Source organism: Leucopleurus acutus (genome assembly GCF_964270905.1).
Source record: "Leucopleurus acutus genome assembly, chromosome: 16".
Taxonomy (NCBI): domain Eukaryota; kingdom Metazoa; phylum Chordata; class Mammalia; order Artiodactyla; family Delphinidae; genus Leucopleurus; species Leucopleurus acutus.
In genome coordinates this window covers 57,891,470-58,179,827 of record NC_139158.1, presented here as the reverse complement: position 1 = coordinate 58,179,827, position 288,358 = coordinate 57,891,470, and the positions used below count along the sequence as shown (strand labels likewise).

Below are 288,358 nucleotides of genomic sequence, written 5' to 3'. Positions count from 1 at the left end.
TATGAAAGACAAAACTTCAAAATTTCTACAAGGTAATACGATTACACGTTCATGGATAATGTATGAATATTTCTGACAGACAAATTAGTGACATGTCCAATAATCCAGCCATCAGTATTCTTAAAGCAGATGTCTATTCTTTGATTGAAGACTTTTTAAAATATATTTAGTGGGCAAAATTGTTCCAGTTGTACACAACCAAATCGTCATTCCGCTGTATTGTCTTAACATTATATATTATATATATATTATATATATGTCTTAACATATATATATATATTATATAAGACAACATTATATATTGTCTTAAATATGATATATATCATGAACCAAAATAAATAAATTAATTAATTAAATAAAATGAGCAGAAGTTTTTAATTTTGGTGAATTCCAAATGTATCAAATTTCTTCTTTTATGGATCTTGCTTTTGGTGTCAGAGCTAGGAAACTTTTGTATAACTTGAGGTCCTAAAGAATTTCCCCTATATTTTCTTCAAGAAGTTTTATCATTTTAGGGACTTCCCTGGTGGTCCAGTGATTAAGACTCTGTTCTCCCAATTCAAGGGGCCTGGGTTCAATTCCTGGTCGGGAACTAAGATCCCATGTACCACAACTAAGCCCACATGCCTCAACTACTGAGCCCGGCGTGCTCTAGAGTGTGCATGCCGCAACTAGAGAAGCCGGTGCGCCACAGCGAAGACCCAGCGCAGCCAAAATAAATAAATAATAATAAATAAATTTTTTAAAAAGTAAGTTTTATAATTTTAGATTTTATATTTAAGTCTATGATCCATTTTTTTAATTGAAGTATAGTTGATTTACAATGTTGTGTTAGTTTTTGGTGTACAACAAAGTGATTCAGTTATACATATATACAAATATATATATTCTCTCTTTTCTTTTTCTTTTCTATACATTCTTTTTCAGATTCTTTTTCACTATAGTTCATTACAAGATATTGAATATAGTTCCCTGTGCAACAGCAGGTCTTTGTTGTTTACCTATTTTATATATAGTACTGTGTATATTTTAATCCCAAACTCCTAATTTATCCCCCCTCCTTCCCCTTTGGTAAACATAAGATTGCTTTCTATGTCTGTGAGTCTGCTTCTGTTTTGTAAGTAAGTTCATTTGTATCACTTTTTTAGATTCCACGTATGTGGTATCAAATGATAGTTGTGTTTGTCTGACTTACTTCACTTAGAATGATAGTCTCTAGGTCCATCCATATTGCTGCAAATGGCATTATTTCATTCTTTCTTATGGCTGAGTAATATTCCATTGTATATGTATATACCACATCTTTTTCATTCATCTGTCAATGGACACTTAGGTTGCTTACATGTCTTGGTGATTGTGAATAGTGCTGCTATGAACATTGGGGTGCATGTATCTTTTTCGAATTATAGGTTTTGTCTTTTCTGGATACATGCCCAGGAGTGGGGTTGCTGGATCATATGGCAACTCTATTTTTAGGGGTTTTTTTTGTTTTTTTGGGGGGAGCACTGCGGTGGGTCTTCATTTTTGCACGCGGGCTTTCTTTAGTTGCGGCGAGTGGGGGCTACTCTTCATTGCAGTGCACGGGCTTCTCATTGCGATGGCTTCTCTTGTTTTTGTTTTTTAAAGAGATTTTTAAAAATTTATTTATTTTATTTTTGGCTGTGTTGAGTCTTCATTGCTGCGCGTGGGCTTTAGTTGCGGTGAATGGGGGCTACTCTTCATTGTGGTGTGCGGGCTTCTTATTGTGGTGGCTTTTCTTGTTGCAGAGCACGAGCTCTAGGAGCACAGGCTTCAGTAGTTGTGGCACGTGGGCTCAGTAATTGTGGCGCACGGACTTAGTTGCTCCGCGGCCTGAGAGATCTTCCCGGACCAGGGCTGGAACCCGTGTCCCCTGCATTGGCAGGCAGATCCTTAACCCCTGCGCCACTAGGGAAGTCCCACGATGGCTTCTCTTGTTGCGGAGCACGGGCTCTAGGCACGCGGGGTTCAGTAGTTTTGGCACTCGGGCTTCAGCAGTTGTGGTTTGCAGGGTCTAGAGCGCAAGCTCAGTAGTTGTGGCTCACGGGCTTAGTTGCTCCACAGCATGTGGGATCTTCCCGGACCAGGACTGGAACCCATTTCTCCTGCATTTGTAGGCAGATTCTTAACCACTGTGCAACCCAGGAAGCCCTATTTTTAGTTTTTTAAGGAATCTCTCCATACTGTTCTCCATAGTGGCTGCACCAATTTATATTCCCACCAACAGTGTAGGAGGGTTCCCTTTTCTCCACACCCTCTCCAGCATTTATTATTTGTAGGTCTTTTGATGATGGCCATTCTGACTGGTGTGAGGTGATACCTCACTGCAGTTTTGATTTGCTTGTCTGTAATAATTAGCGACGTTGAGCATATGATCCTTTTTTAAAAACCAAGCTGCCTCTTCCCACCGCCCTCTGTCTGGATGGGTTACTAAATTCCTATTAGGTCTGGTCCTGCCCCAGGTCTTCCCAGACCTGGGGACTGGTCCTGAGTGTGCCACACTAGGGTAGAGGCGGGAGGCCATGGCAGGGAGAGAAGCCAGTGTGGGCCCTGCCCCGGCCAGACTTAATCACGCTGGACACTGAGCTGGGTCAGGATGATGGCAGAGCAGAGCTCTAAGACCAGAAGAGAGCTTGCGGCTGACTGAGACTGAGTCACTAGGCTCCGCCCCAAGGCAGGGTGTTGGGGTCAGGGCTCAGAGTGACTTCTCTCTGCCTGCGCTCCCTCCTGGCCTCCAAGTGTGGGAGGATTCCAGAGGAGATGCAGCCCCTGTGGTCCCAAGACCTGGAGCAAGAAATCCCAAGGAGAGGATGCAGAGAAGAGAGGGGGTAGAGAGAGAAGGATGGGAGGTAACGGAGGGGAAAGTTGGGACAGAAGAGGCAAGGAAGGGATGAAGAGGGATAAGGAGAGAAGCAAGAGGAACAAGAGGTCAGGGGGTGGACAGGGGAAAAGAAACCAGTGAGGGGAAAGGGGATAAAGGGGTGGATGGGATAGAGGGGACAAAGAGGGACAGAGGGCCATAGAAAAGGATCTGCCAAATGCTAGCAGACTTCTACCCTGAAGCTGCATTGTCAAGGCTGGAAGGTCCTAATGTGAGTGTGTGTGTGTGTGTGTGTGTGTGTGTGTGTGTGTGTGTACATGTGCCTGTCTATGGTCCAGTCAGCTGGATCTGCATTTCCCTGGGTGTGTCTGTGCTTCCCAATGTGTATCTCAGGGTCTGTATCTCTGACTGTGGGCAAAGATCACCGGGCATGTCCCAAACAATTTTTTTCTTGTCTGTTTGTCTGGCTGTGTGTGTGGTTGGTGTGGCTGTTTTTGGGGGGGAGGGGTATGTACCTAGGGTTTCCGTGGGCTCTGTCTCTCATGCTGGCTGAGTGGCCCGAATGGGGATGCTTAGTCTCCTCCTGGACCGACAGTACCTGGCCCCCCTCTCTGCTGGGTCTGGGGTGATGTCCCCTCCACACGGGCACATAAAGCACAGCCTTGGATGAGATAGGCTGGGAATTCCTGAAGCTGTTTGTGCCTCAGCTTCCCAGGATGTAAACGGGGACGAGAACTGTGGTCACCCTTGGTGCATCCCCTTGCCTCTCTCTCTCACTCTTCTCTCCGTGACTCTCAATGTTTCTCTCTCTCTCTCCATCGTTCTGCTGTCCCTCTGTCTCTTGCTATCTTGTCCACCCATGTGTTTCCCCAACTCTGCCTTTATTTCCATCCCTCTGCCAGATCCCCAACCCAGCCTCTCCGCGGCCTGGACAGTGGCCCTTCCCCTCCCCGCCCGCAGGTCGCCCTGTCAGTAGTTCTATCTAGAATCGTGCTGGCCCAAGATCGCTTCCCGACAGGATCTGTCCCTTTTCTGGGGTGGATCTGCTCACGACTTAGGGTCCGGGAACTGGTCCCCCACCCTCCTGTCCTCTCCCCTCTCCACCCCCAGAGACGGAGACGCACGCTAGCCAATGCCTTTAAGATCGTTTATTTTTCGTGCTGCGAGGGCGGGGGGTGGGGTGGGGGCGCCTCAGTAGACGCCGGGCTGGGCGGGCTCAGCGGGCTCCGGCGCCCCCGCCAGCTGCACCAGCCGCAGCAGCAAGGCCCCGCTCGGCCCGTCCAGCAGGGTCGCGTTGCTCAGGTCGCTCGCCCGGGCGCGTCGAGGGAAGCTGGCGCCCTCCCGGCACTCGGGCTCCGTCACGCAGCTCTCTGCGGGCAGCATGGGCTGAGCGCGCGGCGCGGGGGCGCAGCAAGCTGCCCAGGCCCCGCCCCCACCAGACCCAGGTTGGCCCGGCCCCCGCCCCGGCCAGGACCCAGCGCCACCCCCCCGCCCCCCGCCGCCCAGGCCGCTCACCGTCGTTGCAGCAGATGCCGGCGGCGGCGCAGCGGCCCCCGCTCCCGCACGGCTTCTGGCCCGACTGGCAGGGCGACGGCAGGTAGTTCTCCTCCTGGCAGCGCAGCGCCTCGGCCGTGCCCACGAGGCAACCCAGCTCGTCCCCGCAGCAGATGCTGGGCCCGAAGCAGCGGCCTTTGCCCCCGGGGCCGCAGGGGAGACACTGGCGGGAGGGCGGGGGTGAGCCGGGGGCGGGGAGGGGCCCGGGCCCGGGAGGGAGAGCCTGCGGGGCGGGGGGCTGAGCCGGGTGGGACAGGGCAGAGGAGCGCCGGAGGTTCGGGGGTCTCCCTGGCGCTCTTTGGCCCCCAGAAGCGGTCGAAGGAGGGGACTCAAAAGCTACTCGGCTGCCTTGGTTTTCAGGTGACTAAGGAACAGCTCTCAGTGACAGCCCTCAGCATCCTCCCCCTTCGTTGAGGGAGGGGTCCCTCATGGGCTGCATGGGAGAGACCTTCCTTCTCACCTTTGGGGCCTCCTGGTGTGCACCCCTCTCTCAGCTGCCCACTACCCTCCCCTTAATGCAGACCTTCCTCCTCTGCCCGCGTTGCTCCAATTCCATCTCTAGCATGCACCCCCTCTCCACACCCACCCCACCCCGTGCAGGGAGGGCCCCTGCCCCGCTCCAGAATACACTCAGGCCCTTCTTCACATGTCCTGTTCCCTCTCTGGCCTTACCCTGCCCCTCAAGCCAGTGGGCCTCACTTGGGCCCTGACCTCTGCTCACTCACCTATGGACTGACCCTGTGGGTGGCAGGGACATGAGCCCTAGAGGAGGGCATGAGGCACCTAGGTGACTCCAGCTTCCAAAGCTGCCAAGCAGAGGGAGGGGTTGTTTGTGGGGGCTGTCCACCTACCCACCCTAGTTTGTTCAGCAGCTCAAAACTGGCCACCTGTGGCCTTGACAGAATTGAGCATGGTTATTGGATTTCCTTTAGCTCTGCTGAAGGTGGAATAAGAGGGAATCACTGGACATGCAGCATGAAAGAATTGGGCTAGGTACCCAGCAGAACTTCCTTACAGGATACTTGGGTGGCACCTCCCACTCAGGCAAGCTCAGGGCAATGGCCAGCTTCTGGGGGGTGGGGGGCTGGGGCCCATGGCTAGGAGAGGCCAGGAGTTGAACAGGGAAGGCCTCAAGTGCTGGAGAAGACAGAGCCTCCGAAGCTCCAGCTAGTCCTGGAGGAGAGGCCGCCATGGGCACAGAGGAGGTCTTGCCATCCAGTTCTCCCTGATCCAGCACAGAGTCCAGTTACTGGGGAAACCTCTCTTTCCTGCATCCCTTCTCTGGATGGAGACAATGTTCAGGAAGTCCTACGGCCCGTCCTAGCCCGCCCGACAGCCTGGTCCCCTCTGTTTGCCCATGCCAAGCCTCCCTTCTTCTGTTGGGCACTTCCCCTAAAGCCTGCCTCTCCCACGACTTCCCTTCCTAGCCCCTGCACTGTGATGCCATCCCTGGGCCTCTGCCCCGGCCCAGTAACCCTGAGATGGGCCACAGTCATACCTGTCTCAGCTCCAGGTCGGACATGGCCCTCTTGCCGCCCCTTGGGCAGTTCTGGAAGTAGCAAGCGGAGGTGAAGGCCAGCAGGCCGAGGAAGCAGGCAGGCAGTGTGGCGTCGGGCATCCTGGCACAGGTGGGCACAGTCTGCAGTGCTGCTCTGTGGACTGTGCTGTGCTGCCTTCGCTGGCTGCCTATTTATGTCTGCAGGTGTTCCCTCTGAGGTGACGTGGCCACCACCCCCCTCCCCAGTGGCTCCCCAGGAGCCCATGGCCGCCAGGTCCCAGTCGTCAGCAGTGATTCAGGCATCTGGGGACGCACGTGGGCCTGTGCAGGGGATGATGGGGGAGGGGTGCCAGCCTCTGGGCTGTCATTGGCAGCGGTGTGGCTGCGGTGTGACAGGAGCTGCTGTGACTGTAATTGTGACTCTCTGGACTCAGGGAGAGACAGACGTGTCGGGGGGGCGGTCACCTGGAGACTGTCTCCAAGCTTTCTGGTGCCCAGAAGAGGCTGGGGGTCAACAGGCCCTGTCCCCCAACACAGACCCCAGAGGAGGGGGCCGGGGTGACCCGAGGGGCTGCTGTGTAAGGAGCAGGTCAGGCCCCAGCCCAGGAGTGATGAGCAGGGGACAGTCGGTATGCAGGGCCCCATCAGGAGCATTAGTCCTGTGAGAGGACAAGTGACCAAGAACGGCACACACTCGAGGTGGTGCAGACAGAGGCCTTTGTACCGGCTGCACTAGGACAGAAAGTGCTGCCTGCAGCCCCGTGTAATGGAGGCAAGAGACCAACATGGGGTCAGGGGGTCATTCCCACTTGGTGGGTGAGGCAGGTTCCCGGGGGGAGCTGGGGATGCTCCCACCCCCCCCCCACTCACACCCACACCAGGATCCAAAGACTCAGGGACTGGGGACCTTGGGGATAGCTTCTTGGCATGTCCCCATCACTCTCCTTCCAGGCAGGAGCATGGGGTGAGGGGAGCATCTATGGGGGAATGAGGAAATCCGGACCCAGTAAGGCTCAAAGGTTGGGGGGTAAACTGACAGCCAGTTTGCTCCAATTCCTACCCTGACCAGGACACTAGTATGTGGGGACCAGAGCAGGTACCAGCTCAGGCCTGGGGCCTCAGGGGGCTTTGAGGCTCAGGGAGGGCCAGAGCCACAGCCAGATGGGCCCAGCCTGAGAAGCAGCTTTTGGTTTATGACCCCAGGCTGGTAGGTTTAAGGGATGGAAGTCTCCCTCCCTCGGCCGCCTGAGTGGCCCTCTGGTCCTTGAATCCAAGCTAGCCACCCTGAACCTCTCAGGCGCTGCACAGCCCCCAGCTCACCCAACCCCCAGACTCTCAGCCTCCTCTCCAGAGTGCTGCCAGGAAGCTCCAGCTGCTTCCTGTCAACCAAGTGCAGTGCAGGGTCCCAGGTCCCAGAGGTGGGGGGCTGTGAGGATGCTGGAGCCCAGCAGCCTGTTGAAATCTGGCCTCTGTTCCTCAAAACATCATGACTCGGGTAGATCACTTGACCTCTCTGTGCCTCATTTCTCTCCAGTGTGAAGTGGGGAAGATATTTGCACCCACATCACCAGGTTGTCATGAGAACTGAGATAATGTAATGCAGGAGAGATTTGAAAAAGTGCCTGCACCATTGTAAAGTTAATTAATAGTATTGTAGTATCATTAATGCCATTATTCTTAATAAGACCTTAAGAGAGTTCTTCCAGAGAGAGTAGCTTCCTGAGTTAATGCAGGATAAACTTTTTCATTCTGTTCATGGCCTAGAAATAAACTTGGTCTGGACATTGCCCTCCTGAGACTCTGCGTTGTGGGGCAGACTGAGAGGGGCGGCCAGAGGCCTGGCTTAGGCCAGCTGTGCCTTGGCCCAGCACCTTGCCCTCTCTGTACTTTTGGTCTGAGTTACCAACTGAAAACTGAAGGAGCTACAGGAAATGAAGGGCTCAAGCTCTGGTACAAGCTGTGTCCTGACTAGCCGTGTCTACCTGAATCACCATTCTAAGACTTGCCTCCCATACCAGGGCCCTTTGAAGATCCCAAATCCCACCTCCACACAGATACCAGAGGGCCTGCTTCTCCCAATACCACCTTCTTGGAGCCCACACTGGCTGGAAAAAGTCCCGTTACTGTGCTGACTGGCTGCATTTCCACTATAACACCTCACAGGTCACATGGACCCTGAGGACACCCCCACCCCTTCTTCACTTCCCTTATATGTTCTCTTTCCAAAACTACTTTTTCACACCTTTGCCACCCTTACATCTTCTACAACTTAGCTCATGATCTTGATTCAGTGTCACTTAGGAAGAGAGGATTAACTCTTTTACCAGTCCTTCCCCACCACCCCTCACAGTGCCCTCCCACACCATTTTCTTGATATAATAATGTCATAATGGTTAGGTCACTATTACAAATTAGACTGCAAGCTAAACCTCCAAGCTAAACCATATGGTATATTATGATGAGCTTTCCATCACTGAACAACTTTTTGTGTTCCCTGGAGTTAGTGATCACCTTTGTTTTTCATTGTTGTCCAACTGCCATTTTTATCCAGAAGTCAACATTTACTCTTCAACTCACTCCACTCAGGCTTCTGCCCAAACCAGTCCACTGAAACTCCTGTTATCAAGGTCATAAACTACCTCTGTATTACCAAACTTGGTGGTCATGTCCATGTCCTCATTTTACATTATCCCTTAGTAGCATTCAACATGGTTGAGCAGTTGTCTTGTTTTTTTTTTTTTTGCCATGTCTTGTGGCTTGCAGGATCTTAGTTCCTCAACCAGGGATTGAACCTGGGTCCCAGCAGTGAAATTGCCGAGTTCTAACCACTGGATAGCTAGAGAATTCTGCACTTGTCCTTTTTAAATATATACTTTTAAAATCCACCACACTGGGGCTCCCCTGGTGGTGCAGTGGTTGGGAGTCCGCCTGCCGATGCAGGGGACGCAGGTTCGTGCCCCGGTCCAGGAGGATCCCACATGCTGCGTAGCGGCTGGGCACGTGAGCTGTGGCTGCTGGGCCTGTGCGTCCGGAGACTGTGCTCCGCAGTGGGAGAGGCCACAACAGTGAGAGGCCCGCATACTGCAAAAAATAAATAAATAAATTGCCAAAAAAAAAAATCCACCATGCTGGATGTTCTTTCTCAGTCTCCTTTTCTGGCTCTACCTCTTTGACCTTGACTTCTAAATGTTGGAGTATCCCAGGACTCAGTCCTGTGTCCCTTCTCTTCTCTTCTTAGGTGACTGCTTCTAACCCCATAATTTTATATACTTTCTACAAACTAATGATTCTCAAATTCATACCTCCATCCTGGGCCTCTCCCCCAAGTGTCCAGTGACAACTCCCCTTGGATATTCAATAGGCCTTTCCAACTTAGCATGGTCAACTCCTGATTCTTAGCTGCTCCCTTGTTCTCTCCCAGGGTTCTCCAGCCCTGCAATCATACCACCATCCAGCCAGCTGCTCCTCCCAGAACCTGGGACTCACCCTGATCCATTGCTTCGCTTCACCCTTTGTTAGTCCTACCTCTAAAATCTATATCAAACTATCTGCTTCTTTCCATCCCTGCTTTGGAATTTCAGAGCCTGCTGTCTCCTTGTCCTAAAAGGCTTGCCTGCCCTCACCTATCCCTGGGGTTCACCTTGTTGCTTTAAAGTGTCATCTCCCAAGAGGAGCCTTCCCTGAGCACCCACGTGGAGCATACCTCACACTTAGCTCAGTTATTTTTTAAGTTGGGTCTATGTTGATGGGTTTAATAGCACCTACTACAACTTGCAGTTCATTTGTTTGTTTATTATTATTATTATTTTGTATGTATGACTGTACCCCCTCTAGAATGAAAGCCTCAGGGCAGAAAGGACTCCATCCTTTGTGTTCCGTACTGTAACCCCACTCCTGGTACAGTGCTTGCCACACAGTGAGTTTTCAATAAATTATGGAAAGGAGGAAGGGAGGGAGGGGAGCCCTGGGTACCAGCCTCAGCTCTCCAGGGAGTTACCGTGTGACCTTGAGCGAGTCACACCTGTTCCCAAGGTTGCTTGATGTACTGACCCCATGTCCTATCTCACTGAGGTCTTAAGGGAATCAGATCTGAAGGTGCTATAAGGGGTTAGAATTTTCAGAAATCTTTACATAACAAAGAGTTGCAAGCCTCCAGATTAAACTCCAAGTCTCAGAATGTTCTTTAAATACTTCCTTATCCTTAGACCCTCTTTTCTGAGAACAGGTAACAACTGCCCCCCACTCCTGTTTCTTATTCCTTTTTTCTCAGGGTCAACCCAGTGCTTGTACTATAATGACATCTCTGCTACCCTCCGAAGGGGGTGGCCTCATTCTCAAACAGGTCTGCTAGCGTCTCATCTCATCTGCTTCCTATTAGTCTGACTCAAGGACCTTCAGCAGTGTGGTCACACAAATGCTCTGTGAACTATGCAGAGGAACGAAAGTGAGCAAACGTTGTGAGAGCCCAAGAACTGCTGACTGAATGAATTGAAGAGGGCGCGTTGAGCAGGGGCAACAAACATAAGAAAAATGCTGGGCCTTAGCATGAAACTGCCGTGGGTCTGCACTAGCAGTAAGGAAAAAATAAAAAAGCTTTCCCTTCTTCATCAGACGGGAGGGAGCTGAATGTGAATATGAGATCTCTAAAGAGGGTTACATTAAGCTTAAAAGAAATCAGAAATGAGAGGTCATCATAAAAAGTCTTACCTGCAAAAATAACCTAAGTAAAAAGCAACATAACCTAGGAAAAAATATTTTTGACAGGCTTTTTTCTGTATTAAAAGCCTGTACAGCAGCCAGGTGGGTGGATTCACATCTGGGGACTGTGGGCTCCCGCTCCAAGGCCTACACCAGGGTAGTTGTCTTTGTGGCTTGCAGGATCTTAGTTCCTCAACCAGGGATCGCCCATGAGAGGGGGCGATCGAGGTGGCCCCCTTTGGTCGTCTGGGAAGAGCCAGCGGAGGGCCACATGCGCTTCTCTCACGCTTCAGCCAGAGGACTGGCCAGAAATGCCGCGGGCCGAGGGGAGCAGAAGCGCAGTCAGGAAGCTTCGTGGGCCTCGGGGACCCGACGGGGTCGAGCACAAAGCGGGCGGCGCTGCCGGGGCGCACGGCCCACCGGCTGGGGCTCCCAGGAGGAATCTCACTGCGCCATCTGACACCCTGGCCCAGCCCGGCCCGGCCCCAGCCCCGCGCTCCCGGCGGAGAAAAGCGCGCAGGGTGGCCACGCGGGGCGTGGGCAGCGGGGCAACGGCATAGGGCAGGTCCCCCTCTCCGGAACACCTTCGGTGCCTGTAGCTTGGAGAGTGAAGGCTGAGTGGGGAGCTCCGGGAAGAGGGGGCAGGGAGGGCGCAGCTGGCAGGATAAAGAACTTGTGCTGCAAAGGTGTGAAGGAAGAGGATCTAAGCGTGGGGGTGGGGGGTGGGGGGCGGGACAAAACACAGGAAGAACAGGCCTGTTGAACCCCGGACAACAACAGAGACTTCCATAGCCCTGGGTACCTGGCAGTACTGTTCTCAGCCTTTTACAAACCTTTCCTCCTTGAATCCGCATAAAACCCTAGGAAGGAGGAAGTCATTTTTATCTCCATTTGTAGACAGGAAACTGGGGGACCGAGAAGTTGCCCCAGGAGGCCCAGGTAATAAACAGCAGACCTGGGATTGAAACACAGTCCCCAGAGTCTGTGTTCTTTACCACTCCATTGCCTGGAAACCCACTAACAGTGACTAAACCACCAGGACATTTATAACTTATTTAGAATTCGGGGTTGGAGGTTGATGGTCCTATGCTTGGCCTGGGGTCCAGGGAAGTCACCTGGGAATTCCTTACTGCCTCTGGCACCTTCTTCATGTCTGGGTGTCCCTCCTCATGGCAAGGGAGGCAGTCACAAAATGGGTGCCCTCCTCCGAGCCTCTCCTTTCTCAGGGAGGAGAAACTTATCTGTCCATCTTCTACACTAAACAGGGAAAATGCCTAAACAGGGGTGATGGGGAACAGCTAACAGTTACTGCAAGCTGACAGTGTGTTCCCAGCACTACACTATAAGCTGTGTAACAATGTCAGAAGATACGTTTATCACCATTTTATTGCTGTGGAAACTGAGGCTTAAAAGGGTTAAGCAATTTCCTGAAGTGCCACAGCCAGCAAGGAGCAGGGGCAGGACCCCAACACCAGAGCACCCTGAGGGAGAGGGGTCCCCACCCCTGCACCTTTCAAGGCTTTGATGGGCTATCCCAGGTTGTGATTTGCTGTTTTTTTGGAAGACAGAACTCCAGGAGCTCCTACAAATCATGTCCTAAATGTGTTAATCTGATGCCACCCTAACTTGCTTCAAAATAACATGAGAGGGGTGAATTGGGTGAGGGTAAGTAAAGAAGAAATAAGACTAGCCATGAATTGAGAGTTGTTGAAACTGGGTGATGGGTACATGAGAGTTGATTATACTAATCTGTATTTTTGTATGTGTGTGGAATTTTCCGTAATAAATTTTTTTTTTTTTTAAGTATCAGCTCCACCTTTTTTAGGACCTGGGGTAAAATATGACTAAATATATAAAAGTTGTAAGTCAAGCTAACAAAATGTAAAATGAAACGTGTTCTGTCCTCCTACCTTGAAAAATATAAGTTCATGATGACCTGAAGTCCATGTTCAGATTTGGAGGTCTGCAGCAGAACTTGGCAGCCTCGGGGGCTGGTCTCTCCCTATAGCTTTGTTCTGTCCCACATCCCAGGGACAGGCACACTGGTGGACATTCCGGGTTCCGCCTGTGCACCTCACAAATTGCCTCCCCTTCCCGCCACGTAGGCACATTTGCACAGCTGAGGGGCAGTCCACCTGGGCCACAGACCCATGGAAGAGGACTCTTCCAGCCATAGATACAGTCATGGGAAAGTTAGGCAGCAAGTTCCAGGCCACAACCCTCAGTGCACATATTCTGTGTGGGCATGTCCCCTGGTCTCACCCTGAGGAGAGCCAGAGAAGGCCCTCTAAGGGCTTTTCTTGTCTGGTCTTAGACATTAATGGTCCTTGAGTCTGCCAGAGCCCTGCCCTCAGTAGGCACATGGCTCCAACGACTCAGCTGCTTCCTCCTCGCCTGTCATAGGACACCAGGGTCCAAACCAGAGTGTGAAGACCCATTTCACTGCCTTCTGCCCCTTCCTGAAGAATCCTACCTGCCCCTCATGTTCTTGAGAGTCATATGTCCATTCCTTAAAGCTCCCTCAGTCTGTAGCCAATGGAGAAAGGGTAGTACCTTAAAAGAAAATCAGGATGCTATTATGAAGAGTCAGCGGATGCCTCCCAACAAAATCCACTGAGATCAGTACCAGAGTCCCATCTTTCTTGCCCCCATCCCTGACCTTAGCAGACTTGACTCTCCTTGCAGGTTGATGTAGTACTGTACCTAGACATTCCTTAATCATGTGTTTCCCCGTCTCCCTGCCCCACTAGACAGTGTTTCTTTCATCTTTGTGTCCCCAGGACCCTGCATCGGGCCCCTCACTGGCTCTTTAGTAAATGGCCAAGTCAGTGTGCTGGCCAGCCTGGAAGCATTAGGATCCTCTGTCTGTGCTGGCTGCCCACGGTCAGGTACAAAATATTAGCATAGGAATATTTTTAGATTTTCCCCTCCCCTCTCTGCTAAGAGGATTCTGGTTTTGAGCTCCCAGGTTCTCCCCCTCCTTCCCCAGCCCCCTCTGCAGCATTTGTCTAGGATTTTGTGGTTGTTCCAGTTACTACTGCTGTGTAACAAACCACCCACAATGCAGTGCTCTAGACAACCACCATTTCTTTATGCTCATGGATTCTGAAGGTCGGGAGTCCCAACAGGGCACAGCAAGGACACCTTTTCTCTGCCCCACAATGTGTGGCGTCCCTGCTGGAAAGAGTGAATGGCTTGGGGCTGGAATCATCTGGAGACTTCTTCATGCACATGCCTGGGCACCTGGGCTGAGATGACTCAGAGGCTGGGCCCAGCTGGGACTGCCAACTGGAGTGCCTGCCTGCCTGCCTGTGGCCTCTCTGTGTGGCTCCTCACAGCCTGGTGGCCTTGGGATAGTTGGACTTCTTGCTTGGTGGCTCAAGGCTTCAAGAGTGAGTGTTCCAGCAAACTAAGCAGACTGGCAGCCTCAGAAATCTCATAGGGTCACTGCTGCCACACTCCATTAGTCGAAGCAGCCACAAGACTGTCCAGGGTCAAGAGAAGGAACAAAGTGCCCCTTTGGGTGGGAGGAGTGCTGAATAATTGGCAACCAATCATTTGAAATCATCCCAGTGGCATGAAGTCAGGAGGAAAGGATGAAGACTGAGGTTTGGAATAGATGTTTCCAGGTAGCACTGGAAAAATAGGTATGGGAGCAGGGGCACAAAAGGACTGCAGGAGGTAGATGGGAGGATAAAGGGGGAATTTGAAGAAGAGTTGCTGACAGACATCACGTATCATGTGAAACTGCGTTTCGGCAGCTGAATCTGTATTTTTGCTCCAGATCACTCCATGACTGAGCCATGTGGGCCACAGCTTTGCAGGCCTTAAACAGACCAAGCTTGAACAGGTCCACCCAGGCCGCTCAAGCCTGCCCACAGGTTTCTTGAGTTGAGGAAACTTTCAGGGGCTGAGGCACTTACCATCATTTCCGCCATCTCATTACAGAAGGTCAATCTGCCAAGGCCGCCTGGTGCATAAACGCATGCCTCGGCATCTCATTTACCCCCGGTGTTCATGCTCCCCTCCCCTCCTCATTCCCAGGGGCCAGATCCCCTCAAGCCTGATCTCATTCTTGGGGTGGGGGGGAGAGGAAGGCAGGTTAGAGGGGCTCTCTCTGGGGGATCCTGGTTTCTGAGACAGGCTAATTACAGGCTTCCTAATTAATGAGCCATGAGGTTGCATTTCATCAGCTGAGTCACAGGTGATGTCTGGGCCCTGGGCCCAAGGGAAGAGTATGAGGAATCATGGGAGGCGGAGGCCAGGCTGTGTCTCTGCCTCCCTGACCCTCATTCTCTAGATGCTCTCTTTTCAAACCCAGTTCTTCTTACCACCTTAGAGGGTGTCAGCAGCCCCCCTTCCTCCCTACACCTACCTCTGCTTCCTGATATTTTCCTGGGACTGTCCCCCAGTCTGTCCATCCCTTATGCCTGCCCACCCCCCCAGGACCACATAGAGCTCATTAGCTATTGTTTCCCCATCACCCAGTTTCTCTTTCTCTTTCTCCCTCAGCCACATACATCACACAACTGGAGCTGCTGTCTGTACCATGGCAACCACATCTCGGGATCCTAGCACCCACTGCCGTTGGCCACAGCCTGCCAGAGACCATTCCTGAGCCACTCTTCCACCTGTCTCCTTGCTCCTTCCCACACTCACCTCTTTCAGTAACTGTACATGACAGGTACTTTTCCATTTTCATTTCAACCAGAAGATGTATCCATTTACAGGAAGTTAATGCTGCTGAGTCTTTATTGGCGGTGGTGGGGGAAGGGGAATTCTTTTATTTTTTGTGCCTAGAGGTATAATATTTTTGAATTTTCAAAAACTGTGCTGTAGCTTGGTCATGAGTTGTTATTCCATTGAATTGTTTGTGCCTTTAGATCTGGGTCTCATGATGGACTTGGGCCCAGGTGGAAAGGTTCTAGTAGGTCGTGGAGTTGGGTGGTTTCCCACCAGATCAGTGCTGGCAGTACCCTGTTCCCTGCACTAGGCTCCCGTTCAAAGGAGGGATCCTTAGCGGCTCTGTGGTGACAACATCCAGGCCACCCCTGTAGAGGGGACCTGCGCCTGATCTTTGCCAGCCTGTACTACCTTCAGAGAGTCTCAGGGGTTAAGTTGGTGGCCTTGGAGTCAGTCAGATGAGCTCTTCATGGAACTGGGCCTCAGCTTACTCCTTCTACTGAGAGTTGTGAGGATTAAATGAGATAATATGTATGAAGTGCTTAGCACAATTCCCAGGATGGCATGCTCAATATATAGAAACTTTCTAAAAGACTTATTTATTTATTTTTATTTGTTTTTTTCGGCTGCATCGGGTCTTAGTTGTGGTGCTCGGGTTTCTATAGTTCTGGCGTGTGGTCTTAGTTGCCCCTTGGCATGTGGGATCTTAGTTCCCCGACCAGGGATTGAACCGGCATCCCCTGCATTGCAAGAAAGATTCTTAACCACTGGACCACCTGAAAGACTTCTGAATGCAAAGGTTTTTGTTGTTGTTGTTTTTTTTCATACCTGGATGGGCTTCAAATTCTCTATAATCTCCTTGATATTTCATGCAAAATCATGTGTGTGCAAACCACTTGTTCCTGGGCCCATCTTCTGGACACAGCTGGCCACTCCACAGGGGGTGATGTGGCTCTAAGCCCCCCAGACCAGCCCTGGCTGCTCAGGCTGCCTGTTGGTAGGGTAGGGTTGGAATCGTTCTCTTCATTTTTTGCTGAAGAATCTTTGGGCTAGAATCCTATAGGTGGGATGGCTGGGTCAGAGGGATCATGCATATGTAACTTTGCTAGATATTCACCTCCACAGAGGGCGTACTCCTTGCATTCCCACAGCCTCATCAGCAGATTGTGGCCAAATTTTGAGATTTGTGCCCATCTGCTAAACAAGAAATGGTATTTCAGGCGTATTTTTATTTCATCGTATTTATGAGCAAGGTTGAGCATCTTTTGACATGCTTAAAAGGCCATTTGCATTTCTTTGTGTGTCTTTATTTTTAGAAGCTATATATTGGAATATTAACCATTGTAATACAACTTACATATTGTATTTTCCTAGTTTGTAATTTGTGTTTTTACTTTGCTAATGGTGGCTTTCTTTTTCTATGTAAGAGAGTTTTTTTGTTTTAATTTTTTATGTAGTCAACTTTATCAATCTTTCCCCTAACTATATGTGGATTCTGAAATCAGGAAAGGTTTTCTCACTTCCAGCTTTACAAGAATTTCCTCATTTTCCATTTTCTTCTAGTTCTTAGATGGTTTCCTTCTTCCAGTGACTCCAGCACCACTTGCTGAGAGGTCCCCGCCCCCCCGCCACCCCAATTTCCTTATGCAGTTGGGTCTGTTACTGGATTTTAAAATTTTTTTCATTGCTCTGTCTGTGTATTAATGGGTTAGTTTTCCCCACCCCCAAATCAAACTATTCATTTTCAGATTTTTTCTAGTTATTCTGGCTTGTTCTTCAAAAAGATCTTTATAATAAGAATAGTGTGTAATGACAGCAAATGTCCATTAAATAATGTTAAGGGAAATAGCAGGCAACAGAACCACACAGTATATACACGTGCCTCTTTTTCCTTATAAAAAATTATTGGAAGGGAAAAGAGCCAGGAGAGCCATGTTTGAGTGGTCATCTCTCAGTAGTATGGCTATGGGTAGCATTACCTTGTTACTGATGCAAATCTTGGCGGAAAAAACCTGCCAACTGCCACATGGCTGCCTCTTCCTCCTTCCTCCTCACCTCCTCCCTGTGCCACTCGGGAGATCTTGTCACCCTCTGGGCCAAGGCATCTCTTTGTAAGGGAGGGAGTGCATTACAGCAGGGAGGAGGCTGTGGACACGGCCTCTGCCGGGTGGGGGTGGGGGCCGGCAAGGTGCTGGCGCATCTGATTACTCTACCCCACTGTCCTGCTCTCCGTTACAAGCTCCACCCCCGTGTAGGGGTGTTTCCCTACTTCCCGGGAGACAGGTTCCTAAGCGGTAAAGGGAACACCAAGGGCCAATAGAACTTTCTTTGATGGTGGAATGTTCTGTATCTGTGCTGTCCAACAGGGTAGCCACTAGCACATGTGACTATTCAGTACTTCAAATGTGGCTGGTGTGACTGAGGAACTGAGTGTGTTTTTTGTTTTTTTGCGGTACGCGGGCCTCTCACTGCCGTGGCCTCTCCCGCTGCGGAGCACAGGCTCCGGACGCACAGGCTCAGCGGCCATGGCTCACAGGCCCAGCCGCTCCGCGGCACGTGGGATCCTCCCGGACCGGGGCACGAACCCGTGTTCCCTGCATCGGCAGGCGGACTCTCAACCACTGCGCCACCAGTGAAGCCCCTGAGTTATTTTTATTTACTTTAAAAAGCTACTCTACTGGCCAATTCCCCATCCAGCCACGCCCCTTCCAACCTAGAACTGGAAGGAAAGATCCTGCCTGTGTAAGTGGACTGAGAGGCCAAGCAGGCCGGTGGGAGAGGGGAGAGGGCAGCTCCGCGGGAGGGCCCAGCACACCAGCAGTCCCGTCCCTGCCCCAGTGGCCAGCACACAGGCAGCCAGCCCAGCATCACAATACTGCAGACCGCAGGTGAGCAGCAGCCTGGCAGCCCGGCAGCCTGGCCGGGGGGCGGGGGGGGGGGGTCCCTCCAGGGGCAGGTCTCTTTGTCTGCAGACCTCCTTACAGCAACCCAGGCAGCAGAGGACCATTTCTTGGGGAATGGAAAAGCACCCAGCAACTGAGCGGCCTCAGGCTGGAGACCCATGGAAGGAAGCAGGGCTGACGAGGGGATGGGGGAGCCTTTCAGCTCCAGGACCCAGACGCAGCCGCCTGGAGATGGAGTACTCTGGGCACAGAGCAGCTGCTCCTCTTGGTGATTTGGTTTCCCTACTTCTTCTACCTTCAGGACTACTTCTGAGTGGCCCTCCTTTCTGCCTGCCCCTGGGGCTGGAGGGCGAAGGCAGAGGGAGCATGAGTGAGGGTGGAGTAGCCAAGGCCTTGGGCCTTGGCCCCACAAGGGGACGGCCAGGTTATGGGGCAAGGCCTCACTCTGCACCTTGGGGATGAAGATTTGGAGACCAGCCACTGGGGCCCAGCTTCCTGCTCTCAAAGGGCCCAGGGCTGCGTGCCCCCAAATGGACTTTGGGTTAAATGCTACAGGAAAGGGGACATGTACCCCCAAAGACCCTGTGGTCAAGCAAGGGGGCAGTGGGGTCACAAGGCTTTGAAGTCCTGAGTCTTCTCAGAGTCAATAGAGTCCAGCTCCTTGAGTTAATTGGTTAGCTGCTTTGCGCCTGCCCTGGGCTCTGGTGAGAAATCCTTTGAGTCTAGTTGGCAGCAAGAGAAAAGTTATTCTCATTTTCTAGGGGAGAGAAACGGAGCCCAGCAGTGCTTTGTGTGTTCTGGCAAGGGTGGTGAAAAGACCACTTCATTTTAGGGGACCCTTTAAGATAAAAATGGTGCATCTCCAAGGATGTGGCTATGGCTCCACCTGTCCATCACAGGGGCTCCCATGCCTGGTTTCCTCCCAGAGCTACCTGGGGAGCAGCAGCCTGTTCAAAATGCAGATCACCAGGCCCCCCGCAGGAGGGGAGGAACCTCTGCCCTCATCTGGGCACTCTGTGCTTTATGCTGACCCCACGCTGGCGACTTCCTCAGGCTCCCAGGTTGGGAGAGACGAGACAAACCCCAGAGGGAAGGCCTCCCAGCAGTGAACTTGCTCTTGGGGAACTAGGCTGTTATCTTGAGGCCATGACAGGCTGAGGGTAGGAACTGCCCTCCCCTCTGTAGCACTGCTTTTGCTGCAATGGTGGGGCTTTTCCTAGAACACAAGCACACAAGGAAGATAAGGCAATAATCCGGACTGACCCAGACATTTAAAGCCAAAGGACACACGGGAGTCTCACCAGCCAAGAGGAAAGCCCACCAATGCAGACCTTGGAGGCTCATGTGAGGGGTCAAGGGAAGTGTCACCAGGAGGCAGAGGGGAGGGTGGGATTGCCTCCACAGCCACCTTTGTGGCCATACACACCTTCTAGGAACTCTTAAAAACACATTCTCTAACCCCAACCCCAGATCTCTAAATTCTTAGATCTGGAGTCCAAGAATGGAATTTTTAATAAGCTCCCTCCTTCCCCCATTAGTGTAAGAACTATAGTTCTCTCTGCCCTGTGAGCAAAGCGTGGAGGCCAGAGAGAACGCTGTCCTCCTCCCCTGGAGGGTCCCGGAGGCAGCAGGCCTGTGGGAGTAGTGGAGAGCAGATGGCTCAGTATCCTGAGTGGCTTGAGGGACCCCCACAGCCTGTCCACCAGTGGCTGTGATGAAATCTCAAGAATAAAATAACAAGCATCACTGCGCTCCTCCTTCCCAAACATGCTCAGAGGAAACAGGGAATAGCAGAGTGTATTTTTTCACGGATATTCTTCCATGACAAGGATCTACTCCATACAGTAAACAGTTGTAGGAATACATATTTTCCCTCTGGGACTCCAAAATTTTGAATGGGAAAAAAAAGTGCAATCTATCCACAAGTATCTTTGCTGAAATAGGCCCCATGCAGAAAAGGTACCTTCTCCCCTCAGAAGGCAGTGCAGCTCTGCCAACACGCAGCTAAGCAAGCTGTCACCAGCCTAGGGGGCTGCTCAACCCTCCCAACTGGCGTGCACACCCACCTGCAAACCCTCATGCATCAGATGCACCTGCAAATGCAACTTCTTGTCCCTTCAGGCCATTGACCCAAATTACAATCTGACAGGGTTGCAGTGACTGCTCACGGCTGCCCTGTGACAGTCCCACTTTGTGTGGGTGCAGGTAGGGTAGAGGAGTATGATGACACAGACAAGAGGAAGCCCACAGCGGACGTCAACCATTGCTTTATTAAGGCTCGGAGTGGTTTGCCAGTCAGAGGAGCTGAGTCATTTACTCCACAGATCCTTGCCATGCTCCACTTTTGGGTGACACTGAAGGTGGAGGCTCTCTCTGAGATCCCGAGCCACATTCACATCCACCTTGTAGGCTGAGGGGTGTGTGCAGACGACCTGGGGGGCCTCAGAGGGTGGGGCTGGCTCTAGCAGGCCCTGGGCTCTGGCAGGGGGGTGCTGGCAGGGAGGCACAGGAGGGCAGGGACATCTCCCCCATCCCTCCCAGCTCAAACTATGGCTTTGTTATCCTATTGCCACTTGAGCAGGCGTGGAGAGCCCCTTCCCTGACCCCTCACACCACAGGCCCATGTGCTATGCTGTGGGAGGAGACAAAGGGAAAGCCCGCGAGAAAGCAGAGGCCCCCCTGTGCCTGGGACCTGGCCAGACCCCAGGAGCTTTGACCCCCCACTCGCTCCTCCTCAGCTCCTCCCAGCGATGGGTCTTCTCAGGTTGAGGCCAGTCACTCAGAAGTGAACCCGCAGAACGTCCTGGCTGGCAAATGGCCGCTGGCAGGCTATGCATGTCATGGGCAGGGAGCATTGCTTCTCACCCAGGCAGGGCCGGCACAGGAGATGGCCACAGGGAAGCTGGTACACGGGCTCCTTTTTGAAGTAGGAAGAGAACACTCTTTTGCAGGATGTGCATTCGGGGCCCAGGATGCTCCCAGGCTGCTCTGGTGAATCAGGGAAGAAAATAGGCCAGGGTTAGGAAAAGCTGCCCCCAGTCCAGGCTCCATCCTGGAGGCGGGCATGTGCCTGGAGTAGGACAAGAAGCTTCCCTACCCTGCATCCCTTCAGCAGCCTGGCTTCCTCCCTCCCTAGGCCGCCTCTGACTGATCTGGGAGGAGAGGATGCCAGAGAGCCTGAGAATCTGGGGAGCCTCCTCTCCATAATCAAATCTCGGTGCTCCAATGTATGCTCAAGAAAAGCTGGCTTCTGAGGGCTGCTAGGCAGCACTGGGCCCTTCCTGCTGCTCTCCCAGCAAGATGGACTTTCCCCTGGATAGGCTGCCAAGGTCAGAGCAAGGCACAAGCTCACCCTGACAACCTTGATAAACTGCAAGAAAGGTGAGATGTGACAAGAAGAAAAAGCAAAAAATGGTCTGAGGTACCCAGGTTGGGCAGGTCAAGGGGGGACGGAGGTCACCAGAGGGGCAGAGTTGAGGTCTGTCTGTAGCAGACCTGCCTGCTGAGCCTGGCACCTGAGTCTCTTTAGCCTGTAGCCCAGCAGTTCCCTCCTGACCCATCAATCCCTTTCTTGTGCTGCAGGCTCTCTCCTTCATGCTTCCCACAGAGTCTCCTGAATGAGGGCCACAGCGGGCAGGTCTTGCCACCCCTCCTCCCCAAGCTATACCTGCTGCCCTTCTCTCGTGGCCCTGGCCTAGGGAGGCTGCTCTTTCTCCCCCAGTCCACACCCATCTGGAGAGGGCAAGGATGACCTTTTGGGTGAAGAGCCATAAGAATGAAAGGGAGCCAGCCATGCATGAGTGAAAGGGACAGCAAGTACAAAGAGTGGCTGGTCCATTAAAGAAACAGAAAAAACAAAGGTGTGATGTGTGAGAGAGTGGCAGAGGAGGGTGGAGCAGGCTGGAACATGCAGGACCTCACAGGCAGCAATTTATATTTTATTCCAAGTTCAGTGGGATACCCTGGAAGGATTCTAAGAAGTGGAGTATCATGATCTGGCTTACATAAAAAGATCCCTCTCTGGGCTTCCCTGGTGGCGCAGTGGTTGAGAGTCTGCCTGCCGCTGCAGGGGACACGGGTTCGTGCCCCGGTCCGGGAGGATCCCACATGCCGCAGAGCGGCTGGGCCCGTGAGCCATGGCCGCTAAGCCCGCGCGTCCGGAGCCTGTGCTCCGCAACGGGAGAGGTCACAACAGTGAGAGGCCCGCGTACCGCAAAAAAAAAAAAAAAAAGATCCCTCTGGCTCCTATGAGGAGGATGGGCAAGGCAAGGGTGACTGTGGAGGAGCAGCAGAGGCTGCTACAGGAATCTGGGGGAGCAGTGCAGGAGCTGGGGCCAGGGTAGCAGCAAGAGTAATGGAGCAGAGAGGACATCCCTGAGATCTATTTTGGAGCAGTGTAAACAAAACTTGATGATGAATAGAATGTCAGGAATGTTGACGGAAACCAAGGATGACCTCCATGTTATAGGCTTGACCACAGGGTAGAAGATGCTTGCTCTTTACCAGTGACTGGATGATGGGGGGCTATGGGGAAAAACCTTTGGAGGCGCCTGCAGTTCTGAGTTAGAAATTCACTTAAGATATCCATGAGTCTCCCACACAGAGGCACCAAGAAGCTGTAAGGGAGGTCAGGGTCTGAGTTCCAAGGAGAGGAAGGAGCTACAGGTGAATATGGGCAGTCACAGGCCAAGTGGGCTCTCACTTGAGTGACACAGAGTATAGAGAAGAGGGTCTAAGACAAGAGTCTGGAAGAGAAGGAAGAATCAGCAAAGGAAATTGAAGAGAGACTCTTGAAAATGGGGAGAAAAAGAGCATAACATCCGGAAGGCCAAGACAGGTGTTTCAGAAAGGAGAGGCTGGTTAGCCACAATAGACGCTGCTGAGAGGGTAAGTGTCCATCGAATTTGGGGTCATGGAAATTGCTGGTCACCTGGACAAGACAGGTTCTGGGAGTGATTAGGATGGAAACATAATCAGAGAGACAGGGAGGAGGGGACAAGGGCAGAAAAGGTAAGATGGCCTGGGATCCAGGCAATAAGAGAACAGACTAACTTTGGACAGGCAGGAGGAAGCAAGTGTATACCTTATCATTAGCCCCACCAGATTTCATCTTGTAAAAAATGCTCCAGATTCTCTCACTTTGTATCCTAACCGATTCTATCATCCATTGTGGTCCCAGGTTCATTTTAGGCAAAACTTAGCTCAGTAAGCTATCACTGTTCTAAGATACTGGTGAAAATGTTAATAGGAAGGGATGAAGATGACATACTCAACTTGAAACCACCCTCCACATTTACATAAAGTACCCCAGATGTCAGATGAGAGACAGACTACATAAGAAAAATAAGCAAAAAGGGAGAAACAAACAAAAGTCCTCAGGACAGAGTAATTAACATTAGATCTTACCAAAAAACACCAATCCCCAACGCCACAGAATTACTAAGAATTGACTAAAGAATGACTTTCTTGTGAAGAGTTAAACTTCATAGGCAGCCCTTGAACTCACCCTGGAAAAGTAAAGGCCTAGGTGTTGGAGCTAAGGAGCTTGGGCATAGAGGTTCACAGAGCCCCAGAGGCATGGCCCGGCATCCTGTTCAAGGGCTCTGAGGAGACAGACAGGGCCCCTCTTACCCGAGCTGGAGCCTGGCCTCCAGGAAGTATTGCTCCCTCTTGTGCTGAGGTGCTGGAGCTGTCCCCTGGTCAGCCGAGCTGTGAAGGAGGGCATGGAGCCAAGGGTTGATGTCAAGGCAATTTCCAAGCTTTGCGACAGCTTTTGCTCATGGGATACTGGACCTGTTGAGAGACGCATAGACCACAATATCCAGAGGTTTGGCAAAAGCGAAGACCAAAACACAAAGTCCTCTGAGAACCACAAATGGTACTTCTAACTTCAAACAGACACAAACATAAAGAAGGTCCTCCCTAATGTCTACTAATAGACTGTGATGACAGGATACCAGGAGTTAAAGCCCTGGGGCCCCTGGCAGTTCTTACCCATCCCACACTGCTTTCAGGATTCCTGGGCTCTGCGCTAGCTTTTCTCCTCCTGTACAAATTGCTGGGCAGGCCTGGGCCACCTCCTGGCTCACCTGTAGAACTGTACCCTACTTTCTGAAGGCCTCCCTGCCCGCCAAGGAAATGACTGGGGCAAGTAAACACCCAGTTTTGTACCCCTGCTCCCTGCCCCCATTCCCTCCCCAACAGCCTTAGTCTGCTCTTTCCCCATCTCCTCCCTGCTAGGGCCCCCTCAACTCTGCAGGGCCACTGGCCTGCACTCCCTTGGTGTTCATGTCCTCTTGCTTCCTAGGTAAAGCAAAGCAGTTATTATCGAGTGGAATAATGAAGACCTCACTCTGCCCACTCCACTATCTATAGGGCCTTATCTGGATATGGGCTGAGGGTGAAGGTAACAGGAGATGGGGACCACTGCTGAAGAAAGGACGTAGAGATCTGCCTGATAGCAGGGCTTCCCCAAAGTAGCACCATAAAAGTACCCCAAAGCGGGGAGTGGAATGTTTGGTCTACAGTATGTAGGACATAGGATATCACCTTGAGGCCTTGAAGGAGCACTGGTCAGCGTGGTCCTGTGTCACCAACAAATCTGTCAAGGCCAACACCACTGGAGACCTCCACAAACATCAAGGTCTAAGTACCTTTCTCCTCATCTTGCCCCACTGCACCTCAGATGCTTCCAGGAGTTTCTGGGGGTCTTGTTAACTAAAATTTGCACTCAAAGCCAGAGAAGATACATACGTAACCTTTAAGTGTGCTGTTTGCATAAGCCTTTTAGACTAAGAGAGGAACTTTAAAGAATGATACAGGTGGATGGACCTAGAGTCTGTCATACAGAGGGAAGTAAGTCAGAAAGAGAAAAACAAATTCCGTATGCTAACGCATATATATGGAATCTAAAAAAAACGGTACTCATGAACCTAGTAGCAGGACAGGAATAAAGATGCAGACGTAGAGAACAGACTTGAGGACACGGGAGGGAAGAGGAAGCTGGGACGAAGTGAGAGAGTAGGACTGACATACATATACTACCAAATGTAAAATGAATGGCTAGTGGGAAGCTGCAGCATGGCACAGGGAGATCAACTCACTGCTCTTTGACGACCTAGAGGGGTGGGATAGGGAGGGTGGGAGGGAGGCTCAAGAGGGAGGGGATATGGGAATATACGTATACACATAGCTGATTCACTTTGTTATACAGCAGAAACTAACAACATTGTAAAGCAATTATACTCCAATAAAGATGTTAAAAAAAAAGAATGACAGAATCTAAACAGACTAGTTTTCATAAGCAAAAAGAAAAAGTTGTCAAAGAGCTATCTCCAAAAGCACCAAGCACTGACAATCACAGGAGAATTCTACCAAACATGTAAAGAGTAAATGAGGGACTTCCCTGGTGGTGCAGTTGTTAAGACTCCACGCTCCCAATGCAGGGGGCCCGGGTCCGATCCCTGGTCAGGGAACTAGATCCCACATGCCGCAACTAAAAAGAAAAAAAGATCCCGCACACAGCAACTAAAAAAAAAGAAGATCCCGTATGCCGCAATGAAGATCTCGCACTCAGCAACAAAGATCCTGCATGCCGCAACTAAGACCCGGCACAGACAGATAAATAGATAGACAGACAGATAGATAGGAAGGAAGGAAGGAAGGAAGGGAGGGAGGGAGGGAGGGAGGAAGGGAGGGAAGGAAAGAGGGAGGGAGGAAGGAAATAAAGAAGGAAGGAAGGAAGGAAGGAAGGAAGGAAGGAAGGAAGGAAGGAAGGAAGAGTAAATTATTCTAATACTACTAAATTGTTCCAGAGTTTAGAAAAGGAAAATTTCCTAATTCTTCTTATGGAGCAAATCATTGATACCAAAACCTGACAGATGATGTGTACTTGTACACACACACACACACACACACACACACACAACTGCAGTCCAATCTCATTAATGAAGACAAAAATCCTAAATAAAAACACTAGCAAACAGAATTAAGCAGTACACTAAAAGCAGCATGACCAAATGGAATTTCTTGCAGGAATATAACAGTGGTTCAATATTAAGAAGCCTATTAATGTACTTTACTGTATTAAAAGATCTAAGGATGAAAAATCATAATATCATCTCTACTGATATTGAAAAGGCATTAGACAAAATCCAACCACCAATCTTGGGTAAATACATTGAATAAAATAGGAATCAATGGTGTGGGAGAGTGTCTGAAATGGCCCCCAATGAACCCCACCTGAACTTAGTAACTTGCTTCTTACAGAATACAATAAAAGTGATGGGATGTCACTCTGTGATTAGGTTCTACAAGACTGACTTCCACTTGTTTGCACATGCTGGTGTACACAGCTACCATGTTGTGTGCTGCCCCTGAGAGGCCCATATGGCAAGGAATTGAGGGTAGAATCCAGCCACCAGACAAAAGGGAAGTGAAGCCCCCAGTGCAACAATTCAGCAAGGAACTGAATCCTGCAACAATCACGAGTGACCTTTGAAGTGAATCCTTCCCCAGTCAAGGCTTGAGATGGCCGCAGCCCTGCCAACACTTTGATAGCAGCCTTGGAAGACCCTAAAGCAGACAATCCAGCTAAGCAATGCCTAGATTCGTGACCAGAGAAGCTGTAAGATAATAAATGTGTGGTTCTTTAAGCCAGTAAGTTTTGGTGTAATTTAAGCCAGCAAAGCATAAAACAAAGGGCAAGTGCCAAGTGTCACCCGGGAGGAGTAGAGATGACGACGGGCTTGGACATAAAACGAGGGATTACCTGTTGAACAATCCATGAGCTCACTGGCAGCTTTCATTTTCTTAGCAGTGTGCTCTGAGGTAGTGGGTGAGACCAGAAGGCTTGTGGTAGAAAAACAGGAAGCATTTAAGCCAAGGCTACTGTCTGGGGCATGTTCACCCTGCTCCATCTTCCTTTTCTGAGAGGGCAGAGCAATGGAAGAAGGGGTCACTGCCAATGCAGTCTGTGCTCTCCCAAGCAGGTGGCAGCCAGGGATGGAGTGCTGGAGCAGGAAATGGTCGATCCGGGCCTTCAAGTAGGGGTGAGGCAGGGGCTGGGAGTGCGGAGTAAAGGCTACTCCTGTGAAAGGGTCACTGGGCACTCGGCCCCATGTGGCTTCACTACGGTTACACTTCTCCAGCGTGCTCTGGTCAATGACCTTGCCTGAGGGCAGCAGCATGGGGTAAGGCATGATCTCCAGGGTGATGGGATCCAGGAACTCTTCAGGTACATCCCGAATTACCTCAGCCAGCTCCAGGAGGCTGGAGGAGGCCTGCTGGCCCTCAGACTGGCCCCCAGGATCACAGTCACTCTCCATGGGCAAGGCTGGGGCCTGTAGAGACAAGTCCTGAGGGAGGCTCTCTGAGGCAACCAGCAAAACACTGTCTATCACCTCCTGAGAGCAGGTTTTGGCTGGCTGACCCCATACTTCCAACCGCTTGATACAAGGGATACCACTGCCTGTCACATGGGTGATACAAATCTTGAGATGGGCCACATGACTAAGAGAAAGAGCCCCTTTATTCCAGAGCTCCTGGGCCACAACAGCAGGGGAGGGAAGTGTGGCTTCCATCGGGCCAAAAGGTGGCCTGGCTTTGAAGCCCCTGTGGCTAAACACCACTTGGCTCTGGTTTTTCAACAAGACTTTGCCCACCAAAGTGAACGCTTCTTTCTCCGGAATGGATGGCTCATCTGGGCCTGGGGTCTGGCACTCGGGGGTATTCCAAGACACTCTGCTGGACAAGGCAGATGTATACATTTCCAGGCCAGTGACATTCTGGCCTCCCCCAGCTGTGAGGTCTATGTTAATCCTACAGATTTCCACATTGAAGGGAAAGGAAACTGTCACATAGACTGGTGGCTTAATGAAATACTCTGTCCTAAAACCATGACTTCTCTTTGTGAGGTCTTCAGAGATGAGATTTTCTACTTCATAACCATCAGCTGATATCTAGATTTAATGACAAAAATGAGACACATTGATTTGACGAGATCCAAATGAAGACAACTCGTTTTCAACAACTTGTCACTTCTAAGAAAACTCTTTAAAGAAAATCTGAAGTTCCTCATTTGAAATTTCCTCTATTACATCAAATTTTCCTGGGGTTTTCTTTTCTTTTTTTTTGGCAGGCATCCAAGATCAGGTCAAAGGCTGAGGGCCACTGTGTCCCCAAATACTGCCCATCCTTAAAAAATGAGCAATAAAACTCTGCCTAACCAACAAAAAATCCCTTCAAAATAACATGTCTGTGAAAGGGGGGCAGATTTACAAGTGTTTTTTGGATTGTTTTTGGGTTTTTGGTGGGTTTTTTTGCTTGTAAATTCAGAGGATGAAAATGTACAGATTTAGGGAAAAATAAAGATGTTCACTGAAATTCTCAATTTTGTATTTGGACTTGATCAATTATAAGAGTTTCCCTAGGAAGGCATAACAAAGGAACTTCTTGTAAATCTATGAATGATGAAACTTGGAAAGAAAAGGTTGCACAGAGACAAGGACCACAAAAGACTATGGGAAATTTAAAACAGTGAATGTACTAGGGGTGGGATTGTGAGTAGCTTTTTCCTTTCTCCCTTTTAATGTTTCCAATACTTGTTATAACCAATGGAAATTTTAAGATATCCTTGTCTGAAGGAGTCAGCTTAACAATCTGGGAACCTGAAATAATGTGCTGTGTGCAGAAATTCCAAATTGGGGAAGAAGTTCAATTCTCCCCTTGGAGTTTCCTTACTCCCTGCTCTGGGCTGTGGAAGATATCCAGCTTTGTACAAAAGGGGAGGCAGCTTAATTCAAATAATAAAGAACAAGGAATCCATATAACAAATATAAGCCATTATTTCTAGCATGAGAAGTTAGCAAGAACAACAGCATGGGAGAGAGAGAATTCCTACCTTCACTTTGACCTTGAGTGAAATTAAAATTTACTGTCAAAGGGAAGAGAACCCTCCACAAAATGAGTCACAACTCAGCTTGTAATGGTGCTGTCTGACTCTAGAGGTGCAGTCTGACTCACGCTTACCTAAATATCATCTGGTAGACTCTAAAACAATGAGGGTGAAAGCACATTAAGCCTGAATTAAGTCTACATACACAAGGCAGGAAATGGGGAAAAACATGAAAAATAGATGTCATATATTTATTTATGTGTATATACTTGCTTTGTTTACCTTGTTGCAGTAAATTCTTGGTCTGAACTGTGGGAGGCAAAGATTTATTACCATCCTTACGGCTGAAAGGATGGCTTCCAAGCATCAGAAACAGCCTTAAATGAAAAAATAAAACTTGGTATTAGACAAGTTAAAATTCAAATCTAAACTTTTAGGAGTTGATTCATAAGATCAGCTTGGTGCTTTGTGACCACCTAGAGGGGTGGGATAGGGAGGGTGGGAGGGAGGGAGACGCAAGAGGTAAGAGATATGGGGATATATGTATATGTATAGCTGATTCACTTTGTTATAAAGCAGAAACTAACATACCATTGTAAAGCAATTATACTCCAATAAAGATGTTAAAAAAAAAAAGAGATGAGAATCAAACAGGATAACAATAAAACTTTAACACACACACATTCTCATGGTCTATACTCACTCTTTTTGTATACTATATGGGATACTGGGAAATTAGTCACTGAAAAATTACAAAGCAGATTTCTTTTGCAGACTGTGTAGTTTGGTTCTCTGGATGACAGCTGTTCTAAAGCCCCAGTGGAGGCAAGGGCCTATCAGCTCTGCAGGGGGATCCCCACAGGAAAGAGAGGGTCAAAAGTGGATGAGCTCAAAGAAAAAAGAGGACTACTTAGCCAGAAGGTTTAGAATGAAAAGGGTCACAGAAAATAATCATAGTGGTGCTATGCATCATTGTCATTTAACACTTGTTAATGCAATTATGTTTTCTTATTAACACGAAAACAATTAGAAGAATCAAAAATGTCGTTATTGAGAAGTAGAAAATCTTAGAGTTGAAAAGCACCTTAAAAGAACATCTAGGAGCTTCCCTGGTGGTGCAGTGGTTAAGAGTCCACCTGCCAATGCAGGGGACATGGGTTTGAGCCCTGATCCGGGAAGATGCCACATGCCGTGGAGCAACTAAGCCCGTGTGCCACAACTACTGAGCCTGCGCTCTAGAGCCTGCGAGCCACAACTACTGAGCCCACGTGCTACAACTACTGAAGCCCGCGAACCTAGAGCCTGTGCTCTGCAACAAGAGAAACCACCGAGATGAGAAGTCCACACACCGCAAGGAAGAGTAGCCCCCACTCACTGCAACTAGAGAAAGCCCGCACGCAGCAATGAAGACCCAACACAGCCAAAATTAAATAAATAAACAAACAAACAAAAATATATAAAAGAACATCTAATCCAAATACAGCTGACCCTCGGGACTTCCCTGGTAGCACAGTGGTTAAGAATCTGCCTGCCAATGCAGGGGACATGGGTTCGATCCCTGGTCTGGGAAGATCCCACATGTCGTGGAACAACTAAGCCTGCATGCCTACAGCCTGTGCTCTGCAACAAGAGACGCCACTGCAATAAGAAGCCCACGTGCTGCAATGAAGAGTAGACCCTGCTCACCGCAACTAGAGAGAGCCTGCGGGCAGCAATGAAGACCCAATGCAGCCAAAAATAAATAAATTAAAACAAGCACATCTGACCCTTGAACAACACAGGGTTTAAGGGCACTGACCCTCCACACAGGTGTTGAAAATCCACGTTTATCTTTACAGTCTGCCCTCTGTATTGTTTCCACATAAGTGAATTCAACCAACCTCAAATTGTGTGGTACTGTCGTATGTATTTAGTGGAAAAAAATCCACATGTGAGTGGATCTGCATAGTTCAAACCGGTGCTGTTCAAGGGTCAACTGTAGTCATTTTGATGACCAATAAGCAGGGTAAGGGAAATGGATGAAGGTGGTTAATAGGTACAAACTTCTAGTTAAGATAAATAAGTTCTGGGGATGTAATGTACAACATGGTGACTACAGTTAACACTGTATTGTACATTTGAAAGCTCCTAAGAGAACAGACCTTAAAAGTTCTCATCACAAGACAAAAAAAAAAAAAAAGAAGTAACTATGTGAGGTGATAGATGTTAACTAAGCTTATTATGGTAATCATTTCACAATATATACATATATTAAATCATTATGTTGTACACCTTAAACTTACACAATGTTATATGTCAGTTATAGCTCAATAAAACTGAAAGAAAAAGACTAATGTCCAACAGCCTTCGTCTTTCTCTGTAGAGAAGTGGGGAAGGCACTAGAAACATCCCTCCCAGTGGTAAGCCTCTCCAATGGATTTGAACTCCTTGAATGAGGCCAGCCAGCCATCTATGCTTTTCCATCTAACAGACAAGGCCATGAAAAACTCCCAATAGCGACAGGGCCACCCTCTGGGGTCTTGGTATTGTCGTGCTCAGTAAGTGCCACTTGCAGAGGCCAGGCATGTTGGGCATCCTGCAACATTTTAGTGAGTAGTTTCTGCACAGTGAAGATCTGCCATGAGACCTGTGAATGTTTATTATCTCAGCCTAGCCCCTATGTCAGTTTTACATATAAACACAGAATAGTTTTTAACATGATTTTAACACATGCTGAATTTTCTAGGAAGGGAACTTCCATGTCAACCACAGGAAGATCATACTTTACTTCAGGTCTTTACCAAGAAGTATTCACTTCTGAAATCCACATCACTGTGGTATTCAGAAATGCTAATATATCTGACAGTCCACATTTTTTTTTTTTTTTTTTTTTGCGGTACGCGGGCCTCTCACTGTTGTGGCCTCTCCCGTTGCGGAGCACAGGCTCTGGACGCGCAGGCTCAGCGGCCATGGCTCACGGGCCCAGCCGCTCCGCGGCATGTGGGATCTTCCCAGACCGGGGCACAAACCCGCGTCCCCTGCATCGGCAGGCGGACTCTCAACCACTGCGCCACCAGGGAAGCCCCTGACAGTCCACATTTGTAGAAGTCTGCATTCATGTTGATTCTACATGTTGGTAAAAGCTTTTGATTACTTTTTTTTTTTTGTGGCTGTGCCACGCAGCTCAAGGGATCTCAGTTCCCCAACCAGGGATCGAACCTGGATCCCCTGCAGTGGAAGTGAGGAGTCTTAACCATTGGACTACCAGGGAAGTCCCTCAGTTATCCTATTGAGCTCATTGATTTTAACAAAGTTTCAGGGACTTGGGGGGGCAGGAGGTTCTACAATCTCAATAATAATGAGAGCCTCTTTCTTAAAATGGTAACTCTTATTTGTCTCTCATCTTACTATATTAGCTAGAACTGCCAGAATTATATAAAATAATATTAGAGTTGCCATGCTTGTTTTGTTCCCATTAGAAAACACCTCTAGTGTTTCATCTTTGAACATAATGCTGATTGTTAGACTGAAATATTCTTTCTATGTTAATAAAGCACTCTGATTTTCATAGGTTTTTGAAAATCAGGGATATGCTTTGAATTCTGATTGTCTCTATATATTGAGTTTTATTATTTTTCTTATTTGACAGATTAATGAGATATAACACATTTTCCAATTTTTTAAAATAAATAAATAAATTTATTTATTTATTTTTGGCTGCGTTGGGTATTCGTTGCTGTGCGCAGGCTTTCTCTAGTTGAGACGAGCAGGGGCTACTCTTCGTTGCAGTGCGCGGGCTTCTCATTGCGGTGGCTTCTCTTGTTTTGGAGCTCGGGCTCTAGGTGTGTGGGTTTCAGTAGTTGTGGCACGGGGGCTCAGTAGTTGTGGCTCGTGGGCTCTAGAGTGCAGGCTCAGTAGTTGTGGTGCATGGGCTTAGTTGCTCCGCGCCATGTGGGATCTTCCCGGACCAGGGATCGAACCTGTGTCCCCTACATTGGTAGGAAGATTCTTAACCACTGTGCCACCAGGGAAGTCCCAAATTTTCCAATTTTAAGCCATCTTTTTATTCCTAAGATAGGTTCTAGTTGGTTGTGGAAGATTGTTCTTTAAATGCTTTTCAAACTCTACTGAATTTGATTGGTCACATTTAATTTTAGATGAGATAACACTGCACATTCATGTTACATTTACAAGCCCTATGCTAGGAACTGGAGTGGAGATAAAAATGAAATGGTCAGGTGGTGAAACTATTCTGTATGATACTGTAATACATGGCATTATACATTTGTGAAAATCCACAGAACTGTACAACACAAAGAATAAACCTTAATGTAAACTATGGATGTCAGATAAAAATAATATATCAATATTGGCTTCCAATTATAATAGATATACCACATTAATGCAAGATGTTAATAATAGGAAAACTGTATGCAAGGGAGAGGATGTATATGGGTACTCTCTGTATTATTTGATCAATTTTCCTGTAAGCCTAAAACTACTCTTAAATAGTCTAATAACAATAATAAAATAATAATAATAATAATGATTGGGGAAAAAGTGACTGAAAACAAATTAGGACTGGAGAGCAAACTGAAACAAGTGACTGTGCCATTACAGGATTAGAGTAGCAGATCCTTTAAAGAAAATCTTACAAATCATGGTATCTGTTTCTTTAGGAAATAGTGATGTCCAAACACTGTAGGATTCTACACGACTCCAGTTGCCACTGAGGTCTGTGCATGATCTTTTCCTCTCTCTTGTTCCAACACTCCTGATCTTTTAAGGCAAGTATTTCCTGCCTTAATGCTTAACACAGAAAAAAAAGAATGGCTCACCATATGAAAATGCAAACAGTCTCATCCAGGAAGACGGCCTCCTTAGCTCTGTCTAGGAAATAGCCAAGCTACCTGAATTCACTGCAAACACTCTCCAGTGAATACTTACAAATTATAGACTCCTTATCCAAATTTGGCATCTAAGTACAAGAGAGACCGTGTCTGAGTATAAGCTGGGGACAACAGACCATGGCTAAAGTGCCCTGCAGTTCAGAGAAGCAGCTTGAAGCCAGACAATATGGCCTTATAAGATAGCAAGATAATAAATATTTATAAGCAGATATCAATTTTCATTACAAAGATTTTTTTATTACAAAATATTTTAGATAAAAAGGTAAAGAATATAACATAGTAGACATTCTTCTACCCACCACCTAGATTTAGCAAATGCTAACATTTTGCCATGTTCATGTCTCATTAATGTACCTTAATGATAACTTACCGTGTATTATCTTGCAACATGCTTTTCTATTAAGCATTATTATTTTAAGTTTTTTCATGTTGAAATGTGTATATCTAGTTTGTTCATTTTAACTTCTTCATAGTATTCCACTGTATGACTAAAACACAGTTTATTTCTCCATTGACCTATTACTTATATTTTTAATTTTTTTACTATGAAAAAAAGCTGCAGTAAATATTCTCTGTAAGTCTTTTTGTGGGGAAAAAAAGTTAAATAACACGGTCCTGTCCTCAAGTCTTGAAGCATTACAAACTTCCTTCCAACAGTGATTATGGAATACAAAGGTTTGTAACAGAGCTTTTCACAGATGACATTAAGAGTAGGGAAGGATGGTCTAATCAATGTTTTTCAATTTGTTGTTTTAAAATCAAGTTATAGGTTGAAGAAAAGAAATATGAACTAAAAAAGTACAAAATACCAAAGTGCACATAGTGCATTATTTCAGGAGACTTTTGTTTCAGTTTTATACAAATACATATAACAAATATATACTAGGTTCAATATAAAATGTACTGTGGCTTTTGATGAAAAAGACTGAAAACATTGGCCAAAGGTATACCCAGAAGTCAGGGAAGAATTCACAGGAGTAACGTTTGAACTAGAGACAACTAAGACACATGTCTGACCTCACGGACAACTTTGAAGGACAGATACCACATACTAGTGGTAAACCGTACAATACGTGCTTGACTATAGGAGCCAAGAGACAAGAACAGGAACAAAATAGGAAGGGCACTAGGGAGAAGGACCAGTAAGACTCAAGGCACAGAAACAGGACAACGTGAGGCCAATCCAGGAAATGCTGAATATGCCACTTAGCTGGAGAAAGCAGGGCTGGAAAGGCATAGTTATAGTGCAACATTACTACCAGGAATCTGACAATGATAGGATCTACTGATCCTACTCAGATTTCACCAGTTTTACACGTACTCATTTGTGTCTGCCTGTTTATTAAGTTCTGTGCAATTTTATTCTATGCACAGATTTATGTAATCACTTTGTGTGTACCAAAGTCAAGATACAGAACAGTTCCATCACAAGGATCCCTTGTACTGTCCTTTATAAATCCAAATACTCTACTACCACAGAAGTCTTAAAGTTCCTCACCCAGATCTAAGCTCCTCAACTGAAGACTCCAGTTTAATTCCACTACCCACACTATAAGAAACAAACTTGAGGGACTTCCCTGGGGGCGCAGTGGTTAAGAATCCACCTGCTAATGCTGGGGACATGGGTTCAAGCCCTAGTCCAGGAAAATCCCAGATACTGCGGAGCAACTAAGCCCATGCAACACAACTACTGAGCCTGCTCTCTAGAGCCCGTATGCCACAACTACTGAAGCCTGTGGGCCTAGAGCCCATGCTCCACAACAAGAGAAGCCACCGCAATGAGAAGCCTGTGCACTGCAACGAAGAGTAGCCCCCGCTCGCCAAAACTAGAGAAAACCTGGGCGCAGCCAAAAATAAATAAATAAATAAATATATTTTAAAAAGAGGAAGAAGAATGAGGCTCCAGATACATGCTCTGGAGTATTTCTTGCAGCTGACAGCCCCTACGGGACTGGATGTCCACACGGAGACAGACCTTTCTCCTCTGCCTCCCTGTACCAGGCTGAGGAAGGGAAAATGCAAGGGAAGGACTAAGAAGGGACCCAGAGGTAGGGTGACCAACAATATGGTATACCCAGGACTGAGGGTTTTTTTCAGAATGTGGAACTTTCAGTGCTAAAACCAGTAAAGTCCCAAGCAAACTGGGACATCCTATCTGGAAGGTTTCTGTCTGTGCTTCCTTGGAGCTTAAAGCAGCCAAGCAAACCTTTTTGTTGCTGATGACTCAGAACCTAGAGGTGGGGAAGTGTGGAGGGATAACTTAGAAGAGAATAAGGTGACCATGACACTTTCTGGACACATGTGCATCCATCTTCCTTTGGCTTACAAAGAAGTTGCCATAGCTGAGTTACACAAGCTGATTTTTGAGTCTCATGAAAATGTAATGGAAAGTAATTCTGGCAGATGCACATATTTTAAAGACTAGGCTCAAACAGGTTACAGAATAAAAAAAAAAGATTACCTGTCAAATAAGAGAAAAGCATTTAGCATCAAAGAGTGGGTGGAATACCAAGGCACTGAGCAATTTCATAAATTGGGCATTTCAGCTTTTAAAGAAGTACAATACTTCTTATAATTTCTAAATTGAGTTACTGGTCCATCCAAGTAAAAAATCTGACTTGTGTGCATTTTTTTATAGCTGGTTAAAATGAAAGACAGCTGTCCCAGCCTATCCCACATAGTCACCCACAGATGAGAGGGAAGCAGGAAGACCAGAACCCAGGTGTAGGCCCAAAAGAAGCTTGCAATGTTATACACCTGGAGCCAATTCACCCTTCAAGAGCTTAATATGTGCAAGATACTCTGCTAGGCACAAGTGGACACAGTTTTTACTCTTAAGAAACTCACACGATCAAAACAAGGCACAGATGGGGAAGGGTTCTAATACCATTTACTTGGTACCTTAATAGCAGTGTCAGAAAAGTTATATGAGAACCCAGGTAAGGCAACCAAGCTCCTCACATACAAACCTGACCCTAACTCTGTCCTTCTCCTCCAGGGCCTTATTCCATCTGTTCTTGCCTCTCTCTTGAATCTTCAACTTATCTCTGACTATTGGACTCTTTCCTCAACATGTAAACAACAATTCAAGTCTCTTCTGCCCCCATCAGCCACCTCAAAAGAACCCAGCCTTGTCTTTCTTAGGGTTGTCAATTTAGCAAATAAAAATTTTAAATGCCCACTTAAATCTGAAATTTGGATAAACAATGGATTTTTTTTGGTTGTTTGTTTAGTATAAGAATGTTCCATGTACTACTTGGGACATACTTACACTAAAAAATTATTTATTGCACATTCAGCAAACTACTAATAGAAAGGAACTTCCTCAACACAATAAAGGACATTTACAAAAAATCCACAGCTAATATCATACTCAGTGGTAAAGACTAAAAGCATTCCCCCTAAGATCCAGAACAAGACGAGGATGCCTGCTTTCACCACTACGATTCAACTTTGTCTAGAAGTTCTAGCCAGAGCAATTAGGGAAGAAAATGAAATTAAAAAGTATCCAAAGTGGAAAGGAAGAAGTAAAACTATCTCTATACACAGATGACATGATCCCATATATAGAAAATCCTAACGAATATACATATATACATACACAAAACTTACAAGAGCTAATAAAAGAATTGAGCAAAGGTGCAGGGTAAATCAGTTGTATTTCTATACACTAGCAATGAGCAATTCATAAAGGAAATTAAGAAAATTCCATCTACAATAGCATCAAAAAGAATAAAATACTTAGGAATAAATTTAACTGAGAAGGTGCAAAACTTACACACTGAAAACTACAAAATGTTGTTGAAAGAAATTAAAGACTGGACTTCGCTGGTAGCGCAGTGGTTAAGAATCCACCTGCCAATGCAGGGGACACGCGTTCGAGCCCTGGTCCGGGAAGATCCCACATGCCGTGGAGCAACTAAGCCCATGCGTCACAACTACTGAGCCTGCACTCTAGAGCCCGCGTTGCACAGCTACTGAAGCCCGCGAGCCTAGAGCCCGTGCTCTGCAACAAGAGAAGCCACCGCAATGAGAAGCCCGCGCACTGCAATGTAGAACCCCACTCGCCACAACTAGAGAGAAAGCCCGTGCACAGCAACGAAGACCCAACGCAACCTAAATAAATAAATAAATAAATATTTTTTTTTTAAAAAAAGGAAAGAAATTAAAGAGCTAAGTAAATGGAAAGACATCCTGTGTTCATGGGTTGGAATACTTGATATTAAGATTGAAAAGCTACTAAACATCATCAGTCACTAGGGAAATGCAAATCAAAACCACAATGGGATATCACTTCACATCCACTAAGATGGCTATTTTTTTTAAAACAGCAAAGATGTGGAGAGGGCTTCCCTGGTGGTACGGTGGTTGAGAGTCCGCCTGCCGATGCAGGGGACGCGGGTTCGTGTCCTGGTCCGGGAAGATCTCACAGGCCGCGGAGCGGCTGGGCCCGTGAGCCATGGCCACTGAGCCTGTGCATCTGGAGCCTGTGCTCCGCAATGGGAGAGGCCACAACAGTGAGAGGCCCGCGTACCACAAAAACAAAAAAACAAAAACAAAACAAAAAAAAAGATGTGGAGAAATTGGAACCCTAGTACTTTCTGGTAGGAATGTAAAATGGTATAGCCACTGCGGAAGTATGGTGGCTCCTCAGTAAGTTAAACGTAGAATTAATACATGACCCAGCAATTTCACTCCTAGGTATATACCCAGAAGTACTGAAAACAGGTGTTCAAACAAAAATTTGTATATGAGTGTCCACAGCAGCACTATTCATAATAGCTAAAATGTGAAAACAACCCGATGTCCATCAACTGATGAGTGGATAAATAAGATATTGTATATATATGAAATGGAGTATTTTTTGGCCATAAAAAAGAATGCAGTACTAGTAAATGCTATAACATGGATGAACCTTGAAAATATTATGCTAAGTAGAAGTCAGACACAGAAAGCTGCATATTGTACAATTTCATTTATATGAAATATCCATATATGCAAATCCATAGAGACAAAGCAGATTAGTGGACAGGGTCTGAGGAAGGGGGAAATGTGGGGTGACTGCTTAATGCGTATGGAGTTTCCTTTGGGGGTGAAGAAACTGTTCTGTAGGTAGATAGTGATGACTGGCTACACAACACTATCAATGTACTAAATATCACTGAATTGTACACTTTGTTTAAAATAGCCAATTTTACATGTATTTTACAAAACATTATTCACTACTTATCTGAAATTCAAATTTAACTGACCATACTATATTTTATCTGGCAATCCTAGTCCCATTCTAAATCCTGCTCAAGTTTCCCCGTCCCTTCAAAGGTTCCCAAGGAATTGCCTCAATATTTGCAATCCATTCCTTAACTCCACTCATTCAACAGGTGTACAGTCTGGCTTTTGCCCTGACAATTCAATTCAAATTGCTATTGTTAAGGTCATCAGTGATATACAAGTTGCTAAACTGACTGAAGATTTTTCAGTTCTTGCCTTAATTGCTCTCTCCCTAGCAACTGACTATACAAACCCCTTCCTTCTTGAAATACTCTTTACCCTTGGCTTCTGTGCAGTGAAAGGTTAACTCAGCAGGTTTGGGGTATTCAAGTCTTGCACATTCCAAAGAAACTTCACCAAGTCCTGGGATATAATCTCTAAGCCTTTGGAACACTGTGCCTGATAAGACTGTTTTATATACATCTAGGACCTCGGGCCACACCAGATAGTTTACATTAACAAAGTAATTTATGGTGGGAGCCTTGTGTCATGCTGTATAAGCTGGACCTCTGGAGGGGTTGGGGACTGAGTAACTAAGGTCAGCCATGTGGGCACTCACTCCATGTCTACACGACTGACCCCAAATAACAACCCTGCACACCAAGACTCAGGTGAGCTTCCCTGACTGGCAATATCTGTACATATTGGCAAACATCATTGTTGGGATGAATTAAGAGCAGACTGTATGTCTCCACTGGCAAGGACAACTGAAAGCTTGTGACTGGCCTCTCCTAGACTCTACACTATGTGCCTTTTCCTTTGCTGATTTTAATCTGTATCTTTTCACTATAATAAACCACAACTCTAAGTTTTTCTTAGTTTTGTGAATCATTCTAGTGAAAGTGGTCTTGGGGAGCCCAGACTTACTTCTATGCCCCTATTTTTTCCTAAGTCTGATTATCTGTTCCTTTCCTGCCTTTATCACTGGATCCCTTTGCTTTGCCCTCCCTATAAATTCTGGTATTCTACTCTTGGTCATCTTTTCCCCTCCCTACCTGCAATAACCTACTTTCCACCTGTCCTAGGAAATTTCACTCATGGTTCTGCCATCTGACCTCATGCCCACTTGAGACCCCAGCCTGGACCCTTCTGCCTAGAGGCCCATCTCAGCATGACCCGGGCAGACTCAGCATTAACTCTGTACCCAAACACATCTCCTGCTTTAGTCTCAATTTTAGTTGCTGACTCCCTATCAATCTAGGCACTAAAATCATCATTCCCCAAACTGATCAATTAGCAAGTATTGATCTTTTTCCCCTTCCAAACATCTCTGAAATTTAAACTTTCCATTCCCATAATTTGGGCCTTCATTGTCTCTCACATGAGCTCTTGCACACATTTGTGAAATATTCTCCCTGATTGATCTCACACACCCCCACCACTCAATCTAGTTCTATCCTGCTTTTTACCTAACGTTTCTAAAACATGAATCTCTCCAATTACTCCCCGACTTAGACCCTTTAGAGGCACTCTAGCCCCTGTAAACCTAGGCTCTTTAGCAAGGCCATAAGGCTTGTGACCCAGATATTCTCCCTTTCTAGCCCCACCCTCTGCCTTCCTTCTACCCCCAACTCTCCAGCAACGCCGAACCACTCTAAATTCCCTGACCACACTCACTAAACATTATTATGTCCCAGGACCCATTCTAGGCACTGCAGATAAATTCTAGACAAAGTTAACTCAAGGAGCTACCTTCCAACAGGGAAACCAGTAAGTAAATAAAGAATAATTTCTGATACTGCTGAATGCAATGAGGATAATGAAGCTGAAGGTGATAGAGCATGATCAAAGGCCAATGGGGTAATTTTAGTTAGCATGGATGGGGAAATGACTTTTGAGAGGAAACCTAAATAATGGTGGGAGGAGTCCATTTTAAAACAAATTCTCATAGACCCCAAGTGTTTATAAAAGTTACCTGTATCAAGTTTCTTACATATATATAATCTTCTTATGCTTGTGGCTCTAATACAAACCTGAAGCCCCCTAGACTACCTATTATGGGAGAAATACATTTCCTTCTTGTCAGAGCTACTTGCCATGAAAAACATTCTGCCTGGTCATCAGATTTGGGAACCACTGGCCCAACAGGCACTCATGTAATTCTACTCTTCTAGGTCCAATTTTAAGGAGAAAATATCCTTGGGAGTGGGGCGAGGAGGAATTATATAAGAGAAGTAGAAATGCAGACAAGGGAGCTAAGAGGAAGGTAAGGTAATTCTGAAATGGCTCTTTGAAACAGGAAGAACGAGCAACTAACGACAACCAATCAAATCTAAACGAAAATGAAAAGGACTTTAATTTCAGAGGGTGTGAAGAAAACATGAATGGGGGAAAAATGGTGAAATGTAAGTGAAGCTGTAAAAGATTCTTACTTAAAACAAAGTATAAGAAAATCACTTATTTAAAATGAGCTTTAGACAATGCCTGACTACACTTCTGTCCTAAAAATTCAAAATAACCATGAGATGAGGCCGGTAAACTGAAAGGAAAATGAGATAGGAGTTACTTGACCATAAGACATTTTAAGATGTTTATTATTTACCTGCACAAATTAACAGAAACTTATACAACTGAACCAGGTTACAATTAATTCACAGTAACTAACGTATGCTAGCTTCTATCTGCCACAGACAAGAACACAACCAAGTCTCCTCAACAGATGATTTTATTACCAAATCTACATTCTGGCTTTTATAACTGTTTCACAACACCTGGCACAGTGCACATCTACAGCATTTATGACTAGAAATGACCCTCAAGGCCCTTCAGAGAGCAGAGGTGAACACTTTCTCATGGAGAAAGGCCAGCTTTTCTAAGCGAGTTCGTTTCAGTAGTGGGAGCCATTCCCAGTGAGATAACTCCACCACATGGTATCCAAGCTGATTCAGCTGCCGCCTCTTCATATTATGTAGTCCAAGCAGATCCCTGGAACCATAGCAATACTGGTTCTTGTTTGTTAACTGAATAGCCAGCTTCACTTGTGGGACCTGCCTGCAGGCCGGGGGACACAGGCCAGCCATCTCCATGGCCTCCAATCTGTCTGCCGTATTGCAAAGGGAGCCCCCCATAGGTATGGCCGCCTCCTCCTCTAATTTCATGGGCTGCTGCCCACTGTCCGACTCAGTTTCCCCCTGCAAATGCCCTCCTGATTTCCCTTTTAGTAGCTGATTCATCAAATCATCTGTAAGGCTGATTCCCACATGCTTAAGCCTTAATTTGGCTACATCTTCAGTTGGTATGGCTTCTCTGTTAAAAGGTAATGGCTTCATGTTACCATCAAGCTGAACCTCTAAATCAGAAGATCGGGTATGAGGCAAAATCATATGGTGTTTGACATACTGGGGCCCACCCAACATGGTCTCAAGTAAAAAGAGAGCTTCTAGGAATTCAGGCTTTGAGTTCATATCCTTCCTTGCTAAATTCCACAGCATTTCCAATGCCTTTTGCTGAAGGTGAGAACTAAGACGATTGCCTCTGTAATCTGGACACTCAATGCCAACTGTACCATCAAGAGTATAAAGCTCCTTGGTGACCTCAAACTTACTTCTCTCGTGAGCTAACCTGACAAACCCTGGACTCAAAGCGAAATCTATGAGCTCTATTGGAAAGTACTCAGAAAATGCCAGGCCCAGCAGGCAGGTGAGCAGGTGTTCTGGGTATCGGTTGAACTCAGGCATCTTTCTGTGAATCTCATTTATCAGGCTAGAATAAAACTCTTCTGCATTGGGTGGCTTATAATTCAGAGTTCCAAATGACCACAGAATCTTGGCAACATCTTTACTTCGACAGTATGCTACCCTAGGAGGCAAAGAAGCAGCTACAGCATTCATTACTCCTTCATCCAGGATGCGTAAGGCCGAGCAGGCAAGAGTCAGGTGCATGACACCTTGAACTCCCAGGGAAGGAATTCGCTGAGGAGCAATCTGTCCAAACTGCTTCATGAAATTTACGTGATCCACATGAGTGAAACGGAACATTTTAAGAATATTCACTAAGGCATAACTACTCAGATGCTGCATGTCAGCACAAGCCAGGTCTCCAATTTTCCGCATGACAAATTCAGAGAGACTACTACTAGATTTAAAAAATCCCAAACAGATTGTACCAACCTCCTCTAAATTAATCAAATCTATATACTTGAGGATTAATGATTCCAATTTTTTCATTAGGTCCTGGGGTGCCTGACGACTTTCACCTATAATATAAATTAAGTGAATCAGCTGGGACAAAGATAGCTCTTTCCAGTGCAAATTAAGATAACTAAAAAAGATTTTTAAAAACCGAGGTACTCTGCGGCCCAAGTACCGCCAGAGGTCAGCCACCAAGAGAAGTTGATCCAGACTCACCTCCCATACCTTATGGCAAAATTTGGTTTCAAACACATCTAGCATTGAATGGGAATGAGGAATTCCTAAACTGACAAAGGCTTTCAAAATACTGATCAGATCTGGGGCATCAAAGAGATTTATGTTTTTCACACTCAGCTGGCAGAGCAGAGCAAAGCTGGCACTGGACAGCAAAACAGGATGCTGCTCTGCAGGCAAAGAGCTCAGCTTACAAAAATAGTCAGCAATAATTTGAGGCTGGAGATTATCTTGATAAACTGTGACTTTGTGCAAAATTAGTTCACCTTCTGAAACAGACAGGGGCTGACAAGTCTCAGACCTATTATAGCTGTGAAGCTGGTATTCTGGTCTTAGCTGTAGGAAAACTCGAGGGTCTTCAAAGGAATCAAAAGTTTCTACATCCTCTTCATCAACTCTCATGGCCCTGGGTGAGCCCGGCTTCAACGTGCTGGCCTTAGAGGCAGAAGCCCTGCTGAATTCCAAACCGGGGAGGGTACTGCTAATTGTCAGAATTCTCCCAGAAGCAGAGGTGCTACAAATGTTAACTTTTTTGGCAGGATGGCAGAGGCTGTTTTCTGGAGAGTCCTGTCCTTTGCGCCATGTGCAGCTTCTCATATTCCAACATGCCACACTTTGGGTTGCAATGTAGGTAAAAGGATTGCAAAAAGCTCGATATCTTAAAGGTTTTAACAGCTTGAGAGTGGCTGCCATTCTGGTGTCAGAACTGATCATTTTGGCAGTCAGAACACAGTCCTCACTGGTTTGACCAAGCAATTTCTTGTTTACATGGTTCTTGATTAGAGCTGGAGGAGAAGGCATTCCACAGAAACTGCCTGGAAATCTTCGGCATATCACAAGAGCCATGGATCACAAATGACTGGGCCAGAATTGGTGCCAGATACTGAAAGAAGGGCAGATGAAGAGTAAGTGGCTTCCACCTATCATAATACCAAAACTTACACACTATAAAAAATGGCTTAAAACTACACCACTGTCCACTCAAGTAAGTTCAATGCTGGTGAACGCCCAAACCACAAGACAGCCTACATCAAGGATAAACCCCATGTATCTTGCGTAAAGGCACAGGAAAGCCCCAAACCCAGGGTACTATTGGGCAGTTCTTCGGACTGCTCCTCAGTCTGAACTTCCTTTGTCCTCTGGACAGACTTCCTTTATGCTTAGAAACAGCTGTTCCACTAACATCCAACAGGAAGGAGGCAGGCAGATTTCCAAAAAGAAAGCTGGGAACAAAAGTGAGCAATGTATTCCACCTCTTTGATATCAACACATAAAGAGCACACTTGGAGAATAAGAAAGTTGGTAAAAGCTGCCATACTAACAGCTAAAGTAAAAAGTGGGATTTGGGGTAAAGTTTAATTAATTATACCCACAACAACCTTCCCTGTTCCTCCTTTTGATTACAGAATTTGGTTGTTCTAATGCTGCTCCTGTACCTCTTAGAAGATGCCTATCCTCCTTCCAGACCTCTCCAGTCTAAATCACTAACACAGAGTAGTCATGTACTTGGGAAGTAAACTCAAAAACTCACTCACAAGGAATGAAATTGTGCCATTTGCAGACATGGATAGACCTAGAGACTGTCATACAGAGTGAATTAAGTCAGAAAGAGAAAAACAAATATCATATAATATAGCTTATATGTGGAATCTAGAAAAAATGGTACAGATGAACTTATCTGCAAAGAAGAAATAGAGACACAGACGTAGAGAACAAATGTATGGATACCAAGGGTGGGGAGTGGGATGAATTGGGATTGAGATTGACATATATACACTACTATGCATAAAATAGATAACTAATGAGAACCTACTGTACAGCACAGGGAACTCTACTCAGTGCTCTGTGGTGACCTAAATGGGAAGGAAAACTAAAAAAGAGGGGATATATGTATATGTATAACTGATTCACTTTGCTGTACAACAGAAACACAGCATTGTAAAGCAACGATACTCCAATAAAAAATAAAAAACTCACCCACTTTGGTGGGGGAGGGCAGAAGGCCCAGGCCCTACTCACTGTCAATTCATGGGTGGGACACAAAGAGCATCTCAAAGCTGGGCTCAGGGAGCACCAATTCATGCAACTGCCCTGCTGACAAGGGGACAGCACAGCTTTCCTCTGGAGGAGGCAGATTAGCAATGCTTCCAGTGAGTCAGGTGTTGATTATCCTGCCTGTGAGCAGCCCAAGTCCCATTTTTCTCCTATAGTAGAAACCATGAGAGGCTATGAAAATGACTCTGCTGTACTCTTGCTTTCAATGTTTATTGTCTTTCCCTCCACTTGAGAAATACCAAGGCCCGACAAAGAAAACCCAGGGAGCCCTAAGCTGCCAAGATATGGACCAGACAGGGCTCTTGCTGCAGAAAATCCCATGAGTGTTCTGAGGGTGCCAGAATGACTTTCTGAAATGCCTAAGCAATTCCCGTCAGTCCCTGCCTTCCAGAGCCCACAGCATAAGAAATAGAGGACTGCAGGGCAGGCCAGTAGCTTTTTTCAGGTAGCCCAGCTACACAGGCTTCTCTGGATGGCAGAAATGTATGCTCTAATTTCTTTGTGAACCAGAACGGAATTCTCTCATGCCAAATCTTTATACGCTTGGTTTCTTACTGTGGCCTGGGGACCATTCTGCCCACTATGTTTCAATCTGTGGGTCCAGATGCTATAGATCAGGTGTTAGCAAACTATGGCTCAGAGCCCAAATCCAGCCCTCCATCTGTTTTGTTTTTTTTTTAATTTTTTTAAATTTATTTTTATTTTTGGCTGCGTTGGGTCTTCGTTGCTGCGCGTGGGCTTTCTCTAGTTGTGGCGAGCGGGGGCTACTCTTCGTTGCAGTGCGTGGGCTTCTCACTGCGGTGGATTCTCTTGTTGCAGAGCACGGGCTCTAGGCGTGCAGGCTTCAGTAGTTGTGGCGCACGGGCTTAGCTGCTCCGCGGCATGTGGGATCTTCCCGGACCAGGGCTCGAACCTGTGTCCCCTGCACTGGCGGGCAGATTCTTAACCACTGCGCCACCAGGGAAGTCCCCTTCCATCTGTTTTTCTAAGTAAAGTTTTATCGGAACATAGCCAGGCCATTTGTTAAATATTGTCTATGGCTGCTTTCTCACTACAAGAGCAGAGTTGAGTAATTTTGGCAGAGAATATATGGCCTGCAAAGCATAAAATATTTACTATCTGGCCTTTTACAGAAAAAGTTTGCTATAGACCATTAGCTTACTCCTATGAATGCATATGGCCCACTTTTTAAAAATTAGAAAACATCAGAAAAACAGTACTGAAATAAATTTTTCTCTAACACTTAGATGATAATTAAAGATTTATGCCTCAAAATAGTCACTAGGAATCTCAATTAATATTGCAGCACAGGCATGGTGGGAACAAAGGAGAGAGCAATTAATGGAACTCTTCAGCTGACAGGGCTTTTAAGAATACCTGTTTCAGAGGACTTCCCTGGTGGTCCAGTGGTTAAGAATCCGCCTTCCAATGGAGGGGATGTGGGTTCGATCCCTGGTCGGGGAACTAAGATCCCACATGCCGCAGGGCAACTAAGCCCGCATGCTGCAACTACTGAGCCCGCACACTCTGGAGCCTGCGTGCCACAACTAGAGAGAAGCCTGCACACCGCAATGCCCACATGCCACAACAAAGGTCCTGCGTGCTGCAACTGAGACCTGACGCAGCCAAATAAATAAATATTAAAAAAAAAAAAAAAGAAAGAATACCTGTTTCGGAACCTGGAATCTAAATTTAATTCAACACAACGTGCAACTAAAGCAATTGTTCAAAGTCCTTCTTCTCATCTTGGGAACTAGATCTGAAGAAATAACTTAAAAAAAAAAAAAAGACAAAAAAAATTTTTTTAAGAGGATTCCCTGGTGGCGCAGTGGTTGAGAGTCCACCTGCCGATGCAGGGGACACGGGTTCGTGCCCCGATCCGGGAGGATCCCACATGCCATGGAGCGGCTGGGCCCGGGAGCCATGGCCGCTGGGCCTGCGCGTTTGGAGCCTGTGCTCCGCGGCGGGAGAGGCCACAACAGTGAAAGGCCCGCGTACCGCAAAAAAAAAAAAATTTTTTAACAATAGCAAAAAAACTGAAAACCCATTATGTCTCTCCAGAACGAGGAGGGTGATTTACACAATAAGTGTGTGTCAGGCATCCACTCATGAAAAAGTACATACAAATAGTCAGTGGAACAAACAGAACACAACAAGTGCCATCACTTAAAATACACTGGGTTGGCCAAAAAGTTCATTCGGGTTTTTCCAAATGAACTTTTATAAAAGGAAAGTAACTATGTAGCTTCTTTGTTGGGAGACTTTCTGCTACACCTTTGATAAATTCACTTTTTTTTCCTTTTTATTGGGGTTAAAACTGTTAAATAGAAGAGTACATGGATTAATTTAACAAATACTTTTATAAATAATTTTAAAAGCACATTAAATAATTTAAGTTACTGCAATTAATACTACCTAAGAGTACTTAATGAGATTACTGTATGTGGTCCTGAAATGAACAAAAGAACCACGTGGAACATCATTTGACTGGTGTAGATCCAGTGTTTCGAACTGATGTGGCTCTTTTTGATACAGGCTAAGGGACTTCCCTGCTGGTCCAGTGATAAGACTTCACATGTCCAACGCAGGGGGGCGCGGGTTCGATCCCTGGTCTGGGAACTAAGATTCCACATGCTGTGCGGCACAGCCAAAAAAAAAAAATACAGGCTACGTCCCAAGATGGAAATAACAAGAGCCACAATTGTCTCAGGGTCTCCACTGTGGCAAGCCTTGAATGAGCTGCTTTATCTGCATCAGTTCCAATCCTTACAACTTTCTGTAAGGTAAGTTTTATTATCTCCATACTGTTGATAAGTAAAAAAAGTCTTCACAAGATTAAGAAACCTGCTGAAGATTACACAGCCAAGGGACAGAATGGGGTTTGACATCACATCAAAGATTATCTGATTCCAAAACCCACATTGCTAGTGTATTGGAGAGACAAGAAGGGGAGTCAGATTCCAGACAGGGGTGTGGAGGGGACCCCAAACAATCTATACGGTTTCCAGGTGCCAGGAAGCTAGAGGACTAGAACTGGGTGAGCCCAAAAGCCCCTCGTACCTCTAATAGTGTAAGATCCTGGCTATCACTAGTATATACTACTTATAAAAAGAACAAAAAGAAAATCTCAAAGACCAAAATCTACATGAAGGAATGAGTTTACAAGATGCCCCAGTATCGGGCTTTCCTGGTGGCGCAGTGGTTGGGAGTCCGCCTGCCGATGCAGGGGACACAGGTTTGTGCCCCGGTCCGGGAAGATCCCACATGCCGCGGAGCGGCTGGGCCCGTGAGCCATGGCCACTGAGCCTGCACATCCAGAGCCTGTGCTCCGCAACGGGAGAGACCACAACAGTGAGAGGCCCGCATACCGCAGAAAAAAAACAAAAACAAAAACAAGATGCCCCAGTATTAAGGTAAAGAGAACTATAATTGAAGTTTATACATAAGTTCAACATAGAAGGGAAGTAAAGGGAAATCCCAGGATAATGATGAAGATCCCAGGACTACAGCTGTGAGCAGACATAAAGAGCAACTAGTTTATGCTGGAGGAGATGGATATTACATAGGAGAGAAGATTTACATTTCTGATGGGTAATCTGAGGATGAACAAGTAATAGGTAGATGGAAAACCAAGCCAATAACAGCAACAAAAATGATTAATTCCAAACAACACAAAAAAGTTGTACAAGACAGAAAATGTTATATTACTCTCCTTACTCAGCTGTAAACAATATTTACATAATCTTACTTATATAAACCTTGAATATCTGCCTCACCAAAAATTATGAGCAACCTATGTTGGGACATTAAAGGGAGGGGAAGTGGAGTAGAAGAAAACTGAGTAGTGATACAAGAGACCTAGAGCATCAAAGTCCGTAACAAAGAAGTCAAGAGATTTTATAGACATAGATATATCCTAGAAATCAAGAAATAGAAACACAAATGTTATTTAGAAATACACCAATGAATGCCAAAAGAAACAGGCAAATAGTTGAAAAGTGACTCTGGGTAACAAAAATGGAGGGAGAAAAGAAAGGAAATTAATTTTAGTGTTATAAGATCTGTCAAACTATTTGCCTTTTTTTTTTTTTTTTTTTTTTGGCAGCGCTGCATGGCTTGTGGAATCTTAGTTCCTGGACCAGGGACTGACCCTGTGCCCTCAGCAGTGAAAGTGCAGAGTCCTAACCACTGGGCCACCAGGGAATTCAACTACATAAGCCATGTATTTTTTTTCTTAATAAATTTATTTATTTATTTATTTTTGGCTGCATTGGATCCTCGTTGCTGCACGCGGACTTTCTTTTAGTTGTGGCGAGTGAGGTCTACTCTTTGTTGTGGTGTGCGGGCCTCTCATTGCGGTGGCTTCTCTTGTTGCGCAGCACGGGCTCTAGGCGCGTGGGCTTCAGTGGTTGTGGCGCATGGGCTCAGTAGTTCTGGCTCACAGGCTCTAGAGCACAGGCTCAATAGTTGCGGCACATGGGCTTAGTTGCTCCGCAGCATTTGGGATCTTCCCAGACCAGGGCTCGAACCCATGTCCCCTGCATCAGCAGGTGGATTCTTAACCGCTGCGCCACCAGGGAAGCCCCAAGCCATGTATTTTTAATTTAAAAACTTACATTTACAAAATGCATGTTCTAACAGGAAATTAAAGTGTTCTTCAAGAAGACAATCAGGGACTTCTCTGGTGGTCCAGTGGGTAAGACTCCGCGCTGCCAATGTAGGGGGCCCACGTTCCATCCCTGGTCGGGGAACTAGATCCCACATGCCGCAACGAAGATCCCACATGCTGCAACTAAGACCCAGTGCAGCCAAAATAAATAAATAAAAATGAATATTAAAAAAAAAAAGACAATCAGTGGATAGAGAAAGCAACCTTGGGACTTCCCTGGTGGTGCAGCGGTTGGGAGTCTGCCTGCCAATGCAGGGGACATGGGTTCAAGCCCTGGTCCTGGAGAATCCCACATGCCGCAGAGCGGCTGAGCCTGTGCACCACAACTGCTGAGCCTGCACTCTGGAGCTCTCGAGCCACAACTACTGGGCCTGTGTGCCACAACTGTTGAGGCCCGCGCGCCTGGAGCCCATGCTCCGCAACAGGAGAAGCCACTGCGTGAGAGGCCCGTGCACTGCAACGAGGAACGGCCCTCGCTCGCTGCAACTGGAGGGAGCCTGTGTGCAGCAACGAGGACCCAACACAGCCAAAAAATATTAAATAAATAAATAAATATTTTTTTTAAAAAAAAGAAAGAAACCTACATACTCAAGGAAAATGCTGAAAAGTTATTTCTAGTACAAGCACTTCCTATTGTCTGTAGAACTTCTCTGTGGATGCCCAGTAACAGAACGATGACAAAATAAATAATCTTAGAGCCATGCAGAGTGAAATTGCAAATGGCAAACAGCAGCTACTCACTTTTTCACCATGTAACTTTTAGCACAACTGTATAGACACCATATCTATGTATACAGATCTGAAATATAACCACTTCAGAAGCTGGGTATTAAGTACTGTGGAGAAGGAAAGGGAAGAAACACAAGGAAGATACAGAACCAATAAAGCAGAAGAGTGGGGGGAAAAGGCAATACAAAAGAGAGGAGGCCAGAATGTTTTGCCCAGATAGAGAAAAATACAGCTGAGAGTTAGTTCCTCCTTACGTAAGGGCTCCCAGACAATCCATAAGAAAGCTGGAAAGAGAACACTATGAGATGCCCAATCAATAACTCCCGATGTCTCCTCTAAAGGTTCAAATTTATGTGACATCATTTCACAAAACCCCTTTCCTAGTTAAGTGCCCCAAGAATACTCTCCTTCCCATCTCCTCTTTAGGGGTCCTAGAGAACCAGAGTGGAGCCTCAGAGACCACTGGACCAACCATGGCTGTTCTGAAAGGCACTGCCCAAACCACCCTGAATGATGTGATTTCACAAGAGCGAGAAATCTTACCTTTCCACCTTCCAGGTACAGGTCTGAGCAAGGCCGAATAGCTTCGTTTTAAACTACAGTCCAGAAGTTAGAGGAGGGGAGCCAGGCGGAGGAAGGCAGCCATGCTAACTGTAGATTAAGTATATGACACCCTCAGCATATTCAATTTACCAGTTACCGGATCTCATCCCTTAATTCTGATTTGATTCTTTTGCTAGAAAAATTTAACCCACTTATATCCTGATAAAATTACCACAAATAAATGGATACTTCAAACTCCATTTTTGTTTTAGCAAATAATATGTTGAGTAGCCCTGAGAATTAAAATAGCAAAAAACGAACTTCCTCTAGGCACTGCAGTCTACGAGAAGATTGACAAAAATCCCAACATGTAAACTACCTGCACCCACAACCATGTGAAAAAATTTCCAAATAAACAGTCCAAGTACCTATCACTGTTAGCACAACTGAACATTTGGCTTTATCTGTTTTCCTAGATTTGCAAGGCTGCACAGTATAGTATCTCAGACAAGTGAAGGGGAAGCATCAGAATTCTTTGGTATCAAAGTTGACTTATTTGCATGATGAATGACAAGGCTTTGTTGGGGACCAGGAAAAATAAACCAATGAATGGGGAAGAAAATCATACTGACAAATTAGATGTGCATAACTGCCAAAAACCTCACTTTCTCAGCTGTCTTATGCAGCACAGAGTCTTTAGGTTTTATTCTGGTCTACCAGGCAGAAGCAAATTCATCCCAGAGCTTGCCCAAGGCCATTCAGGGCAGTGAGTCACAGAATCTAGGTGACCGTTCTTACTATTCACAAAGTGTGAGCAAAGTGCAGAAAACATAAATTCAGGTTCCAGCAGCAACAAATGACTAAAGCACAAAACATTAGCCATGTTGGTGCTAAAGCACTTGGTTCCAGCTCCACAGGATGAAGCACCGTCCAAGGGTCTGCAGTGAGTGGGCAATGAAGCATCACCCGAGGAGGCCCATGCACGTAACTGGTATGGAGAGGCCCCAAAGCTCCCTGAGTCAGGAAAGAAGAGCTGTGTCATGATTTGTACGGAAAGAGAAATGGCAATTATTTTTCTTTTCCCTGGAGAGAAAAAAGGGAGGGGGACATCAATAACACCCTTAGACTTGTGCAACCAGAAACTATCTGTTAAAAAATGGGGAAAGGGTATATATCGTAGTGATATTTACTGAAGACTCAACCTCTCCCAGGTACTGAGCAAAATGCCGCAAGGCCTTGCTGCTCAAAGTGCGGCCTGCGGAGCAGCGGCATCAGCCTCACCTGGAAACTGGTGAGAAACGCTGAATCTCAGGCCCCACCCCAGACTTACAGAATCCGAACCTCCAGATTCCAGTGAATCGCATGCAGATTGAAGTGTGATAAGAGAAGCGGCAGAATATCTCACTACGCTCTCACAAAAGACCTGTGAAGCAAGTACTGTTATCATCTCCGTCTCACAGAGGAAAACTCAAGGTTCAGGTAAGCAGCCTGCCAAAGGCCACAGAACTCCGGGTCGCCGAGGTTCTCCCTAGAGCCGGGCCTTGGACAGGTGCCCGCAGCCCGCGCCGGGAAGCGCAGCCCAGCTCGGCAAAGAGCGCCGCCGCGGCCTCCTCTCTGGCCGCCGTCACTCACCTGAGCCTGTGGAGCACGGGCGCCGCAACACCAGTCGCCACTCCCGCGAGTGGCCGCGGCTCGGCGACTCCTCCAGCTACCCCCGGGCCGCACAGCCCCACTTCCGGCCAACTGCCCGTTACTTCCGTATGCTGTGCGAGTGACGGGTGCGGCCGAGGCTCAAAACACTCTGTCAGCGTTTTCCAAAGACGTTTTCCACAGGAAGATGTTGCTGCAGAGACAGGACCTGCGAAGGGAAAACCGCGCTGTGGATGGACGGCTCTGAAAGTCACTGAATAGCCTAGATACAGGTTGGAATCTCAGACCGCTACACAGGGTTTATGGCCTTGGGCAAGTCACGTAAATTCTCTAAGCCAAGTTTCTTATCTGCCCAATGAGATAATCATGCATTTATAATAGAGATATATCTAGAAAGCGTTCTCAGGAGGAGAGTTAGTGATGGATAGACGAGCCTGTTAGGAGAAATGGATGTGAGGAGCTGGGCTGAAAAGGCCAGAGCTTTGGCAGATGAGCCAGGGTGATCCTCCACCTCCCCAAGTAGGCGGGCTCCCACCTGAGTGGGTATGGGCAACTAGGCAGGGAAGAGACTCTCGAGACTTCCAGGAGGACTTGGCCCCAGACGGCCGTCCCTGGGGGCACTGGAGACGATCAGTGTGATCAGGGTGGTCACACCTTGTCCGTGTTTTGGCTGCTGGTCCACCCATCCTAAGGGCTGTGAAGGGGACCTGAGAAATGGTGCTCCCTCCAGGGCACCGTCTTGAGAGGGAGGACACTTCACTGCAAGGAGAGGCAAGCCTGGCATCCCAACTCCTGAGCTCTGTGGAGGGCACTGTTTGCCTGGGGGTGAGCATTTTGGGCCCTAGACCACTGACACCACTGCTCAGAGAGGGTTCTCTCACCGGGGCTGGACCAGAGCAAACACTGTGAGTTGCTAATTACGACTCTGTCCTTGCCAGCAGAACCCAGAGAGAGAGCCTAGGCGATGAAATGAACTGTAACGGCTCCTTGGCAGCCACGACAATCCCGTTCCTCTTTGCCAATACTCAATTTCCCAGGCTCCCCTGAAGTGAGAAGAACATGTGACTCAGTTCCAGCCCACAAAATTTAAAGGGAATGGTGCTGTGAAGCTTCTTGGAAAGCTTTTACTTTCATGATAGAGTGCTGCTGCCTCAGTCACTTCACGCAGCGGTGGCTGCCGCCTTGTGGCATGGAGGGAACATGCAAAAGATGGGAGAGGAGGAGGATGAAAAGTCTAGGTCCTTGATGAACCAACACCTATGACACTTAGAGGATGCTTATGTCCAGACTTTTTGTCAGGTGAGGAAAAACGAACCACTCAGGTCCTGTGTATCAGGTTGTGTTACTTGTAGCAGAGTGCATTCTTGATTGAGGGTCTTTGTGAGGATGACCAAAGGAATTATAAAGGACAGCTTCCTACTTGAAGCACGCTTGGGTCGCTTCGCCTTTGGGGCCTCACCACTAATTACAAACCGGTTCTCAGCCTTCATGTGTTCTGCCCTCAGACTTTGGCTAATCACTGTAAGGTGGCTCAGGATGCTGCAGGCTGCATCTAGTTGTCCTGCATCACCTGCCTTCTGACCAGCAGTCTGTTATCCAGATTCTGAGCTGGAACTAGTTTGAAACCCTTTTGGCAACAGTCTGAGCTGAAGAGAAAGCCCCTTTGGGCAGAAACGTGGAACCACTACTCCTCCTGGGCAACAGGGAGGAGCTTGGGCTTTGGGTCAACCTCCTGGCACGGCCCAGTGAGCACCTCCAGTCTCATGCCTCCCCTGGGAAATGTTTACTCCAGCTTTGCCCTCCACACCCCCCTCACCCAGCCTCACCTCCCACACCTGCAAAGACACAAGCATGCCGAAAGAGTGCCACTCAAGAGGCTTTCTCCATTTTATTTCTTTGGGAAAAGAAAACGAAGTCTTTCCATCACATGTGGTAGAGATATATATTTATATATATTTATATATAATTTCTTTTGTGGTTGGAAATCCCAAAGCTAAGTCTGTTCATATTTTTTTCTATTTTTTTTTAACCTACTAATGCCTCCTCTTCCCCCTGCCCCTCTGGCCCAGGCCCAGTTTCTGGGGCAGGTGCAGTGAAGGGTGAGTGGAATGGGCAGTGATTGCCAGGACAGCCCCCCACCCAGCTCAGAGATCTGGTGAGGGGCACTGGAAAGGGCTGTGCAGAAGGACAGAGGCCACAGAGGCACTCCTGTTTTTGTGGGGGATGCACAGCTCGTTAAACAGTCACCAGTCATGGGAGGAGGCTGGTCAGGGGTCGGGGAATTGCTCACAGTAGTTGCCAGCTCCCTCCACCCTGCCCCACAAACCCAGTCTGTGGGTGGGAAGGAGAGAGTAAAAAGAGAGAAATACAGGGGCTGAGGGCCAAGCCTCCTCTGATTTTTATTGCTGGTGTGTTAGAAATTTGCCTTTCCCTTCTTATTTTGGGGAGATGGACTCTGAGAGGGCCCCCAGAGGAGGAAGTGACATTGGCTTCCCCAGTCCCCACTGATGGCCATGCCAGGCCTACCCTGGGCAAACACTGGGCTACTTCAGGCCTCTGGGACCCAGAGGTCAGTGATCCTCTCAGTTCAGTCTTGCTCTTCAAGAGCAATCATAGCCACCCCCACCCCCCAAAACAAGGGCCTCAGGCTCAAGCTTGGGCCCAGTGGAACTTGGAAGTGGGCAGTGCACCAAAGATCAAGCAGTTTTCTACTGGAAGAAAAGGTGAGGTTTGGGGGAAGAGATGGCCTAAGACAATGATGTTCTGAGCATGAAAGCAATAGGCTGAGCACGAAAGCAGAAGGTGGCTGAGGGAATCAAGTCAGGGAAAACACAAGAAGACATCACAGACACTCATGTGACCTCAGAAACTAGGTGAGGGGAGTGCCTGAGAGGCAGGTGGCACTTAATAGCTGTAGTTAGAGCTGGACAGTGGCCCTGGGTGTGGGGTCAGCCAAGCAGATGGGGCTGTTGTCCTGTGGGATCCTGGTCAGAAGGGTGAGGGTAAAGCTAAGAAGCCTCCAGGTGACCCTTCTCAAGAATAGGATGGCAGATCTTCCCTGGGCACTGAGCCTCCAGCCCCAGCCCTTCTCTCCTCCAACACACACATATGGACACACACTCAGGACCAGGCCAGGCTCTGAGGCCTGAGTCCAAGAGACCTTGGCAGGGAGGGGCTGGGCAAGTAGCCCTCTCAACCACAGGTAGGCCACCTGCTCCCGTTTGTCCTGCCAATCTGCCCAAGGAGGGAGAAAAGTACTGGAAGGAGAGAGGCCAGGAGTCCAAGGTGCCAGCTTTGGCAGAACGCACGCAAGCCCCCTCAGGTTACGTGGCCAAGGAGATGGGTACAGAGAGCATCTCTGGACACAGGGTGGCCGACAGTAGCAGCCCAGACCCACCAAGGAGCTGGGCACCTCATGGCACTGCAAGGCCTGCCACCTCTCCAACAAGGGAGTGCCAAGAAAAGGAGCATGAGTTCCCCTGCTGCCTGGGCTCCTCATCCCCACTCACTCTGCCCTTCCCCTGTTTCCTCCTTGGGAGGAGGGTCGAGTGGGCTGCCCAGAGGGGCAGTGGTAGAGCTGGGAGACACCCAGTGAGGGGAGGGGAGGGGAGGGGAGGGGCCTGGTCACAGCTGCTTTGAGAACCTCTTTGGTCTGGGGATACAGGGGATGGGGAAAAGAGATGGCGGAGGGGGGGACACTGGGGACTCTGGCCTTTGACTGGGTATTTGTCAAAAGGCCACATGCCCAGGTAGGGGATCAGATTTCTGTGGACTCGATGCGCTCGAGGCGGGAGGGGGTCCAGGCTTTCTTCTCCTCCCCATGTTGAGGTGTAGGCGTGCTGGCACCTCCCGCAGCCCCCCGCTCTCGCAGCCGCCGCTCCAGCTGCTGGTTGCGCTGGTACATTTCCACATAACTCAGTTGCAGCTGCTTCTGGTACTCGATGACCTTCTCCTTCTCCTCCAACCACACTCGGCGCTCCTCTGCGAAGCTGGCACCCTGGCGCTCCCGGGCTCGCCGCTCAGCTGCCAGCTCAGCCTGCAGGCGCCCCACCTCCCGCCGCAGGGCCCGAGTCCCACTCTCCCCCCCAGCATCCACCTCCCCATCCAAGGAAACCAGGGAGGTGGCAGCAGCCACCCCAGCCTGACGGCGCATCTTGGCCTCGTCGCTCTCGCAGGTGGCCAGCACGTCCTGCGGCTCGGCCGGGTCCACTGGGGTCAGCGCCGGCTTGAGGCAGGCAGAGGGCAGCTCGCCCTCACCCAGCTCCAGGCTGGCCTGTTTGCTGCTGAAGGAGTCCCTCAGGCTGAGCAGCTGCTCCTCCTTCTCCCGCAGTGAGGCCCGGCCCTCCCGCAGCTGCGAGCGCAGCCCAACAATCTCACTCAGCTTCTGGGACACATCCGCCTGCGAGTCCTTCAGCTGCTGCTTCAGTAGGGAAATCTCCCCAGCCTTCTGGCATACCTGGGCAGGGACAGGTGAGAAGAGAAGTCAGGGTGAAGGCAGAGCTCTGCTCACCCACACCCCAGCCCCCATATCCAGCCCCAGGGCATCAAGCTGCCCCAGGGCTCAGGGTCAGCTCGTCATCATGGCAGAAATGACATGCAGGCTTCCCTCCTCAGACTTGGGACAGACATGGCTAATCTCACACAGCCTGGGACAGCTCTGGTCCTCACAGACACTCCTAATTGATCCCTGCACAACCTTCACACCTCTTGTGATAGTTGTGGGCTGCTGCTCTGGGTTTCTCCAGAGAGACAGAAGGAAGGGGACACAGGGAGATGCCCAACCCCCCAGTCTGCACCTCCCACTTAGTTTCCTCCATCCGGGGCAGGAAGTCGGCCTGTTCCTTCTGGCAGGCGGCAACCTTGTCCTCAAGCTCTTCCCGTTGCCTCATCAGCCGGGCTGCCTCCTCCTGCAGCTGCTTCTTGTCCTGCTGCAGCCGCAGCACCTGCAGCTGTAGGCCTTGCTGGGCGCGCTGGGCGCGACGGGCCACCTGCTGCAGCTTCCCACTGCAGCCCTGCCGCAGCTCGGCCAGCTCACGCTCCCAGGCCTTCTGACGCTCCTCCAGCACCTGGGCCACTGCCGCCTCACTCTGCTCCAGGCTACGCCGCAGAGCTGCCACCTCCTGTTCCTTCTCCCACAGCCTTTCCTCTAGCTCCTGGATCAGAGCACTGGGCGAGGGTGGTGAGCAGGCCGCAAATGGCAGGCCTCCCCCTCCGCCGTCCCCTGATCCCAGGTGGCCTGGCCGCCCCATGGATGAGGATGACCCACTCTTGCTGGAGGCCCGCACACTGTCAGAGGTTGCCAGGTCCTGGTAGCCTGACCCACCACCGCTGCTGCTGCCACCACTGCCACTACCATAGCTGGCAGTGCCAATGCGGTTGATGTGGCTGGTGGAGGCACTGAGGGGCGCCAGGTGCTGGCTATAGCTGGAGCTGTAGGTGGGCAGGCTTGTGAGTGAGTTCCGGCCTGAGTCTGAGAGGCCGCCCCCTCCCCCACCCGCTGGGGTCATGGTCCGAGACTTGTCCAGTCCACCCTTGAGGCCACCAGGGCCCTGGCGTCCCTCAGGGGTCCCGTTGGTCTGGGGGGGGCACAAGTTCTGCATGGAGTGGAAATTTTTGGGTACAACAGGCTTGAAGGCCGAAGGCCGAACTAGCGGCTCTGAGCACTGCACAAAAGCAAGGAAGGGGGAGTCGACATCAGGATGGGACCTTAGCCTTGCCCCCAGTCTCTTCCCTCTGATCTAGACTTGTTCAGCCCCACCTCCCACCCCCATTGGATCTCCATCCTGGGAGTCCCTCCTGGCTGGAGTCCCACCTTATATCCACCACCTGCCCCCCTCACAGCCAGGTCTTTGCCCTAGACCTACCAGCTGGAGTTGGCCCCCAAGGCTCCCCAGCCCAGCTTCTATCTCAGCCCCTACAACGCAAAAACGTCCAAGAAGGCCCACTTCACCCTCCTCTATGGGCTGCCTCCTGCCCCAGGAAAAGGCCCCAGGGACTGACCTGGTCTAGCTTGCCAGAGGTGGCCAGGAGCTTGGGTGGGTGGCTGGGCTCACGATACTGTGGTGGGGCCTTGTCACTGCCGCCGCTGCTGCTGCTGCCACCACTGCTGCTCACCACATTGCCGCAGACATCTGTGTGGTCATTGCCCCGTAGCTCGCCATTGAGGTAGAGTGAATTGGCGAGAGCCTTGTCCTCCGAGGGGTAGCGGCCTGGCCTCTCCCTGCTGGCCCCACTGCCACGGGGGCCAGGGAAACTGCCTTGGCTGCCCCCACCCCCCGTGCGGGTGCCCACACTCTTCATGGCGAACTCCTGAGTGTGGGCCACCCCACTGCCCACACTGCCCATGGCCAGACGAGGGTCTGGGGGTCCAAGCTCAGAGGGCCGAGGGGCAAAGGCCAGGAGGGGATCCCGCCCTGGATCAGCGCGCACAGGCAGTGTCTCCAGCTTCGCCATGACTAAGCCAGGGGGGCACTGTGGGCACAGGTGGGAAAGCAGATAGGTCAGCTCCACCTCCACTCCCACCATCCCATGCAAGCCCGACCCGGCACCACCTGCACCCTGCCCCTCAGTGTCTCCTTCCTTATAGTGGGTACAAGAGTTCCCAAACACCCAAGGTAAAGGAATGGGGCTGGGTAAATAATGATAGCTTGGTAATAGGGGCTGCCCGTTGCACACCTGACAAAGCCCAACCCCCAGGGACTATGCACCTACCCTCCTAGCTTTGCTCTGCTCAGTATTCCATTCTTTAACTCCCACCTCAAACCCACCTCCTTCATGAGCCTCCCAGACACAGTGACCCCCTCAACTCTTAACTGCAACCCCCAGAACTCAGGTGTACTTTACTCTGGGTCTGGACCCCTATATCCCAACCTCGTGGGCTGGGGAGATGGGGTTGGAAGGGGACAGCAGTACCTGAATTCAGTAGGGAACCTCAGAACTTAAGGGAGGGAGAGAAACCCACCCCTGTCCAAAAACTGTGGATGGGAGTCCTTCCCGGGCCCCTAACCCAGGGTGTTGCAGTCAAGGGCAGAAGTGGAGGCTCACTACCAGCGCAGGATCCTCTCCTTGCCTCTCCAAGGGGGTGGGGGGCCGACGGGTCCTCAAGCCTTGGACCCTCCGAGGCCCGGTCTGCAGGGGCCATGTGCCTCACTCTCGCAGCTCGGCCAGGACCAGCTGCGCGACTTTGGACGGGCCGACTGAGCCATCCTGGACTGCAGTTTTCTCCTCTGCGAAATGGGAGGAATGGAGGACCTACCTCGCAGAGCTGCCGCATGCCAGGCACCCCAGGGAGGCGGGCGCGGGGAGGGGACAAAGGTATTGGGGGTCTGGTGGGCGGGAGCTGCCGCGGCGGCGCTTATCTGGGCCACCAAGGGCATGCCCCGCCCCTCGCGGACTGCCGGGGACCCCAGCAGCAGCGCCTAGCAGGGGGCCCTCCCGGAGGTCTTTCCAACTCCGCCGCATGGGGGCCTGGCACGAGAGGGCCCCCTACCCATGGTCAGTACCTCAGCAGAGGCCCCCGGGCTGGCTGAGGCCGGGGCAGAGGACGCAGCGTCGCCAGCGCGGGCGCCTGCCATGCCTCCCTCCTGGCTTGCTGTTCCTACAAGTGGGCGGGGGCAGGAGCGGGGCCTCCGTGCCCAGCGGCGCCCAGGAGGATTCCGCGCCTGCAGAACCCCTCCAAGAATTCACTGCCTTCGGGAAGACTTCCTGGATTACTCCCCTCCCCCGCTCCTTGTGGACCTTGACCCTGCTTAGTTCACCGTGAATTTCTCTGAGCCCTTCAGTGGACGTGCGTCCCTCCTCCCCCAGGGCCGGCCCACAGAAGCAGGGGGAGCAGGGCCTCGGGTTACCTGCGCTCAGGAAGGCCCCGCTTCCTGGTTCCTTTGTCTCAAGTCCGCACCTGGGAAGACCTGCCCCAGAGATCCTCATATCCAGCCGGGCAGTGGGAGCAGGCAGTGCCTGCTGTGAGTGTAGACGCTCAAATACGTGTGCCAGAAATGGCAGGGGGCGCCCTTCAGGCCTTTAACCCCTGTTCCCACCAGAAACCAGGCAGGGAGCCTTCCTTCTCTGCCAAGGTGAAGGGGTACTGGTAGCAGCCTTCGGCCCCTTGAGTGCACTTCAAACTGTCTTCTACCCATATGCCCATTTTTAATGCTGTGTTTGTGCTATCAGGCCCCAGACCAGGGGAGCCTTAACAAAACTCTTGCCCTTCAGTCTTCTGGCCATCACACCTGGAATTACAGCCCTAGGTGGTTGGAAAACTTACCACAAACCAGTCCACACTGACTTTGTAAAATTCCATTCTATCAGCATCTCCCCCCGACCCCCCAGGTGTGGAGAACAGGACTTTACTACATTGCTCCCTTAAGCTAATCTGTTCCACATGTCCCACAAGGCTGAGACCTAGGGTGAGTCAAGAGAGGCACCTAGGGCTCAATTTAGGTGCAGGATCAGCAAGTGCAGGACCCTGAGAGTGAGTGCCTCCTTTCATCTGGTGACCTAGGTGCCTCCCTTTTTTTTTTTAAATATATTTTTGGCTGCATTTGGTCTTCGTTGCTGCATGCAGGCTTTCTCTAGTTGCGGTGAATGGGGGCTACTCTTTTGCGATGCGTGGGCTTCTCATTGCGGTGGCTTCTATTGTTGCAGAGCACCGGCTCTAGGCACGCGGGCCCAGTAGTTGTGGCTCAAGGGCTCTAGAGCGCAGGCTCAGTAGCTGTGGTGCACGGGCTTACTTGCTTGGCGGCATGCGGGATCTTCCTGGACTAGGGCTCAAACCCGTGTCTCCTGCATTGGCAGGCGGATTCTTAACCACTGCGCCACCAGGGAAGCCCTACGTGTCTCTTGACTCACCCTGGCCATGCTGTCTCCACTCCCAGTGTACTCCAGCCCAGATATCCCCCTCCCATTCTAAGCATGACCCCCTTCTCTTGCCATCTCTGGATGCAGTGTAGGGAGCAGCTAGGGACTGAGAGGGTGGAGGCTGTGAGGCCTGAGGCTTAGAACCAGTGGGAAGATCTGGGCAGGGAGGAAGAACGGACAGAATTTCATACAGATGGTGTTCAGGGGGTGGGGGCAAGGGAGGAATCTGGACTGGGGCACCAGGATGGATGTGACACCCTTAACTTGACAGGAGGAGAATGTTTGGGGGAAATGGGTGATTTGAGGAAGACCAGAGAAAGATATCTGTCACATACCGGATAGAAAAAGAGACTGGAATCATGAGCATTCAAGGGTGGTGTGGGTGGCGCCCAGCATGGAGCTCGAGTGGTAGAGCCCCAGAAGACTGGGAGGTGGTGTGGGAGTGGGAAGAAGGCCAGGAGAAGGCAGGCCCTGAAGACCAAGATGGAGTGGGCTGCAAGAATGTGGGGGCAGCTCCTAGTGTTAAAAAAGGGGCCAGGGCTTCCCTGGTGGCGCAGTGGTTGAGAATCTGCCTGCCAATGCAGGGGACACGGGTTCCAGCCCTGGTCCGAGAGGATCCCACACGCCGCGGAGCAACTAAGCCAGTGCACCACAACTACTGAGCCTGAGCTCTAGAACCCGTGAGCCACAACTACTGAAGCCCACACGCCCAGAGCCCGTCTCTGCAACAAGAGAAGCCACTGCAATGAGAAGCCCACGCACTGCAACGAAGAGTAGCCCCCGCTCACTGCAACTAGAGAAAGCCCGCGCCCAGCAACGAAGACCCCACGCAGCCAAAAATAAATAAATTTATATTAAAAAAATTTTTTTAAAGGGACCAGGTAAAATTGGGATTGGCGGGGGTGTCCTGAATTTGGCAGGTGGAAACATCACGTGTCTATGAGAGAATGATTTCAGAAAAGTGGTGCAAGGCAGAGCCAGACTACAGGAGTAGGAGGGGGGTCTGGAGGGAAAGATGGAAGAGTTCCCTTCTCTCTCTCTTTTTTTTTTTTTTTTGCGGTACGCGGGCCTCTCACTGTTGTGGCCTCTCCCGTTGCGGAGCACAGGCTCCAGAGACGCAGGCCCAGCGGCCATGGCTCACGGGCCCAGCCGCTCCGTGGCATGTGGGATCTTCCCAGACCGGGGCACGAACCCGTGTCCCCTGCATCGGCAGGCGGACTCTCAACCACTGCGCCACAAGGGAAGCCTCCCCTCTCTTTTAAGAGGAGGCCAGAGAAGGCAGTAATTTAAGGTGGTTTGGCATCCAAGGACTCTCTTCTAATTTTAGAATTTAACATGGTAGAAACCTGAGTGTGGTGATATCCTGAAGGAAGGCATCAATAGTGAGATTAGAGATCTTGGCAAGGGGGCACCACCAAAAGCCTGGATGTGGACAGGAGCAAACCTCAGAAGTGATCATGTTGATCATGAGAGTGACAGGAAGGTTCTTTGCAAACTGTAAGGTGCAGTACAAACATGCAATACTACCTTCTCTGAGATTCAGTAAAGGAGAATCTGACCATAGGTTGGGGCTGATCATATTCCACCCAGACCCACTGTTTCCCTGGATTGTGTGTGGTCCCCAGGAAGGCCTGGATGCCCAGAGTCCTGGATGGATGGAAATGAGGTCCCAGAACTGTTTCCTGAGCCTCCTATCCCTGTGGTTTACCTGGGGAATCTTTGACTACCAACCCACTGCAGCTCTCCCTGGAGTCTCGTTCTCCAAACAGCTTCTTGCCATAATTCTAACCTGTTATGGTCAGCCCCATACAAGCGTTCCCTGCCCCTTCTCTCTCCCAAGCTTGGGCTGCTGCAGCTTCTTTCCACAAAACCCCAGCAGGGACTGGTAGGATAAGCAGGGGCGTATGTTTCCCTGATAGGTGGAAACTGAGCCCAGGGGAAGGGTTTGAGCTTCATTTGTGGGTCTGGGTCCTGAACTAGCCCAGGTAGCTGAGTGTGGTCGGCAAAGACAGGCTCATGGCCTCAGCTCAACAACCTGGGATGACAGCCTGTTGCCCGATTCTGCCTCTATCTCTGTCCTATCAGCTCTCAGTGCCTAGGACATTACACACAGTATTAGTGGTCATGAACGGGCCAAAGAGACAATACCTGGGGGTTACATGGGCAGGTCCTTCCATCCTACAGTGACCACCCACCCCACCGTAGCTGTGTCCCTCCCCAAACTAGGAATACCCCACCCTTCTCTTGGGTCTCAGAGGCCCTAAGCTCAGCCCATTCACCCCCTAAAGATCTCAGCAGCCCCTCCTGCCAGCATCTTTGCGGGGGGCTCCTCACTGGGCTTTCTTTCTCAGCACTCCCTCCCCTGTGCAGCTGCCAAGTGACCCTTTCTAAAGGGCAAAGCCGATCTTGTCTGTGCTCTGCCCAAATTCTACTGCACCAAGTGCAATAGACAGAGTTATGGAGGTATCAGCTCCAAGTGTAAATCCCAGCTCAGCTGATTAGGGGTGGAACTGCATGCAGGTTATTCCACCGTGGGTTCTCACACCTACCCTACAGGAATCTTAAGAAGTGAATGTATTACGGGTAAATGCCTGGCATTCCTCTCAGCCCTCAGAACCAGAGCAGAGCTTGAAGCAGGGCCCCCAAGGCCTCTCCTGTTGCTCATCCTATTTCCCTTGACCTGAGCCCCTCTGCACTCTACACACAAAATCTCTTCTCAGCTCTCTGTGCCCATCCTGCATCCTTCAAGGACCAATCCAAATGCTGCCTCCCAGGAGAGCATCCCTGATCTACCCTGGGAGAGGGGGTAGGGTGGTCTTGGAGCACTTGGCTCAGGCCACTCCAGGGATATTTCATTCTGAGACTGGCCTGTGAGTACCCCCAGGGGGAACGGACGGCAGAGTCTTGGATCTCTGGCCCCTAGCACTGAGGAGATACAGAGAGAATGTGTGTGGGAATGCTAGTTATGAGCAATGCAAAGAGGCAGTGAATCGGACAGGAAAATCAGGAAGGGCTTCCGAGAAAAAGGACTGAGGGAGAAAAGGTATCAGGGGCACTGTAGGGCTTTTGGGGGTGCAGAGGTCTCCAGAACTTCTTGGTTGGGATGTGTTAGGGAAGATCCATCTTCCCTTGGCGACAAAGGGGGAAGGGCCCCATTCCCTAGATCCTGGCTCTGATAAATCCCATGTTTCAGGAGTGAGGGGGCTGACAGCGCCCCCCCCACACACACCCCGAGCACACACACGCGCACACACGAGCCTCCCGCACGGGGGTGGGGGTGGGGGGTGGCGGGTGCTCGGGCGCTGCCCACGACAGAGACCCCGGCCACAGGCCATCCCGAGGAGGTGCCCGGGGGTGGGGTGGTCTCTGCGGTGGGGGGAATCCCTCCCGCACCTCTCGGTGCTCCCCACCAAGGCGTGTGGCCCGGGGGGCGGGGCGCAGAGGGAAGAGGTGACATAATCCGGGCCGCACCCCCTCCGGCCGCCACCTTCCCCCAGGCCCTGCGAAGCATCCATGACATCATCGGCCTCATCTTCACTCCCCTCACCCCCAAGGATCCCAGCAGTGGGACGCGCCCCCTCCCCGGCTCCGGGTCCTACCGAATGAGCCTCGCGGTGCAGCGGGCAAGGCGACAGACAGGTCGGAGCCGGGAGGGGCGCCGCAGTGGGCCTGCCTCACTTACTCGCTATCTCAGGGTCCGGTGCGGGGTCTTCGGCGCGGGCGCCGCCAGCCCGGCTAGCTGGCGCAGCCAGAAGCCCGCCCGGCTGGGCGCGAGGCGCGGGCCCGGCTGCGCTCCGCGCCCCTCCCGCTCCCCGCCTGGGCCCCGCCCACTCGCGGCTGCGGCAAACGCGGGCACGCCCTCCAGCCACGCCCCCCGGACCCGCCAATCCCGGGGCTGGGGCGGGGCCCAATGCCTTAACCCTTTCGTCGCTGCGTCCAGGCCCGCGCGTGGGACCCCTCTCTTTCACCCACCCCAGGGCGCCGCGAGTCTGCCCCGAGCCCCCTGCTTATTCCCTGTTAACCCTCAAGACCTTTGGGCTCAGCCCCCAGTCTCTCCTCTTCAACAAATCCAGTAGGACCGCGCCCTCCTTGAACCCCACATCTTTGGCGACAGGGAGGAGCCCCTCTGGCTTGGGGAAGGGGCTCTAGAAGCTAAGCCCCGAGCCCTATTCCTCTCGCGCTCCCGTTCTTCGGGACGCGACTTCCCAGCGAACGCCGTGGAGACCTTGCAAGTCTGCAAGGTGGGGGCGGGGCGAGACGTCTGGAGTGGATCCGACAACGCGCTTGGAAGACCCTTCGCGGGCATAGGGGAGGCTTCGCGGGTCGTGACTGTCCGTCAGCAATCGGAACCGGTTTGAAACTTGATTGTCGCGGAGGATCACCGTCGTGGGGGAAAAGGCGGTTGACAAGGAAAAAGACATAACATTACAATCGAGCAGGGTTTGACTGCTTCACCCTGTGGGCCGAACATGGCAGGATGCCCGGCCCTTCGGAGTGAGAGGGAGTAAGGTGGTTCGTCTCAGATCTGGAGCACCAGCTTCGCACGCGCTTGCCAGGTCTGTGAGAAGAGTGCTCATTCCGCCCCTGGTGGCCCGGGAGGACTGCCGGGAGGAAGAAGTCTGTCTGGAAGTGAGGCCTTAGCCTTGAACAGGGTAGACAAGAAAGCCAGGCCTAGGGTTCAGAATTAGCAAGAGCCTGGAGGCACAAAGTGTCTGTCCTAAAAACTGCAGCGTATCCACTCCGGCTGGCATTTAACCCATTGTAGCTCTACTGTTAACAGATGACTTGTTTGGTCATCTGTCATCTTATTTTATGGTTTTTATTTCTGGCTATTTCCTGTTTTCTGAATTTTTCCATATTTGCTTTTATCTGCTATAGTGATTTGCAATGCAGAAAGCCTGTTTTTAATTCTCCTGGTTGTTGCCTTTATCAAATAAAAATGCAGTTTATATTTCACAAGTTATTAAAGTCAATGACAAATCATTTATTTTTATGTTCCTCGTTGTGTAATGAGAAATTTCCATCTCTTGGCCTGCTGCCCTCACACTTACTTTTATCTGTCCACTTAATCTAGGATGATAGACCCAACTTTTTTTTTTTTTTTTGCGGTATGCGGGACTCTCACTGTTGTGTCCTCTCCCGTTGCGGAGCACAGGCTCCGGACGCACAGGTTCAGCGGCCATGGCTCACGGGAGCAGCCGCTCCGCAGCATGTGGGATCTTCCCGGACCAGGGCACGAACCCGTGTCCCCTGCATCAGCAGGCGGACTCTCAACCACTGCGCCACCAGGGAAGCCCTAGACCCAGCTTTTGTTTTTACACTTTTTTTTTAAAGTCAAAAAATCCTCTTTTTCAATCGTTTTTGGCTTTTGCGAACCCTTCGTTTAATTAGTAACAATGTCACTGCCAGTTTTTTATGCACTAATTTTTCTGTTCCTCATTCAGACTCATCTCCCACTTGACTGGTGATTTCAAGGAGAACTCTGGGATGTTACCTTTTTCTAAGTCTTTGCCCTAGGTGAGAATGCCTTTCTACTGTCTTTACACACATGGTGGCTTGACTATTTATAGAATTCTTGAATCTCAAACTATCCCCATCAAGACTCTCTTGTCCTTATCCCATTCTTTTGGCTCTTAAAATGGTAGCAAGTACACCTGAAACTAATATAATGTTATATGTCAATTATAGCTCAAAAAAAAAGGTAACAAAGCTGGGCTGGTCTCTTTTATTATTATTATTTTTAATATTTATGTATTTATTTGGCTGTGGCGGGTCTTAGTTGCAGCAAGCAGGATCTCTGGGGCATGCCAGATCTTTTTTTAGTTGCGGCATGCAGGATCTAGTTCCCTGACCAGGGATGGAGCCCTCAGTCCCCTGCATTGGGAGCGTGGAGCCCTAACTGCTGGACCACCAGGGAAGTCCCTGGGCTGGTCTCTTTTAGGCAAGCAATTCACCTGGTGCTTGTTGGGATTTTTCTTTACCCTCAAAAGTCAAACATTTTGCCAGTATAATTCTCAGTATAGGCATTTTTCTGTTACTTTTACAAAAACAAAAAAGGTCTTCTTTTCAACTGAGAAAAGTTTTCTTCTATGTTCTTTCTTGTTCATTCTATGAACAGATTGTTTAGGATATTTTTCTCCCCTAAAATTATCACGTTGGATTGCCATTGTCAATGAAATCTCTTTGTCCCTTTTATCTGAATCCTGGAGACACTATCTCAAGTTTTTTGTTTTTGTTTTTTCAACATCACTGATTTAATTTTCTTCAGAGTCAAAGGTACTCTGTTTTCTCTAATAAAATATCTCATTCTGTTTATTTTCCTTTCATTTTAGCCATTTTCTACCCACCTCTGTCTTGATCTCAACTTAATCTCTTTTTATAGTTCTCTGTTCTTATGTCACGGAGAATGTGGTTTTGCATCTTAAGAGCACCAAGAAAATAAGAGAATAACCGTATCTGGCTCTGTTCTAATGCATATGAAAACCTTGATAATGTGGACAATTTTCTGGGAAATAAAATTATAAAAATAAGAAAGATGTTGAAAATATTATCCAAGAAAGATGTCCAAAACAGGCTCTAGGCCCAGATGGTTTAATGGAAGAATTCTCTCAAACTTTCAGTGAACAGATAATCCTCACCCTATAAGTCTGTATCAGAGCGCAGAAAACCAAAAATGGTAAATATTTCATTTTATGAAGCCACAATTCGCAATAAAGGAGGATCAGAAAGGAGAACTACAAACCAGTCATACTTATCAGTTCAGAGGGGGAAAAAAAATCCTAAATACAAATCAAGGAAATAAAATTAAATATTATTGTATATGAACTTAATAATCCATGAGTGTGTTAAATGAGAAAAACAATCATCATAATAGAGGCCAAACAGTCATTCAAAAATCAATACCCCAAAGAACCCTCATAATTAACCAGGAATGGTTGAAATTAAGATTCAGTATTTTGTGCTTTCTTGACAAAAATCTAGAGGGCCTCAAATGGCCTAACTGAAAGTTGCCCTAGTCAAACAATCCTCCTTATCAAATGGATGAGGTGCAGTTTCTGCTTATCTCTGAGTATTGTAGTGGGTTTCAGTTCTCTGCCGGCCCTCAGATTTATTCAAACAAGCGAATCAGATCCCCTGCAGGAACCAGTGGGCACTCACCCTCTTGCTGCTACAAAGTCTGCCTCCCACAGTCCCTGGTTGTTCACTGTATTCCTGAGTGCAACACCTGTGTGGCCCTGGGTGGCTTGTGGTGTTCTCCTCCCCTGGGCTGTGAGTATATGTGCTGTCAACCTCACCTGCTCAGTGTCAGGTATTGTTTTTGGCCATCCCCATAACCCTAAGGAGGGAATCTCTGCCTCACCAATGGGGTGAAGAGCAAGTAATTAAAACAAGAGTATATCAGACTAACAGGGAATTCCCTGGCAGTCCAGTGGTTAGGACTCCTCATTTTCACCGCCAAGGGCCCGGGAACTAAGATCCCGCAAGCCGCGAGGCACAGCCAAAAAAAAGAGTGTATCAGGCTAACAAGAATTAAAAACCCACGTTGGTGAGGATGTAGGGAAATAGGAAGTCACAAAGTGTTTTTTTTTTTTTGGCTGCGTTGGGTCTTCATTGCTGTGCGCCGGCATTCTCTAGTTGCCGTGAGCAGGGGCTACTCTTTGTTGCGGTGTGTGGGCTTCTCATTGCGGTGCTTCTGCACGGGCTCTAAAGCACGAGCTCCGTAGTTGTGGCACACGGGCTTAGCTGCTCCGCGGATTGTGGGATCTTCCAGGACCAGGGATAGAACCCGTGTCCCCCTGCACTGGCAGGCGGATTCTTAACCACTGAGCCACCAGGGAAGCCCCACAAAGTATTTTTGAGAGTATAAATTGGTTCAACCTTTTGGGAGGACAATTGGGTAATTTATTAAAATGAGAAATGCATATATCCTCGGACCCAACAATTCCATTTCTGGAAGAAATACCACCACAAATAATATGACAGATGTACAAAGACAGTCATTGACATAATGGTGTAATAGTAAAAAAAAAAAAAGTTTTTTTAAACCTAAATACATCAATCTGCTAAGAGAAGATTGATCAAGTGAATAACAATGCAACCAATGCGATGCAAGTCCAAAAAAGCAAGTGGCAGAATCACATGTATACACACTATACTCTAATTTTTCTATTATTTTTTAAAGAATATATATGTACACGCATAGAAAAGTCTGGAAAGATACATACCAAACTATTAACAGTGGCTACCTTGAGATGGTGGGATTTCAGGGAGTATGACAGAAAAGAGGACTCTAGGCACTTTGGAATTTTTGCACTTTTTAAAACAAGCATGTGTTACTTTTGTAAAAAAAAAATTTTTTTAAGGTAAAGAAGTTTGCTTGCAAGAATAAACAGGTGAGTAAGCTCTGAAAATTTAGACAGACTATTAGATATTAAATATTTGCTCAAAAATCCCTGCCCCAATGGAGTTTGCATTCTAGTGGGAGGAGACAATAAGTAAAATATATAGTGAATTAGAAAGTGGTAAGTACTAAGGAGAAGTTGAGACTGCAGGGGATCCCAATTCTGAATAAGATAGAAGGTCTTGCTGAAGAAGTGCACTCAAGTTACAGACCTGGAGGGTAGGGAAGCAAGCCTGAAGTATAAAAGAGGTTCCTAGGATGCAATCATTTTATCTATAACAAAATGAGCTTTTCTTTTTCAATGTTTTGTTTTATTGCACTAAAGCTTCCAGACAGAAAAATGGTTAAACATTAAAACATTATAGTTTTTAATAAGATCAATAACTACAAAAAGAATTATCATTGTTAAAAATCTACCTTTTGGGGCTTCCCTGGTGGCGCAGTGGGTGGGAGTCCGCCTGCTGATGCAGGGGACGCGGGTTCATGCCCCGGTCCGGGAGGATCCCACATGCCGCAGAGCGGCTGGGCCCTTGAGCCATGGCCACTGGGCCTGCGTGTCTGAAGCCTGTGCTCCGCAGCGGGAAAGGCCACAGCAGTGAGAGGCCCGCGTACCACAAAAAAAAAAATCTACTTTTTTTTTTTTGGGCCACATCACGTGGCATGTGGGATCTGATTCCCCAACCAGGGATCGAACCTGTGTCCTCTGCAGTGGAAGTGTAGAGTCTTAACCACTGGACCACCAGGGAAGTCCCAAAGGTCTACCCTTTTAAATGGCACTGGCCCTAGATTGTTTTATGGCTGAGTTCTACCTATCTATAAACAGGTCATTCTAAATCATAGGAAAAGAGGAAAAGCTCTATGGACCTAGAGATTATCATACTAAGCTCAGTAAATCAGAAAGAGAAAGACAAATACCATATGATATTTTTATATGGAATCTAAAATATGACACACATGGACATATCTACAAAACAAAAACAGACTCACAGACATAGAGAACAGACTTGTGGTTGCCAAGGGGAAGGGGGCTTGGGGAGGAGAAGGATTGGGAATTTGTGATTAGCAGATGCAAAGTATTATATATAGGAATAATAAACAAGGTCCTGCTGTGCAGCACAGGGAACTCTATTCAATATCCTGTGATAAACCATCATGGAAAAGTATATGAAAAAGAAAATATGTATGTATAACTGAGTCACTTTGTACAGCAGAAATTAACACTACTTTTTTAAATCAACTTTTTTATACTTCAATAAAATTAAATAAACTTTTTTATACTTCAATAAAATTAAAAATAAAGGAAAGCTCTCTAATTTATAAAGGTAGAATAATCTTAATGCCAAAATCTGACAAATGAGACAAAAGAAGAAAATTGTGTGATTGATTAATCACCTGTCTTCCCCACTAGCTTGTAGCACCTATGTAGACAGGATCCTTTTTTAAAATTCCGTATTTCCATCTTAATACTCTGGTAAGCAGAATAATGGCCTTCCAAAGACGTCCAAGTCCTAATTCCCAGGACCCGTGACTATGTTAGGTTACATGGCAAAGGAGAATTAAGATGTAGATAGAATTAAGTTTTCTAATAACTTTAAAATTGGGAGATTATCCAAGTGGGCTCCATGTAATCACAAGGGTACTTAAAAATGGAAGAGGGGGATTTTCCTGGTGGTCCAGTGGCTAAGACTCAACACTCTCAATGCAGGGAGCCTGGGTTCGAACCCTGGTCAGGGAACTAGATCCCACATGCCCCAACTAAGGATCCTGCACACGGCAGTGAAGATCCTGCATGCCATAACTAAGACACAGCACATCCAAATAAATAAATATTTTTTAAAAAAAATGGAAGAGGAAGTCGGTGGTGGATGGGGGGGCGGGGAGGGAGATGTGACTATGGAAGTATGGTTAGAGAGATACAACGTAGCTTGCTTTGCAGATGGAGGATGGGGGCCATGGGAATATGGGTGGTCTCTTGAAGATGGAGAAGAGCCTCCAGAAAGAAACATAGCCCACCTTGATTTTAGCCCAGTAAGACCTGTGTTGGACTTCTACATAACTACAAGATAATAAATTTGTGTTGTTTTACAACACTAAGTTTGTGGTAATTTGTTACAGCATCACTAGAAAACTAATGCAAGCACATAGCAGACACTCAACATTCATTTGCTGAATGATGACTGAAACCACAAAAACCCTGGGTCTATAGATAAATGGGTAAAAGATAGAAATATATCATTCACAGAATACAAATGGCTAATAAGCAGTTGTAAACATCTTCAGCTGATATTGAAGAGATGCAAATGAAAACCTATCAAATTAGCAGGCTGTTGTGATCCTTTGGGCGTCCTACTCACCAAGTTATCCAGAAGGGAATTAGGGGCTTCTTCTCTGGGATGACTGGGCAGTATCTCCAGATGCCAAATTGAGGAGCAGGCACTTAAATCCATGCTAAAGTTTGGATGTTTGTACTAAAGCTTCTTCCAGCTTGCTTTATAAATAAAGGAAATAAAAACCTCCCTAATTGGGACAAAAATTCTTAGGAATGACCAGTAAAAGTCTTGGGGGTTATCTAGACCAATATAAAACTATAAGTGAAATGTTGATGACCCAAGCATGCTGGGGTGTTTTACAAACTGCTGATGTTCACACACACACACACATACACACACACACACACACACACACACACACACACACACACACAGCCCATGAAAAAAAAATTTAAAGGAAAAATACAAAAACATTATTAGATTACATTCTCTTTTTTACCACTATTCTTTACTAATGGCACATTTTACCTAAGACAGAGATGGCTTTATGTTCCCCAGGAATTTTTCTTTTCTGTAACATTTTTCTTTTCTGTTTTTACATAATTGATGCTTTGTTTATATAATACTAACAAACAGACTTATCTGTACCTATATTATATAAACCTCACTGCAAGATATTTAGAAACAAGGTAAAAAGGAATACAAGTCACCACCCCACCTGCCATCTCAGGTGAGTTTTATGCACTCACCTCTATTTGTGAAGCATGTTGGTCCTTCTTAAAGCCCCAAGCAAAATAATATTTTAAATTATTATTGCATCATGGAAATTATGGTCATGCCCAAACCTCTAATCAATCTTATGGAAACTTGCAAACTCCAAAAATGTTACCAGATTTAATTTTTGTAAAATCTGGGGTAAATTTGTCCAGCAGAAAGTCTTCTCTGTAAACTCTGTACATTATCATTACAGATAGGTACACTGGTGGTTAAATGAAACTTTTATAACCTGCCTTGGGGGCCCACATTTCCCATGTGTCCAATACACACAAACTAAAAAGGCATCAAGACAACTGTCAAACTAGACATCAAGCGTGTGTCTACACAGCTACTATGAGGTTTAGCTCAACAAAAAAGTGACTTGACTTACCTCATTGATGAGGAATAAAGGAAAATAAAACAACAGAAGTATTTACCTCAGTTACTCAGTTACGATACAGTCATAACATTACTGGTTTTAGTTTTGGTGTAATTATTATTATTATGGATGCGTTTTTTGTATCATGTTAGAAATTTAAGTCAAATTTTAAAATCATATAAGAAAGTTAAAGTGACTAAAATTGGTCAGAGTAAATCTAGCAGGTTATATAAAGGGATATATTTAAACAAGTTTAGTGTTACAGTATCAGTATTTGGTAGGTTCTCTTATGAGGTTCCTTTACACACTTACCTGTAACGAGTAATCAAATACTGCATTAACCAGTCACAAATTATATATGGTGTCAGAATAAACCAAGCAAAAAAATTCTTTTCAATGTCCCCACTATAGTCTACATTGCTTTTGGTACAATTCTCTAACTACTAAAAGTTATGTATGATACACAACTCTTCACTCATACTGCCCTGTCAATACAAAAGGAACAGGCTCCTTAGAACCCTGTTTTTCAAACTGTAGGTTGAGATCTGTGAGTGGGTTAGAGAAACAGGGAGTTCCCTGGTGGTCTAGTGGTTGGGATTCTGCGCTTTCACTGCCATGGCCCGGGTTCGGTCCCTGGTTGGGGACCTGAGACCCCGCAGGCTGCTCGGGGCAGCCAAAAAAAAAAAAAAAAAGAATAGAGAAACAAATATCAACATGCATCAAACCATGATAAGCAAAGGATTACTGTGAAACTTTAGCCTGTTCATTATCTCTATACATGCACACACACATGATGTAAAACGGATTTCTTAGTAAGAGATACTGTCAAAAAATTTTGAAAAACACAGCATTGGTAGAATAATTGTCTCCAATCTTGGGGCCAGGGCTTAGGACTGGAGGTGTCTGGGGCATGCACTTGTGAAGGCTTGCTGCAGTGCCCTCCAACAGTACAACGGGGGCGTGGAGGGAGGAGGTGATAGAGTAATAAAGATTTGTGGGATATGAAGATTGCGAAGAAGGCTTAAGAAATGAGTTAGTGATTTAAAACACTAATTAAACATCCCCCCGACACTTCACTAAATACAGCCCAAATCTCTGGGCTCAGTATTTACCACCCTTCTCAGCTGGGTCCCAAGCTCCCTTTCCACCCTGTCTCACCTTTGCCCCCACCTTTTCCTTTCCTCCACCCAACACTCCATGCCCCTCAGTGAAGCACAAACCTTCACATTCTGCACACCTGGCTTCTCCTCAGCCCAAAAGGCCTCACCTTGTAATTACAGACCGTGCACCTGTTGGCTGAATGATGGGTGGTATCCCTGCTACATTAATAGCATTGCCCTGCCCCCACTTGTGGATGGGGACATGTTTTGTTTACTGTGATTCCCTGGGGTGCTTAGCATCCTACCTCATACTTAGTATTTAATAATTTTCCAACTCTTGACCAATTTTGTAAACAACCATTTTGATAAGACAAGTTTATTATATGGCTCTCCAACCTCTGCTTGTCAATATACCTTGAAGGTGCCTTAAAAAGAAAAGTTGTAGGACTTCCTGGCAGTCCAGCGGTTAAGAATCTGTGCTTCCACTGCAGGGGTACACAGGTTCAATCCGTGGTCGGGGAACTAAGATCCTGCATGCTGTGCGGTGCGGCCAAAAAAAAAAAAAAAAGTAGTGATAGAACCTAACTGAACCACACTGGACTCTATTGGGAGCAAAGTGCTTTCAAAATAGACCTGTTGGGCTGGGCTGTGAGGATAAGGCACCTAGAACTAGCGCAACAAGCACTGTGTAATTTAGGGGTTACAAAAATCAAAACTTATCTGATTGGTTGAAGCATCAGTCTAGAGTTCCTGATGGAAGGGGGAAATCTGTGAAAGAGGAGCCACACAACAGGTTGAGGACTCAGATAGGTCCCTGGTTCTGAATCACCATCCTTCAGTCATTTATATTCTCAGCCACCTGAAATAACCACCCTGGTGCTCCAGGATAAGTAAAAACTGTACCCTCAGGAAAAAATAAAAATAAAAATGGAGTTAGTGAATAAGCAAATGGAAATCCATGGTATTTAAATGTTTATAATCAGTTTTAGCATTACATGTACAGATCAGGAATGTAATCGCTATGATACCATGTGTGTCTGGTCAACTTTTTAAGGTATAAAAGTATTTAAAATAATTTCATATACAGCTGACCCTTGAGCAACATGGGTTTGAACTGCTTGGATCCACTTACATGCAGATTTTTTTCAGCAGTAAATACTACAGTACAGCACAATCTGTGGTTGGTTGAATCCGCAGGTGCAGAATCACAGGTAGGGAGGAACTTCCGTATAGAGAGCCAGCCATAACTTATATGCAGATATTTGCCTGTGCAGAGGGCCAGCGCTCCCAACCCACTGTGTTGTTCAAGGGTCAACTGTACTAATTTGGGGAGTTTAAATGCTTAGAAATATTTAAGTAATAATTAATGCTTAAACACTTGAAAATTTGTCTAAGTGGTTAAACCTGAAAGTTTTCATTTATTAGTTGTTAAAACAGTTTGTACATATTTAGAAAAATGTTAATCGCTTACTATCTGAAGAACTATTCATTTGATACTTTTATTAGACTAGTAGATTGATTACTAAATAATGCACAAAGGGTTATAGGTTTTCCCCCTCTACACTAAGCCCCTGGGACTTAGAAGCCTTCTAAGTCCTGGACTGCCAGGAAGTCCTCATATCCCAGAGTCTTAGAAGCCTTCTGGGATATGAGGAAGGGTTGTGCCCTTTTCTTACTCCAGGCCTGTGGGCAGTGTCCTGAAGGTAGAATGTGGCGGCTTGGGCTGCCATAGTCATCTTGCTACGTGGATGGCAGTGGCTGAGGATGGTTGAGGGAAAGGATGGAAGAGACCTGGAGCTACTGTCTTGCTCTTCCAGAGAAGCTCCTTCCACTGGGGATTTTAATTACTTGCAACTTTACAGCCTGCCTTTCCACCCCACCCTCACTTCCTTCACTGGCTCTCAACCTCGGCTACACATTGTAATCTCTTACTTATGTTCCCTGGACCCCAACCCCAGAGATTCTGATTGAACTGGTCCAGGGTGCAGCCTGGCACGAGACTGCGGTAAACTCCCCACGTGATTCTAACGAGCAACCAGGGCTGAGAACCACTGCTCTAACTGTAAGCTCTTCTTTTCTCTTTGGAATTTTATCTTTCTATCTCTTACTGTGGTTATCTATGTCTATTTCTTCCTTCTTACTAGACTGTGGGCTCCCAAATGGCCTTCCAAACAATGCATGTGGCCCTTCCCAGCTCCAGGTGACTTCAAGTGTCTATCGCTGATAGAAGTAGCAGAGTTATGCCTTATTTGGAATTTAGGTTCTATAGTCTATGCTTATGGCATCAAATGAGTCAAAATCACCCTTGACAATCCCTCAGGAAGGCTCTGTTATCGGAGCCTGATGTCCTGTCTCCCCATCACCATCTACACAGACCGTTTCCTCCTAGACCAGAACAGAAAGCTGCCCTTCTCCACCAGGCACTAGAGGAAGTAGGTGGTTGTGTTTAGGGGCCATCTTGCATAAAAAATACACATTTAAACAGATGCCTCACCCTCAGCACAGCAGGAAGTTCATGCCATGAACAGCTCACAGGAACCAGAGTGCTGACCCTACAGGAGACACACATCTCCCATCTCAACCCACTCTTGAGCATATGGTCCTTACATCCACCAGTGGGTAGAATCACCCACACCATTCAAACTTTTTGTCAAGGATGTAGAGCTGAATTCACGTGAGGTACTATATGAAGCAATGTCCCTCCACTGCACATCTATCCAGCTCACACGGGTCTTCCCCTTTCTTCTCCCTGTCCCACAAGCAGCTGGCCCAGCCTCTCTCCTCCCTGACCTCCCTTCCGTCCCTCTTAAGGCTGATGTTCCCTAGGACTCTATCCTTGGCACTTCTCATTAACTCTTCTTCCTAAGGGCTCTCATGGTGAGAACTCCTTCCTCAGTTCAGGGAGATGTGGCCCAAGAGGATTCCCACTTTGGCTCTGGTAAAGTAGGGGAGGAGGAGTAAGACCTCATCCAGGCCTTGGGGGCTGGGCTTGCAGGACACAAAGGAACAGGGTAAACGCTTTTTATTGAATGAATGGAGGAATGCATGCTTGATAAGAACAGAACTTGTATCTGCCTCCAAAGGACCCCACCCCCACTCCCAAGATATATTCTGAGGCTGAGATTTTCACCTGCTCACCTAGCACCCCTTCTGCCACACCAAGCCACACCAAGCTCACCAGTGCTCATAGACCTTTAATCTATAACTGCCTGGCCACACTCCATCACTGCCCCAGGATGGAAGGGAGGGATAAAGATGTATAGCCAGCTAGACCATGCCAGCTCTGAGTCCAAGAGGGAAGGGCTAGGTCAGGCTGGGACCTGGGCAGGGGGCTCCCGGCCCCAGGCGATGAGGGAGTTGCTGGCCTGGGCAAGCTCGGTGATGGATACCCGGCCCCGCTGTCGGATGAAGTTAGCCATGGCAGCCAGTTCCTCCGGGGTTATGTAGATGAACTTGCCCCGGTCGTCAATCACACCTGTGGGGACATGCAGGTTGTGGGGCTGAGCTCTCCCCACCTGACCTGAGGATGCCCACCCACCCACCCCTCCTGCCTGTCTACTTGGCCTTTCCTGGCTGTATCCAATCTTGACTAGGTGAGTCAAATCAGGCTTCCTTGCCTGTCCTCATCACTCAAAGTCATCCCCAGGCCTTAGCATGTCCTCCTTGTAACTGCATCCCCCTCCTCAGTACACTGCTCCCCCAACCCGGGGTGGTCATCCTACCTCTGCAATAAGTCCCTGCAGCCCCACATGGCTAGATACTCCCCAAGGCCAGGGCCCGTAATGACTGATTCTTATCCTCTCACCTGTAAGAGTTCCCTCAGTCAGCAGGTCCTGGATGCGGTTTATGGTGTCCTATGAGGAGAACAGTTCTCAGAGCAGAGATGGGTGCTGCCATCCCCAGAAAAGGCACTCGCAACCTCCCTCCCACCACAGCCAAATCTCCTCCTCTCCTTCTCATGGCCACCCTGCAATGTGACTCCATGTTTCTCCTTTGGAGGGACCCAGAGAGAAAGGGCTCTGGTCCTGGGACCCTGCAGGACCCCTGAGAGAGTCTCTCTTCCAACCAGGGGAGAACCGTTGGTGACATTTGGCCGAGAAGGCTGGTATAGACTGTTGTAAGACAGCTGTCAAGGTAACTGGATTTGGGCTGTTAAGAGTGATGGGGTTTAGACATTTTTCTTTTTTCTCCCTGCCTGTTTTCCAACTAGTTAGAAAGGCAGGATTCCCGGGGTGCCAAGAGATTCCTACACGCTACTCATTCTTGGTTGCGGGCAGGGTGGAAGGGGCATCAAGACTTTCCATCTTTAGGGCAGGCCCTCTCTTACAGCCACACAGACCCCATGGCCATACTCCATGTAACAGGCCACCTTGTAGGGCTTACCTGAGTCCGCAGGCCCACCTGGGAAGCCAGGTCTTCCAAGAGCACGACCTTGGACTGCTACAAACAAAAGGAGGAAAGGGAGTGAGGCTAAGCTTGGGCAAATCCTTCTCAGCACTGGAACCCTCTGAAGTTGGCATTCTGATCCGATCTGCTCTGGGTGGCTGGATAAGCACTGTGCAGATTCCTATGGGAGAGCCTTGCTCCCTTCACACACTACTCACGCACTCTCCCAACTACCCATATGGAGAGACACACACATTCATAACCTCTCTCATTCCCTTGCTTGTGGGCAGAGATCTGCCCCAAACTACCACCTGCCCCACAGGCTCCTGGACTGAAGACAACCCTGAGAAAGACTCACAAGTGGAGAACCAAGCACAGCTGCCACCTTCTCCTCTGCAATCAGACGTATCTTTCTAACATCTTGGGCAGGTTGGAAGGGGAAGCACCATAGAGATGAAGGGGGGGGGTGGTGACAGTCACCAAAAGCTATTTAAAAAAACTTTTTCTAGAACTTGTATTTGCTGAGAACCTGCCAGGACAAGGTACTGAGAAGGTGCTGGGGAAGCAATGTTGAAAAAGACATAGCTCACAGCCCCGCCAGGAGGAATGTAAGAACGTGGAGAAGAACAGAGCAGATAAAAGGCCCCAATAAGCCAGGGCCTCGGTAGAAGCTCATTCTTGCCTCGCCTTTGCTCAATGCTCCCTGGCCTGGAGAGTACCACAACCCTGACACGCCCATACTTCTTTTTACCCATCCTCTTCACACCGTATGAGCCCCCCCTTAACATAACTGTTGATAACACTGCTCAGTGCTTTCCACACACAGCCATGTGCCACGTGCCTCCCTCACATCCTCAGGAGAAAGGTTAGTTCCCAGGGATGCAGCTGAGGGTCCACTGCTGGATCCTACGCATGCACCTGCCCCCTCCTCCCCCGCAAACAGACAGCATATGACTTGAGAGAAGGCAGTCTTTTGCGTTTCTGTGAATCTTCCATAGCAAATGAGCTGGGGTAGGAGTGACACGGTGATACCACCCCAGCTGCAGATGGCATGTGACTGTTTGAAATGCCAAACCGAATATGTAAGCAGGGAGGCAAGTGAGTGGCAGTTGCGCCAGAGTGTGGGCAAGCACAAGGTGACCTGGCCAGCCAGCCTCTACCTACAAAGCAGGGAGTGGGTGCTGGGCTCCGAGCGACAGCTCAGAGTGAGAATATGGAGTCCCCCAGGTGTTCCCTGAAAACCTGGCCTGAGGGGCTGCTGGGGCCAAAAATATGTTTGGAAAAACAAACCAACCAACCCAGCCTCAATCAGAAAGAAGAGTGGAGTAACAAGAGCAAGCTATGCCTGTGCACATAACTGCTGCTCACAGAAATGTCCCTCCAGTTCTGAAACCCTAAGACGAAAGAGCCCATCCCCTTGGAGCCAAGAGGAAGGTGGGCAGGCTGAATTTTGGAAGTTCTCCTTCTCCCTGCAGACAGCAGCTCTGGGAGAATCAGCTAGCACAGGCTGGAGAGACTTCTAAACTCCAAAACAGTTTGGAGAACCCCCAGAAAATGGCCCCTCCAGAGAGGTGCTGAGAGCGAGGGCTGGCACTGCCCTGGGTACCTTTTCTCAGGCCTCTGCCTTGGAGAGGGGGACCTGAAGCTGATGAAGGAGGGCTTCCTGGAGGAGAGACTCAGGACTACATTGCTGCCCACTGGGTAGGTGGGGACAGTGAGCTCCAAACAGCAGCAGGAAAGTGTGAGATACCCTTCCCTGGGTTGTAGCCCTCAATCAAGTGTGCCAGGGTGGAGAATGGGCTCCATCAGAGGGGAATGGCGGCAGTCTGAGGGAGCCTTCTCCCTCTCGGGAGCCCTGGCCCCCAGCTGTGAGCCTAGCCCCTCGCCAGCTGGGAAGTGTCTAAACCCTGCTCTCTTCTGGGAGAGGTGGGGGAGGGTTAGCAAGCCCCCGGCTCCTTGGCGCCCCTGGTTACCACTCCCACCACCACCTCCGCTCCCTCTGCATTCCTTCCCTCAGCCGCCTCTGCACCCCTGAGCTGCACTTGAAAACCTCTCCCCTCATCGCATCCTTTGTGGGAGAGGAGAAGTTGCTTAGCAGCAAAGCAGAGCAGGACGTGCTTATGCAACACAACCCGGAGCAGTATCCGGGAGGCCTGCGCTACAGCTGTAGACAGAAGGGGGCACACCTGCTGCCCTGTCCCAGGTTCCAAAGGAAACATCATCCTATATCCCCTGGAAGACCCAAGTTACTGGTTGGGAACACATGGCAGAGGATGCTTGTTTCACCTCAGTAGAGCCTCAGTATGACAGAACTGGCAGAAAACACGCATGAAGAAACTTGAAAACACAGTGACTCACTGAGCATGGGGTCTAAAGAGCAGTGAAACTGTCAAACCCTAAGCGTGAGGAAGCGATCATAGACTCGCACCTCCCACACAGACCAGGTCCTTCTCCACCTTTGGGGTCAGAGGAGAAGGGACTCTCCTGGCCAGGAGCCCAGAAGCTCAGCCTCTCTTTTTCCACCTGCCCACTCCTGCACGAGCTTGAGTGAAACGCCTGCAGCCCCCGCTCAGGCCTACTCCCTCCAGGCCCTGAAGATGCATCCAACATGCACACAAGAAGCAGGCAGCTGACACCCAGGTTCTGCTCTGTGGCTTCTTACCTTAATGTAGTTGATGAACTCGGCCAGGAAGCTGTGGGACTAGAGGAGCAGAGAAATCAAAGTGAGTATCCCCCTGGCAGGGGCCACAGGGTCTATGCCTACACACCTGCCCATCTGAGTGCCACCTGCCTGCCATGCCTGTGTGCCTGTCCAACCACCTGCGTAAGCAGTAGAGCCTCCTGTGGTGTGGGGATCGAGGTGCCACTTCTCCCAAAGACAAGGTCTCAGCCGCTAGAGCCTGCTGATCCTGATGCCCACCCGCCTCTCACTGTCTGACTGGGGAGGCAAGAGGGGAGCAGCGGGGTGTCTGGGACGGGGTGGCTCATCTTTTTGGGCACAGGGAGGGGTTTCCTAGGGGCGGTGGGCCCACCTGTTCCTCAGTCATGGTCTCGCCCACACCCTCTTCCTCCACCACGAAGGCCTCCTTCAGTTTCAGATACTCTTCATGCTCCCGCTGGGCCTGCTCCTCCCGGGCTTTCCTCTCCTCCTCCTCCTGTGTACACAGAAGAGGCAAGAGTCAGATATTTTGGGGTAAGTGCCCACCCTATCCTGTTCTGGTCTCTGCTGCCCCCACAGGGCAGCAGAGCATCCAGACCAGCCCTTTCTCAGGGACAGAGCTCCTTTAAGACCTTGATACCTCTGGCCCCTAAGCTGAACAGCAGGATCCCTCTTCTCAATCAGTTCCATCACCTCCCAGATGAATGCTGCTCAGCTCCCCTTTCCCTGAAAATCCTGCCATGAACTCCCCCATAATATCCTCCAGTCACCTCCCCTCCCACTTCCTGTCCTGTCACGTCCAAACTTCGTGAACAAACACCCAGTTTCCCTTTCCCACCAATCAGCCATCCCTCCAGCCCACTCCAATCTGGCTTCTGCATACTCAGCTCTACCAAAACAAGTCCTGCTAAGGTCTCACCCATGTCCTCCAACCACAAAAGCCAAAGGACAACCATCAGGCCTCATACCCCTGTCTTCTCAGTGGTCTGGGGCAGAGCCAACCATCCTTTCTTCCCTCCTTTGGCATCCAGACCCTACCCTCTCCTGGATTTCCTCCTGTTCCTTGGGCCATTCTTCCCGCCTCCTCCATCACTCAGCCCTGTCCCTTCTTTCTCCTTCACTCTCTGGGCCACCTCACCATGCCCACAGCATCAACAATATGTCCTTGCCAGTGGCTGCCACAGTTGTATCCCCACCCAAATCTCTCCTTGCAAACGCACGACTGCCCAAGTGGCACACCCACTGGGCTGTCTCACAGGCACCTCAAATTGATTATGTCCCAGAAAGACCCTGTGATCTACTCCCCACACATCTGGTACTCCTCCTGGGCCCCTGGCTCAGTGAATCACACAACCATCTGGCCAGATGCCCTGGTCAGAAATGAGGCCCCATCTACCACTTCTTTCTTTAACTTCTGGAAAACTTGATCCACCCATGTCATTCTATCACCAGCACAACCTACTGCAACAGTCTCGCCCCAAATCAACCCATTTTCCAGAATTCTCAGAACAATCTATTTTAAACATGAAGCTAAAGCTGGGACACGGAATATACAAGATGAGCCTGGAGCATTTTGCAGTGTCAAGAGTAAGAAACTACTTTAAAAAAACTAAACAATAAGGGTATGTCAAAGGTACACAGGAGCCAACTAAAAGAGCTCCCAGTGGCCAAAGCTGGAACAATCTAAGCAAAAAAGTAAATAAGATAGCACTGGATGGGACTTCCCTGGTGGCCCAGTGGTTAGGACTTCGCACTTTCACTGCTGAGGGCCCAGGTTCAATCCCTGGTTGGGGCACTAAGATCCCACAAGCCACGTGGCGTGGTGGGGAAAAAAAACCTGATAGCATTTGGATTATAATACAAAGTTCAAATAAATATCCATAAGTCCATGTGGATACAAATAAACAATTGGGGACGTCCCTGGTGGCAGAGTGGTTAAGAATCCGCCTGCCAATGCAGGGGACATGGGTTCGAGCCCTGGTCCAGGAAGATGCCACATGCCGTGGAGCAACTAAGCCCACGCGCCACAACTACCGAGCCTGTGTTCTACAGCCCACAAGCCACAACTACTGAGCCCATGTGCCGCAACTACTGAAGCCTGTGCGCTCTAGGGCCTGTGCTCCACAACAAGAGAAGCCACCGCAATGAGAAGCCTGTGCACTGCAATGAACACCCAATGCAGCCAAAAAATAAATTAATTAAAAAAGGAAAAAAAATTTTTAAATTGCTTTAAAAAAATAAAACAATTGAATAAATAAAGAAAAAAAGATAAATCTGTACAAAAGAATTCCAAATACTTTATGTAAATACTCTCCTCTTAAGAAGGTGGAGCATAGCTCCCTACCCCTTAAGTGTGGGCTGTGCAGTGACTTGTTTCCAAAGAAGCATGGGAAGTGGAGAAATCTGGCAAATATAACCTTAGCCAGGTGATCAAGGTTAACATACTAGTGATAAGTCAAGTTGATAACATGTACCCTTGCTATGTTGTGGTGAGGATGACACTTCACCTCCGGTCTTCCTCCCAGAAATCTATAACCCCCAGTCTAACCGTGACAATAACATAAGCCAAACGCAAATAGAGAGACATTTTACAAAGTACTTGCCCAACAGGTCACAAGACTGTCAAGATCATCAAAAGCAAAGAAAGTCTGAGAAACTGTCACAAGCCAGAGGAACCTAAGGAGATATGACAACTAAGTGTAATGTGGTATCCTGGATGGAACCCTGGGAAAGAAAAAGGATATTTGGGAAAAGCTAATGAAATCCCAATAATGTGTCAAATTCACTTAATAATAATGTATTAATATTAGTTGTGAGAAATATACCACAGTAAGGCATGATGTTAATAATAAGGGAATCTGGGGTGCAGGGGAGAAGAGTCCCAGAATATTTAAGGTGCATTATTAAGTTCAATATTCAGAAAGGTAAAAAACTCTCTCAACTAATGCCTCCCCTCTGCTGTGTTCCAGCCCATCCACTATAGCACCCATAGCCAGGCTTCCTGCCATCCAGTGTCCCTGGACAATAGGGCCAGTAGAGGCCAAAGGCACCACGCTATGGGGTCTTCCCAGCTGGGCAGCCCTGGCTCTCACCCTATATACCCCACATCTTTGTGATGTTGCCTTTCTTCAGCACCTGATTCTCAGAAGGAAGGAAGCACCTGGCAAACAAAGGTTGATTCACCACCCTTACTGCAGTGGCCTCCATTCCCTGAGCATCTTCTCTGTGCCAGGCCCCAAACAGAACCTGGTACAGATACAATCCACCATCTCTTACAATGCCCTTTAACAGCCTCAAGACCCTTAGGATCCAGAACCCCCCCCTCTGCCACCTTACCTCTCTGACCCCTTTCCTTCTTCCTTACCCTGCTTTAGCCACTCTGCCTCAATGTTCTTCAAATGCTTCAGGTGTGTCCAATAAATCACATGCACAAATTTCAGTCTCAGGCTCACTTTTCAGCAGCAGCTTTACAGAGGCTGTGCCTAGAGCTCAGGGACCAAATAAACCAGGGCCTGCACCTGGCTCAAGGCCCCTCTTCTAGGCTGGAGGTGTTGGGAAGCGGCATGGGTATCAAGGCTGCCTGGGCAGCTGTCAGAAGTCAGCATCAGGGGCCTGGCTCACCTTCTGTTCCTCCTTCAAGCGAAGCCGCTCCTCCTCCTTTTTCCACTCTGCCTCACGCTGCGACTCAAGGCGTTTCCTCTCCTCACGCTCAGCCTCCTCTGCCTGGAGAAAGGCCTTCATGGGGGGCACATCTCCACCCCCAGCTAGAGTTTGCCCACCTCCCAAACAGGCCAGGCCAGGCAAGGCCTGGCCACAGACCAACGTTGCAGGAGACAGAGACAGGCAAGCATCAAATACCAGCCCAGCATGCAAAGAGCCTCGAGGGGAGGGTCTGCCATTTAGAAGACTCTTTCCCACTTCTCAGAGCTGCACCCCATCCCTCCTGCTTGCCTCACGCTGGGCTTTTCGTGCTTGTTTCTCCTCCAGCTTCCGCAGTTTCTTAGCTCCAATTTTCCCTAACAGGTGAGTTTCCACTGGCTTCTCGATGTCTTCTTCCTCTTGGGCTGAGTATGGTCAGAGAAAGACACTTCAGGTCCTGGCCATGGAGGACTGATGATGATGGATCCACCCTACCCCTTGTACCTCTCCTTATGGGGGGTCTCCTTCCACTCACTTGCAAATACCACTAGCCCAGCTCTGCCCTCTAGAGGCCCCTGCGACGCAGATATTCATCTGGGGGTGTGTGTGTTAGGTGTGGGGGAGGAGGGAGGGAACCATGGGGCAAGAAAACAGATGATAACTTAAGATCTGCATAGCCATAAAGAAAGCACTCTAACCCAAGGGTTAAGCCCTCAGGAAATGAGTGTACCCACACAAGGAGAGTGCTGGAATAGAAGGAGTGGACTGGGCTTCCCTGGTGGTGCAGTGGTTGAAAGTCCGCCTGCCGATGCAGGGGACACGGGTTCGTGCCCCGGTCCGAGAAGATCCCACATGCCCCGGAGCGGCTGGGCCCGTGAGCCATGGCCGCTGAGCCTGCGCGTCCGGAGCCTGTGCTCCGCAACAGGAGAGGCCACAACAGTGAGAGGCCCGCGTACCGCAAAAAAATAATAATAATAAAAAAAGGAGTGGACTGAAGAACTCTCTAGGTCAATCTAAAGACTCCTGCCCTTGGACTTCCCTGGTGGTGCAGTGGTTAAGAATCCGTCTGCCAATGCAGGGAACACAGGTTAGATCCCTGGTCTGGGAAGATCCCACACATTCGGAGCAACTACACCCGTGTGCCACAACTACTGAGCCTGCACTCTAGAGCCCATGAGTCACAACTACTGAGCCCACGTGCCGCCACTACTGAAGCCCATGTGCCTAGAGCCCTTGTTCTGCAACAAGAGAAGCCACCACAATGAGCCCGAGCACCGCAACGAAGAGTAGCCCCCGCTCGCCGCAACTACAGAAAGCCCGCACGCAGCAATGAAGACCCAGTGCAGACAAAAATAAACAAATAAATAAAAGAAGACTCCTGCCCTCCTGTTTGGACACTGAGAGCCAAAATGAAGGAAGAGGGGGTTGGCTCAATGGAATAGGGATCAGGATCCAGAGCTGCTAGTCCCCGGAAGCAAAGGCTGGATCCTAAGTCTCCCCTAACTGTATCCTATGGCTCCCAGATATCCCTCCCACACTATGGCTTCACACCCCACTCTTCTGCCCAGCTTTGAGGGTCCTCTCACCCTCTAACCCAGGCCCTTTCTCCACCAGGCTGGGCCCCTCTCACCTGGGATGACGGCCTCCCCCTCATTCTCAGCTACTTCTGCCCAGGCCACCCGCTGGGCTCGACGCTGGGCCTGCAGGCGGCTGCCCAGGTCCCTGCGGCGCCGGGGCCTGCCCCCAGTTCTCTGCTCCTCGGGCTCCAGGGGCTGAGGCTGGGCCACTCGGCCTGCTACTACTGCCTCCTCCTCATTGTGCAAAGGCTCTTGGACAGCTGTAGGGAAGAGAAGAACCATGATTCTGTCCGGCAGCCCAAACCACCTCATGGCAGGGGGAACAGCGTCCTGGAAGCCTCACCCTCCTCTGCTCAACTTCCTCCAGGCTCCCGCTGCCCACAGCACAAAGTCCCAATTTCTCAGCCTGACTGTGGAGGCCTTCATAACCTAAACTAAGACCTTGGTCCTATGCAGCAAGATCACCCCATCCCTCCCACCTGTGCTGCTTCTCTCTTTCCTCCCAAGGACCCACTTTTCCAGGTGACCTGTCAGGAAACTACCACCCTGCAAGATGGAGCTGAAGCTCTACCTCCTCTAGGAAGCCCACCTTGACCTCTCCAGACCTCATCTGAATGCCCACGGCAGGACTGCATTTATCTGTTGCCTAACACCACCTGCCATGGTTTTATCTGGCACCCCAATCAGAGAGCACACCCGAGGGCTGGGTCTCTCCTCTCAGGAAGATTTGTTGGCTATTTGCCTTACCTCAGCTTCTCTGTGCCCGCCCCCACCCCCACAGATGCTCTTAAGTAGCTTGTGGGTCCAAGGAGGGGAAGAGACATATACACAAACCCATATCCTGATAAGAAATCATGGGGAGGGGGGCAGGATGGAGGATGACAGGTGTATCTGTTCTGTGCCCTGGAGGATGACATGGACTTCCGGGCGGGGTGCAAAACAAGGAGGAAGGTGCATGGCCACATGGGTATTCTCCTTGAGAGTGAAGGAGAGCTTCCTGGAGCCACCTCATGCTCTGTTCAGCTCGTGGGTAGGTAGAAAACTTAGGTTCCCCCTCCTGTCAGCTGCTCTGGAGCCAGCCTGGGAGGGATGGGAAACCCCTGTGGATCCCCCAACTGGCGCAGAGAAGGGCTGCCCGGATGAGGGATGTGAGTGCCCGTCAGGGCCTGGCCCTTCTGCAGTGCCAAGGGGTGAGGGGAGAGATGAGGCAAGGCTTTCTTTGGGGGCCAGGAGAAAGGCGTAGGTACCCTGCTACTCTGTCCCCGAGCCGCAATCCTGCTCTGCGGCTCCCCGCTGATCCCCCTTCGCGCACGTATGCGCCTGCGCGCAGCCTGCCTGCCGCGAAAGGCGCGGCTATCTCTTCAGCCCAGCCAGGCAAGCCGGCGCATGCGCAGGAGTCGCGGCTCGACGGCCTACAGAGGCTCCGGAGTCAGAGAACGCGCGGCACCACCGGCCATGGCGTGGCGACATCTCCTACCTGCTACCACCCGGCTCCGGCTGCGAGTCAGGAAGAGGATAAGGCCGACAAGCAGAGCCGCCGCCACCAAGTACACCACCGGGGCCACCATGACAACGGCTTCCAGATGGAACCAGCCAGCGCGTCCAGCCTGAGGCCCGGGATCTCCCAGACCCCGCCTAACGCCCATGCGGCCCCTCCCGTTTCCCATTCTAGGCTCCGCCCACCACTGGGCCCCGCCCAGGCCGCACACTTAATTTAGAGGCCCTAATTTTTTTCTCAATATGCTGTACAGCAATGAATGAATGAATGAATTAGCTGTATAGCAAAGTGATTCAGCTATACATATATATCCTTTTTTTTTTTTTGGCCTTGCTGCGCAACTTGCAGGATCTTAGTTCCCCAGCCAGGGATTGAACCTGTGCCCTTGGCAGTAAAAGCAGAGTCCTAACAACTGGGCTGCCAGGGAATTACCTACTTTTTTTTTTTTTTAATATTCTTTTCCATTATGGTTTATCATAGGATACTGAATATAGTTCTCTGTGCTATAGGAACACAGAAGGTAGGAGCTTGTTTATCTATTCCATATATATCAATAATAGCTTACATCTGCTAACCCTAACCTCCCACTCCATCCCTCCCCCAACCCCTCCCCCTTGACAACCACAGGTCTGTTCTATATGTCTGTGAGTCTGTTTCTGTTTCATAGATAGGCTCACTTGTCATATATTAGATTCCACATATAAGAGATATATGGTATTTGGCTTTCTCTTTCTGACTTACTTCACTTAGTATGATAATCTCTAGTTGCATCCGTGTTGCTGCAAATGAGAGGCCCTAATTTTTAACTTTAAAATGAATTCTGGGGGAGTAAAAAAAGTTAAGTGGAAATTATTGCAAATGATTATGTGCAGCGTGACATTTATGTATGTTTTAAAAGCACTAAATAATACCACAGTGTTTATGGAAGCACACATATGCAGAAAAAGTAAAAAAGATGCTTGGGAATGATACATACCAACTTCAGAATAGCAGTTACCTTTGGGGAGGGAAGAAGTTGGATGGCATTAACAGCAGAGCTTTGCCTATATCTGTGACATCTGATCTCATTAAAAGTAGAGACCAGGGCGTCCCTGGTGGCGCAGTGGTTGAGAATCTGCCTGCCGATGCAGGGGACATGGGTTCGTGCCCCGGTCCGGGAGGATCCCACGTGCTGCGGAGCGGCTGGGCCCGTGAACCATGGCCGCTGAGCCTGCGCGTCCGGAGCCTGCGCTCCACAGCGGGAGAGGCCACGACCGTGAGAGGCCCGCGTACCGCAAAAATAAATAAATAAATAAAAGTAGAGACCAAATCTTAAAAAAAAAATAAATTGTAATATACTTTTGTACTCAGACTTGCAATTTTAAAGTAACTTATTGGGTCGTACAAGAATTATTGATCCAGTTTTCCATAGTGAGCACTAGGAAATTAAATACTCACAGGGAATTTAAATTTTCTTTTAATTCTTGACACTGTTAAAAAAGAAAAACAAAACTGGGACTTCCCTGGCAGTAGTTAAGACTCAGCACTTCCAATGCAGAGGGCGCGGGTTCGATCCCTGGTCTGGGAACTAAAATCCCACATGCCACGTGGTGCAGCCAAAAAAAAAAAAAAAAACCAACAAACAAAAAACTGGGGACAAATTCTACCTCAATAAAGTTGTGTAAAAAAAAACCTAGGGACAGGATGTAAACTCAAGATTTTTTAAAAAGCAAAGAACAATTAAACTACTAGGAATTTGCTATTACAGTAGTATGAAGATTTTGTGTGTATGATGACATAAAGATCCCAGGACCCATGATGTGTGTATAGGGGAGGATTTGAAAAAATATGGACACATGTTAACACTTTAACGTATGTTAAATTGGAATGGTGGGAACTTGAGCATTTATGATTTTCTGTAATTCTGAAATAGTTCATAATTTATAAACAAGCAAAAAGGGCAGGACAGTGCTTTTAAAACATATAAATGTTGATAATCGTTAAAGCTGGCCAGTGGTTATATAGGGGCTCATTATACTGCATTTTTTTTTTGTAAGTTTGACATTTTTGTGCAAGTTTGAAATTTTCCATAATAAAAAATATTGTTAAAAAGTAAAAATTAAGACTTGATACATTTTTGTGTGTAATTTGCATGTGCACAGAAAGTTGTTTGGAAGGGTGAAACAAGAAACTGTCAATAGATATAACTTCCTTGCTGCCTCAGATTATATCACTTTCACAGCTTTCATTTGGAGTTCTCCGATTGTCAGGGTCCTGGACCCTAAGCATGTTGCTTAAGGTTTGTGGGCAGACTGAGTGGGGTGGAAGATGGCAGGGAGAACAACAGTGAGACAGCTGCTGCCCTGGTCCAGGTAAGAACAGAACAAGGCTGGATTCATGACAGTAGCATTGGACTGGTGAGGAGGGGACTGATTCAAGAACTATTTCAGAGGCAGAATTGATAGGACCTGACAATCTCCTTCGAGGGCAAGAATTGTCCTTCTTTGCTTAACTTGGTTTCCTCCACAACGACGGAAGTGCAATTCCAAAGAGATCTTCTGTCATATTCCTTGCTAAAGGAAATAAAAATTTACATTTTAGGGACTTCCCTGGTGGCGCAGTGGTTAAGAATCCGCCTGCCAATTCAGGGGACATGGCTTCGAGCCCTGGTCCGGGAAGATCCCACATGCTGTGGAGCAACTAAGCCCGTGCGCCACGACTACTGAGCTGTGCTCTAGAGCCCGCTAGCCACAACTACTGGGCCCATGTGCCACAACTGCTGAAGCCAACGCACCTAGAGCCCATGCTCCACAACAAAGAAAAGCCATCGCAATGAGAAGCCCACGCACTACACTGGAGTAGCCCCCGTTCGCCGCAACTAGAGAAAGACTGCATGCAGCAATGAAGACCCAACCCCAGCCAAAAATTAAAAAAATAATAATTAAAAAAAATTTACATTTTAATTCTGGCATAGGCTACTTAATGAATGAATAATGCAGTCCCCTTCCTTTCTGCTCAGAGAAACTAAGAAACTATTTACGTTGGCTCACCAGTTAAGTGAAGCAATCGATACATTTCTTTTTTGTTTTGTTGTTGCCTAAGAGGATTTCTGTTACTTGCAACCAAGGATCCTAACTAAAGATCACACATACAGAAACTTCTGCATACAATTTTAGGTATTCACACATCTCCTTCCTCCCCTCCCCCCCACCCTGCCAAGCTCTTGGGCTCCAAGACCTTCAGATTTATTTATCTATTTACTATTTATTTATTGGCTTGTGGGATCTTAGTTCCCTGACCAGGGACTGAAGCCGGGTCTTCGGCAGTGAAAGCACAGAGTCCTAATCACTGGACAGCCAGGGAATTCCCCAAGACCTTCAGATTTAGAGTGAGGTCTATCTAAAGTGAATACTCATTTCCAATACTCCATGCTTAATAACCCTGTAGCTGAAGCTTTCAACAGTCAGGAGGTCGGCTTTGCTGACCGGAACCTCTTCTGCCCCTCCACCTCCCTGAAGATTCACCATGACTTCATGAATTAGGAAGACAAATGACCTAGAGGGAAGGCAACCACTTCCTGATGTAACCCACTACTTCTCAGGCCAACTCCAAGGAGCCTTGCAAATCACATGGTAGAAAGGGATCACATGGTAGAATGGGAAACTTCAGACCTGCCTTAGGACACAGTGAGGGCTTCTGGCCTATGCAATACTCCCGCTATGGTAAAGTCATTGAGCAATGGGATTTCCACCCCCCCACCCCGAGGACAAATTCTGGGATCTAAAAAAAAAAAATCATCCAGATTATTAGAAGTCTTTAACATTAACGAAAATAACTCATACAGGCATTGACAGTCCTCCAGACTTCCGATGACACTCCACTGACAGGAGTTGCCTCACCAGGAGTAGAGCTGGCCCTGAATCTGCCCTTACTGTTAACCTTTGGTTGCTGAGTCCATGAAGGAGGGAGACAGCTGAATTGCCCAGTGTGGGTGTCAGCAGTGGGTCAAGGCCTATCGCACAGGTGGGTCTGCTGGGGCACTTTCTACTCTTTGCTGTGTTAGGGATGAAAAGATATGGCTGAGAAGGGATGATGGACTTAAAGGACTGGAGGGATGAGGTAATAAGGGAGTCGAAATGCTGAAGTCGCAAATCTGGAAGATAGGGGAAAAGACCGGGCTAGATTTAGGCTATGCCAAGTTTAAGATTATAGTCAGAGCTGGCAAGCAAGGAGGAGCTAAGGAAGCGAGGCTGAAGGTGAGGTCAGGATAAAGACCCAGGTTTGGGGGCCCTTGTCCAGAAGGAAACAGTTTCCAGAGACAGCTTTAGAGTGCCCGCGGTTAAGGCGAATCGTCCAGAGCCTAGGCAGTTCATCATCAGCCTCGAGGTAGGTACGCTGGGCTTCTTTGCTTCCTCGGTGTCCCTGTTCCAGAGAGGAGCGAAAGCAGGGGTGGGGCAGGTGGCTGGAACGGTCTCTTCTGACCTTGAGGAGAGCGTCTCTTTGCGGGAGGAACTGGTCTCGGCTTACACAACCTCCAGCGTTGGGAAGACCCCAACAAATCCGACGCAGGAGGGCTGAGCCCTTCTCCTCCCTTCTAGCGCCCGGGGCCCCAGGCTGCTCAAACGAAAAGGGCGCTGTGCTCCCGGGTATCTGAGCAAGGATTCTGGGCGCCCAGCGCAGTCTTCCCGCCCCTAAGGTGCCCAGACTGCAGCCGCCGCCGCCATCATACCGCGCAGCACGCAACAAAATCCACAGCCGGCCTTCCTGGGACCCGAGGCCGGAAAACGGGCCACCCACTTCCGCCGCCAGGCGGAAGTAGAGGGACTTCCGGTGAACTTTACAGGTACTTGTGGCTCACAATGGCGGCCTCCTTGTCCGGGAAGAAGATCGTGTTTGTCACGGGGAACGCCAAGAAGCTGGAGGAGGTGACGGGAGTGGTGGGAAGCCGACCAGGAGGCGGTTGGGGGGTAGCGTGTGGCAAGATTGGCTGGGGAGAAGGCGGAGAAGTGGCTTCCAGGCGGAGGGAAGCACGCGGGTGGAAGAGCAGAGGGGGAACAGAGTCCGACCCGGAGGGATGGGTTGGATCGGGAAGGGGATGGGCCGCGTGGAATGGACTAGCACGTGTGCGGAGTGGGGGTGACCCGGGGTTGGACTCGATAGAATGAGGGCCTTGACAAATCCGGGCACAGGGGTTGTGAGCTTAGGGGCATCGGGAGCTGAAGGAGTGGTGGGGTCCTTAACACTTGTCCCAAAGGTCACCTCTTAAGCTAGGTCCCAAACCGGGACCCTGACACCCCTCTGGAGCGGATCCAGACCCCGCTGCTGGCCTGGGGTTGGCAGGGGCCGGACAGGGTGTGGGGAGAGGCATCCAAACTGAGTTCCACACCCCACCACGGTACAGAAATGTGGTCCTCAGCCTCTCCCAGCCTCTTTCCGCCATCTGTGAAATGGCCATTATGCAGGAGGTCTGCTTCACAGCGCAATGGAGAGGAGTGAAGGAGGCAGTGGATCCAAAGTTCCTGCCTACAGGGACTTTGTGGTCAGCTCTGAGAATTCTGGGGGTTGATGGAACCGCTTTGGCTGCAAATAGTAGAGAGACACAGGGAGCTCATGTAAACAGCCAGGTGACAATCGTGGGAATACAATGGTATGCTGTCCCACAGGACTTGAGGAGTCTTTCTCAGGAGTCCCTATCGAGGGGTTTATTTGTCCTTCTAGTTCTCTCTGGATGCTCATCCCTTTTCCTTTTGAGGTCTTTCTGCATTTTTCCCTTCTGATGGAGGGGGCAGTAAGGCTTCTGCCAGACATCAGCTCTGATTGGCCTTGCTTGGATCAAAGGTTTGCCCTTACTTAGTCAGCCATGGTCAAGGAGGTGGGTCATGTGTCCGCACATGGATGACACCCACTAGATGTCTGAGGCAGACCAATGGGGTGCAGTCATTAGGGTCATTTGTCTACAGCATAGGGACCAATGACACTTGCGTGCTATTACAGGGTGGCCTCAGAAGTCAGAGCCCTGTGCTGATAAAAGGTTTGGGATCTTGAGGCCAGACCAGACAAGCAGACAGGCAGTGCCACACTGAACAGAGCCCCATGCAAGATGGTTGGTGCCGGCTCCCAAGGCCATCTCTACTTCTGGTTGAGAATGTGGCCCTCCCACATTTAAAGAAGAGGGAGGGAATTCCCTGGAAGTCCAGTGGTTAGGATTCGAGCTTTCACTGCCGGGGCCCGGGTTCGATCCCTGGTCGGGAAACTAAGATCCTGTAAGCCATGTGGCACGGCCCCCCCAAAAAAGGAGAAAAATAAAGAAGATGCTGGAGTGGCCAGAGGAGGCTCACTGGAGAAAATGGACTTGAAGTTGGCCTAAAATAGGGAGTTTTAACTCTTCATCTCATGGTACCCCATTGGCAGAGTGATGAAGCCTCTGGACCCTTTCTCAGGAAAATATTTTTAAATGTACAAAATAAAATACATAGGATTACAAAGGAAATCAATTCTATTGATTTACAATTCTCAAAATATTATAAATATTTGTGATCCAGTTACATATGCTTTATTAATGCATACCGAGCTGATCTCCCTGTGCTATGCCCCTGCTTCCCACTAGCTATTTTACATTTGGTAGTGTGTATATGTCGATGCTTCTGTCACTTCGCCCCAGCTTCCCCCTCCCCCGCTGCCGTGTCCTCAAGTCCATTCTGTATGTCTGCGTCTTTATTCCTGCCCTGCCACTAGGTTCATCGGTACCATTTTTTTTTTAGATTCCATATATATGCGTTAGCATACGGTATTTGTTTTTCTCTTTCTTTACTTTTTTTCTTTACTTCACTCTGTATGACAGACTCTAGGTCCATCCACCTCACTACAAAAAACTCTATTTCGTTTCTTTTTATGGCTGAGTAATATTCCATTGTATATATGTGCCACATCTTCTTTATCCATTTGTCTGTCAGTGGACATTTAGTTTGCTTCCATGTCCTGCCTATTGTAAATAGTGCTGCAATGAATATTGTGGTGCATGTCTCTTTCTGAATTATGGTTTTCTCAGGGTATATGCCGAGTAGTGGGGTTTGCTGGGTCATGTGGTAGTTCTATTTTTAGTTTTTACGGCACCTCCATACTGCTCTCCATAGTGGTTGTATCAATTTACATTCCTGCCAACAGTGCAGGAGGGTTCCCTTTTTACCACACCCTCTCCAGCATTTATTGTTTCTAGATTTTTTGATAATGGCCATTCTGACCAGTGTGAGGTGATACCTCATTGTGGTTTTGATTTGCATGTCTCTAATAGTGATGTTGAGCATCTTTTCATGTGCCTCTTGGCCATCTGTATGTCTTCTTTGGTGAAATGTCTATTTAGGTCTTCTGCCCATTTTTTAATTGGGTTGTTTCTTTTTTTTAATGTATTTTATTTTATTTTAATTTATTTTTGTTTTTGGCTGCGTTGGGTCTTCGTTGCTGTGCGCGGGCTTTTCTCTGATTGTGGTGAGCAGGGGCTACTCTTTGTTGCGGCGCGCAGGCTTCTCATTGCGGTGGCTTGTCTTGTTGTGGAGCTTGGGCTCTAGGCGCGCGGGCTTCAGTAGCTGTGGCACAGGGGGTCAGTAGTTGTGGCTTGCAGGCTCTAGAGCGCAGGCTCAGTAGCTCGGTAGTTGTGGCGCACAGGCTTAGTTGCTCCGCGGCATGTGGGATCTTCCCAGACCAGGGCTCAAACCTGTGTCCTCTGCATTGGCAGGCGGATTCTTAACCACTGCGCCACCAGGGAAGCCCGGGTTGTTTCTTTTTTTGATATTGAGCTCCATGAGCTGTTTGTATATTTTGGAGATTAATCCTTTGCTCGTTGTTTCATTTGCAAATATTTTATCCCATTCTGAGGGTTGTCTTTTCGTCTTGTTTATGGTTTGCTTTGCTGTGCAAAGCTTTTAAGTTTAACTAGGTCCCATTTGTTTATTTTTGTTTTTATTTTCATTACTCTAGAAGGTGGGTCAAAAAACATCTTGCTGTCGTTTATGTCAGAGTGTTTTTCCTATGGTTTCCTCTAAGAGTTTTATAGTGTCTGGTTTTACATTTAGGTCTTTAATACATTTGGAGTTTATTTTATTTTTTTATTTTTTGGAGTTTATTTTTGTGTGTGGTGTTAGGTGGTGTTCTAATTTCATTCTTTTACATGTAGCTGTCCAGTTTTCCCAGCACCACTTACTGAAGAGGCTGTCTTTTCTCCATTGTATGTTCTTGCCTCCTTTGTCGTAAATTAGGTGACCATATGTGCATGGGTTTATCTCTGGGCTTTCTATCCTGTACCTTGATCTATATTTCTGTTTTTTGTGCCAGTACCATAATGTCTTGATTACTGTAGCTTTATAGTATAGTTTGAAATCAGGGAGCCTGATTCCTCCAGCTCCTTTTTTCTTTCTCAGTATTGCTTTGGCTATTCAGGATCTTTTGTGTTTCCATACAAATTGTAAAATTTTTTGTTCTAATTCTGTGAAGAATGCCATTGGTAGTTTGATAGGGATTGCATTGAATCTGTAGATTGCTTTGGGTAGTATAGTCATTTTCATAATATTGATTCTTCCAATCCAAGAATATGGTATATTTCTCCAACTGTTTATGACATCTTTGATTTCTTTCATCAGTGTTTTATAGTTTTCCAAGTATAAGTCTTTCACCTCCTTAGATAGGTTTATTCCTAGATATTTTATTCTTTTTGTTGCAGTGGTAAATGGGATTGTTTCCTTAATTTCTCTTTCTGATTTTTCGTTGTTAGTGTATAGGAATGCCAGAGATTTCTGTGCATTAACTTTGTATCCTGAAACCTTACCAAATTCGTTGATTAGTTCTAGTAGTTTTCTGGTGGCATCTTTAGGATTTTCTATGTATAGTATCATGTCATCTGCAAACAGTGACAGTTTTACTTATCCAATTTGTATACCTTTTATTTCTTTTTCTTCTCTGATTGCCATGGCTAGGACTTCGAAAACTATGTTGAGTAAGAGTGGTGAGAGAGGACATCCTTGTCTTTTTCCTGATCTTAGAGGAAATGCTTTCAGTTTTTCACCATTGAGTATGTTTGCTGTGGGTTTGTCATATATGACCTTTATTATGTTGAGGTAGGTTCCCTCTATGCCCATTTTCTGGAGAGTTTTTATCGGAAAAGAGTGTTGAATTTTTTCAAAACCTTTTTCTGCATCTATTGAGATGATCACATGGTTTTTATTCCTTAATTTGTTAACATGGTGTATCACATTGATTGATTTGCGTATATTGAAGAATCCTTGCATCTGATGTATGATCCTTTTAATATGTTGTTGGATTCTGTTTGCTAGTATTTTGTTCAGGAGTTTTGCATCTATGTTCATCAGTGATATTGGACTATAATTTTCTTTTTTTGTGATACCTTATTCTGGTTTTGGTATCAGGGTGATGGTGGCTTCATAGAACGAATTTGGGAGTGTTCCTCTCTCTGCAGTTTTTTGGACGAGTTTGAGAAGGATCGGTGTTAGCTCTTCTCTAAATGTTTGATAGAATTCACCTGTGAAGCCATCTGGTCCTGGACTTTTGTTTGTTGGAAGATTTTTTTTATATATAAATTTTTTTTTTTTTTTTTTTTTTGCGTTACGTGGGCCTCTCACTGTTGTGGCCTCTCCCGTTGCGGAGCACAGGCTCCGGACGCGCAGGCTCAGCAGCCATGGCTCACGGGCCCAGCCACTTCGCAGCATGTGGGATCTTCCCGGACCGGGGCACGAACCCGTGTCCCCTGCATCGGCAGGCAGACTCTCAACCACTGCGCCACCAGGGAAGCCCTATATATAAATTTATTTATTTTTACTTATTTACGTTTGGCTGCGCTGGGTCTTCGTGGCTGCGCGTGGGCTTTCTCTAGTTGCAGCAAGCCGGGGCTACTCTTCGTTATGGTGCACAGGCTTCTCACTGTGGTGGTTTCCCTTGTTGTGGAGCATGGGCTCTTGGCAGGCGGACTTCAGTAGTTGTGGCACATGGGCTCAGTAGTTGTGGCTCGTGGGCTCTAGAGCATAGGCTCAGTAGGTGCGGCACATGGGGTTAGTTGCTCCATGGCATATGGGGTCTTCTCGGACCAGGGATCAAACCTGTGTCCCCTGCATTGGCAGGCAGATTTATAACCACTACGCCACCAGGGTAGTCCTGTTGGAAGATTCTTAATTACAGTTTCAATTTCATTACTTGTGATAGGTCTGTTTATATTTTCTAATTCTTCCTGGCTCAGTCTTGGAAAATTGTACGTTTCCAAGAATTTGTCCATTTCCTCATGATTGTCCATTTTATTGGCATATAGTTGTCTGTAGTAGTCTCTTATAATCCTTTGTATTTCTGCAGTGTCAGTTGTGATTTCTCCTTTTTCATTTCTAATTTTATTGATTTGCACCCTTTTTTTCTTGATGAGTCTGGGTAAGGGTTTATCAATTTTGTTTATCTTCTCAAAGAACCAACTTTTAGTTTTATTGATTTTTGCTGTTGTTTTCATTTGTTTCATTTATTTCTGCTCTGATCTTTATGATTTCTTTCCTTCTACTGACTTTGGGTTTTCATTGTTCTTCTTTCTCTAGTTGCTTTAGGTGTAGGGTTAGATTGTTTATTTGAGATTTTTCTTGTTTCTTGAGGTGCGATTGAATTGCTATAAACTTCCCTCTTAGAACTGCTTTTGCTGCATCCCATAGGTTTTGAATCATTGTGTTTTTGTTGTCATTTGTATCTATGTATTCTTTTATTTCTTTGATTTCTCTAGTGATCTCTTGGTTACTTAGTAGTGCACTGTTTAGCCTCCATGTATTTGTGTTTTTTACGGTTTTTTTCCTGTAATTGATTTACACATAGCAGTGTGGTCAGAAAAGATGCTTGATACGATTTCAATTTTCTTAAATTTTCCAAGGCTTGATTTGTGAGCCAAGATGTGATCTGTCTTGGAGAATGTTCCGTGTGCACTTGAGAAGGAAGTGTACTGTGCCACTTTCGGGTGGAATGTTCTATAAATATCAGTTAAATCTATCTGGTCTATTGTGTCATCTAAAGCTTGTGTTTGCTTATTTATTTTCTGTTTGGATGATCTGTCCATTGGGGTAAGTGAGGTGTTAAAGTCCCCTACTATTATAGTGTTACTGTTGATTTCTGCTTTCATGGTTGTTAGCATTTGCCTTATGTATTGAGGTGCTCCTATGTTGGGTGCATAAGCGATTATAATTGTTATATCTTCTTCTTGGATTGATCCCTTGATCATTATGTACTGTCCTTCCTTATCTCTTGTAACAGTCTTTATTTTAAAGTCTATTTTTTAAAATAAATTTATTTATTTTATTTTTGGCTGTGTTGGGTCTTTGTTGCTGTGCATGGGCTTTCTCTAGTTGCGGCAAGCAGGGGTTACTCTTCACTGCGGTGTGCAGTCTTCTCATTGAGGTGGCTTCTCTTGTTGCATAACACAGGCTCTAGGCATGCAGGCTTCAGTAGTTGTGGCACACGGGCTCAGTAGTTGTGGCTCACAGGCTCTAGAGAGCAGGCTCAGTAGTTGTGGTGCATGGGCTTAGTCACTGCACAGCATGTGGGATCTTCCTGGAGGGATTGAACCTGTGTCCCCTGCATTGGCAGGCAGATTCTTAACCGCTGTACCACCAGGGAAGCCCTAAAGTCTATTTTATCTGATATGAGTATTGCTACTCCAACATTCTTTTGATTTCCATTTGCATGGAATATATTTTTCCATCCCTTCACTTTTAGTCTGTATGTGTTCCTAGGTCTGAAGTGGGTCTCTTGTAGACAGCATATATACGGGTCTTGTTTTTGTATCCATTCAGCCAGTCTGTGTCTTTTGGTTGGAGCATTTAATCCATTTACATTCAAGGTTGTTATCGATTGTATGTACCTATTACCATTTTCTTAATTGTTTTGGGTTCGTTTTTGTGGGTCTTTTTCTTCTCTTGTGTTTCCTGCCTAGAGAAGTTTTTTTAGCATTTGTTGTAAAGGTGGTTTGGTGGTGCTGAATTCTCTTACCTTTTGCTTGTCTGAAAAGCTTTTGATTTCTCTCTTGACTCTGAATGAGATCCTTGCTGGGTAGAGTAATCTTGGTTGTAGTTTTTTCTCTTTCATCATTTTAAGTATATCCTGCCACTCCCTTCTGGCCTGCAGAGTTTCTGCTGAAAAATCAGTTGATAATGTTATGGGGATTCCTTTGTATGTTATCTTTTGCTTTTCCCTTGCTGCTTTTAATATTTTTTCTTTGAACTCAATTTTTGTTAGTTTGATTAATATGTGTCTTGGTGTGTTTCTCTTAAGATTTTCCTGTATGGGACTCTGCGCTTCCTGGACTTGGGTGGCTATTTCCTTTCCCATGTTAGGGAAGTTTTCTGCTATGATCTCTTCAAATATTTTCTCAGACCCTTTCTTTTTCTCTTCTTATTTGGGACCCCTATAATTCGAATGTTGGTGTTTTTAGTATTGTCCCAGAGGTCTCTGAGATTGTCTTCGATTCTTTTCATTCTTTTTTCTTTATTCTGCTCCTTGGCAGTTATTTCCAGCAGTCTGTCTTCCAGCTCACTTATATTTGTTCTTCTGCCTCAGTTATCCTATTATTGATTCCTTCTAGTGTATTTTTCATTTCAGTTACTGTGTTTTCATCTCTGTTTGTCCTTCAATTCTTCTAGAACTTTGTTAAACATTTCTTGTATTTTCTTAGTCTGTGCCTCCATTCTACTTCTGAGATTCTGGATCATCTTTACTACCATTACTCTGAATTCTTTTTAGGTAGCTTGCCTATTTCCTCTTCATTTATTTGGTCTTATAGGTTTTTACCATGCTTCTTCATCTGTGACATACTTTATTACCCTCTCATTTTTTCTGATGGGTGGGATTGTGTTCCTGTAAACAGGAACTGGTTGTTTGGCCTGAGGCTTCCAACACTGGAGTTTGTAGGCTGTTGGGTAGAGCTGGGTCTTGGTGCTGAGATGAGGAACTCTGGGAGACCTCACTCCAATGAATATTTCCTGGGGTCTGAGGTTCTCTTATTAGTCCAGTGGTTCAGACTCAGAGCTCCCATCGCAGGAGCCGTTCACTTGGGGGTTCTTCCCGTCTCCTTGGGCGTCAAGGTCCCCCACCACCATCTGGCAGGCGCCCTAGTTGTAGGGAGACACAAACTCTGTGTCTTCCCACGCTGCCATCTTGACTCTGCCCCTTGTAAATGATATTTTGAGATATCTGCTACAACTGTAATGGGATATGACAACATCTGCGATTTTAATAGGTTTAAATATCACAGGAGATGCTAATGCTATTTGTGTTTGTTTTCTATATTCACTATTGAAAGGGATGCTAAATTTCAGGTAGGGGTTAGTGAAAATAAAGTGTTTTGTTTTGTTTTGTTTTTCCTAATCCAAGTTCACAGATCTCCTGAATTCTGGGTAACCCCTGATAGAAAATTCTTGGCCCAAAGGATAGGTTTTGGGAGCACTGAGAAGGGAAGAGGGTGTTCTAGGTAGGTGGTTAGCATAAACAGAGACCTGAAGTAGGAGGGAGGGATTGGAGAGTGAGGAGATGGGGGAGCTGACCTGCTGGGGTGGGACCCTGAAGGCTGGGGTGAGGCTCATGGGCCTGACTTGGTGAGCTTTAGGGGACTGACAGGAGAGTTACCTGACGAGAAAGATGGGTGACAGCTTGTGTAGTAATGGGGAATAGTTAAACAAATGGTGATAAATGTTCTTTCGTTTTGGAACAGGTCATTCAGATTCTAGGAGATAAGTTTCCATGCACTTTGGTGGCACAGAAGATTGACCGTATGTCTCTGATTAGTTCTATTTTTAAAAGATGATTCAATTTCTCTCTCTCTCTGTGACCTGACTGTGTGTCTGTTTCTCTGATAAGTGCCAGAGTACCAAGGAGAGCCTGATGAGATTTCCATTCGGAAGTGTCAGGAGGCAGCTCGCCAGGTGCTTGCTCCACACATGTCCTGTACTTGCGCCTCTTGTCCTGGTGGCTCCTGGGGTCTGTGCCTGCTGGGGATGGGTAGAGAATATGGTGGGCACACTTTATAATGACTTGAAGGACGTTTCCAGGCTTAGCTAGGCTGGAGTCAGTTAATATTGGCTCTGGAATACTGCCTTCCTTTCTCAACCTTGACTGCATAGTATCCCCCTAGATGACCACACACACACATAATTCACTCTTCCCAATTCTCAGGTACATACATTCCACCCCTACATTCTCCCCACATACATCCACCCTGCACTCACACACCTCTGTGGAACTGAAAAAGAGTGCTTTGTAAACAGTCAGGCTGCTTGAGTATGAATCCCAGCTCTCCTGTCACTGTACCTGGAGCAAACTTTACAACCTGCCAAGGCTTTGATGTCCCTACCTTTAAAATGAAGATAAGACATTAGTCAACAGCTGTTACCCAGAGCAGATGGACCTCTATCTGCTGCTGCTGTTGCACATCCCAGCTAGCTGTGAGTGTGGCCCTGGCTTGGATGGCAGGGGAATTCAGGGTGGAGGTGGGGCCTGCTGCTGGACGCTGGTCTCAGGGCTGCATGTTCTTGTGCTGCAGGTGCAGGGCCCTGTACTGGTGGAGGACACCTGTCTGTGCTTCAACGCCCTTGGGGGCCTCCCTGGCCCCTACATGTGAGTGCTCCCCCACCCTTTTTCAGGGCCCTGGCCACAAAACCACTTGAACTTTGAAATGATTTGTTACTTGATACTGCGGGTCATTCACTGTCTTGGCATCAACACCAGTATGTCAGATTGTCTTGAGGGAGGATTAGGGGTGGGGAAGAGGCATACCTTTCTTTTGTAAAGTGTGAGAATGTGATTGTGTAAGTTGAGATGGGCAAGGGGAACTCACCCATTGGAGAGGTACATTTGTGGGCAGATCAGTTTCAGGAAAGAGGAAATAAGGAAGTTGAGATCTGCAGATGGATTTCCTTAAAGCTATCCAGTACCCTGGATCCCCTCAGAAGGTCTTTGTGTATCTCTAGGGTACAAATACCCCAATTTGTTAGGTCTTGGGTATGTATACAGTTGACCCTTGAACAACTTGGGGGGGGGGTTAACCTGCGTTTAACTTACAGTTGGCCTTCCATATCAGTGAATTCAACTGTATATTACTGTAGTATTTACTACTGAAAAATATCCATGTATAAGTGAACATATGCAGTTCAAATTCATGTTGTTCAAGGGTTAACTGTATCTTTAACTTTTGGATTGCTAATTTGTTTGCCAAGGCAGTAGCACCCCTACACACTTATAGTGTACATTGCTCCATATTCTTACCAGCACTGTTTTATGACTTTTTAGTATTTTGTAATGGCGGGAGTGGGAAATGTTACCACATGCAATTTTAATTTGCATTTCCCTAATTACCAGTGAGATTGAGGGCTTCACTGGTTTATCAGTTCTTTTGTGGATTGCCTCTTTGTCTCCATTTCCTTTTTCCTATTGGATTATTTCTCTTCATTTTGAGTTGAGACATTCTTTGCTCTCCCAGGGCTCTAATCCCTGGGGGATGCAGCCCAGAAATAAGGTGGTAAGAACATCCATCTGATTGTGGTGTCTGACTCACCTTTATTTCTCTTGCAGAAAGTGGTTTCTGGAGAAGTTAAAGCCTGAAGGTATTATCCCCATGTCTCTTTCTTTAGACCTGTTTGAAATTAAGAATCTGTGGGTTCTACGAGAGGAGCTCCAACTAGTAATCAGGAATCTCGGGTTCCATCCCCTTCACGGAGTCTCCATTCACCTCAGTTTCCCCATCTATAATCTACAGCTCACACTCTCCCTATACACCCGGTGCCAGGGAGCACTGAGATTTGGGAGGAGTGGATGGGGTGGGGGTGGGTGGTGAGAGCTTTGTGTTTGAGGGACAAAGGGGCTCTAGTTGATTCTGGCTCAGAGGGACTGGCCCCACTTCTTGCTGTCCTTGCCTCAGTGGGGGGCGGGGAGAGGGACACCCTGCTGCTCCCCCTGGTCCCAGCAGCGCATACCCTGAAGCCCACAGTAGTAGAATAAGGAACCCCACATCCCCATCACCCAACTTCCTGGGTTATCAGCGCAGGGCCTATTTGGTGATATGTATAACTCCCCTTCGCCACCTGGGCCCATTGAGTGCGGAGAGGGGGCTGGGGCCGGGCAGCGTAGAGTGCGCTGAGCCCTCACTGCACGTGCCCGCAGGTCTCCACCAGCTCCTGGCTGGGTTCCAAGACAAGTCGGCCTATGCACTCTGCACGTTCGCGCTCAGCACTGGGGACCCCAGCGAGCCTGTGCGCCTCTTCAGGGGCCGGACCTCGGTGCGTACCCATGCTCGTTCCCCAGAGTGCCGCCAGAGGGCGCTGTGACTCGCGATGATGCTGCAGGACTGTAGTGGGGAGGGCGCGCCCCTGGGTACCACAGCTAGAAGTGCTGTCAATCCCGAAACTTATTTGACCCCAGAGTCAGGTGTTTGGAAACGCACAGTGGCTTACAGCTGTTGGGGCCTGGTATACCCAGAGCTCTGCAGTGTATGCTGTCCTGAGAAGCAGATGTGGAAACTGAAGGTGACAACTCCTAGAGCTACATCTATAGCCCAGACTTCTCCAAGCTTGAATCTCCTCATCCCACTGCTGAGGCAACAGCTTCCCTTGGACATCTCACAGCCTTTCCAACTTTTTATGTTCATATAGAATCTTCCTTCTCCCCCCAACTCATTCCTTTTAAAACTGCCCTTCAGTGCCCCCATGCTTACCTATCAGACCGTAGGTTCAGCTGCTTCTCACAGGGTCCAGACCACCCTCTGGGCTGGCCTGCTTCCCCCACCCCACCTCCGCCCCAGCCCATCCATCCCCTCCCCGTGGCAGGAGTGTACCTTCAGGCACATCATTTCTCTGCTTTGTCCTTTCTGCTCAGGATAGAATCCAGAGTCCCACCATAGCTCACATAGCCCTATGCCAGTGGCTCCACCAGGGACTGTCCACAGATGTTTTACTTTACACTCCCTGATTAGATTTCTAATTTTTGTGGTGAAAAAACAGGTAACAGAAATTACCATCTTCATTTTTAAGTGTACAATACGATAGTGTACACTGTTGTGCACCAGATCTCTAGAACTTTCTCATCTTGCAGAATTGAAACTATGCCCATTGAATAATGACTCCATCTTCCCCTCCTCTCTCCAGCACCTGGCAACCACCATTCTACTTTGTGTTGCTAAGAGTTCGGCTACCTCAGATACATCATATAAGTGGAATCCTGCAGTGTTTGTTTTTTTGTGACTGGCTTATCTCACTTAGCATAATGTCCTCAAGTTTCATCCATGTTGTAGCATGTGATAGGATCTCCTTTTTTAAGACTGAATAATATTCCATTGTATATATATACCACTTTTTCCTTTATCCGTTTACAGGCATACCTCGTTTTATTGAGCTTCACAGATATTATGTTTTTACAAATTGAAAGTTTGTGGCAATCCTGCACTGTCAGATGATGGTTAGCATTTTTAGCAATTAAGTATTTTTAAATTAAGGTATGTACACTATTTTTTAGACATAATGCTATTGCACACTTAATAGATTACAATATAGTGTAAACATAACTTTTATATGCAGTAGGAAACCAAAAAATTCATGTGACTTGCTTTATTGCGATAATTGCTTAATTGCAGTGGTCTGGAACTGAACCCACAATATCTCCAAGGTCTGCCTGTATTCATTGATGAACACTTGCGTGGCTTCCACTTTTTGGCTTGTTCATAATGCTGCTATGAACGTGGGTGTGCAAATATCTCTTCAAGATCTGTTTTCATTCTTTTGGGTATATATCCAGAAATGGGATTGCTGGATCATATTGCCTGGTTACATTTTTAACAGTTAGTTTTAGTGGTCTGCTACTTTCACAGAAATGTTCTCTCAAAAATCAAAAGTATGAACAACCACAGGCCCAACTTCCTGCGCCATGACTGACTAGCAGCTATGCTGCTGATGGGGCCTGATCACTTTCATCCGACCATTCCCTATTGTCTCCCCAGCTTGGGCTGCTGTTTGTACTTTGTTGCTGCCAGCCCTGACTTTAACTGAGGTAGCCTTGTTTCTCCTTGTTCTGTTCTCCCCTGTGCTTTCGAAAAAACCCTAGCCACATTGTCCTTTCAGCAGTGCGTATGATAAGCCTTTTCCATCTCTGGACCTCAGCACAGCTGTGTCCTCCACCTAGAATGTTCTTGCCCTAGTCCTTTATGTGGCCAAAGTGTCCCCTCCTCACTGAGACCTTCCCTGAGCTCCCCATCTTGTTATTCTTGAGCCCAGCTCCCAGTGTGTTGCCTCTAAGACACTTTGCATTTGGTAATCATTAATGTGTTTACTGATGTAATGCTTGTTTTGCTTAAGAGTTCCATTCTGTGAAGGCAAGGCTACGATTTTCTGTTTTCCTGGTGCCTGCTTCGCTGAGGTGTTCAAAAAACAGTTGTTGCATGGGTGAAGTTCAGAGTGGTTCAGTAACTGGCCTCAGTCACACAGCTCCCCATTAGCAGAAGCAGAATTTCCCTTTGGTCTGAATGACTTGGAATTTATATGGCTAATCCCCATCCTCTACTACCTCCCTTGTATTTTATAAGTTGTTTTTTTTTTTTTTTTTGCGGAGCACAGGCTCTGGACGCGCAGGCTCAGTGACCATGGCTCACGGGCCCAGTCACTCCACGGCATGTGGGATCTTCCCGGACCAGGGCACGAACCCATGTCCCCTGCATCGGTAGGCGGACTCTCAACCACTGTGCCACCAGGGAAGCCTGACACTGGTTATCTTTGTCACATTTTCCTTTTGGAATTTGCCTATTACAGCCAGTATTTACTGAGCTCATTTTTGTGTTGAACATTGTGCAAAGTAATTTCTATTTTGTTGTTTCATTCGTTAGAGCCTCCCTTGTATTTTGAGAAATGCAGTAATAGTAGCAGGCACAGGGCTTGGCTGCAAGGTTCAGGGCCCTCAAACTTCCTATTAGGAGAAAATGTTTTCTGTCAGTCTTTCAAAGTTGCTTCTCTTCTTCAGTGAGGTCACAGTTTGTCAAAGCTTCAGAGAGGGAGGCTGGTCCCAGGGGTATCTGTGGGCTAATCAAGCATGTGGTTCCTCCCTGTCTGTGGGGAGCGAGCCGTCCTGCTCTGCATTTTATCTGTGTTCAGCAAACATTTGCCGGCACCATGGACCCCTTGAAATAATATATTTTGAGTAAATAGGGTTTAACCAAATTCATAAACCAAACTCAGTCTGGCTACTGCCCTCCTCATAGTGCATCTCCTCCACACCCAGTGGCACACCTGTCCCCCTTTCCTCTGGCAGGGCCAGATTGTGGTGCCCCGTGGCTGCCGGGATTTTGGCTGGGACCCCTGCTTTCAGCCTGATGGATATGAGCAGACGTAAGGAGCCCCAGTTTCTTTCAGGGGTGTGGGGTGGGGATGGCCGTGGTCTGGGTTGGGTCAGTGCCCTGCCCAGGTGCAGGCACGCGGATACAGGCGGGGCAGGCTCTGAGGTGCCGTTCCGGCTGAAGGCAGCTCTGCTGGGGTGGATGCAAGGAATCTGGGTGGCCTGGTCCACAGCTGGGAGGCAGCTGGGCATAGCTGAAGTCCTGGGCTCTCGGGCTCAGCTCAGCGCAGAGCAGCTTTGTAGCTTCAGTGGCTTCCCCGCTCTGACCTGGGCTTGTCAGCTTTGTTGGATGATTATCTGACCCCCATTTAGTCTGGAAAAATGTTAGCACTTGGCCACCACGTTACACCCCCACAGTGCCAGGTGTTCTCAGTATTTCATGCTAGCCCCCGCTTATTTACACGGGACATGTTGGCCATTATTGGAATCGGGTTTGTCAAGCTGGAGGGGGGCCCTTAGGGAGTGTGGCCTGAGGCCTCACAACAGCCAGGCAGGGCTGAGGACAACATGAAGCAGCACTTTGGTGACACAAAGGCTCTATATCTGCACTGTGCAATCCGGTAGCCATTAGCCACGTGTGGCTGCGGAGCATCTGAAATGTGGTTAGAGCAACTGAGGAACAGAATTTATTTTTATTCAGTTGTAATTGGTTTAAATGGCCACAGTGGCTGGTAGCCATCATATTTGACAGCATAGATGTGAAAGTGACAACTGGAGTAGGGATTCTCACCTCACTGGAGTCCTGCCATGGATGGCAGGCTACTGGCTGGCTGTTCAAGGCTCATCTGCTGCCCCCTGCCCCCACCTGCCCGCCCCACAGTGCATTGGAGGAGATTGCTATGTTTGCTCTGTCAGGCCCCACTGCTTCCTGTCAACAGATGACAAAGCTGATAAAGCATGCAGCTCATCCCCCTGTCCCCAGCTTCCCTTTGATGACTTTTGGACACACTAGAACCATTTTAAGATCCTTTCACACTCATTAATATGGGTTTCTACCTACAGGGGAATTTAAGACTGATTTTTTAAAAATTAACTCTGGTTGCCAGGAGCTGGTAGCCCCACTACCCTTTCCTAGGGACTTTCTGAGCTTTGGGCTCCAGGATGAGGTGAGGTGTACACACCCTCCCTGAATCTGGGCCCCCTCTTCTCTGAGCTGCTACTGTTGCCCCTTAGGTATGCAGAGATGCCCAAGGCTGAGAAGAACGCCATCTCCCATCGCTTCCAGGCCCTGCTTGAGTTGCAAGAATACTTTGGCAACCTGACTCCACTTGGAGCTGGTGATAACCACTCTGGCTGAGGATCCGGGGAGGGCTAGCCTGAAACTGCCTCTATCAGGCAGGCACCCATCCAAGTACCGCCTTCAGGGTTACCACTTCCTGGGGGTGTTACCAGCCGTCAGGAGCAGCTGGCTCTGCTTGGAGAAACTTTGGCCAGAGGACACCATCCTCTTGTCCTCAGGGATTCAGTGGTCTCCTACAGCCTTCAGGCCTGGAATCCGGAAAGGACCTTGGGTGTTAAAACTGGCCTTGGCAGGGTTGAGGGTTTGGGGAAGAACCACACAAACAGCCTTAGATGTTTTTTAAATGCAGCAAATAAAAATTCCGGAGGGTACTTGCTTCCAAAATAAACTGGGTATATTTGCTCTGAAACCTGCCCCAGACAGGTGTCTGTCTCCTGAGTCCCCTTTGGCACGAGCAGGAAACCTCTCAGGTCGGGGGGGCAAAACGGGTGTAGGGGGGTGGCTGGAGGAGGGCAGTGCTGTGTCGAGGCTGTTTGTGTGCCCTTGCTAGCTGGAGTATTATATCTTTCTTTTTGTCCTTGAAGTCTCTGATCATGGGCTGAACTTTTACATGCCACATCCCTGCTGCCCGCCCACCCAGCCACTGAGCAATGCCACCACCCAGCTGGCCTCTATTGTGTTTGCTGGGTTGGGGGGCGGGCAGTGTGGGATGCTGAGTGCTTTTGCTTTATTCTGGTGTACATTAGAGCAGCTAAAATGTTGGTTTATGGTTATAACGCCAGGTTCATTTTTATGGCAGGGAGGAGGGATGGAGTTCTTGACCCCAGTTGGGTTGACATGCCACGGTTCAGCCTGGGGGGCCAGCTGAGTTGAGCCCTTCAGGAGGCCCGGCTCAGCTACCCCGGACCCGTACTGAGTCCTGGTAAAGCCCTTCCCTGGGAGGGACTTCAGAGGCCCGGGGTGGCTCCCTTGCCTTCCTGCAGGTGTTACTCTGGTAAAGAGGAGGTGCCCAACCCCAAGGACAATCAGAAAAGCCCGTTGTGTGCAGCAGGTTGGGGAGTGGGGGGTCCTTAATGCTGGTGTGTCGCTCCCAAGCTTAAGTTACATCCCCTCCTCAGTCCTAGCAGCACGGCCCAGGGCCTAGATTTAACAGTTGTTTCCTCCCCTAAAATTCATCAGCACCCGTGGGTGAGGACAGGACCTCATCCCTTTGCTCCCCTCTTGTCTGTGAAGCCCAGCTGGGTTGTTTCCTCAGGAAGTGCCGGTGGTGGTGCTCAGCCTCCTCTGAGTTGTCTGCTTGGCATGGGTGGTGTCCGGCTGGAACTCAGGTGTGGGGTGCTGGGGGGCCTGCCTACTCCTTGCCTGGTGATCCTGGACACAGCCCCACCTGCAGGAAACACAGGCTACTGGGGTGGGGGCCCCAAAGAAGGATCACTTGCCACGTGGCACTTAGAGCGGGGCACCCCTCTGTCTGCTCCTCAGCTGCTTCCTCAGAGTTCTGTCCTGGATGCACAGTACATTTTCTGTCCCCTTTAAACTTTACCCATCCTGCAAGCAGCACCGTGAATGTGCTTATCCCACCCTACCAGCCACTGGGCTCTTCACTGGCCCCAAGCCCACTTTCCCTGCAGGTTCCTGGCAACAGCAAAGGCCTCCTGGACCTTCCATGTTTCCCTGTTGAGCTACTGTGTGGAGTTGGAAGTAATAGCCCTTAGGCGGCACTCAACAAATCAGTCCCTTTTATCCCACCTCCCCTGGGATGGCTTCTCCCTCCTCAGGGCCCTCAGGTGGCCTTCAGAGGCTGGGGCAGGGCAGCATGGATGGAGGCGGTATGTAGAAGCATAGAAACAGGAGCTTTATTCTCTAATGTGCATACAGCAAGTTCCTTACACAATCAAGGAAATAGTTTCTCTTTCAGGCTCTTTTATCAAAAGAAAATCCGTCCTGCTTAGTCCCACCCTGGGCAGAAGCTGCCCTGAGCAGAGTTCCGGACCCAAAGCAAAAGGCTAATGGGAAGAGGAGCAGACACACACCTTGGAGCCCCCTCAATGCCCAGACACCCTAGGCCAGTTGGGACAGCTGTGAGGGGGTGCAGTACAGAGCAGCACCCCAAGATACCCACACACAGCCACAGAGCCAGCCTGGGAAGACCCAGAGGGATGGGCGAATGGGGTGTGGCCAGGGCCTGGTAGTCAGGACCTCAGTGCTCAGCGTCCATGGCGTCCAGGTACTTGGCTTCAATGATTTGGGGCAGCAGGTTGTAGCTGAGGGGAGGGGGAACAGGCAGGAGGATAAGCATTGGGTCAGGGAGGAACAGGCTGAGGGTAGCCACTCCAGCCCACCGTCTCCCGCCCAGCCGAGTCCCTCCTGCCTGCTGGCCACCCTCCCGTACCGGATGGGGATCATGGCGATCATGATGAGGGGAAAGATCATCTTCATGTAGGGCAGGGTGCTCATGCCAAAGGCACAGAGCAGCAGCAGCTGCAGGACCTGCAGGCCTGTGAAGTAGTGGATCTTCCTCTGGGGCACCCTCCGGATGTAGTGGGTGGGTGGGTACGAGGTCTGTGGGTGGCAGGGACCAGGTGTGGGCAAGTCTGCAGCCATATCCCCCACCCCCACCCTTCACTCTCAGGGCCAGACACTCACTTGGTCCTTGAGCAGCAGGACCATGCGTGCAAACAGCTGGCTGCCGTCGATGGAGGTGAGCGCGATGTAGAGAAAGAGGCCGTAGAGCACAGGCTTGGGGATCCACTGTAGCGGGAAGGGCAGCAGCAGGAGGGAGAAGCCCACCAGGATGCTGGCGCCCAGGGAGGTCAACCGCGTCTCCTTCACACTCACAATCCTGCGAGGTTCCAGTGCACTGGGTCACCTCTGGCCTGGTCCGCAGGGCCGTGTCCATCCCAGGTCACATGTGCTTCCTGGGCTCTGTTACTTCTGGGCCCTTATCCCCTGAACCATATCCTTCCTTAGGTCATATGTGGCCCAGGGCTACCCCCCACCTCAGGGTCCACGTGACTCTGGCCTCACGTCTCAAGGGGCCACTTTCACACTCACGTCTCGTAAATGTGCCCATTCTCCACACGCTCCTCCACCAAAGCTAGTGCCCGCACGTGCAACGGGGAGTGGGGGTAGGCAGCGTGGATCCAGGGCAGCCCAAACAGAGACAGCCCGGTGTTGATGATGGCGATGAGCAGGAGGTCCCAGTGGTAGGCAGTGCCCTTTACCAGCCTGCAGCAGGCAGGGTCACATGTGGACAAAGCCCCATGGCCCCTGGAGGGCTGGACACACGCTTACCCCTCCCTCCCCAGCCCTGCGAACCTGTTCTCCGGGGCATTAGCCAAGGCAGCCACCAGGTTCTGCTCGATGAAGAAGAGCATGGAGAGGAGGAAGCCGAGGCCCATGGCGCCGCTGACGGCCACCAGGGATAGTGAGTGCATCTCGGCCATCTCGAACAGGCTCTTGCTTGGGTTGTAGCGGAACTTGCTCACTGCAGCCAGGTACAGGCCCCTGCTCAAGCCTTCCTCCCCCACAGAGCAACCCACCACACCCCACCACACCCCACCACACCCCACGCCTAGTCCCAACTCACTCTTAATCTCCTGGAAGCCGTAGGAAGAGATGAGGGAGAAGGTAAGCACTGAGATGGGCAAGGCACAGTCTGACAGGATCTCACGCATGTAGGGGTGCAGGTAGGGGCTAGGAGGCAGGTGGGTGTCAGCGTGGCCTGCAGCTTGTGCTCCCTTTCCCTCACCCTGAATGGGCACCCCTCACCTCTTCTTGAACTGGTAGAGGGTGTAGCCCAGCCAGAGTGTCCCCAACATGATGAGGAGGCTGAGCACAGCTGTGTCCCGGGCCAGGGCCTCGGGGCCCTGGCTGCCCACTGAAGTCAGCTCTGGTGGGCCGGCCAGGAGGCTGGTGTTGAGGGCAGCGTGGAGGCTGCTGTTGAGGCTGGGGCTGAGGCCCAGCAGGCTCACCGGGGAAGACCTATCTTCGTAGTAGTTCCCGTGGTTGTGGCCACAGTAGTACTTCTGGAAGACTGTGGACACAGGCCAACAGGACTCAGCCATCTGGGCTCTGGGAGCCTGGGGCCCAGCAGCTTCCTCCTGGATGTGGGGGTGAAGGAGCCCCGAGGGGAGGAAGGGATTCTGGGGGGAGGAGGGGAGAGAGCTGGCCTTCTGTCAGCCAGGACCCCTTGACCTGCCTGTCTACCCACCACCCCACACCCTGCCCTTGTCCATTTCTGACAGCAAATCCTGCTTGGCCCAGGGCCTCTGATCCTGCCTAGGGCAGCTCTGTCACCCTCTAGCACGTGGGCCTGCTGCTCTTTGCCAGTCATGGCTCCCAGAGCACCCTGGGCCATGGAAGCAACCTTAGCGCTTACATGCTTCTTGGTTGCTCTGAGCACAGTCCATAGCCCCCCATCTCAACTCAGCTTCCCCTACAGCAGGTGGCCGCCGGCAATACACTCACTTTTGACCATGCCCTTGACAGCATCCAGCACGAATGTGATGGAAATGAACAAAGCAATGATCTCCTCCGTTGACCTGCCAGCAGGGGATATGCCTCATAAGACGGGGTGAGTTGTTAGTAGCGGGGAGGCTTCCCCGAGCCTCAGCATGGCCCCCTACCTCCTGCCATGAAGAGGACCAGGGTCCTAGGCTTTCCCCTTGGAGCAGTGATATGGTGGGGGCACCCCATCTGCTCTAGGGTTAACAGGGCCTCAGAGGCTGGCATGGAAGCTGACCCAGGCCCCTGGCCTTGGTCCCCCTCCTGCTTGTGAGTCCCAGAAGCTTAGGGAAGGCCCTGTCACCTCTTGAAGAGACTCATGACCAGGCTGAGGTTGAAGAGGGCATAAAGCGCGAGGAAGAAACTGTTCCACAGGCCTGTCCATGCATAGAAGGTACTGAAGTCCAGATTGTAGTCATCACAGATGCCACGGATCACTAAAGGCGGTGGAACAGGAGTGAGCAGTCAGGGCCAGGCTGGGACCAGGGACCTCAGGAAGCATCTCCCCGCTGCCGCCCCCACTGCACCGTGGATGTAGAGGGCCAGGGGTGCAGTCGTCAGCAGCACCACCAGCGGCTGCCCGGAGAAGAGTGCATACAAGAGGCCTCCAATGCTCTGCCCAGCTATGGTCTTCTGTACATCTGAGGAAGCGGGGCGGTCAGGGGGGAACTGTGGCCCTGGGCTCCACCCGGCATGCCCCACCAGGCTCCAACCCCTCACCAATGGCCCCGTTCGTGTTCTCATCGTTGAGGGACCCAAAAGCGATCGTGGGCAGGAGGCAGGCAAAGTAGAGGAACAGGGTGGTGGTGATGTATTTGCCCACAGCTTTGTTTTTCCCGATAATGCCTAGGAATGGGAGACAGGGCGGAGGGTGTGTTGGGGACACAGGACAGGCCTGGGGCCTGAGCTACAGGCCGAGCTCCAGGAGGGCCATGGGCCACTTACCATCAGTGAAGTCCAGCGGGTACACAGGGAATCTGCGGGCGATGTCCTCCCGGATGCCCCTCCCGATGGGGAGAAAGTCCTTGTGCCGTAGGGGCTGGGAAGAGGACACGCACCCATCAGCCCTGTGTCCCTGCCCTGTGCTGCCCGCCCAGGCCACCTCTGCCCTGCACCTGCGGGGGTCTGTGGGTGCAGATGGAGCTCATGCTGTAGTCCTTCGTGCTGATGCTCGGACAGTGGCTCATTATGGTGAGCAGCTGTCTCTGATGTACCAGGGCCTCCTTGAATTCCTCCTCCGTGCGGGTCTTCAGGAGCTTTTGGCGGAAGGTGATGTCTAAGAACATCGTGGCAAACGTGCGTCCCACCTCCGTCGCTGTCTTGGTGCTTTTCTGGGGATGGGGCAAGAGAATCACATCTGTAGCCACTGTAGAGCGAAGGGTGCCCAACCCCAGCCTGGCCATTCATGGACAGACATTCCCAAGCACGTGGCAGGTGCTCTCCCCATGACCTGGGTGTAGTCCCCCAAAGTTCAAGCATAGTGGACCCTGCCACGATTTCCACCAGGTCAGCAGATCACTAGAACTACCATCAACCTAGTATTTTTTTTTTTAATAAACTCAGGTATTAAATCTGTGTAATTGTGGATAATGAAATCATGATGATGGAGAAAAATGTTCACCCAGCTACTTTTCACTGGTGGCATTTGCACGGTCGGCTGGTTTATGATTTTCAGAGGTGTTCCAGGCCCATCCAGCCTTCTGCCTCTTGCCTGGCCAAGCTCAGCCCCGTGCATGAACTCAATGGTCAACCTCCACCACAGCAGCCTGTCTCACCTCCCCATCCTAGGTCCCCTGGGAGCAGCATGCACCCCCCCCCCCACCCCGTGCTGCCCAAAGCTACAGTCCCGGGGCTGCACTGTGCACACTGTGCTTTCTGGTAGCTTTAGAACAGGCTTGTTCCCCCGAGGAGGAGCCAGGTGTCAGGATGGCTGGCGTGTCTCAAGGCACCAGTCTAGCCACTCAATCCTAGGGATTCTATTCCTTCCAGCTGTTCTGGCCACCTTGTCAGCTGTCACTCCCTCTGACCCATGAGCTGCCCGCTGCCCTAAATGCCCTTCCTCTCTCCCCAGCAAAGTAACATCTGGAGAGATTCACAGCATGTCCATGAAAGCCCTGGGAGGGACGATCCCGTTAGCACCCCCTTTGCTTAGAGAAAGCCTGGGGAGGGGCCATCCGAAGCTCTGAGTCTACACCAGAGGCAGGGGCAGAATCATCAAGAAGCCAGTGGAATCTTAAGCATTAAGGCCCTTCCCAGGCCTGGGGAGGGGCCCTAGCCATTTTCTATTAATGACTTTAAAATCCTTTTCCATAAAAGAAGATTCCCCAAATATACGTATAAGTCTCAGCCCCCACAAACGCGAGATGCCCCTGGCCGGGGGGTAAATGCCCCAGGAAGGAGTGGGGATCTTTGGTCAACAAATCATAGCCAACTATAGAGTTAGGGTTGGGCAGGCCAAAGAAAGGCCCCTATGTTTGAATAGTAATAATCTTAAAAAGTATCTCTTGGGCTTCCCTGGTGGCGCAGTGGTTGAGAGTCTGCCTGCTGATGCAGGGGACATGGGTTCGTGCCCTGGTCCGGGAAGATCCCACATGCCACGGAGCGGCTGGGCCCGTGAGCCATGGCCGCTGAGCCTGCACGTCCGGAGCCTGTGCTCCGCAATGGGAGAGGCCACAACAGTGAGAGGCCTGCGTACCGCAAAAAAAAAAAAAAAAAAAAAGTATCTCTTTTCAGTCAGGAAAGAAATAGAACCTTTTGGGCAACTTCTGGGGAAATTAGGCCTTGATGAAGACCTACCAAGTATGCTTCAGATAAACCCCAGTAGGGCAGAGATGAACAGAGAGGGTGAGAATGTGGCCTTCAGAGGCCAGGACTGTGGTGCCTCCAGCACTGGGAGAGATGCCCCCAAGAAGAGAGCAGGGTAACCTGGAACCCTCCTTCCTGGGAAACACAGCAGCCACCCGAAACCCCTCCTCACCATCTTGGGTGGGGCCAGCACTAGGATGACAAACCGCACCTCACAGGAATTCTCCCCCCAGTTCTGCGGGCGAACCAGGCGGCTGATGCACACGTGCCGCTTCAGCAGAGCCTTGGAGGTACAGCTGGCAGGGACAGAGAGGGCACACAGCACACAGTTGCCACCCTTGGGAGCTGGGGCTCCCCCCTCCCCGAGCCCCCAACTATGACCCCAGTGACCTCTGTTAGGGAGGAAAAAAAAGACCAAATGGGATGGATTCCTCACTCTCCCCGCAAACAGCGAGCCAGCCTCCACAGGGACTGGATGCCTGACTCCAAGGTGACGTGGGGAGGCCAGTTGTGGCAGCCTGGCAACTCACATGATGCAGAGCCACGACTGCTGGTATTGCACCCCCGTTACTGTAGCAGTGACCCCTTGGATTGTATCTGACAGTAGGTGAACTGCTGACAGAGTGGAAGGAACAGGAGGGTCAGATGGCCCCACCTCCCTGACCTCCCGCCCAGGCAGAGGGACAGCCCTTACCTTTACCCTCCATGGGGGCCCCGGCATCAGTGAAAAGCATGGCCATGAGCAGGTCCAAGTTGCAGTCGGGCTCAGTGTTGTGGGAGTCTTGGGCTAAGCGGCACAGCATGGCCCGTAGCACGTCATCCAGGGAGGTGGCTGTCTCGTTCAGGATGATGCTGGCCCGTGCCAAGAAGCCGTCTAGGTCCCGGTGCGCCCGGATCTCTTCCTCAAAGTTCTTTAACTTCAGGTACTGTGGGGACCCCACACATCGAACCACACAGGTCCATAAATAAGAAGGACCTGTCGCTGTCTGGGTCCTTCCTCTGTGGTGGTCCCCGGCTGACCCTGCCCACCAGGACCCAACACCCGCTTCCCAGAGAGAAGACCAGCGAGGTTGGCCCCAGCAGCCGGGCCCTGGGCTAGTATGAGATCCAGCATCAGTGTGAGCTCTCTCAGGGAAGCAACCACCTCCACCCCCAGCTAGTGGCCCAGGACCAAATGTCTCCCATCCGGTCAATGGGCCACTTACCTTGCGGGAGGTGTGTAGGAGACCGTAGCCTCCAGGCGATTCACTCTCTGCTGGAGGAAAGCGAGAGGGCTCAGGGGGCGGCCCCAGCCCTTCAGGTCTCTCTTGGTGGAGCGGGGCCGTATCTGCCCAGTCCCCAGTCCCCTGCGTACCTCCCCCGACCCGTCCCTGCTACAACCCCCATACCGGACTGGGTGGGCTGCACCTCGAGGTTGACGTTGACAAAGAAGCGGATGCTCTCGCCAGACACAATGGAGGAGTTGACCGTGTCGAAGGCCTCATCCCCCAGGCTCTCCTCACGGGTTTCAGAGGCATCATCCGCGTCACACTTGAGGTAGCCTGGAGCCCCAACCACCACCAAGAGAGACCCCCCCAAGAGGGCCTGGCTACACACAGGACAAAGGGGCTCCAAGCCAAAGGAGCGGGGGCCCCTGGGCTGTCCCACTTGGTGCAATCTCGGTGAGTGGTAAGGGAGGCCTCTAGCAGGCTAGGAAGGAAGCCTCAGCTAGGCCCAATATCTGGTCCTGGCCCAGCTCCCTGAGTATGGCAGCCAGCTGGCACCCCCCACCCAATGGTTTTCTCCAACATTCTCCAGCAGCGGGAACCCTGCACTGTTCTGTGCCACACATATCCTTTAGCTAGAGAAAGAACATGTTCATTCCACAGACACTGAGCCAGGCACATGGTACAATGATGTAGTTAAGACTGACTGGCCCCTGCCTTCTCAGAACCTCCAGGCTGTGGGACCTGGACCTGTCTGGCTCCCCAGAAACGACTCAAGGAAAGCCAGAGCCCTGCAGTATCCGGACCTCATTGGCACAGGGAGGGCATGTGGGGCAAAGCATCAGGGCTGAGAGACCTTAGTCCAACATCAGACAAGGCCCAGGAAGCAAGAGAGCCAGACAAACAGAGCCAGAGACGGAGGTGACAGGACCCCAGAGGAGGCCTCATCTCAGGCCTCCACCCATGGTGGGCGAGGGGCATGTTATGGTACCTTGGGACTCCAGAGCACAGAACATGCTGCCCCTTTCTTTTGGTCTGCCTCTCAGTTACTGCAACTGACCCCCAACACAGGCCCCCTCCTATAGGAAGCCTTCCTGATGACATGAAAAAGTTCCAATCTGCCCTGAGTCCTGCTGGGGCTCCCCACAGCCTCTGGGATGACAGCCTGAGCCAGACCTGCTACCCCTGGCCCCTCAGGCCCAGTCCCACACCACCCACCTCAATCTCTCACTCCTTAGGCCAGGCGGCCAGCACCCCAGGCATGCCAGCTCCTGTCCTCCAAGCTGAGGGCTTCCCTCCCTGGAGGGCCTTCTTCAAGGCTTGACAGACCCTTTCTTCTCTGGCAAGTCCACCTAGGGCCCTCCCTGCCTTACTCTTGGCCCAGCTGACACCTCTTCCTCACTGTCCTGTAGGTCCCCTGTGGTCCACCACTTGTGATTCACCCAGGAGCCCTTGTAGCTGAGACCCCACCAATGCCTGAAAAACACCTGTGCAGGAACAGGGACGGGTCAGCAGCATGCCTCCACCTGCCAGGCAGTGACTCACCCTGACTCACTTCCACTCCCTCCCACTGGTTTCCTCTGCACATCCCAGGCCCTGTTCCCCCAATGTCCTGTGCTCAGCCTGGGCCCTTTCTGGGTAGGAGGCACTAGGCCTCCACTGTCAAGGCCATCATGGACTGGTGACCCCTAACTCCAGGTCTGCACTGCACCCAGAGCCCAGAGAAGAACTATTAAGTCAAAAGATGTCATTCCCCCATTTGTCATGGAGCTCACGTCCATGAAAAACACCTTCCTCCCCAATTCTAGACCTGCTTTGCTTAGAATGCTTGGTTCCCCAGCCCCAAACTGTCCCAACCTCCCTTCTGTCACCCCCACCAGCACCCACTATTCCCCGGCATGCCTCTCACACTGTCCCTCTTCTCCCCTATCCTGGGCTCTATCTAGGACCTACCCAGCAGACACTACCAGCTCCCTGCAAGGCTCCTGGGATGCCATGTGTGCCCTATCTCCACCCTACAGCCCAATCACATACCTAACCTGCCCACCAGCAGCCTGGCACATGCAGTCACCATGCCCTGGGGACCCTGGGTAGGAGCACATCACCACTGTGTCCAAGCACTGTCCCACTAAACACCCCTCTGAGGCCAGCTCCCGAATCTGGTCTCAGGAGAGGCAGCCCAGAGCCAGCCCAGAGATAAGGGGAGGGAGAGAGCTAGGCTGGTGCAAGCAGGGAAAGCTGAGGTGCAGAGAGGTTACAATTCTTTAGAGGGACAATGGCAGCCCCTCCCTCACAGGGCTGGGCGGGGTCTGAGGAATGTGGGCACATACAACACTTAGCCTATAAGCTGGTCAGACAACCAGAGCATTGTAACAGCAAAACCATGGGCTATCAGATGGTCCACATAGTGCAGGATGGGAGCAGCCTGCCCTCCCAGGACCACAGGACCACCAGAGATCTGCCAGAGTCCAGGGCAGTGTCAGCTGCCCCTCTGACCACATCACAACCTTCTGGAGGGTAGAATCCAAAGGCATCCCAGCACCAGCAGAGGACCATAAGTACCCAGGTGGATGGACTAGGTCCCCTAGAGACTTTTGACCAAGGAGCTCTCTATATACACACACCCATACCTGAAATGTACTCACCTGCATCCTCAAAGTATCCATTCTGCGACATGATAGAAGAGTTTTCTGCAAGGCAAGCCAAAGAATTGTCACCAGCTCCATGCACCAGCCCTGGACAGTCTTCAGGGCACATCTGCTGCCCACCACACACAAACCCTGCTGAGTCTTTCTTACCCTTTCCAGAGACCCTGGGAGAAAAAGGAGCAGGGGACAGTACAAGACAGGGGCTCCTTGAGGAGCCAGAGGAAGCCAGGCCTGTTATTCTTCAGCCCATCTGCTAGGGGCTGCCCAGGTGGGAAAGGACCGAGGCAGACAGGGAGATGTTTTCAGCATGTTTTCTCCAGGAGTAATTAACAGTAGCCGGTGAAGGAAGGAAGGATTCGCTTGTTGCAGGAGTCTGGAGGGAGGAGACCCGTCTGGCCACCTTCCCTGTGGAAGCCGGCCTCCCTCTCTCAAGCCTTCGCTGCCAAGCCCAGTAACTGGGCTGGGGCTCTTCCAGCACATTTCGGCTCTCACTCTCACGTCGGTCCCTGGTGCCATCAACACCCATCACACGTGCAGTTGCCCCCAACCGCACGCGCCAGGGGTCACACTGGGGCGACCCGGCAACGGTCTCCTGCCCTCAGCACCACCCACTTTCTCCTGGGAGGCGGAGCCGTTGGTCCTCTTGGGAGATGCCGCGGGGTGGGGGGCGGGTGGTGGGGGAGGAAGAGAGCTGTCCGCGCTTTCAGCGCCGGGCCCCGGATGGATGGTCCGGACTGTTTGTGCCTCGCTGTGTGAGGAAGGAAGCGACAGGAAGGGCCGCGTGCACGAGAGGAAAGCGGCTCCAGACTCGGAGACCCTGGGGGTCGGGGGGCAGGATGCGGACGGACTCCCGGGGCGGGAGCCTGGGCGGCATAGAAGGGAGGGGCGGGGTCAGTAAAGCTAGCACCAGAGGCTGCAGGGATGGACAAAGGACGAGGACGACGATGGTATGGAAGGGTGGGGATGCTACTCCCATGCGGGGCGGTTCAAGTGCACGTAAATAGATGGCCGTATAAACCCCGGGCGTCAGAGCGGCGACGGAGAGACTGCTGCGGCCGCGCAGGGGACAGTCAGAGGCCCAAGGATCCCTAAGAGTGGGCAGGCTGCCGCGCTGCGCCAGGGGCGGGAAAGGTGTCGGGTAGAACGTAAAGTGAGGCTTTCCGAGGTGGCTGCACGCCCGGCTGCGAAGACCCTGGCGCTCCAGGTGCTAGGGACCCCGAAACTCCGCCCCGCCATTTGCAAGCCCCCCACCCCTCCACCAGCTACCTCGTAGGCTGAAAAACTGTCAAGAGTTTCAAAACGGTGTTAAGTCAAGTGCGCAGTGCCCACGAAGTCGTCCTGGGCTTCCCCCAGCCACCCGCGTACCCACCCGGGCTCCCATTCCCTCGTGGCTGAACTCACCCCGGGCACCCCCGTCCCTGTTGGGAAGCCCCCACGACCCTCTCGCCCACCACGCCGGGGGCCGGTGCAGGCCGGCGGCGTCCGCATTGCCCCCAGCGCCTCGACGGCTCCGCGTCCCAGCTTAGCACGCCTCTGCGACGGAGACCGGACGCCCTTCCAGCCGCAGGCACCCACCGCATGGCTGGAGATGGAACACGCGCCTGGTGGCCGCGGCCATGGCCCCAGTGATCAGCCGCGGGACGGCTGCACACCAGTGCGCACGCCCTGGCTCCTCACCAGGTGCCGCGGGAACGACCGCAACCTCGGCGTCCAGGGCGGGCCGGCGGCTGGAGCCGGTGACACAAGCCTGTGCCGCGCCTGGGTCCTAATGCCGCGCCAACGGTCCTCCCCAGCGCGGCCCGGACGGGGTCCCGTCCGCCTGCCCCGCGCCCTCACCCGCGCTCCTGTTCAGCCCGGGCAGGCTACTTCCGGGAGCCCGCGGCGACTTAGCCAGAACGCGTAGACTGGGCTTCTTCGGGCCCGCGCGCTGAGCGTTAGGGGCTGAGCGGGGCTGCGAAGTTTCTGGGAAGAAGCTCGGTGAGCTCGGAGACCCTCGGAGTTGAGGCAGTGAGGCGGGTCTGGGTAGGGCCTCCCTGCAGTCGGCTTTAAGCTCTTGGCCGGGCCCCCTCACCCCCTCCTCTCGGCAGGGGGCCTCTGCTGGGCCCCGCCCTCCTGGGCCCCGCCCCCTCCATTCATCCCGGCTGCTCGAGCGGTAAATCCTCCTAGTCCTCCTCCAGGAAGCGCGCCCAGACTAACTACACGGGCCGGCGCGCGTTCTCTGGGCTACGCCCTGCCCCGCGGAGCCCGCTGCCCTCCCGGCTCGGCGGCGTCGGGTTTACTGGCAGCGCGCCTCGCGGTTTCTCTCCCGGCCTCGTTGCGCCCTCGGCCTTCTCTTGGGTCAAGGTCTTGGCTTGCGGCTTTTTTCCTTCTCAAGATGGCCCTGCCGCCCGCTTTTCCTTCCCGGACACGAGGGAGCCCGGCCCGGGGACGCGCCTTCTCCGGCGCCTGGTCCTCTGCAAGCAGTATGTGTTCGGGGGGAGGGGTGCGGGGTGGGGCGCGAGCTCCCTTGTGTAGGGAGGCGGTGGTGCGCGCGGCCAGGCAAATCCAGCCCATGCGGTGAACCCCTGGTCTGACCCTTGGTGGCTTCTCAGCAAATGATCACACAGCCCTCAGGCACCGGATTGACCCAGGAACTCTCCCCATAGCAAAGTGTTAACCCCCCATCCCCTCCACACTGGCCGCCAGCCTGAGGAATAGCAGCAATCCCCCCATCTGACATCCTACTGGAAAGGAGTTCTCCGCCTCTGTCCCCCAGGCATGGAAGAGGGCAGGTGAAGCAAGCCCAGGGTGAGCCCACCTCTACGGCGAGGGCTTCCCTGCGGCCCCCAAGGGTTCCTGGTGCGTTGGGGCAGCCCCATGCATAGATCGGGTGAGGCTGACCTGGTTTCGCCTCCCAGCGAGATAAGAGAGCATTAGGAGCAAAGCTTCATGGGGTGCCCTCCTTGGCAGATGAAGGCCTGGGGGTCAGGATGGCCCTGAGCAACCTGCTCCCTGCTACTGCAGAAGATGCTGCAGAAGAGACCTGCGGGACTCTGACCACGACTGACTCGGGGCTGGCCACATGCTTCTCTGGTTGTGGTGAGCAGAGCTTGGTTGGAGACATGGGGTCACCTCCATTCATGGGTATCCCCTCAACTCAGCCTAGGGACCGTCTCTAGGTCACCGTTTAGGTAGACCCGCAGCCCATGGCACAGACTCCCCCAGACAGCGGGGTGGGGGATGGAGATTTGAAGAGGAGCTGAAGACAGGCAGGCTGATTGCCCAGGAAGCAAAGTTCCATGTGGGAGGTGCAGGGGCTGGACCCCTGAAAAGACACCCATTTTGCCCTCAGCCCCTCTCATCTCAGAATGCCTAGGCTTCTACATCTGCCTCCCCATGTCATCAGCAGCTCCCAAACACCTGGACATTCCAAACCAACTGTTCCTGGAAGCCACCCTGTAATGGAGGGGACACCTCTCATCCCCTTACTGCAGCCTCCTCCCTCATCTGAGGCCCTTACGACTGAGCTCACTGAGGAAACAGGAGCCCACAGACAAGATCTCCCGCAGTGGTCTATGGACCTGACTCTCACAGAAACTGACACCAACCCCTTCTGACCCCTTCCCCACTATAGCCTCCTGCACTCTGCCCCTGTGGTTTCTATTCCCCTGATTGTCCTGGAGAGAGCCCCTGACCCCCATACCCCTGCTGCAAAGTGAGAAGCTGTTTCCTTTAGTCCTCCCACCCACCACCAGCCCTTTGTGGACCAGAGGCTGAGGGCAAATACAGGTGCTCCAGGTCTCCCTCCCCCCACACTCCCCATCTTCCCCCCCACCCTCCATGCCCCAGTGGGTCCTTACACAGGGGGTTTAGGGACCTGGACATAAACACACACATTCCCTCTCATTCCCATCCTTGAAGTCTCAGACTTTACTGGGCTGTGGACACAACCTTGAATTCTGGGTTCCACAAGGCGCTTAATGGCTTTCCGAAGTACTTTCAACTGAGTTTTCTCCTTTAGCCACTATGCCTATAGATTTTAGAATCTGGAGAAGTAACTCTATAGTATCTCATTAAAAAACAAAACCCAAAATACTCCCTTGAACTCCCCCCTCCAGGTACCACCCATTTCCTCAGCTGCACTTCAGAGCAAATTTCTCCAAAGAGTTGTCTCTAGTTCTCTGTATCCATGCCCCTCCTACCTCTCTTCCACCGATGCATACCGATCTTTTGTCCCCACTACTCCACTGAAACTGCTCTCAAGATCATCCTGCCTCAGCTTTCTGCCAGCCCCTCCCCCACCCCCTAGCAGCACCCACCACCACCAATCCCTCCTTTTTAAAAAAAAATATTTATTTGTTTTGGCTGCACCAGGTCTTTGGTGCAGCATGCGTGAGGGATCTAGTCCCCCGACCAGGGAACAAACCCGGGCCCCCTGCGTTAGGGGAGCGGAGTCTTACCCACTGGACCACGTGGGAAGTACCCCTCCTTTTTTCTTGCAACATTTCCTTCTCTCTCTCTCACCTCCTCGGACCTAGGAGTGTTGGCCTGCCCTGGATCTTTCCCTGGATCCATGGCTCTCTACCAGCCACAGCTGGCCACCAGATTTCATGACACCTGTCACTGAGCTCCTGACTTCAACATGACATAGCCTACTTACACCCTCCCCGCTACCTGGATGGCTAATAGGGAATTCAGATGATATTCAGGCAAAATAGAGCTCCCGAGTCCACTATCCGCCACCATCCACCTGGCTGCTCTGGACCTGGGAGTCCCCCCGACTCATTCACATCTGATCCATGAGTAAATTTTGTTGGGTTTACCTTCAAAATAGAGCTCAGTTCTGCCCACTTGCATCCCCAGCCTGGTCCATCATCTGGCCCTCTGACTTGCCCCCACCCATTATCCATTCTCCACCTCCAATGGCTTCTTATGGCATTTAGGAAAAAAATAAAAGCAAACTCCCTGCTGTGGCCTAGGGGAGTAGGGGTGTGGGGTAGGGGGTGCTGTACAACCTGGCACCTGCCTATTTCCCATCTCATCCCAGACCTCCTGCTCCCAGGGGAGAACTGTTCCAGCCATGTGGCTGCCAACAGTTCCTACAACACAACCGGCCCCCACCTGCCTCCAGGCCTGGAGAGTCTGAGTACTGGAAGGTGTGTCCACAGCTCTTATTGTGGCTCAGTTCATCCTTCAGCTCTCAGAGAGGCCTTTCCTGGTCACACCATCTAAAGTAGTTCCTGTTTTCTTCCATCACAGATCCCCATGTCCCCTAACTCTGGAGCACAGCCTTCTTACTTTACTGCCTGGGCTGTCTCCCAGGCTAGACTGGGATCTCCCTGAGAGCAAGGCTATGGTGTCTTTCACCAGCGCAGCACTGGTGTAGTAGGTGCTCAATAAATCCATGACATATTGAACACATGACCAACACCTCCATGTACAGTTCCTGGAGGCTTTCAAGCCATGAAGCCGCCCAGATGACCTCTTCAGCCGCCATCCTCCACTCCCACTCAGGTTTTCCAGCCAGAATACTCCTGACTCCCTCTGCCTACTTCCTGTCACCTGGACTCTTCAGATGTCCAAGTCCCTGTATTTCTACTTCCAATCTGCCCTCTCCTACTGCCCTCACCTTCCTTGGACCCTTGGCAAGCATGGCTTTCCGCACCTTGCAGCCTTAGGCTTTCGCTGGAGTCACAAGCTTCTTGGGGCTCCTTGCTGCCCAGGGCAGGCAGCCTTGACCAACATTCCCAGCCGCTTAACAGCCCTTCTCCAGCTGCGGCTGTACCACCCCCTTGCTGTTCCTGGGAGGAGAGATGATGTTCCCACACTATCCCTCCAATGGTGCTGGAGGGGGCTAAGGGAGGGAACAGGGCCTCCAGTGGCCTCTTTCCTGGGGGACACCTCCAGGCCCCCTGGGTAGGTGAGAGGAAGACCTTTTGGTGCTCAAATATCACAGCATGAAGCCTTCTCCCAGTTGCCATCTACCCCTACTGAGGGGAAGATCCAGGTTCCTATAAGGGCAGCCAGGAAGGCAAGGAGCCCTATGGAGGGCCAGAAGGACCTGCTCCGCTCAGGACAATATCCCTCTGTGCCCCCCATACTCAGAGTCAGAATCTAGTGCTAGACAGCCGGATATTGAGCAGGAAGGTTCCAGAGCTGCCCCACTGCCCTCATGCCTTCTGACCTGGGTTCCAGTTCCACAGCCCAGCTTCTCAGCAAAGAAACCCCTGGCAGACAGACACCACTGAACACTGACCTACTTTCACTCATCCTGCTCCAGGGTATCCCTATGAGGGGCCAGGAATCTGCATTCCCAGCAGAGCTGGCCCCCAAACTTCCCCACCCTCATCTACCCCCAGGCCCCACTTCATTTGAACCCCATCACCAGCCACCTGAGTCCTTCCAAGTGGTGAGTCCAGGTGGCCTATCACCCTGCTGGTCATCACTGCCCTCCTTAGCCTTTATGTGTACCCCACATCCTCCTTATCCATGGCTCTCATTCTCACTGATCCCCCGTGTCAAGGAGCTGCCCAAGGTTCTGCTTCGAGCTCACTATTCAGGGCTGACACTGCCTGCCGCCCCACTTCAGCTGTCTTTCAAATGACCTCCAGCTCCTCCCAGCTCCTGCAAGGAAGCTGGATGCACAGAAAGGAAAAGTTAGTGGGGAAGGCATACAGGGCAACACCCTCGGGCAAATGTTCAGCCTCTTTGTGTCTCTGATCCTTTTTATCTATAAAACAAAGAGGTTGAAATCGAGTGCTTTTTTTCTTTTTTAATTTTTATTGGAGTATAGTTGACTTACAATGTTGTGTTAGTTTCTGCTGTGTAGCAAAGTGAATTGGTTTTATATATATATATATATATACCCACTCTTTTTAAAATTCTATTCCCATATAGGTCATTACAGAGTATTGAGTAGAGTTCTCTGTGTTATACAGTAGGTTCCTATTAGTTATCTAGAAATAGTTTTTTTAGTTAAAAAATTCCATGAATTTTTGGTTATCAAACCATCCTTCCTCCTCCTGTTGTCCTTATTTTGCTATTATTTGTACATTCACCCAGGCATGAAATTTCAGAGTAAAGATGTAAAGTTTCTTAAAATTTTGAAGCTATGAAGGAAAAACATTAAACCTGTTTATTGGTATGGAAAAACAGTAGTAATGGTAGGATAAAATGGAAATATAGTCACACTTCATTTGGTTAGCTTTTTTTTTTTTTAACATATTTATAATCATTTATTAGTTTGACATAAAATTTGTCGACCCTGATGCAAGTTTTTTAACCAAATTATTTTGGCTAGTCAATTTAGCAATGCTGAGGCCTGGGCAAAACAGGAATAATTTGTGGATAAACAAATTTATTTTTCTTCAAATTTCTGGAGAATGAAACAAAAGAATTTTGGAATTGTTTCAAAATGTTGGGGTTTTTTCCACTTTGGCTTTTTCCACTTCTACCTTGAGGTCATTCATCCCTTTGGCTCTTGTTTAATTAGTCATTTCGTCTTGTCAATTGCTCCTTCAAAATCACTCTCTAGTTAGTTCAGTTCTCACTCCCACCAATGTGGAGTAGCATTACAGTCTACATGATCTTTTTTTTCTTTTGGTTGGGTCATTTCCCTGACCAGGGATTGAACCCGGCCACAGCAGTGGAAGTGCAGAATCCTAACCACTAGACCACCAGGGAATTCCTGATCCTTCTTTTATTTAGGAAAAAAAAAGTATCAAACAGGTTCCCATGGAACACTGGTGTCCCTGGGTATACAGAGGCAGTAGGGAGCCTTTTCTCCGTCTTCAGGGGGGCAATTATCTCAGTGAATAGAACATTTTCAAGTTAAAATTTTTCTTCCCTTGTTTAAAAGTCACTACTACCATCACCACCACCACAACAGAACAACTATGTTTGCTATCACTTGTACTAGAAAAGACTAGCAGAAAGCAAAAAAAATTAAATCAGATAGGTATCTGACTTTAACAGAAAAGCTCAGAAATGGCCTTCAGGTGGATGTGCAATGCTGATCCAGGGGAGCAAACCCTTCTTTGGGGAACTCAGCTCCCAAATGATGTTGAAGCGCCCTCATAAATGTGCAGTGACCCCTGGCCAGGCCAATCAGAATACTCCTGACCATTGTGACTGATTCAGGGATGAGAATGTGACCCCAGATTTTGGGCCTGCCTTTGGAGAGAGAGGTCGGGTCTTGCCTTTGGGGTGTTGGGGCTGTTGGGTGGCACAGAGGAAGCTTACTGCCAGGGGACAGTGAAGCCATTAAGGACAGAGAGGGGGCTCTGATGACATCTGAGCTGAACTTGAAGCTGGTACTACCCTGGACTCCTCTTAGAGCAACGAAGCCATTCCCTTTCCGTCATGAGCTGGCAGTAGGACTGTGGTCAGATTTTCCTCGGGCATGACTGTTCCCTGGAATATATGATAGAAATTAATACATCAGCATTTCTCTGTGCTCCTCAGAGAGACTTGTGATTTTCAGCAGCTCCACCTTCTGCTTCAAATCACTTTCCACATGTCTATCCCACCAGGATTCCTTGATTCTGGGACTCTGGCTTGGTCAAGCATGCCCTCAGGGTTCAGTTCAGTAGTCCCTGGCCCCTACTGTGGGCCACTGGTGGGGAGGACCCCTTTCCCCATCCCTGGACTTCTTGGCCTCCAAGTCCTCCTGGCCCTCAAAGATCATCCAGTCCTGGAGCTCTTTGCCATTTACTGTCCCCCCTTCTCTCTGACAATTATTTGGGGGTAATCCCCAAACCCTGGCGGTTTCTGGCAAGTGCAAGCACAGGAGCTCCTTCAAGGTTCAAGCCCTGTAGGATGGCGCGTGTGGTGGTGTGTCGGGGGGTGGGGGGTCGAGGGCCGTAGCGGGGAGGGAGGGGTCGTGTTGGGAGGCTCTGGGTAAGCTGGTGCTGAGGAGGGTGTATAGTACTGAGGCCAAGACCCCTCCCCCAATTCTCTCGGCTCCTCGCACAGTTTTGCGATCACATAGAGCCTCCAAACCCAAGACCACCTTCCCAACCATTTGAGGGAGGCTGCCTGTGAAGTCTCCACCCTACCCCTCAGGCCAGCTCCCAGATCTTCCCAGTGGGTCACTTCCTTCGTCCGGAGGCCCCTGCATTGAGGGTGGGATAGGAAGCAGGGTCTCTGTGGACGCCGGCGGTGCCCCTCCTTAGTCGGTCCTTTTTCCAAAACGACAGAAGCCCCTGCACGGGGTGGGTCCTTGAGAGCTCCGGGGGTTCCGGCCGACCTCTCCCTTAGACCGTGCAGTTCCAAGGCCCGCCTGACCTAGGGAGCGCCAGGAGGAGTGCTCGGATCTAACCCAGCGAGGGCAGTGACTCTGCCACCCGAGCCAACTACTGTCCCTTCACGCCTTGCTCATCCCCCAACTGTAAAGCGGGACCGAGTGGCCACCTGACGGAGCTTTGGCCGGGATTAAACCAAGCTACCAGCCTGTGAAGCAGTGGTTCCTAAGGCAGCCTGGCGCAGGCGGGGTGCCCCGCAGGCCAAGCGCTGGGACTGCGGATGCGGCTTCTCTGGGTGAGGGTGGGACAGCTTATCTCTGGGGCTCCGCGAGACCCTTGTGCCCACAGCCAGCTTCCTCGAGCCCCTCCTTGGGATCTGGGACTCCCAGAGAGTGCCCACCACAAGCCACGGTGGTCTCCTCATATGAACTGTATTCTCCGCGGTCGCTCAGGGGTCTGGGGAGGGGAGTGGAACTCCCAAGGATTCCTCCTGAAGCAGCCCCAGCAAAGAGGCGTCCCGGGGAAAATCTGCGGGGAGGTCCCCAGTCCCAGGGGGAAGGCCACCTCCTGAACCCCCAGGGACACTTTGGGAATACAACAGGCAACTACTGGAGGCCCTGCTTGTTCAGTGATAAGTTTATTGGTCCTCAGTATTACATCTCAGTTAACAAGATAAATTCACATACACAACTGCAGGTAAAAAACATGAAAATAATATAAAAATAAATTGAAGGCTACTTTTATATATTTACTGAATTAAGTAGTGTAATAAATACTATAATAAGCAAAAAGCTTCAATCACACAATTGTTTCACTGAAGTTACAGTAGTGTTTGTAAATATGAGTTTTAAAATTTAAGTTATGAATATTAAAGCACTGAAAAACTAGTATAAAAGTGAATTTTGGCACGTAAGTGAGCTCTTCTGTCATTAGTATTTGACAACCTGGAACAGTGAGGAAGCTATTTCTCACCTACTTTTTGAGGTACAACTATCCATCTAGGTCAGCAACATGGCTGGAATACTTAATAGCTTACAATCTTTGAGTTAACTTTTCCCTTTTGACAAGCCCAAAGAGCAAATCCAGAGCTTATTACTGTGCAAAAAATTTCTGAAATCCTAATAGAATTTAGGAGGGTACTTTTTTTTTGAGACCCACAGGGCCTGGTGTCCAGGCCTCAGGTCACAGCCCCCAGGACTCTGTGGGGCCAACTCCACTCCTTGCCAGTGACCCCTTCCTAGGGTGATCCCTTTTCTCCAATTTCTGCCTCCTTCCAATCGAAAACAGAAAAATCCCACATCAAAATGTAAAATAACCTATAACTTCAGCGACTTCAACACTATCACACTCACTCGGGGTGATATAAAACTGAAGCTGCTAATAGAAGAGTGGGCAGAAAGCATGTAAGACCCTGGAGGACTTCTGCCTATCCCTAGGAACCTGATGTCTTTGGCTGGATCTCTGGTATCCACTTCTAAGGTCAAAATTTCAAACACAGTGTCATGGCCCTTCCTCTAGAGACAGTCTAAGACCCCACACCTCCACCTGGAGTGTCCAGAGGAATCAAGTGGATATTAATCTTCACATCCAAGACCCAGAGGCCCCAAAGGTTACAGAAGGGGCAGTGTGAGGAGGAAGCATCCTCCCGGCCTCAGTCCTCAAAGAGCTCACACAGCGCACCGCTAGTGTGCCTCTTCACCAGGGGCACTGCAAGTACGCCCCAAGGAATGCCCTTTCGCCAGTGTGCCCTTCACACTCCCAAGCAGGCTGAGTGTCTATGGAAGCCTCAGCCAGTTTTGCCTTTTTGGCTTTGAAACTTAACATTTTGACTTTTTTCAATCACAGTTTCATATTCAAGTTGAGGTAATCACAGTTTCCCCTCTAACAGGAGAGGAATTGGGACAGTGGGGCAAGTTGGTGAGAGAGCATTTCTATGGACAATGGTCAGAAACCAAGACCATCAGGAGGTATAGCCCCATGCAGTGTTTAAGACCCACTTTTATGGGTGGGCTCCGACCCCTCTTTAAAAACTCTTTTGTGCAGCAGCCAGGAAATGGCTCAAGCTCCTAGAAAGAGAGCTTTCATTTAAATGTTCACAGCAACCCACCTGGAGGAGATGGCCTGTCATCTCCCCCCCGCCCCGCCCCCCGCCCCCTCCCACCCCTGGCTCCCTTTTCTAAGGCTGCTTGAGTTTTTAAAAAGAGCTCGGTAGAGCTAAAGGAAGCTACAGTAACTCATTATTATTTCATCAATTGCACTTAAGATCTGTTATTGATTCTGAAGCAGAGGCAGGCCCGTTGTGGACCCAGCCTCTGGCCAGCTAGAAGTGAGGGGCTCCCAGATGGGGCTCCACACCTGGGCCCTTGTCACCAGCAGCTTTGGGAGCTGAGACTGGAGCACATGGGCCTTTTCAGAAGCCTTTCTTCAAGCAAGAGTTCTTATTAAATGGTATTTGGAGTATTGTTCATTTGGCTTCAAATGAAAAATTTTTTTCTAATATAAGTACATGTTACTAACAAGCCCTTAACAACTGCTTTACTACTTGTATGCAGGACTCTGTGTGACAGACTACATGTGCTCCATCGGTTTTCTGTCTCTCCTCTGTGCCAGGATCCTTTCTCAAAAACCCCTCTACGTTACTAGAAACTTTGCTGGTTTTGCCTATGTGCTCCTTCCTCAGGCATGCAAAAAAATACGTGAAATTCAGAAAGCATTTACAATCTAGGCAGCTGAGGCGCTGAAGTCCTAACAGACATCACCTAAGTATCTGTGCCTGCGACCTTCCTCTTCCCCACACTAATTCTGGAGGTCAGGCATGGGATACACTTGAAATTCCCCTCTGCTTTTTAATCCAGCTGAAAACAAAGCTACTAGAAGGAATTCTAACTTGGATTTGGAATTCTCCGAAATTCCTGGTCCCCTAGAGCCAAACAAATACAAGACTAGCAACGATGCTTGGAGACATGAGATTCCTGAAGGTTGGGCTGAAAACCAGGCCTTCCCTGGCAAGACTGAGGGGAGGTATGGGTGCTGAGACTGAACCCCCTTCAAGTGAAGATGCCCCATAAGCGACCAGAACCCTGGGCGTAAGACTATGCAGTTGCAGGACACTGACCTTAACAGTGAGGCAAAGCGTCACCAGGGAGGCCTGAGCAGCAGTTTTTCTCGTCCCCGAATGAGGTAAACCAGAGTGATGACATGAGGAGGCTCAAACCAGTCCCAAGGGGGGCTGCTTGTGTCAATTCAAAAGCCACATACTTCTGGAAAGCAACAAGTCTTTCCCCTCTGTTTAGTCCGTAAGGGAAATTCCCTCATTTTAGAATAAGCTGCTAATCTCCGCCCAAGCTGTTGGCTCTGTGGGTTGGGATTGGCCAGGGCTTGTGCTGTTCCCTCTAGGACTGGGCACAGGGTCAGCAGGGCCCAAGCCTTCAGTGGAAGGGGCCTAAACAGGGAGGCAGGCACTCCACTGGGGTGAAAGGCTCTCCTGGGGTGGTGTCTGAGGCCCAAGGCCTGTGGTGGCCTGGGCCCCCAGGCATGGCCACAGTTTGGCAGCCAGGATTCTTTATGTCCCAGCAGCCACTCTGTGCAATCCAAATGCTCCTCCCACCCTCACACACTGCTGCAACAGCCCAAAGAAAATACTGTTATCAGAGACCCAGAGGTCCTGGACTGCCGGCTGCACACAAAGGGCAGCCCCTGTCTGCTCATCCTCCATAAGGACCCCCCTCCCCTGCCAAATCAGTGGTGCAGGTGATGCTCTTCAGCGCTGTATAGAGAATAAAGACAACATGCACTCAAGCCAGCACACAAAGGCCAAGGAGAACAAAGATAGCCCCTCTAGGGAGGGGCCTCTGGAAAAGCTGAGGTTAAGACACCCCGTTTTAAAACGTCCATCTCCAGGGTCTTCTTCCTCTAGGGCTTCTGCTCAAAGAGGTCATGATACTCCTGCTGCTCCAGCTCGCGGTTATACTTCTCGATTTCCCGGTTGGCTTCTTCCACGTAGTCATTCATGAACTGGTCCATGACTGGCACCTCATTAAGGAAGAAGGCCCTGAGCCTTGGGGCCAAGGGAGCTGCCCAGGCCAGAGGAATCTGTGGACAGGTGAAGTAGGGGACACTGAGGTAGTGAGTGCTTAGCCTGCACAGAAGGTACCTGACTGGCTTTTTTTTATATACTGGCAGCACCACAGCTGCAAAGAATGTGACAGGGGTTGACACAGGGCCCTTCATGAGCTCTTAGAACTGAGCCCTTCAGCTTTCACTAGCCCAGAGCAGCACCCCATCCACCTTTTCACAAATTAACTACTGTAATCAGACCCAGTCTCCAACTTGTAAATCATGACTCCCTGATGACCACAGGATGTCACCACAGCTGCATTTAAACTACAACCCCCAGAGTAACCTCAGCCATCACTGAATGAAGAATAAATGTAATTTTAATGACTCTAAGAGGACAAAATGAAAAGTCAGCCTCTGTGGCTTGCTGTGTATTCCCAAACCCAGCCGGCACCAGGGGCTAGGCTATGATGGCTCTAGCAGATACCCTCTTTACAGCCAGGTTTTCACACCCCCCCAGCCTCTCTGCCCCAGATTCCAAGGATACGTGGGTGAAAATCAGTCTTGTCACCAAAGAAGTTGACAAACTGGGTGCCATTATAAAAGTAACCTGCAGGTAGGGGGTCCAGGTGGCGTTTCACCTGTAGGAGAAGAGTCCTGTTAGAATTATCTGACCATTTTCTATCATTCACTCATTCATTAAAAACAAAAACAGGGACTTCCCTGGTGGTCCAGTGGTTAAGACTCTGCACTTCCACTGCAGGGGGCGTGGGTTTGATCCCTGGTGGGGGAACTAAGATCCTGCATGCTGTGTGGTGCGGCCAAAAAAAAAACAACACCCCAAAACAAACAAGCCTATTACCCTAGCAAAATAGCCCACTTTGCCCTGTGGAAGGCTAGGTGTGCCAGGGAATTAACACCATCCTCACAACAGCCATCAAACAATGACTGACAGAGGTTCTCCCACCTCTCAGGGAGGAACTCTGGGATTATTAATGGGACCAAGCCCCAGGTGCCAACAGTGGAACTGGTTTGACAATACATGATTCCCTTCTCTTACTTTCCCATTTTCCTAATAGTGTTTTCTAGAATCACTTCCAAAATAAACTACCTGCGCTCAAATCCTTATTTAAGGTGTGCTTCTGGGGAAACACACACTGCCTGCCTTCTGAGGTGCCCATGGTGTCCTCAGCAGGAACACCCAGAGATGCCTAGGCCCTGGAGTCGGAATAAACGGGCCCTCCTCAAATCCACAGCAGGGGCTTCTGGAAGCCCAGAGTCCTGCCCCACCTGCTCATTACTGGGACTTGTGATGCAGCTCATGCTGAGACCTGGACTCTCTGTCCCTTTTAGCCTTTTCCCCCAAACTCATCAGGAAAAGGCCTCAATGGGTATGGGAACTGGGGTAGAGCCTGGGAGTCAGCCTGGAGTCTGAGGGCTCCTCAAAGGGCCTCTCGTCCTGGCCTCAGGATTTCACAACCTGCCCATGAGCAGCTTCAGGATCTAGAGTTTTTACCTGGGACCTCGCTGGTTTCTCTGTGGTTTATCTAGGACAGAGGAATGGGAGGAGGAAAGGACTTCTGCAGCTGCTTGAACACGGTGACAAAGCAGACCTCCATGTCACCTGTTTCTCCCACAGGCACTAGTTCTCCTCAATTTCGTAACCGCATCACACCAGAGGCCACCCTGTCCTTCTCACTGAGGCTGCAAGGCCAGGTGAGCTGAGGTTTCTCTTTACCCAGCTTCCCTCTGTGGCCTGAGAGAAGCAGGACCTCCAGCATGCCCTACAAACAGCCACCTCACTCAGGAATCCTAAAAGATAGAGCTGCACAAGAACATCCTTGGGACACTGAGGGGACTTAGGCCCCCAGGGCAGGGTACTCACGTGGATGTTCCTGATCTCCTGCTGGGTCAGCATCCCCCTGGTCTTCAGGGCTTTCCTCTGAGGCTTCTGTGCAGAGATGTAAGGAGGTGTCAGTTTCCAACAGAGCTGATGGGTACATGGGAGGGTGAGGGCTCAGGGCTCTGGGGGCCAGTTACATGACTGAGATGCCAGAAAGGGAAGCACAAGCATCGTCATGGACTGGATACAATATCCTGCCTGTCTGTCCCTTGAGAAGACCACTTTCCCATCACAGAGTCCTGCGGGCCAGGGGGGAACAAACGGCAGAAGAGAGACTGATGCATTTGCAAATAGGCATGTTTCTGCCTCTTTGCAGATTCTCAATCCTAGGCCCCACCAGTGACAGACATGCAGACAAAAGAACAACTGGAGGTCTCACAGTCAAATACCATTTAAGAGTTTATCCAGTGAGTCTGAGAAAGACCCTGTCTGCAAGCAGCCATTCCTTAGTATAAAAGACAGGTCCCAACTGAGCATGTACAGAAGACCCAGGCCCCAGCCAACTCTATTTCCAGAGCTCTAGAATAAGCTTAAGCTCAGACTGTGCTAAGAGGCTTAGAACCCAAAGCTAGCAGCATATGAGAGGATTTTAACTCCAGTCCGGATTTTTTTTCTTTGTAGTATTGGACTAAAGATGTTTGTGTGGATCTATAGGCAAGCCTCCTCTTCCCCTGTACCTCTCTCCAGGGCCTCCGGGCTCACTGCTGTCTATGCTTGGAGTCTTGGTTTGCAAAGGACTCTAAGGATATCTTTGTTGTTTTTCCTTTCTAGAGAGAGAACCAAAGTACAGGAGATGCTGGGCTCAGAAGACAGGAGAGCCTATGAATTAGGTTCAGCTAAGAAGACATTTTTGAGTTTAGAACACTAAGCTGATCCAGGGTCCACATGAAACAACTAAGTTTCACCTAGGTCCTGGTTAAGCCATCTGATAATAACTCCAGCCTGCCTTGGGAAGCAGGACTGGAAATGGCTTTCAGCGCCTGGGCTCGCAGGGTAGGCAGCAAAACAAGTCTGCCTGGAGTTTGCCCCAGGGGCTTCCTCCCACTCTCAGAGTCCCTGAAAACGCTGGCTGAGCCTGTGAGGGGTGAACCAGTGGGGAGAAAGCAGGGAGAAGGTGGAGGGGCTTCTGCCTCAGGTCCATCAACAACTCTGAAGTGTCTGGTCATATCAGTGCCAGGTCTGTCTGGGCTTTGGAAACCACCTGCTTAGCTGACTGCCGCAGCCAGTCCTTGACACTTTCTTCCTTCAGGGAGCAGCCTATGAACACGAGGTAGCATTCCTGCTGCCCGCTGCTGCCTTGAGGTGTGCTTCTGGAGTCAGGCGGTGGCGTGGGTCCCTCCAAAACTGGCACGATGCTCAAGGAATTGGCCAGAGTGTTGTGGCAGACCTCCATGGTCCTCTCAGAGTCTGCAAGGAGAACACTTTAGTCCCTGAGACCCTGCCCCAAAAGGATAAGGCTACGCTAAGACTGGATTAGTGCAGCTGTGGGGGACAGATTCACAAGACATGCAGGAGGGAGAACTGACATGACTGGCAGCAAATTAGAAAGGATGAAGTAAGAGAGGGAGGAACAATGTAAGTTTCTAGCTAAGCTGATTGGGTGATCAGGTGGACACCATTAACCCAGAAGGGGACTGACTACAAGAGGAAGAAAAGGTTTGCAAGTGGGAGAAGAAGAGTTTGACTCTGCATCTGTGGCATTTGAAAGACTGTAGGACCCTGAGTGGGAGACATCTACACAGTCATTAGAAGAAGAGAATGGCTGGGGTCACCCCTATGGAAGAGGTAGTTGAGGAGAAGCAAGGAAAGCTCCCTTGGTAGAGGTGGAGGGGGTGGGTCTCAGCTGAGGTCTGAGAGTCCATGGGAGGAGGGCAAGCTCAACAGTACAAGTGCTGCAGGAGGGACACATGCATGGGAACAGGAAAGATGTAATCGGGTTTATAAGCTGAGGCACTGGGGGCTAAAATATACTGGAGACACAAGGGTAAGGTTCCCCAAAAAGGCATGATGAGAAAGAGATCTAAAACAAAGAAAGGTTTACCTTTAACAAGAAAAGGGTCAAGAGTCAGTCTAAATAAAAAAGAAAAGGAGGTGATGATAGGGGAGAGGGACGAGCAGGTGGGGGTCTGTCAGAGCCTGAGGGAAGCGGGCTTGAGTAAGGGGCTTGTAGAGTGGGGCCAAAGTTTCAGATTCAATAACATAAATTAAGCCAAAGGTTAAGGACCTTGAGAGATTCTTTTATAGAGGCTCTGCCACCTAATTCTCCTATCTGAACCCAGATGATTCCATGCTTACAACTCTCAGTGGCTCCCTGCTGCAGACACCCCCGGTTACCTGCCCAGCATCCCCCTCTTCCTCCAATACCAATTCCCCATGGGCAATGGCAACTCGATCCTGGCCAATGAGAGAAGTCTGCTGAGGAACTGATAAAGACACCCACAGGAAGAGCCAGCTTCTTCCATCAGCTAGCTGTTGTGTCTGAATGTGACACCTAGACCTGCAGCACTACCTGGCAACCATGAGGGGTGGGAACCTGAGGAAAAGCTGACACCAAGAATGTAAGAACACAAAAGCCATATATTACCTGGGTCTTCACTGGCTTTGCTATGCTGCCAGACCTCTTGACTTCTTGCTATGTAGCTAACACCTGCTAGTTGAGCTGGGGTTTTCTGTTATAACTGCCAAAGATGCCCTAACAGACACACTCCCTCACTTCCTCCCTTGGGACCCAGACACAGTAAACCCTTTTTGGTTCCTGAAACGCCTGTTTTTGCCTCACATCCACAGCACATGCTCTGCCTTTTCCCTGGAACATTCTGCTCTTTCTCAATGTTGAGTTAACTGGCTCCTTGTTTTCACACCTTCCCTGAACCCCAGCCCAGGACTGACATAATTCAGGTTGCAAGGGCTGCAGGGGTCAAAGGCTGATAAACAGGTTTACTGAACGGAGGGGAGGAGAAGGCAAGTGGAAGGCTTGAAGACTTTGGCAGAAATGGATCCAGAGCTGGAAGGCTCAGCATTGGGGTAGCTCCTGGTGACAGGTCTAGGAGGAGGCCATGGATGGCTCAAGAAGGGTGGAGTGTGAGTCTCTAGAACAAGGAAGTCAAGGAGCTGTGAGGAGAGGCCCTGGGCAGGTTCGTCCAGGGGCAGGAAAACAGATCCTCCACTGCAGAGCAGAAGGACCTGGAGAAAGATTGGGACCTTGACTGAAAGGGATGACTGGAGGAGCTTATGGTGTAAGATCCAGAGGGGAGGGTTTTTTGAGAGAGTCTAAGAGGCATCAGTGGTCTGTAAAGCACCAGCAGAGTCTATGAACTCACATCATGAGATGTGAGCACTCCACAGAGTAGCGCTCCCAAATCCAAGCGCCCAGTTACCTGAAAACTTCACTTTGCCCAGGATGTGGTAGATGTTTCCAGAGAAGGGACTTGGCTTGATAGAGGACTGAATTGCTGGTGGAGGAAGAGGACAGGGTTGTTACTCACCTGGGGGCAGAGGCCAAGTCCAGGGTGGCACAGCTGGGAGGGTTAGGGACTGGAAAGGCACCTCCTCTAGGGTCCAGGTTTCACAGGTACCCCTACCAGATCTTCCCCCAGTGGCTCTGCCACTATTCCCAGGGGTAAGGGACTCCTGGGTCCTCAAATTCTTCTGCCTGCTTTCAGACCCAAATGGTGAGAAGAGACAGCACACACAGAATACTAAAATGGTGCCAGGAAGCAGGGACAACTCTGGGGCATTCTTTTACCAGTGTCTGGGACATGTCCCGGTCAAGGCTTACCTTTACACTTGGCCACAAAGCGAGTCTTCTCCAAGGGACGACCAAACCATACACAAATCTGAACCATTAATGGAAAGACCGATCCAACATCAAATTTACCTTCATACCTTAAAAGGTTTAAAAAATTATAAATACAAGTAATTGGGGCTTTGACTGCTACTACATACTACATTGGAAAGAACTACATATCACTTATCATATTTGAATTCTCCCTTAATTGTACGTCATTTTGTGTACAAAGCACTTATTTGAAAGCATTTATGTCTCTTTCATCTTGAGACTGAGAAGCATGTTTGCCCCCTTAGAGCAGGAAGGTCTTACCTTCTTTGGACTAGCAATCCCTTAAAGTCAAAGACCCCCTCTACTTTTGAAGCTTGCCAGTATCCCAACTGGGATTAGGGGTCCCTCCTGGTACCTTTGGAGCTCTTCCTCAGGATCCCCTCCCACTCTCTTCAGGGCTCCCACTATGCCCCACCCTCACTGAGGGCAGTTTAACAGACTGTACATTTGGATGTGCAGTCTCTCCAGAAGGAACTAAAGGGCTGGGGCATCTCTGATCTATTTTCTCAGTTTTGAGTTCAGCAGACATACTGACTGCCACAGACTCATTAAGAATGCAGCATTTAAAAAATTTAACTTTTTATTATGGAAAATTTCAGAGATATGCAAAGATAGAAGGGTAGTGTAATGAATTCCTACCACCCAGCTTCCAAAGTTATGAAACTGTCATTCCTTCTTTTGAATGATTTCATTGAGATGAATCCCTTGATTGGAATCAGTCCAGGAGAGGGTGTAACATCTCATGGGTAATTTATACCACCCCCAGCAGTAGATGAGTGTACTAGTTTCACAACAATTCCTCCAGCAATGAATTTTATAGATATTTTTGCCTAAATGTAACAGGTGTCAATCAAAGCAACAGTAAGACACCATTTTGCATTTGAGTACTACGTACATGGAATTCTGTTACCACAGTTGCCATTTATACTTGGTCTTAAGTGGACTGTTCACATCTATATAATATGGGTTACTTTTCTTAAATATCTAAACAAGCTTTCCAAATACTATATTAACCCTTCGTCACATTTGATGCAAACACTTCCCTCCAGTCTACTGTATTTTTGTATTAGTTTGCTTTGCTTGAAAACTGCACTGCAGTTTTGAATTGTACATTGTTCAAAGTATCTTACTCTTTAAAGCAACTTCTTTAAAGTAAGGTGGTGGCATAACATTTTTGCAAGACTGACATGTTCTTTTTGTTCTCTCCCCATCCAAACATGAGATTTGGAGACCACGGGCTTCTCAGGCTTCTGTGTTCAGAGGCTGTATCCTTAGGGGAATTTGGAGGGGCCAGGGGAATAGTACAAGGTTTCCTTACAGACTAGGAACAAGCCCTTCTACCAGGGGAGGTGGGGGTGGGGTCGATGACAACAGAGGGCTGTGGGAGGGGAATGGCTAAGAATCTGCACAGCACAAAGCTGAGCACATCCTGCAGCTAAGGCCTGTTCACTCTGAGGTGGTGGCCCTCACCCAAGGAGAGAGGGGAGTAATGTACAGCGATGAGCAGGAATGTGATGACTGCCATCTTGTTAAAAGAGTAAATCATCTGATTCCTAGGAATGAACTTGGAAGGGAGGGCCTGAAGGGTGATTCTGAGGCCCCTCCATCTCTGATCCTCTACAAGGACTGATCTTCCTGATAAAGGAAGATTTCAGACTCTAGATTCACAGAGCCTTCTAATGAACTCCCTCATACCTGTCTCTGTCCTAGATCAGTCTGCCTCCAGAAAAGTCTGTGCCCTGAGCTAGGTTAATGTATGCCATGCCCACATGAGTTGGTATGGACTGGAGAATAGGTGCTTCCCTAGGCACCAGGTAGAGATGACAAAAGTCTCAGGACCAGGCCCAGAGTTGTGGGCAGCAAAAAGGTCAGTAGCTGCAGCCACTGGAGAGAAGAGTTTCACCCCAGAAGCTCCATCTTTTTCTTTTTAGCTAAGATATTATTGTCTTGTTCAGGCATAAGGAATGATCCACGTACTCACTGTTTAAGTATGATGTGACTCAAACCAGAGGTTCCTTCTAAAAATAAGCCTGAAAACCTTCAATTTTACATATTGACCTTTTTTTTTTTTAAACAGGATAGTACAATCAGTTTTTGCTGGTACAAAATACTGGTGATGTAAGGGGTGGCTGGAGGACTCACAGAGGTGGCTGAGGGAAGTGAGTGAGGATAATAAAGATGATCCAAATCAATATGAGGGATCAATTTTGGCTAAGCTTTAACAACTGTCTTCCCCTGAACCTTCAACAGAGCAAAACTAGTTATCCATTCCATACAGGGACAAGTGCAGCATGGTGGTTAAGAGGACAGGCTCTGCTGTACAGCAGAAATTAACACAACTTTGTAAATCTATTATACTTCAAAAAAAAAAAAATACAGGCTCTGAAGCCACACAACCTGGGTTTGAAACCCAACTCTTTCATTTACTAGCTGTGGGACTTTGGACAAGACATTTAAGTCCTTGCTGCCTCAGTTACCTTATCTCTAGAATGAAGAAAAAAATGGAATCCACCTTGCAGGCTTGGTTTGAGGATGAATGAGATAACATAGGTTGAACTGTTAGAGTGGCACTGTGAACAGAACTTTCTGTGATGATGGAAATGTTCTGGATCTGAACTGTCCAAGACAGTAGCTGCTAGTCACAGGTAGCTGGTTAAGCACTTGAAATGTGGCTTGTGTGACTAAAAGGCTAAATTTTACTTTATTAATATACATTTACATTTTATTAACTAGCCACATGTGGCTAGTGGCTGCCGTACTGGAGAGCGAAGTCTTAGAACAACGTGTAGCACACAGTAAGTGCTCAAGTGATGCTGGAAATATGATTATAGTGCACTTCACACTCTCTTTTCTCTTCCTCTCCTCTCTGGAGGACAGGTTCAGGCTAGGAGGCCACCTGCAGAGCACAGAACATGCCCTGGGCCACAATAGCAGGGAACCTACCTGTCAGATGGGAACCCTAGAGGACTGACTATTCTCAGGAGAGACTCTCTCACCCGGGAGGGTCATAACTCCTTGGTTCCATGTCGGCCACCTCACTCTCACTAGAGGCTAGAGGAAACAAAGGATACCATTGTGCTTAAGGCCTATAAGATGACTCCTTAAGTCTCAGCATCCAGCAAGGGTCTCAATTTGGACCCCAAGATGTGGATCACTGGGCTTCCAGCAAGGCCAGTGGTTACTGGGACATGGCAGGCTGTTGTAGCTGCCATTGTCACCCTCCTAGAGCACACCTGGTATTTTCACTTTCTCTTTTTCTTTCCTGTAAATAAATAAATCACTGAGTTTATAAAGAAATCTTAGCTACTTTTCAATGATGATACTTGCCAGCCAGGGTACATTAGATATCGAGATCGTAGCATCTGAGGACTCGAAAAACTATTTTCTGAGAGAATCAGTTCAATGTCTTCATTCCTTTGAAAACATACAGAAAACCCAGGTTAATTAGAACTATTAACCTTAACCTGTACATTCTGCTTACTCTCTACACCGCCATACACACGTACAAGTACATGCATATATTCTTTTTTCTGTTATTTCACCCCTAAATACTTTAGTATGCATCTCTAAGAACAAGCACATTCTCTTGAAGAACCACAACAGTATAATCACATGAGGGAATTTAATACTGAGGACAAGCAGCATTGGTATCACATGGGAGCTTCGTGGAAATGCAGGATCTCCAGCCTACTCCAGACCTACTGAATCAGAACCCTCATTTTAATAAGATCCCCAAGAGGTTAATATGCACATTAAAGTTGGAGAAGTATTGATATAATATACATCCATTTTCAAATTTCCCCTTTTTGGGGGGATAGGGCACTCAGGATCCAATCAAGGATTGCTCATTAATTTATAATCTTTATTTTCCTTCAGTCTGGAACAATTCCTCCAACTATTTTTGTTTGTTACTCTTTTTTTTTTTTTTTTTTTCCGGTACGCGGGCCTCTCACTGCCGTGGCCTCTCCCGCCATGGAGCACAGGTTCCGGACGTGCAGGCCCAGCGGCCATGGCCCATGGGCCCAGCCGCTCCGTGGCACGCGGGATCCTCCCTGACCGGGGCACGAACCCGTGTCCCCTGCATTGGCAGGCGGACTCCCAACCACTGCGCCACCAGGGAAGCCCGGAGTTGACATTTTTGAAGAGTACATGCCAGCTGTCTTGTGCCCCACAACCTGGATTTGTCTGGTTGCTCCTCATGATTAGATTCAGCTAAGCATTTCTGGCAAGATTAATGGCCAAGTGATGTTGTGTCCTTCCCACAGTGTCACGAAGGAGGCACATGATGTCAGTTTATCCCATTAGTGGTCTTGGTAAGTTTAATCATTTGGTCAATGTCATGTCTTCTAGATTAAACCTCTCCATTGTGAAGGTACTTTTCCCTCTTTGTAAGTAGTAAGCAGTCTGTGGAGTGACAGATACTTTTTATTTATTCATTTATTTATTTAATTTATTTATTTATGGTTGCACTGCATCTTCGTTGCTGTGCACAGGCTTTCTCTAGTTGCGGAACAGCGGGGGCTACTCTTCGTTGCAGTGCGCGGGCTTCTCAGTACAGTGGCTTCTCTTGTTGCGGAGCATAGGCTCTAGGTGTGCAGACTTCAGTAGTTGTGGCATATGGGCTCAGTAGCTGTGGCTCGTAGGCTCTAGAGAGCAGGCTCAGTAGTTGTGGTGCATGGGCTTAGTTACTCTGTGGCATGTGGGATCTTCCCAGACCAGGGATTGAACCCGTGTCCCCTGCATTGACAGGCAGATTCTTAACCACTGCACCACCAGGGAAGTCCCGTGACAGATACTTTGAGACAAGTGAATATCCCTTTCCTCAACAATCTGTCATCCACTGCTTTTAGCATCCATTGATAATTCTTGCCTAAATCAAGTATTATACGAAAGGTTACAAAATAGTGACTTTCTAGTACTATAAATCCTTATTTATTTATTAGCTAGCATTCTTCTATAAAGAAGAGCTTTACTGATCTGTCCCTCTCCCTTTTTTTAGTATCACCACAGACTCATTTTACTCCACGTGCTATATAATCCATTATTATCATGGTTCTCTCATATACTCAAGTTGTCCCAAATTTGCCTAGTGGGAGCTTCTTAAGCTAGCTTCTGTATCCTTTTGACATATTTCCACTAATCTTTGAATACTTCCCTGCTTTTTTGTCACAAAATGTACTAGGCTCACCTTGTACTTTCACTCCCTAAACCTGCAATCAGCCAATTCTCCAAAGAGTCCTGATACTTTGTAGTGGGGATTGGCACTTAGAAATTAAGATCTAGAGGTAGAAGTATTAATTGCTATTATTATTTCTAGTCCCTTTTAATGGAAAGGGTATTATTTCTGGTCCCTTTTAATGGAAAGAGCTAGGGAATATACTTTTTTTTTGAAATAATGAATTTATATCGAGTCCCCCAATTCAACTCCAACATTTGTAGGGTTTTTCCTTACCTTTCCCATTTCGTATTTATAATCTCCCTTCTCTAATCAGTGATGTTGTTTGGAATCAGGGTTCCAACAGAGGATTATGCTCAGAAGCTACTTGAATTATTTTGCATATGTACGGTTCTTATAACTTTGGTATACAGATGGATTCACGTTTTTGTTTGTATTTTTTCCCTCCTTGTTGACTTAATTTTTGAATGTGTAAAATATGTGCATTGCTCAAAAGTCAAAACTATATGAAAAGTATACACCTTTTAGCACCTTATTGAGCAAACAAAACTGCTATATGACAAGATGTTTTCATACACACGAAGTCACTAATTCTCTATTTTTAGTTTGTAACTTGAACCCAGGTCTATGAAGTAAAGATATAATTTCCCCATGTTTCTATGCCATTTCTCTCACATCTTAACACAAAGAACATTGAGAGAGTCTTGACTTCCATCCTTTAATGATGAGAACGTGAATGCATCAAAACAGAACATCTCAAAACAGTACAGGACGGCTTCCCTGGTGGCTCAGTGGTTGAGAATCTGCCTGCCAATGCAGGGGACACGGGTTCGAGCCCTGGTCTGGGAAGATCTCACATGCCGCAGAACAACTAGGCCCGTGAGCCACAACTACTGAGCCTGCGCGTCTGGAGCCTGTGCTCCGCAACAAGAGAGGCCGCGATAGTGAGAGGCCTGCGCACCGCGATGAAGAGTAGCCCCCGCTTGCCGCAATTAGAGAAAGCCCTCGCACAGAAACAAAGACCCAACACAGCCAAAAATAAATAAATTAATAAATTGCCAATTTGATACATGAAAAATTATATATATTAAAAAAAATTTAAAAATTAAAAAAAAAAAACCAGTACAGGATACTAACATGTGGGGTCCTCTTGGTGATTTTTACACAGCATCAAAAGCACTTCAAGGGTTTCCCTGGTGGCGCAGTGGTTAAGAATCCGCCTGCCAGTGCAGAGGACACAGGTTCAAGCCCTGGTCCGGGAAGGTCCCACATGCCGCGGAGCAACTAAGCCCATGAGCCACAACTACTGAGCCTGCGCTCTGGAGCACGTGCTCCGCAACAAGAGAAGCCACCACAATGAAGAGTAGCCCCCACTCGCCGCAACTAGAGAAAGCCCACCTGCAGCAACAAAGACCCAACACAGCCAAAAATGATAAAAATAAAATAAATAAATTAAAAAAAAAAAAGCACTTCAAGACCTGACTTTTATAAATGCTCAGGTCTTTGATACAGTAGAAAGACCCAGTGGGCCATAGACAGACTGCTGCATCTGAGAAAGTGGCTGGTCCTGCGGAGTGAAGTGAACTGGTAAGTTTACCTGGTGACAATCCCATTTTCTGCAAGAATGAAGGCTGCGGAAGGATTGGCAGCTCTGATGAGGCTCTGCAACTGAATCAGGAGAGGGTGCCTCTGCTCTGTGGTGTGACTGGTGAACACCACATTACTCACCAGGCCTGGGGAACAAAACCAAAAACAGTTCAGCCTTTATGAGTCCTGACTGGGGCTGAGGGTTTGCACAAATGTGAGCCCTTGCTCCCTCCCCTGATCATCCCTTCTAGCAGCCTCCTCATGTAGACACACCCGCCACCCAACACTGATATACATAGCCATCATTCTGCTCCTCTTTCTGCCACTACAACTTCTTGGAGTGAATGGCCTCAACTCTGTAGCTGCCTCACCTCCTAACCTCCTCTGTCTTCTTAATTCCGCTTTGATACCTGGAGCTTTTTCATCTAAGGGCCCTTTCTATATCCCATGTACTTAACCTCATCAGGAACTGGTGCCAGTGACTTTTCACCAGTTCAGAACACAGACATGTACCAAGCACAAACCGTATGTCAGGTGCTAACCATTCTCAAAGAGTGCACAGTCAAGAAGTCTCACCCGTGGACCCACAGTTCCAAGGTAAGTGCTAACAAAGATATTCACAGAGTGACACAGTAAGGAAGGGTGGCGCATGTAAAGAGAGGTTGTGGAGTGGGCCACAATCACTCTCAACCTTTCTGTGAAAATATAGAAGTAAAATCCACAGCACTACAGATAATTTTGAAATCAGAGAATTTGCCACATCCCATCATGCCAACACAATTGTAATACCTCTTCCATACTTATTTTTACATGGCTAGGATCACAGCATATACACCATTTCTGCTATAATGTCATTTGCATTTGTGTTATTCAACCGTTTTTATTCACTTAATATTGTGAAAATTTCAAACATATACAAAAGTAGAAAAAAATAGTATAATGAACGCCCACGAGCCCATCACTTGGCTTCAAGAAAGATTAACATTTGGCTAACTATTTCTTCTATACCATACCCCAACCTTTTCTCCTTTCCTCTCCTTCCCCACTGGATGATTCTGAAGCCAATAATAGACATCCTATTATTTCATCCAAAAATATTTCAGTATGTATTATCATAAGGACTCTTTAAAAAAATGAATGATTAACAATAAATTCTTTAATATAAAATATCTAGCCCACATTCAAACTTTTCTGTCTCAAGAATATTTTCTTAATTTTTTGGAAACAGGAACCAAACAAAGCCCATACATTATATTTCACTGATGCATCTCATAATTCTCTTTCAATCTATAGTTTTCTTCTTACTTCTTTGTGATTTATTTGTTGAAAAACTGCATCTTGTATATTTCTCTCAGTCCAGATTTTGCTGATTGCATCTCCATAGTGTTGCTTAACATGCTAGATATACCTGGTTTATAGATTCAATCTTTTTTATTATAATCTAGTTTTTAAAAAGTTCTTGTTCTTTTTCTAACTTCTTAAGTTGAATGCTTAATTCATTATTTAAAAAAGCCACAATGAGACAGCATTTCATACCTGTTAGAATGGCTATTCTCAAAAAGACAAGAAATAAGTAGTGTTGGTGAGGATGTGGAAAAAAGGGAAACTTGTACACTGTTGCTGGGAATGCCAATTCTATAGTGGTACAGACACTATGGAAAACAGGATGGAGATTCCTAAAAAAATTAAAAGTACCATATGATCCAACAATTCCACTTCTGGAATATACCAGAAGGAACTGAAATCACTATCTTGAAGAGCTATCTGCACACCCATGTTCATTGCAGTATTATTCACAATAGCAAGATATGGAAACCTAAGTGTTCATTAGTGGATGAATGGATAAAGGAGATATAAGATAGATATATCTTATATATATCTATCTTATATATGATAATGATATATATATATAAATGTTACTCAGCCATAAAGAGAATGAAATCTTGCCATCTTGCCATGGATGGACCGCAAGGGCATTATGCTAAATGAAATAAGTCAGAGAGAGAAATACCATATGATCTCATTAATATGCAGAATCTAAAAACAAAAACAAAAACCAAGCCCATAGATACAGAGAACAAACTGGTGGTTGCCAGAAGCAGGGGGCAGGGGGTGAGAAAAATGGGAGGAGAGAGTCAAAAGGTACAAACTTCCAGTTATAAAATAAATAAGTCATGGAGATGTAATGTACAGCATGGTAACTATAGTTAATAATACTGTATTGAATAACTAAAAGCTGCTAAGAGAGTAGATCTTAAAAGTTCTCATCATAAGAAAAAGTTGTTTTGCAACTAGGTAAGGCAATGCATGTTAACTAGACTTATTGTGATTATCATTTTGCAATGTATACAAACATCAAATCATTCTGTTGTACACTTGAAACTAATACAATGTTATATGTCAATTATATCTCAATAAAAAGAAAAATTATTTCTTGTTTAGTAACATAGTAACTTAAAGGTATATGCTTTCTTTTGAATTATTTGGTTACAGAAATATTCATGACAGGTTGTAGATGGTGTCCTTTATCATTAAAAATTGCCCTTTTATTTATTTACTTATTAGCCGTGCTGTGTGGCATGTGGGATCTTAGTTCCCCGACCAGGGATTGAACCCGTGCACCTTGCAGTGGAAGCACGGAGTCTTAACTGCTGGACCACCAGGAAAGTCCCAAAACTGCCCTTTTTAGACTCTTCAATATTTTACCTGGTATTCAACCCTGCTGTTATTAATATCAACCTCATTTCTTTTTGTTTGCATTCGTCTGTTATATCTTGTCCATTCTTTCATCACCATCCTTACTTAGTTTTAGATGCTTCTCTTGTACAGAACATCATATAATTAGATTCTACTTTTTGGTTTAATCTGAGATACTTTTCCTTTTAATAGGTGTTTATTCCATTTATATTTACTGACACTTTGTTTCTGTTACCTTGTTTATGTGGAATTCTATTTAAAAAATTTTTTTTTAACTTTTAGCAATATGATTTCTGCATTGTTTTCTGCTTTCCTTCTGATAAGTGGTGGGCTTATAGTCTGTTTTATGTTCTTATGATAGCTATCCTTATGTCACCTTTAGACAATGTCTTTTGACTTTTCCACATGACAGACAAGGAAGTTCATATACCCTTAAATTTGCCCCGCTTCTCCACTATCACGTTCTGGTTGGCTACATTAATAATTTTATAGTTCCTTTAGTGGATACTTTTTTTAAGTTTTACTGTTCTTATAAATTTATTTATTTATTTATTTATTTATTTATTTATTTATTTATGGCTGTGTTGGGTCTTCGTTGCTGCGTGCAGGCATTCTTTAGTTGTGGCGAGCGGGGGCTACTCTTCATTGCGGTGTGCGGGCTTCTCACTGCGGTGGCTTCTCTGGTTGTGGAGCACAGGCTCTAGGAGCGTGGGCTTCAGCAGTTGTGGCTCGTGGGCTCTAGAGCGCAGGCTCAGTAGTTGTGGCACCTGGGCTTAGCTGCTCCGTGGCACGTGGGATCTTCCCAGACCAGGGCTCAAACCCGTGTCCCCTGACTTGGCAGTTGGATTCCTAACCACCATGCCACCAGGGAAGCCCGAGTGGATAATTTTGTATCTTTAAAGAGTACAACTAACTCTTTACAAATTGACTTAACAGCTTTAAAATTTACTGATCTCCCACTTGAGAAGATGTAGAGGTAATCTCTCTCTCGTTGCCTCCTAATTTTTTATTAAATATAATTTCATTTATAGAGTTTTGAGATTTTCAACATTTATATTCTATCTTGTAATAGCATTCTCATAGGTGTTATAATTAATTCTATACCTAAGAATACTCAATGCTCATCATCAATCTTTTTACTAATAGAGACTAGTTTTTTGTTTGTTTGTTTGTTTGTTTTTGTGGTACGTGGCCTCTCACTGTTGTGGCCTCTCCCATTCAGGAACACAGGCTCTGGATGTGCAGGCTCAGCGGCCATGGCTCACGGGCCCAGCCGCTCCGCGGCATGTGGGATCTTCCCGGACCAGGGCACGAACCCGCAACCCCTGCATCATCAGGCAGACTCTCAATCACTGCGCCACCAGGGAAGCCCGAGACTAGTTTTGTAAACGATTAGTTCATAAGTGAATATCTCTAAATTATGAGACTTCAGCTTTCCTAAGTAACCTTGTAATTGTAGGATCCTGAATAATGAATATTCAGTACAGAGGACTCTTACTGTTCACTTCAGTCAAGTGTTTTGTTTTTTAAAAAATTAGCTGTACTTAGTTTTTCAGGGCAAAACTCATAATGTACAGAAGAGTTCACAGACAAAGTAAATTCCCTTCCTACCCAGCAACCTACTTCTTTCCCTGGAGGCAACCATATTTATCAGAGTTTTCTTCCAGATATGTGCTGAGTATTTACAAGTAAATGTGTATGTATACATTTTTCCCACAAACAGTGGCATACTATACCATTCTGTACCTTGTTTTTTCACTTAAGCCTTTTAAAAAAATTTTTTGGTAAAGCTTACTTCTTCCTTACAATCTTCTCTAATATCGTTATCATCCCAATCCTCCCCTCATGCCACCTTGCTGTCTCCCTTTCTCTGAACTACGAGAGCTCCTTTGAATAACATGGGCAGTGCTTAAAATATAAGGCTTATATTTTTATTTATCTTCTTCATATATGTAAAAAGATAGCATAAGGTAAAGATTAAAGCGTGGGTTTTGGAGCCAAGCAAACCTGAGTCTGAATTTTCGGTTCCACTAATTATTCATGGGTGACATTAGGCAAATTGCTCAACTTTCTCTCTGAGCCCAAATTTCCTCCTCTGTCAGATGGGAACACATACCTCCAGGTTATCTGTGAAATGCCTTATCACAGGCTACAGAGAGTAAGAACTCATTAAATGCAACCTGACACTACTACCACCACCATCTCATCATTTGGGAATGGGACCTCTACATGTACACCAAGGAGCCTGGACCGATTCCTCAGACTGACAGAGGTGGCTGTGGCACGCCTTAGCCACAGCGACAAGCAGGAAGGTAAGTCACATGACTCTCACCAGCCTAGGCTGCTGAGCCCATGGTTTAAATGAGTGGCTATCACTGGTTTGAAGGCAACTTCCAGGACCCCTGGTCCCTGCCTCTGGTCTGAGGCAGAAGTTAGTGATACTTCCTTCCTCTCACCAATCATATTTATAAAAAGTGTTCCAAAACTCTGAAGACTGAATCTAACCTCATAACCACATTCCATTCGCAACCAGGGAACAGGGGTTAGGAGCTTCATGTCAATGGTCGTGTGTTACAATGGGGACAAGGCACACACGAAGGGTATACAATATGCCTAGGATCATAGATGTCAGGAGGTAGGGCTCGACTGCTGAGCACATAATCTGCTTCCTGAGTGCTTACACACTGTTTGGGAATCTATTGGTTCCTTGGTTCTGAGACATGAGTCCTGCTCTTCACAGGTATCTGTTAGTGCTCCACAGCAAGTCAGTCGGCCTTAGGTAAATATGGCCTATATGCCTCTGCACAGTGCTTGAGAGACCTCTGAGGATTCAAAGGTGAGTTTCCTCAATGGCTTCCCCTGACATCCAAGCGGTCACGTGGTGAAAGGCACACCGACTGCCTAGTTCCCCAAACCTGGGCCATCGTCCATCCTCCACTCTCAGTCCCTGCTACCATTTGCCTGGTTTAGACCACTGCTCTCTCTTCACTAGGTTACTGCTCATTCTCTCTAATTCCAGGCTTCCTTTACTACAATTCATTCTTCCTATTGTAGTAAGAGTAATCTTTCAAAAACATAAATCTGATCAAGTCACTTCCCTACTTAAAATATTTAATGCATTCCAATTATTTTTAGGCTGATATCTAAACTTCTTGGCCTGCTTGACCTATCTGCATGATGCACTTCCTCAGGGCCCTAGTCGTACTCTAATCACCATCAGGCCTTCAATCTTGCTGTTTCTTCTGCCTGGAGCCATCCTTTCTCTCATTTTTTTGAAGGAGGGCCAACTCCTCCTTCAGGGTGTAGACAATTTGAATAGCACCTCTTCCAGAAGCCTTTCTTAATCCCCCAGGACTGGGTTACAGCAGGCATTAGATAAAAATTTGCTGAATAAATGAACGAATAAATGAAGTGTAATAAAAGACACATGCAACCTGACCTCCGAGGCAGCTGCCTAAGAAACTAAGCCGTGGGTACCCACATGCCAAAAATTCTCCCACTTGCAGGTCTGAGCAAGTACTATTCATCAGACAGCCATCTGGAAAGGTTTCTAAGATTTATTAGTATATACATATTTTTGGTGCAAAATTCGTAAGGTACAAAAGGGTGTTCAAGTTTCTTCTTCCCTTCTCTGGCACCCTGAGCCTTATTTCTCCTCCGCAGAGGCAACCACTAATAACCAGATTTTGGGTATGCCTCCTCAGATACTCTATGCATATACAAGTATATAGGAATATACAGAACCACATTTTCTTAACAGCTTCTCCTACACTTAAAACTTCTATTCTCAAGGTCTTCAGGTATGGCCTAGATGTGGTAATAGCACAAGACTTAGGAATTCAAATGGAGAATATGTCTGCATTTTGTTTATTCTATTTTAAAAAGGTTTCTCACATGCCTTCCTTGTTCATAAGCTTTAACATTAAGATGGACCATCTGTAGTCAGAGTTTTAGGAAAGCCTCCTAACAAAGGTGACACTGGTAGTGCCTGTGCTTCCATTCCCATTTAGAAAGGTCACTCTGCAGGCTGTGGGGAGGCAGTGAGGACAGCCTGGTGAGCCTACTGCCAGAACCCCATGTCCTGGTGCAGCCACAGGAAGTGGCTGGGGCCTTTGGAAACTGAGTAAAGCAAGGCCAGGCAGCCAGGCCCAGAATGTGGCACAGTGGGGTGGCAGGCAGGGTTCTAGAAGGCTCAGCACATTCCAGAGATGGCAGTTATGAGAGTCGGCTCCTGCGAGAGGCCCATGACATTACCAGGGGTGGAAGACAAGAATAGCTGTGGTGGATCTTGCAGTGAGGAGTCAGGAAAGGCTGAGAGAAGATCTATAAAGGCCCTAGGACTCTACTTAGCATCTACTTGGGCAGAAGAAACTGGAGAGTCAGACTACTGCGAATGTGCCAACCTGAGTGGCATGCAGCAGGGTCACAAGCACAGGCTTGTCCTGCCTGAGAAAAGGCTAGGATCCGAGTCTCTGACAGATAACTTGCCCAAAGTCCTGTCTGCCCCATGAGTACCATGTAGACAAACACTGTGGGCTTTGGATTCTAGGTCAGGAATTGGACATATAAAAGGGGCTTTGCTTTGTGGAGAAACAAGCAAAAGGATTATCCCCAGCATTCCTTAGGCCAGCTATGCAATCTGCTACCTGCCAAGAGGAAATGCCATCTTCAAGGCAAGGTACAGCAGTTATCTGGAGCACAGGGTGAAGAGGCCATCATGAGCGGTTTCATCTTGCTTGGGCCGGGAGCTTCCTTCTGCTGTTATCAAGGAGTGGATACTCTGATTTGGCCAACGCCTCACCAGTCTGGGTTGTGAGTGAGCAGGCAGCCTGGACTGGCCTGTTCCCAAGAGTGGAGAAACATCTCTGAGGTCTGTTTGACCATCCCAGTCTGGCTAAAGACTTCCAGCAACCCAGAAGAACACAAATCTCACTTCTTTTGTCTATCTACAGATACATCTAAAAGCAGATCATGGTAGTAAATTATCTGCGCTCTGTTTTAAAGCCAGCATTATAATGAGCCTTGCTTGCTGTTTAAGCATTGAGATTATTTCCTAATCCTTGGATCTCTGTAATACACATCATCTTGTGGCTGCAATACAGTGCTTTTCTCATTGTAAAATAATCCTTTGTTGTAAAAGCAATGAATCAGGGAGCTTAACTCATGAACAGGAGCGAAGGGAGGCAACTGCTCCCTTAGGACGTAAAATGTTTGTCTACCGGTGGCAGATTCTACCTCTAAGAGAGCCACCAAATCTCTGAGGAAGAAGAAATACTTGCATTTTATCTCCTCTCTCCCCAGAAGGTCCATGCCCATGGTGAATTAGGTCAGATCAGTCTATAGTGTCCTCTTGGCCCAGATGTAAGGGGAAGATGTCTACCAAGGCACTATCACTTAACAAGCCCTTTGCAGTTCAGAAAACAGCATATATGGCCTCAAGGTTATCTGTCTACATCTGATCACATTCCCAGCTTTCTTTTTTTTTTTTTACGCCTCCAACCAGGGACTGAACCCAGGCTGTGGGAGTGACTGTGGCACTGAACCCAGGCTGTGGCAGTCCTAACCACTGGACTGCCAGGGAATTCCCCTGGCTTTCTTTTTTTTTTTTTCTTTTAATTCTTTTCTTAAAAACATATTTATTTGGGCTTCCCTGGTGGTGCAGTGGTTGAGAGTCCGCCTGCCGATGCAGGGGACATGGGTTCGTGCCCTGGTCTGGGAGGATCCCACATGCCGCGGAGCGGCTGGGCCCGTGAGCCATGGCCACTGAACCTGAGCGTCCGGAGCCTGTGCTCCGCAACGGGAGAGGCCACAGCAGTGAGAAGCCCGCGTACCGCAAAAAAAAAAAAAAAAAAAAAAAAAAAATTTATTTATTTAATTTTTGGCTGCGTTGGGTCTTAGTTGTGGCACATGAGATCTTTTGTGGTGGTGTACAGGCTTCTCTCTTCTTGTGGCATGCGGGCTCCAAAGCGTGTGGGCTCTGTAGTTGTGGCATGCAGGCTCTCTAGTTGTGGCTCGCATGCTCAGCAGTTGCAGTGCACGCGCTTAGTTGCCCTGCAGCATGTGGGATCTTAGTTCCCCGACCAGGGATCGAACCCGAGTTCCCTGCGTTGGAAGGCGGATTCTTAACCACTGGACCACCAGGGAAGTCCTCCCACCCCCACCCTAGCTTTCTTTATATGAGTACAGAATTGACACACATTACCTTTGAACAATGAGTTGGAAGGCAGTGCTAATGAAATATGCCTACAAAATCCCAGACAGAACTCATTCTGTCTTGGCCTAAAAGAGCTTTCCTCTTGCAATACTGGCCCAGGTTCATGGACAGTAAAGACAGAACACTTGCTTAAGGTTCTTTGCCAAGGTAGCCTGATCATCTTTTTCCCACATGCAAAAAAAGAAGAGGGGCACTGAAGGAGAAAGTGTCAAGAAGCCAAGGGGCACTAGGGTGGCAATCTTCATGTGATCAGTTATGTGATCGATCACTATATGATCGATCATATAGTCAGAGGGGCTTACTACAGCCCACACCGTTGGCTTTGATCATGACTTCCAAACATTTATCGAAGGACCAGACAGCTCTCTTTGGTTATCTCCTGGACCTATGTTTTCTCCTATGTAGTCTATTTCAAAGATAGGTACCACCAACCGTTCCAATCTCCCAAGCTAGAAACCTAGGAGTCACTCCAGATACCCCCTTTTTCAATGTCCCCCCATCTAGTCTGTTACCAGACCCTACTAACCCAGCCCCTATAAAATCTCTTTAATCTACCTGGGGTGGACACGGTGGATAGACCCAGCCAACCTCCATTCAACTCTGCTTCTGGGGTGCAGTGCCTAGAAAGCAACAGGGGCCTCTAAAAGCTAGACTTGAGACTCCCTGGTGCAGCAGTCCAACACACACATTCTTCTCTCCAGTGACCCGGCCTCCTGCCCTGCACAGCCTCCAGCTCAGCTCTTCCCCAAGACAACAGCTCTACGAATGCTCTGTTGTCTCCATTCCCTGTGGATTGGCAATGGCATCAGCAGGGCAAAACCGTGCTGGTGACACTGAGTTCTTTTCTTCCATCTGATTTCTACTTGCTGGGCTGTTTCAGGAAGCCCAGACCCCAGGCCTTCTGACAACAATAAGTATTTTATCACTAACTGTAGGAAATTTAGAATTTATTCTGGGTCTCCAGCCATCATAGCTAATATGACTAAAAAGTGCTGCTCCCAGGCTGCCAGAAGGTAGGACAATGCAAGGATGAGTGTAACCTACAGGATGTGTGGATTTTTCTAAATGTTATAAAGGAGACGTGGAAAATTTCAGTATATGTAGCAGGGGACTAAGGGAGGAGGTTCTACTCGGCCATATTCTCACTCATGGGACAGGAGAAATGCATCAAAATCTTGCTGATCCACAGGCTAGGAATACCTATTCAGTCCACTGACATTAGCTGGAAGGCCAGGGCAGACTTAAGCCCAGCTCAGAAGAGGTGTTGCTATGGCAATTTATTATCATTAAGAGACAAACTCTCGGAAGAAATCTGCCTATCAAATATGATAAAAGCAAAAAATGCCCAAGTCTTCCCTGGATCAGTTTTATTTGCTTTAGATTTCAGAATGGTAGGTGGGAGCATGAAGAAAAGTCTGTCGCATCTAAACATAATTTGAAAGGCTTGCAAGCGAAAACAGAGCATATTGCTTACCTTGTGAACACTGGTCGAGACATTTAGGAAAGAGAAATCTAGGGAGAAAAAAGAAATATTTTAAAACCATTAATCTCAGAATTTTCATTGGTTATTTCTCACAAAAATGTGAATATCACTAACATACAAGATGACTTACTCAGTGGGGCAACGGGCAGGCAACACTGAACATTAAGGATAGCCATGATTATACAAAAGGTTTTCATAGCTTTGAACCAAAGTCCCCTAAGCCAGAAACCCCACAGAAGTCCCAAAGTGGCCAACTCTTGGTGGAATGTTGAAGAGGGGATACTGAGGACAGGGCCAGCTCTCAAGACTATAAGAAATGGAGAAAGAGAACTTGGTCTTCTTTTCCACCCTCCCAAAGAGATACTGTCCTGACAGTAAAGGGGAAATTTCAAGGGAAAATGAGAATTATTTTACCTAACTGTGCCAAGGGCCTTCAGTACCAAAGTTGCCATATTTCCCTTTATGTGCACAACAGAATCCTGGTTTCCCTTTAATCCTATTCTGAGCTCAAACGGTGAATGAAATGTAGGAAACTGACTGATTGGATTGAGGGTGACTAATCCAAAGTGTGAGTTAACAACTGTAGCTCTGCAGTAAGCTCCAGAGAAAAGCCCATATTCTCAGTGCTTTAAAACTTCTAAAACACCACAGTGCTCTTCTTAGAGAAGAAAGCTAACACTAATGAGAATAGCTGCCTTTTATCAAGTTCTTACCATGGGCTGGGCACTGTGCAAGCAGTTCATATATACAATTTTATTCTCACATCCACCCTGTGCCTTGGCTACCTAAAAACCACAAAGAGTGGGTTTAGGTTGGCTAAGCAAGCTAAGCACTTGGCCCAAGGTCCCACATGCAGCTAGGAAATGGGAGAGCTTATACAGGGACCCGGGTTCATTTGGCACCACAGAGCTCCTGTGCTTTCTTCCCCTGCAAATAAGATGCTTGATGAAGCCACCCTCTGAATTGTTGCTGGTGTAGTTGGCAGGTATTAGTGCTGTTCAAAACACTGAGGGGAGTTTCTCTCCTGCAATTTTCTTGGTGGTGGCAAATCCTCATCTTTTAATTTGATTTCTGACAACAGCCGGACACACAGCATTTGGAACCAAATTTGGTGGATAAGTGTGCTGGATGAATACAACTTTGGGCTGTGGATCTAGTTCACTTGCCTGACTCCTTCATGGTTTCTAAAGAATTCCATGGGAGAATCCCCATGTGCTCTGAGCAAGGTCAGGAGCCCTGGAGCAAAGGAAGAGACATCCGCACCAGAGTCTCCCAAGAATAGAGGTCACTGACTTCACTGCATTCATAGTCCACCGAATGGCCAGCCACACAGCAAATGCATTCTTAGAAAAATGACTGTCCCCATCAAGTAAGTACCTGTGACTTTAGAGTACATGCCCTTAAAAGCCCTTCTCAGTGCCCTGCTTGCTTTCTTGCAGTAGCCCACAGAAATTCACACCAGTGGCATCTTAGACAAGGCTGAGCAATGTTTCCCCTCAAGGCATCTTATACAATCACAGGTTTGATGCTCATGTTTTAAACCCCTGACAGGGTAGAGGGCCATTAAGCTGCTCACTTTAAACAGGTGCAAAGAAAATACTCAGAACACATGGACTTGCACATGCATGCAATTTCTTCTCATATCTTGGCATCTCTGGCATCCCTGTCCTTCAAATTCATATGCTGGCTTTCTTTACTAATCCAACTATGAGTTATTGTTTTTTTATAATTCTTATAAAATTACATGAATCTTTTATTACAGCATTTCCTACCCTATATCATGATTAATTGTGTACATGTCATGGGTGTGGCATTTGGAAAATTATTTAACTTTTCTGAGCAACAGCTTCCTCATGGTAAAACATGGTAATGATGCCTACCTTAAATGCCTCCCAAAATACCTAAAGGGGATTTTGAGGTTTGAAAGGGGTAAAGCATCACAGTGTCTAACAAACAGTGGAAAACAAATGTTGGCTCACTCCTTTCCTTCTCTGCATATCGTCCTCCCTACTAAACTGTAATATTATTATTATTATTTTTTTGCGGTACGCGGGCCTCTCACTGCTGTGGCCTCTCCCGTTGCGGAGCACAGGATCCGGACGCACAGGCCCAGCGGCCATGGCTCACGGGCCCAGCCGCTCCGGCATGTGGGATCCTCCCGGACCAGGGCACAAACCCGTGTCCCCTGCATTGGCAGGCAGACTCTCAGCCACTGCGCCACCAGGGAAGCCCTAAACTGTAATATTATTGAAGACAGACAAATAACAAGTATTGGTGAAGATGTGGAGAAATGGGAACCCTCATACATTGCTGATGAGGATGCAAATGGTATAGTGGCTTTGGGTAAGTTTGCAGTTCCTCAAAAAGTTAAATATTTAAAAAAAAAAAAAAAAAAGTTAAATATACAGTTACCATATGACCCAGTAATTCTACCCAAGAGAACAGAAAACATACAACCATATGAAAACTTAATACATAAACATTCATAGCAGTATATTTATGATAGCCAAAAGATGCAAATAACTCAAATGTCCATCAACTGATGAATGGATAAAAAAGATGTGATATATCCATACAATGAAATATTTGTCAATAAAAAGGAATGAAACACTGACACATGCTACAACATGGATGAACCCTGAAAGAAGCCAGACACAAAAGGCCACATATTATGATTCCATTCATGAAATGTCCAGAATAAGTATATCCACAGAAACTTCAATAAAGCTGTTACATTAAAAGAAGCAATATACGTGATACTATAAAATATCAAATGGTTTTCCCATCATCCAACATTTGCCCCCAAGGAACTGGTCATTTCCCAGAAGGAACAAACATTTCACAGTCTGGCATGTATCCTTCTAGATATTTTCTATGCGTATACAAGTAAACATTTAAAAAATACACATTGTTTTGGTAATTTGTTTTTCTCACTTCATAAAATATTATGGCCATTTTCTATGTTAGAAGATAAAAATCTACTTGAATTTAAAAAATGCCTGCATAGCAGTTCATTATGAATATCCCCAAATTTAACCAGTCACTTACTAATTGAGCATTTGGATTATTTCCAGTTCTTTGATATTATTAATAGTGTTGTCTTGAACATTGCAGAGCACACCTGTCATATTTCAGACTGCCCAGTACCTTCTAAACACCTTTCTCAGACTTGGAATTGGGAAGCCCGTCCCTGGCGTAAATGGCAGAAAACTGCTTTTCCAGCCTTTCTTGCCGTCTGGTGCAGGCATATGGCTGAAGTTCTACCACCTAGACTCCAAGTGGCAATGAGCATGGTGAGTGAGGGAATGTATGGTAAGCAGACTCCATTTTCTGGTGGAAGAAGTGGTTGAGATATCCCCTTCACCGGGGCAGCCCTACAGGAAGTTTGAGTGTTCCACCTGGCTGCCTAGCCAATACAGCCTGACCCTCCTAGAGACTCTGCAAGCTATAATGTACATTAGTAAATTCCTCCCCAGCTAGACATGCTGGAGTGGGCTCTACTGTTTGGAATTAAAAATTCTGCCTGAAACAAACACCCCTATACCTATATATCTTTGCACATTTGTAAAAATATAACTGTATGATAAAATTTGAGCAATGGAATGGCCATATTTGTCTCCAAAGAGATTAAATCATTTTACATTCCTATCAACAGTGTATGGAAAAAAAAAAGAGTGTATATGTGTACCTATTTTCTTACACTGTTGCAGTATAAAAAATCACCCCAAAACTAAGTGGCTTAAAATAATGATAATTTATTATTTCTCATGATTCTATAGGTTGAATGGGCAGTTGTTTTGGCCTGGGGCAGCTCAGCTGGGGCTGATGATTATCTAAAATGGTCTCACTCACAGGCCCAACTGGGGTCTCAGTCCAAATGGTAGGAATGGATGGCTGGGCCTCTCTCTCCACATGGTCTTTCATCCTCAAGCAGCCTAGCCCAGGCTTCTTCATATGGTGGTCTTAGCTCCCAGAAGCAAGAGAGGGCAAACCCCAATGTGTAAATGCTTTTCAAGCCTTGGCTTGTTTCATGCTTCTTGATGTCCCACTGGCCAAAGCCTAGTCACAATGCCCAGGTGAGAAGTAGATTCGACTCTTCAGGTCTTGATGGGAGGGGCTGCTTCTGCTGTGGCCATAATTTTAATCTACCACAGTTGGCTATGTAAGGATGGATTCCTTCCTCCCTTCCTTCCTCCCTCCCTTCCTTCCTCCCTCCCTCCCTCCCTCCCTCCCTCCCTCCCTCCCTTCCTTCCTCCCTCCCTCCCTGCCCCTCCTTTGTTTCTTTCTTTCTTTTGGCCATGCCATGCAGCTTGCAGGATCTTAGTTCCCCAACCAGGGAGCGAACCCAGGCCACGGCAGTGAAAGCACCAAGTCCTAACCACTGGACTGCCAGGGAATTCCCAGATTGTTTTTGCTTTTTAAAAATTTATGGGCTGGGCTTCCCTGGTGGCACAGTGGTTGAGAATCTGCCTGCTAATGCAGGAGACACAGGTTTGAGCCCTGGTCTGGGAAGATCCCACATGCCGCGGAGCAACTAGGCCCGGGAGCCACAACTACTGAGCCTGCGCGTCTGGAGCCTGTGCTCCACAACAAGAGAGGCCGCGATAGTGAGAGGCCTGCGCACCACGATGAAGAGTGGCCCCCGCTTGCCGCAACTAGAGAAAGCCCTCGCACAGAAACGAAGACCCAACACAGCAAAAATTAATTAATTAATTAATAAACTCCTACCCCCAACATCTTCTTTAAAAAAAAAAAAAATTATGGGCTTAACACTGGCCCACTTAATTTTTTTCTTAATGGAATGGGATTAATGTTATTTAATAACTTTCTATTCTTTTTTTTTTAACCAAGTTTTTAAAAAAAAAATATTTATTTATTTACTTGGCTGAGCCACCGGGTCTTAGTTGTGGCACACGGGATTTTCTAGTTAAGGCATGTGGGATCTAGTTCCCTGACCAGGGATTGAACCCCGGCCCCCTGTGCTGGGAGTGCAGAGTCTTAACTGCTGGACCACCAGGGAAGTCCCAATAACTTTCTATTCTTGATCATGAGTCCCGTAATTCTCCTATTCTATTCCACATGCACCCCCATGCACATGAAACAGAATAGCTCCACAGCCCATGCACAGGGGCTAATCATTAGTTTTCCAAAAGAGCATTAGTAAACCACTATAGTAAATTACTTTCTGGAATGGATTCAAAAGTAAATTTGGAAATTTCTCATTAATATCTAAAAACTGAGCAAATCAGTAATTTTGATTTATTGACAAATATTATTTTTGATCTCTTATACTTTTTTTTTTTTGGCTGCATTGGGTCTTCATTGCTGCACACGGGCTTTCTCTAGTTGCGGTGAGCGGGGGCTACTCTTCTTTGCGGTGCGCTTGCTTCTCATTGCGGTGACTTCTCTTGTTGCGGAGCATGGGCTCTAGGTGCATGGGCTTCAGTAGTTGTGGCTCACGGGCTCTAGAGCACAGGCTCAGTAGTTGTGGCGCATGGGCTTAGTTGCTCCGTGGCATGTGGGATATGCCCGGACCAGGGCTCAAACCCGTGTTCCCTGCATTGGCAGGCAGATTCTTAACCACTGCGCCACCAGGGAAGTCCTAATCTCTTATACTTTTTAACCCACCTGATTTTGTCATTTGTATTTTTATATTCCATAACTATAATTCATATACTTTACCCTTATTTCTATATTTAAAGAGATTATATGCTTATCTTTAGCTTGTTTATTGATTTACTTATTTAATTCTCTTCAAGGACTCTTATTCCTCACATGCTGGCACACTCATTTATTCCACAGACACTTCATGAGCACTTACTATGTACTAAGCATTAAACAGAAATGATTTCTGTCCTCGCAAAAGCTAAATCTGTATTCTATAATTCCTCTCTTTTCTCTAATTGTCTTCATTTCTTTGTCTATTTCCTCTCAAAATTTTTTTTTGGCTGTGTGGCCTGTGGGATCTTAGTTCCCCGACCAGGGACTGGATTTGTGCCCCCTGCAGTAGAAGGGAGGAGTCCTAACCACTGGACCTCCCGGGAATTCCGTATTTCCTTTCCATTTTGTTTTAGCAGTGTCTACTTTTACTTCTCACTGCTTTGAGATTTTCATTTCTATAGTGAAATTTTTATTTTCTTTCTAGGACTCTAACAGTTTATCTTTCAGCTGCTTTTGTCAGCTAAATTCCTTTTCCCCGATCTTTTCTATTTAACTGCTTTATTTATAACCTGTACACCATAAAATTTACTCATTTAAAGTGTACAATTCAATGATTATTTTTAGTAAATTGTTTACAGAGTTGTGCAACCATTGCCACAATTCTGTTTTAGAACATTTCCAATACCCCAGGAAGATCCCTCCTCCCCATTTCCCCAGACCTTTTATATCTCTTCCTTGAGCTCTTCCCTCACCACCCTGTTAGTTTCTCTTCTCCTTAACTTTTTATTGACGGTGTAGAAGAGTGCTTGTCTAGAGTGTAACCTTTGTCTGTTCTTTGTTTATTACTATCTTTTCCTACCTTTCTATGTTAATATGTCTAGTAGTGTCTAGTCCCCTGTTAGACCCCTTTCTGCTTTCATTCATCTTTAAGTAAAAACTTCAGAAAAAGAAGAGACATGGATGGTAGAAAGAGTGGCATGTAAGACTCAATATGGCATTCTGAAGTACAATGGGGATGCTCAGCATTCACTACAATAACCTAACCTAAGGCAGAAGGAAAAATAGACCACCTTAGCTTTATTATGGGAGAGCAGAACCTAGGTCAGAGCTAAAGAGAAGGGAGAATGGTGAAGACATTTCTTGGGATCAGTTAAGGTGACTAGGGAAGTAACTTCTAATGTAACTTCTACGAGAAGTCTAAAGATATCAACTTGGGACTCGAGAAGGGAGCTTTTTCAGATGAAGATCTAAGGATAGATCAATCAGTTACCAGGAGATGATACTAATATGGACTAGCCAGAAAAACCACATGATTAAAGACCTTGGATACATTCTACTAGGCTAAAGGGAGAGGAAGTCAAATAGCTCTATGAAGGGACACTGTAATGTTTGAAACTTCCCAGTGAGGATTTCTCTCATGATGAAATAGGTACTTCTAGATACCACTGAGGCAGTATAAACTGCAAAACCCACTCAGAAAGCTATTTGGAAATATGAATAAAGAGTAATAAAACTATCATACAATTAATTAATATCTTTGAGGAATCTATTCTAAGGAAATTATCTGAAATTTCAGAAATTTATATGGATAAAGATGTTCTCATAGCATTATTTATGATAGTGAAAAGCTGGAGACATCCTATGTGACTAACAATGCGGAGCTGGTTAAGACTATTATGTCCATATATGCACATAATGATTACATACCCAATCAAAATGTAATTACCACTGTAATTGCAGGAACATATATATGTTCACTTACATAACATGTCTATACGTTAACCTCAGAAGAAGGATATAAAATTATATGTATACCACAACTGTAAAAAAGCATGCACATAAAAGACCAGAAAGGAATTCACAAAAATTATAATAGTTAACATTGAGTGAGATTATGAGTGAATTATACTCAATTTTCTTTGTTATTACTTCCAAAGTAGAAAAAAAAGTTCACCTGTTTGTAATGAGAATAAGTGTCATTAACTGAGGTAAGATGCTTTAAGATGGCTTAACCACATGAAAAAGTATCTGTGAGGTACTCCAAGTGCCTTGGGACACAAAGCCCCTCCCCTGCAGTAAAGAGGAAAATAAAAGCCTGCCATAGGCATTCTTTTTTTCTGGGAGAAGCTATTTCAAGTCCCTCTGTCCTAGAAGGGTGACTTTTCAGTGCACAAAGTGGTGAGAAGCTGCCAGTCCAAATGCTGGCTCTGAGGACCTAGCACTAATCAAATGACAACTGGGCATTTATTACATATAAGGTAGACTGATGCATTCCAAAAGATAAGCACGTGTAAAGATGTGTCTCCTACTGGGAGGTGGGAGAAAACTGCTTTCTGTACCCTTAAACACAACACACCCTGTGGGCCAGAGGTGGTCCTAAGTATGTACCTGTGCTCCATGTAGCAGCTCAGGGGCTCCACACACACTGTGATGGCACCAATGGTGAAGGAGGACTTGACATTTGAATCTGGATGTATCTGCAGGGCCTGGACAACATCAATAACATCTGTGTAGCTGGGGGGGAAAAAGGGAATAATTAGTTTACCGATTGGCGCTTTAGAGTGCGGGAAGAGGGTTATGCTTGCCGAGTGGCTGAGTAAGGGTGGAAGGAAAACCAAAAGGGGGAGACTGCGACTAGGTTCCTTGGGGTCACCCCACTTCATGATTTAGAGCCCCTGGAGTCCACAGTGCTTCTGTATTTCCGAGTTCCATTAGTTCTAACCGCAAGAGTGAGTGGAAGAAAGAACCCTACTGCCCACTCCCCTTATGAGAAGCCTGCAGGTGACCCTGGGGCTCTGAGGGTGGGATTTGGTGTTTTCTAATCAAGTTAGGATCTCCCGCATTGGTATATTTTCTTTAATAGCTCTTTCCTCTCCTTTCATCTCACAGAACATGCAGGCAAGAGAAAGAGGGATTATGAGACATATCTCCAAGTCAGTAGACACATGTCAAACACCAACTGCATTTGTATCTCCTGCCTGGAACTCCCTCCAGGGCCAATTTGATGTTTTCAATTACAACTTAATATGTTCCTGATCCAACTCTCCCACATCTGCTCCTCTTGAGGTCTTGTCCTTCTCAGCAGAGGAGATTCCACTCTTTCAGCTGCGAGGCCAAAGGTTTGTTTGGCATCTTCTTTTACTCCATTTTTTCTTAATCTTTAAAATATAACTATGCTCATACTCCCACTCTACCACTGAGTCCAAACTGCTTCTGTCTTTGTATCTGTATCTGTCTTTTTTTTTTTTTGTCTTTTTTTTGTGTGTGTGTTTTTTTGTGTTTTTTTTTGTATCTGTCTTTGTATCTCCCTATAACCTGTTTTCAACACAAAAGTTAGAGGGGTCATACTAACCCCATCAGGTAAGCCACTGAGTGAGTGGCTTCCATCCCCCCTTTGGCCTGAAAGCCAAAGCTCTTACAATGGCCCACACAGCCCTCTAAGATCTGACCCGCACTGCAGGGATGAGTTTAATTTCTTACTATTTCTTCCTGTACCTGAATCTAACTACTTTGACCTCCTGGCTCTTCCCTGAACGTGCCAGGTATAATTTCACCTTTGCACTCCCTGTCCCCTCTCCTGTAATGCTCTTTTCCTCAGATGTCTGCAAGCCTCACTGCCTCAACCCGCTTCGGGTCTCTGCTCAATTGGCATCTTATGAGAGAGGTGTCCTCTGACTTCATGCAGCCTATGGGATATAGCAATCCTCTCTCTTGATACTCCCCACCCTCACCCCAATTCTTCTCCAAAGCACTGACTACAGCTACATACACTGTATTTTCTAATTTGCTTATTGTGTGTCTCTGCAATAAGAATGTAAGGTAGTTGCTGGGTGCTGTAATCAATGGTGCCTAAAGCAAGGCAGGTGAATGAACTGGACATTGAACTCCAGGCAGACCCCTGGCCACTCCAAGAACACTGTCCTGACTGACCCAGTCTATCACAAAAGGTCAGTTCTTATGGAGGAAAAGGCAAATCTGATGGGCAGCCTTGCTGATCATACAGACCTGGTCTTAGCCTGGGGCTGGGGGGATAGGTACAGCCTGCCTGGGCTATTTCCTGAGTTCCTACAAACAATTCATTTGTACAACGGTACTTGACTTTACTCCACACAACAACATTAGCACCCCCAACCCCAGGTCTGCCTCAGTCCTGACCAAACAGCAGTGGGCGCTTCAGTAGAGAACATGGTGTGCTAGGTTCTACAAAGAGCGAGCCCTCTGCTCCCTGGTTTCTCTTGAAGGCTTCTCCCACTGCCTGGGCATGTGTGTATATGACCATGTAGAGTGCTTTCCACTGGTTCTGTAGTGTTTGGATGGTCCTAGATGCTAGGAGAGCCCCTCACACTGCAGTAACACTCTGGTAAGCAGGCCTGAAGCTTACAAACTGCCTTAAATCTCTTTGTAGTTGTGTTTAATGGCCTTAATGCTCATGGTGAAGTGCCCTAGCCTTGCTCCTCAGCATCAGCTTTTTCCTCTTCTTCTAAAGAAAAGTGTCTGGGGGCTTTTTACTTTCCATGTTTGGTACAAGCTGTAGAGACTCTCATTTCTTAGGGCTAAAAAGAACTGAAAGGGACTTCCCTGGTGGTGTAGTGGTTAAGAATCCACCTGCCAATGCAGGGGACATGGGTTTGATCCCTGGTCCAGGAAGATCCCACATGCCGCGGAGCAACTAAGCCTGTGCACCACAACTACTGAGCCTGCGCTCTAGAGCCCACGAGCCACAACTACTGAAGCCCGCGCACCTAGAGCCCGTGCTCCACAGCAAGTGAAGCCACTGCAATGAGAAGCTGGCGCACCGCAATGAAGAGTAGCTCCCACTCACCGCAACTAGAGAAAGCCCGTGTGCAGCAATGAAGACCCAACACAACCATAAATAAAAAATAATAATCATCTTAATTTAAAAAAAAAGAACTGAAACATTTATAAGTCAGTCCTGAGGATTTTGGCAATTTTAATACAATAGATTTCCCTTAGACAGGGTGACTGGGGAATTCCCAAGTTTTCAGAGGATTACATTAATTTTCACTGATTTTAATGGAAAAAAGTTAGAGCAAAAAACAGGCCCCAGGCTTCTTGGTGAGGCTAATGTATCTAGGTGAAGCATCTGGGCACTGCAGCCAGGAGCCACTGAAGCAGACAGCAGGTCTTTGGTGTCAATCACTCTACTTGTTAATGGTGTGCCTGCTAATGCCCTCCCTTACTGCCCAGCCCCTGCCTTATAACCATCCTGGGCATGGCTTCCAGACAGCAGGAGGCAGCCCTCACCTCAGAAGGATGCACACCGATCCAACTGATGAAGCCTGTACCTGGCCACTCTGGCTAAACTGCCCCAACTGCATGATGAAGGCAAAAAACTAACTCTTTGTATTGCCTCTTTCTTGTCAGTATTCTCTTTATTAAAAACAAAAACAAGGGCTTCCCTGGTGGCGCAGTGGTTGAGAGTCTGCCTGCCGATGCAGGGGACACAGGTTCATGCCCCGGTCCGGGAAGATCCCACGTGCCACGGAGCGGCTGGGCCCGTGAGCCATGGCTGCTGAGCCTGTGCGTCTGGAGGCTGTGCTCCGCAACGGGAGAGGCCACAACAGTGAGAGGCCCACGTACTGCAAAAAAAACACAAAACCCCCCAAAAAAACAGAAACGAAAAACCCAGCAGGGCTTTAACTTTCTTTCCTCTGAAACAACATATTCCATACAATTGTCTTTCGGGCTCTATTTTACATTTGCAATTTAAGCCTACAATTTTACCTCGTTTTACATTAATTCAATTTTTGTTTTGAGCAATACTGTTTTAAATGTAGATAATGTAAAGAATAATTTTACAATGTTCCAGAGTATAAACAAATACAGCCCCTCAAATTCCTTAAAATTATTAAAACTCAGATTTCCACAGTTTTACTTATTTGTGTATGTATTAAGTTCTATACAATTTTGTCACCTGTGTAGGCTCCACCACCACGATAAAGATACTGAACAGTTCCTCACCACAAAGCTTGCTTATGTTGCCCTTTTATAACCACACCCATCTCCCTCCTGCCCCCAACTCCCATCCCTAACTCCTGGCAACCACTAATCAGTCCTCCATTCCTAAAATTTTATCATTTCAAAGTACATTAATTTTTAAAACAACAACCTAATAATCCACTTGATGTCAAAGCTCAGTACCACTGCCTACCTGCTGCAGTAAGTAGAATGGGACCAGACCACTCTAGGGGCAAAAGAAAACTCTGCCCTACAGCACAGAATCCTGTAAATCAAAATAAAGGCCACATTCAAGGAATAAAATTCTCAACTTGAGAAGCCTCTGGGGTGTCCCCTCACCAACAACCTCAATACTGGGCTCTCAGGCCCAGCCCCAAGGAGATGGACATGCTACAAAGAGGCTGCCATGTGTTCCCTGCTGTGCCTCAAGAGAATGGGCCCAGCCTGTAATAACAGTGTCATAGTGAGCACCACAGCAGGAAATACATCTGAGGTTCCTAGTGTCCTGGGGCTATGACTGGGCAAGAACTGGGTCTGAGAGTACAAGTGGGCTGGCCATACACTGTCACTGCAGTCCAGAGCAGCCAGGACAGCTAGCACTTTTGCAGACTTGTACAGTTAGAGACAAGGAGTCAACAATGCTTTCTGAAGTAATGGAAGATGGAAATGACCTCAGCTGCACAATGTCAAGCTACCAAATTTGACTCCAGGTCCACAGCCCCAATGACTCAACTCTGGAGAAGCAGCAGGAGGTGATGAAGCTAGGCCAACCCATTCCTTTGACCATTAGAAGCGATGGAAAACAAGTGGTTTCTAGCCTTCTGGCTCTGTGGCTTCCACAACCTCAGCCCACTAGTAGGACAAAAGGGTCAACAGAAGGGAAGCCCAAAGCAGGTGTAAGAACAAGATCTAAAGAAGAGGAAAGATGGCCTGGCAGGGCACATACTCCCACCTGCCTCCTGCAGCACCATCGGCCTGGCTTTCCTCCAGTCCTCACCATCACACCCCAGAGACCAAACAGGGTTTTGGATCCGGGCCTATTCTCTACTGGAAATAATTAGCCAGTTGCAAATACTAATTATTATGAGCACAAAAAAACACAGCATAGCACAAAAGCACTTTGTGAGAACTGCCAAAAGCTTCTTTATCACCAACTATAATGACAGTAGCAAAGAGCACAGCCCATGTTTTCCTGATCTGACACGTTCTCCTCTGGGCCCAGGGATGATGGGCCTGCTTCCTCCCTGGAAGCTCTTAGAACAGGTCAAGGGAAGCTCCTTGCAGCCAGGGCTCCCCAAGCAGTGGTACACACTCCGAAACTGTCCTCACAGGGAGCTCCTTGCCCAACTGGATTATTCATGCTCCTCACTGAGGGTCCAAGGAAACCCTCCTGCACTAGCCATTCCGTGGATGATGGGGCTCGAGACTAGAGTGTGGGGACTGTCTCTGCAACTCCACAGGAGGGAGGACTGAAAAAAACTGAAGCTCCCTTGCCTCGGTGGCAAAGGAAGAAGCTTAGGGACCATTACTGTTAGAAGAATTATCAAAGAATCTTGCCCAGAAAACCACCTCCCTAACTCTCTGCCTTCTGAGGATATTATGATGTTGAGGCCAAACTTAAAACTTGTGTGCAATCTTCTCCAGTCACTCTGGGCCACAGGATGGCAACAGTTCTTGTTGAAGGCGTATCTGTGTAACACAGACACTTCTCATGCATGTGTGTTTGTTCTGTGCCCCAAGTTAGCCACACATGAAATAACAATAATGGCAAGGTCACCACCCTACCCCACTATCCCCAAAAGGCTTCCAGCGCTCACCCTTGTAACACCACCAGTAGTCTGGTCTTCTTGCGTATGTAGGCTGACTGGCGGGCAGAGCAGTTCTGTTGGGCCTCCAGGGCGCTGGAAAGGTATCTCTGGAAGTGGGCAGCGTGAAAACATTCGGAGCTGTCCATGACTTGACGGTATACCATCCACCTGGAAATGGCAAGTGTAATCTCAGCATGAGGACCAGGCCCATAGGCTCTGCCAGTGGATTCAAATGTGACCAGTACACCCACAGACTCTCTGTCCAGTGAACCCATACAGGAGAAAGCAATCCTGGCACCACAGAAATAGGCAGAGTGCACTGGCTGGGTGGGGAGCCCTGTATCCTGCAATCACTACCACTGGAGCTTTTGGCAGGAAATGCCTTGCCACAGGAAAAAAGGTCAGATAAGCACATGACCAACAGATTTCAGAGTTGAGAAAGACTCCTGAACAGGCAGTCACTTCCTGAAAGATCATTCAGTAAAATGGCTTCAGTCCAGTTTTCAGTAAAATTCTTGCTAAGAATAAGTAATGGAGGGAGGGGGAGTTCCCTAGGGGCCCAGTGGTTAGGATTCAGCACTTTCACTGCAGTGGCCCAGGTTCAATTCCTGGTTGGGGAACTGAGATCGCACATGCCACGTGGCACAGTCAAAAAAAAGAATAATGGGATAATGGGTAGGGTGAAGAATTCAGATTCTTTACAGAACAAAAGCAATGGAAATGAGGGAGGAACTCGTTAGCTATTGAGTACTCATGAAGGAGGCTCCCCACAGCGCCCCCCCCCACAATCTCCCACTCTAAACTCCCAAACTTCTAGGTGATTTCAGTCTTCTCAATTCTGCTATATGGCCTCCTGCAGGATGCTTTGCCTTTTTTTTTTTTTTAAATAAATTTATTTATTTAATTTATTTATTTTTGGTTGTGTTGGGTCTTTGTTGCTGTGTGCGGGCTTTCTCTAGTTGCAAGCGGGGGCTACTCTTTGTTGCGGTGCGCGAGCTTCTCACTGTGGTGGTTTCTCTTGTTGCAGAGCACGGGCTCTAGGCGCACAGGCTTCAGGAGTTGTGGCTCGCGGGCTCTAGAGAGCAGGCTCAGTAGTTGTGGCACATGGGCTTAGTTGCTCCGCAGCAACTAAGTGGGATCTTCCTGGACCAGGGCTCGAACCCATGTCCCCTACATTGGCAGGCGGATTCTTAACCACAGCACCACCAGGGAAGCCCAGGATCCCTTACTTTGAGGTAGACCAACTAGTTATTAAAAGCCTGGTCGGGGGGCTTCCCTGGTGGCGCAGTGGTTGAGAGTCCACCTGCCGATGCAGGGGACATGGGTTCGTGCCCCGGTCCGGGAAGATCCCACATGCCATGGAGCGGCTAGGCCCGTGAGCCATGGCCGCTGAGCCTGCGCGTCCGGAGCCTGTGCTCCGCAACGGGAGAGGCCACAACAGTGAGAGGCCCGCGTACCGCAAAAAAAAAAAAAAAAAAAAAAAAAAAAAAAAAAAAAAAAAAGCCTGGTCGGCAAGGGTTGTTTAGCAATCTGCCAGCCAAATGGAAGTGATGGATGAATGATTTCCCCAATTTTGCCTAAGCCAGCATGTCCCAGTTCCACCTGAGCTCACGCAGTCCCCTTGTGGTCACGGAAGGATCACATCCACCAGCTCTCAAGTTCTAACCACCCTGGTCCTGAATTCCCCTGCTGACCAGGCACATTCCCAGGCCTCTGCCCATGCTGGTCCTGCTGCTACAGGGCTCTTGCCCAGATACCCAAGGGTTCATTCCCCCATTTCCTCAGGCCTTTGCTCAAATGTCACCTTCTCAGTGAGGTCTTCCCTGAGTACCCAATTTAAAACTGGAATCCCTCCCCCAGCCCAGCACTCCCTATAGCATTCTCTGCATTAATTTCTCCATAGCACTTTTCACTAGCTAATATACTATTTTCCTTATCTGGTTAACTGTCTATCTTGCCAAACTAGAATACAAGCCAAACTAGAATACAAGAAGGTTTCCCAGTGCCAAGGCAGACCCAGACATAGAATCCCTTTCCCCAAAGCAAAGGCAGCAGCCATACTAACCTGCCGTATTCCTTATGCAGAGTGACCAGAAAAGCACAGAGCTCGCTAGCATGACAGCCTGGGAGGCCAGTTACAATGCTGATAATTACCTACATGAAAGAAAAGCCATGTGGGTTTGTGATTCAACTGGGAGGCAGCGTTGTGCAAGAGGTTAAAAGAACTGACTTCTTGAGCCAGGTTCTATGGGTTTGAACCTCAGCACCAGCACTCACTAGCTATGTGACCTTGGGCTCACAACAGAATCTACCTTGCAGGGTGGATGTAATGATTAGCTAAGTTAATATATGTAAACAAAATGCATGCAACAGTGTCTGGCACATAGCAAACACCATATACAACAATGTAGCGTTACTATAATAATTTCCATGGAGCAGGCTGTGACTAGATCAGTCTATGTGTGGAACAGATAACTAGTGAGAGCCTGCTGTATAGCACAGGGAACTCTACTCAATGCTCTGTGGTGACCTAGATGGGAGGGAAATCCAGAAGTGAGGGGATATGTGCATAAATATGGCTGATTCACTTCGCTGTACAGCAGAAACTAGCACAACATTGTGAAGCAGCTATACCCAATAAGCTAAAAAAACAAAAAAAGTATAATGGAAAATACTGGGCAGAAAGGAGGTTTGGGACAAAAATGCCACAGGCTAAATTGGTGTCGTAAACTCAGCGAAGGAGGGGAGTGGCCTGTGCCTTCCAAGCCACAGGGCCTGAGCTAAGGAAACAAACTGGGTGGAGGAAGCACTTCTCAATCTTGATGGGGAGAAGAGGTGCAAGGCTGCACTTTCCTAATCTTGGCACACGACCACATGAAAACAGGGCCCTCTGCAGGCAGACATTCCAAAGCAACTCAAGAAATTCACCAACAAAGAAGGGGTCAAGCAGAGGAAGAAAGGAACCATGCATTTGCTGAAGGATAACGATGTCAGTGACATAGCATGGCAAGGGCTTCTTTAAGTATGTTTTATTTCACAATACACAAGACTCACTGGGACAGGTCTGGAGTGAAGTTCAACTTGGTGGCACTCATCACTTGAGCTAGTCCCATCAGCACAGAGATGGCTATGGATGCCTCTTTTATGGGAAACAGTTCTCCCTCCTCCCCTCTGACCAGACCCTTAGTATGTATCCCTTTCTGTGCCTGTGGGCAGTACTCCATGTAACTGACTTTCTGTTTATACTCTTCCCATCCAAATTTCTCCATCTTGGTTCCCATTCCTCAGCACCTACGCCTCAGCCTCTCAAATCCCAGCAAACATGCTCACAGCCAGATACCTTCTTACTTTAAGGCCAGTCCTGTAGCACTTTGTTATATGAAATATCAATACATATATAAAAAAATATGTAAAATATAACATTTTCATTTTTAAACTCTTGCTTAAGGGAAAAATGAGGCTTCTGACTGCTTAATGCTTCTATTTCCTTTTGCATCTGAGTGTCTTCTAGATTTGCACAGAAATAAATGCCCTCTTTGAGCATATTATGACATATGGTTCCAAAGAAATGGTGGGAGGAGTCAAGAGGAGAGGCGTGTGAAGCAGGAGCAGATTAAAATCCACTCTTGGGAAGACAGTGTTTATAAAGTGTCACCTTATCCTGGTGGTGCTAGCAAGGTCTTGCTAACACTTCCCCTTACGAAGCTCAATGTGTCAGGTAAGTCCTTGCAACCAGAAAGAGCTGATGGCATGAGAGTACTGAGCAGGAGTTTGGAAGACCTGGAGGAGCAAGGGGAAGGCACAGCAATATGCCAGGGTTTCATCATTGCTATGGGGCTCAGCTGGGGTTAATGTAGATGCCTGTACACAGTCATTATATAGAGCAGGTTTCATGTGTATCATTACATCAGTATCCAGGGAGGTGGAGAGTCTTATAAAAGGGACTCTGCCTGAGCTCCTTTTGTTAATTGACACTGAAGATTAAGGGCAGGCTATCAGGATTATCTTCCCATGAATTCCCAGCTTATTTGGTGAGCTGCTGTACCTTGTCATTTTCTACTGTGTGAGTAGGGTTGATTTCAGCTTGCTGCAGCAGGACAGGGAGATGGGTCCTCATCATGGGTTCCCGACTAACGCTGCTGACGGCAAAATGCTGGAGAAACCTAGAAAAAGAAAGACAATGCTATTATGTTACCATCACCAGCCTTGCCTGAATGTGCCCATTCACATGATAAACTTATTTAATTGCTGAAAAGAAACCTTAGTGAATATCTCTAGAGAATAAAATTGTATATGGTGTGTCACTACTACTTTTTATAATTATTCTTAAGAAGCTATAAAGAAAGAAAATGGAGCTTAGAAAGCACCAACTCTGAGGTTTCTGACATTTCAAAAGTCAGAAACAGAAAAACAGAGCTCACCCATCCAGCTCTGGGAGTTTGGCTGAGAGTAGCTTTAGAGGACTCCGTTTCTCCCCAGCAGAATGGCTCAGGACACTGAAGAGCTTCTGTGCACTGGAGTGTCTGGAATATCAAAGGCTCACAGATTAGAATTCCATCTCTCTACAGCAAACATACTTTACATAACTTGTTCTGATATTTTCAAGCCAAAGTCCCGTGACAGAGTCAATACTTCTAAAACAAGCATCTCACTGACTTAAGCAAAATTCGGCATTAATGCAAGATGACTGGTTTGCCCACATAGGAAGCCTGGCCTAAAACCTTTGGTAATACTACAGGTTTCTGATTCTTGGTGGATTTCATCTCTCTTGACTTTTGTTCCCCAAGGGCACTGGCTACCTGCAAGTTGGCAGCACTGGAATGATTGTGTCGGCCCTTTCAGAAGCCAGGACCCCTGTGTTACATAACACAAGTCATCCTGCAGAGAGAGCAGACACACACAGCCTAGGGAAGCAAGCATAAACACTGAAGGCAGCCACTTACAATCTCTTTTGTTCCACAGATAATCCATCTTCCTGGATCACTTTTAAAGACAGCCCTGAGTTAGCCTGCTGTTGCCAGAGGGAGAAGACCTAAACAAAACAGAATTTGAGCAAAGAACACTTTAAACCCAACAACAGGATATGGAACCCACATGGGGATTTGATGGCTGTTGAAAATCTAGACTGTCAGTACAGAGAAAAACCATCATAACAAACAAGTTTGTTCCAAAAATAGAGGCCTGAAGCAATTCTGTTCTGTATTTTTAAAAACTAGAATTTCTTTCTGGGTTCTTCTCCCAGGGATTCTGCTCCTTAAGAGGCCAGGAAGCACAGAGGAAGGTATCAGGTAATACTGTTCTGGCAGCAGGGGCATGTTTTCCCTGGTGATAGGGCCAGACAGAAGGAGTTCAAGCAACTCCTGCCTAGAGGCAGAGGAATAGCTGAAGAGAATCTCTAGGTTCCTAGACTGAAAGGACAAGCACAAGGAGGTAGAAGGACCAGCTGGCAGTAAGATGGAGACACAGACAGGCCCTAAAAGCCGCTCTGCAGCCAAGGCCAGTTCTTACCTCCTCCCTGTTCTACGAATCTATCCTGAGGGAGGGACTGTCCTCTCAAAAGCTGTTGCACCACACCTTTCCAAGCATTTCCACCAGAATAAGACTGGCCATTTGTATGACTCTGGCTACTGCTTGGTCTCTAAGTAGGCTGTATAATTCTTGGTGAGCTCCCTCACTCGTGCAATCTGTGCTGAAAGCCTATGGTGTGCAGCCTGCCAGGTGGAACCACTTGCAAGGGCAGGGCCTATGAACCATGGGGAGGGAGAGTTTGGGGTGGGGTAGAGAGCTCTGACCCAGTAGGTTGGGCCTAACAACTCAATAAAGTAGCTAAAAGGAAAATGAGTCTAATTATGACTTATAAGGGACAAAGAATATTTTTCTTAGAAGTTAGAAAGCCTTTTGTTCAGTTCCTTTAGGTTCTCACCTTTCAATGGCAAGAGTCTATTCCAGAACCCAAAAAGATCAGAAGCAGCCACCCTCACACCAGCCCTCCCAACTCTCCCTCTCAGCACCTCACTGTTAGCCCTGAAACATTGCCTTACCAACTAAATTGCTAGGAAAAAGGGTAGTAATTGTTTTGCTGAATAATGATTGATGTTACCTCTGAGTAAAATGTTTGGTATATCTTGGATTTGGGGAAAAGGGCAATCATCAGAAAATTGTTTGATCCACGGAAATGAACTGGAAGATGGGGAAGCAATGAACTTTTGAAGTCTATCAGAAGGGCAGCAACAATACTGGTGGAATCCTAAAGAGAAAAAGAGGGAGCATCACTGAGAAAAGCCATATGCATGATACAAGCCCTCACATCTACTGTCAGAACACATATGGTGAATGTCAGTCCAGTTATTTTCACATTACGTGGTTTACTGGGATTCAGTTATAGATGTGCTTACCCACACCCAGTTTTAGGAGATATAGGAAGTACAGGGTCTTTTCTCCTAAACTGAAAATATCATCTCTTCCTAGGATATTAATCCCTTATCGGATAAATGATTTGCAAATATTTTCTCCCATTCTGTGGGCTGCATTTCACATTCTTAATAGAGTCTTTTCATGCAGAGAAGTTTTAAAATTTGATGAAGTCCAACTTATATATTTTTTTCTTTTGTTGTCTGTGCTTTTGGTGTCAAATCCAAGAAACTGCTGCCTAATCCAAGGTCACGAGGATTTACTCCTATGTTTTCTTCTAAGAATTTAATAGTTTTCGTTCCCACATTTAGGCTTATACTCCATTTTGAGTTTTTTTTTGTATACAGTGTAAGGTAGAGTCTAACTTCATTCTTTTGCATGTGGATATCCAGTTTTTCCAGCACTGTTTGTTGAAAAGACTGTCCTCTTCTCATTGAATGATCTTGGCACCCTTGTTGAAAATCATTTGACCATATAAGCAAGACTTTCTTTTTGGGCTCTCTATTCTGCTCCATTGGTCTACATATCTAATCTTACACCAATACCACACTGTTACAATTATTGTAGCTCTGTAGCTAGTTTTGAAATTAGGAAGTGTGAGTCCTCCAACTTTCTTCTTTTTCAAGATCATTTTGGCTATTTTGGCAAGGGAGTCCCTTGAGATTCCATATGAATTTCAGGATGGGTTTTTTCATTTCTGCAAAAAACGCCATTGGAGTTTTAACAGGAATTGCCCTGAATCTATTGATTGCTTTGGGTAGTACTATCATCTTATTTTAATATTAAGTTTTCCAGCCCATGAACGTGGGATGTCTTACCATTTATTTAGGTCTTCTTTAATTTCTTTCAGCAATGTTTTGTGGATTTTGGTGTTTTAAGTCTTTCAACTCCTTGGTTAAATTTACTGGAATTGTTTCCTTAAGAACCGTTTCGGATTATTCACAGTTTGGGTACAGAAATGCAACTGTTCTTTTATCTGTTTATTTCATATTCTGCAACGTTGGTGATTCGTTTGTTAATTCTAACAGTTTGTGTGTGTGTGTGTGTAATCTTTAGGAATTTCTACATATAAATCATGTCATCCATGAACAGAGCTACTTTTACTTCTTTCTTTCCAATTTAAATGCCTTTTATTTCTTTTGCTCGCCTAATTGCTCTGGCTAGGACTTCCAATACTATGTTGAATAGACGTGGCAAAAGCAAGTATTTTCGTCTTGCTCCTGATCTTAGAGGAAAAGGTTTTTTTTTAAAGTTAGTTTATATATACTTTAAAATTTTTATTTATTGATTTTTGGCTGTGGGCTTCTCTAGTTGCAGCACATGGGCTTAGTTGTGTTATGTGGGATTTTAGTTCCCCAACCAGGGACCAAACCTGGGCCTGCTGCATTGGGAGCATGGGGTCTTAACCATTGGACGGCCAGGGAAGTCCCTTTTTTTTTTTTTTAATAATTTAAGATTTCATTATGAAAGTCGTATGTTCATTAAATAAAAATTTGAGAAAAATATAAAAATAGCTAGTGGGAAGCAGCCGCATAGCACAGGGAGATCAGCTCGGTGCTTTGTGACCGCCTGGAGGGGTGGGATAGGGAGGGTGGGAGGGAGGGAGATGCAAGCGGGAAGAGATATGGGAATATATGTATATATATAACTGATTCATTTTGTTGTGAAGCTGAAACTAACATACCATTGTAAAGCAATTATACTCCAATAAAGATGTTAAAAAAAAAAAAAAAAGAAAAAGAATAGAGAATAAAGGTTAAAAAAATTAATCCAAGGTCCCATCACCCAACTCCAACTACAGGTAACATTTTAGTACTTTTCCTTCTAGTCTATTCTTCCTATTCATTCATTGACGTCCCTTTTTTATGTATTGGGAAATCATATTCACTTTTACAGTTTCATATCTTGCTTTTAAAACTTAATCTACCATTCACATCTACCATGTTGTTGTAAACTATCTGTAAACGTTTTCAAAGGCTGCATCTGACTCCCCTCTTAACCCACCACTATGACTGGACATTCATATTATAAATTCCACTTCACCTTTTGTTTACTTCACTGTACCTTTTATCTACTCTTTACTAATTTACTAATTTACATTAGTGGTAATTTACATTAGTGGTAGCATGCATCTGATGTGCTTCCACGTATCTGTTAACTAACCTCACGTCCTCTGAACATCCATGACCTGGCACTCAGTGTTTTCATGTTGATAAAGTTAGAGCTCTTCATAGAAAAGAAACAGCAACTCATTTTTTTTTTAATCACCAAAAACAGTTTTCCTGGTTTGTGTTTTTGTCTTTTAATTCCCCTTTTGAATACTTTTTAGAGTTTTAAATTATTAGTGTGATAAATTTTATGCTACATCCATACAGTGGAATACTACTCATCAATAAAGCAATAAAAAGGAAAAACTATTGATACACACAACAACATGGATGACCTAAAAATCATGTTGAGTGAAAAATGCCAGGCTCAAAAGGGTACAGAATGTATCATGTCCATTTATATAACATTTTAGAAAATGCAAACTAATCTACAGTGACAGAAAGCTAGTAAGTGGTTGCCTAAAGCCAGAAGCTGGGGGAAAAGATGATCTGCAAAAAGGTATTAGAAAACTTTTGGGGGGGTGACAAAAATCTGTATCTTGACTGTGCTGGTGGTTTCATGAATATATACATCTGTCAAAACTTTAAACAGATACAGTTAAACTGTATGTATGTATGTATTTATAATATATTTTATTCAATCGAACATATCCAAAATATTTTAAATGTAATCAATATAAAAATATTATGAGATATTTTACATGCTTTTTTTAGGTATAGCTGATGTACAATATTATATAAATTTCAGGTGTACAACATAGTGATTCACAATTTTTAAGGGTTATATTCCATTTATAGTTATTATAAAATATTGGCTATATTCCCTGTGTTGTACAATAAGTCCCTGTAGCCAGTTAATTGCACTTAGAGTATATTTCAATAAATTATCAGCAAAAAGTTAAAAAATCCTTAAGTGGTCAAATCTGATAAACTGTTTCTTTAGAATTTCTTGTATCATTTCTAAGCTTAGATTAGAAAGTCTTCCTGTCCCTAAAGATTTAATAAATATTCATTTTTATATTCTCCTTAACTGGACTTATTGTGATGATCATTTAATAATATATATGTCTAAGACAGTAGATCTTAAAAGTTCTCATCAGAATCTGAAAAAGAATGGATATATGTAAATGTATAACTGAATCGCTTTGCTGTACACCTGAAACTAATACACTGTAAATCAACTACACCCCAATATAAAATAAAAATTAAATTTAAAAAAGTTCTCATAAGAAAAATAATTTGTAACTATACCCTTCTTTCTACTTATGAAATTTTAAAATATTTAATTTTCTCAGAAGTTTATTTTCATTTTTGATATGAGTTAAAAATCCATCCCCACCCACCCCAAAATTAGGTAACTTATCATTCCAGCCCTTAAGTTTCACCCTTTCCTTCCTGATGTTGGAAGACTCTTTAACCTAATTAATATCAAATATCAAAGCTTTCACCTGATATAGCCATCTAACCTGTCTGGTTGGTCTGTCTGCATTTTTGAACAGCCTTTAAGGAACCAGGTTCTATGTGGAAGAAAGACATAACTCTTTCTGACTTGCTCACATAATTCATTTTCAGAGCTATCTGACCAAACCACTTTACCCGGTCTCTGTCCCGGCTCCGAAACAAGCTGGTTTTGAGGCTGAGACCACACAGGGTGGAGAGCCTGCCCTCTGCTCTGGTGTCACACTGTGATGAGCTGTGCCCTGGCCAAAGGGTACAGGCTAGGAGAAACTCATAGCTACCCCTATGGCTCACAAGAGCCTCTCCATGACTTTCCTGCCTGCCTGCCTCAAGGGCAGTGCTGGTTCCTAACATCCTGCCCTGTGGTGGTAGAGGGAAGACAGGGAGTTATTTGATTTTCCCTCAGAAGTGTGAGTATCTTTCTGAACATCAAAACCATGGACTGTAAAACACCTACCCCATCATAAAACAAAACGGAATTCATGTGATCCTTGGAAATGATGATATTTCCGTGATGACGGTCAGAAAACAGAAGTCCACCAGAGAAGAAATGTACTTTCCCTGGAAGGAAAAGAGATCTGGTAAGAGGGCTGGATTCTGGGGGCCAGTATCACAGCGTTCTTCCTGCAGGTTCCAGGCCAAGACAGAGTGGTAACTAGAGACCATCTGAAGTGCTTAAGTTAAACAATCTTTATGCTGAGAACTGTGCTCTGAGAAAGCCAATGTACCCTCCTAGGGCCTCAGAGAGAAATGAGGCATCAGATACAGTCTTTGCATAAGAATTAGAAAAAGCAACAAGTGAGTAAGTTATCAGCTGATGGAGAGAGGCAAAATTCACATTCACTTATGGGTGTCTTCCAGGGAAATACACTAAAAAAGACTTTGGGTATATCTGCTCCATTACTGAGTTTATAGATGTTCCTTTCTACTATTTTGGCAGAAGCTGGCTCAGCTCTGAAATGACCACATCTCTCACATAAGGCCCAAGAAAGGGCACTAAGGCATCAGTTGTTGAAAGAATGGTGAAGGGTGCTTAAGAGCCCCTTGCCAGGAAAGGAACATGTGAGTTAGGCAATAAGTGAATTCTACAGACACTGGAGGCTGCTGTTCTGTAGTTCCCAAAAGCAAGATGGATGGGACATGGACACTGAGTGTGGGTTCCTTAGAATAAGGATTCAGGTTTAAGGAGAGCTGCTTGTTTCCTGGGTGGCCAAGGTTACACAGCAGCTCAGTATGGGCCCTAGGGAGTAGATCATAGAAATGATGGACACTAAGGTGACAAGGGTTAAGGCTGGGCCTGGGCTTGCTTTGGAGACCCAAATGAAGCACCCAGGGCACCCATAAGACACCTAGGTGAAGCTGCTCTCTGGAACGGTCCAAGCTGGATCCTTCCTATTCCTGTAATAGCCTTTCTTTCCATGTTTTCACAAACAGAGAAGAGATAGAGTATTTCTTAGAGCTCAAGGCACAGGCTTGGGGAAAACCGCCAGTATCTTACTGCTAAGGCAGAGGACATGAGACCAAGAAGAGGGACTGATTCCTTGAGCTGTAGTTCTAAAAAGGCAGCCCCAAAGCTGTGTAAGTTGTAATGACAAGAAGAGCAAAGGCCAAGTTTTGAAGGTTTCCTGAAAAGGTGGGGTTTCAGGAGGCAGAGAGGGGCCTAGAGAGTATGTGTGCTTGTGTGTGTGCATGTTAATGGGGGGTGGGGAGAAGTGGGGGAGGTGGAGGCAGTTTTTAGGTACTAGAGGACGGTTTGAAGCCTGAATCTCAACAAAAGAACAAGACAACCAGTCAGCGGGAACTAATGCCAACCTTACCAGCCAGCCCAGTTCAAGGCACTCAGTGAGGTTCAAGTCCTGTAAGTCTCCTACCCTCTAACAAGTAAAACCTAGCCTCACCTACACACAGTCTTGCCCTATGGCCCTCTTGAGTGGAGGCTCCTCATGCCCCAGCCTCATCCTGCACCCATGCCAAGGTTCATCACTGCTGTTCCCAGACCATTCCCTCCCAAAATGGCACAATATTTTCATTCCCTCAGAGACTCATGCCCCTCCTTTCCTTCACTGCTCACATCTACTGCCCTCCTAATTATGCTACAACACTTCAAACAGCTTCTGAATGTGTTCACAGTCTTCTCTTCCAAAGCCGACACTTCCATTCCCTCTGAGAGATCAGGGGGTGGGCCATGCCATGCTCTGGCCTCGCTGCTCCTCAATGCCAGTTCCATACCAGTAAAGCAGCACCCAGAATGTCTTAACTTCTGAAATCTTCAGCTCCAGAACCTACTCTCTGACTACAAAATGCCATCATACTTTTAACTATCTCACTCCCCAAACCTCATCCCGTGATGTCACTGAGCCTTTGAAGCCTTCAGTTCCCCCATTTTCCCTTATTGCTCAGAAATTTCTGACTTTCCTCTCATCCACATTCAGGGCCAATCCCCAGGGACAAGACAAACTTTTTTTTTTTTTTAGCGGTACGCGGGCCTCTCACTGTTGCGGCCTCTCCCGTTGCGGAGTACAGGCTCCGGACGCACAGGCTCAGCGGCCATGGCTCACAGGCCCAGCCGCTCCGCGGCATGTGGGATCCTCCCGGACCGGGGCACGAACCCGCGTCCCCTGCATCGGCAGGCGGGGCTCTCAACAACTGCGCCACCAGGGAAGCCCCAAGACAAACTTTTGATCTCTGTTTTGTCAGGGAAAGGGATGGGAACAGATTTTATTTAGTATTTACTAAGCACCAACCATGTCATATACATTACAGTTTTCCATCTTTGCAACAACTGTAAGAGTTAGTATTATTTTTAGAGGACTGATGGGAAATTCAAGCTTAGAGAGATCTTCCCAAAAGTCATAGAACTGCTTGATAGTGGAGCCAAGTACAGAACACAGGTTTGTCTGATGCCAGGGCACTGTGCCATGCTAGCCACTTCAATTCTCTTTTTTCCTTTACTTCTGCTCTACCCACAGCCCATTTGTGGCTAATCTGATGAGGCACCTTCTCTGCTTGCTCAACCTCAACAAGCCCTCAGTGCTGCCTGGCAGTCCCACCACTGCCATCTCCTTCCATCAACTCCTCCAGGGCCCAACCAAAGCCCTTAACACGCTCCTAACACCATAACTTCTTAAACTGCAGCCACAAGATCACTCTACCTACTGTTAAAGAGGAAAGAGGGGTCAACAGGTGTAATCAGGTAGAAACTGCTCCCCTACCTACTGCTTAGTATCTGGACCCTTCCATGTCCTGGGCTCACCGTCCACCTGTATACCTCTAACATGAAGCTTCTCAGGAACAAGTACCACTCAAAGGCCTCCTGGACAAACCTCAGAATCACTCCAAAGCTTCCAGAAAACAGCACATATCTGAGAGTTGGTACATTCCAAGTAGTCACTGGGAAGATGGGAAAAGAAGTGGATCAGGATGGTCATCTCCAGCACTTCTTCTCCCCCTAGATTCTAAAGCCTCAAAACAAAATGGAAAAGAGGCAGAGAGAAATTCACAAGGCAGTGCTGGAAAAGTACTCACTATGGGGCCTGGCCCAGGGCAAGAGCTGATTTTAGTACTGGTGCAGACTGTTCTGTGTTGCAACCACCCTTTGCTCTGGGAATAGTAACTCTGTTATTATTCTCAGGGCACACATGAGATAACTGAAGTCTCTCACTGGGTGGTCCAATGCCAGTGCCCCAGTCTCTTAGATCCTAATCCACTTGAAGTAGTAACACTTCCAGTATCTGTTCTGGACTTGTGACTGTCAAACTGTTATCTGATAGGACATGCCTTTGCAAGGGCTTCTCAGTGACTGGGGGAGCCAATTCCTGATGAGATCTCCCTGGCTCCTTAACCAATCCCTGGTGCCTTGCTTAATGGGCTCTTTTATTCCTTCTCCATTCTGTGAGTCTGAAAACCCAAGGTAAGAGGACGTTCCCCCTCAGTACCCAAGAAGTAGCAGGGGACTACAGCAGGGCTGTCTTTGACTGACCTCTACATCCCCGGACATCTAACAGGAACGAGCCCTCAGGGCAAAATAAGACACCAAATGTTAATGAAGAATTTGGCTTTTCCTCCTTCAGACAACTGGCTGTACAAATAAAAACCCCTGGACTTCCCTGGTGGTGCAGTGGTTAAGAATTCGCCTGCCAATGTAGGGGACGTGGGTTCGAGCTCTGGTCCAGGAAGATCCCACATGCTGCGGAGCAACTAAGCCCGTGCGCCACAACTACTGAGCCTGCACTTTAGAGCCCTTGAGCCACAGCTACTGAGCCCGCGTGCCTAGAGCCCATGCTCCACAACAAGAGAAGCCACCGCAATGAGAAGCATGTGCACCACAACGAAGACTAGCCGCCACTCGCCACAACTAGAGAAAACCCTCATGCAGCAAAGACCCAACACAGCCAAAAATAATTAATTAATTAAAAAATAAATAAATAAAATAAAAATCCTCCAATGGTCCAGCCTGTGTAAACAGGGAACATTATCACTGCTGGGAAAATATTATGATGCAATGGCTGGATAATTTTCCTTCTGTGTGTGTGACAGTATGTGAAGTATACACATACGATTTAAAGAAAAAAACCTGGGCTTCCCTGGTGGCGCAGTGGTTGAGAGTCTGTCTGCCAATGCAGGGGACGCGGCTTTGTGCCCTGGTCCGGGAAGATCCCACATGCCGCAGAGCGGCTAGGCCCGTGAGCCATGGCCGCTGTGCCTGCGCGTCCGGAGCCTGTGCTCCGCAACGGGAGAGGCCACAACAGTGAGAGGCCCGCATACTGGAAAAAAAAAAAAAAAAAAAAAGAAGAGAAAAACCTAAACAACAACAAACCCTGATGCCTGTATATGCACCACTCAGCTTAAGAAATCAAGTATTCCTAGTGCCTTTGAAGCCTCCTCAATGTCCTTCCTCAAAGGCCCTCTCTCTTCTACCCAGAGGGAACCAACATCCCAAATTTTATGTAGCTTTACCATACTTCAATGTATCTATAAACTATATATGATTTAGTCTTGTCTCTTTTACTTTCATACAAATGGAATCTTAATACATGTGTTCTTTTGTGACTTGCTTACTTCTTTCAGCATCCCGTTCCTGAGAGTCATCCACGCTGTAGGTAACACGCAACTGTGGGTAATATGTATGTTGTAGGTATATGCTATATAATTCATTCATGCTCAGTGCTGCAGAGAAATTTCTCTTTTAAAGTGTCCCTCAACAGTTTCATATCAGCACAAGGGAACACATGAGAGGGTGCAGAATGAAGCAGATGGCCACTGCCTGGGCCTTCCCATCACAGGAAGGTGAAACTCAGTTTGGTCACCAGAGTTCTCAGACTTTATGTGTCAATGGTACCAGCATCTCTGCTCCTCATTGCTAAAAAATCTCTGCCTGATGTAAAAAATACTCTGGAATCTGTAAATTGCTACAGGGATAATGAAGGTGCTGCCCGAGGGCCAACCATTCACTGAGGCTTGTAGGAAATAGTAGATATATGGTCAAATGATATTCAACAAAGGTGCAAAGACAATTCAAAGTAGAAAGGAGAGTCTTTTCAACAAATGGTGCTGGAAAAAATGGATATTCCCATGTAAAACAATGAACATCAATTCATACTTTGCACCAGATATTCTGCCCATTCGCACCAGCCACAGTGGAAAATCTCATACTTCATAGGGATGGCAGGTCATGTTCTCAGAATGATTTTGCCTCACTACCGGGGTAAAATTAGTCCTAAACTAAATGCTGCTCTGCTTCTTGCCTAACAAAGCTTAAAAGACAGGCCCAGATGATAAGAGTAGAAGAGAAATAGACCAGTTATTATCACTGTATTCCCTATGTTCGCGGCTAGAGGAAAGACTGAACCATGTTAACCTGAGACATGAAAGATGTAAAAAATGTCTAAATTGAACTTCTAGAGATGAAAAATACAACTTCTGAGAAGAAAAAAACACTGGATAAGACTAATGACATGACAACTGTTGAGAGCTTAGCTACTCCGTGGTACTGCTACCTCAGCATCCATCTTGTTTGGCCAAGCGGCCTGCACAGGCCTTAAACTGACACTAGCCCCCTCATGCAAGCGCATGCCCTAGACAATAGCCTGCAGAGTCACAAGCAAATATAAGTTCCTGATATGACTTTCCCAGAAGCCCTTGTCATCAACAGTCTCCCCTGCCTCCTTAGTGCCTTCCCCTTGTATGCCCCTTATATAAGACCTCCATGGAGCTTACCAAAATTCCACTCTTTTTGGTTTGAATTGACCAGTTTGGCCTTAGCCAAAAGGCTAAGGAATCCCAAAGCACTCCAACCCATAGACCCTAATAAAGGCAGGTACCCAGGTCCAGCCTGCACCTTGCCTTGACCACCGCCCCCTGCCCCCCACACCTCCGTGTAGCCCCTCAAGGCATGCCATTTCAATTTCTTTTGTGGTCTTTTGTTGAACCTGGCTCACCATCCAGCAGCCTGTGTTCCGTTCAACAAATGTTAATTTAACAAACTCATAACAACAATGCAGAACAAAAGATTAGTAAATCAGAATATGTAGAAACTATGCAAAATAAAACATAAAGAGAAAAAAGACTAAAAATAATTGTACAGAGCATCAGGGAGCTGTGGGACAACTTTAGGCAGCCAAATGTATGTAATTGGAATCCTTGAAGGAGAGGGGAAAAACTGAAGAAATAATGGCCAAAAAATTTCCAAATTTGAGGAAAACTCTAAATCCATCAATGCAAGAAACTAAATGAATCCCAAGCATAAGCAACATGAAGAAAACCACACCAGTCACATAAAGATCAGACTGCTTAAAATCTGTGATAAAAAGAAAGAAAATCTTAAAAGCAGCTGGTAATAAAAGACACCTTATATAGAAAGGAACAAAGATAAGAATGACAGTAGATTTCTGCTCAGAAATAATGTTAGTAAGAAGACAGTGGAGTGGAGCAACATCTTTAAAGCACAGAAAGAAATGGTCAACCTACAATTCTTTACCAAGTGAAAATATCTTTCAAAAGCCTCAGGGTTGGGACTTCTGAAATGGCTGTGAGGAGTCTGGAAAATTCTCTCCCCAGGAAGCAGCCATAAAACTGGACTGTCAAAAACAACTATTTAAGGACTCTGGAACAACAAAACTGAGAAGCATTTAAGGAATTCTACTGAAGCTTGGTAAGAACAGTGGAAATCTATGGTATTTTAGCTTGGGGCTATTCACATTACCTCCCCTCCAGCTCTGTGGTGCAGAAGTCTTATGAAGGAGAGAGGCTGGCCTGCTGGAGTGGTTGACTTTATCTGGGGGCAAAGCACAGAAAATTCCATACGTAGGGATATCAAAAACCAAAGCAATCCAAATGGCAAACATGGGACTTCTCTGGTGACGTGGTGGATAAGACTCTGCGCTCCCAATGCAGGGGGCCCAGGTTCGATCCCTGGTCAGGGAACTAGATCCCACATGCATGTCACAACTAAGAGTTCATATGCTACAACTAAGGAGCCGGTGAGCCTCAACTAAGGAGCCCGAGAACCGCAAATAAGGAGCCCGCCTGCCGCAATTAAGACCTGGTACAACAACAACAACAACAACAAAATAAATATTAAACAACAACAACAAGTGGCAAACATTCAGGGAAGACCAACGTACCAGAGATCTCAATGCTGGCTGGTACAATCAGCCAGAAATGTAACAGGAAAATCAGAGGATTGAGACCATAGATGGCAATTATGTCTTTACATACCACAAGAAAGATGTGTTGTAAGGCACTGTCCTGGTGCCAGGTGCACCAAGAGACAAGTACAGGAATGCTCATGAGAGCACTGTCTGCAATAGCAAAAAACTATAAACAACCCAAATGTCCATCAAGAGTCAAAAGGATAAACAGCATATTTTCATACAAAGCAATCCTATGGAACCATGAAAATGAATGAGCCTTACGGCTACACACAACAATCTGGATGAATCTTAGGACCAGAACACTGAGTGAAAAAAGCAAGTCCCAGAAGAACACGATAGAGTATGATCCTAATTTGTATTAAATTCAAAAATAAGACATTGTTTAGAGATATAGGCATATGTGGTAAAACTCTAAAGCAGGCTCCTGAGGATTAGGTACTGGGCAGCTTGCCTGATCAAGGTCAGCAGGGTAGGGAAGAGAAGGGCGCATAAAGGAAATGAATGAAAAGGAGGCTGCATAACAAAAAGTCTTTTGATAGCAGAAGTCACTAACTGGGAAAGGGAAAAGATACCAGAGCTGGAAACATTTCAAGGTAAAGCAGGTACTATTCTTTTTGTCCATAAGTAGTTCACTGGGCCATCCCTAGACCAAAAATCAAAAGACCTGGACCACCCCCCGAGATGTCACCACTAACTTGTACTATAACCTCAGACCCATTTTTCACCTTCTATGGGGCTCAAGATACGAAGATCAATCAAGATAATGCATGCTGATGAGCTCTTTAAATGCCTTCAGAGGATGGGAACAGATAAATCTCAGTCTCAACTCCAGGCATATTTACCTAGATCCAAATGACATTTAAGCTTCAGGACCCCTCACCTGCTCAAGCCCCTTTTCAAGGCCCAGAGAAGAGACTTAACCCTTCTGTATGTACTATTTTTCCTTAAGAGAGCCCTGAAGTGGTATAAACTTCAAACCCTATAAAATTGACCTGAGCCCTGAAGTGGTGAAATGCTAAATACACAGCCAGAGGATACTCCTATTTAAATTCTCTGCTCTACTGAAATTTCCTGCCTCAGAAAACCATCTCCTAAATTCAAACTACATTTTCCTCAGGAACTAAGAAAGTGTGAAATCTAAGCTCTCAAGTGTGTGACTAACAAGGCCCCAGAAATTCCTGGCTTTATTCGTGTGTAGAGACCTCAGGATACACTGAATCTTGCTGGATAACTCAATACAGTGTAAGATTATTTTTCTAACAAGGACTTTTGCTAAGAAGGTGCAAACTAATTTTGGCAAATATCCTTGCTAAATATTTTAACTGGCTCAACTATGACACAGCACAACCACCTCTGTGTTGTGTCTACAAGCTGATTTTAAAACATTATGCAACTTTGCCTCAAGGCTGGGGGTACTGTCACACACTCTCCTGTCTTTGGCAAATGTTCCTAACTTCCTGGTTTTTTGCACCAGGATCTGGAGAGGCAGAAATGCAGGGGGCACAGCATGATAAAAAATGCTACCTGGCATTTTGTGGATCGAAAACCAGGACTCCTTGTGCTTTATCTTCTATGACAACGGAGGAGCCAAGTTTAACCAGTGATCTGAGAACATGGAGAGCAACCTGTCACTGGAGAGAATATTTTCAAGAAGAACAAATTATCTAGAGAGGGAATTTGCTTAGTAAAGGATGAGGAATTTGTGGAGTAAGTCATAACTCCTCTTCCACAAAAAAGGCTTATCTAACAGGGAAAGAATAGGACTCATAAGAAAATGTTATTTTGAGGAAACCAAAAAGGAGCATGGAATGAATCCCCAGGAAATCCATGTAAGACCAACACAGTTCTTGAGAATTCTACATCAGCAGAAACACTGCCAGCTTGGACTGAAAGGGATAGAGAGAATAGAAAAATGAAAGGAGACTGTTGGACCCCCAAAATTCTAGCGGCAAGAAGCAGGCTGATAAAACTAGTCAGCTACAAAGTGCCACCTTCATGAAAAGGAAGGACGACAGAGGTATAGCCACAGACCAGAGGGCAGAGTCATGAGCCTAGAGGGCAAAACTAAGAGTTTAGAGGGTAGAACCAAGAGCCCAGGGGGCAGAACTAAGGGCCATGGAGGACTATTCCTAGGCCTTGAAACCTAATCTAGGAACTGGAGTTTGTCTAGCTGAATTTCAAAGCTGCCTTGGGGTTGGGACTCCTTTTTACCTTTCATTTTCCCCCCTTTTTAATATGAATGTCTATAACTGTTATCCTATGCCAGTCCTACCTTGTATGTTGTGAGGGCAGGGGCAGATAACTTGCCTCTAATTTCACAGGGCTACAGATGGAAAGGAATTGTGTTCCGGACCTGTACTTTATGAATTAGCTCCAGAGCCTCACGTACAGCTGATTTAAATAATCTTGATGATGAGATTATGGATTTTTCAGTTGGTGAGATTTAAGACTGAATTGTTACCATAATGGAATGAGGCTTGTGGGTGGGGGTGATTATATCTTGCATGTGAGAATCGTGGGGCCCAGAGGGCACACTGTGATAGGCAGAAATTTAAAACAGCCCCCATGATCTTCATCCTCTTAGGTTACTCCTGTATTCATGTAACATTATATGGCAAAAGGGAGATTATCTGATTGGGCCTCCTCTAATCACATGAGCCCTTTATAAGCAGACTTTACTCTGCCTGGTAGAGGAGGAGTTCAGAGAGATTCAAAGTGTGAAAGAGATTCAACACAATTAAGGTTCTTTGTTGCTGAGATGGAGGGGGTCACAGGGCAAGGACTCCTGGGAGGAAGAGTTAAGAGTGGTCCCAGTTGATAGCCAGCAATGAAAGAGGCCCCTCAGTCCTACAGTCTGAAGGAAATGCACTCTGCAAACAACCTGGATGAGCTTGGGAGCAGGTTCTTTCCCAGAGCCTCCAGATATAAGCCTGGTTAATGCCCTGACTTCAGTCTTACGAAACCCTAAACATGAATCCAGCAAAGCCTTCCTGGACTTCTGACCACAGAACTGTGAGAAAATAAATGCATGTTGTTTTAAGCTACCGAATTTGTGGTAATTTGCTACACAGCAGTAAAAAACTAACCCAGGTTTTGTTTTGGCCCAACAGAACCTATTTCTGGACATGTTGCTGCTCTAGCCCATTCTAAGAGCAATCCTCAGGCAGCAGCAAGAGGACCAGGTGCAGTTCTGGCACCAGTCCTTTCTAGCACAAGTTTCCTCATCTGGAAAATGGACAGATCAAAAGAGAAAGCTTTTGTAAGTAAGAAAGAAAGTAAGTAAGTAAGAAAACACTTCTACACCAACAAGTTTTTTCAGATATCAGATGTATTATTAATTACAACACTCATGTTGAAACCTGTGAAAGAGGTACCCAGACAGAGTCAAAAACAGAAATGTCAGAGCCGCTCACCTTCCTCAGGCCAAGACTGTTGATTACTAGAATAAAGATACGCCCCTTCTCCTCTAGTTAGAAAAGTGCCCAGGAAACACTCATCTCCCTTTAAAAAACAAACACAAAGAGCAGTTGATTTACAGCATAAACATTCAGAGAATCAAAAGTCCTGCCCAAGTTAGTCCATCTACAGAGGCTGCTAAGTCAGCCTCAGATTTACCCAGCTTCTTTCATGGCCTTTGGCACTGCTTGGCTCTTTGCCATGTTACTGGTATTCGTGACTCGTGCTGAGAAAAAGAATGTTAAGGTCCTCTCTGAGTCTAGGCACCATGGTCTACAATGCTTGTTCATGTTCCCGTAGATTTATATCCTCTGATAAAAGAGGCAGCTTCTCCTTGGCCTAAAGCCTTGACCTCTTAGCTCTACATGTCTAGGCCAATTTGAGATCTGCATGTATGTAATTTATTTATGCCACACCACGTGGCATGTGGGATCTTAGTTCCCCGACCAGGGATTGAACCCGCATCCCCTTCACTGGAAGCGGGAAGTCTTAACCACTGGACAGCTAGGCAAGTCCCTGAGATCTGCTTTTAAAAGTACTGGGAGATTTTGAAAAAACACCTAAAGGTTTAAGTGGCAGAAAGAATCCCTCTAGTTTGTACCTCATATATGGTTATTTCTAGAGCTCTACTGGGAAGGGGAAGAATACAAAAAGGAATTGAGACAAGAAGGTACAGAACATTTAGATTAGCAGTAAGAGGAAATATTTTAAGTTGTTTTATAAACTGTTTACATTTCATTTTGATATGATGTTAACATTAAGAATAAGAAGGCTGCTTACCATAACCGATTGCTGGGTTTTCTCAGAAAATTTCACTTCTATATCTTCTACCTGTGTCCAAAAGGAGTGCAGATTTTCAGTTTACTACTTCAAAGGCAAAACTCTGCTAGGTCTCCCTTGTGTTCACATATTTCTAAGAGAGCAGTTCCTCCACCAAATCCAGTGTTCTCAGGCCCTGATGGCTGGCAGAGCTGGCTGCTGGTCACAAAGCTCAGAGCACCAGGCCATGATGGGCTCTCTCATGGGGACCTAAAGTCCAGCTAAATGAGCCTACGATATGTGGAGAGGATATGTTAGTCTCCACTTACATTTCACTTCGGAGAAAACTATTTTTAGGGGTGAAGGAAAGAGAACATTTTAAAGTATTTTGAATGTGTTCTCATTTAAACATGTTCACATTAGAGGATGACTCTTGCTCTCCTCTATTCATGTCAGGATTGTAGAAACAGAATATAAACAGATTCTGAAATAGGTACTCAGACCATTACTAGACTCACTGCTGTCATATTTTCTGTGTCCCAAGGCACCAGAGTTTCAGATCAAGTCCCACAGATGAAGATGGGACGATTCCACATGTAGAGACGTGGTTGTAAAAATTCAGCAGCAACTATTCTGACCAGAAAAGGGAGCACATGATCCACTTCTCACTTTCCCTGTGACCTTGGACAGGTTGGTCAATTTCTAAACCTCAGTCTCCTCATCTGTAAAATGAGGGTGTTAATTTTTCCCTTTCACAATTTAACAGGACCCAGATAACTGAGTTCCTTTCTTTTGGAACTTTTCCAAGATTATAAGAAAGTTAAAGAAACTAGATTCGTCTGTATAAAGAAAAAGAGCAGAGATAAAAACTTCTATTCCTGAAAAGTGGCTAGGTAAGGATCTGACATCCCACCAGGACCCAATGAAGAGGCTCTTTCTTAAACGTTCTCCCCAGTTTCTCCACGTTTATGTCCACTTTCACCTGATGAATGACACTAACCAGCCAGGAGCAGAATCTGGGTATGGCAGCTGTCAGGATTATGAAGCTGGTTTCTGTGGTAACAGTGCCATCTGCAGGAAGACCATAGATATGCCGGTTACTGCCCACCACCAGAGCCCACCTTGCAGGCCCCAGACTGCTTCCCCTTCTCAGGAGTGAGGGCTCCTCTTATTAGTATACAGAGTCTGAGGCCTTCAGAAAATGAAAACTTCCTCATTTGGGTACAGGGAGTCTAATGAGGGGATGGAGAAAGGCTTCCCCATGTGATTAACTCTGTTCTTTTTACACCAAATAGAAATACATATTTAAATAAAGAGTCCATTTTATCTACACTTTTAATTTTTGTCAAGGTAGTACAGATGTACATATTAAAAACCAAACAAAACATTATCAAGCTCATCCTACTAGCACTGGATATTATCATTCTCTAGAATTTTTTGCTAACATAATGGGTAAAAAAAAAATTATTTTTGCTAACATAATTTGCTAATTATTATTTCAAATTGCTTTTTTCCTGACTACTAGTAAGGCTGTACATATTCATATATATATATATACATTTACATACAGTGGACCCTTGAACAATGTGAGGGCTAGGGGTACTGATCCTCTGCACAGTTGAAAATCCATGTGTAACTTTACAGTCAGCCCTCTGTATCCACAGTTCCACATCCACGGATTCAACCAACCATGGAACATGTAGTTCTGTAGTATGTACTTACTGAAAAAAATCTGTGTATACGTGGACCTGTGTAGTTTAAACCTGTGTTCAGGGGTCAATTATGTGTGTCTGTGTATGTATAAACATTAAAATATATATATTTTTAAAATATTAAAATTTTTTTTTTGTTTTCCACTCTGGTAAACTGCCTGCTCATATTTTTTGCCCATTTACCACGGGGTAGCTTGTCTTTTTCTTATCAATTTATAAAAGCTCTTCATAAATTAGGAAATATACCCTTTGTTTATTTTAAGTATTCTAATCTTTTCACCAGTTTATTGCTGGTCTTTTGATTTAGTTTATGGTTTATTTTGCCAAAAATATATATATACATATAAACAAGTTCAAGTTTTGCTTTCCAAAGATGACATACACTTACCCTTTTCTTTAACCAAGATCTGAGATGTCAACAATGATTCTGAGAAGACCACAGATCCTAAGCACCCACTTCCTCCCAGCAAGTCAGGAATGTCATAGATGGTCATACAAGCCTGTATCAAATAAGAAACCAGAGCTAGTCCAATTGTCAGTCCTAAACATACAGGGAAAAATCCATAAGAAACAGACCACAAAATACTAAGGCACATGGCAAAAGAATACTGGAGAATTTCTAAGGAAAACTCAAGTATATCTTGAAATACATCTCAAACTGGGAGAGGACTTCAGGATCACCCAGGCTTTTGCTCCTTGGTCAGACTTGGGCTAGATGAAGAATATCTTTAAGTTTCTGTAAATTCCCTCAAATTGCTTATCCTCCCTAAATGGCAATGCAACAGCCTTCCTTCTTAACCATGACCAGTGTCACCTCCCAGTGTGTCTACATGTTCATCCACTCCTTCTTTGGTTTGGGCTCGAGTTCTGAACAAATCTGGAAAGAGGGATACATGTCTTCATGGATATTTCTGGATACCTGTCAAAACATGCAAATGCTCCTTTCAGTACCAAAAAATTAAAAGAAAGCTGTTCGAGCTTTAATGGCCAAGACAAATAAAAATAGAGGCTTCAGCAGGCCAGAAAAAAACTAGAGCAACTCAGAGAAAGCTCCTGAATGGCTGGTAAGAAGGCTATAATTTAGTTAAAAACCACTGAAAATGACATAATTCTGAGATGAATCTAGCAGAGGAAATGCAGAAATTGGTACAAGCCAGAGTTAGAGTTTGAGATGACCGTGAAGATCTGGTGAAGGACATAGGATAAGCTGCACGATGAGCACTTCCTGGCCTTCCTGGCCTGATGATGCTGAATGGCCAGGTACAGAGCTCCTAAAGCCAGAGCTCATTTTCACACCTTGTTGTCCTCATATGGGATCCCTGCTCTATCCTCAGTACAGAGACAAAAGACCTAGGCCTCTTGAAGGGACTGTTAGATTCTCAAATAGATGGCAGGGGACTTCCCTGGTGGTGCAGTGGTTAAGAATCTGCCTGCAGATGCAGGGGACACGGGTTTGAGCCCTCGTCTGGGAAGATCCCACATGCCGCGGAGCAACTAAGCCCATGTGTCACAACTACTGAAGCCTGTGCGCCTACAGCCTGAGCTCTGCAACAAGAGAAGCCACTGCAATGAGAAGCCCGTGCAGCACCACGATGAAGAGTAGCCCCCGCTCTTCGCAACTAGAGAAAGCCCGCGCAGCAATGAAGACCCAACGCAGCCAAAAATAAATAAATAAAAAATAAATAAATTTATAAAGAAGAAAACAAAAAGATGGCAGAAGAGTTGAAAGGAAAAAAACCATAGTTAAAGTCCTTAATCATCCATGTCGTTGTGATAAAGGAATGTACAAAGTGACAGACAGGCTTTATATTTCAGTTAACTTTCTCATTAGGCATGACAACTGGAAGGTTTATCTAAATTTGTTTCAAAGAATTTTTAGTATCTGAAGACACAGAACCTTCCTGGGCTACATGGTTCCTCTTAAGTGACAATGATCAGTTAGGTTCCCAAATCAATTAGGAAGACAAATCCTGTGGTTTCCTAATCCCGCACTTCCCTATTTGGCCTCTGGTGTTGAGGAAGGGGAGAGAGGACATTAAAAAGAATACATGTAGTATTTTTTAGACACTTGCTATGTACTTCCCACATGTGGCATGGGGAGAGAAAAAATATGAAGCATCGTTCCTATCTTCAGGAAACCTATAAAGTATAGCTGGAGAGACAAGAGCATTCTTACATAGAAGTCATCATGTGACACATTACTATAGAATTACTCCCTAATTTATGTAATTTATTCCCTAATTATGTATTCCTATAGGAATACAGTACTTGTAGGGAGAAATCAGTAGGGTAGGCTTGGAGGAGGAGACAGAACTTCATCTTTGCCTGGAAGGGAGGATAGGATTTGGACAGAAAGCACCAACATCCTATCTTTTCTTTCCTATTTCATTAGCTGCTGCTGAATGTGTACTTAACACAGTAGTATGATTCTACTGGACTGCTAATCACCTACTCCAGTGCAAAGCATCTTCCAGAGCATTGCACGAGAGTCTAAGAAGAGAAGTCAGGGAAACTAAAGTCCAGCAAGGAGACAAAGTATTATTACCTAAATATCAGAAAGTATTTCCCAGTGTCTTAATAATGTCACAAAAAAGTCTCCATTAGCTCTAAAAGAACATCACCACAAAATACTGACAGAGACAGGGAGCAGGTATGTTATATACACAGAAACTACTCACAACCTTAAAAAATTACCCATGTTGTATCACTCTCTGTAGATGAGATAACACTATGCTTGTCCCCTGGTGATGGCAGTGGGCATGCATTTGCACCAAGTCATCCACATCTGCCCACCCACTTCCCTATGACCAAAAGCTCACTGAAATTAAGGTTCAGGCAGTAGCCACAGAATGGACTGAAGGTACAACTTGTACCCATATATACTACAGCCAGAATCTTGGCTGGATGTCCACCATCCTCTTATGCATTGCTTGCCAATTTTCTTCATATCAGGATACACTGGGGTAAACAGAGGATTTGGATGTGGCTGGGAGCAACTGGTTTAGAAACCCTGGCTCCCCAAGACCACGCCAGCTCACCTCAGGGACCAATATTTCTGCATCTCTACACCCATTCCCTTGGCCCATTAGTTCTGCCTTCAGCACATAGGTCAGAAAGCTCTGTTCTCACTACCCCACTTCATAGGAGCCTCAGGCCCAGTTTTTTTTTTTTTAACGTTAGTTTTTATTTTCATAAGCGCCTGTTAAATAAGGGCATAAGGACTTCCCCTGGTGGGGCAGTGGTTAAGAATCTGCCTGCCAATGCAGGGGACACGGGTTCAAGCCCTGGTCCAGGAAGATCCCACATGCTGTGGAGCAACTAAGCCCGTGTAACTACTGAGTCTATGCTCTAGAGCCCACGAGCCACAACTATTGAGCCCACGCGCCACAACTACTGAAGCCAGCGTGCCTAGAGCCTGTGCTCCACAACAAGAGAAGCCACCGCAATGAGAAGCCCGTGCACCGCAACGAAGAGCAGCCCTCGCTCGCCCCAACTAGAGAAAGCTCGCGGGCAGCAACGAAGACCCAATGCAGCCATAAATAAATAAATTAATTAATTAATTTTTTTTAAAAAAAGGGCATCAACACAGGCCTTGGAACACAGAGAAGCCACTGAAAACTTGGTCTGTGTTGAGGTAGGCTTGTCATCAGCTCCCATTTCCATGTGAGGTCAGAGAAACCTCAGCCACTTGGAAGAAGCCTTCCTAATCTCAGGAAGAGGTGTCTACCACCCCCACACCCTCACACCCCCCTTCCCCAGCTAAGACTCTGCACCCAAGGGGCACCTAGACATGGGAGTGTGGATGTGGTAAGCCTTGTACAGCTGCTGGACACCCTCAGAAAGCACAGGCTCACCACCACTGCAGCTGGAACAGTCCTGAAAGTAGACTAGTTTTCTCAGGTAAGGGGTGGGCTGCCTAAGACTCCCACCCACTCCTACCTCACCCCTTGTAGATGGTCCTCTACAGGCCATTCCCTGCCAGCTGACCTGTAACAGCTCTGCTTACCGTCTTCACAAAGTATAAGCTATCTTCACTGTCCAGAGGCACAATTCTACAAGAGGAAATTGATGGGAGAGACATATATTAAATTTACAGTGTTCTCTTTTTTTCAACTTGGAAGCAACTCACACTCAGATCTCTCTCAGGGATTTTCAAAACACTGGGTTGCATGTATGCAGAATTCCACTTGGAGGGAACTAGGTTCAGCCCCCAACCCACCCTAGTCTTTCAGTGGAAAGCATTCAGGGCAAAGGGCCTCAGCTGAGCACAGCCACCTCCAAGCCCAGCCCTGGAGTGATGCCACTGCCAGGTGTAGAAGGGTGAAAAGATCATCCATGCCAGCAGTTACAAGGTAGTTGCTCTTCATTTTGCTCCTAAAACTTGCCCCCAGTGAGGACACACCATAAACATATACTTACCTTCCCTGATTATTCACAGCATGTATATGAAAAGCCATCTTGGAGCTGTAGACCCAAAACAAAATAAAACAAAAGTCAGTCTGCTTTTGTGACCACTGTGTTGGCATCCTCCCCAGACACCTGCCACTGCAATGCACCTGTGCTGGGCTCTTACAGCCACCAGTGAGGTGTGTGTCGTCCTTACCTGCCTTAGGGTATCATGCCATCAGCAAACATGGGGTCAGTGTCTGACTCCAGTCACGGCCCTGCCTCTGTGCAGATTCTCAGGGCTATCTTGACTCTTGGACAGAGCAGGAGAGAACTATGTGATTGCCATCCATGGCAGATTGAGGGTAAACCTCTACTTGCCCCAGGCCTCTGGCCCACAGCTTGACATATTCTCCTGCTCCTCCTCCTCTTCACCACCTTTGAAGTCAAGCTGCCAGCCCTGCTCGGAGTCAGACTGCTACCCACAGTCAACTGCTATGTAATAATGGGCATGGTCAGGCCTTCAGAACTGAGGAATAACCAGAAAACCCTTTTGGCATCAACTCTTTTTGTAAAAGAAAGTTTCTAAATTGAATTAAATTTAATTTTTTTGCCTTAACAAGTACTAGTCAGTCATATGCTAACTTCCCGTGTCCCTCTTGGGAGAAGATTTGCTAATTTGGTGCAGTTTGAGGGAAGTGACTATGTGAAGAGAAGGAAGTGGGGCTCTTGGGTGGAGGGCTGGCCCTGGAAGACTCTCCTCCTATTGCCTGGAATGTATTCTCTCCTTGTTCTTTCCTCCAGCCAGGGTGGTACACCCCATGCACAGGAGGCCATGGGATTGAGAGTGTGGCCTGCCCTAGAAAGGCAGAGTGGGCTAGGCAAGGCCCCGAGGACAGGAGGAATGGAATGACTTTGTCAGCCATGCCGATGATAAGAGAGGAGAACCCACTGAGACAGCAGCTCCCATTCACTTGCCCAATCACTCTACAGGGCAGGAAGATAATGAAACAGATGCACAGAGAGCTCCCTATCTTGCCCAAGGTCACACAGCTGGAAAGCAAAGAAGCTTCCTTAAACTCAGGTCTGCCAGGAACAGACAGTTCAGGTCAGCACACAGCCTTAAGGGACCAAATTTCCTCTAGCCCTCCCCTCTCGTGGTCAGAGCTACAAGATTCAGAAGACCCAGAAGAAAGGAAAAGAAACCTGAAGCAAGCCTACAGCTTTGCACCAAAGAGTTCTGGTTCTTTCCTACACTCCTGGAGCTATAGCAATAGAATTCTTCTTGTTGGATCATTAACTAACTTAGTTTTCCAAATGTTCCCTCTCACTACCCAGGGCTGCAGATGTAAGAAAATGTGGGGTATGGAACTGAGGTACCACAGGGCACATCCCAGAAGTGTCCTTAAAGAAACTCTCTGATATTGGTGTCTTTTGTCTCCTTCACAAAAAAGTACACCAAGTTGTCCTCATATGGGACAGAAGCTTGAGTGGACTGGGTTCAAGAAGGTTTAGCTATGGACAAAGACTACACAGAGATCCACTGTGATATGCCAGGACATGTGTGATGGGAAGACTGCCAGGAAGCCAAATTCCCAGACCTTCTAGACCCTGAGACATGGCCAGGCTCAGGGGTTTCTACCATCTGAGAGGCAGATGAGGCTCAGGGCAACTCTCTTCTAAGCAGTGACCATCTTCATGTGCCCAGGGCCCCTAATCCTAACAAACCTCACCACTCATGTCCCCAGCTTCATCTTTCTAACCTCTGAACCCAGGTCTGTCAGTTCTAATACTGATCTGCTTCCCATTCCAGCCTCAGGCAGTGTGTCTGACTCTCAAACAGTTCCTCCATCCTTGGCTCCTTGGCCTCTCAAATAAAACCCTGATCATGAATGACTCTCCTTCACATATCTTATTGATTTACTGGAACATTTCTCAAAGGGGAGACAGAATATCAAATACAAAGGAGAAAAGGGTTTTTAAAACACAAACATTAAAGAAAAGCTTTTATAGACAATATCAGTTATTGCTTACTGTAGGGCTGCCTTAAACTGCATCAACTCAAAGGAATTTAACCCAGATCCAAAGGTCTGCTCAGCTACCTCCTTGGCCTGTAAAATCAGTAACAAAACAGAGACAATTAGCTTTCACAGCAGGAAAGAATACACTTAGAAGGGCCCTTCTCACATATGGCCAGGAGAACACTTCCCATCCCCTCTAAGTGACTACTTTGTATACATCAATAGATTAAAGTGAAAACATCTTGTTAGGGGAAACAGGAGCCTGCTTTCTTCGGTCTGGGTTCACATGAAAACACTTCATTCAGGCAGGTGGGCACTGGAACCTGATCTGGTGACCTGTAACCAGCTGGGACGGTGCCATTGTGAGGCCTGGAAAAGCGCTTTCTACTCCCCTCAAGATATCACTGCCCTCAGTGTTTCTGCCCAGATGCTAAGCACATTCAAATAACTAAAGTTATAAAAAATCAGTTAAAAAACAAAGGTGCAGAACTGATACTGAAGAATAACCTACTGTTTTGCATAAGCTTTCAGCTAAAGGGCTGAGAAATCCCAAGTACAGGGGGAATCAAGTTCAGTGAGGAGGGAAGATGGCAAGGAACTGGTGACAAGGAACTGGTGACTAGGCGATAGTCTCTTTGATATCTACAACACAACCTTTCCAATGTCAAATGGTTTGCTTCAGGAAAGGTCCTATTGGCACTGGGAGGCATCAAGCCAACTCGTTCTCATCTGTCATTGGGTCAGATATAGAATCTAACTCAGCACAGCAGGTTAACCACAAAACAGCAAGGAAGTAAACGGTCAGAGAAAGGGAACACATGTGCCTGTCTATGAAAGACAAGTTAGAATTTCTAATCTTTAGTTAATTTTTTAAAACACAGAATTATAGGAAATAAAACTATGTAGCTCAAAATCAACTTATCTAACTTTATTAAAATTCACAGAACAATCTATATTTTTCTTTATTTTTTAACTTTTGAAAGACTTTTAAAAAACTGCTAAGTAAAACAATATACTCCAGAATGATTTTTTTTTAACACAACCAGATATCTACAAAGAAGTGCTGATTAGCTGTCATTCATAAGACAAGCTCAGCACACTAAAGGCAACTCTTTGGTGCCCAAGTTCACACACAAAATTAAGTACTATAAGGTGTCCAAATTAAAAACAGATCGATAAAAAGTTTCACATTAAAATAACTACTAAGGAAAAAGAAATGCGGTATTTAAATTACCTTTGTTAGACTGGAAGTTTTAGCATAACATGCAATGGCAGCCAAAACAGCCTCAATAACAGCAGCATATACCTGTGACAAGAGCCTACTTTAAAAACAAAAAATAAGGGTTAACTACAGCATCACAAGGTTTCATCAAAAGCTGCGTGCACATAAATGACATTCTCTAAGAAACAGATTTTTAAACAGAATGAGAAAAGTATAATAACAGAACTTGTTGATTTCTAGACCTTTTAAAAGCTATATGCCCCGTTCCAATTTTTACTTTGCTCTTGTTAAACCATGATAAGAACCACCTTTTCTTAATTCTGCTCAAAAGACCAACCTTCCCTGTTTGTGATCCAACAGAAGAAAACTATGTAGACTCCCTGACCCTCTACGAGGACCCGAAAGGTATCATGACACAGACTTGCTGCTTTTCCAGGAACCAACCACAGCACACCTTCAAGTCGTCTCCTCCCCAGGACTGCTAAGGGCTGGCTGCTACTGGAACCTCAGGGTGGGACCCCTCAGGGGGCAAAAGAGATTATCCAATTGAAGAGAAGACTCGCTCCACTTAAATGAAAAAAATTTTTTTTTAAATTGGGGTATAGTTGCTTTACAATGTTCTGTTAGTTTCTGCTGTACAGTGAAGTGAATCAGCTATACATATACATATATCCCCTCTTTTTTGGATTTCCTTCCCATTTAGGTCACCACAGAGCACTGAGTAGACTTCCCTGTGCTATACAGCAGGTTCTCATTAGTTACCTGTTTTGTTTTGTTCTGTTTTAATTTTATTTATTTATTTTTGACTGTGTTGGGCCTTTGTTGCTGCACACGGGCTTTCTCTAGTTGCGGCGAGTGGGGGCTACTCTTCGCTGCAGTGTGCGGGCTTCTCATTGTGGTGGCTTCTCTTGTTGCAGAGCACGGGCTCTAGGTGGGCAGGCTTCAGTAGTTGTGGCACATGGGCTCATTAGTTGTGGCTCGCAAGCTCAGTAGTTGTGGCTCATGGGCTCTAGAGCACAGGCTCAATAGTTGTGGCACATGGGCTTAGTTGCTCTGCGGCATGTGGGATCTTCCTGGACCAGGGCTTGAACCCGTGTCCCCTGCACTGGCAGGCAGATTCTTAACCACTGCGCCACCAGGGAAGCCCTAGTTATCTGTTTTATACATATTAGTGTATATATGTCAATCCCAATCATCCAGTTCATCCCCCACCTTTCCCCACCCCCGCCTTCATGTCCATATGTTTGTTCTCTATGTCTCTGTCTCTTTTTCTGCCTTGCAAACGGGTTCATCTGTACCATTTTTCTAGATTCCACATACACGTGTTAATATATATTTGCTTTTCTCTGAGTTACTTCACTCTGTATGACAGTCTCTAAATGCAAATTAATAGCCAGAGACCACTTTCTAAATAGCTCACCTGATCTACAGAATAGAGTATGCTTTTGAGGGGAAGCATCCCCTGCTCCTGCCCAACTTTGTGCTTCCTATCTGACTTCACACTTCCCAAAGACATTATAAGGTTTTTTTCTTGGGACTTCCCTAGTGGTGCAGTGGTTAAGAATCCGCCTGCCAATGCAGGGGACACGGGTTCGAGCCCTGGTCCGGGAAGATCCCACATGCCGCGGAGCAACTAAGCCCGTGGGCCACAACTACTGATGCTGCACTCTAGAGCCTGTGAGCCACAACTACTGAGCCTGCGAGCCACAACTACTGAGCCCGCGTGCCACAACTACTGAGCCCGCGTGCCACAACTACTGAAGCCTGACTGCCTAGAGCTCGTGCTCGGCAACAAGAGAAGCCACCACAATGAGAAGCCCACACACCACAGCGAAGAGTAGCCCCTTATCGCCGCAACTATAGAAAGCCAGTGAGCAGCAATGAAGACCCAACACAGCCAAAAATAAATAATAAATAAATTTATTTAAAAAGGAAGGTTTTTTTCTTTGCCAGACAGGGAATGCCATGAAGATTCCTAGAAAATCCAAGTCTGGTTCCCTTTTGGGCAGGGTTTCTCAATCTCTGCATTTTGGGCCAGCTAATTCTTTGTTGAGAGGTCTTCCCTGTGCATTATAGGATGTTGAGAAGCATTCCTGGCCTCTCAGTAGTAACCTCAGTTGTGACAAGCAAAAATGTCTCCAGACACTGCCAAACATCCCTGGGGATGGGGGGTTGGGGAGGGACTGGTGGGAGTAATGTGGTAGAACTGCCCTCGGTTGAGAACCATTGCCTTAGGGGAAGGAGACCCAGGGTCTTATTAGGAAAATTACAGAGAGAAGGGGCTCATCCACAAGGCCTCAAAGGCAAGGGAGGGGTTTGGCAAGTAACTGCCTTATCTAAGAATATGTTTATTTTTAAGCCTGAGAATCTTGTAACAGGTAAAGGAAGGCGAAAGGAGTTTTGTAACAGGGAAGAGCAAATTCTGACTCCACGTTGGTTCTGTTTCTTTTACTTTAACCTTTGCTTTTCATTGCTTTTGTTATTATTATAATCACTATCTATAGCTGTAAGCATACACAATGGCCTGCCACAGGGAACCCTGACCCTCTGCCTGACTGTTAAACTAAAAGGCCTTTGTTCAGCTCACAGAGAGACATCCTGACCCTGCCCACCTGTGAATGGCTGAAGAAAAGAAGAAATTAACACAACCCCTTCCCAGTGCAGGAGATATTCTGCAAGACAAACGGCCTTTTTACTTTACTGCTTCACCACCTCTCCCTCTCTGATTCTATAAAAGAAACTGGCATCCAAACCCCGGTAAGATGGTTATTTGGCCACCTTCTTGGTCTGCCGAATAAAGTCTCTACTCCTTGCCTCAACACCTCGTCTCCCAATTTATTGGCCTGTTGTGTGGCGAGCAGAGCGAGCTTGGACTCATCAACAGTTTGATAGCAGGAAGAACACAGAAATGATCTGGTCTAACACTCTCATCTTACAGAAGAAACAAGTAGGGCCTGTAGAGGAACTCAGGTCTGCTCTCAGCCTGGTGCCTTTCCATTGTGCCACATCACACTGCCAACACCTTCAATTTCCTCCTTGGCTCTCACACCACACCTCTGCATTGCAGGTAAGAGATTTGAATAAGGTAGAAGAAAAAGAGAAACAACACATAACAAAATGACAGCTCCAAGGTTCAACATATCCTGAAGATTGTTGACCAGGCCATGGCAGAGGGGTATGTCCTGGTAGGTAGGTAAGTGCCCGTCAGGGACACTGCCAAACAGCTTGGCCACTTCCAGGTATGACAAGAATCCTCCACATCTCAACACTAAGGGCAAAGATTTATAGAGGCCAAAGACATATAAAGATATCCTTACTCCCTCCCTCACCCAGCTTAATTCAAACATCACTCAGTACCAACACTGGTTCAGGCCAACCCCCTGCTTGGCCTTGTCCTATACAGACCCTCAAGGCATGAGTTCAGTACAAAGCTATCTGGCTTCTGACTCATAGAAAGGCCTGGACAGGAGGCCTGAGACCCATGATTAGGGAAGGGCCTGCTCTATGCATGGATGGTGCTGCTGTTGCCTTCAGTAGACTCCATTAGGCCCCAATTCCACCAGCCCTGTGACTTAAACAAGTCTCCTGATGTGGGCCCAAGCACCTCTCAACACCAGTCCCTGAAGTAGAGCACCAGTGACTTTGGTTTAAGCAAAATGTCTACGGGTCTAGAATGAGGGTCCAGGGCAATGGCTAAGCACAGCTGGCATGGAAACACAAACAAGTGCAAAGTAAGACTATACATATCCACCAACACGTGAGAATGTGGTTGACTTGCTGCTAACGTAAAGAAAACCCACACACAAAAATTGTATGCACACTACAATTACAGCTACACAAAACCTATATGTATAATTAAAAAAAAACAACAAAAAGATACACATTAAGATACTAATGTGTGGGGCTTCCCTGGTGGTGCAGTGGTTAAGAATCCACCTGCCAATGCAGGGGACACAGGTTTAAACCCTGGTCCGCTGGGGACACGGGTTTGAGCCCTGGTCCAAGAAGGTCCCACATGCCATGGAGCAACTAAGCCCATGAGCCACAACTACTGAAGCCTGCGTGCCTAGAGCCCATGCTCTGCAACAAGAGAAGCCACCGCAATGAGAAGCCCACTCATTGAAGCCCGCTCAAATGAGACTGCCCACTGCAATGAGGAGTAGCTCCCGCTCACCGCAACGAAAGAAAGCCCGTGCGCAGCAACAAAGACTCAACGCAGCAATCAATCAATCAATGTATTAAAAAAAAGAGATACTAACGGGTCGTGTCTAAGAAGAGGAATTATGGTTAATCTTATTTTTTTCCCCTCATTTCTCAAATTTTCAAGTGTGATTATATTACTTTATATTTTTCCAACAGAGCCTTATGGGTTCTACCCTAGAGATTCTGATTCAGTAGTTCTGAGAACTACTATAGCCTGGGAAATGTATCTTTTAAAAAAGATCCTTAAATGATTCTCTGTGGCCTGTCACTGTTAGCCTTTGGGAAGCACAGACCTAACTAGTTTATGCTAGGATATTTAATTAGGTAATAACAGAACTCTATTACCTTCATAATTCTGAAAGAAAATCCCTTTATGGAATTCAGAAATTCCTGCATTATTATGGACTGATTACATCCTCCCAAAATTCATATGGAACCTGTAATCCCCAATGTGACTATATGTGGAGATAGGGCCGGGCCTTTAAAAGGTAATTAAAGTTAAAGGAGGTCATAAAGTGTGGGCTCCTAATCCATAGGATTGGTATCCTTATAAAAGGAAGAGATGCCAGGGACTTCCCTGGTGGTCCAGTGGTTAAGAATCCGTCTTGCAATGCAGGGGACATGGGTTCTATCCCTGGTCGGGGAACTAAAATCCCACATGCCATGGGGCAACTAAGCCCACGTGCCACAATCAGAGAGCCCGTGTGCCACAACTAGAGAGAGAGAAGCCCACATGCCACAACTAGAGAGAAGCCCGTGCACCTCAACGAAAGATCCCATGTGCCAATGCAGATAAAATATAAATAAATATTTTTTTTTTTTAAAAAAAGGAAAAGGCACCAGAGATCTTTCTCTCTCTCCATGTAAGCACAACACTAAGAAGGTGGTGGTCTGCAACTCAAGGAGAGAAGCCTCACCAGAAACCAACTCTGCTAGTACCTAGATCTTGGACTTCTAGTCCCCAGAATTGTGAGAAAATAAATTCTGTTGTTTAAGCCACACAGTCTGTGGTAATTTTTTACGGTAGCCCAAGCAGACAAACATTAATGAGTTTACTTCTTGTCTTTGGTTTCCTGCTATACTAGGGGGCGGGGGGCGGGAGAGAAGTCAACACTAGGCCCTTTCTAGAGAGTTGCATGGCCTGAGTTGAGATCCTAGCTCTGTTCCATAAGTCTCAGTGTCAAATTCAGAGGAAACACCTCTCAGACCAGATGTGGTTTCACACAGGTTCTACCAATGGGTTTCAGGATGTTTTATTTTTTGGAAAGCCCTATTAAAAAATGCACTATATAGAAAATATATTAAGAAGCGTTATGCCACTTAAATGCATGGGTGTGCAGGCAGGAAGTCTCTGAGTCTGGAGAGAGGAGCAGATGGCAAACCTGGCAGTGTCTCTAGCCTAGACTTCAAGATGAAAGACAGGGGCTGGGACATTCTGGGAGACTACACAGCTCTACTTTACTTACTTATTTTACTTATTTATTATTTACTTATTTGGCTGCATTGGGTCTTAGCTGCAGCAACGTGGACTCCAGAGAGCACAGCCTCGGTAGTTGTGGTGCGGGCTTATTTGCCCTTAGGCATGTGGGGATCTTAGTTCCACAACCAGGGATAGAACCCACGTCCTCTGCATTGGAAGGTGGATTCTTAACCACTGGGCCACCAGGAACATCCCTCTGCTCACCTCTTAAGCCAAATGTCCTACCCAATGCTGATCTCAAAAGGAGGTAAATGGGACAATCTCAACATCTGAGTAACTCAATGTGAGAAAGAAAAAAATGTAATAGAAATGAAGACTTACATTTGTTCAGTTTTCTTGGGCAGCTTGTTGTCATCTCCTGTGAAAGAGGACCATGTATTAAGAATGTGACAAGATTACAGGAGATGCAAACACTTTCACAAGGAGGCTAGAATTTCTTAATTTGAAGATGTCAAGAACTTTTTTTCTTTTGAGTTAAATACTGTACAAGCACAAACAACAGTGAAACCTAGTTTCTGCCAGTATCCTCCCAGACCATCATCCCTGACACTGACCTTGACAACCAATCAGCATCACTACTAAACACCAGAGAAGACATGTAGAATCTTCATCTCTGGAATGTTTTTGCTTTTATTTTTAAATTTTTAAATTAGGAGGTATAAGTAAGCAGGCTCAGTTCTGCCTCTTTCTTCACCTCCTTAATTATCCAACCCAAGTCATGCTTCTTTCAGAGTTTCCTGGCTTATATAACAATGCTCAGGAGAAAACCTGGTTTCTGATGTACTCTCCTCTGTGGAACAGTGCTGGGACCCTCATTCATTCAAGAGTTCTTCTCTCTGTCTCTTTGGATGTCTGCAGCTTCTGGTTACCCCAGCAAAGAGGATAGCCTCAGTCAGCCTAGCCTTTCTGAATGGCTCCTCAGCATAGAGCACTTGCTCCTGTCAATGTTCCCAGCTTATGGGTACCCTTCTACCATGGCTCTTCCTCACCTTCCTCACTAGAACAACAGGCACCTGGCTGAGTCATCCAAACTCCCATTGCAGCCCATATCTCCTCCTGCTATCTCCAACTACAGCTGATGCATCTTTGCCTTCCCTCTGATACCAAGCACTTGGTCTCACACATGATTGGACCTAATATATATTGAGCTGATAATTATTCCTCCTGAAATACATTGTGAGAAATGTGTTAGGCACATCAACAAGGAATTACAGGCTACAAAATGAGTTTCTGAGGAAAGTAGTAAATCTCAAGTCCACTTCTAGTTCATGGGAGAAACTTTTCATTAGATAAGTTGATGAGATGACAACTTATATGGACTTACCCAAGTAAGGAACATGAGTAGCTCCAAAAAAGTATGTTCTTGAACAAGCAAGGGGTCCCTTTGGTGAAACACACTGTACTACCTGGATATCAGAAAAAAAAAAAAAAGTAAAAAAGGAGCAGGGACTTAAGTGTGTACTGTTAGAGAAACAAAAAGTGTATAGTTAATAGAAATCCATTTTATTTTACCAACAGCTGATTTATTATTTTTTAAACGCATAGGGGAAAAGGTCACCTTTTTTTTTTTTTTTTTTTTTTTTTGTGGTACGCGGGCCTCTCACTGTTGTGGCCTCTCCCGTTGTGGAGCACAGCCTCCGGACGCGCAGGCTCGGCAGCCATGGCTCATGGGCCCAGCCGCTCTGCGGCATGTGGGACCCTCCCGGACCGGGGCACGAACCCATGTCCCCTGCATCAGTGGGGGGACTCTCAACCACTGCGCTACCAGGGAAGCCCAAAAGGTCACCTTTAATTGTTGTTTTTCCAAAGGTATCTTGTGTGTGTTTTATAACTTTGGCTACATTGTGAGGCTGCTGTTGGGTCAGCCCAGGATGCTAAAGAATTAACAACTTAGAAAGAAAAGAAGACAAAATGTGCTTGGGTTTTGACTGTCATTAATGTTTAGTGCAGAACTTTCACAGTTTGGACCTTGGCTGACATGATATGCATATATGGGAAGGCAGCTACAAATTCAGGAAAGGAGGTGATATCCAGGTTCCCACCTTCACTTGTATTTTATCTCTGTACACAGGCCATCCAGAAGAGAAAATAAGTTCTCTAGATTTTTAAATTCTTATTTTTCTTCCCTGCTTAGTTGTTCATTTATACAGATGGAAATGGATGTCCTTTTCTTTTTTGAAAATCCAACAATCTCATCAGGGTTCCTAGGATAGTAGGTACAAAATGCAAAAATGCTACCACAAGAAATAGAGGAAAGGAAATTACCACAGTATCTTATTTTTTTAAAATTAATTAATTAATTAATTTATGGTTGCATTGGGTCTTTGTTGCTGCGCGAGGGCTTTCTCTAGTTGCGGTGAGCGGGGTCTACTCTTCGTGAGGTGTGCAGGTTTCTCATTGCGGTGGCTTCTCTTGTTGCACAGCACTGGCTTTAGGTGTGCAGGCTTCAGTAGTTGTGGCTCACGGGCTCTAGAGCGCAGGCTCAGTAGTTGTGGCGCATGGGCTTAGTTGCTCCGTGGCATGTGGGATCTTCCTGGACCAGGGCTCAAACCCGTGTCCCCTGCATTGTCAGGCAGACTCTCAAGCACTGTGCCATTAGGGAAGCCTAGCACAGTATCTTAAAAACAGCTAAATATGACACAAATATTCATTCCTTCTATTTTACTCCATTAAGGAAGTCACAAGAGAATATATGGCATTTTTCTGTAATCCAAGTTGTAGATTTGAAATAAAAATTTAATTCTGACTAATCTAAACTATACCATAGTGAATATGATCAATACTGCCATGATCCTAAATGAAAAATCATGTATATAATTCTAATTGTTGGTTAATAGGCTTATTTCCTCAAAACATGTTCCTTGGATTTCTAAATTTTCCCTAACTAAAGGTTTTTTTTTAAGGTGCCATGTATTTCAAACCTGCTTCCTTAGATGAGGTCACAAATTTATGTAAGCCTATATAAACATCAAATTTATTGATGTTTAGATGCAACTGACAAGGGATTAATCTCCAAAATATACAAACAGCTCATACAGCTCAATATCAAAAAAACAAACAACACAATCCAAAAATGGGCAGAAGACCTAAATAGACATTTCTTCAAAGAAGACATACAGATGGCCAAAGGGCACATGAAAAGATGCTCAACATCACTAATTATTAGAGAAATGTAAATCAAAACTACAATGAGGTATCATCTCACACTGGTCAGAATGGCATCATCAAAAAGTCTACAGGGGCTTCCCTGGTGGCATAGGGGTTGAGAGTCTGCCTGCTGGGGCACGGGGCGCGGGTTCGTGCCCCGATCTGGGAGGATCCTGCGTGCCGCGGAGCGGCTGGGCCCGTGGGCCGTGGCCGCTGGGCCTGTGCGTACGGTGCCTGTGCTCCGCAATGGGAGAGGCCACAGCAGTGAGAGGCCTACGTACCGCAAAAAAAAAGGTCTACAAATAATAAATACTGGAGAGGGTGTGGAGAAAAGGGAACCCTCCTACACTGTTGGTGGGAATGTAAATTGGTGCAGCCACTATGGAGAACAGTATGGAGGTTCCCCAAAAAACTAAAAATAGAGCTAGCATGTGATCCAGGAATCCCACCCCTGGGCACATACTGGAGAAAACCATAATTTGAAAAGATACAATGCACCCCAATGTCCACTGCAGCACTATTTACTGTAGCTAACACATGGAAACAACCTAAATGTCCATCAACAGATGAATGGATAAAGAAGATGTGGTATATATATACAGTGGAATACTACTCAGCCAAAAAAAGGATGAAATAATGCCATTTGCAGCAACATGGGTGGACCTAGAGATGATCATACTAAGTGAAGTAAACCAGAGAGAGAAAAAGATAAATACATATGATATTATATGTGGAATCTAAAAAAAAAAAAGATACAAATGAACTTATTTCCAAAACAGAAAGAGACTCACAGGCATAGAAAACAAATTCATGGTTATCAAAGGGAAAAGGGCGTGAGGGGAGGGATAAATTAGGAGGCTGGGGTTAACATATACACACTACTATATATAAAATAGATAACCAACAAGGACCTACTGTATAGCACAGGGAACTATACTCAGTATTTTGTAATAACCTATAAGGGAAAAGAATCTGAAGAATATGTGTGTGTGTGTGTGTGTGTGTATATATACACACACACACACACATATATAACTGAATCACTGTGCTATACACCTGAAACTAACACAATATTGTAAATCAACTATACTTGAAAAAAATGTTATTGACATTTACATTAAAAAGGAAATTGGTACAACAGAATTTGCATGTGTAATGTAAAATTGCTCAGATAATCTGGATTTTCAGATTTAATATCACCTGTTAATTTGTAAATTATTCACAAATGGCACAGAAATGGAAAAGATAAGTATGTCACCTTGAAACAGAGCTGAATGAAGATGAAAGTTCATAACTAGGCCCCCTACCACCCCAGGACCAGGTCTCAGTAAGTTCCATGACTTCATTAGGTTTTCATGTTTGTAAAATAAAGAACCCCAATTATTACAGAAAGTTGTATAAATAACCTGCTACATTTTTGTTTTGGTAATAGACTATTTTTTTTTAGAGCAGTTTTAGGTTGACAGAAAGACTGATCCGAAAGCACAGAGAGTTCCCACATTATCTCCTGTCCTTCCCTCTGCCTCCACAATTTCCCCTATTATTTGCCTTGTAATATTATATTTGTTACAACTGATGAACTAATATTGATAAATTATTATTAACTAGAGTCCATAGTTTACATTTGGGTTCGCTCTTTGTATTGTACATTCTATGGGTTATGACAAATGTATAATGACATGTGCCCATCATGACAATATCATACAGAATAGTTTCACTTCCCTAAAAATCCACTAAGATCCATCTATTCTCCCTTCCTCCCAAACTCCAGGCAACAACTGATCTTTTTACTGTCTCCATTTTTTTTGGCTGCACTGCGTGGCTTGTAGGATCTTAGTTCCCCCGACCAGGGATTGAACCCAGGCCCTCGGCAGTGACAGTGGCAGTGAGAGCATGGAATCCTTAACCACTGGACCGCCAGGGAATTCCCTTTACTGCCTCCACTGTTGTACCTTTTCCAGAATGTCATATAGTGGGAGTCATATACTATGTAGCCATTAAAGATTGCCTTCTTTAACTTAGCAATATGCATTTTAGGTTCCTCCACGTCTTTTTGTGGCTTGATAGCTCTTTTTATCACTGAAACACAGTCCACTGTATGGATGTAACACAGTTTATTTATCCAGTCACCTGCTGAAGGACATCTTGGCTGCTTCCAAGTTTCCAAGTTTTGGCAATTATGAAAAGTGATGTTATAAGAAAAAATTCCTTATGTAGGTTTTTGTGTGGACATAAGTTTTCAGCTCATTTGGGTAAATACCAAAGAGCATGACTGATGTTGAAAGTATGTTTAGTTTTGCAAGAAACTGCCAAACTGTCCTCCAAAGTGGCTGTACCATTTTGCATTCTCACCAGTAATGAATGAGAGTTTCTGTTGCTCCACATTTGGTGTTGTCAGTGTTTCAGCCATTCTAAGGTGTGTAATGGATGGCTAAATTATTGCTCCAAACATTTCACAGCACCATCCTCACTGACTCTTCTACTAGTCTGTGAGATCCTTCGAGGCAAAGACCATGACTATATTTTCCTTGCACCTAGCACAGTGACTGGCACATAGTAGACACTCAATAATGATTACTGAGTTAATGACTGAAAGCCCTTTGGCTTTGGAGTCATACAGACCTAAAAACAGAAATTGGCTAAGTCATCCACAATGTGGGTGTGCACTGGGGTTGGTTTCTTTTTTTGCAATTTTTTTGAGATAAAATTCACTATTTTAAAGTATAGAAAAAAATGTACTGGTTTTATCATTGTGTTCTTTTGTCCTCCTTATTGTTCCAAGATTCCTTCCTTTTTTTTTAAAATTTTTTTATCATTTCTTCTTTGTTTTGACCAAACTTCCTTTAGTCATTCTTTTAGGGTAGGTCTGCTGGCAACAAATTCTCTTAGTTTTCTTTCATCTGAGCATGTCTTGATTACCCCTTCATTACTGAAGGAGGTTGTCACTGGATATAGATTTCTAGATGATAGTTCTCTTTTAACACTTGAAATGTAACAGTCAAGACATAGCAAATTTAGGCTTGGAATGACTGTCTATTTTCAAGTTAATTTAAAATTCTTATTCTACTGTTGATACTACTTGGATAACTGAAAGTTTGGTTCGTGAAAGTATTTTTTTAACCTTTACCCTTCAATATTTAAAAATTAAATATGATACTTTCAAATCATATCTAGTACTTATATAAAAATACACAGTCAGTTTTTAATCACTTTTCACACCAAAACAACTTCAAGTTCAAGGTTAAATCAATACACTAGTTGGAAAGGTTCCAACTCCCTTTTATCCAGCTCCAGTTTATCCAGCTCCAGTTTATCCAGCTCCCCTCCTCCCTATTTGATAATAAAACCAATTAAGCACCAGGTAGTCAAGCCACTCACCATGTGTTTGGCAAAGCTCCCGCTGGGACCAGTGCTGCGTACCAGGTGCCCTTCAGAAGGGAAGTTAAAGTTGCCAGCATTCAGGTTTTCTCGTGTGGAATGATTACCAAAGAGAACAAATGGCTGCCTATTAGGGCTAGAGTGGCAAATCAAAAACATGTAATTAGTGAAGAGATTACTGGCTAGGGAAACTTCCAAATGAGTGAGTTCTTGGGCTTCTCTGACTGTCATCCTGCGGTTTGAGCAAGGTGATTAGTACAGTCCACCTAATGCTCCCTGCTGGTTGGGAAGAGATACCAGATTATCTTTGACTTCTCCTACTGACCCATAGGGACATACCTAAACCCAAGCCATGTTTATATTTTTAGCTTGTCCTGCTGCTTAAGGAGAAAGTTCTGTAAGTTTGCTGTTCACGATACAGAGATGGAGCAAAATCCCAGTTTTATACAATAGCATTTTGATAGAAATATACATTTTCAAGAATGATAGCAGTTGTGATACACTGTAGACAAACAATAGAGCTGTTAACCATTCCCAAGTAGCTTTAGGAGGGAAGGAGGAAAGTAGGGTTGCAAATGTTCTCACCACCACACCTACCCGTCCCTGCACCCATCCCTCTCTTCCCTCTTTCCTCTTGGCTGCAATGCTTCCTCAGAGTTTCCCTACTTTCCACTCTGCTTCCACTCTGCCCTCCTATAATCCATTCTCCACATTGCAGAGAAGATAATCTTTTAAACATTCAAAGCCTTTATTTTCAGGAGAAGGGCTGAAATCTTTCACATGGCCAACAAAGACTAACATGGTCTGGCCTGGCCAACTTCTTTAGCTCCATATAAGGCCACTCTCTCCCAACTTCCACACTCCAGCCAAACTCATCTTCTTTTATGTTCCTTGACACACATTTCTTTTATGTTCCTTACGTTCTCATCTCAGGACCACTGCTTTTGTCCCTTAATTATCTTTACTCATCATTCACATCTCATCTCCCCCCAGAGGTCAGCTCTCCAGTGTGGTCTTCACAGTACCATGTTCTTTTTTCCTTCAAGGCATCAATCAGAGTTTGCAATTACATATTTCTTTGTGAGGTTGCTTGATTAACGTCTTATTTCTCCACCACACTATTCACTCCATGAGGGAAGAGACTGTGTCTGGTTTATTTTTAAATCATGTATCTCTTGCTTAGTATGTCACACCTATTTGTCAACAAATAGTCAATGACTAAAGGATATTTTAAAAAGATAGTTTCTGCTATGGATTGAATGTTGTGTTCTCCCAAAATTCAACATGTTAAAATCCTAACCCCCAAAGTGATGGTATTAGGAGGTAGGGATTTGGGGAGGTGATTAGGTCATAAGGATAGAGCCTTCATGAACAAGATTATAAAAGAAACTCTTATAAAAGAGGTTCCAGAGAGATCCCCCTTGCCCCTCCTGCTATGTGAGGTTAGAGTGAAATAACACCCATCTATGAGAAAGTGGGCCCTCACCAGACACCAAATCTGCCAGTGCCATGATCCTGGACTTCCCAGTCTCCAGAACTATAATGGAGAAATAAATGTTTATTGTTTATAAGCTACCCAGTCTATGGTATTTTTGTTACAGGAGCTAAAACAGACTAAGACAGCTTTCTTTATCCCATACCCTTTCCTTAAATTGCCCTTAGAGTATGTCATGTGGAAAATCCTTTGTATTTCTTCTCATTGTTCTTAAACATACTTCCTTAAGCTTCAGACAAACTGGGGCGGTTAAAAGTAAAAATGACCCTGATTCTATTCTGATGCTTAATTCAAGTTAAGTGAGACTCTGTGCAGAAAAAGATGACTCTGAGTCCCAGCCAGGGTAGTCTGTCTCATTACCAGATTGGACTGCAATTGGGGAAGAAAAGAAAGGAAAGATCTACTCGCATTTATCCATCAGAGGAACTATCCGCTGCTGGGCCCTCCTGATTATCATTGCAAAAGAGGTACTGAAGGAAACACTTCAAGAAAACAAATGCAGCAACCCTCATTGCTCCCATGTTTTCCTGGGGCTGGACCTTTATGCCCAATCCCTTTTACTCCCCAACAAGCCACTGTTGATCACTGCCCAGCCCTTGGACACTCTGCTTCCTCTAGCTTTGCTGAGTTACTGATGGAATAAAAAATTCCTTTCTTTAGATTTTAGCAAGTTACAATGTTTTAAAAGCCACCTTAACATAAAACTTTAATACAAAAGCAGTGAAACAGACAATTTTATAGAGTATGGATTTCTTACTCTGTGATGACTAAAGTCAACCCATATTTTCCTGACTCCAGCTTCTGTACTTAGATTCTCTCCCATTTCCACCCCCTTGTCAACCCCATTTTCTCTATTACCATTCAATTTCTTTCCCAAGAATCTTACCTATTTTCAGTTATATGACTGGAAATCATTCCATGACTAAAGTAACTTCTGAATGGCTAAAAAAGAAGTCAACATCATATATATTAAGATCACAGTTTTATAAAACAATCACAAACCCATCATATATGCATGTATGTGTGTTTATAGTGTGTGTGTGCGTGCGTGTGTGTGTGTGTGTGTGTGTGTGTGTGTGAGAGAGAGAGAGAGAGAGAGAGAGAAAGAGGGAGAGATACATGTTTATAGATTGTTATAAGAACATGGGAGGACATATGTGGTGGATAACAACATGAATTTTGGGGATAGAAAGCAAACAAACAACAATTAGCAAAGAAAAAAGATAAAAGGCTGCAAAAGAAAAAGAAAGGAAAAGGAAGGTAAAGAAAAATCCTTGTCAAATTTTACAGTTTTTAACTACTGAAAGGAAATTGGACAAACCACCATCTGTGTTCTAAGTTACTAACCATATAGGAATCTTTTTCTTCTATTAAATTTTTTTCTACATTTCCAATAATTAGAATTATTTTAATTCTATAAATTATAATATATATTAATTCTAGTATACTAATTTAAAATGAGTAATGAGGGAGAATCCAAGGGACTTAGAAGTACTGACCGAAGTTTCCCAGGAAACCACAGAAGTACTTCTCAGCTTTGATGTGCATAGTGCTAGGCTAAACACTAATCAAACACTGATATGCAGGGTCTTTGTCAAGAGTTCAAAACTTCAAAAGGCAATTCTAATCCCCTTAAATAATACTGATTGTTTCCCCCCCATTAAATAAATAATATATGCTTATTTTAGAATACAATAAAAACCACCTACAATCTCTAAGAACTATTAACGTTCTGGTACATTTTCTTCAAATCTTTCTTCTATGGTATATTCATAGAATATATATAGATTGTACCAAAGTTTATTAAATAGTCCTTTATTCTTGGAAATTTATATTGCTACTAACTCTTATATCATAAATAATACTGTAATGAATAACTTCTCATAAATTTTATCTACAGCTCTGATTATTTCCTTAAGGCAAATCTGGAAATGAAATTATAGGGTAAGAAGGCAAAACTATATTGCCAAATTGTTTTTCAAAAAAGTCTGATCAATGTACACTTCCACTTACAATATCTGAGTGTGCCTATCTAAGGGTAAGCACTGTCCAATAAATGTCCTTTTAAAAATATATTTGTCAAGTTGACAAACGAAAAATGGTACCTCGTTGTTGTTTTTATTTTATACCCCTTTGGTTTTTAATGAAGTAGAATATTTCAGATATGTTCAATGGCCATTTGGACTTCCCTTTGGTAATTAACTGTTTATTTACATCCTCTGTATGTTTATCAATTGGAGTTTTGGAGTTTGTCTTACTGATTTGTAAAAACTCTTCATATATTAAAGGAATAACAGCTAAAGTTTATTGAGGGTTTACCATGTGAACTGTGACAGGCATTTAAATGTATTATCTCAAGTACAGTTGACCCTTGAACAACACATTTTAACTGCACAGGTCCACTTATATGTGGATCTTTTAAAATAGTAAATACCACAGTAATATATGACAGGCAGTTGGCTGAATCTGTGGATGTGGAACCGCGGATGCCAAGGAACCGCAAATATGGAAGGACTGCGTATAAGGAGGCGTTGTGTACACAAAGGGCTGGCTATAAGTTAAATGCAGATTGTCGACTGTGTGGAGGGTCTGGAGGGTCTGGGTCCCTAATGCCAGTGCTGTTCAAGGGTCAACTGTAATCCTAGTAACAACCTACGCAATTCATTCTATCATGATCCCCTCTTTACAGATGAGTTAGCTAATTTAATTAACTTGTCCCAGGTCACAGAGCTAGTGAGCTGCATAGTCAGGATTCTAACTGGATTTGGGAAAAAAAGATAAAATTAGATCCATATCTCACAACATATCCATATCTCACATCATATACACAAAAAATCCCAAGTGAATTACGGATCTAAATTAAAAAAATTAAACCATACAAGTACTAAAAGGGTAAATTCCTCTTTAACCTTAGATTTATAAGCCTTTCTGTATATGACTGAAAATCCAGAGGCAATAAAAGAAAATATTAATACATTTACATAAAGATAAAAAGTTTGCATGGCAAAAAACCACCATAAACAAAGCAATTGATAAATAAGGAAGAAATATTTGGAATATATATCACAGACAAAAAGGTAATAGCCTAAATATATAAAGAACTCGTAAAAAACAAGGAACAAAAGACCTAAAACCTGTGCTCTATAGCTCAGTTAATAGTATTGTACCAATATTAAAATGGGAAAAAGACATGAAAATAAAATATAAAATGGCCTTCAAACATATGAAAAAGTGTTCAAGCTTAGTCATAATTAGAAAAACACAAACTAAAATAATACCAAGATACCATTTCTCATCGATGAGACTGTCAAAAATTAAAAAGTATGACAACACATTCTATTGGTGAGGCTGTGGTAAAACAGGCACTCTCATATGTTGCTAGTGGGAATGCAAATCAGGACAACCTTTCTGAAGGGAAATTTGGCAATAGCTAACACAACTACATATGCACTTACCTTTTGACCCAGCAATCCCATTACTAGGTATACAAACCTCCAACAATATGAAAATACATAAGCACAGAGTTATTTACTATGGCACTCTTTGCAACGGCAAAATAACCTAAATACACATACATAAGACAGGGGTTATTCTGCATATAACTTATAGTTGGCCCTCTGAATTCGCGGCTCCTCTGCATCCATGAATTCAACCAATCCTGAACCATGTAGTACTGTAATATTTACTACTGAAAAATATGCAAGTGGACCCAGGTAGTTCAAGCCTGTGTTGTTCAAGGGTCAACTGTATTATGAATTATAATGAAGAATGAACTGACCTAGAAAGAGTTCCAGGATACACTGTTAAGTGAAAAGAGCAAAGTGGAAATGACTACATATGGTATGCTACTCTTCAATGAAAGAAAGGATATAAGAAAATAACCTATGTATCTGATCATTTGTGCAAAAGAGACAGAAAACATAAACCACAAACTGAAGAGATTTGTTACCTACTGGTAATGGAATGGGTGGAAAAAGGGTGGGAAGAAAGTGGGAATCAGAATATGGTAGTAAGAACCCAGGAGTGACACGTCACCGAGTATATCTTTTTTTTTGCGGTAGGCGGGCCTCTCACTGTTGGAGCCTCTCCCGTTGTGGAGCACAGGCTCCGGACGCACAGGCTCAGCGGCCATGGCCCACGGGCCTAGCCACTCCGCGGCATGTGGGATCTTCCCGGACTGGGGCACGAACCTGTGTCCCCTGCATCAGCAGGCAGACTATCAACCACTGCGCCACCAGGGAAGCCCTCACTGAGTATATCTTTTTGAATATTTTTTACTCTTAGAATCAGTAATAAGAAAAAAATTTAAAAAAAATAAAAAACTGAAATGGGCATCAGTGAGAGGTGGGACAACTTCAAGTGGCCTAATACAGAAGTAATTGGAGTCTCTGAAGGAAAAGAGAACAGAAAAAATAATGGCCAAAAACTTTCCAAACTTGATGAAACTAAAAATCCAGATCCAAAAAGCTCAACAAAACCCAAGCATAGGAAATATGATCAAAATTACAGTGAGACATACCATAATCAAATTACTCAAAACCAGTAATGAAAGAGAAAATCATAAAAGCTACCAGAGGGAAAAATGACAAGTTACGTACAGAAGAATAAAGATAAAGATCAATGACTTTTCATCAGAAATAATGCAAGTGAGAAAGAGTGGAACATCTTTCAGGTACTGTAAGGAAAAAACTGTCAACCTAGAATTCTATACACAGCAAAAATACTTTCAAAAATGAAAGTGAAGGATTTCCTTGGTGGCATAGTGGTTAAGAATCTGCCTGCAAATGCAGGAGACACAGGTTCAACCCCTGGTCCGGCAAGATCCCACATGCCGCCGAGCAACTAAGTCCATGTGCCGCAACTACTGAGCCTGTGCTCTACAGCCCGTGAGCCACAACTACTGAGGCCCAAGTGCCTAGAGCCCATGCTCCGTGACAAGAGAAGCCACCGCAATAAGAAGCCTGCACAGTGCAACGAAGAGTAGCCCCCACTTGCCACAACTAGAGAAAGCCTGCGTACAGCAAATAAAGACTCAATGCAGCCAAAAATAAATAAATAATTAATTAGAAAAAAACGAAAGTGAAATAAAATTTTTTTTCAGACATACAAAAGCTGGAAGAATTAATCATCAGAAGATTCACACTACAAAAAATGTTAAATGATATCCTTCGGGGCGAAGGAAATCATACCAAATGGATATCTGTGTCTACACAAAGAAATGAACAGCACCAGAAATTTTAACTACATGGGCAGATATGTAAGATTTTTGAATTATTTAAATCTTTAAAAAATACTGTTAAAGATTTTTAAAAGACAAAAAAGACAACTGTTTAAACAAAGATAACCCCAATATATTGTGGGGTTTATAACATAATGTAAAAGTAAAATGCACAGCAACAAAGATCAACTCCAGTTCCAAAGGGCAGGAGTAGGGCCTGTCCTGGGTCACAGTGGAACACAGCAGAACTGAGGACAGGCAGTGCAAGCCCAAAGTAAGCTCAAGTGCAAGCTCAAGATCACTCTTTTGATCCTTCCTGTTGACTAGTTTTGGGGAATAGTTTGGGAACCAGTTTTGTGCCTTACTTACTTTATTTATTTATTTATTTTATTTATTTTTGGCTGCATCTGGTCTTAGTTGTGGCACGCGGGATGTTCGTTGAGGCACGCAGGATCTTTTGTTGCAGCGCACGGGCTCTTTGCTGTGGTGCGTGGGCTTCTCTCCAGTTGTGGCCTGCAGGTTTTCTCTTCTCTAGTTGTGGCGCGCAGTCCCCAGAGCACATGGGCTCTATAGTTTGCAGCACGCGGGCTCTAGTTGAGGCGTGCGAGCTCAGTAGTTGTGGTAAGTGGGCTTAGTTGTCCCACGGCATGTGGGATCTTAGTTCCCTGACCAAGAATCGAACCCATGTACCCTGCATTGGAAGGCGGATTCTTTACCACTGGACCACCAGGGAAGCCCCTGTGCCTTAGTTCTTGATTTACATACCTCAGTTTACTCATGGAGTGGGTCTTATCCTGAACCTAGTAACTTCACTACTGTTGTCTGCCTAGAAAGAAAGCTTGGCATTACCTAGAGGTTCGACTGACAAAGGTGTGCTATTCACATGTGGAGAATTATTTCTAGGCTTATTAACTGGTGCCCAACAGAATTCCTGGCTGACAGGGGCACCACCTCTGACAAATGAGTATCTTTCTTGTAGAGAAACTGGCACAGAAAAAAAAAAAACCTTCTTATATAGGGGTTGGCATGGGAGTTAAAAACTTCTTTATAGCATGCAACAAATCTTAAGGAAATGATAGCCAAATTCAGATTGGTAGTGCTGTATTCTGAGAACTTTTTTTTTTTTTTTGCGGTACGCGGGCCTCTCACTGCTGTGGCCTCTCCCGTCGTGCAGCACAGGCTCCGGACGCACAGGCTCAGCGGCCATAGCTCACGGGCCCAGCAGCTCTGCGGAATATGGGATCCTTCCGGACTGGGGCACGAACCCGTGTCCCCTGCATCCGCAGGCGGACTCTCAACCACTGCGCCACCAGGGAAGCCCTGAGAAAACTTTTAATAAAAATAAAAACAATAAATAAACTAGCCAATTTCTTCTTTCTCTTTAACCCTTCCTTTACATACCTCACCCGCCTGAGATTCAGACAATTCCAGCAAGAAGGGAATTTCTGTGTCAAAACTGGCAAAGAAGCTAGTCCACTGACGTTCAAAAGCCACCAAATCCTAGAAAGAAAATGAAAAGACAATGTGTTCATTCAAGGAGGTACTTTAGAAAACCAGAATCATGAAACTGCATCTGATCTCAAAATACCAGACCGTTTAAATATGTTGTTTAAAAGGTAGTAGCAAACTACTGATACATGTTACCACATGGATGGACCTCAAAAACATTATGCCCAATGAAAGAGGCCATATATAAAAGACTACAGTATATGAAATACTCAGAAAAGACAAATCTAGAGACAGAAAGTAGATCAGTGGTTTGCTTAGGGCTGACAGTGGGAATGGAGGTTGACTGCAAGTGAGGGCAAGGGAACTTTCTGGGTTGATGAAATGTTCTAAAATTCAAATTGTGGTGATAGTTGCACACCTCTGTAAACTTACTAAAAATCACCAAACTGTACACTTAAAATGGGTAAATTTTTTTTTTAAATGGGTAAATTTTATGGTATATAAATTATATTCCAATAAAGCTGTTTTTTTTGGTTTTTTTAAAAGGGCAGTAAATGGGCTTCCCTGGTGGCACAGTGGTTGAGAGTCCGCTTGCTGATGCAGGGTACACGGGTTCGTGCCCCAGTCCGGGAAGATCCCACATGCCGCGGAGCGGCTGGGCCCGTGAGCCATGGCCGCTGAGCCTGCGCGTCCAGAGCCTGTGCTCCGCAACGGGAGAGGCCACAACAGTGAGAGGCCCGCATAACGGGAAAAAAAAAAAAAAAAAAAAGGGCAGTAATGTCCTTTAAAAGCTGTTTTTAAAAAGGACAGTTAGCAACCCTTGTTGAAGAGGGAGTTATTTATGAGTCACCTAAAGCTATTTATGAGACACTACACCTAGTACCATAAGCTCACAGAGTGAAGCTTTGTTTAAGGACAAATTAGTTGACTTTAGTTAGAAGTTCAGTGGGGCCAGAGGTGGCCCAGAGCCCTTTCCTCCCTCATCCTCTCCTCCAAGTATGAGGAACTCTGCACCTTCCCAGCTGACTCTCCTCTACATACAGCCTGCCTCCCTCCCCCATCCCAGCTGCTTTTCAGCCTCCTCTCTGAACTCATTCCTGTTCCCAACCACTACACATTGCTTTGTGTTCCTGGCTTTTTTTTAAGGCATCATCAGTTAACCCAAAATATCAGCTATGACTTGCTTGATTGAGATACTCAAGTGACATCTTTGTCCTTATTTGGAAGTTGCTGTTAATTTGTACTCAAATTGGATAGTTCTCTTTACTGTCCATCTCACACTGTGTAAGTGTACATGACAAGCACCCAGCCTAGTGCCTTGCTTACAGCAGGCATCCTGTTTGCTGCACTAAAACTGGCTGTCTGGATCTATGCTCTTCCCTACTCTTCTCTTTAAGGATACACAAGTACTCATACCTATGAACTCTGTGTTAGACATGCAATGGTCCTAGGCATAAAGCATAATGGATCTCTGCTGGGAATACTTAGTGTAAACAACATTCTCAAGTGACTTCACTATTTGCTGCCTAGACAATCTATATTTTGTTTATTATATATATATATATTTATATATACCCACATGTATTACATTACATATATGTCAATATGTGTCTAAAATTATTTTCAGTAATATGTAGGAGACAGTGCTGATATTGTTTTCTGAGTATGTTTTATATATAACATAGGATAAAAATCAGGTATATATGTGTGTACATATGTATGTATATACATGTGCATGTATATATAAGTATGTATATGTGTATACACACATACACACACACAAGGAGAGAAAAGGCGAGGGAGCAGGGAGAGAGAGAAGAGAATTTCCTAGTTTCGTCCACTGAAGAGATCTAGAAACAATGACCAAACCAGGAGCAAGGAGAATTTCTAGCACCCAGACTGTGGTGCTGAAATGTGGTTTCCCACTCAAAGAAACAGTAACTTACTAGAGAAATGACCAATTCCAGGTCTGAGACAGGAAACGTACAAGATAAGCCTGGAATATCTTGTCACAGTATATAGCAGAGAAGTTATTGAGGACTATTAAGATTGTGTTAAAAGGATTTGTAACCAACTTGAAGTGAGACCACAGCCCAAAGATGGAACAATTTAGAGCATCGGTAAAGATGATAACTGCAATGGACAGAAACATATCAAACATATTTAAATCTATGAGTTCAAAATTAGATATATTTTAAAAAACTATTTTTTTTTACTGGTTACTTTTGGAAAACGGTTGGGAACCAACCTTATTTTGAAAACTTCAAAAGCAAGAATTCAAGAATTCAAGCATTTAAAAGCAAGAATTCAAGCATTTATCTTGCTTTTCCTACATGAACGTCATGTAGGAAAGCAAGAATTCAAGCATTTATCTTGCTTTTCCTACATGAACGTCACCACTGCATAAACAATATTAGCAAGCTGAATATTTCTCTTTAGAGAATATAAATGAAGAAGGAATTATAGAATTGGAATACCACCATTTTGCAATAGTGAACTAAGACTAATTAATGAAGTAAAGATCTGAAGATTGCATATCAATGGCTGTTCACAAAATAAAGAGAATCAATTAGATACACATACTTCTTGGTAAGGAACACAATACCCTCTACGAAGTAATCTTCCCTCTAAAAATCAACCCTGAAACTGATTAAACCTCTAGATTCAATTACTAATAATCAGGAAATACAGAAGACAGGGAAACTGTTAAACTACATCATGGGAATGCAATCAACAAAATCCCAGTAAGGGGCTTCCCTGGTGGAACGGGGGTTAAGAATCTGCCTGCCAAGGCAGAGGACACGGATTCGAGCCCTGGTTCTGGAAGATCCCAAATGTTGTGGAGCAACTAAGCCCGTGGGCCACAACTACTGAGCCTGCGCTCTACAGCCCACAAGCCACAGCTACTGATCCCGTGGGCCACAATTACTGAGACCCGCGCACCTAGAGCCAGTGCTCCGCTACAAGAGAAGCCACCGCGATGAGAAGCCCATGCACCACAACAAAGAGTAGCTCTCACTTGCTGCAACTAAAGAAAGCCCGAGCGCAGCAAAGACCCAAAAATAAAATAAATTAAAAAAAAAAAATCCCAGCAAGGACAACCGTATGACAATGACTGGTTTCTTCAACAGACAGTTAGCGAGGGATGGGTGGGAACAAAGAGAAGGAGGGGGAATCCATACATGAGAAGAAACCTAAAACACACACAAGCAGGCAAAGCTAAACTATGATTAGATTCAGAAAGACCTGTGCTGGAAACTTTGCTTTGCCTCTTACTGGCTGTGTGACCTCGGGCAAGGGAGCTAACCTCTCTGAGCCGCAAATGCCATAATGGCGGGGGCTATTATTTACCTTACAGAGATATTATAGGAATTAAATGAAATAACCTGTAGAAAGTGCTTATTACCAGGCCTTACACACTAGATGTCTGCAGTACTTGTCAATTTCTCTGCTTCTACTGTTGGCTAGCTGGAGTTGGCTAAGAACATCTGAGCCTCCACCTTGATTTCCTGGAACTTGTCTGCTCTACCTCTCAGACACCCATAATGCATATCACTGGCCTCAGGTAAGTCACATCTGAGGCTGTGCAACCCATTGTGGGTCTGTGCTTTCCTTGATTGGCTCTGTCCAATCCCTTGGGCTATACCAGAATGCTTCACTTTGTGAGGCTTAGGAAAACAAAAATAACCAATATAGCTATTAGTACAGAATACACTTTATTCTGTTTTCCAATTCTATTTAGAAACAAACTCAAAAGTATGTTTCTATTTTAATGGCCTACATGGTGACACTCACCTTGGTTTGGGTCTACAATAAGAAGTAGAGTTATACAGTTGGGCAGTCACCATTTTCTGGCTATCTTCTACGGAAAAACACTGCGTGCTTTGGGGGATACACAGAAAAGATAGGCACTTTGCTCCCAAAAAAGTTCCCTGAAGGAGGTGGATATGTCAGTACTAATTACAGAATAAGGTGGAATGAATCATTAAATACTGTCTTCAGCTCCATGCTATGACCAACAGTGACAAATCCTAACCACTAGACCATTGGGAATCCATGCTATGACTGAAATGGAAGATTTCACGTGTGTGTGTGTGTGTGTGTGTGTGTGTGTGTGTGTGTGTGTGTGTGTGTTTGTATTCAAATCTTCCTAATATCCTTGTGTACTTCTCTATGCCCACTTTATAGATGAGGAGACTGAGGTACTCAATGGTAAAGTGACCTAAGGATGCAATACTAACAACTAGCAAAAGTGAAAATATATCTAGGTAAGGGATACCCAGAGCCTGTGTGGTTTCCACTAGACACACTATTCTCCAATTTTTCCCCAGCACAAACAGTGCATTTGTGGAAATGGATACTGTGTATGGAGGTAGAATTGGTTTGTTGGATCTGATGATGAAGAAGAGAAAGTCTCTCTGCTCAGACTCCTGAAGGCCGAATCCAGAAGACAGGCCCAGATGGATATCAAAATCAGATAAGCAGCAGAAGTCTGCAAACCCCAAGAAACATGCCAGTGTGCCTTGGCCCTTGGCCACCAGGAAAGGACCCTGAACTTAAGACAGAACTCTTGCCCCTATGCTGGCATCTGGCAGTGTCTGATCTCAGGTGACTCAAAGGGGGAAAAGAAGCTTAATTTCAATATTTAAAAGTATTTTTAAGAATTACACGAGGTAGGACTTCCCTGGTGGTGCAGTGGTTAAGAATCCGCCTGCCAATGCAGGGGACACAGGTTTGAGCCCTGGTCCAGGAAGATCCCACATGCTGCGGAGCAGCTAAGCCCATGTCCCACAACTACTGAGCCTGCGCTCTAGAGCCCGTGCACCACAACTACTGAGCCCACGTGCCACAACTACTGAAGCCCGTGCACCTAGAGCCTGTGCTTCACAACAAGAGAAGCCACTGCAATGAGAAGCCCGTGCACCACAATGAAGAGCCCCCGCTTGCTGCAACTAGAGAAAGCCCATGCACAGCAATGAAGACCCAACGCAGGGAGGGAGGGAGGGAGGGAGGAAGAAAAAGATTTAAAAGAAAAGAATTACATGATGTAATAAATACAAGAAAATGAAAATAAGTAAAATAGTAACAACCACCAGTGAGACTACCATCTTTAGTTTCTAAGACACTGAACACAAATTATTTTACAAAGATGGAAATACACTCTGCTTTTTACTTTTCTCACCAAACATATTTTGAACATCTTTCTAAATCAAATCTCAGAGCAGTATGCATTTTCTCTTTGCAGGATCTGACCAAGAAGCATGGAGCTGTAGGATCCCTGGCCATCAAAGAGCTGCCAGTAGTGACTGACCAGTAAAAATTAAGGCCTAGATGCTAATTCTGACTATAAGATTACCAGTCTTAGCAAAGAGAAAATACATGTGAACAGAAAAGTATCTGGATATTGAAGAGAAAAAGAGTTTTTAAAGAGAACTTTGGAGGCTATGAAGCAGCTAAGCAAGAGAAGAGAGAAGAAAAAAAAGTAGATTTTAAGAAGTAATATGGGTACAGATTGGCTCCCTTTTTAAAAATTTTTTATAGGCACAAGTAACGACTAGAATTGTATTTTAACTTCTTTTGGTGTTGGATTTGAATTTTATTAACACTTGTAGACTCAACACAGAGATCCTGCACAAATTTATAGTCATTTTCATACATATTTATTTTACCCTACTTAGGGTTTACTGAGCTTCTTGATCTGTGGATTGATGTATTTTATTTCATCAATTTGGAAAGTTCTCAGACATTATCAACTTAAATTTCCAGCCCCATTTTCTCTCTATTCTCCCTTCTGGGACTCCAATGATCTACTATGCTAGATCATTTGACACTGGCAGATACTGGATGCTCTGTTCCACCCCTTTTGCTCTTTTTCTCTTTGTCCTTCAGTTTGGAAACTTCCTATTGACTTATCTTCAAGTTCACTGAACTTTTCTTCATTCGTGTCTAATCTGATAAATTAGCCAACCTAATAAATCCTCCATTTCTATACCATATATTTTTCATTTCTAGCATTTCCATTTGGTTCTTTTTATAGTTTTCAGGTCTCTGCTAAAATTCCTCAACTCTTCACACATGTTGTCCCATTTTCTTCCAGATTCTTTAGCATTTTTATCAGTTACTTAAACAGATCAAATTTTCTTGTTTCTTCTGGTCTTATAATTTTTAAAAAATCATATGCCAGACATTTTGTATAAAAGACCAGTAAAAACAGAGGTAAACAGTACCATTTACCTCTAGGAAAGGGCCACTAGATCCCTTTCTTTTGTTAGGCCACTAAAGCAGGGATCTAAGTCAACTTGATCTATAATTGATCAGGGTCTGCATTTTGTAGCATTTGTAGTTTGGTTTACTTCATCACTAAATTCAAGTATTTCGAGGGTGGGGTGTGAACTTTGATAAAGATTTTGCTCAGAGTACTGGGACAAGATTCTGGAAGTCTCTTTGTATTTTATAGCTGAGCCACCAGCTTGCGGAATCATGGACAATCTCTCCCTGCTTTACAAGCTGGCTACCACTTTTCTGGGTGGCTAACGAGTTCTCTTTGCTCTCTAGTCCCCTTGGCTCTGTCTGTGTAGAGAGATCCTTGCCTTGCTACCTCGCATCCAGCCTTAAGAGGGCAGCTGCTTATACTCTGTAAAGACCTGGAATGCCTCCAAATGACTGCTCTCAGTTCTCCTGCGCTAATCCAGGTTATAGCTGAGCGTCAAGTACCTCAGCGGGGATGGTTCTCAGTGCTCCTGCCTGGCTCCTAATCTTTGGTGGACTACCCTGAGCGCTTGTGAAGACCTATGGTTTAGAGTTCAGGGGTAGGTGCTGACTCACTCACATACAGCCATTAAAAGCGCTTTAAAAGGTCAACTGATTTTTTCTTATCTCTGTCTGTGATAGATTTCTCTTCCTCCTGCTGTTCTACTGGAAATGAGAACAGTGTCCTATGAAGGGCCCTACTTTTTTAGAAAACAGAGTTCTTTGATGTTTCCTTGCATCTTCAGCTCTCTAATGATTTTACACTATTATTCTGTTGCATATTCAGATTGTTTTGGTTATTAGGGTGAGAATAATGGTCTCTTTTGACTTTCTATATCCCTAACTGGGAGTGGAAAACCATGGTCATTTTTATTTCTTATTTTGTGAACAGCCAATTCCGGTTGTCTCCTAGTTCCCCACTGTTGTATTTTTCTTATCAATTTGTAAGAGCTCTCCATAGTGTAGTGGGTATAAATGTGCTCAATCATATTTTGGTATAAGAAATATCACCTTACTTTATTCTTTCTAAATAAAATTAAATCTGGCCCTGAGTCCTCCTCACTCTTCCTGTGAGATGGGAAGTCCACTATCAGACATTAAAAGGGCTTCCTTTCTACTTCTTCATGGTATCACTTAAGAATACCAAGCTCACTGGAAGTCAGAAAACCAGGAAATGGCCTGGTCTACAGCCCATGATGATTACCACTGTTGCTTCTTCAGTTGCATGATGTCACTGCTCTTCTAGGTGTAACTAAAGATGCTCTCCTGAGTGGTCCCATTCCATTGACTCCAGAGATGCTTGTGATGTTCTCAAAACTACAATGCTATGTCTAGCTTCCATGTGTGACCTGAAGCATCCTCACGTTCAGGGCACTGCATGCAAGTGGGGCATGGGTCCCAGATACTGTGCAGAAACTCCTAAACTACTTATCTCTCTTATTTGTCTGTGGTTAAATTTTATTTAACATTCTTACACTCTTTTTTCCTTTTTTTTTTTTTCTTGTGGCCATGCCACGCAGCTTGCGGGATCTTAGTTCCCCAACCAGGAATTGAACCTGGGCCCTCAGCAGTGGAAGCATGGAGTCCTAGCCACTAGACCGCCAGGGAATTACCATCATTCTTACACTCTTAATGTCATTTTTGCATTTTCACTTTTTCCCATAATTAGGCAAGCCATGGATTGATGATGATGATTAGGTCTTTTTAAAGAACAAAAAGTTCAGGTTTTAATTTTCTTTTATATTCCTATTTTATTAGAAATGTTTAACGGAATGGATGTTCAATTTCATCAAATGCCTTTTCAGCATCTATGGAGTTATCATAAATGGTTCCAAGGAGAAAAATCAGTAGTGATTACACTAATAGATTTCCTGATATTAAACTGAATATTAAGCCCTTAATAAACTCTGCTTCATCACAGAATGTTCTTTTAATATGATACTGTTTGCTACCATTTTCCTTAAAGTATAGGCATTAATATTTGTGAGACTGATGTGCAGTCTTCATTTTTTGAATTATTTTTGTTGGGTCTTGATTTCACAGCTCATTTCATTAAAAGGCTACATACAAGCTGTTCTTTTTCCATGCACATCCATCCATGACCCCTGAGAGACACTACTGAGCTGTTTAAACAAAGTACCTATACCTTAGTTTTGTTTGTTGCTCCTCATTGCAAATTGCTCTGCGCACTATGAATTTTTTCTTCAAAGTTCAGATGAAAAATTAATGCCTGACCCTTTAATCCAGGAGTCAGTAAATTATGGCCTTTCCTTGGAACACAGACACACTCATTTGTTAAAGCACTGTCTATAATGGCATTGCTGAGTAGTTCGAACAGAGACACAGGGCCCACAAGGCCTAAAATGTTACTGTCTACCCCTTTACAGAAAAACGTTGCCAACCCCTGCCTAATCCTTGATTCTTTTAAGGCATACACCAACTTTTTAATCTTTTCATGCCAGAGAAAGAGTGCAAAAAGACACCCTCTTTATTGTTTTTCTAAAGTCCAGCCCAACAGAAAGAATGTCTTTAGGTCAAAACCTAAATCTTGGACCAGGCAGGCAGCCTTGGTCTCATCTCAGGTGAGGTTTCCTCAGAGTGGAAGAGGTCCCCTTCCACCCCCCAAGAAGTTTAAGATAATAATTGGGGGAGAAACTGTTCAATTCTTTGACTAAAGCAAACTAAAATATATCCTGCGTTTCTACAAGTTAAATACCATTAGTGGATAATTGAGCTGGTTGTAATATTTATAAGTTAAATACAGTATAGCTCCTTACTTCTGAAAGCAAAGTCTCCAGAGACATAGGATCCATCTTGCTGTAGACATTCCATAGATTCAAACTCACATCCTGCAACTGCAACACAAGGGGAAAAACATTGAAATAACTGAGTCAGTATCATTAGGATGATCAGAATTATTTCCTGACATTTAGAAATGACTATCTTGGTGAAAACTCAGTGATTAGAATAATAAATAAAAATTTTATATTATACTAGAACCTATACATATTAATAAATGTGTCCCATTCAAGGAAACTATCTGTTCAGAGACTTTGGTATATCTTCTGAATATCTTCAATGATGGGCATATATATATATTTATATACATATACACACAAAAATATTTTGTCTTTGTTTAGAATAAAATTTTAATTAAAATAATACATTCCTATAGTTTTAAAAAATCAAATACTAGTCCTAAAGGCTTGTAATAAGAAAATTTTAATCCCAACTCCAACCTTTCACAAACCTCCACTAGTCTTAATCCTCAGAGGCAACCACTTTGAAGTCTTTTAACATTTTCTTTTTGGTAATTACCTCCATATTTTGATATAAGCTTCTATCACTATTTCTTGATTTATCAATTTAGAAATTAAATACTGACTTATGGCAAAGATGTAGCTCTGCTACGACTATCCCCATTCTCATACGTTTTCTCACATATACACCTTAACATTATCTAATATCATGACTTTTTTGGTTATACCAGTAGTTATTGTTTATAATATTAAGGATATATATATAAATATATATATTAAAAATATATAAAATTTACTGCAGGCCAAGTGCATACATACTCATATTTGCTTTCTTAAACAAATTTTGTTTTTCCAAGAGCTACCAACAGCTTCATTCTTTTCACTTGTGTAACTTAAAAACTCAATCCTAAAATTTTTTCTACCTTTCCCACTTAATTTGCTAGTATGCTTACACTAGGGTTTCTCAATAGCAACACTACTGTCATTTTGGGCCAGTTATTCCTTTGTTGTGAGGGGCTGCCCTGTGCATTGCCTTGTGCAAAATCCCTGACCTCTACTCACTAGATGCCTACAACCCATCTCCCAGCCCCGGACCAGGCAAATCAAAAGCATGTCCAAATATTGCCAAGTGACCTGGGGGGAGGGGGAAGAAGGGACAGCGAAATCACCCCAATTGAGAACCACTGGCTTAAAGATATCAGATAATCTATCATTGCTTTTTCTTCTTGCTTCATTCTGGTATGCCTGTTATGTAAGCTTGCTGTGCAACTGCAACTTTCACTATGAGACTTCTCTTTGCTATCATCCTGGTGCTCTCACATGATGGATCTGATTCCATGACTTAATTTGTCTCCTGTTCCTTGGTTAACTTGTTTGCTGGAGAACATCCTCCAACAGCTTTCTAAGAAAAGATTAATGGGAGGAAATTTTTTTTAGTTTTAAAATGTCTTTATTCTGTCCTTACGACTAATTTGGCAATCACTGATGCTCTTTCATTCTTCTGTATTCTTTAGTCTCTCTGTGCTTCATCTTGGATAGTTTCTATTGCTATGGCTTCAAATTCACTAATCTTTTCCTTGGCAGAGTCTAATTTAATGTTACTGCCATCCAGTATATTTTTTCATCTTAGATATTGCAATTTTCACTTCTAGAAGTTCAATCTGAGTCTTTTTTATATTTTCTGTTTCTGTTCAACACGTTCAGTCTTTCCTCTAGCTTCTTGAACATATGGAACAGTGAGAATAACTTTTAATGTCCTTGTCTGCTAATTCTAACATTTCTGTCAATGTTAGGTCAATTTTGATGGACTGATTACCTTATTATCAGTCATATTCCCACTTCTTTGTAAACTGATAATCTTTGGATGCCAGACACTGTGAATTTTACCTTGTTGGGTGCTAGATATTTTTGTATTCCTATAAATATTCTTGTGATTTGTTCTGGAATGCAGTTACTTGGAAACAGTTTGATCCTTTCAGTTCTTGCTTTTATAAATTGTTAGGAAGGTCCAGATTGGTACTCAGACAAGGGCTGATTATTCCCCACAGGAGACAAAACCTTCCTGAGGACTCTATCCAATGCCCCTTGTGAATTATGCATTTTTTGAGTCAAACTGGTGGGAACAGGTACTATTCCCAGCTCTGAGCATGCATCAGACACTGTTCTGGAATACTTTCAGATATTTTTTTCTTCCTCCACTTTCAGTAGTTACATCACACATGAACACATAGATCAATAGGCTGTTGAACACTTGGGATGTGGGGGTGGGGAGAAAGAGGAATCTTGGCAGATCTTGGGAGTTCTGTTCCTCTTTAGTACTCTAGCCGTCTTGGTCTCACCAGACTCTCAGCTGCATCTACTCAGCTCAGGAAGTGCACTGGGATCGACCTGGGTACCCCCTTCCTGTGCCATGGCCTGGAAATTTTCTCAAAGTACAGTTGACCCTTGAATAAGGGGGTTTGGGGAACTGACCCTCTGTGCAGTCGAAAATCCAAGTATAACTTATAGTCAGCCCTCTGTAAATGCAATTCTGCATCCATGGATTCCACCAACTGTGGATCGTGTAGTATTATAGTATTTACTACTGAAAAAAATCTGCATATAAGTGGACCTATGCAGTTCAAACTCCTGTTGTTTAAGGGTCAACTGTAGTAAGCTAGGACATTCATGGGGCTCACCTTGTTTATTTCTCTCTCAAGGCAATCACTATTCCTCATTGCCTGATGTCTAGTGTCTTGACAATCAATGCCTCACATGTTTTGTTTAATGTTTCTTTTGGTTGGGGAAGGAGAGAAATCAAGTTTCTGTTGTCTTATTGCATAAGACTTATTTTTTCTGATTTTTATGATATTCTTTAATCCTCAGTGTTCAAAAAAGGCATAGATAGATTTAAGGTTTTTCTACTCTCACTGATGCTTGCTAAAAGCTTTTATTTCTCTTTATCACTGGAAATGTTTACTCTTTTTTTTTTTTAATTTCCTCCCTTCTGATATCTCTGCTCTATTTTTCTAGAACTCCTACTTAATGGCTATCAAACCTCATGGATAAGTTCTCTATTACTTTTAAGTTTTTTCTCATATTTTCTACCTCTTTTATTTCTAAACTTAACATATTTTGAGATTTTCCTAACTTTACCTCCCAACTTCTCTGTTAATTTTATCAATTATCATTTTCCAGAGCTCATATTTTCCTTATATTCATTTATCACAAAATAACACTTATTCTAATAAGTCACCAAATCTTACATTTCTCTGGGCATCCTAAGGAGAGTTTTGTATCTTAACTTTTCCTCTATATCATAAATCATCTTTGGTCTTAATCAATCAGAGTTTTAAAAAAATCTTGATCTTTTTCTTTCAAGTTACAGTTATTTAATCAAATGTGTGGTGAGCTTCACTGCCTGTTTATATTTTCAAATGAAAAGGCTGCTTGGACGCTTTCTGCTCTCAGCAGAGCTTGTCAACTACCAGGAAGTTTTATAGGGAGAGTAGACAGGCAGGAGGCAGTTATTATAGGATCTCTACTCCCTCATACTCTAAGTGTGAAAGTGTAGATAGAGAGCTTTACTCTCAGCCATCAAAAGCTACACTACCCAATGAGTTCTGTTTTGTTTTTCAGTTTCTATAGAGAAACCCCACCCATCCACTCACCTTGTTCCTTGTTTTTCCTAGTGGGAGGTGGCAGTTGGTAAATGTCCGGTTGTTTATCACTTGGAAGGTGGGGAGGATGACACAGACTACTACATAACCTTCAGTTAATTCATTTTTGATATCACCTATTTCCATTCTCTATCCTCCATTTTATTACCTTCTTCCTCACTGATTTAACATACTTGGCTCCTTCCTCTGTACTGTGGAACAGGTTTACAGGTGTGTCAACTGATTAGATTTTTGAGGTACTGAATTGATTTCTATTTTAAAAATTTATTTATTTATATTGAAGTATAGTTGATGTGCAAAATCATGTAAGTTGCAAGTGTACAATACAGTGATTCACAATTTTTAAAGCTTATACTGCGTTTATAGCTATAATAAAATATTGGCTATATTCCCTGTGCTGTACAATATATCCTTGTAGCTTATTTTATACATAATAGTTTGTACCTCTTATTCCCCTGCCCCTAATATTGCTCCTCCCCACTTCCCTCTCCCCACTGGTAACGACTAGTTAGTTCTTTATATCTGTGAGTCTATTTCTTTTTCATTTTATTCACTAGTTTGTTGTATTTTTTTAGATTCCACATAAAATATATTTGTGTTTCTCTGACTTATTTCACTTAGCATACCATCCAAATCCATCCATGTTGTTGCAAATGGCAAGTTTTTATTCTTTTTTTATGGCTGAGCAGTATTCCATTGTATATATATATACCATATCTTCTTTATCCATTCATCTACTGATGAACACTTAGGTTGCGTCCATATATTGGCAACTGTAAATAATGTTGCTGTGAACACTGGGGTGCATGTATCTTGTTGAGTTAGAGTTTTGGGGTTTTTTTTTGAATGTATACCCAGGAGTGGAATTGCTGGGATATAAGATAGTTATATTTTCAGTTTTTTGAGGAACCTCCATACTGTTTTCCACAGTAGCTCTACCAATTTACATTTCCACCAACAGTGTATGATGGCTTCCCTTTTCTCCACATCCTTATCAACATTTATTTGTGTTCTTTTCAATGACAGTCATTCTGACAAATGTGAGGTGATATCTCATTGTGGTTTTGAGTTGCATTTCCCTGATGATAGCGATGTTGAGCATCTTTTCACATGCCTGTTGGCCATCTGCATGTCTTCTTTGGAGAAATGTCTGTTTAGGACTTCTGCCCATTTTTTGATTGGGTTGTTTTTTGGATGTGGAGTTGTATGAGCTTTTTATATATTCTGGATATTAATTCTTATCAGTTGTATCATTTGCAAATATCTTCTCCCATTCAGTAGGCTATCTTCATTTTGTTGATGGTCTCCTTTGCTGTGCGAAAGCTTTTAAGTTTAATCAGGTCTGACTTGTTTATTTTTAATTTATTTAATTTGCATTAGGAGGAAGATCCAAAAAACTATTGCTACAATTTATGTCAGAGTGTTCTGCCTAGGTTTTCCTCTAGTTTTATGGTTTCCAGCCTTACACTTAGGTCTTTAATCCACTTTGAGTTTATTTTTGTATATGGTGTTAGACAATGTTCTAATTTCATTCTTTTACATGTAGCTGTCTAGTTTTCCCAGCACCACTTATTGGAGACTGTCTTCTCTCCATTGTATATTCTTGCCTCTTTTGTTGTAGATTAATTGACCATAAGTGCATGGGTTTATTGCTGGGCTCTCTATTCTGTTCCATTGATCTATGTGTCTGTGTGCCAGTACCATACTGCTGTTATTACTGCAGCTTTGTAGTATAGTCTAAAGTCAGGGACTGCGATTCCTCCAGCTCTGTTGTTCTTCTTTCTCAAGACTGTTTTGGTTCTTTGGGGTCTTTTGTGTTTCCATACAAATTTTAAAATTATTTGCTCTAGTTCCATGAAAAATGCCATTGGTATTTTGATAGGGATTGAACCGAATCTGTAGATTGCCTTGGGTAGTATGGTCATTTTAACAATATTACTTCTTCCAATCCAAGACCACGGTATATATCTTTCCATTTGTGTCATCTTTAATTTCTTTCATCAGTGTCATACAGTTTTCTGAGAATAGGTCTTTTAACTCTTTAGGCAGATTTATTCCTAGGTATTTTATTCTTTTTGATGCAGTGGTAGATGGGATTGTTTCCTTAATTTCTCTTTGTGATAGTTCATTGTTAGTGTATAGAAATGCAACAGATTTCTGTATATTAATTTTATAACCTGCAACTTCACCAAATTCATTGATTAGCTCTAGCAGTTTTCTGGTAGTGTCTTTAGGATTTTCTATGTATAGTATTATGTCATCCACAAACAGTGAAAGCTTTACTTCTTCCTTTCCAATTTGGATTGCTTTTTTGTCATAAATTGCTTTTATTATGTTGAGGTATGCTCTCTCTATGCCCACTTTTTGGAGGGTTTTTAATCATAAATGGGTATTGAATTTTGCCTTTTCTGCATCTGTTGAGATGATCATATGGTTTTTAGTCTTCAACTTGTTAATGTGATGTATCACACTGATTGATCTGCAGATACTGCAAATTTCCATTGATAGATCCCACTTGATCATGATGTATGATCCTTTTAATGTGCTGTTGGATTCAGTTGATGATTTTGTTGACGGTTTTTGCATCTATGCTCATCAGTGATACTGGCCTGTTATTTTCTTTTTTTATGGTATCTTAGTCTGGTTTTGGTATCAGGTGATGTTGGCCTCAAAAAATGATTTTGGAAGTGTTCCTTCTCTGCAGTTTTCTGGAACAGTTTCAGAAGGACAGGTGTTAATTCTTCTCTGAATGTTTGGTAGAACTCACCTGTAAAGCCATCTGGTCCTGGACTATTGTTTTCTGGAAGTGTTTTTGTTTTGTTTTGTTTGTTTTTGATTCAATTTTAGTACTGGTAATTGGTCTGTTCATATTTTTTATTTCTTCCTGGTTCAGTCTTGGGAGATTGTACCTTTTTAAGAATTGGTCCATTTCTTCTAGTTTGTCCATTTTATTGATGTATAGTTGCTCGTAGTGGTCTCTTATGATCCTTTGTATTCCTGTGGTGTCAGCTGTAACTTCTCCTTTTTCATTTCTGGTATTATTGATTTAGGCTCTCTCCCTTTCTTCTTTATGCGGCTGGCTAAAGACTCATCAATTTTATCTTTTCAGAGAACCAGCTTTTAGTTTCATCTATCTTTTCTATTTTTTTAAAAGTCTCTATTTCATTTATTTCTGCCATCTTTATGACTTTTTCCCTTCCACTAACTTTGGGTTTTGTTTGTTCTTCTTTCTCTAGCTCCTTTAAGTGTAAGGTTAGGTTGTTTATTTGAGATTTTTCTTGTTTCCTAAGGTAAGCTTGTATTGCTATAAACTTCCCCCTTAGAACTGCTTTTGCTGTGTCCCATAGGTTTTGGATCATCATGTTTTCATTTTCATTTGTCTCTAGGTAATTTTTTATTTCCTTTTTGATTTCTTCAGTGATCCATTCATTGTTTAGTAGCATATTGTTAACCCTCCATGTGTTTTGTGGTTTTTGCAGTTTTTTTCCTTGTAGTTGGTTTCTATTCAGTGTTGTGGTTGGAAAAGATGCTTGATATGATTTCAATTTTTAAAAAATTTACCAAGACTTGTTTTGTGGCCTAGTATGTGACCTATCCTGGAGAATGTTCCATGGGCACTTGAAAAGAATGTGTATTCTGCTGCTTTTGGATGGAATGCTCTATATCAATTAAGTCTATTTGGTCTAATGTGTCATTTAAGGCCAGTGCTTCCTTACTGATTTTCTGTCTGGATGATCTGTCCATTGCTGTAAACGGGGTGTTAAAGTCCTCTACTGTTATTGTGTTACTGTTGATTTCTCCCTTTATGCCCATTAATATTTGCTTTATGTATTTAGGTGCTCCTATGTTGGGTGCATATATATTTATAATTGTTATATCTTCTCCTTGGATTGATTCCTTGATTATTATGTAGTGTCCTTCTTTGTCTCTTATAACAGCCTTTATTTTAGGATCTATTTTGTCTGATATAAGTATTGCTACCCTGGCTTTCTGTTAATTTCCATTTGCATGGAATACCTTTATCCATCCCCTCACTTTCAGTTTGTGTGTGTCTTTAGACCTGAAGTGAAGCCTCTTGTAGTCAGCATATACAAAGGTCTTGTTTTTGTATCCATTCAGCTACTCTGTGTCTTCTGATTGGAGCAGTCAGTCCATTTACATTTAAGGTAATTATTGATATATATGTTCTTATTGTCATTTTAATTGTTTTGGGGTTGCTTTTGTAGGTCCTTTTTCTTCTTTTGTTCTCTTGTGACTATCTTTAGTGTTTTGTTTGGATTTTTCTTTTTTGTGTACATCTATTACAGTCTTTTGGTTTGTGGTTACCATGAGGTTTTTATATAGCAATCTATATACATACTTGATTGTTTAAAGTTGTTGATCTCTTAATTTCAAATGCATTTTAACAATCCCACAGTTTGCACTCTCCTCCCCTCACTATGACTGTTTTTGATATCTGTTGGGAAAATTAATAAAGTAGTCTTGTTCAGGCTTCAGATGCAGAAGCAGGCCTCTGACTGACCCGTGACCCAGCCTGGACTGCACGCTTGCTTGCACACCTAACAATGCTGCTAGCAAGGCAAGCAGCACTCACAATAAGAAAGGGAGTGGGTCTTGGAATTTCTTGAGCCCCGGGGACCTGGCCAGTCCCCTGGGGTCTGGAAAATCTTGTGACCCACATGGTGAAACAAACAGCATTGCTAAAGTAAATCCAGAGCTGCATTTTGGCATGCAAACTGATATCAGTTTGTGGCCTGGAATTACAAATGGAAGCCCCTGGAACTCTGATCTGAAGTCTCACCCATGGGGTGGAGGCACCGCCCAGGACCCTTGCCAACTGGGGCTCCAGACTGGTGTTACTCAGGACTTCCCAGCTGCTGTTTGGATCTGGAAGTAGGCGTTGGCCCAATTCTGTGATGTATATATACCGTGTTATGTTTCTCTAATATTCTTATTCCTTTCCTTCTAATGATTGTATATTAAAATTAAGCTAAATCGTCTTTCATTAAAGGATTAAAGCTGTTTATTTGTGTGAAACAAGTGGTTATTTTGCCAGCGAATCCAACAAACCTTAAAACAGAAAGCAGGCTTTCGGCAAAACACCACCACATTTTACATCTAATTCTTCTGTGTATCCCTTAAGTGCTTATTGTGTATATTTGTGGATATTGTGGATTTTACTACTTTTGCCTTTTCACCTTTCTACTAGGTTTGTGCATGGATGATTTCCTATCTTTACTGTATGTTCTCCTTACTGATGAGCTTTTTCATTTCATAATTTTCATGTTTCTAGTTGTGGCCTTTTCTTTTTCACCTAGAGAAGTTCCTTTAACATTGGTTATAAAGCTGGTTTGGTGGTGAACTCTTTCAGCTTTTGCTTGTCTATAAAGCTTTTGCTCTCATCAACAAATATGCATGAGAGCCTTACTGAGTAGTGCATTTGTGCTTGTAGGTTTTTCCCTTTTGTCACTTTAAATTTATCATGGTACTCCCTTCTGGCCTGCAGAGTTTCTGCTGAAAAATCAGCTCACAGCCTTATGGGAGTTCCCTTGTATGTTATTTGTTCCTTTTGTCTTGCCTCTTTTAATATTCTCTCTTCAATTTTTGCCATTTTAATTATAACGTGTCTTGGTGTGTTCCTCTTTGGGTTAATCCTGTATGGGACTCTGCATTTCCTGGATGTGAATAACTGTAACCTATTCCAGGTTAGGGAAGTTTTCAGCTATTATGTCTTCAAGTATGTTCTTAGCACCTTTCTCTCTTCTCCTTCTAAGACCCCTATAATGCAAATATTAGTGCGCTTGATGTTGTCCCAGAGGTCTCTTACACTGTCCTCATTTCATTCTTTTTTCTGTTCAGCATCAGTGATTTCCACTACTTTGTCTTCCAGCTCACTGATTCATTCTTCTGTATCATTTAATATACTGATGATTCCTTCTAATGTATTTTTCATTTCCGTTACTGTATTCTTCATCTCTAGCTGTTCTTTATATTTTCAAACTCTTTGTTAAAAACTTCTAATTTCTCGCTCTGTGCATCCATTCTTCACCCACATTCTTTTTTTTTTTTTAATTTATTTTTTTGGTTGTGTTGGGTCTTCGTTGCCACACATGGGCTTTCTTTAGTTGTGGCAAGTGGGGGCTACTCTTCGTTGCGGTGCGCAGGCTTCTCATTGTGGTGGCTTCTCTTGTTGAGGAGCATGGGCTCTAGGTGCGTGGGCTTCAGCAGTTGTGGCACGCGGGCTTCAGTAGTTGTGGCTCGCGGGCTCTAGAGCACAGGCTCAGTAGCTGTGGCCCATGGGCTTAGATGCTCCGCAGCATATGGGATCTTCCTGGACCGGGGATCGAACCCGTGTCCCCTGCATTGGCAGGAGGATTCTTAACCACTGAGCCACCAGGGAAGCCCCACCTACATTCTTTGATCATCTTTATGATCACCACCCTGCACTCTTTCTTGGGAAGATTGCCTTTTTCACTTAATTCATCTTCTGGGGTTTTATCTAATTCCCTTGACTGGAACATGTTCCTCTGTCCCCTCATTTTGTCTAAGTTGCTGTTTGGATTTTTATTTATCTGGTAGGTTAATTATGTTTCCCAACTTTGGAGAAGTGGTCTTCTGTAGGAGACATCCTATGCATCCCGGCAGTGCACCCCCCCTTGTCACCCAAGCTATATGCTCTAGGGGTTCTCCCATGAGGGCTGTGTGGGTCCTTCTTTTGTAGAGGGCTATTTGCGTGATGTGGTAGGCTTTGTTGGCGCCTGGTCCAGTTGGTTGCCAGGCCCTGCCTTGTGCAGAGGCTGCCGGCTGCTGGTTGGTGGGGCTGGAAAACCTCAGGGAGCCCCAGGACTAGTGCTGGCTCACTGGTAGGCAGAGTCAGGGTCCAGAAGACTCCAGGGTTGTTGCCTGTCCACTGGTGGGTGAAGCCAGGTCCTGGAGTTAGTACCAGACTACTGGCAGGCAGACCTGGGTCTTGGAGTCTGGTTTCTAGGCCTAGGGATCCCAGAGCTGGTGTCAGATCACTGGTGTGTGTGTGTGTGTGTGTGTGTGTGTGTGTGTGTGTGTGTGTGTGTGTGTGTGTGTGTGTGTGTGTGTGTGTGTGTGTGTCTCTCCTGACACAGTTGGGTTTGGGGTCCAGGGTGTCCTGAAGCTTGTATTTGGCTGCTAGTGGGCAGGGGGCCAGGGCCAAAGTGGTCTCAGGGCAGGGTCTGGCCTGCTTTGGGCAGGCTGGATTCACAGGCTGTGGGAGTCTGGTTTTCTTGCAGCTAGTGTCTGCCCCTTGGTTGGTGAGACTGGTCCAAAGGCCGCAGCAGGCTTCTGGGAGGGCAGGGCTGGGGCCCAGAGGATTCTGGGACTGGTGCCTTCCCACAGGTAGGTGGAGCTGGGTCCTGAGCCTCTGGTGGGCAGGGCCATGTCTAAAGGCAGCTGTGGGTTCAGGAAGTCTTCAGGCAGCCAGCCTGCTGATGGGTGGGGCTGTTCCCCTGCCTAGTTAGTTTGGCCTGAGGCATCCCAGCACTGGCCCCTACAGGCTACTGAAGCCAGGTCTTGGTGCTAATGAGCTAGAGGGAGGATTCCACAATGGCGACCACTAGCATCAATGTCCACGTGATAGAAGGGAGCTCCCAAGGAATGGCTGCCATCAGCGTCTATGTCCCCAGGGTGAGCTGCAGTTTCCTCTTACCTCTCTGGGAGACTCCCCAAGACCAGCAGGTAAGCCTGGCCCGGGGTCCTATCAAATTACTGCTTTCGCCCTGAGTCCCAGGGCGTGTGATATTTTGTGCACGCCCTTTAAGAATGAAGTCTCTGTTTCCCCCAGTCCTGTGGGACTCCTGATATTAAGCCCTGCTGGCCTTAAAAGTCAAATGCTCTGGGAGCTCAGTTTCCCAGTGCAGGGCCCTCAGGCTGGGGAGCCTGATGTGGGGCTCAGAACTGTCACTGCTGTGGGAGAACCTCTGCAATGTAATTGTCCTCCAGTTGTGGGTCACCCACCTGGGGGAAAAGGACCTGACTATATTGCAAGTCTGCCCTTCCTACCTGTCTTGTTGTGGTTCGTTCCTTATGTCTTTAGTTGTAGAAGGTCTTTTCTGGTAGGTTGTGGTCCTTTTTCATCGATGGTTGCTCTGCAAATAATTCTGATTTTGGTGTGCTTGTGACAGAAGGTGGGCTCAGGGTCTTTCTACTCTGCCATTTGGCCAATCTCCCTGATTTCTATTTTGAAATTCAAATCTTAATTCTACTAATGAATTTGGAGACATAACAATATTTCCTCATGTCATCCACCTCCCTTTTTAATTCTGCTTGCTCTACCTATCTCATTTCTCTTTTTACAAACTGCATTCTTAAAAAGTACAAAGAGATATTTTTCTCAATTTTTATTTTATTTCCTGGAGAAAATATTTTTTAAAAGCATGCCAATCTATCCCTGCATCTACTATGCTATGGTCTCTTTCTTACCTTTTGAATTTTTTCATAGGGTTTATCCTACCTTTCAGTGCAAAAATCTTATGTTTGTCCATAAAAAGGTGAATGAATGTTTACTCTGTAGTTATTCTCATTATTCAGAGGATTATTTTAGAATCCTCCCCTTGGGGAGCTAGTTAATGTAAATTTACATTACCAGGTCATACAGTTCCAGCAGCTGGAGAGTAAGAAGGAAGTTGGAGGCAGGGAAAGCCCTAGCAGAGGAACTTCCCTGTACTGCTTCCAGGAAGAAAGAGTTCCCTATATCCATAACTTAGTTTGGCTCAGCCTAAATACCAAGTAAATGCTATGTGGGTCTGGCTTCCTTTCTCATGCTGGCACCTACCAAATCAGGGATGAAAACATCCTCTGAATTAAGGATTTTCTTCTGGGTATGAGCATGTAATAAAAAAGTAGTTTGGAAAATTAAGTTGTAAGTATCCGTAGTTCTCCTCCTAGCTTTCAAAGAAGGCAAGAACTTTTCTGGCTCAGGCAGTTATCAGGCCTTTAATATGTGAATCAGAGAGAAGTACAGTATAATGGCAGAGCTGATCAGTAGGCCAAACTACTCCATACCTTAAACGACCAGGAAGGACAGGGTAAGGAAGAGAAGTGAGGTCAAGGGAAATGAGATGGAGACGAAAGGAAAGTATCTGAGAGAATGAAAATAGGTGGCTACAGAGAAGGGCAGGATCTGAAGAAAGGGATCTTGAGAGAAGACTTATAGTAATAACTCTTACAATATGATGTGTGCTGTTTCCTCCTCACTGCCCATCCCATCCCCTAAAAACACCACCCTACAGGAAAAATCTACATTGCCTGGATTTGACTTCATGGTATGATGCACCTTAAGGCAGAAGCCAGAGGTCTGCCCCATTTGAGCTGCATGAATTGTATAGCCTCCTAGTGCACTGCTTTCTAATTCTAATCTAGTGGCAGTCCAGGGGTTAGGAGCACAGGCTCTGAAGCCAGACTCTCTTGACTGGGCCCTAGCCCTGCCACTCACAGGCTACTAGCTCTGTGACTTTGAGAAATTCATTTAAACTTTCCATAAAACAGGGATGGTAATAGTACCTACTTCAGAGGGTTATTGTAAGAATTAAAGTTAATTCATGCAAAATGCTTAGAACAGTGCCTGGAGTATACGAGACAGTATAAATGCCTAGTTTATACAATTAATTAAAAATAAACATTATCATTATCACTAAAAATTTTAAGCTTCCTCTCTACCTCCTATGGCTTGCCTCCTTTCAAGCCCCTCTTCTTCTAAATTAGAGGGCATTAGGTGCTATCAGGGGCAGCTCCCACAGCCTTGTTGATGTTCTGCTACCTGTGGTCAATGTGAGAAAACTGGTTTGGAGCAAGAAGAGTAGGGCTGATGTGGTGTGTGTCTCTTCATCCCTACAGCCCACGTTCCTCTACATTACAGGGTTTGCCAGGTGAGCCTCCGAACATTTCTTAGGGACACTGCTACTTCTCAGAAGGGGGTAGGACTTAGCCCTGGGTCTTGCTTCCAAAGGTCTCACTTACTTCTATCCCTAAGAGTATGTCCCCATTTCTAGCATGTCAATGTTCCCTCTCCCTGGTTTCCTGTACTGGGGGCAGGTCATTTCAGTGTGGATCCTATGGAGGCAGGTGGATACCAGGTCATCCTCCCTAATATGTACCCTGGATGATCCCCTCTCCCAGTCTCATTCATTAATTCACTTAACAAATATTTATTTGTCATCTAGATGCAAAGAATACTGAAATAAAAGATACTGTTCTTACCATAAAATCTAACCCTTTTATTCCTCTAGTACACAGTACTTATACAAAATTCTCATTGCTCCTGTCATTGCTCTTGAACAGTTAAATTATACGAACTTCTGAGCTACAAACAACAAGAATGCTTTTGTTCTCAAGGAGCTTCTAATCCAGAGATCAGGGGTGGGTGAATGGGTGAGTGGGTGTGACAAATATGGGTGACATAGGAGTCAGCCTAGGGTGCTACAGTGAACTTAGAATGGGGAAAGGAGAGGAAGGAGGACAGAGAGGAACTCCAAGAATAAAGGGCACAGGAGCTCAGTTTGGGGACTAGCCTTAAATAGCAACTATTTTCCATTTCAAGTCTTTTAACTTGCTCCATGCCCTTTGGAGTCACTGCCAGCTTTTCAGAGTGTTATACACCTACATTGTGGGCCTTCATAAAAACAGCCCAGTGGTAGACAAAAACCAGGCACACTGCTTTTCATACATACCTCGTATTTCATGGTAAAAAATCCATCCCCTCCAATGCCCTCAAGTGCAAAGGCCTGTACAATTGGCCATTTCTCCACTACAAACATATCAAATATCTGCAAGTGACCTAGAGGAATCAAGTACAACATGTATCAAATACCGTCCTGGATATAGCAGTCTAAACCTGATCTAATGTGGTCATTAGACATCATTTCTCACAAGTTCACCACAGCCTCATCAAGCAAAATAAAACTGAAACAGATACACAAACAAGTTACAAAAATTCAGATTTCTCTACAGTATTTTTTCATATTCTGGTTTCCTAACTAAGTAAATAAATAAATAGTGGCCTACTACATCTGACTTGTATCACTAAGTGGATATATTTATTAATAGACAAATTTATTAAAACTTGGCTCCTTTCCCTTAAGAAACACAGCTAACCAACTTCCTCAAGGGAAAAATACCAAATCAAAATTTTTCTTTTCTTATAACAACAAGCTTCAATGTGCAAAATTTTTTTTTTTTTTTTAATAAATAAGATACAAGCACTGCTAAGCTTGTTCATTTTTTCCCTCTGTTTTCACACGTTTTTTTTTCGGCCATGCCGTGTTGGCACGTGGGATCTTAGTTCCCAGACCAGGGATCGAACCCGTGCCCCTGCACTGGAAGCACAGAGTCTTAACCACTGGACCACCAGGGAAGTCCCCTACACATTATTTTTGAGTCTCACTGTCAGCATATTTTTAACAGCTACCCAAATTACTATTTATTATTAGCAAGAGGCCCCACATCTACACTTCAAGTATAATAAGTGGTATAGCATAGATGGCAACTATGGTAAATCCCTTATCAGTTCTTCTGACTGCTGCTGGTAGCATGCTGTGTTGCTGCAGAACCTTCAGTTATGAATACAAGCTTGCATAGGAAAGTTCCCAAATTTCATTCTGCTTGATCCTCTCTGCCTTTAGTGAAAACAGATCAACAGGTTTCCCAGCTGAATGCCTCCACTGAAAGGAGAAGTAAGGACATTCGATTCACACACCATCCCAGCAAGGTTCTAAAATGACTGACTGTCAGATACGCACCTTGGGAGCTGTAAGGAATGCCAATTCTACTACAGTCTCGAACCATGTCCACAAAACTGGCAATTTTAAATTCTTCTGCAGCTTCCTCATCTTCATACTAAAGAAGGAAATAGAAAGGGAACAGGCTCTAATGAGACATCATACAAAATCCCATATTTTCTGTGCATTTTTATTAGTTGTCTCAAATGTCCCAAGAGGGTTTTTTTGTTTGTTTTTGTTTTGTTTTGTTTTGCTTGGCCGCATTGCGTGGCTTGCGGGATCTTAGTTCCCTGACTAGGGACTGAACCCATTCCTTGGCAGTAAAAGCACAGAGTCCTAACCACTGGAACGCTAGGGAATTCCCATCAAGAGGGTTTTTTTTCTTTTTTTCGGTATGCAGGCCTCTCACTGCTGTGGCCTCTCCCGTTGCGGAGCACAGCCTCCGGACACGCAGGCCCAGCGGCCATGGCTCACGGGCCCAGCTGCTCCGCGGCACTCGGGATCCTCCCGAACCGGGGCACGAACCCACGTCCCCTGCATCGGCAGGCGGACTGCCAACCACTGCGCCACCAGGGAAGCCCAAGAGGGTATTTTTAAAGGCAACTTCCAGTGTTCCCTTACCTTACACCACACACAAAAATCAACTCAAAATGGATCAGAGACCTTAATGCAAGAGATAAAACTTGTCCTCAAAAGTCCCCCAAATGCTCATATGGCAAGAAACGTTCTGGACCTACACTGGGTCACAATTTCCATGAAATCCTAAATCTTAAGTCCCAATTTGATTTCTAGCCAAATCTTTGAAAAGGGTCTAAAGGGAAATAGAAACAAATACCAAGAAATCCAAACATGGAAATGTCACAGAGCTTATCAAATTCTCCTGGGGCAGTTCCTAGGCCCGAGAGAATGGACCCAGGCCGGGGATAAAGAAGCAGGGTAGGAAGGCAGGTTCACAAGCCCATTATTAGGTCCCAATTTTAATAGTCCTTTTTGTCTCTTTCAGGCATAAAATTTATTGCTAGGGTAGCCTCATAATGAAATATGAAAAGTTCCACTAAAAAAAATAACCTTTTTTTGTGTAACCACATTTCACAAATTTTTATTTTTTGTGGGGGCCATGTTGCACGGCATGCGGGATCTTAGTTCCACAACCAGGGATCAAACCCATGCCCCCTGCAGTGGAAGCTTGGAGTCCTAACCACTGGACCACCAGGGAACTCCCCAATTTGATTTCTTTAAGGACCTCCTGTTCCCATTCTATCAATACATTTTCCTGAACGAATATCCTCAGAGTGTCTCTAAGCGCCTATTTTATCGTTTCTCCTCACCTCATTTTCGGTCATGCAGTGGAAATGCAGATTTCTCCAATGTGCCACATAGGGTAAAAGATAGCGATAATTTATAGGATTACAGTACAGATGGACACTATCTGATTTAATCAATATAATCACATCTGTAAGAAAAACAAAATTAAAACACAAGATTGTCAAAGGCATTTCCTTTACACATCTTCTGCCCACATAATCAGTAAAACCATTAAAACTACAGAAACAATGTAACAAAACTCTAAACCGAAAATTCTTTAATTAGGCAACGTGCTTATAGTGACTATAGAACACTCAAGTGTGGACAGCAAGCATTTCCTCATCCCCATGCTATGCTTCCACTACTGTGGCCCTCTGGTTGTGGTAGAAAAGTCAAAAGAACAGCCTTCAGGGTGTTTCACAAAGTTCAACACAGCAAAATTTTTTGTACCAAACTCAACTGTGTACTTCACTGTGGAGATAGATAGCAATTGGAAACTCTACAGGTAAAAGCCACTGAGGCAGGAAAACAGCACCAAATATGGCCAGTGACTGGTTCTCCTGCAGACATCAGTGTATAAAGCTCTTGGCTGCTGGCTCATCTGGCTCAAGGCAAATCGTGGGCCCGAGGATACCCTTTGCCTTGCAACCTGGGAAGGGTTATTGTATACAGATGTAAACTCTGTACACAGGAAAGGCTGGGAGGAAGGAAGTAGAGGCAAGTGATCAGCAGCTCACAGATTTAGGGAATAACCATCGATGCTGCTGGGTCAAATAAATAAAGCAATCCCAAAGGTGCAAATAAAACCAAGTAAACTAACAAACAAGCCATGGAACGGGGCAGGAATATTAAAACAGTTTGAACACTGAGAAAGAAAGCAGTCACACTTCCAGAAGAAAAGCAGAGGCTCCATTCTACGGCTCCTCAGAAACCAAAGTCATTAGGCCTCTTTCTAACAAGATGACACTAGGGAAGGGGCTAGAGGAGATGGCTGGAAGTGAGAGAGGAGCATGGGGGCAGGAAGCAACTAAGGCAGCAGGTTTAGGGCAATGCCAACACAGTAACACAGTGTGATGGACCATAATCTACAAAAACATAAGCCCAGTGAATACTGATCTCAGCTGTCTGCACAACTGGGTGGCCCCATGAAATAAAGCTCCATGATGGTGGCCTTTTAAGCCACTCTGAGCTCCACACCTGGTCAGACCCTAGGTGTTCTAGGCAACACAGTATGGAGCAGGCTCTTCACTGCTGACTCTCAGCTAAGTGCTAGAGTTAAAAGGTAGCAAGGGATGGGAAAGAAGCCCCGTCTCATTCTGCTGGGAGACCCACCCTGAATCTCCTGTAGGTCACCTGCTCAATAGTGAGAGTTTGATGTCACGGAGGGCTTCCTGTATAGACTGTACTCTGTACTAATGTGTAACATACTTCGAAGAATTAGGATCCAATAAAAGAAATAATGCAACAGCTACTAAACCTAATGAAGCATGCTCAGGATCTCACAAGACTGATGTCATCACTACAAATAAATTTTAACAGAGTACACAGTCAGGTAAAAGAAGAAAGCATAGAGCACGTAAACTATTTTAAAAGTTTCTTTTTAAAATAAATCCTTTGTGTTTGCCTCTTCTTCTCTCAGATAATTAGGGACTGTAATGTAGAAGATAAATCTGGTGAACTCAGCTTTCTAGTTACTTGGATTTAAAAAATGAATTTATTAATTTGGAAGAAAACGCTCACTTTATAAGCACTCATTGTGCTAGGTGACAGGATAAAGATAAGCAAAAAGGAACACCTCTGAGGATTTAAACTACTTCCTTAATTTCAGTACTGCAATGTCCTTAGCAACCTTGACTGCAGTGAAATGTGTGGTTGATACAAGTATCTGCCTTTTTGTAACTGTCTAAATGAGCTGCCAAGATGAATTCTTTCCAAACCAGTATGTTTTACAGTCTAAGAAAGCATTTTTTAAAATCAAAAGCTGAAACTAAATTTGAATTGAAAAAAAATTAACAGAAGGAATAATTTCACCCTGCTTTCTGTACTTCCTAATAAAAAGAAAATCTTTCACCAATCTATAAGGATAGATACTATTAAGGACTTTACTACAGAAGAATTTTCACATACACTAGGCCAGGGTTCTTCACCTTCAGCACTACTGACAGTTTAGACCAGATCATTCTTTGTTGTGGGGAGCTGTCCTGTGTATGCATTGTAGGATGTTTAGCAGCATCTCTGGCCTCTATCCACTCTGCCCAGTTGTGACAATCAAAAATGTCTTCAGATATTGCCAAATGTCCCCTGGGGGATAAAACTGCCCCCAGTTGAGAACCACTGTACTAGATCCACAGCAAGATTATTTCAACATCAGATGTTTGCTTTCACACGTCCCCCAGCTGCTTCACAAGAGCTGTCTCTCATCCATTTTGACTTGTCTATTCCTGTGTCTCCTGATCCATCTGGCAGACAAGTCATAATGCTAAGTATGTGATATCAGAGATAGCTCCTGGGCATCACCCCATAGCAGCATGAACACAGGGTGAGTGTCTCAGAGCCAAGGAAAGGGGAATGTAAGCAGAAAGTCTGCATTGTAGTCACAGGCATCGTCATAAATTACAGCTCACAGAAAACAATTCCCAAAGACAGAGCAGGACAAAGAGCCTTTGTTCCTAAGCTGAAGATCCACATGAAGTCCTCCTTGCAGGAGTAGCCTGCAGGCTTATCCTTGAATCACAGCTGAGAGTGCTTTCATAGGACAACGGCACATAATATGAACCTCCCAGCATGTAGAGGCAATGGAAAATTCAGAGGAAAACTAGTACCTTGCCAAGAAGATATAAAGCCAAATATTAATGTTTACTTTTTTCCTCTAAAACCAATTGATCTAGTAAACATACTCTGAAAACTACTTGTCACTAGTCTCTTATAATCCAGCAGGTAACCTACAGAGCATATTACTTAACATATCAGCAAAGAAGAAATGTCGTTTTTCATTAATAAAAAAAGCAAAAATATACTGGATCTTCAGGCTATTTTAAATTTGATATTTTTCCATAAAAAGTCCATGAAATAAGAATCCAAAGTACTATATCACTTACTCCTCTCTCACACAGAGTTCACCAATATATACTTACCATCTAGAACCTCTTCAGAAAACCCTGTTTTCTCAAAATCACTGGTATTCTGATTGTACAAACCAAACAGAAGATAATTTGCCAGCTCTCTGCAGCCTTCATTGTACCTGCTATCGATTCCTGCAAGGCAAAAAAGGCTTTGATCAGCTGTACTGTACTACGGGGAACATATGAGTCCCAACGGTTTGCCCCTGCTCAGCAAAACCCTAGTGGTTAAGTTAAAGGCAGCACCTCAGACCAGTTTTGTGCCAGAAGCCAAACTAAACAACTCTGAAAGAAGCAGGCCTCAGCATCAAGTACTCTTACATGGATTCAAGATCTATATAGTTGAGACAGTCAAACAGCACAGAACATAGAAGCTGTTAATTTAATCAAAAGCAATTCTTGAGGATAGAAGGAACCAGAAAATATAGTCCAAGTCCTGCCATAGTTGGTTAAAATTTTTTAATACTTTCAGTTAGAATAGGAATAGGCATCAGAAAAGTATTCTCTTCTCAAAGAGACCTTTACCAAAACACGTGGAATTAAATAAAGGAGGATTAAGGTGGTTTGAAAAGAACTCAAAGAAGTAAAAAGAGGACAAGTGAATGAAACCTCAGACATCCATCATTTCACAAATATTTATCAGGCCCAAGGCCTAGCACTCTGGTGGGTGCTGAAGCATGTAGTAAACATGCCTACAGATGGTCTTCACAAAGCTTACAGTATAGTAGGGCTGGGTCAGAGACTAATAAAAAGGAAATTAAATACTGCCTTCACAACTGCCTTTCAATGCCACAGGCACATATACTACCTGGTTCCTGGATATCTGTGAAGGCCCAGAGCTATGACTCTGGACAAGAGGGACATGTCAAGGGCAGGAGGCAGCTGGCTACGTGAGGCTAAAAGGAAGGGGCTGGGGCAGAAGAAGCTCCAAGAATGGAAATATGGCTGGAGCCTGGGAAACAGGACTGTCAGTTGTTATTCAGACCAGTGAAAAGTAATGGGCATTCAGACCAGAGGGGCTTAGAGACCACCTGTGGCAGGGGACTTCAAATATGGGAAGACTTCTTTCTGAGCAAGATCAAAGCAGCACACCCTCTTTTATGCCATCCAACACTTTAGTGAAGAAAGAGATGAAAAAGATTCAAAAACAGAAATTACCTGGCCTACATAAGGCCTGAAGTAGAAAGGGCTACAGAGTTAAAAATAACCAGTGGACTGGGCAGCATGTCCTCTTCTAAGGATTCCAGCTACATAAACTGCCACAAAAAATGCTAACATTAAAAAGACTGACCATGTAAAATTAAAGGTAAAAGATACTATATGTAACCACTTTAGTTAATAAAGTTGTTTCCCATGGGGGAATTTTGGGCTACAAATCTGATACTGCTAAACATGCATACTGGAATTAAACAAGTAAATGGATGGTAGACGGTAGGTGCCAAGTTTCTCACTGGTGGAGTGGAAGTTTACAGATAAGCAAGAGAAGGAGGCTAGAATGATCCATGTAGTAATGGGTTAGAGCTAGAAACACTAATATGAATTCACGTTTAGCTTAATACAGTAGAGACAGTTATATAACATTTACAGATGTGTATATATACACCACTTAAGGTACACACATATATTTCCTTACTTTGTCAGCTGAGAGGGCCTAAAAGCAATGACATCCCAGTAGCAAAGAGCATACCCAGTGCCCAGATCTTGGTTTCTAATACCATTCTCCAATAAAAGAAATCAGGGCTTCTTAGAGAAATAGCTGATTCTAGGACTGAAGCAGGTAATATATAAAATAAGATTGAAGCATCTTATAGTGTCAGAAAGTACAGAAGTACTAAATAAACTAAAACTTTTATGGAGATATATCAAAGGGAGGGATGTAGGAACCAACTGAAAGAGCCCCAAACGGCCAAGGCTGGAACAATCTGAAGTAGTAGTAGGTTATAACCTAAGGTATAAATGAAGTAGTACTGGATTTTAACTCAAAGTATAAAATAAATCTCCATGAAGACATACAAACAAACGATTGAATAAATAAATAAATGGGGGAGAAGAGACAAATATCCCATGCAGAAGAATTTCAAATAATTTATGTAGACACTACCCTCCTCAAGGCAATGGAGCATAATCCCTGCTCCTTAAGTGTGGGCTCATAGTGACTTCCTTCCAAAGAGGACAATATGGAAGGAGGGGTGGGGAGAGTACTTTACAATGCAGAACCTGACAAATATTATCTTAGCCAAGTGATCAAAGTCAATATAAACAGTGAAAAGTCTTGTTAGTATGTATCCTTGATATGTGATGAAAATGGCATGTTGCTTCATTGGTCTTGCACTCCAAAATCCATAACCCCAGTCTAAGCATGAGAAAAACATACGAAAAATCCCAAAAGAGGGATTTCACATATGTCAAAACTTATCACATTGTACACTTGAAATATGTGCAGTTTACTATACATGAATTATACCACCATAAAGCTGTTTTAAAAAAAAGGTTAGCAGAAATTCAGTGAGAACATCTCCTACACCCTAATAACTAAATGAAAAATGCCAAAGTGGAAGGAGTTGAGTCAGAGTTGCTCAGAAGGATACTGTAGAGGCTAGAGGACAGATTAAACCAACCAACCAACCAACCATGAGATGCTATGATAACTCTAATTACTCAAAAAAGCAGAATTCACTAAACCCCAGAAGCTGTTTAAAAACACACAAGTGGTTATAAAGCAGAAACTAACACACCATTGTAAAGCAATTATACCCCAATAAAGATGTTAAAAAAAAAAAACAAAAAAAAACCCACACAAGTGCCTCATTGATTTCTTGCTTCACATTCACATACAGCTGTTTGTCCTGAAGGTTTTTTTTGGTTGCACCACGCAGCATGTGGGATCCTAGTTCCCTGACTAGGGATCGAACCCACAGCCCCTGCATCAGAAGCACATAGTCTTAACTGCTGGACCGCCAGGGAAGTCCCTGTCCTGAAGGTTTATTAAGTTTTTACCTCAATCTTCACACCCAACTTCAAACATCAATTTCTGCAACATTTGTGTTTTCATTGAAAAAATATATATAAATATGTGTGTATATATATATAAATATATATATAGAGTCTCATGATATTTTTATAAGTAGACTTTTTTCTCGATCCTTTAGTATTCTATATTCAAGGAGCCCACATGATTTTATGCTGCCTATATTTACTAGGCTGAGCCTTAACTAACAGAAATAACAGTAACAAACAGGTGATTTTATTCATAAGTAAATTCATGGCAAAGACAGCCCCCACAACCTTGATGGCTGCAGCTAGAAAGAGAATCCAGTGAGTGTTGTTTCAGCATTTGACTGGAATTCTAGGGCCACCATAAACTATGTCTCTTAGCTAAGTGAGTGATGAAGCCAAGATTCAAACCCAAAACCTGCCTGGCTCCAGAGTGCACGTTTTTAACCACTCTGCCCACTGCCTATCGTAAGTTTAAATGCAAGTGCTATTAAGTGAAAAAATAAAATTATGCATAGACTATCTGAGGAAGGACAAACAAGAAAGTGGTTCGCTCCTGGGAAGGAAATTGGGTGATTGACAGACAAACACCTGACCTAAGCAAGTTTTATGACTCAATACTGTGAATGTAAATGAAAGTGAGATAAAGAAGGAGATTGACCTGACATAGGAAAATCTCCAAGATATACTTATCAAGTGAAAAATTTTCAATTAGATTAACAACAATATACATAAAATGTTTCCTTTTATGTTAAAAAAAATATGGTTGATATTATCTCTGGGGAGTGGGACGGGGTAACTGGGATGATTAGAAAATTTTGTTCATTATTATTTGTGTAATGTCTTAATTTTTAAATTATATGATGTGTTTTCATAATAAAAACAGTGTTAAAGAACAAATAAATGCCGAATTCTGCCACTCCATGGCCCTGAGCAAGTCTGTTTCATCTCCCAGAGTCTCAGTTTCCTCCTCTGTAAAAAAGGGGCAACACTGCTTCTTGTAAGGTTGCTGTGAGGAGAAATGAGGTAACATGTACAAAGTGCCTGCTCTGTGGTACAGGCTCCCTATCTCACTGATATCTCACCTGACCTCATTAAAACAGCAACAGATCTCAGGGGAACAAAAGCTGGGAGAAGAATACTAACTCACAGCTTATCTCACAGTGATGATACTATTATTAATATCTTCCTGTGAACAGAAGCCAAGTTGTCCCAGCCCTGAGTCCCACCTTGTTAAAAGCACTGACCTAGGATGCAGAGGATTCCATCGGGTTGAGACTTGCTGCTCTGGGTCAGGATGCTCTGAACCTGGCGGAGTCGACTGCAGCTGCAATAAGAACAGAAATCAGCTTCCTGAGTGCCAGCATATGAAGGCATGAGGAAGGGAACGACTGCTAGGGATGGAAACTGGTCCTTATCTGACTTTGGTATCAGAATCATAACAAGAAATTAGGGAGTATTTTTTTTCTTCTATTTTTTGGAAGAGATTAGGCAGAAGTGGTCTGAAGACTAAGTCTGAACTGCTGATTACAAACTGATGGTCAGTGGCTCTCTGGCTCAACAAAGGATGGAGCCAAAGGCCCTCTCATGATGAATGCTGGACAGGACTAGAACTGAGCAGCTGACCAGAAGGACTTCCAATGACTTCTCAATTTTGAAGTTTAATCAAAGAAGAGTTTCTACACTTACCTGTGCTAACTGTGGTCATCATTGGTCTGTTAAAAACGAAACAAATAACAAACAGATGAAAACTAAAAACTGGCCTAAGGACCTAAAGGAAGCTCTGATGTATCATCATAACTACCCCCACAGAGAGTGTCAGTAGATGGTACTTGCTCCCATTTCTGTGCAGATCTCTGATTCCATTGGTTTTAGGCATATGCCCTTCCTCCCAAACAAAGCATAAGGAGAGACATGACCAGATGTTAATATCACTTCTAAGGACCCCATGCTTTCCATATCAATCCCTCCTCCTTCCCAGAAGTCCGAGAGAGAGCTGGTCACTTTCCTGCTTGAGACTGATCTTTCCATAAGGTCTGTCCACATCACCTTCAGGTCCAAGATCTGTCTCCAGTATTCATTCCCTAACACTCCTATATTAATTTTTTTCCCTACAGTCAACATATTCCCAGCCCTACCACATCATTATTATCTAAGATCCTCCATAAACCAACTACAGTAACTGTTCCATCCATAACAATCAGATTTCATCCTCACCCCTCTGTTCCGGTACACTGCCCTACACTCACCCGAGCAATAGTGTATCCAGCCAAACAACACCACTTCCCTTCCTTGGATTCTCTTTCCCTGCCTGGATTCTTTCTGATGTTCCCATACCCCAAGTCCATGACTTAGTGGTCATTATCACTGTCTTCCCTCAAGATGTTCACAATCTTCCACCTAATACTGAAACCAAAGATAGCACCAAAAAATAGAAACCTACAGATCAATATCTACCATGAATATAGATATAAAAATCCTCAATAAAATATTAGCAAATAGAATTCAAAAACATACAAAAAGAATTGTACACCATGACCAAGATGGATGCAAGGCTGTTTCACTACTGGTAAATCAATCAATATAATCCACAATCTAATAGGCTAAAGAAGAAAAAAAAAATCACACAACCATATAATTGATGCAGAAAAATCATCTAACAGAATTCAACACCCATTCATAATAAAAACACTTAGAAAACTAGAAATAGAGTTTCCTCAACTTGATAAAGAACATCTACAAAAAACCTCCAAAGCAAAGTTTGGAATATACTTAATGGTGAAAGAACTAAATGAGGAACAAGAAAAATATGTCTGCTCTCATTACTCCGATTCAACATAATACTGGAAGTTCTAGCCAATGCGATAAGGCAAAAAAAAAAAAAAAAGGAAATAAAAGGCATAAAGATAGAAAAGGAAGACATAAAACTATTGCTATTTGCAGATGACATAATGACCTATGCAGGGAATCTCACAGAATCTACAAAAAACAAAATCTGAGAACTAATAAGTGAATTCAACAAAGTCACAAGATCAACGTATAAAAACCAACCGTATAAATGAACACACAGAAACCAAAATTAAAAATACAGTATCATTTAAATATAAATCTAACAAAACATGCACAGGACATACAAGCTAAAAACTACAAAACACTGATAAAGGAAACCAAAAAAGATATAAGTAAGTGGAGAGACATATTTTATTTACAGACTGGAAGACTCAACATAATATAGATGTCAATTCTCCTTAAATTAATGTACAAGTTTAACACAATTCCTATCATAATCGCAGCAAGCTTTTTTGTAGATACAGAAAAGATTACTCTAAAACTTACATGGAATGGCAAAGGAACATTCTAAAATAGCTAAAACTTTTCTGAAAATGAATAAAGTGGGAGGAATCACTCTACCTGATGTCAAGACTTATTAGAGAGGCAGGTTCAAGATGGTGGAGTAAAAGGACGTGCACTCACTCCATCTTGCGAGAGCACTGGAATCACAACTAACTGCTGAACAGTCATCGACAGGAAGACACTTGAACTCACCAAAAAAGATACCCCAAAACCAAAGACAAAGGAGAAGCCATAATGAGACAGTAGGACGGGCACAATCACAATAAAATCAAATCCCATAACTGCTGGGTGGGTGACTCACAAACTGGAGAACAATTGTACCACAGAAGTCCGCTCACTGGAATGAAGTTTCTGAGTACCACGTCAGGCTTCCCAACCTGGGGGTCTGGCAAAGGAAGGAGGAATTCCCAGAGATTCAGATTTTGACAGCTAACGGGATTTGTTTGCAGGATATTGACAGGACTGGGGGAAACAGAGACTCCACTCTTGAAGGGCACATACAAAGTAGTGTGTGTGTCAGGGCTCAGGGGGAAGGAGCAGTGACCCCATAGGAGGCTGAACCAGACCCACCTGCTATTCTTGGAGGGTCTCCTGAAGAGGTGGGGGATGGCTGTGGCTCACTGGTGGGACAAGGACACTGGCAGCAGAAGTTCTGGGAAGTAATCCTTGGCATGAGCCCCCCCCCACCCCCGGAATCTAACATTAGCCCCACCAAAGAGCCTGTAGTCTCCAGTGCTCGGTCGCCTCAGGCCAAACAACCAACAGGGAGGGAACCCCGCCCCAGCCATCAGCAGACAAACAGATGAAAGTTTTACTGAGCTCTGCCCACCAAAGCAACACCCAGCTCTACCCACCACCAGTCCCTCCCATCAGAAAATTTGCACAAGCCTCTTAGATAGCCTCATCTACCAGAAGGCAGACAACAGAAGCAAGAAAACCTACAATCCTGCAGCCTGTGGAACAAAAAACACATTCACAGAAAGACAGACAAAATGAAAAGGCAGAGGGCTAGGTACCAGATGAAGGAACAAGATAAAACCCCAGGAACACAACTAAATGAAGTGGAGACAGGCAACCTTCCAGAAAAAGAATTCAGAATAATAACAGTGAAGATGATCCAGGACCTTGAAAAAGAATGGAGGCAAAGATTGAGAAGATGCAAGAAATGTTTAACAAAGACCTAGAAGAATGAAAGAAAAAAACACCTAGAAGAATTAAAGAACAAACAAACAGAGGTGAACAATACAATAAATGAAATGAAAAATACACTAGAAGGAATCAATAGCAAAATAACTGAGGGAGAAGAACGGATGAGTGACCTGGAAGACAGAATGGTGGAATTCACTGCTGCAGAACAGAATAAAGAAAAAAGAATGAAAAGAAATGAAGACAGCCTAAGAGACCTCTGGGACAACATTAAACGCACCAACATACACATTATAGGGGTCCCAGAAGGAAAACAGAAAGGACCCAAGAAAATACCTGAAGAGATTATAGTCGAAAACTTCCCTAACACGGGAAAGGAAATAGCCACCCAAGTCCAGGAAGCGCAGAGAGTCCCAGGCAGGCTAAACCCAAGGAGAAACACACCGAGACACATAGTAACCAAATTGGCAAAAATTAAAGACAAAGAAAAATTATTAAAAGCAACAAGGGAAAAACAACAAATAACATACAAGGGAACTCCCATAAGGTTAATAGCTGATTTCTCAGCAGAAATTCTGCAAGCCAGAAGGGAGTGGCATGATGTATTTAAAGTGATGAAAGGGAAGAACCTACAACCAAGATTACTCTACCCAGAAAGGATCTCATTCAGCTTCGATGGAGAAATCAAAAGATTTACAGACAAGAAAAGCTAAGAGAATTCAGCGCCACCAAACCAGCTCTACAACAAATGCTAAAGGAACTTCTCTAAGTGGGAAACACAAGAGAAGAAAAGGACCTACAAAAACAAACCCAAGGGCTTCCCTAGTGGCGCAGTGGTTGAGAGTCCGCCTGCCGATGCAGGGGACACGGGTTCGTGCCCTGGTCTGGGAAGATCCCACATGCCGCGGAGCGGCTGGGCCCGTGGGCCATGGCTGCTGAGCCTGCGCGTCCGGAGCCTGTGCTCCACAAAGGGAGAGGCCACGACAGTGAGAGGCCCGCGTACCGCAAAAAAAACAAAACAAACAAATGAAAAAAAACAATTAAGAAAATGGTAACAGGAACATACATACTGATAATTACCTTAAAGGTGAATGGATTAAATGCTCCAGCCAAAAGACACAAGCTCTCTGAATGGATATAAAAACAAGACCCATATATATGCTGTCTAAAAGTAACCCACTTCAGACCTAAGGACACATACAGACTGAAAGTGAGGGGATGGAAAAAGAAAGAAAAAAATCAAAAGAAAGCTGGAGTAGCAATACTCATATCAGATAAAATAGACTTTAAAATAAAGAATGTTACAAAAGACAAAGAAGCACACTACATACTGATCAAGGGATCAATCCAAGAAGAATATATAACAATTATAAATATACATGCCCTCAACATAGGAGCACCTCAATACGTATGGCAAATGCTAACAGCTATAAAAGAGGAAATCGACAGTAACACAATAATAGTGGGGGACTTTAACACCTCACTTACACCAATGGACAGATCATACAAAATGAAAATAAATAAGGAAACAGAAGCTTTAAATGACACAATAGACCAGATAGATTTAATTGATATTTATAGGCCATTCCATCCAAAACCAGCAGATTACACTTTCTTCTCAAGTGCGCACGGAACATTCTCCAAGATAGATTACATCTTGGGTCACAAATCAAGCCTCACTAAATTTAAGAAAATTGCAATCATATCAAGCATCTTTTCTGACCACAACACTACGAGATTAGAAATGAATTACAGGGAGAAAAACGTAAAAAATGCAAACACATGGAGGCTAAACAATAAGTTACTAAATAACCAAGAGATCACTGAAGAAATCAAAGAGGAAATCAAAAAATACCTAGAGACAAATGACAATGAAAACACGACGATCCAAAACCTATGGGATGCAGCAAAAGCAGTTCTAAGAGTGAAGTTTATAGCTATACAAGCCTACCTCAAGAAACAAGAAAAATCTCAAATAAACAATCTAACCTTACACCTAAAGGAACTAGAGAAAGAAGAACAAACAAAACCCAAAGTTAGCAGAAGGAAAGAAATCATAAAGATCAGAGCAGAAATAAATGAAATAGAAAGAAAGAAAACAATAGCAAAGATCAATAAAACTAAAAGCTGGTTCTTTGAGAAGATAAACAAAATTGATAAACCTTTAACCAGACTCATCAAGAAAAAAAGGGAGAGGACTCAAATCAGTAAAATTAGAAATGAAAAAGGAGAAATTACAATGGACACCACAGAAATACAAAGCATCATAAGAGACTACAAGAAACTCTATGCCAATAAAATGGACAACCTGGAAGAAATGGACAAATTCTCAGAAAGGTATAACCTTCCAAGACTGAACCAGGAAGACATAGAAAATAAGAACAGAACAATCACAAGTAATGAAGTTGAAACTGATTAAAATTCTTCCAACAAACAAAAGTCCAGGACCAGATGGCTTCACAGGTGAATTCTATCAAACATTTAGAGAAGAGCTTCTCAAACTCTTTCAAAAAACTGCAGAGGAAGGAACACTCCCAAACTCATTCTACGAGGCCAGCATCACCCTGATACCAAAACCAGACAGATAGTACAAAAAAAGAAAATTACAGACCAAGACTACTGATGAATATAGATGCAAAAATCCTCAAAAAAATAATAACAAGCAGAATCCAACAACACATTAAAAGGATCATACACCATGATCAAGTGGGATTTATCGCAGGGATGCAAGGATTCTTCAATATACACAAATCAATGTGATACACCATATTAACAAATTGAAGAAGAAAAACCATATGATCATCTCAATAGATGCAGAAAAAGCTTTTGACAAAACTCAACACCCATTCATGATAATACCTCTCCAGAAAGTGGGAATAGAGAGAACCTACCTCAACATAATAAAGGCCACATACGACAAACCCACAGCAAACATCATTCTCAGTGGTGAAAAACTGAAAGCATTTCATCTAAGATCAGGAACAAGACAAGGATGTCCACTCTCGCCACTATTATTCAACATAGTTTCAGAAGTCCTAGCCACAGCAATCAGAGAAGAAAAAGAAACAAAAGGAATACAAATTGGAAAAGAAGAAGTAAAACTGTCACTGTTTGCAGGTGACATGAAACTATATATAGAAAATCCTAAAGATGTCACCCCGAATAACCAAAGCAATCTTGAGGGAAAAAAAAGGAGCTGGAGGAATCAGACTCCCTGACTTCAGACTATACTACAAAGCTACAGTAGTCAAGACAATATGGTACTGGCACAAAAACAGAAATATAGATCAATGGAACAGAACAGAAAGCCCAGAGATAAACCCACACAAGTAATCTATGACAAAGGAGGGCAAGGATATACAATGGAGAAAAGACAGTCTCTTCTAAAAGTGGTGCTGGGAAAACTGGACAGCCACATGTAGAAGAATGAAATTAGAACACTCCCTAACACCATATACAAAAATAATCTCAAAATGGATTAAAGACCTAAATATAAGACCGAACACTATAGAACTCTTAGAGAAAAACATAGGAAGAACACTCTTTGACATAAATCACAGCAAGATCTTTTTTGACCCACCTCCTAGAATAATGGAAATAAAAACAAAAATAAACAAATGGGACCTAATGAAATTTAGAAGCTTTTGCAGAGCAAAGAAAAGTATAAACAAGACAAAAAGACAACCCTCAGAATGGGAGAAAATATTTGCAAATGAATCAACAGACAAAGGATTAATCTCCAAAATATATATAAGCTCATGCAGCTCAATAATACAAAAACAAACAACCTAATCAAAAAATGGGCAGAAGACCTAAATAGACATTTCTCCAAAGAAGACATACAGATGGTCAAGAGGCACATGAAAAGCTGCTCAACATCACTATTAGAGAAATGCAAATCAAAACTACAAAGAGGGGACTTCCCTGGCGGTCCAGTGGTTAAGACTTGGCCTTCCAATGCAGGGGATGTGGGTTCAATCCCTGGCTGGGAAACTAAGATCCTACATGCCTCGCAGGCAAAAAACCAAAAACATAAAAACTGAAGCAATATTGTAAAAAATTCAACAAAGACTAAAAACAGTACACATCAAAAAAACAAAAACAAAATCTTAAAAAAAAAAAAAAACGACAATGAGGTATCACCTCACACCGGTTAGAATGGGCATCATCAGAAAATCTACAAACAACAAAGGCTGGAGACGGTGTGGAGAAAAGGGAACTCCCTTGCACTGTTGGTGGGAATGTAAATTGATACAGCCACTATGGAGAACAGTATGGACATTCCTTAAAAAACTAAAAATAGAATTATCATAAGACCCAGCAATCCCACTACTGGGCATATACCCAGAGAAAACCATAATTCAAAAAGACACATGCACCTCAATGTTCACTGCAGCACTATTTACAAAGCCAGGTCATGGACGCAACCTAAATGCCCATAGACAGATAAATGGATAAAGAAAATGTGGTACATATATGCAATGGAATATTACTCAGCCATAAAATGAATGAAACTGGGTCATTTGCAGAGACTTGGATGGACCTATAGACTGTCATACAGAGTGAAGCAAGTCAGAAAAAGAAAAACAAATATTTTATATTAACGCATATATGTGGAATCTAGAAAAATGGTACAGATGAACCAGTTTGCAAGGCAGAAATAGAGACAGAGAGGTAGAGGACGAAAGTATGGACACCAAGAGGGGGAAAGCAGGGTGGTGGGGGTGGTGGGATGAATTGGGATGATTGGGATTGACATATATACACTAACACGTATAAAACAGGTAACTAATAAGAACCTGCTATATAAAAAAATAAAATAAAATTCAAAAAAATTTAAAAAACTTATTATATAGCTAAAGTAATCAAGACTGTGGTTCTGGCTGAGAGACAGACACATAGATCAATGGAACGGAAAGCCAGAAATAGGCCCACAAAAATATAGCCAATTAATATTTGACAAAGGGTAGAAAGTGATTCAATAGAGGAAAAATAGTCTCTTCAATAAATGGTGCTGAAACAACTGGATATCCATAGACAAAAACATGAACCTCAACCTAAACTTTATAACTTTCACAAAAATTAAGATAGATCATAGATTTAAAAATTTTGATATAAAACTATAAAATCTTTAGAAGAAAAAAGAATAAATATTCAGGGCTTAGGATTTAATGAAGTTCTTAGGCTTGATACCAAAAGTATGATCCATTAAAAATTTGATAAATTAGACTTCAGCAAAATTTTAAACTTTGATTTGTGAAAGAACCTGTTGGGAGAATGAAAAGACAAGCTACAGATTGGGAGAACATATTTGCAAATCACTTACCTAACCAAGCAGCATACATAAGAAACTCTCCAAACTCAACAGTAAAAAAACAATCCAATTAGAAAACAGGCCAAAGGCATGAAAAAACATTTTCTCAAAGAGGATACAGAGATGGCACATAAGCACATGAAAACATGTTCAACATCATTATCCATTAGGGAAATCCAAGTTAAAACCACAATGAGGTATTACTACACATCTATTAGAAAAGCTAAAATATCCATAACAAATGGTGACGATACCGAAATGCTGGTGAGGATTCAGAGAAACTGAATCATTCACAGATTTCTGAAGTAAATTAAAGAAGACACCAATAATGGAAATACATTCACATTCATGCATTGGAAGACTTAATACTGTTAAGCTATCAATACTACACAAAACAATCTACAGATTCAATATAATCTCCATCACAATTCCAGGAACTTATATATATAGTTTTATATATATATATATAAATTTTTATTGGGTCATAATTGATTTACAATGTTGTGTTAGTTTCAGGTGTACAGCAAAGTGAATCTGTTATACAAATACACATATCCACTCTTTTTATTAGATTCTTTTCCCTTATAGGCCATTACAAAGTATTGAGTAGAGTTCCCTGTGCTATACAGTAGGTCCTTATTAGTTATCTATTTTATATATAGTAGTGTATATGTGTCAATCCCAATTTTCCAATTTATCCCTCCCCTCCACTCCAGAAACTTTTTTTGAAGAAACAGAAAAATCCATCCTAAAATTCATAGTAATTTCAAGGAACCCAGAATAGACAAAACAATAATGAAAAAGGATAAAGCTGGAGGAAACACTTCCTGATTTCAAAAGTTATTACAAAGCTAATCATAACAGTTTGGTACTGGCATAAAGATAGACATATAGAACAGGGGTCCCCAATCCCCGGGCTGTGGACCGGTAAGGGTCTGCAGTCTGTTAGGAACCCAACCACACAGCAGGAGGTGAGCGGCGGGCGAGCGAGCAAAGCGTCATCTGCAGCTCCCCATCACTCACATTAATTACCCCCTGAACCATCCCCCCCACACCTGGTCCGTGGAAAAACTGTCTTCCACGAAACCTGTCCGTGGTGCCAAAAAGGCTGGGGACCACTGATTATAGAACAATGGAATAGAATAGAGAGCCCAGTAATAAACTCTTTTTGTGACTGGCTTATTTCACTTACTATAATGTGCTCATGGTCAAATGATTTTTGACAAGGGTACCAGGATTGAGAAAGGAGAGTTTTTTTCAACAAATGGTTTTGGGAAAACTGTATAGTCACATGCAAATTAAAAAAAAAAAAAAAAAGGATTCAAACTCTGACTTTACACCATATACAAAATTTAACTCAGAATAAAGACCTCAATGTAAACCTAAAACTATAAAATTTTTAAAAGAAAACATATGGGAAAAGCGTCATGACATTAGAGTTGGCAATGATTTTTTGTCATTTTCCAATGACACCAAAGCACAGATGACAAATGGAAAGATACATAAATTAGACTTTATCAAAATTAAAAACTTATGTTCATTAAAGGACACAATTAACAGAGTGAAAAGACAACCCACAGAATGAGAGAAAATATTTGCAAATCATATATCTATTAAGAGGCTAATATCCAGAATACATAAAGAACCTCTATAACTCAACAACAACAAACAATTCAAAATGGGCAGAGAACATGAATAGACATTTCTCCAGAGAAGATACATAAATGGCCAATAAGCACATGAAAAGATAAAAGATGCTCAATATCACTAATCATCAGGGAAATGCAAATCAAAACCACAACGAGGTATTACTGCCATGCAAATTAACATGGCTACTATCAAAAAAGCAGAAAATATAAAGTTTAGCAAGGATGAGGAGAAATCAGAACCTTTGTGCACCGTTGGTGAGAATGTAAAATATTGCAGTTGCTGTGGAAAACAGCACAGTGATCCTCAGAAAATTAAACACAGAATTACCATATGATCCAGCAATTCCACTTCTGGGTATACACCCCAAAGAAATGAAAGCAAGACTCAAAGAGATATCTGTACACCCAAGTTCATAGCAGCATTATTTGCAATAGTCAAAAGGTAGCAACCCATATGTCTATGGACACAGATAAACTGTGGTATATACATAATACAATGGAATATCATTCAATCTTAAAAAAGGACAGAAATTCTGACATATGCTAAAACATGGATGAACTTTAAGGACATTATAATAAGTGAAATAAGCCAGTCACAAAAGGACAAATATTATATGATTCCGTTTTTATGAGGTACCTACAACAGCCAAATTCACAAAGACAGAAAGTAGAAAGATGGTTGCCACGGGCCAGAGGGAACGAGTGGGGAGTTACTGTTTAAGAGGTACCAGAGTTTCAGTTTTGCAAGATGAAGAATTCTGTGGATAGATACTGGTGAATGTAGCACAACAATGTGAATGTACTTAATACCACTAAATTGTACACTTAAAACAGTTAAGATGGTAAATTTCATGTGTATTTTACCATAATTAAAAAAATTTAAGTTAAATTTTAAGTTAAAAGCCAATGTGATGTAAAACAGAAAGAAGAGAGGGAGAACTCTTCTTATGTAAAAGAGATTAAAGAATAATAAGACAATGCAATTTATGAACCTTAATTCGATTTAAACAAACAAACAAAAACCCAGGGAAACATCTATGAGACATCTGAGGAAATCTGAATATGCCTTGTATAATAGGTAATAATTATATATTATTATATTATTATCTATTATCCAGGGCATATTCAAATTGACTATTAATTTTCTTAGCTGAGATAATATTATGGTGGTTACAAAGTAGAATGTCCTTTTTCTTAGCAGATGCATGAGGCAGTACTCAGGAGCAAAGTGTCATTATATCCGCAAATTGAAAACCGTTTAACAGAAAAGAAGAATGAAAAGAAAAGAAAAAGTAAAGAATGCACATAAGGTAAAAAGTTAAAATTGGTGAATCTAAGCGATGGGCATAGAGTATTCACTGTACTATGTTTTCAACTTTTCTGTGTTGTTCAAACATTTTCATAATAAAAATTTGGAGCTGGAGGTAAGGAGATGTGGAGTAACTCAGGGTTTGGAAGTAGCAGAATTTAAGCTGCAAGATGACTAAGATTAAAGTAAGAAAAACTTCTTTCCCTGGGAAATGGTTGCCTGTCCCTCCCCACTTTCTCATGTTTAATATAAGATTCATTTTGCAATCATTCTCTACATGACAAATATTTCATTAAGTTGGTCCTTTGGTCCACTGCGCAACCCTAGCTGACTACCACGGTTACCAAGAGCTCTTGGGCTTTCAAACTTAGAATCAGCCAGTGACAAAAAGCATTAACAGGTCATGTGACCAGGAAACAAACAGCTCCCCAACTACTGCGGTGGGAAGCCAAGACAACTGAAGACAGGAGCAAAAAGAGGATTTTTTTCCCTGCAAGTGTTTTGGGAAATAAAGGGAAAAGTAAAACAAAGTGAAAGCATATAAAATGTAGAAAGACCTTCCTCTTCCCAGAGTAAAACATTATCATAGTATTTTCTTGTCTAATGGGTAGAACTAAATTTAGTTTTTTTCCTTTGAATATTTTCTTGCTTCCCAAATTTAGTTTTTAACCAGAACATAGCCTATTATTTGTCACTGAACCATTAAACTTTTCACTTACTGAAGTATTTACCTATTAAAAAACACCTGGTAGGGCTTCCCTGGTGGCGCAGTGGTTGAGAGTCTGCCTGCCGATGCAGGGGACGTGGGTTCGTGCCCCGGTCTGGGAAGATCCCACACGCCACGGAGCGGCTAGGCCCTGAGCCATGGCCACTGAGCCTGCGCGTCCGGAGCCTGTGCTCCGCAACGGGAGAGGCCACAACAGTGAGAGGCCCGTGTACCGAAAAAAAAACAAAAAACAAAAAAACACCTGGTAAGTATAAAGAAAACCACAATCACTCATATTTACAGCACCCAGAATTAACCTATGTTAGTGCCTTTTTGAATTATGTAAAATATTAATTTATCATCCTTTTTTATTTAAAAAATGGAATATGACATATAAAACTAAAGTCTTCCCTGTTCCCCATCCCCAGAGGTCACCACTATGAGTTTGTTGTGTAACCACCCACTCTTTTTTTCCTTTTTTTCAATAGAAACTTTCAAACACACACCAAGCCCAGCAATAGCACTGCCCTGTAGCTTCCAGGTCTACCTGAGCACAGGTGGCACATCCTGGGTAGATGGCCTGTGGTCACCCACGACTTTACAAAGTTCCTCCTTTAGAACACCTGTAGACTCAACATATACCCAGTAATACTATTTATATCAAACATGCTGCTTGTATACTGTACTGTATTTCTCACTTCCCTTGGATTCAGGCTCAAAATCTAGACATGACAGATGACAAGACAAAAACAAGACCCAAAGAGAAGCAGTTTGCCCAAGATCACAAGGCTGAGTAAAGATTAACAGCCCCAGGACCTGAGTGACCAGGCACCCTGACTCTGAACTTCTCCTGATATATCTCACTGATTTCCTGACAATAAAGTTAGCCTCAGATACAATATTTCTGAATTCTAAACAATCATCTCTGTTCTCCCCATCTTCCATTTTACATATAATAGTTAATTCACTGCTCACTGCTTTTATAACAATTACTGTATACACAGCCAGATATATTTTCTTGTTTGTTTGTGTTTCATTATCCTGGTTCCCTGGAAATGAAGGAGAAAATTTGAAAATTTTATTTCTGCCTGTTTTTCCTCCATAATTTATGCTTTTTGATTTTCAAATTAAACAATTAAAACATGAATAATCCTCCTTATATTCTATATGCTTTGTGCTTTGAATGTTTTACAAAGTGAACCCTCATACCAATCTGAATCACTTTATCTTATGAAACTGCTGTGAACAATGTGATGTGAATCTCTCAGTAATACATAGTTTGGGTGAGTTTTTTGGGGAAAGAGTTGTTTTACATAAAATCATAATAACGACATATGTAACTGCTCTGCAACGTGTTTTCACTTAACATTGTACCTTAAGATCTTTCCAAGCTAGTAAATAGAACACAACCTCATTTTTAAAACTGTTGTACTATGTTCTTTTGTGTTTATTTAACCAGACACTATAATTGAACATTCAGGATTTTTATTATTTTTGCAAATAGCAAACAATGCTTCATTGAACAACCTTATATAGCCATCTTTGGCACAAGTACTAAAGTTTCTGCAAGGTAGAGACTAGCATTGCCAGGTTAAGAGGTATCTGCATTTAAAACTTTGATAGATCTTGCCAAATTGTCTTCTTAAAACGTTCACCTACAATATAACAGAGTACCTGTTTCCCCATAACTTCTAAACCATGTGTGGTTAGAATTTTCATTGTTATACAGTTGTCCCTTGTTATCCATGGAGGATTGGTTCCAGGACCCCCTCAGATACCAAAATCTGCAGATGCTTAAGTCCCTTATATAAAATGGCATAGTATTTGCATATAACCTATGCACATCCTCTGGTACACTTTAAATCATCTCTAGGGACCTCCCTGGCAGTCCAGTGGTTAAGACTCTGGCTTCCAATGCAGGGGGCATGGTTCGATCCCTGTTCGGGGAACTAAGATCCTACATGCCACACAGTGCAGCCAAAAATTAAAAAAAAAAATCATCTCTAGATTACTTATACCTAATATAAGTGCTAAGTGAACAGTTGTAAATACAGTGTAAATGCTATATAAATAGTTGCTTGTGTGCAGCAAATTCACGTTTTGCTTTTTGGAACTTTCTCAAATTAAAAATATATATTTTTCCCCCATTTATTTATTTATTTATTTATGGCTGCATTGGGTCTCTGTTGCTGTGCCTGGGCTTTCTCTAGTTGCGGCGAATGGGGGGCTACTCTTCGTTGTGGTGCGAGGGCTTCTCATTGCGGTGGCCTCTCCTGTTGTGGAGCATGGGCTCTAGGTGTGCGTGCTTCAGTAGTTGTGGCACGTGGGCTTAGTAGTTGTGGCTCATGGTCTCTAGAGCACAGGCTCAGTAGCTGTGGCGCATAGGCTTAGTCACTCCGCGGCATGTGGGATCTTCCTGGACCAGGGCTCGAACCCGTGTCCCCTGCATTGGCAGGCGGATTCTTAACCACTGCGCCACCAGGGAAGCCCAAAAAATATATTTTTGATTGGGGTGGTTGAATCCATGGATGAAGAACCTGTGGATATGAAGGGCTAGCTGTAATATTATTTTATTTAGGACTTTTGCATTTGTAGTTCTCCTTTGTACTCTCCTAGTCAAACACCAGCATTATGCCAGCATGAGAGAACAAATGGAAAGCTTTCTGAGGTATATACTTCACTTAGCATGCTTTCCATTTTCATTTCCCTTGGTAACATACACTGTGCCCCTTCTCTGCCACAGCATCCAATCATGACTCACCCAGAAGCAAGCCAGGTCAGCTGGAGTCCTTTCCAGGGATTTCCTATTTTAGAGGTAGAAGAGAAATGGCCTCTAGGGTCACAGTGCAGGAAGAATGTGGATTTCAGGTTATTATGGATAGAGGCAACTATTTTGATAGCAGAGTCTTGGTTCCAGTTCCTGAGGCCCTAGTTCTTACAGGTCTTCCTACAAGTCTTATCTCCCCACTATTCCTTCCAGCCAAGTAAGCCAATACATTCACTCCCTTTTTTACTTTAATCTTTTGAGTTGGGTTTCTGTCACTTGAAATAGAGAGCATTCTTCTTATTATGAAATCAAACCCAGGAAATGTTTAGGGTTGAAGCATACCAATGTCTGTAACTTACTTTGAAAAGCATTAAAACATAGGATGGATTGATGGATGGATAGCAGGATGACTATATGATAAGGCAAACAGAGCAAATACATTAAGCAGAGAATCTAGGTATGAATATACATGAATGTCCACTGAACAATTCTTTCAACTTTTCTGTACTTCCAAACAGTTTTCATAATAAAATATTGGGGGGAAAATCAACAGCAGGAGTAATACAACATATTATCATATCAGCATTAATTCAGACTTCAGGTACTGATTACAAGGAGCTACTGCAGGACTGCTAAGAAAAGGGTTTAAGGGCTTAAGAAAGCTGGCCCTGCATTAAAGTGGCAACTATTTATTCCCTCCATAAAACAGACTTGGAAGAAAGCCAAGAAGGCAGGATGTGTCTCAAGTCAATAAATGTCCTTTCCCACTGATGTCCTTTCTGGAGCAACAACTTGCAATGTAAAAAGCAAAGGCAACATTACTGCTATCATGACCAGCATGGTTAACCAGTGACCATAAAGTGACTCAAACTGAAGGGATACACATACACACACACACACACACACACACACACACACACACACACACGACTGAAAATGTGTTGGCATCATTTAACTAGTCCATGACTTGAATTTTCTCCCAGCATTTTCATGTAGCTCATCACAGCCATTAGTAATCCTAAGCAATATAACTTTCATTCCACACAGCTACCTCTCTGTGGTAGGGACAAACAGGTGCCTAATCCATATCCATTCTCCCCCCTTTTTTTTTTAACTAATAATGGGTTGGCCAAAAAGTGCCTTCGGTTTTTAAGTAAAAATAAAAGACACATTTTTCATTTTCGCCAAGAACTTTATTGAACAACATAGTCACCGTTTTGTTCCACTACCTTCTGTCATTTTTCAGGCAACTTCATAATTCCATCTTCCCAAAACTTTTTGAGCAAAGGTTCCCGGTGTCTTTTACAGTCTTCCAGGGAACTGAAATTTTTTCCATTAAGAGAATTTTGTAAAGACCAAAATAAATGGAAATCTGAAGGTGCAATGTCTGGTGAATACGGTGGATGAATCAAAAATTCCCACCCAAGCTGTAACAGTTTTTGCCTGGTCATCAAAGAAACATGAGGTCTTGCGTTATCCTGATGGAAGATTATGCATTTTCTGTTGACTAATTCCGGACGCTTTTTGTCGAGTGCTGCTTTCAGTTGGTCTAACTGGGAGCAGTACTTGTTGGAATTAATCGTTTGGTTTTCTAGAAGGAGCTCATAATAGAGGACTCCCTTCCAACCCCACCTTATACACAACATCACTTCTTTGGATGAAGACTGGCCTTTGGTGTGGCTGACGGTGGTTCATTTCACTTGCCCCACGATCCCTTCCATTCCACATTATTGTACAGTATCCACTTTTCATCGCCCGTCACAATTTGTTTTAAAAACAGAATGTTTTCATTACGTTTAAGTAGAGAATCGCATGCAGAAATACAGTCAAGAAGATTATTTTCACTTAACTTGTGTGGAACCCAATCAAAGCGACGAATGTAACCAAGCTGGTGCAAATGATTTTCAACGCTTGATTTGGATATTTTGAGTATGTCAGCTATCTCCTGCGTGGTATGATGTTGACTGTTCTCAATTAAAGTCTTGATTTGATTGCTATCAACTTCAACTGGTCTACCCGACTGTGGAGCATTGTCCAGTGAGAAATCTCCAGCAGGAAACTTCACAAACCACTTTTGACACATTTGATCAGTCACAGCACCTTCTCCATACACTGCACAATCTTTTTTTTGCGTTTCAGCTGCATTTCCACCTTTCTTGAAATAATAAAGCATAATATGCTGAAAATATTGTTTTTCTTCCATCTTCAATATTAAAGTGGCTACACAAAAATTCACAAATTTTGATACATTTTTTATTTACTTAAATAAAATTTATTTATCTATCTATCTATCTATCTATCTATCTATGGGTACGTTGGGTCTTCATTGCTGTGCATGGGCTTTCTCTAGTTGCAGCGAGCAGGGGCTACTCTTCGTTGAGGTGCACGGGCTTCTCACTGCGGTGGCTTCTCTTGTTGTGGAGCACGGGCTCTAGGCGCGCGGGCTTCAGTAGTTGTGGCTGGCACACGGGCTTAGCTGCTCCACGGCATGTGGGATCTTCCGGGACCAGGGCTCAAACCCGTGTCCCCTGCACTGGCAGGTGGATTCTTAACTACTGTGCCACCAGGGAAGTCCTGATAAGTTTTTTTTTTTTAAATACATGCTGATATGATAGCTGTCATAATACAATCTAACAAAATTGTTTCGAATGAAGTTAAGGACAACTAAGCACTACTAGAGCCACTTACGGAAAAAAACGAATGAACCTTTTGGCCAACCCAATAGTATCCCAATTTTATTTGGAGCAGCAATAGGCACAGCTCCTTTGCTTCTAGAGCTGACCAATGAGACATGCAAAAGCGATCAGGTGGAGGCTTCTGGGAAAGCTTGCTGAAGGGAAAGAACTGACTCAACTAGGAAAGCTGCTGCTTTTCTTTCCCCTTCTTGCCTGACAGACCTGATAGCTAGAGTTCCTGCAGCCATTTTGTGACCATGAAGCTATGAAGAAAATGGAATCCATTTGCTAAATACAAACACAGAAGTGGCCTGGTTCCCTGATGACTTCATACCAGGACTAGCCTGCCCTCCTCTAGATAGACATCTTTTCCAAGAGAGAGTAAACCTCAGTTAAGTCATTGTTAAGCATCTTCTACCAGCTGCCAAACATGGCTCCTGACAGGTCACCTTATCTAAAATAGTTAAAACTTGTACCCAATTGCAATTCATGTCTATGCATATTTCACAAATTGGAGTATATAAGACTCTCTACAAACTAAATCTGAGAACTTCAGAAAATGCTCCCCACCACAAATGGAAAATGTTATTTCAAAGTCTGTCACTATGTTCCACTGTAACAATATATTATTTTCCATTTTCTTCCTTTTCTCCAGATTTCTCTGAGCATTTCCACACACAATCTGCTCTTTGTAAAGTCAGTTTCACAGGTCTTCATTCAAAAGGCATCCACAAGTACTTTCCCTTACTTCTTTGACTATTAAAAGCATGCCAAATATAAATGCACTGTGGAATCCTGGATGGATCTTGGAATAGAAAAAAGACATTAGTGGAAAGACTGGGCAAAGAAAGTCTGGAGTAATAAACTCCAAATAAAAACAAATCTACTAAGTAAACAAAGTTTACAGTAAACTAATGTACAGTACAAATATTAATTTCTTAGTTTTGATAAATACACCATGTTAACGTTAGAGGAAGCAGAGTGAAGGCCTTATAGGAACCCTATGTACCATATTTGCAACTCATCTATAAACCTAATATTATTTCAAACAAGTTGAAAGCAAAAAGCATGCCAAATTAGCTAACTTTCCATTGAACTAGGTTCAAAATCACAGAAAACAGTTTTAAATACCCAAGTAGCAAACTCTGCTTTTTCTTTTCTTTTTTATTTCAGGGCAAAACAATATTTAAGCTGTGGAACTCTTGAGGGCATCTGCATCTCATCTACTCCCCCTCTCCAAAAATTAGAATATCACAGAAGAGCCCAAGAGCTAGGAAACACTGTTACAATATTGTGCACTATTAATGCAACTATACTCACTAAATAAGAGTCCTCAGAACACAGTCATCCCAGACATATGTGAAAATGCAGACAGGGGCATCCCCTGATTTTCAAAGTTCGCTTTTACATAAGACCTACCTGTTTTCACTAACTGAAAGAAATCTGAAGAGGGTTTTTGCTTTTATGAAAAAAGGTGAAAAGCAAAGATAGCCAGCATCTGTTTTGCAGTGGAGCAATGAGAGTGGCACTGTCAAGCTCCTTCGCTGGTAACTACACTCAGCATTACAGCAACAAGCCTCCATAGCTTTGAACTGTGTCTGTGAGCATCTGTGCTTTATCCTGATTTATTTTGTGCCTCTGTTAGCAAGATGTGTTCTAAGGTAATTGCTCCTTCACTTTAGGCTGTTTCACCTTACAAAAGGTTTCCTAGGAAGGCTCTACTTTCTGATAGCAGGGGGAAACCCATACTTAGACCTCCACCCCAGGCCAGAAATAAGGTCATAAAAACGTAACTAAGCAAACCCTTTTTACTTCTATAAGCACCAAACCAAGCCTCCCTGGCCAGAATCCAAGCAAGTATACTGAAGGTGAAACTTCACATTTTCAGACACACAAGGTCATAGTCTTGCTCTGTATTTTGAGTTTTCTTAAAGCAGGGACAATTACCACTTCTGTAGATCTGTAAACCCAAAAGAGAACCACGGGTATTGGTACCTGACCAATAAACATCACCTGAAGAGATAACCTGTCTCTGTGAGGCTTTATGTAAGCGCTCTCTATAGAAAATCACTATGGTGACCCACCTTCCCACCATCTAGCTTACAACTGTGATTCTTCATTCTCTGAACACCCTTAGCCCAGAGTTTCACCTGTAATTATTCTTTATTCATTCAATAAATAATTAGTGCAAGCAGTGTTTCATAATGGCTAACAACAGCAGTTCACATTTAGTGAGTACTGACTATGTGCCAGACACTGACCTAAGCACTAGGGCAAGCAATATGGGAAATGGCAATAAAAAATGGTCCCAGCCCGGGGCTTCCCTGGTGGCGCAGTAGTTAGCAATCCGCCTGCCAGTGCAGGGGACATGGGTTCGAGCCCTGGTCTGGGAAGATCCCACATGCCACGAAGCAACTAAGCATGTGAGCCACAACTACTGAGCCCACGTGCCACAACTACTGAAGCCCGCGTGCCTAGAGCCTGTGCTCCGCAACAAGAGAAGCCACCACAATGAGAAGCCCGCACACCGCAACGAAGAGCAGCCCCTGCTCACCCCAACTAGAGAAAGCCCGCACGTAGCAACGAAGACCCAACGCAGCCATAAATAAATTAATTAATTAATTTTTAAAAAAAAAGGTTCCAGCCCTTTGGTAATTTCCAGGAGCAACAAAGAAGGTCCTTTCTTATGAGTCCCTTAACAAGGAAAAAATTCCACCTATACATGGTATAGAAGAAGACCAGCACAGGAACTCCTCGGTCAGAATTTTTTGCTAGAGCACACGCCACCCAGTGAGTTCTTAAAGGGCGCATGGCAAGTCAAACTATGAGACCTTGCATGTGTGAAATGTCTTTATTGTTCCCTCACACCTGCCTGAGAGTTTGGCTGGATACAGAATTCTGGGTGGGAACTCATTTTCTTTTAGAAGGTACTCCTTGCTCCATTATCTTCTAGTGTCCATTCTTGCTACAATCTAATGATTCATGACTCTATGTGATTTATAGATATTCTTCTGTCTTCATAGTGCTCAAAAATTTCATTATGTGGGGACTTCCCAGGTGGCACAGTGGTAAGAATCCTCCTGCCAATGCAGGGGACACGGGTTCAAGCCCTGGTCCGGGAAGATCCCACATGCCACAGAGCAACTAAGCCTGTGCGCCACAACTACTGAGCCTGTGCTCTAGAGCCTGCGAGCCACAACTACTGAGCCCACACGCCACAACTACTGAAGCACACGCACCTAGAGCCCGTGCTCCACAACAAGAGAAGCCACCACAATGAGAAGCCGGTGCACTGCAACAAAGAGTAGCCCCCGCTGGCTGCAACCACAGAAAGCCCACGTGTAGCAACGAAGACCCAATGCAGCCAAAAATAAACAAATAAAAAATAAATTTCTAAAAAAAAAAAAAATTTCATGATGATGTGCCTTGGCATGGATATTTTTAAATTAATTGTGCTGGATTCTTGGAGGGTCCTTTTAATCTAGAAACACACCTTTATTTGTGAGAAACTATTTTATTTTGGATGATTTCTTCATGCCAACAAACAATAACCACCCACTATCCCTCCTTGTTACAGACATCTACAAACCTGTAGGTCACTCAGTCCTCCAAATTCCCTCAAGATTTAGCTTCTGGATCATTGTCTCTTTGCTATTACTACTCCCATCTTAATTCACGATGATCTCAATATGCACTGAGATAACCCTTCCACTATCCTTACCTCTCAGTTCCTTTACTCCTATTTTCCAATTACGTCCTCTATCCTACCTCAGCCACTCCCTCCCACAGTGGCCACATCCAAGCAGCTCAACACAGCTGAAGGGGAAGCATTCAACCATGCTAACTGGGTCTCACCCACCTTAAATTTATGACTACAAATGCCAAATGGGCACCTGGTGCCCTAAAATATTTCCTTATTCAACTCATTTTTTCCCACTCTCCTGGATGAATTTTACACCTTCTTTCTCTTCAAACTTCCAACACCTCCCCCACTCTTCATTTTTAGCTAAAGACCTTCCTTCTTATTTAACTGAGAATATGGAAGTAATCAGAAGTGAACATTCACTCTGTCCCACTACCAAGCTACCAATTCACCAGTATTTGGGTCAATATAATCACCACAGATGAACTGTCCATGTAGCTATTGAGCTTAAGGTCAACATATCCATTTATATCCTAGATGCCATTCCCTCTCATCTACTCAAGGACTTCACCCCTGCAACTGTCCCTTCTCTCTCTTTAATCATCAATTTGTCTCTCTATACTCCACCATTCCCATTAACTTACAAACATGCTATCTGCCCACCTAAAAACAAAAAGAACTCTAACACTTCGTGCCCTTCCAGCCACAGCCCTATTACTCTGCTCTCCCTTATAGAAATCCTTGAAACAACATCACTGTGACTATCTATACTCACTGTCTTCAATTCCTCTTCTATATCCTCTTGAACCCACTGCACCAAAACTGTTCTTGTCAAGGTTGCCAATGACCTCCACATTACCAAATCTAATAGTCTATTCTTGCATTTATCATTTGACTATCCTTGATTCTTCCCCTATCTCAGAGGTAGGAAACCATTTCCCCTCAGAATTTGGAAGACATTGCTACACTGCTTTTTTTACATGGGATATCCCAGGGCTTGGATGTTGGTCCTCCTCTCTATCTACATTTACTCCCTGGGTCTCTATCTAGTCTCATAGCTTTAAAAAAAAATTCTGGAGTTACCAGTAATATGGATGGTATTTCCAGTTTCAATCTCTCTCCTGAACTACAGACTAATATATCCAACTGCTAATCCAATATCTCCACTTGGCTATCTATTATCTATTAGGAAACTCAAATGAACAAGGTCAAAATTGAACCTCTATTTTCTCCACAAATCTGCTCTTATTCCAATGCTCCCAATATCAGTAAATGGCAACTCCATTCTTCCAACTGCTGAGCCCCAAATTGACTATGCTTTCTTACATTATTGTTCCTTCAGCCCTATTTCCTCCCCAATATTTACTTCTCACCACTCTGTATTATGATTTTTACCTCTCTCCACTTACAAAGGAGCTCTTGGAGGGCAGAGGCCTGCCTTATTGCTCTGAATCCACAGCACCTAGCACAGTGTATGTTGGATTATTTGCATAAAGAGGGAGTGAAATTTAAACTGTTAAACAAGTCCTGAGCAGGATCAGATTCCTCTGCAGGAAAAGATCTGAAGTAGGAAAGCATATTTCAACTATTTCCACTGGTTCCTTAGTACAAGTAAAGATAGTTATTTGGTAATAACTCCAAAATCTCAGAGGCTTGAAACAAAGGCTTACTTCTTGCTCACTCTACATGTCAAACATAGGTCACCTGGCAGCTTGCTCTGGTTCCCAGACTGAGACTAGCCACCATCCGGAGCACCAACAATCACCAAAACAGAGGGAAAGAGTGGCAAATCACACACCAGAAGTTTTTACCATGAAGGGATACACATCATTCCTGTGCACATTTCACTGACCAAAAGCAACTAACAACGCCATATCCATCTTCAAGGGTGCAAGCAAGTACAATGGTACCACATGCCCAGGAGACAAAAACCAAAGATATTTGATGGACAGCACTGATGACTACCATATCATTAAAAAGAAGCTTTTAGGTCTAAGCAACAATATTTTAACTCCTGATCTCTACTGCTCATCTGTGAAAATGAACTAGAAGAGAACCACTCACTTGCAAAGTACTATCTATGGGTCTCTAGGAATGCAGCTTCATCAGTTAGGCCCGCCTCTTTCATCACTCAGGTGTCAGAGTGCAGCAAAGAAGCCAAATATGGGTGACAGGAAAGTGCTGAGCACAAACCTTCTAGAAACGTTCAATGTCAAAATCTGGGAAAGGCTTAACTGAATGAGTAAGAAAAACACGTTCAGTTAAAAACGGCAGGGAAAGGAGGGAAACTTTCACAAAATTTCTTTTACCAAAGGTATACAACCTCCAGGCCTTCGGGTTCCTTGCACTACCCCATGTCTGAAGACTAACAAGTTTCACTCAAACCACGTGATGGAAAATTCGGAGTTTGAGTATGATTAGTAAAGTTAGCCAACATTGATCTTTTTAACATAAAAACACTACTTACAAAAAAGAAATGTATATCAGAAGCTATATGTGCTACCAGAAGCAAAATGTGCTACCAGAAGCAAGGAAGGAAGCAGTTATTTTAGAGATGGATTTTATTCAGAAGCTCTTTTTTCCCTAAAAGTCTCAAAGACTCCAGACTTCAAAGCTCAAGATGATATGGGATGAACCCCAAGTTTACATAGACCCTGGATTTAAAGTGTGGCTGCTTCAAGTTCTAAAGTATCCTGTGCAGTTTCTATTTTATTCAAAGTTTAAATACTTTCTAACAGTGAAACTGGCTGCCAGAAACGTTAGGACAGACTGGAGATGGTTACCATAAGTTGCTAAACACTTGGAACTGTAAAGCCCACTGAAATTCCACTGAAGAGCAGAACAGGAGTCCAAATATGTCACCTAACGTCACCTGCCAAATCAGAAGCAAATTAGGACTCCCAAATGCAACTAAGGGTATCTAGTCCCACCTCCCCATCCTTTATTTACTCAACCAATATGTGTTAGTAACTGAGGTGAAAGAAGGAATGTCGGTAAGTAAGAGAGGGACTGGATTTTAAGATTCAGTTCTTGTTCTCCATGAATCTGGTGGAGTTAAAATAAAAACAAAACAAAACAAAGAAAAATACAGATTTGAGAGCAAAAATTCCAATACAATGCCTTAAATACCATAACAAGGATACAGGAAAGACCATTCTCACATGTTAAGCTGACAACCTTCGTTCAAGGAAACAACACCGTATTTGCTTTGTTAAGTAGCTAGAATAAAGAAAAAGCAAACAAAACAAATAAAAACCCTCTTCTGGTTTAATGACAGTTTAGCAGAACCAAAGCCCATTTCTCTCTCTTCCTCCCTTCCTCTCAATGGTCTCTGCCACAACCCCTCCATCATTCCAACCTCCACACTCCACTGGCGGCCCCAAACCAGCTCCATCACGAATAATACCGAGACTATCAAGGTCAGCTCCAAAGGCACAGGAAGCAGACAGCAGAAACAAATCTTCATATATCGAAAGCGGGCGGGGACCCTCCCTATACTGAGGCACCCGGGGGCTCTATCTCTAGGCTCTGTGGCCTGGGATCCGCAGCTTTCGGGGATTCTGGCCCCTTTTTCCTTATCCAGGCCCCTAATGACCTCCACCTGTCCTCAACCTGAGCTCCCCATCGTGGAGTGAGGGAGCCTCGGGCTGGGGCAGGGGGAGGTGGGGAAACGCGCAACAGGGAAGATGCTGTCCGTGTGGGTGTTTCTATGGGGCGGGAGGGGGGTACTCTCTAGGGAAGGCGCAGTGAGAGGTAAAGGCTCTAAAGGAGACGTACTGTAGGGGAGCATGAGAGGTAAGCCATTTCGAGGGAAACCCATTTGGGGGTTCTATAAGGGGAGCTATTGTGAGGGGACGTCTCCATAGATGGCCGTTTCTGGGGAAAATATCCTATGGGAAAGGCAAGTGAATTAATCATACAGAAGGCACTGTGGAGGTTCTCGATAGGCGAATCTTTCCGGGGGGAAATGTCCTATGGGGTTGGAGATGTCATAATAGGGGGTCTTCACAGAGGAGCCGTTGTGGGGTTGTCGATACAGGAGCCATTGTGGGAGCCTCTGCACCGAGAGCCGCTCCTCGGGAAACGTTCGTCAGGGAACCGTTCAGGAAAAAAACGTCCGCAAGGAAGCCATATCGGGCCACGCCCTTCGGCGGGAGGCGTCTCAGACCCCAACAGCCCGCAACCGCCTGCCCGCCCGCCAGCCCCTCTGCTGCCTCAGCCCCGCGTACCTGACGGAGGGCGACCCGCGGCCAGGGCCGCCGGGGGACCGTGCGCGGGGCAGTCCCAGCCGGTGTGGGGGGTACACGTCCATGGCTGCGAGAGGCGGAGGAGGACGGCGCCGCTGCGAGGGTCACTCAGGCCTGCGGGGCGTCTCCTGGCCCGCTACGGCCGGGTGGGGCGGCTGGGCGTGCCGGGTGGGCGGGGGGCGCAGTGCGCGGGGGCACGTCGGGGGCGGGGGCACGTCGGGGGGCGGGGGCGGAGCCGGGGGAGGGGGCGGAGCTGGACGCGCGCAAAGAGGGCGGATGGGGGCGTCGGGACGGGTTGGGGGTGGGGGCAAGCGCACGGCTGCGGGTCGAGTCTTCCTTAAGCTTCGAGGCGGCCGGGTTGGACGTTGGGAGCGTGGGTGCCCAGAGTGAAAGCTACCGCGCCGCCGCTCTGGCCTGTCCTCAGGCTTCGCATCGTGGAGTGGGACTCTGCGGCGCCCCCAGCCACGCACACGGGCGCGCCTGGGGGCGGGGCCTCGTTCAGCCCCGCCCAGTCCACTTCGGCCTCCAGCAAAGCCTTCTGCTGCCGCAGCAGGTCCCTGGCGCGGAGATCTGAACCGCCCTGGTGCTCGGCTTTCGTGACCCGGTCTCCCAGGCCGGTTCCTTGCTACTGTTTCCTCACCCGCTGCTAGTCAATTGTGCACCCTCCCTTCAGACGTTCAGCCGATTTCTAGCCGACCTAAGGTTAGTGGTGCGCGCCCAGCCTTGCGCAGACGTTAGGGGCTCACAGGGGCCCAGAGGATCCCTGCCCTTTACAGTTCAGATTCTGACTCGACCCGTTTCTGACTGCAGAGCCGTATGCAAGAAACCTAATCCCAGCGAGCGTCAGTCTTCTGTGTAATTGACAGTTTCCAGGCATCCTGTATATACAGGACGTATTTAATGATTTTGTCCTGCGTCGTATACTGACTTTGTCAGGATGCCTTAAATGTCCTGTATTTATCTTTTTATAATCAATTAAAAACTATTAGAGCTATTTTTCCGCCACAGTAATTGGTGCTTAAATCACTGAAAATCCTACCTTTACAAATAAAAGATCTATACAGTGTCTACGGTGTCTCCAGCGAGTTTAGCTGAGGAAAGACCAAAAGAAGGAACTAGAAATTAAAAGTACTTATTTTTCATATTCAAGAAAGGAAAGGACTTTTTTGCTCAAGTTCTAAGTCCTGATCAAGTAACCACCATTATTTAGAGATAACTTCACATCAGTACACAGGCTCTACAAACCAGCCAATCAGCGACAGCCTCACTCCAGTGGCTTCTGAAAATCAGCCAGTCAACAACAGCTTCACTCCGGTAGCTAGGCTTCTGAAAGTTTGTAAATCAACGACAGTCCAGAGCTTCTGAAAGTCAGCCAATCATTGACAGCGCCATGCTTCTAGACAACAACCAATCAGCAAGTGCCTCACTCCAGGGACCAGGCTTCTGGTAGTTAACAGGTACTCAGCTTCCTTACTCCAGTAACCACACTAACAAAGCTGGAAGCCCGTCAATCGCTAGACGCTCACACTTCTGAAATACTGCCAGTCCCGGAACGCTAGCTTCCCAAAACATTGGATTGGGTTGGCTCAGCTCCGACTTTGTTAAGGGAGACTGTTCCTTACAAGTACACCTCTCCTTTGCAGGCAGACTAGATATTCACCTTTGAGTTCAATTTGCTTTTCGTAAAATTTAAGTTCGCAACCCTTTCACGACTCAACTCCCACCTTACCGTTAGATATGAATTTGGACTTGTGACAGATGCAATGATGCAGCCATGAGATTTATTAAATACAACTTTTTCAGTTCTTGCGTTGGTCGGTATTACCAATTTTTTTCTTTTATAATTCAATGGGTGTATTCACAAAGTTGTGCGATCACCACTACTGTCATTTTAGAACATTTTCAGCACGCCCAAAAGAAACCCTATACCTTTTAGTAGTCATTCCCCCATTTCTTCCCAACCATCCCAGCCATAGGCAACCACTAATCTACTTTTCTCTCTCTCTCTCTCTCTCTTCCCGCCCCCCTTCTATGGATTTGCCAATTCTGAACGTTTCACATAAATGGAATCATACAGTATGTGGTCCTTTGTTACTGACATTTCATTTAGCATAATGTTTGCAAGGCTCATCCGTGTTGTAGGATGTACAAGGATTTCATTTTTTATGGTTGAATAATATTCTATTGCATGGTTATCTCACATATTTCTTATCCATTTCTCAGGTGATGGACATTTGTGTTGCTTCCACTTTTTTACTTTTTTTTTTTTTTTTTAGCTAATGGTGCTGTGAACATTCGTGTACAAGTTCTCCTGTGGGCACATGTTTTCAAGTCTCTTGGGTATATAACTTAGGAGTGGAATTGCTGGGTAACTCTATCTTTTGAGGAACTTCCAAACTGTTTTCCAAAGCAGTTGGACCATTCACAGTCCCACCAGCAATGTATGAGAGTTCCAGTTTCTCCACCTCCTTACCAACACTTACTATCTGTCTTTTTGTTCATAGCCATCCAAGTATCTGTGAAGTGGTATCTCACTGTGGCTTTGATTTGCATTTCCCTGACAGCTAATGATGTTGAGCATCTTTTCCTATACCTACTAGACATTTTTATGTTTTTTTGGAGAAACGTGTGTTCAGATCTTTTGCCCATGTTTTAATTGGGTTGTCTTTTTATTAAGTTGTAATAGTTCTTTATATAGCCTAAATACAAGTCCCTTATCAGGTATACAACTTGCAAAATTTTTCTCGCACTCTGTGGGTTTTCTTTTCACATCCTTGATAGTGTCCTATGAAGCACACAATTTTTAATTTTGATGGTATCCAATTTATTTTTTTCTTTTGTTGCTTGTGCTTTTGGTGTCATATGTAAGAAACCATTGCCTAATCCAGGGATTTACCCCTACATTTTCTTCTAAGAGTTTAGTAGTTTTGGCTCTTACATATAGGTATTTGATCTATTTGAGTTAAATTTTGTACTTGATATGAGGTAGAAGTTCAGCTTCATTCTTTTGCATGTGGCTATCCAGTTGTCTCAGCACCATTTCTTTTCCCATTAAGTTGTCTTGGCACCCTTGTTGAAAATAAATTGTTACCTCATTTTTATTTGCTATATTTGAACCCCTAAATGCCAAAATGCAAGTGTGAATTTCATGATACATTTTCTGAATTAAATGAGGAAAATTCCTTTTGAAGCTCTTTGTGCAGTATGCAAGTGTTCATTCAGTATTGAAAATGGTGGAAAGTCAGATATAAACGAGCATATACTATCAGCTTAGAGTAAAAGATGTGTGATTTCTTCAACTTGTATCAAAGAAAGTGATAAAATAAAATTTTGATTAAAAGAAATCTAGATGAAGAACATAAAATAATCACAGCAGAAGTTGTAACAGTCTCCCACATTGTATATTGTCATCAGTCTTTCAGCTCAAATGACTCTTTGAATGTACTGCTACCAGGAGGATTTTCTAATTCCAAAACTGGAAGCAAAATTTCAAATGCCAGGACAAAACCTACTGCAATAATTAAAAATATAATAACTCCATTTACTATTGCAGTGATTATCAAAGCCCTAAATGCCTCATCTTTTTATGGATTCAAGTAATGACAAAGCAGAAAAATTTGCTTGTGCAATAACCTTCTTGTGAAAAGGCTCACTTGTAAGGTTATTTTAAGTAAAGACTCTTCCAGATGAGACTTCAGAAACAAGAGCAAATTTTTGCAGAGACTCTCTTATTGACTTAGGAGTTAACGAAGAAAATTGTACTGCTTTTGGTGGAGATGATACCAATACAAATGTTGGTAGATGTTCGCATAAAAGTGCAGACATTGTTTATTCAAAGCTGAAGTAAAGCACGAATGTTTCTTCAGAAACCGTTTGGCTATCTGGTTCATATTCTACATGGTGCTGCTCTTACAACATCTGATGTCTTTCCTGTTGACTTTGATGTAATTGTCATGAAATTGTTTTCTTAAGCGCCAACTGAACAACTGAGGAATTTTTGTGATTTTGTTGGCATTCAGTACTGTTCATTTCTCTTGCATTCAGAAACTTGTTAGCTTGCTTTAATAAATGGAGAATCCTCAGTTTATTTGAAGTACTGAATCATACTTTAATCCTAAAGAAAATGACCCTCAAATTCTTATTGACTTTAAGGGAAACTTAGTTACCTCTTGTTGATAGTTTATAATACCTCTTTAGCAATAGATTATGCAAAGTGAAAGAAGAGAAACCAGTGTTGTTGAAGCACTCCATTGCTTAAGGGAAGTGTAAAATGCACTAAAGAATGATTTTTTTAAACATCTTTATTGGAGTATAATTGCTTTACAATGGTGTGTTAGTTTCTGCTTTATAACAAAGTGAATCAGCTATACATATACATATATCCCCATATCTCCTCCCTCTTGCCTCTCCCTCTCACCCTCCCTATCCCACCCCTCTAGGTGGTCACAAAGCACTGAGCTGATCTCCCTGTGCTATGTGGCTGCTTCCCACTAGCTATCTGTTTTACATTTGGTAGTGTATATATGTCCATGACACTCTCTCACTTTGTCCCAGCTTACCCTTCCCACTCTCCGTGTCCTCAAGTCCATTCTCTACGTCTGTGTCTTTATTCCTGTCCTACCCCTAGGTTCTTCAGAACCTTTTTTTTTTAAGATTCCATATATATGTGTTAGTTTATGGTATTTGTTTTTCTCTTTCTGACTTACTTCACTCTGTATGACAGACTCTAGGTCCATCCACCTCACTACAGATAACTCAATTTCATTTCTTTTTATGGCTGAGTAATATTCCATTGTGTATATGTGCCACATCTTCTTTATCCATTCATCTGTTGATGGACACTTAAGTTGCTTCCATGTCCTGGCTATTGTAAATAGAGCTGCAATGAACATTATGGTACATGACTCTTTTTGAATTATGGTTTTCTTAGGGTGTATGCCCAGTAGTGGGGTTGCTGGGTCGTATGGTAGTTCTATTTTTCATGACTACCATCTCATGAAGAATTTGATTCTTGTACAAGAACTAAATACTCTTCCGGCATGGGAACCAGTGGAATCATCATGTATAGTGTTGAAGAAGAAAGGAAGAAAAATTGATGACAATGTTCTTTTTCTGTTACTGGATAACATTTTAAAAAGTTATTGATCAGGGGCTTCCCTGGTGGTGCAGTGGGTGAGAATCCGCCTGCCCATGCAGGGGATGCAAGTTCGAGCCCTGGTGCGGGAAGATCCCACATGCCACGGAGCAACTAAACCCGTGCGCCACAACTACTGAACCTGTGCTCTAGAGCCCATGAGCCACAACTACTGAGACTGCGTGCCACAACTACTGGATCCCCTGCTCCACAACGAGAGAAGCCACCACAATGAGAAGCCCACACACTGCAACAAACAGTAGTCCCTGCTCGCCCCAACTAGAGAAAGCCTGCGCACAGCAATGAAGACCCAATACAGCCAAAAATAAATAAATTTATAAAAAATAAATAAAAAGTTATTTATCAAGAGATGCAACATAATACTGAAAAATGAAAAACCATCTCATTCCATGAAAGATGGTATTTGCTTCAACAAGCCATATTTGAAGAGCAATTATCAGGGTTGTTAACTTCATCCTAGTATATGTTCAGTATATTGGCTCATAATGCTAATGTTGAGTATATTTTCTTATTAATGAATGTTCAATAGACAAAAGAACTGTAGAAGTTAGATGTGACCACTGTAGAAGCTATGATACAAAGAAAATGAACATAGACTGTGTCTGCAAGGAATTTTATAAGCAAATACCACAAAACAAGGAATTATTGAAAAGAACCAAATGATCAGAAGAATATAATTACAAAAATGTATGATTTAGATACTTATAATTTATTTTCTATGAATAACAAATACTTTTAAAGTATATGTACCACGCAATATTTTTCTTTTCTATCAATGTAGATATGCATAAGCAATTAGATATTATTCAAATTTAACTGAGCCCCCCTGTTTTTCATTTGCTAAATCTGGCAACCCTACTCATAAACGATCTGAGATACTATGTGTTACCCAGTTAAGAGGATCTTCTTAAAAGTTTTTCCCCAATAATCTTTTTTAATGGAAGTATAATTTCCTTACAATAAAATGGATAATAAAATACAGTGCAGTTCAATGAATTTTAACAAATGTTTACAGTTTTAGAATCATTGTGCCCTGCCCCCCCCCCCCCCCCCCCAGCTAGGATACAGAACATTTCCATGACCATAGGAAAGTTCCCTGAGACCGCTTTGCAATCAAATCCCCACCTTGGCCCCAGACAATTACTGATTTGATTTTAATGGCCATAGATTAATTTTATCTGCTCTTGAAATTTATATAAATGGAATCAGTATAATGATTTTGGGATTTATTCATTTTGTTATACATATCAGTAGTTTGCTCCTTTTTACTGACGAGTAGTTTTCCATAGTTTGGACAAAATGTAATTTGTTTATCCATTTACTAGTTGGTAGACATTTCAATTGTTTCCAGTTTGGGGCTATTATGTGTAAACTCCTATAAACATTTATGTGTAAGTCTTTGCATGACCTTATGTTTTAATTTTTCTTGGGTAAATACTTAAGAGTGGAATTGCTGGGTCATATGGTACACGTATATTTAGCTTTATAAGAAACCATCAAACAGTTTTACAAAGTGTTTGTTTTCATTTTACATTCCCACCTGCAGTGCAGGACAATTCCAATTGTTCCATAACCTCACCAACACTTGGTAGTGCCAATCTTTAACTTTCATTCTCCTGGCTATGCAGTGGTATCCCAGTGGGGTTTTAATTTGCATTTCCCTAATGATAATGATGTTGGGTACCTTTTCATGTTCTTATTTAGCATCTGAATATCTTCTGTTGTGAAGTGACTTTTAAGTATTTTGCCCACTTTTTTTTTTTTTTTTTTTTTGCGGTACGCGGGCCTCACTGTTGTGGCCTCTCCCGTTGCGGAGCACAGCCTCCGGACGCGCAGGCTCAGCGGCCATGGCTCACGGGCCCAGCCGCTCCGCGGCATGTGGGATCCTCCCGGACCAGGGCACAAACCCGTGTCCCCTGCATCGGCAGGCGGACTCTCAACCACTGCGCCACCAGGGAAGCCCTATTTTGCCCACTTTTTAAAATTAAGTTGTATATATTTTATTACTGAATAAAAGGAATTTTTAAATGTATTTTGAATATGATTTGTTTCCCAGATATATGCATTGGGAATTTTTTCTCCTAGTCTGAGGGTTGCATTTTCATTTTCTTAAGTGGTATCTTTTATGAAACAGAATACTTTAATTTTCATGAAGTCTAATTTATTTTTATTTTTTCATTTATTTAAGAAGTAAATGTGGCTAGCTATGGTATTGGGGCTGTAGGAACAAGAAGAGGTAGGAAGGCCTGGACCAGCTATGAGTCCTTACCTGAGGTATTGATCCCCACCCCCCGCTCAAAGCCTCTAATCACAGTCTTGAACATGCAGAATAATAAAAGCCTGAACAGATTGAAGTTTGATTCTTTTGGCAAAGCTATTACATAACTACCTATGGTGGTCTGGAAGGCTTCTCAGTAGAAGTGACATTTGTGCAGGGGGTCCAGACAATGAGTGATAATAAAAGCTATTATTTAAAAACACACTGTGTCCCAAGCACCTTTCATGTACTTCTTTGTGGTAGCCAACCTCCAAGCTGGCCCCCAGTGATTCTCACCTCCTATATTCAGGCCTTTGTATAGTCCCCTCCATTAAACAGGTAAGAAAACTGGACTTCAGAAAGGTTAAGGAACTTGCCCAAATAAGTATCAGAGTAGAATTTTTTCCCTTGACAAATAATTAAAAATTTTTTTTCAATTTCCATGAAGAAATAATAAAGGGAAACATCACAGCTTAGATAACAAATCTCTTCAGGCTTTCTTGAACCTCCTTAATTTTTCTCTAATGCTGTAACTTCTCACAAAAAACCCAAGGCTGCTCAACTTTACACACTCCTCTCTATATCCTGTCATGCATT

At 45.3% G+C, this 288,358-nt stretch overlaps 8 protein-coding genes across 13 annotated transcripts; 1 reads left to right on the top strand and 7 right to left on the bottom strand.

Annotated features, from left to right (window-relative positions):
* Positions 1-4,030: 4,030 nt before the first annotated feature.
* On the bottom strand, positions 4,031-6,011 carry AVP (arginine vasopressin; the record flags this gene model as incomplete). The annotated part of the gene is made up of 3 exons (XM_082856671.1): positions 4,031-4,209; positions 4,355-4,556; positions 5,892-6,011. The coding sequence occupies 3 exons, from the start codon at positions 6,009-6,011 to the stop codon at positions 4,031-4,033; spliced, it is 501 nt and encodes a 166-aa protein (XP_082712797.1).
* Positions 6,012-20,442: 14,431 nt separating this feature from the next.
* Positions 20,443-51,678, bottom strand: UBOX5 (U-box domain containing 5). Its single transcript, XM_082858013.1, has 5 exons — positions 51,590-51,678; positions 29,352-29,446; positions 26,946-28,134; positions 23,807-23,968; positions 20,443-21,163 (listed from the first exon to the last, which is right to left on the bottom strand). The coding sequence occupies exons 2-5, from the start codon at positions 29,403-29,405 to the stop codon at positions 20,955-20,957; spliced, it is 1,614 nt and encodes a 537-aa protein (XP_082714139.1). The 5' UTR covers positions 29,406-29,446; positions 51,590-51,678; the 3' UTR covers positions 20,443-20,954.
* FASTKD5 (FAST kinase domains 5) lies at positions 41,658-53,071 on the bottom strand. Its single transcript, XM_082858008.1, has 3 exons — positions 52,920-53,071; positions 51,590-51,697; positions 41,658-44,476 (listed from the first exon to the last, which is right to left on the bottom strand). The coding sequence occupies exon 3, from the start codon at positions 44,437-44,439 to the stop codon at positions 41,995-41,997; it is 2,445 nt and encodes an 814-aa protein (XP_082714134.1). The 5' UTR covers positions 44,440-44,476; positions 51,590-51,697; positions 52,920-53,071; the 3' UTR covers positions 41,658-41,994.
* Positions 53,072-55,102: 2,031 nt separating this feature from the next.
* On the bottom strand, positions 55,103-65,773 carry LZTS3 (leucine zipper tumor suppressor family member 3). Its single transcript, XM_082857144.1, is given in 6 exon segments — positions 55,103-57,695; positions 58,036-58,902; positions 59,240-59,710; positions 60,287-60,325; positions 60,327-60,465; positions 65,695-65,773. Coding segments are annotated over 5 exon segments (2,130 nt in total). The 5' UTR covers positions 60,381-60,465; positions 65,695-65,773; the 3' UTR covers positions 55,103-56,996.
* Positions 65,774-78,023: 12,250 nt separating this feature from the next.
* DDRGK1 (DDRGK domain containing 1) lies at positions 78,024-88,902 on the bottom strand. Its single transcript, XM_082858292.1, has 9 exons — positions 88,740-88,902; positions 87,316-87,522; positions 85,998-86,110; positions 85,668-85,769; positions 82,420-82,542; positions 82,050-82,088; positions 79,385-79,441; positions 78,807-78,855; positions 78,024-78,476 (listed from the first exon to the last, which is right to left on the bottom strand). Exons 1-9 carry the CDS (start codon positions 88,828-88,830, stop codon positions 78,310-78,312), a joined length of 948 nt encoding a protein of 315 aa, XP_082714418.1. The 5' UTR covers positions 88,831-88,902; the 3' UTR covers positions 78,024-78,309.
* Positions 88,903-93,580: 4,678 nt separating this feature from the next.
* Positions 93,581-109,755, top strand: ITPA (inosine triphosphatase; the record flags this gene model as incomplete). Of its 5 annotated transcripts, none has more annotated exons than XM_082856636.1 (8): positions 93,581-93,664; positions 102,472-102,529; positions 102,618-102,682; positions 103,300-103,373; positions 104,328-104,359; positions 104,916-105,031; positions 108,045-108,121; positions 109,302-109,755. In XM_082856636.1, the coding sequence occupies 8 exons, from the start codon at positions 93,599-93,601 to the stop codon at positions 109,423-109,425; spliced, it is 612 nt and encodes a 203-aa protein (XP_082712762.1). In that variant the 3' UTR covers positions 109,426-109,755. The 5 variants fall into 5 exon arrangements, with proteins under 5 accessions (XP_082712762.1, XP_082712761.1, XP_082712765.1 ...); XM_082856635.1 differs by having other exon boundaries at positions 107,995-108,121; XM_082856639.1 differs by lacking the exon at positions 108,045-108,121 and having other exon boundaries at positions 109,302-109,440.
* Positions 109,756-111,568: 1,813 nt separating this feature from the next.
* Positions 111,569-122,150, bottom strand: SLC4A11 (solute carrier family 4 member 11; the record flags this gene model as incomplete). Its single annotated transcript, XM_082857072.1, has 20 exons — positions 111,569-111,632; positions 111,761-111,930; positions 112,015-112,210; positions 112,423-112,596; positions 112,687-112,855; positions 112,958-113,064; positions 113,140-113,404; positions 113,839-113,912; positions 114,179-114,311; positions 114,402-114,515; positions 114,595-114,720; positions 114,820-114,913; positions 114,990-115,205; positions 116,852-116,975; positions 117,210-117,291; positions 117,374-117,605; positions 117,885-117,934; positions 118,068-118,220; positions 120,530-120,574; positions 122,108-122,150. The coding sequence occupies 20 exons, from the start codon at positions 122,148-122,150 to the stop codon at positions 111,569-111,571; spliced, it is 2,631 nt and encodes an 876-aa protein (XP_082713198.1).
* Positions 122,151-133,505: 11,355 nt separating this feature from the next.
* DNAAF9 (dynein axonemal assembly factor 9) lies at positions 133,506-280,414 on the bottom strand (the record flags this gene model as incomplete). 2 transcript variants are annotated; one of them, XM_082858006.1, is made up of 38 exons in its annotated part: positions 133,506-133,778; positions 134,357-134,450; positions 135,695-135,760; positions 136,914-137,119; positions 139,090-139,164; positions 139,491-139,597; positions 142,878-142,964; positions 146,324-146,459; positions 156,699-156,736; positions 164,757-164,882; positions 170,165-170,323; positions 172,221-172,309; positions 174,201-174,318; positions 174,577-174,678; positions 175,099-175,187; positions 176,256-176,402; positions 180,590-180,693; positions 187,334-187,405; positions 191,198-191,285; positions 192,021-192,067; positions 192,996-193,070; positions 194,100-194,211; positions 197,718-197,763; positions 198,131-198,175; positions 200,132-200,208; positions 201,353-201,440; positions 207,345-207,381; positions 208,348-208,429; positions 213,549-213,684; positions 215,930-215,985; positions 221,663-221,761; positions 230,737-230,814; positions 245,075-245,181; positions 246,143-246,239; positions 247,450-247,574; positions 250,561-250,680; positions 254,787-254,866; positions 280,332-280,414. In XM_082858006.1, 38 exons carry the CDS (start codon positions 280,412-280,414, stop codon positions 133,666-133,668), a joined length of 3,606 nt encoding a protein of 1,201 aa, XP_082714132.1. In that variant the 3' UTR covers positions 133,506-133,665. The 2 variants fall into 2 exon arrangements, with proteins under 2 accessions (XP_082714132.1, XP_082714133.1); XM_082858007.1 differs by lacking the exon at positions 187,334-187,405.
* Positions 280,415-288,358: the final 7,944 nt, after the last annotated feature.

Excerpts from the sequence above, each read along its gene's own strand:
- UBOX5 (XM_082858013.1), bottom strand. The coding sequence starts at position 29,405 with ATGGTAATAAATCTTTGCCTCCCACAGTTCAGACCAAGAATTTACTGC. Across the intron at positions 28,135-29,351 it reads CAAGAATTTACTGCAACAAG|ATATCAGCTGATGGTTATGA; the intron begins GTAAACAAAGCA and ends CATTAAATCTAG. Across the intron at positions 23,969-26,945 it reads GCTCATGGATTGTTCAACAG|GTCCAGTATCCCATGAGCAA; the intron begins GTAATCCCTCGT and ends GTCTCTCAACAG.
- DDRGK1 (XM_082858292.1), bottom strand. The coding sequence starts at position 88,830 with ATGGTGGCCCCGGTGGTGTACTTGGTGGCGGCGGCTCTGCTTGTCGGC. Across the intron at positions 87,523-88,739 it reads CCGGAGCCGGGTGGTAGCAG|CTGTCCAAGAGCCTTTGCAC; the intron begins GTAGGAGATGTC and ends TCTTCCCTACAG. Across the intron at positions 85,770-85,997 it reads CACGAAAAGCCCAGCGTGAG|GCAGAGGAGGCTGAGCGTGA; the intron begins GCAAGCAGGAGG and ends GCCTTTCTCCAG.
- FASTKD5 (XM_082858008.1), bottom strand. The coding sequence starts at position 44,439 with ATGGCTCTTGTGATATGCCGAAGATTTCCAGGCAGTTTCTGTGGAATG.